General features: G+C 42.2%; 9 protein-coding genes across 22 annotated transcripts in view; 6 read left to right on the plus strand and 3 right to left on the minus strand.

The window, feature by feature from the left end:
- Window positions 1-1,709: 1,709 nt before the first annotated feature.
- LOC128791790 (WASH complex subunit 2A-like) lies at window positions 1,710-38,605 on the plus strand. The gene is made up of 31 exons (XM_053949681.1): window positions 1,710-1,724; window positions 1,805-1,909; window positions 2,334-2,498; window positions 4,005-4,070; window positions 4,797-4,970; window positions 5,637-5,730; window positions 6,111-6,169; window positions 6,949-6,996; window positions 8,255-8,359; window positions 8,625-8,712; window positions 9,922-9,990; window positions 10,358-10,470; window positions 12,459-12,531; window positions 13,311-13,367; window positions 15,236-15,400; window positions 15,998-16,131; window positions 17,919-18,011; window positions 18,510-18,614; window positions 19,531-19,644; window positions 21,039-21,202; window positions 21,641-21,752; window positions 22,507-22,692; window positions 23,725-23,907; window positions 26,229-26,357; window positions 26,566-26,661; window positions 28,805-28,921; window positions 30,436-30,498; window positions 31,181-31,393; window positions 33,555-34,157; window positions 34,784-34,958; window positions 38,122-38,605. The coding sequence occupies exons 2-31, from the start codon at window positions 1,805-1,807 to the stop codon at window positions 38,256-38,258; spliced, it is 4,005 nt and encodes a 1,334-aa protein (XP_053805656.1). The 5' UTR covers window positions 1,710-1,724; the 3' UTR covers window positions 38,259-38,605.
- Window positions 38,606-41,190: 2,585 nt separating this feature from the next.
- ZFAND4 (zinc finger AN1-type containing 4) lies at window positions 41,191-61,651 on the plus strand. 5 transcript variants are annotated; one of them, XM_053949683.1, is made up of 10 exons: window positions 41,191-41,334; window positions 42,007-42,309; window positions 49,430-49,505; window positions 49,594-49,661; window positions 50,186-50,372; window positions 54,340-54,487; window positions 55,318-56,499; window positions 57,112-57,166; window positions 58,531-58,648; window positions 60,760-61,651. In XM_053949683.1, exons 2-10 carry the CDS (start codon window positions 42,126-42,128, stop codon window positions 60,893-60,895), a joined length of 2,154 nt encoding a protein of 717 aa, XP_053805658.1. In that variant the 5' UTR covers window positions 41,191-41,334; window positions 42,007-42,125; the 3' UTR covers window positions 60,896-61,651. The 5 variants fall into 5 exon arrangements, with proteins under 5 accessions (XP_053805658.1, XP_053805657.1, XP_053805660.1 ...); XM_053949682.1 differs by having other exon boundaries at window positions 41,191-41,329; XM_053949685.1 differs by having other exon boundaries at window positions 41,191-41,329; window positions 58,534-58,648.
- A 7,538-nt stretch (window positions 61,652-69,189) lies between these two features.
- MARCHF8 (membrane associated ring-CH-type finger 8) lies at window positions 69,190-159,464 on the plus strand. 2 transcript variants are annotated; one of them, XM_053949091.1, is made up of 8 exons: window positions 69,190-69,430; window positions 91,040-91,218; window positions 135,349-135,399; window positions 144,828-144,907; window positions 145,217-146,062; window positions 147,980-148,160; window positions 151,908-152,055; window positions 154,579-159,464. In XM_053949091.1, exons 2-8 carry the CDS (start codon window positions 91,123-91,125, stop codon window positions 154,881-154,883), a joined length of 1,707 nt encoding a protein of 568 aa, XP_053805066.1. In that variant the 5' UTR covers window positions 69,190-69,430; window positions 91,040-91,122; the 3' UTR covers window positions 154,884-159,464. The 2 variants fall into 2 exon arrangements, with proteins under 2 accessions (XP_053805066.1, XP_053805067.1); XM_053949092.1 differs by lacking the exon at window positions 145,217-146,062.
- A 7,373-nt stretch (window positions 159,465-166,837) lies between these two features.
- Window positions 166,838-192,813, plus strand: ALOX5 (arachidonate 5-lipoxygenase). Of its 4 annotated transcripts, none has more exons than XM_053949097.1 (14): window positions 166,838-166,987; window positions 170,816-171,014; window positions 172,758-172,839; window positions 174,366-174,488; window positions 177,767-177,873; window positions 179,412-179,584; window positions 180,290-180,436; window positions 180,575-180,778; window positions 181,003-181,093; window positions 182,871-182,952; window positions 185,621-185,742; window positions 187,900-188,000; window positions 189,873-190,043; window positions 191,306-192,813. In XM_053949097.1, exons 1-14 carry the CDS (start codon window positions 166,838-166,840, stop codon window positions 191,483-191,485), a joined length of 1,932 nt encoding a protein of 643 aa, XP_053805072.1. In that variant the 3' UTR covers window positions 191,486-192,813. The 4 variants fall into 4 exon arrangements, with proteins under 4 accessions (XP_053805072.1, XP_053805070.1, XP_053805071.1 ...); XM_053949095.1 differs by having other exon boundaries at window positions 181,003-181,089; window positions 182,774-182,952; XM_053949096.1 differs by having other exon boundaries at window positions 181,003-181,089; window positions 182,861-182,952.
- An 18,646-nt stretch (window positions 192,814-211,459) lies between these two features.
- Window positions 211,460-219,023, plus strand: LOC128791196 (cytochrome P450 2H1-like). Of its 2 annotated transcripts, XM_053948568.1 has the most exons (9): window positions 211,460-211,671; window positions 212,681-212,843; window positions 213,693-213,842; window positions 215,541-215,701; window positions 215,918-216,094; window positions 216,518-216,659; window positions 216,941-217,128; window positions 217,581-217,722; window positions 218,204-219,023. In XM_053948568.1, the coding sequence occupies exons 1-9, from the start codon at window positions 211,495-211,497 to the stop codon at window positions 218,383-218,385; spliced, it is 1,482 nt and encodes a 493-aa protein (XP_053804543.1). In that variant the 5' UTR covers window positions 211,460-211,494; the 3' UTR covers window positions 218,386-219,023. The 2 variants fall into 2 exon arrangements, with proteins under 2 accessions (XP_053804543.1, XP_053804544.1); XM_053948569.1 differs by lacking the exon at window positions 215,918-216,094.
- Window positions 219,024-221,652: 2,629 nt separating this feature from the next.
- Window positions 221,653-225,474, minus strand: BLOC1S2 (biogenesis of lysosomal organelles complex 1 subunit 2). 3 transcript variants are annotated; one of them, XM_053948571.1, is made up of 5 exons: window positions 225,366-225,474; window positions 224,253-224,369; window positions 223,306-223,425; window positions 222,708-222,812; window positions 221,653-222,190 (listed from the first exon to the last, which is right to left on the minus strand). In XM_053948571.1, the coding sequence occupies exons 2-5, from the start codon at window positions 224,293-224,295 to the stop codon at window positions 222,159-222,161; spliced, it is 300 nt and encodes a 99-aa protein (XP_053804546.1). In that variant the 5' UTR covers window positions 224,296-224,369; window positions 225,366-225,474; the 3' UTR covers window positions 221,653-222,158. The 3 variants fall into 3 exon arrangements, with proteins under 3 accessions (XP_053804546.1, XP_053804545.1, XP_053804547.1); XM_053948570.1 differs by lacking the exon at window positions 225,366-225,474 and adding an exon at window positions 225,137-225,270; XM_053948572.1 differs by lacking the exon at window positions 225,366-225,474 and adding an exon at window positions 224,769-224,786.
- A 364-nt stretch (window positions 225,475-225,838) lies between these two features.
- Window positions 225,839-244,376, minus strand: LOC128791195 (broad substrate specificity ATP-binding cassette transporter ABCG2-like). Of its 3 annotated transcripts, XM_053948565.1 has the most exons (16): window positions 244,183-244,376; window positions 242,397-242,671; window positions 241,779-241,838; window positions 240,392-240,506; window positions 238,012-238,164; window positions 237,145-237,302; window positions 235,957-236,108; window positions 234,650-234,766; window positions 233,564-233,829; window positions 232,930-233,012; window positions 232,471-232,560; window positions 230,921-231,045; window positions 230,411-230,565; window positions 228,888-228,977; window positions 227,626-227,738; window positions 225,839-226,735 (listed from the first exon to the last, which is right to left on the minus strand). In XM_053948565.1, exons 1-16 carry the CDS (start codon window positions 244,294-244,296, stop codon window positions 226,588-226,590), a joined length of 2,214 nt encoding a protein of 737 aa, XP_053804540.1. In that variant the 5' UTR covers window positions 244,297-244,376; the 3' UTR covers window positions 225,839-226,587. The 3 variants fall into 3 exon arrangements, with proteins under 3 accessions (XP_053804540.1, XP_053804542.1, XP_053804541.1); XM_053948567.1 differs by lacking the exon at window positions 244,183-244,376 and having other exon boundaries at window positions 242,551-242,631; XM_053948566.1 differs by lacking the exons at window positions 225,839-226,735; window positions 230,921-231,045 and having other exon boundaries at window positions 227,632-227,738.
- Window positions 244,377-254,505: 10,129 nt separating this feature from the next.
- On the minus strand, window positions 254,506-269,759 carry PKD2L1 (polycystin 2 like 1, transient receptor potential cation channel). Its single transcript, XM_053949239.1, has 15 exons — window positions 269,465-269,759; window positions 265,547-265,660; window positions 264,044-264,171; window positions 262,657-262,913; window positions 261,673-261,897; window positions 261,063-261,291; window positions 260,537-260,707; window positions 259,633-259,814; window positions 259,088-259,208; window positions 258,408-258,506; window positions 257,553-257,674; window positions 257,117-257,234; window positions 256,760-256,896; window positions 255,838-255,985; window positions 254,506-254,826 (listed from the first exon to the last, which is right to left on the minus strand). Exons 1-15 carry the CDS (start codon window positions 269,757-269,759, stop codon window positions 254,638-254,640), a joined length of 2,535 nt encoding a protein of 844 aa, XP_053805214.1. The 3' UTR covers window positions 254,506-254,637.
- Window positions 269,760-284,719: 14,960 nt separating this feature from the next.
- SCD (stearoyl-CoA desaturase) overlaps window positions 284,720-285,399 on the plus strand; it is a 21,005-nt gene continuing 20,325 nt past the window's right edge. Inside the window, exon 1 of the mRNA XM_053949529.1 lies at window positions 284,720-285,083. Within this exon, the coding sequence (XP_053805504.1) occupies window positions 285,057-285,083 (27 nt within the window). The 5' untranslated portion in view covers window positions 284,720-285,056. The remainder of the gene's footprint in view (window positions 285,084-285,399) is intronic.

Consider the following 285,399-nt stretch of genomic DNA (forward strand, 5'->3'; position numbering starts at 1 on the left):
AATTTCTGTGAAAGCTGAGCTTTGCATTATCAACAAAGGGGATTCACATGTCAGTGAATATGGAAAGTAGCTAAAGGCAAGCTTTTCTGATTGATGGAATGGTGTGGAGGAAAAACTACAGCAGAATACTAAAAGGCTTTGAGAATAATTTTATATTTATGTTTATATTTATGTGAAACTAGTCTAGGCTAGTATTTTTCTACTTGTCCTTTGTTAGCTCCTGTTTTATTATCAGTATAGTAAAATTCTTTAAATTGTACTAGGTTTGAAGGTCTGAGCCAGTTCAGTAATGGTGTCTTGTCACAAAATCACAGAAAAATAGAATTGAAAGGAATATTATGATACTTTGCTTTTAGAAGTTTCTGTGTCCCTTGCCTAGTAATGTATTTCCAGGATCTGAATGTAGCCATTAGATCAATATATAGGAACTTGGAGATCTTGCATGTTTTTTCTTGTTTGAGAACCCAAGTAAGATCAATCAGTGCCCTGGTTCCTCATGAATGGTATCAATGTAGTCAAGTGCAATAAATAAATAAGCTCCATGTGCTAATATAAAGGTCTGATTATTGCCAATGGATTATTTAGTTACCACCTGGAAGAACAGGTTATTTCCTGTCATTTCCTTTCTCGTGAACTCACTTGTAATAATGACCGTTTGAAATACCATATGACAAGGCTTTTTAATCCGTTGGAAAAAAATTAGCAAGAAAAGGGGAAGTTAGTGGGGGTGTTTAACCTCAAAAGACCTAGGGATAATTGAATTCCAGTTTGGTGATTTGCACTGTGTATTTGTTCATGTTAGTGTGTTTTCTTCTAGCAAATCCAGGAATTCTGGGATGGGTTTATCAAGGCTCATAGTTATAAAACAAAGGAGATTTTACTTGGCTCAGGGTAAGCCTTGCATTTACTTCAGTAAGAAAAATAGGAGGAAAAGGTCTCTTTTTACTCGTAAGCCTAGGCATCAGCAGAGCCCGGTGCGGCGCTCCAGCGGGGAATGGTGTGCAGCAGACCCTCCTGCTATCTCGCAGGGCGCGCCGCGCTCGTGTCCTTACAAGGCACGTCCTGGCTCTCAGTGGTGGGGGTCAGAGCCTGGACACAGCTGCGGCGGCCGGACCCCGCTCCCGCCGCGTTCCTCCTTCCGCGGGATTCCCCCGCGAGGGCAGGACGGGACGGGACGGGACGGGACGGGACGGGACGGGACGGGACGGGACGGGATGGCAGGGCACGGGACGGGACGGGACGGGACGGGATGGCAGGGCACGGGACGGGATAGGATGGGATGAGATGGGATGGGATGGCACGGCACAGCACGGCACGGGATGGGATGGCACGGCACGGCACGGCACGGCACAGCACGGAATGGGATGGGATGGCAGGGCACGGCACGGCACGGGATGGGATGGGATGGGATGGGATGAGATGGGATGGGATGGCACGGCACGGCACGGGATGGGATGGCACGGCACGGCACGGCACAGCACGGAATGGGATGGGATGGCAGGGCACGGCACGGGATGGGATGGGACGGCACGGCACGGCACGGCACGGCACGGGATGGGATGGGATGGGACGGGATGGGACGGGACGGGACGGGACGCGGTGGCTCCGCCCAACCGCCGGCGCGCGCCGCCTGGCGCCCCCTGCCGGCGCTGCGGTGCGCGCGGGCGGGGCGGGTCACGTGACGGCGCTCAGCTGACCGCGGGGAGCGGCGGCGCCAGCCCAGGGTGAGCGGCGGGACCGGGCCGGGCCGGGAGCGGCACCAGCACCAGCGGCGGTCCCGCTGCTCACTGTCCTTCTCCCGCAGATGAACGGGGACGTGGCGGAGCCGGCGCCGGTGTGGGAGCGGCCCTGGTCGCTGGACGAGATCCGTAAGAGCAGCCAGAGCTGGTCCTTGGCCTCGGACGCCGGGGTGAGCGGTGCGGCCGGGACCGGGCCTGAGCCCGGCACCGGAGGGGTGCGCGGGCCGCGGCCTCGCCGGGGCTCGGGGCCGTGTGCGGGGCGGTGCTGCCGCCCGCTGGCCGGGGGTGGCCGGGGGTCTGGAGACGGACCTGCCGCGGGAAGAACGCAGGTCCCGGGCCTGGCGGCTCTCTCGTTGCTTTAACTCTCCGCTCCGGGCAGGAAAACTGGAATGAGGTGTTGGCTCGAACGGAGATGTAGAACGGCGTGGCTGAGACTTGGTCCTGTATGTGTGCGTGGGAGTGTTTCCGTCTAATGTGCATGTGTTTTGGTCCTCATTTGAAGTGTATGATCAATTCTGCCTGTCTTACAAACGGTGCCAAAAGGAAGAAGACTGGATGCTGCTGACTATTGTTTTCCTTTGATGTTGTCAACAGCTTCTCCGTTTTCTGCAAGAATTCTCACAGCAAACCATTTCCAGGACACATGAAATCAAAAAACAGGTGGATGGATTGATCAGTGAAACAAAAGCTACAGACTGTCGCCTTCATAATGTCTTCAATGACTTTCTTATGTTGTCCAACACGCAGTTCATAGAGAATGTGAGTATGTTCTAGTACAACATCAAACTTTTACTTCAAACCTTGTCACTGTCTCTTAATGTAGTGTGGAGAAGTGATTTAGCTTTCTGGCAAGTCTGATGATGATTTAGGGATGAAATTACTTTTAATTGTGTTTTGTTAAAACATATCCTAATTCCCTTGTGAGTGGTGCACTCTCCAATACTGGCAGGTTTCTGTTGCCTTTTCAGTGATACCTTCCTTCCTTGCTAATACATGATCTGGTGATCAGAGTTTTGGGTTTAGAACTATGAATGAGTTGGGAATTCTGGGATGTATTGGTTTATCTTCACAAGTTGCATGAATGTAGCATTTGTCTGCACTTGCCTGTCTAAATATGAGGAATGGTATACAATGCTGTAAGTTTGCCTAATGGTGTTATTTTACTCTAAAAGCATTTGGTATTAAAGGTGTTGAACTACAGGCAGTTGTCCCCTTGGTGTGGTCATGACCAGCATATTTTCTGGTTAATGTTGCCACTTTGTAGATGTCTCTATTTTGAAAGATAAAGCTAGACTTGAAAGTCTGTTGCAACATTGTATCACTGGAAGTATATGTCTAATTAAGATGGAGAGCTTTAATAGTGTTTCAGATTTTTGGAGGCTTTTTAGCACTTTGAGTTTTATCAAGTGTTTTGTTTTGATCAGCATTATTTCAGGCCATACGTGTCTCATCATGGCATTATTATTGGAAGGATGGTGGCAGAGGAAAAGATGGAGAACTGAACTTATATTCTGGAGGGTTTTGGTGGTAGTGGGTTTTTTTGGTGCTGCAGTGTCTTTTCTGACCTTTGGCTGTTCAGCATAATGATTCTGCTGAGAACAGTTTGTACCAAATGTTTTAAATCTCATGTGCTTACAGCTGTTTGTTCCCAAATTATGGTGCACAGAAATAGGTCTTCATTTCTGATTCTCATTTTAGTTAGTGAGAGATCTGTCTCTTCCCAGAGGATAACTGCACCTGTGCTTGAGATTTGGATTTAGGTTTGCAGGTTCCGTGGAGATCTTTTATTCCCCTTTTTCTCCTTGTAGCTGGTCCTATAAAAGAGTGCTCAAAGAGCTGGGTGTGAGGGATCATCAGAACAAACTGAAGGTTGAGGGTTCTTGTGAACCCTCTCTGTGAGCTACCAAATGACAGAAAACTAAAGGGAAGTAAACAGCTTCTAAGCAAACTCTAGGTTTCACTCTGAAGGTGTCTAGAACAGCTTTACGTTGGGAAGGTTAAAACAGTGCATTTTTTATCATGATCAGGTTAGTCTGCTAGCAGACTTGAATTACCTCAGTTGCGCTGAGAGGCTGCTGACGGTACCTTCAGTACCAATGCATGAAGGTAATTGATGTCATCCATGGCTTCTTTTTTTTTTTAATGTGTAATGAACTAATGTGTAATTAATTATATATTAACAGTGTATTTTGTGGTGGTACCCATGGTTTAGCTCTTGTAGTAGTACATTGTTCTTACATTAATTAATTTTGCTTGACTTTTCAGAGAGTATATGATGAAGAAGTGGAAGAGCCTATTCCCAAAGCTGATGTTGGAGACAAAACAGAGCAGGTAGTAAACCTCAGCTGCCTTGAGTGCTGTCAGTATGTTTGCAGCCATTGTCAACCTTCTCATTTTCAAACTTGCTTTGCTTACATTTACAGCTTACAAACCAAGCCCCTTCCTTTCTCCTTGAAGTCTCTCTGTTGGATAGTGTATGTCACTCAGTCATAAAGCTGACAGTGATATTGGAGGCTACTACAGTGTGTGATCATCTGTTAGGGCATCCCCAAGCTCAGTATGGTATCCAGCAGATAAGACTTATGCATTGATTTTTCAGGTGGTTATGAATGTTTTTTCAGCAAGAGGACTAAGGCCTTGGGCAACCTTACTAGATTCACAGGTAGTAAATTGGGGAAGCAGAATCTGACTGAAATAATTCCTAGGAATAAGTACTCAGAGAGCGCTCTCTCTCTCTCTCTCTCTCTCTCTCTCTCTATATATATATATATATATATATATATATATGAAATCTAGATGTATTATACCATAAATGTCCCCATAATAGTTTAGGAGCACAAGTAAAACAATACTGTGCTTTTGTGGATGTTTAGAATGTCTCTGTTTCTGGAGTGATGAAAATGAATTAAGCAAAAAAAAAATTCTGATTGTCCTTCTAATGCACATAGTAAAAAAGTTTCGTTGTGCTAATTTGAAATTAACATTTTGTATGTGTGCTGTGGTAAGATTGAGTCTTAAGTAAAATGCAGTGACCATGTGTTTTTTCTGTTACTAAAGGAAAAGACGCGAGAACAGAAAGAAGCTGATCTAATCCCTAAAATTCAAGAAGCAGTGAATTATGGGTTGCAGGTTCTGGACAGTGCATTTGAACAGCTAGACATCAAAGCAGGGAACTCTGACTCAGAAGAGGAAGAAAGTAATGAAAGAGTGGAACTGATACTTGAGCCAAAGGTACAGGGACCTGTTCTTGCTGGGTTTGTTTTGCTTTCTTGGACTTGCTCTTTGCTTCTGTCAGCTGTATTACTGCTGTAGTGTAAAATTGATGTTACCTAAACCTGTTACCTAAAGAGAGGATTTGATGACTGTGTCTGAAGAAGTGTTCTCTGCTGAGCTGCTCCTTTTGTAACCTGCCTGTCTTGCAGTTAGGTTAGCATTAAGATATGTCATCCTAAAGGAATTTATTTTAATGGAGTGAACTTCGAAGGGGAAGCCTCAATTCTGTGTGGGAGTGGGATGTAAAAATTTCACGCGTTTTAGGTACAAGCCATATCTTTATGGATGATTTTTGCCATCCCAGTAATTAAAAATCCAAGGTCCAGGTTTTGGGATAAGACTCATGCCTGTAGGTCTTTGCAAGGATATTCTTCTGTTCGATGTAGGAGGAAACATGTTGGGACTACACAAATAGAAGTATCCACTTTGTTTGACAGTGTTGAGAGGAATAAACCTCAGCTAGCCCACCCAGTTGTATGTTGACTTGAAGCATACGTTTGGTGGGGACTCTAAACAAGTTTGTATCTTCCTTGAGTTAAAACAAGGGATGTAAGATTTCTGTCTTTGTCAGCCATGTAGGGCTGTTCAAAGATGTCAGAAAGACCTGATGTTGTCTCTTTCCAGGATCTCTATATTGACAGACCTTTACCTTACTTGATTGGCTCTCAGCAGTTTATGGAACAGGATGATGTTGGCCTTGGAGATCTCTCTAGTGAAGGTATGTGCTGGCATGACCTTTTATTTCTATGCAAGTAATTAGTTCCTAATCCCAAGATTTTTGACTGTTTTAAATCACTGCTTTGGTTATCCTGTGTACTGTTCTTGCATGGTTAGATGCAGCCTGTAATTAGCTGGGGAAAAAAGTGTTCATCATGCTGTAACAACCACGTTTCCAGTATACAAAGTAGTAACTTCTCAGTTACTTGTGCTTTGTGTATTGGAAATGCAAAGTGTTAAAATTTCATCAGCTTTCAAAGTTCTTTCAAACCACTCTACCTACCTGAATTTTAGTTTTCTTCACAGTGTCTTCAGGTGGCTTAAATGGGGACTACAGTGTTCTGTGTCTGATGTTAACTTTTTTGTTTCCATTTAAATTAGAAGGATCAGTAGATAGTGATCGAGGAAGTGTAATTGACAGTGAAGAGAAGGATGAGGAGGTAAGTGGCAAGTACCAGCTGCTTTGCACAAGCACTCCTTGCATGTGAGGGCATTAACTACCTTACTTTTTGATGTTGGCTCTCAAGATAATACTGCATGATGTTTTTTCCCTGTGTTGGTTGGCATAAATATACTTTATTATTGTTCTTGTAGTGGTTTCCTCTTCAGCTTTCCAGAGAAACGTTTATGTGATACTGACTCTAGCTGTTATTGAAGTAGAATACTTCAAACTGTGAAGTGGTTTATTCCACTCTAATTTAATTTTGTGAAGCAAATCAGATTCTTATCAAGAATTTCATTTATGGAGAACAAACCTGTTGAAAATTACAGTTACAAAGAATAGGATGGAGACTGAAAGGAACAAATTTAAAGCTTTGATTAAAGCACCTCCAGGCTTTGCTTCATGAATCTGCTACATTGGAATATCAGTTTCTCATATGTTTTGCTTGCTTTGGCTGGGATGTCTCTCTTTGAAACTGTGCTATGGAAGCAATCCCTTTCTCCTGAGGTGTTTGCTTTTGGTTCACTTAAAGTGAAATCCCTTTTGAGTTACTTGGATGCAGTCACAATGGAGCCTGCTGTCTTTGCTGAATTAATGACTTTCTAGTGAGGTCCAGTTGTAAAGATGGTCAGCAGTGGGGGAACAATTTCTTGGTCAGATCATGGTGAGGAGATCTGAATGTCCAGACTTCAGCAAGTTCAGAGTTTCTTAGTCCTCTGCTTTAACCACTGGACAAAGTAATGTGCGATACTTGTCTCTGGGTTTCTTATGTTACAGGAATCAGATGATGAATTTGGAAACCCTAGTGAAGATGACCAAAAGACGGTACGGTTAAACACTCTGGTGCATACCTGAAAGACTTCACATTTGTGACACAGTGAGCATGCATGAAAGAGGAGATGAGAGCTCTAGACAGTTGATTATTAGCAACTTTGTGAGGCCTGATTTTTATAACTTTTTATGGGAAGGTCCTGGGCAGATGGCACCATGTTCTGAAAATGAACCTGGGTTGGGCTTAAAGACATGCTTGCAAGCTCTTAGATACAGAGCCTATGTGGGATGGCATTGCCTGATATGTGTTTTCCTCAGGAATAACCTGGGAGACATGAGAGTTCAAAGAATCTACCCCAGGAAAACTAGGCTTCTGTGGGTTTATTTGGTTTATAATTAAAAATCTAATCTTACTGTGCAGGAGGCAAGGAACAATACAGTTTGAGTATTACATGGAATCAAAGATGCGAACAGTATTAGATATTTGAACAATCTCTCTTCCCTTCTCATTCATTATCCAAATGTTGAGATGGAAAAATTCAAGCGTGACTTTAGTAATTGGTTTTAGAAGAAGGAATCTTATCCATATTTAGATGTGCCACTGCAGAAGACTTTTAGGTGGGGATCCTCAATCTGGCATGATTTAATGTCAAAAGAGCAATGTTGCAAAAAAGCACCCCTTACTTAATGTATTTATTAATAATACAGTGTTGCAAAAACACTCAGGTGTTACTTTAAGCTTCATAGGGTAGCTTTGTATGCCTGATGTATTTTAAGATGAGCAAGTACCTTTGGGTTGCTGGTGATTTAGTTCAATTCTGGGCACTTGACTGTGCCAACCCCCAGCTCTCATCCAGTTCGTTTCATCTTTTTCACCCTCTTATTGACGTGACTGAAACCAGGATGTGAGCGTGTAGTGTCTCTCATTCTGCTGTCCACCCTAAGGACAGAGCGGGATGATACAATTTTTTACTAGTTGATCAAGGGACACTAAGGAACACTTAACACAATGTTCCTGTGTTAAGATTAAATGCCAGGTCTTTCGTTTGTGTATGGTAGTGGTACACACCTTGTGGGGGGAGCCTTTGTGTCCTCAGTTGCAGCATTCAGTAACACAGCACAAGGTTGGGGTGTGCTAGAGAATGCAGCAACTTGCTTGGAGCTAGAACTCCTTACCTTTCAAAAGCTGTGAAGTACTCCAAGTTAGCTGTAAGTTCCCATCCTTTCTGTAAATTTGATTTGAATATTTTATCTAAGCAGTTGTAGTTTTGTGCTTGTTTTGTATGCAAACAGGATATTAATTGTTTTTTAGAGGATAGCCCAGATGAGTGATGAAGATGATGATGATGGCTGTGATCTCTTTGACTCTGAAAAAGAGGAGGACGAGGAAGGAGACTTAGATGAAAGCACAAAGCCTGTGAGTGATTGCTGCCTTCCTTACAAAGCAAGGTGACATTGAAAACTATGTGTTCATCAGAACTAGAAATTTTGGGGATTTTTTTTATTTTTGATACATGCCTAATCTCTGCTTTCTTAACAGAAAGCTGCATTGCTTCTTCTGAGGGCTTCAGGCAAAGTCTAGACAAGATACTGTATAAGTGAGGCTATAGAATACAGTATTTATAATTGCAATTGCATCAAGTTGTTAACTGGATCTGCTGCTATTTGTCCCTACTGCCCAGAAAAAGAAGAGGCCAACATCATTTGCAGATGAGCTGGCAGCCCGAATCAAAGGAGAAGTGCCAGTCAGACAGGATGAAGAGTGTTCGTGTGAGTTATCTCCCAAAAGATATCTCCAAAATCTTTGAAAAGTATTTGTGCAGTTATGGGGGACTTGTGAAAGTGTGGGACAGGAGATTGTGGGTTACAATACACGAAGTTACACAGATCTATTATTTGAATGTTCAAATAATATTAGGTAAAAGCATGACAGGAGGAATTGCAGACACTCTTTTGTGCTCTGAGTAATTCTTTGCCCATAAATCAGAGGGCTGAAACGGAATTCACTGAGAGTTATAGTGGGAAACACATTGCTTTCAGGTGAGACAGGTCACTCTCAAAACACAAAATATTGGAAGTGCTTACTTTCCAATCTGATTCTCCCTCTGCATGTTTGACCACATGTGCTTTCTCCTGTTTCAGCTAAGTTTGTGGAAGCCATTGGTCACTGTGGTTTTTCTGTGAGCTCTACAGTAGAAAACACCTCAAGCAGTAGATTGGACTTTTCATGTGGTGTGAATTGTTTGTTTTCTTTGTGGCTTAAATATACTGTTTTCAGGAAGTGTTCCTTGCTACTATCACTCATGATATTTTAGACTAAAGAATGCATTTACTTTTGTGTTGCTTTCAAAGGCAGAGATGTCTCAAGTATTTAGTCTTGCAGCAAAGCAGCAGTTGAAAATAACTAGCTGAAGTTGAGTTGGCAAGTGCTTGTGAGGCTGCTGTTGACCTGTAATATTGAGAAGATGAACAGATAAGAGCTGTGTGTGTGTTCTTGAACAGTTCAAACAATCAAACTAGGTCTGTTGATATCAAGAGTATAAAACCTACCAACTTAACCTGTTCAGTTACAGGGAAATCTTCCAGTCATTGAAGTAACCTTGTAAGGCCAGAGGAGATAAAATTCTGGCTTTGCTTTTGGTAGCTGAATGAAGACAATAATAAATCTGGAGCCATTTGAGTGGCTGTCTGGAATGCTGTGTTGCTTTCTGACATCTCAGGTGACACTAGTCTGCATGTAGACAATTGTGTTGAACTCCTAGGGCCTGACAGAATGATTCTATTACAATTTTAGGTACTAGTTTTAGAAACTATATTTCATAGAATTGATTAATCAGGCTGATTCATATGAAAGCACAGAGATCAGCATTAGTTAGCTATAGCTTAGTTTGCTATTTTTCTAGGTTCTTTTTGCCATAGATAGATCTCAGACTGTAAGTAAAGGTGAAGTAGTTTTTCATTGAAACTTTCTTCTTAAAGCCCTCTCATCAGAGACCAAAACAAGGAAAACCCCAAAAGAGAAGAAGGAAGTTAGAGTTCCATCGGATGGTAGGATATCTTCCTCTCTTATTTTTGAATTTTGGGCTGGATTGTAAGATAACACTTAAGAAATCGTGGCTTTTGCTATAGAAGCTGGGTGTGGGATATTAGTAAGCATCCTTTAAGATGAATGTGTAAACAAATCTAGGTTGTGATATGCATGTAAACAAGGCTGGAAACACACTTAGTGAGAGTTCTTCCTTTCATGTGGCCTTCTGCAGGAACCGCACAACCCAATCTGTCTTCAGCAGCTTCTCTCTGTGTCATGTTTATGAGAGCAGATGGAACCAAAGCAGTTTTTAGTTTGGTTGTCTCTAATTCCCTTTCCTGAAACTTGATCAGTCTTACCAAAGCTTGTGTCTCTTGTACTTTCTAGATGAAGATGATGACATCTTCAAGCCTCCTAAACTGACTGAGGAGGACTTCACACCGTTTGGTTCAAGGGGTGGCCTCTTCAGTGGTGGAACAGGCCTCTTTGATGATGAAGAGGTGAGAATGCTGCAGATTGTAGAAATGGAGGTTTTCCCCCTTTAAAAAAACAAAACAAAAGATCCCTGAATATTCCCACTTCTGGAAGACATAGAGGACAAACAGCATTGTGTTGCTAGGTAATATTCAATTGTTGTGGAATAGCATAGCTTTCCAGTGGGGAAGAACTACACAAATGATAAACTTATGTTCCCATTAGTACAATTTCCTCTTCTCTGCAGTACTACTGCTGAGAGATGCAAATGTGGTTCCAGTACTATATTAGACAGGTTCTGATTCCAGGAGAGCTTAATTGGCCCCTTACATTTAGCTCTGGTGGTAAACAAAATGCCATCCAGTTTGTTTATTTTAAATCAGCAGATTTCTATTAAAATGCCTTTGAAAATACTGGATTTTGTCATTCTCTCTCTGATTCTGGGAGAACTGTAAAGGAAGGAGAACCCTGAATGAAGCCATTCACACTTTATCTTTCACATACCATGTGTAGACACTGCTGCTGCTGAGTTTCTCTCTTTCTGTGCTGTTAAAAGTTTTCTATTGCAGTTATGCTGTGTTGTTTCATTCAGTCATTGTACAGTTCCTGGGATGCTTATGTTGGCAAAAAATGTTTACTATGTTTACTCTTGTACTACCTAGAGCTGACTTGAGAAAGAAATGGCATGAAATGCATTTCTGACCTTATTTTACCACTGTGCACATGAAAGGGTGTAGAAACCTCATGTCAGGGCTTAAGATTTAAGAATAAAAGCACATGGTTCCCTCTGATGCAGCTGATATTGGTGACAGTCAAGCTTAGTCCAGAACAGTAGTCATATTGTTGCTTTTGTGGGATGTTGTGGTCACTATTGCAGCTAGAAAAAAAGTCAGGTGTTCCTTGGAGGCAAGGAGGTATTAGACTGAAATTTGGAAGGAGGCCTCATGTTTCTCAAGCTTACCATGCCCAATCTACTAGAATATACCCAACAAGCACCAAACAGGGGCATTGTTTGTAGGGAGGGGGATAGTTCTGTGCAGTGCTTTCCATTCTAACACAGCTTTTATTGAAAAAATGTTTTTTCTATTTTTTTTGAAGTGGCAGACAATAGCTTAAAAAGAATATTAAAAAAAATAATCTGATAGTTAAACATCTCGGAAGGTGACTTAGCTTCACTTTACTTGTGCATTGGAGGAGGCTGCACTGTACCAGCAGGCAGACACAGCAGGGCAACAGGCAAATAATAACTGACAAATGGCAATTGATCACGGACACCTCTGCCACACCCCTGTGCTCCCATACTCTTTCTGAAGTGTTTTGTCTTCTTTCTACAGAGGTTTATACAAAGACCATATATTTTGACTCTCCAGGTAGTCAACCTGTAATATCCAGTTCACATAAGAGGGAGGCGAGGCTTTCAAGAAATTAAGTGGTCAATACTCAAAAAATCTGTCATTTTCCTGGAAATCCAGGCTGTGATTGTTAGAGATTGGTACAGGGCACTGCAGCCTGAACACAGGAACAACTATGGGAGTCTCCTGCAATGCTTTTGAGCTGTAATGTATTTCCCTGCACATATGTTTTATCCACATGAAGTTCAGGAGTATTTTTATGCTTGTCCTGACCTGAATTTTTCCCTCAAACCTTACTGTATAAACTTCAGTAGGAAAGCTCAGAAGGGTAAAATCAGGACCTAACCAACTGTAGATTAATTAGTGTAAGTCCTTGAAGATGTGCAGATAAAAGGTCATTACTTCTCTTCAGCAGACAGACTAGTGATCAGTAAATTAAATTTTAGAAGAGTGCTGCTTTTCTGAACGTGTATGCTCAAGTTAACACTTGAGTACCTAGGTATAAGTCTGTATTTGCAGACATCCTTTTGAGAAGGGAGTGGTGATTACCTCCCCTGTCTTGGCTTAGAAGTGAACATTCAATATGGAAAAATCAGCATCTCTAATTTCCTACAAAAACAAATTCACCGTTTCCCCCTGTTTGCACTTTCATCTATGAGCAGAGTGATCTTTTTGCTGAAGCACCAAAAGGAGAAGAATCAAAAGAGAAAGAGGAGCGAGTCCCAGTAACTGAAGGTAAGAACCAACAGTTGCCTCCTGTAGTCTTGTCTATGCTGTGATTTATTACTGCTAGCAGCTAGACTGTTCCAAAATAGAAAGCCTGGTGTAGCAATTGCAGAGCAAGTTTCTTCTCCTCACCAGTCTTAATAGAGAGCAGCTATGTTGAATTTTACGTGTGTTTGTTCGCTATGATGTGTTACACACACCTGCTCTCCTAGAGCTGAGAGGATGTCTTTACTGCTGTTGGCAGAGCTCTCTGCTGTGCTGAGTTCCTGCTTCTCAAGTGTACTTTGCAGGATCCAGTTGTGGGTTTGAGGGGAACAGAGATTTCTTCTTGCAGTTTAATTCCCATGAGTTTCTCACTAGGTGTATATCTAGACCCTTAAGGACTCTGAGCACATATTCTGTGTTGCAGAGCTTTTACTGAAGCACTGTATTTGATGAATTTTCAGATATGTGTTGGGAGACTAAACCATTTTGTTTTGAATGTATTGTATTGAAGTGGTTTTGAGTGTGTGAATGTGAACTGTTGTAAATAATGCTGTATGTAATTATGTAATATGTTTGTAACCTTCAGTGTAGTAGAGCTGTTCTGTGGAGTTTAAATTGAAAAAAATAGACTGTTACATATATTTGCAAAAGCCCAGAAGTTCAAGAAGAATGTGTAAAGAGTTCTGAGCTGTTAAGAAATAGAAAGCAGTTCAGACAACTTCTTGGATTCCTGTTTCTGTGGGAAAGGCTTTGACAGCATAAAATAAGTGCATCCATTTGTATTGTACTTCCTATGATTTCAGCATCCTCTACAAAGTCCTTAAAGAAAGTTCCTGCAGGTGCAGTATTTCTGTTTCCAGGTATGATTTATTCAATAGCCAATTGCTTCATGCACAAAATGCTATTTTCTTTAAAACCTACTGTCGATGTTTTAAAGAAAATAATATCCAAATACAGCAGCACTGCATTGCTTGATCATATGCTTAATGACAAATACAGATGCTTCTACCATGCTAAGCCTAAACTGCAGCATGTTTTATGGATAATCAAAGATTCTGGAGAAGCTCTGAAGGTAGGTATCACTGATGACAGATATCAGCAACTGTCAGCTTCAAGTGTTGTGCTCTGAACTTTAAGAATATGTGTCATTTCAGCTGATATTATGCAGCTTAATTCTGCTGTGCATGCAGTCACAGCTTCCACCTGTAGCCTGAGAAGGAACTGCATTTTGATCTTTCACATTTTATCATATCGCCTTGGGTTAGCAGAAGAATAGTTTAAACATCAAGTTCCTATGTTAAGACCAATCTTGTTTTTCTGGTTTTGATTCAGAGATCTGCATACATGGGGAAGAACCAGATCTGTAACTTGGAGCTAAAAGTAAAAAAGAATTGTACTAAGATCTCTGTTTCTTATCAGAATCCAAGCTGATCAATGAAAATAAATGTCACCAGTTGTTTTTGAATTTACTGACAAAGATTGCTGTTGGTGTGCAGGCTCTTCACTTGATTGAGGTACCTGAATTTTAAGTTTTGGCCTTTATTAATAAGAGTCTATTTGAAGACTGGCTTCAGTTAACTGAGACCTCAGCCAGCATAATTTTTAGAGTAGGAAGTACACAAATACAGGGTCAAAGATATATGTCAACAGTGGGACTTCTACATAATTGTAAAACTCAGTAACAGAGTTTAAAACAGCAGATTGATGTGTGGGATTTTTTAATCCTTTCTTCTTTCTTGGAGGTACTGTTGTACATGCAGTGAGTTTAGTTGCTCCCTCTCAATGACTTGTAGACAGGCTTAAGTCACCAGAGAAAAGCCAAGATTGAGGCTTCTTTGCTATACCAGTGAACTGTTTAGGAACTCAATAATCTTTAATAAATAACCAAATTTTGTGGCTGTATTCCTGTCAATCCTGAGGCACTTTATAAGTGCATAATACACTTTTTAAAATAAAAACCTGCTGCTGATCAAAATTTATGCAGTCTGCTGACTTAACCAAATAGCAGTTGTTCTACTTTCTGCCAAACTTTCATTCAAGTATCTCCTCACCTCTGTCTCATTTCCAAGCATATACACGTGAGAAGCCAAAAGACAGGCTTAGGCCTTTAGGAGTGTTTGCACTAGCACTGAGGCTGAGTGTCAGCACTTAGCACTGGGCTGGACATTTCCACAGCAGAGGCAGAAGGAACAGTTGCTCTGGCTGGCTCTAATGAATCCCTGCCATATCTGGTGGGTGCAGGGATCTCGCAGCCAAAGCCAGCCTCGTACCGCAGTACGGCTGCTGGGCTTGCATGGCAAGTGTGGCTCCTGGGAAGAACTCAGTCACCTGTCCTTCCCTCTCCCCAAGCACCTTACCACTTCTATGGGGCCACAGTGGTGTGGTGTACTAGTTAGTAGAGTAGGATTCTGGTTTGGGAAGTCCATAGGGGCATGAGTGTGGGAGTACTGAGTCTTCTAGCTTCAACACAGAGCCTGGCTGCAGTTCTAGGGCAGATGAGCAGGTTTGAGGAGGAAGTGGCTGCAGTGAGAGTGAGGGGCTGTCTGTGACATGGCTTTATCAGAATGTGTCTAGCTAATGCTTTTGATGTGGCACTGTTGCAGGAGCGCCTTAAAAGTTGCTGAGATGGAAGCTGTACCTGATGTCACTGACTATGGCACAAATTCAGTTTTTTGTTAACTCTGGCAATGTTATTTTGATTTTTATTCTGCCCCCATCTGACCTGCAGGAGGAAGTGATGTGTTTAGTTCCACTGTAACTGGGGAAAAAGACAAGAAATCTGCAGCACAGAGCACAGGAAAAACTCCTAAACAACCTGGGAAAGTTGTTCTGTTTGATAATGATGATGATGATGACTTCTTTGTGGAAGCAAATAAAAAGCCTCCAGATCCAGGTACCTCTAAACATTTGTGGTGAAAGATTAAACACTGAAGGTCATCAAAATTGAAATTGGTAGGAACCAGTGGGTTACAAAACTCAAACCTTCATCACTGCAATTTCTGGTTGGGTTTTGAGGGGTTATGGTTTTGACTGATTTTTGGTGTTCTGCTGTAGAGGTTTTTTTTGTCATTGGTATTTCTTTTCATCAGAGTGGTGTGGGGCTGGTTTGTTTGTACATGCTCTCCCCTGACTTCTCTCTAAGGATGCTCCTTCTACCACTAGAGCAGTATCTAGACTTGAATCAGGGAATTGGTACACACAGCCTTTAATTTTTGTGCCCAGCATTTCCTATTAGCAAGGTCTAGCTGCTGCCTGTACTAAGCCAATACAAAACACTGCCTTTAGAGGTGCCAGCTGGCTCAGCTTGACTGCATATTCTGTCACCAGTGCTTTCAGGTAAGTGGTGTTTCACTTTGGGAGCTTGTCTGGCTTTTTCTCTCAAAGACTCCTGATGTTGGTCATCGTTAAACAGTATGCTACCTTTTGAAACTCCCTTATTTTCTCTTGTTGTGTATTCCTCATTCCCTGTTGGTTTTGCCTCTTTATGTAGTCAAGTCCACAGCTGACCTATTTGATGATGATGAAGAAGGTGACTTATTCAAAGAGAAACCTGCCATTCCTTCTCTGGTTGCTGGCACAACTAAAGAAATGGAAAGCCATAGAGAGGAAATTGTGGAAAAAAAGGTAATGGCATATAAATGGATTGTTTGGCTGAGGTTTTAGGAAAAGTTTCTGCTGCAGTTGAAGCAGTCTTTCCATATACAACACTGTGAAAGTGGCATATTCATGAAATAGGACTAGGTTGATAGGGTCTTCCATAATTTAGTACTTCAATGGTCCTTAAATGCCTTTTGCCTTTTAAACATGGGGTTTGAGGTTTTTATTTGTGTGGGCAGTGATTTAAAGAATCTTATTAAGGCAGGATTGAAATGAGAGCAAAATGAGACGCCTCTGGTAATAAAAAATGTTTATGAATTTCATGGTTGAAATGAAGCCAGCCTGAGTAACAAACCTTTGATGTCACAGTTCTGTGCTGCAGAAACTGCTCTTACACCAGCCACTGACAGCAATTTAACTGGTAACCCTTAGTGTATTGTGAGTATTATGGGAGAGGAGGGTGGATGTCACAGTTCTACCTAAGCATATACAAAACTTGGGGTGTTTAGAAAACTGTTTCTCAGCTGAAAGCTCCTCTAAGTTGTAGAAAGCTCTGAACGTGATACTGAGCACATACATATGTATGTGAGAGAGTTATGAGAACCTCCTAATACCCACTCCACTTTCAGAACAGTACCTTCAGGAAAGTAGTAATGCTCTTTGTTTCTATAGTCAATACTGTATATACTCATTTTATACATTCTGTCCAATGAGTATTTGAACATAATTAGCTGCAGTGACTCTTCTGCCCTCTGGACTGAGAAGTCTAATGCAAGTCCTGTAGCACCTTCTCCATGTTGTCCTATGAGAAGCACCTGAGCACAGGGGCCAAAGTCAGCTTCTATTTCTGCTGCAGTGCAAGAGTATCCATGGTCAGTGAAGCAGGAGCAGTGAGAGGGATCTCACAGCACTGGGCTTTCCTGGTGAAGAGGATGAGAACTGATTCAGCAGCACCCCTCCTGCTCAGTCAGGAAAAGGGGCTGTTTTATATTCCCAGCTTTATGACAGTGCTTGGGTCTGGGATCATTCTAAGTTTAATGGCAATATAGCTGGTGGCAGGCTGGGGCTGTGCTGTAATAATGCAGGAAATGATAGCTGGCACAAACTGCCCTTGTCCTTTGCGAAACATAGCTTGTTAAAAGAAACATTTTCCCTTAGCTTCCGAGGCCTGGCTTGAGTTGCTGCATACATTCTTCTGCTGAGAAGGATGGTGTGGCAGAGAGGAGGCCTGTGGTAAGACCTGCAAGTCACTTGTGCATAGCACATGAGTTTTGGACTTCAGCCAAGAGGTGGCAAGCTTGGGTCCTTTGGTCCCTTCAGCTGCTAGGATTCTGCCATCAGCATGCCTCTTAGCAGGGAATCCGTCATAGTTTAGGAAAGGTACTTCCCAGTTTACTGCCCCCACTGCAACCACACTGTTGCTCACTCCTGCCACCCCTCTCTCCCTGGGGAGGGCTAAAGAGGGGAATTGGAGGCACAAGAGGTAAAGATCAGGGGTTGAGATAAAATCAATTTACTTGAAACAGCAAAGAGATAATAAGAAAGCAAACAGCAACAGCAGCAATACTGATGACGGAAGGTACAGAAAAGAGGCAAATGATTCTGCTGCCTCTGCCATGCTGAGCTGACTCAGAGCACTTCTCCCTGGAAGAGACTCCCTTCCCCCTGTGCCCAGCAATGACATGAGGTGGTATAAAATAAATTCTGGGTCCTGGCCACACCTCCTCCTGGCTACTGCAAAAAAATGTGTCATAGATGTGCTGGTCCTTACTGAATCTAAATGGGTGCTGATGCAGTCTGTTTTTGTCCTAAAGAGTCAACCATCTTCAGGTGAGGATTTCAAGCCTTTATCTGAAACACCTCCAAGAAAACAGAGGGGCCTTTTCTCTGATGAGGAGGATGTTGAAGTGAGTATTTATTCAAGAAATCCCTACAGAAATCCTTGGGATCTCGGTCATCCTGACTTCAGTCCACTTGTATCTTGGGACTCTTTATGCATTTTGTAGGATTGGGAAATCTGACATCCATGTACATACTTCCAGCTGTTCTGAAAGTTCCTTCTTGCTCCAAGAGAGCTGATTGTTTTCCCTGTCTTTAGGGAGGTAAACATTAGTGGTACACACAGGCATGAATTAAAGGCCTGAAGACAGGAAGGAGCATAAAATTAAGAGTAAGAATCATTAAAGACTGCATATGTTTTGTTTTGGCTTTCAGCTAGCAATTAACCTGCAAAGATGAGGAAAATCCCAATGCAGTTGCAAGTGATTGGTACATCAGATAAGGCATCCACTACTTCATAAACATTCTAAACATATTTTTTCATAAGGAAAAACATGAATGTCCCCTTTAGATTTCTTAAACATATGACCTTGTTTTGCAAAGTAACATTTCTTTGGTTTGCACAGGATTTGTTTTCATCAAGTAAACCTGTGAAGTCCAAAGCTACATCTCTCCCCACCAGCAAGTCCATGACAAAAGCTCCATTTTCCTTGTTTGATGATGATGAAGAGGTAAGTACCACTTCCTGATACTGCCTGTGTGGGGGAACCCACCTGCACAGGCTGTTGCAAATACAGCAGGAAATATTCAGAAATTTACAACATTGGGCTTGCAAATGGAGCACTAAATTGATTTTGCATTGTGCAGCAGTTCTGAGCATGCGGACAGCACTGTGGAGGAGAGTGGGAGTGGGGAGTCTTGCAAGTTCTTGAGGTCTTTTAAGTAGCTTGCAGTCAGTGCATTTCACCTCTGGACCTAACATGAAGGATATTATCCCTCTGATTGATAGGACTAGAGAACACTGAGCAGTAGAACAAATACAAGCTTCAAGAAGCTGTTTTATCCTAAACCTGTGGTATCTGTCACATGGATGACTTCTTGCTTCTCTTGTCATGGCTGTTGAATTCATTTGTGTAAGAAGAGTGACTGCTAGTATGGAAACAGAGGTCAGAGTACAAGTTTGTGCAAGAAACCTTAAAAAAATTGAATTGGGGTGTGTTTTTTTAAATCTTTTTACCCAGTGGTAGATGTTCAGCTCACCTAATGCCTGTCTTCAGAATAGGATTCATTCTCCATTTCATTATATGGGTTAGAAACAGTGCCCAATTGTGTTGGCTGCTGTGCTGCAGAATTGCTGAGTGATGGGTTTTGGCTGCTGGTCACATCTTGTGGTGGAGAATCTGTGAGCCAGAACCAGGCTATGCACTTACAAGCTTCTGGTCTATCAAATGCTCTATGTATAGAATTACTTGTACCAGAATATGGTGTTAAACTTGAAATTGTCTTCAAAAAACACCGTTTCTGTATCCTACTTACATGAGAAGTGGATGGCAACAGTATCTTATGTGCTGATGATTTCTCAATGAGCTTTTCATTGTGGCTTTGGCTTTTGATTTTTTATAATACTATATTTTATTTTGTTTTAAGGATCTCTTTGTGGGACCTGCCAAGAAGCACCAGGAAAAGCCCCCAGAAGAGAGAGCAAAACAGTCAGGGCCTCTCAAGACAGCTTCCAGCTTATTGTTCAGCAGTGATGAGGAGGTACTGAGGAATGAGATTTGGTTGAAAGTGGTTTCTGGGCTTTATGCTGAACAAAGCATAAAACTTTTGAGAAGGGAACCAAAGACCAACTCTGCTGTGTCCCATGCCATGCCTGCCCCAATCCTTTGACTGGTTTGCAGCTAAGGAGGCTGATCCTTGATCCAAATTTTCACAGGATCTAGGTAATAGAAGTCATGTGGAAGAGAAAATCAATATTTTCAATGTAATTTATAGAAGGTTTGATAGCAAATGAAGACTGTTGCCAACAAATCTGACTTAAAAACACTAAAAGGGAAAAATAAGTTTGTTCTTGCTGCTTTAAATTCTGTAAGGAACATTTAGCAGTTCTAGATAGATATGTGTTGAGGTTTTTGTTGTTTTGAGGTGGGTTTCTTTTGTATGTGGTTTTGTTTATTGGAATTTTTATTTGCTTAAGTTTCGGTGGTTTTTTCCTTTGTTTGGCTGTTTTGGTTTTCTAAATCTAGGGATGGGAAAATGATACATAAATAATTAGGCTTCCCATAGAGCAGCCCTCTTCTATGGATAGGCTAAGTATTGTTCTCCATCTTAAATGAAAGCCAGAGACACTAACGTAAATTAAAAACTTAAAAATTAAAATCTTGTCTGGAAACCTCTGAATTAGCTCATATGAATAGGATCCAGACTCTTCGTCCTTCTACCTCTCAAAATTACTCTGTTGCATAGACTTTATTGCTTGTCTTCTAATTGCTTGTTTAGTAGGCAACAGTAATATCTTTAGATGCATTTTTATCTTACTGTAGAATAAACCAAGTTCAGACTTTGTCATGCCTGTAGTCCCTTTCACAAAGAGGACAAACAAAGGTGCGAAAACCGCTTGAAATGCTGGGAATAGCAAAACAAACAAGGCAGAAGTATCTTGTTTACTGTGTAGGCTTTAATAAATGGTAGATATGGGAGGAGGTGGGTGCCTGGGGGAGAACTGCTGTGAAGGAAACAAGTGCAACATTGAGCACTCTAGTAAAGAGGTGTCTTGGGCATATATGTGGTGGGTTTTTTCTCTTTTTTTCTTTTTTCCCATTCATCAAACTTGCTAACTATTTAAGTGGCTCCAATCAGGTTCTACTGAGTGACCCTGCTCTTGTGACACTGCAGGTGACACTGACCTCAGTTGTCAAGAGCAGCTGTAACAAAATGTGTGTACTGTATTTTGCTGGATTAATACTGTGTGCCAAAAGGTGACCAAGCCCTTTGCAAAGCCTGAGCAATGTCAGATTACAGTGGCTAAAATGCAGGCAGCTAAGTAAACTAGTAGAGAGGTGAAAGGACTGCCAAGATGATGAAGTGTTCCTTATAAAGAAGATTGCAAAGTGGCTTTGACCAAGACAAAAGAAAACTTGTTCCTTCTTTTTAAGGAACATTGGAATGTCTCCAAGCCAGCTAAACTTCCTTCTGAAGGTGGCCGAAAAGAAGACCCTGCAAAACCAGCTAGCACTGTTAGTCAGGCTAAAGATGTGAAGACGACAAGCCTCTTTGAGGAAGATGATGAGGAGGATTTATTTGCAATCACTAAAGAGAGGTGACAGTCCTGGGAGGGGAATGGGGAGGCATTTATTCAGAACAGCCTGTCAGCCCTTCCAAAACCAGATGGACCCAGGCATATTGCAAGTGTTGGTTCCTGGTACTGTTGCTGAGGAGGAAGTGGTGGGGGGGGGTGAGAAGGAAGGGGAAGTGCTGGGCTCTTTTGTGTCTGTGGTGGGTCATTCTCTTTGCCACCACTGAACTGGCCTTTCCATTTCTATGCCAGTGATATAAAATCCTCTTGGCTTTTTTTTATCTCCACTTCTGCAGAAAGCTTTGTAGACAAGAAAGTGCGTGTTAGAATTGTTGGGACAGTGAGGAAGCCAAGTGCTGTATCTGGGAACACTTGCTGCAAATGATGGTCCTAAGTGATACTTTTAAACAGATGCAATGCATGGCCTCTGAATCTTCCAGTTTCTTCCCTCTCTCACTGCAGCCAAAGAAAGCCACAGAAGCCATCACTGTTATTTGAAGATGATGATATTAATGGAGAATCATTCTTCAGCTCCCAGTCAATGCTACTTCCTTCAGCTGCTAAGGCTGCAGTGGTAACTCCCCATTCTTTTAAAACTAACATGGAACACTTAGTAATTTTACAGTCTATCCTTGTTGTTAGGTACTGAATATAAGTCTTAACTCATTTTACACAATGGTAACTCTAGCAAATTGGGAATGGGAACAGGGAGGACTGAACTCTTACATCTACACTCTTACTACTATTAGCCTAATAGAGACTTAAAAATTTTCTTGACCACTTACCCTAAATTTATTTGGTTTTTGCTAAAAGCCCTTCCTAAGGATGTTCTGAAAGCTCTCAACCATTACATCACACTAAAAGGAACAAACAGCTTACTGCTGACTCAGTAGCCAGGCTTAACCTTTCATGTTATCCTACCCAAGATGATTGAGATGTGTAAACAGGCTTGTTACTGGCCCTCCCTATTGTGTGCTAATGCTGTCCTCTCTCTTACAAGCTTAGCCTATGATGTCCTGCCTATCTGGTCGTGCTTTGGAATTGAGAGTATGAGATGCAAGGATTTAATAGAGCTGTATCTGTAGTGGGCATTCCTGTCCGTGTACTTCCTGGCACTCTTCAATCAGATTCAAAAACTCATAATACTGGAAATTAAAAGTCACAAACCAGACTGTCCCATGGGAGGAAAATAGGAAAATAGTCAAGTATGTTGCCAGTGTCCTAAACCTGTGCAGTAGGCAAACTGAGACTCTGCTATCCCACAGCAGCATACACTTTTTATACATAACCACCAATTCTGTGTTGTCAACATTCTCCTGATTTTGCAGGAGAAAGTAAAACCAGCACAAGCACCATGTACCTTTAATGAAGAAGAAAAGGAGGAAAAGGAAGATCTGCCAGATGGAGCTATGAAGTCTAACCGGGTAGAAGATACATTGTGGTGTTCAGAAGAGCCTGGAGCAGTTCCTGTGCCTCGAGGAACAGATGTTACAGGGCAGCAAACAAAGGAAAAAGTGAGGGATTTTCTTACCTTAGTCTGAAGTTTGGTAAAGATTCAGTTAAAAAAAACCCACAGTCAAAGAGTGCTGCTCTGGCACGGAAATATTTTTCTGGATTGGATGAAAGAGTTCCTCTGTCTCCATTTAGCAAAATCACTTGTCAGTCAAACAGCAAACTGATTAAATGGCATTAAAAAGTTGTTTCCTAACTTATGTCCTTGAGAAGGATTGGCACTTTCTGGGGGGAAGGAGGTAGGCAGAATCTGTTTCCATTTTCCCTCCAGAGTGGGTTGGGTAATTTCATTTACATGAACAAAGCTTTCCCTTAAAACATAGCCTGTATTAATATATAGCTTTTTCTTCAAGCTCAGTAACTTTGTTTCACCATAATGTGTGATGTTTTATAAAGTGATGAGTGTTATTATGGCCTTCAGGATTGTGAATTTCTGCTGGGCAATACTGTTACAGAACAGTATTTATGAATATTGAGTGTATTATTGCAGAGGCTTCAGCAGAACTGATCTTGGGCACAGACTTACTGAGTGATTGTTGAGGAATTACCAGCTGATGAATTTCCATTGTAGTTCTTACTCTTCACACTTTTCCTGAGCACAGTTAAAGTTCTAGTAGTGCTGTTCACTCTAAAGTATCCCAGGTGATATGAGCTAGGTAACTCAGAGATAGTGGCAAAGCTGATTAGTGCAGCCTTGTGGTGCACATGCAGCCTGACATAGAGATGAGGAGAAAACCTTATGCAGGAAGCTGCTTATCAATAGTGCCACGGGGTAAGGTACAGAAGGAAACTTGTCTTCCTTTCAGAGCTGAAATGTGTGTTCTTTTCTTTATCAACTGTCTCTTGCTATCCTGCATATTGATATTCTGTCTGCTTGGGAAAAATTAGTTGAATACAGTTGCCTGCTTGGTAATGATTGCAGAACTCTGACTACTGGTGGTATTTAACCAAGAAAGCTTAGCAGGGTTTTTTGGCAAACCTGAAATAAATAATAGGCTGATGTGTTACTTTTTTTTCTTTTTTTTTTGGTGGAGCCTTTTGCAGTAATATCTTCAGAGCCAGCTGCCAATTCAGATCTGTTTGCAACATCACCACCAGCTCTGGACAAAGATGTGAAAAGCCAAGCTAAGAAAGTGTTAAGCTTATTTGAGGAGGAAGAAGAAGAGAGACTGGAAGATGATGATGGCATAAAAAATGCACAGAAAGGAGTTGTTGTGGTGAGTGTAAGGAAGTTTTTGAACACTGAGAAATGAAATGGTATTTCCATCTCTGCTTTTCTAGGCAAAGTTTTTTTTACATTTCCCTCTCTTCATGTCATGCAGGCTGGTGTTTCTCAATTTCTAACCTTCCAGATTCTTGGGTGAGAAATTATTCCTGCCCTTCCTTGTGATCCTGAATTCTTTTGTAAATGTTCCTGTCCCACTAACTTGAAAACATTTTGCTACATGTTAATCTGAAAATAAATTCTATACAGATGTTTCAGTGCAGCTACTTGATTTTTGCTTTACAGAACTGACTCTTCAGTTACTCCTCAAGGTCAAAGACACTAGGAAGTAAAAGAATGTGGAGTTTTAGACCTTGTGGTTTATCCCTTTTTTTTTTTTTTTTCTTCAGTGTTACAGTTTGCTTGCTTGGTATATGCCTTCAGACTTAGGTTCAGCAATAATTATCTTAATCCTATGTTTACTTCTGTTTTTCAAGTATGTGTGTTCATTTTTTAAAAAAGCTTCCAGCTAGCATATTATTAGTCTGGCTTTTTCTGATATGGTGTGTACCATCAAGAGGTGCACTTGGAATTTTCAGCAGCAATATCCTTGAATCCATGGCAATATTCTTGTTTCCACTTGATGAAAATGTACTGAATTTTTTTTCTGTAAGTTTAAAGTAGGGTCAAAAGGTATATACTACAGTGTACCACAAGGTTTTGTCATCTTAGTGTGACTGTGTAAAAGTAAGCTGCCAGTCCTAAAAGCTATGTACACTTTACTCAGAAGCCCTTTGAACTGAATGAAATAGATGACTGTTGGAGAAAAATCACTGTTTAGAGCAGCTTCTGAGTTAAAATGGATTGTTAGCTTCAGCCCTTGTTTACTGCTTGTGAATGAATACTGCATTTGTTTTTTTGTGGGGAGCACACTGGGAAATGATTGAAAGAAGCCACATTTGTCTTATGAATTTGGAAAAATAGAAATCCGTTCAAATCTTTCCTTCAAAGTTCTCATCTGTCAGCATATAGTTGTCACAAAGTGATCAAGGTGCTGAAATGCAAAAATCAGAATGGTAATTTATAAATTTAACCTTTTTGACAGGCAAATCTGAAAGGTGCTACTACTTTTCTGGCTTATTTCAATTTTATATGTGTTTTGTGTGTGGATAATTCTAGATGTGCATTACGTTTTCACGTATCTGGGCATAAACAGCAGTTCTAGTGCTCTAAAAGTGACCTGGCTTTTGATATGAAATTAAAGTTGGTGCAGAGAGAGACTGAGAATGTAATAAAGAAATTACAGTAGTAAGAATCATAGGAGAGGGTATATGGATGAAAAATGGTGTACTGGAAATTAAATTTAGGCAGCCCTTTGGGGTTCCTGGAGACTTGAATAGGAATGGGTAGAATCAGGCTTTACTCTTAGGATGACCACTCTGGCTGCCTGGATTTTGTGTGTGGTGTTATGGTACTGGACATCCACTGATGCTCTGAAGAGGCATCCTTTAATTTGAGTTGTTTTAATAGAGACAGATTAGTGGTAAAACACAGATATGGGCCTTTACCTGGACATTTGAGTTGGGCCTTTGCCTTTGCACCTGTGTGCCTGCAATGACCACGATCATGCAAAGGCATTGTTTTTGGTGTTGGAGCTGACACTCCTTACTTTGCCAGGTAATGGAGGATAGGGTGATACATGTAACTTCAGTCTTCCCCAGAGCAGCAAATTTGAAAGTACAAATTCTTGCCAAAGGCAGTATGTTCTATTCTTCCATGTGAGTGTTTGCTTGCTTTCACAGGAGAAGAGCAGGGAGTCTAGCAACAATAATACCTTTACAAGCCTTTTGTTAAAAAAAAAAAAAAAATTAATTCTTCTTTGAAAATGTCGTTTAGGAAGATAACCAAGAAATTCTAGATTCTCTTCCTCTCACTACTATGTCCTGCATCCTTAGCTGAAATTTTTGAGGCATAAAAGTCTTACTGGAATATAAACCTTACTGTACAGTTGTGATAACACACTGAAAACTTTTTGTTTTCCTTTTGAAGGAAGCTTTACAAGTAAGTCGTAGCAGCTGGATCTTAGATCAGCAGACACAGATATTGTGACAAATGTCTTCTCATTAAATTGAACTCTAAATACAAATATTTACATTGTAAGTTTTGCAAATTTGGTCAAAATAAAACATAACCAGCAATTGAAGTTGTATTTTTGTTACCAGTACAGGGCTGTAGTGTAGCCTCAGGGGAATTGTAACCTGCCTTATCGTGAGGCAAATAACTTCCTCACAGAGGGAGTCTCTCACTGTGTGGTCCTTTCTCCTCTCCTTCCAGGCTTCTGAGAAAAGTACTCGGCCCAAAAGCACTGGAGTCTTTCAAGACGAAGAGCTTCTCTTCAGTCACAAACTTCAGAAGGACAATGACCCAGACGTTGACCTCTTTGCCAGCCCCAAGAAGTCAATGGTGAGTTCAAAGCCCTCTTCTGAACCTCCTGTTTAAAAACAATCTTTCAGGTGTTCAGTGTAGTGATGTTCCTTGTTTGGACAGATTAGAAGTCCCTGATTTCCAGGGAGAGCCAAATGCTAATGTCAGTTATATTCTGGCATGATGGGCTGAAAGAAGTGTGCTTTGGATCTGTGACACATCTTTTCTTTATCTTTTGTTTCTTTAGTCTGCAAACCGTATCCTGAAGCCATCACCTGGAGGAGGGCTTTTTGGGGATGATGATGAGGATGATCTCTTCAGTCCTGCTAAAACAAATGTTCCGGTACCTGTTTCTCTACTGTAAATGGTTTACATAGAAGAGATTGGAAAGAAGTGTAGGGAAGGGATTTTCTCCATCTGTATACCTGCAGGAAATTAAGTGACTTTTCAAATCTTTTTGAGAGATAGAAATGGTCATTGTGACTCTGAAGACATAGGGAGCAAACAGATGCATTGGGTCTCCCAATGTTATGATGAAAGAATTAGATTCAGTTTATTTTTGTGTACACCTGGGACCGGCTTCGGTGTAAGAGAGCACACCTGAGCAGAAATCATAGTAGTAGTTTGTTTTGTTTAATTGCTTAACTTGCTAATATTACTTCCCTGTGCTTTATGCATAACTGATAAGCCATGCTCTGAGAGTTGTGTCATTCAAGTTTCTGCAGGTTGGTTTGATCTCAGCTAATGGTACAGTGTTAAAATTCTCATGGTCACCCAATTGCTTTTAAAGGACGAGTAGGTGCAGTAATGAACTAGACTGTTACAGGTGGTCTGAGGTCAAAGTACTAACATACATTTTCAACTACTACTTTTAAATACAGTTATCTTAATTAAACTGAAACTAACTTTTACTTTAGTCTATATTTATATCTATAGCTGGAAGTTAGGCTAGCAAACTGGCAATAGTTCCTGAAAACAGTTTCTTTGAGGACTCTGGACAGAGTGGTCTTAAGTAATTAGTGCTTGGGAGACTATATACGGAACCTGGTTGCTTGAAAACATAAAAACAGCACTGGTCCTTAGCTAGCGTTGTGCTTTTATTTTCTCTGCTGTTTTGTTGATGAGGAAATATGCATGCATTTGAAAGTTTATTGAAACTCTCATTAGTAATTGTTAGCACAGACAGCAAAGGTTGAGGTAGACTGGAGGAATGGAAGGCCCCTGGTTTGCAGAGCCACAAGTCAATGCCTATTGTAGTCAGTTGACATTGGCAAGAGGCCAGACACTCACCAAAACCCCTCCCTCACTCCCCTCTGCAGCTGGACAGGGAGAGAAAATATAACAAAGTTATATTTTTATATAAATGAGTTGAGATAAGGACTGGGAGAGATCACTCACAAATTACTGACAGAGGCAAAACAGATTTGAATTAGAGACACTAATTGAATTTATTTCTAGCAAAATCAGAGTGGAATAATGAGAAGTAAAATAAGACTTTAAAAACACCTTTCCCCCATCTGTCTCTCCTTCCCAGCTCCACCTCCTCTCCCCCCTGGTGGAGGGAGATGGAAAATGGGGGTTTAGATCAGTTAATCACACCTTGTTTCTGCCACTGCTCAGAGAGGGGAGTCCTTTTCCTGGTCCAGCATGGGGTCCTTCCCACAGTTCTCCATGAACTTCTCTAGCCTAAGTCAATCCCACAGGGTCATTCTTCCATGGGGTGCAGTACTTTGGGCATAGCCTGTGCTGACCTGGGTCCCCCACAGAGTCACAAGTCCTACCAGGAGACCTGCTCCACTGTGGGCTCCTCTCCCATGTTTCTGCAGGTCCCTGCCAGGACCCAGGCCTCCTATGGGTTCCCAGCCTCCTCTCAGGTACACACCTACTCTGGCTGGGTCTCCTCTACGGGCTGTGAGTGAATTTCTGCACTCGTGTAGATCTCCATGGGCTACAGGGGCACAGCTGCTTCACCATGGTCTCCACCACAGGCTGCAGGGGAATCTCACCTCTGGTGCCTGGAGCACCTGCTCTCCTTCCTTCTGCACTGACCTTGGTGTCTGCTGGGCTGTTCCTCTCCTGTGTTCTCACCCCACTTTTTTCTGCCTGCAATTACAGCTGTAAAATATCTTTTTTTTTTTTTTTCTTAAATATAACAGAGGGGTTACCACTGTTCCTGATTGACTCAGCCTTGGCCAGCAGCCATCTTTGGAACCACCAGGGATTGGCACTGCTAGACATGGAGAAAGCTTCTACCAGTTTGTCACAAAATTCACCCCTGTAGCTCCCCACCACTGCTACCAAAACCTGGCCATGCAAACCAAATACAACTATGCACAGCAGGATCAAAAGATGTGGCCAGTTTTCTGTTCAGTTAAAAGCAAGATTTTAAAAATTTTTGTTTATGTTATTTTGGGGTTTTGTTTTTTGGATCTGCAAACCATGCTTTTTACCCCATTCATGTTGACTTGTTCCCATAATGCTTTCAGAAAATGGCCGAGAAGAAAACTCTTCAGACCAGTGTTGGCCCTTCTTCAATGAGCAATAACCTAGAAAATGCTTCAAGTGCCAAGCAAGATGAGACTCTGAAGGCAGCAACTACAGAGGCAAGTACTTAAATCTTGTGCCTTGAACAGCATGCAAAGAAAAAGGAGATCATCCTGTTTTAAGTGTCTTGGAAAGATGAAAAGTAATGCCTGGATTCACTGGCTGCCAGGCAATGTGTGACCAAAATACTCTGCTTATCAGCAGGTGCACTGTTAGTAGCCAGAAGTTTAAATGTTATTGATGTTTTATTCATTGTACACACACATTTCACTTTAAAAAGTGAAATGGCAGTGAAGAGCTACACCCTAGGCCAGATTGTACTGAAAATGAGTTGTTTCTTCTTCTCTGAAGTGCCAGTCTGTTGGGGTTAATGTAATCTTTAAAGGTAGCCTTTCTCAGAAAGGAGATCAGGGCATGCAGCACAAATCTGTGTCAGTTGAGACTCCTATCTTGCCGTTAATCTTGCAGAATCAGGAGTCTCTGGGAGAGATGATCTGGACCAGAGTTCTGGCCTGTGTCTCACCAGAACTGCTTGAGGGCTTTCATGTGTACAAGATTAGCTTTTTGTTGTAGGGAGTGGGAGTTGTTTTTTCTCCCCTGGGCTGAAGAACACAAAGCACGCCTGTAGGGCCAGTAATTAGCATGTCTTCCCTTTTTGTAAAGTGTTCCTTGAAGGTTAGAACCAGGCTCATCTTCCTGGTTTTTGTAGCTACTGACAGCCTGCTATAGGAATGGTTTCAGCCTGTCTGAGGTTAAGCTGAACACCACATGCAATTAAGTAGAGAACAGTCTCCTCAGATACTAGGATTCTTTTGTCATGCTTACTTCAGCCTAGCTGAAGGAGCTCTGACTGCCCAGTCATACCAAAAGCAGTATTACCTAGCTCACAGAACCATGCAGATTACAAACTTGTGGAGAGCAAGCCCTGGGAAGTGCACCTTAGCTGATTTGATTAATTCCTTGAGTCCTACAATTGACCCAAGTCTTGAGACCAAACAGCTGCTCTTGCTCTTTTAGCCTAGTCTTCTTTCTAGCACTACTGGCCTGTTTTTTTCAGAGGAACACTCACTTCTCTGAAGCTGTTTTCCTTGAAGTCTGAGTGGAACAATTTTGAAGCTCTCTTGGCTTCCATGTGGGCTTCATTGAAGTCTGTAGCCCTGTTACAGCCAGTTACAAAGAAAAGTTAGATCATTGCCTGGCAATATGGCTTCAGAGGATTTTAGGGAATAGAATAAGCAAGGAGAGAGAAGGTAGCTGTCCTGATTTGATTTGACTAGTGGTGGCAGTGGCCTGGAGAAGCTGGATGTTGTTCAGTTACCGTAGCAAAGTATAATATTGGATAGAAGGACAGGTGAATTGAAATCTGGTAATGAAGATGGGGCCATGACATGTGGGAAACTGAAACAGAAAATTTAGTGACTATAGCTCTAATGGTAGAATGTGATGACAACAAGGTATCTTCAGAAGAAATTGGTAAGCAATTAGCTGCTTTGTATACATGTATTAAAATGAAAACAATGGTCTGGTTGATAACAACTTGTCAACTTGTTTAATCCAATGTAATTTTGTGCAGAAATCTACAGGTCCTGTTCCCATTAAAACCAAAGAGCCTTCATCTCGGATTGGAAAGCTACAAGTAATTAACTTTACTGGCACTTTAACTTAAAAAAAAAAAAAAAAAATCTTCCTTGCCTCACTGATAGCTTTCCCTGAACCAAAATCTTATTGCTTCCTTACCTTATTCTTGCAACATTATTATTTTTCTTTCAGATGGCATACTTTTGATTGCTTTTTCTGTATTGCATGTTTAATATTATTTCTTCCTTCTGTTTCAGTCCTGACTCTAAGCAGCACTATTTACTCATGTTGGGGGGGCAGAGGGTGGGCTCCTCTTTGATGCTATTGTTCTTAGCACTATTAAGTATTTTTAGAGACTCTTAGAGGGGACTATGGTTATGTTCCTTTTCTGACACAAAATGTCTAATAACTGTCTATATCACAGTACCATTCAAAGTCAGAACCATTGTCTCCTCAGACAGAATATTGAGCTACATAGGTGTTTGGTCTGGCATAACTTGACCCTGCTGTTCCTGAAGCTCTTACACAGAATAATAGTATTGACCACGCCAGTTTTAGTGAGACAGAGCTTGTGGAGACACAGAAGTTCTTAGGTCTGAGAAAAGCCAGGTACTTCAGAAGTAGAACTTGAATGCTGAGATACACTAGTTCTTGCTGCTTCTCTGGGGCCATGCCTACTCTGGAGCAGTAGTAATGTGATCTCTTTTTGTGTGTATGTTTTTGTTGTCTCTGTTTTGTAGGCTAACTTAGCTATTAACCCTTCAGCCTTACTACCTGGTGCAATGCCTAAGGTTTCCAGTGTCAAGTCCCCTTTACCAGTGCTGGACACTCCATTACATGAGCCCAAGGAGGTGCAGAACAGTGAAGCCTTCTCTGCTGCAGGAAGCAATGAAGAGCTCGGCGTAAGCTTTGATCAGCCCATGCAAGCAGACACCTTGCACAACGCCAATAAGGTAACCTTGGTATTTAGGATAAGAGGAAGAGGGATTAAAAACACAGTCTGTCCTCGTGCAGGAGTTTGTTTTGGTATGCAAGTTCTGCTAACAGTGTGGTTTATCTGAATCTAAATGGGAGTGTGAAAATCTAATCCCCTCTCACTTCCGTGGATCACTGAAGAGGAAGTCTAGCTTAGCACCTATACTTAGCTCAGTGAGGGGCTTATGCATATACCTGGTGCCTTTTAAAGTACATGAATACCTTTTCCAAATACTGGATTTCCCTGTTGGTTGAAGGTGTGTTAGCATAACATCTTGTCCTATCCCAGGAGACACCAACCTAAAAAAAATATTCAAAAGACGTCTTGCTAGGCTAACTATAAAACAGGTTACAGGCAGCTGCTTTGACAAGTGATCCAGAACACATCACTGCTGTAGGTTGACCTTTACCTCCTCTGTGGATAAAAATGACATGCTGTACTGAACTGTAACTCTCAATTATTTTTCAAAGAAAACTTTTGTTTTCACAAAGGAAAACAAAAAGAAGTGTTACAGCTTTTGAAGTGGCAAATCTCTGCCTCCCGACTCACTTGTTTTTCACTCACACTTTCTACTTTATGGACTGCAAAAGGCATATTCTAATTAAAGAATAGTGGTTCTTTAGTGGTTCTTTAAAAAAAATGGAAGTGTCAGCCATGTAGTTAAGATTTCATCTAGGTGCCTATGATTTTGTAAGTCTGTGGGGTTTCCTGAGAGCAACAGTTTAAGATAACTTAAAACCTTTGATTCATTCTTCCTATAAGGCTGATGAGGCTGTTCATGACTAGATGAGTAGCAGAGATGATGTGGCAAGATGCAGCAGCCACCAACAACCGTGGCTGACATGACCCCTTGGTGACAGATGGGTTTTGAAGCTTGTACATCAGCCTGGTGTGTTACTATGTAGGCATAGTTGTTTCCAATAGCAGCATGTTCCAAGAGAGAAAGCTCTCTATTGTGAAACTTTTAAATAGATAGGCCTGCAAAGAATAGACTGCCTGTAGCTGCGTATTATCAACCTTGAATGTTCATTTTAGTGTAGTGATGATGCATGTTTTTTACAGAAGGAATCTGAGAAGAAGCATCTTGGTAACTCTACAGTGAATGCTTTTTGTGGCTCAGGTTAGATGCTGTAATTTTGGCATATCATTGCTTCTTCAACCTTTCAAGTTTGAGTGTAAATATATCCAGTCAAATGCACTTTTTTCCAATGGCTGGAACAAAGCAACCTGCCCAGCATTCTGTATGCCCTTTCAAAGAACAGTGCATGAAGCAATTAACAAAAGGGAAGAAGAGTTGTAGTGATCCATTTCTTACCCATGTAAATACTCCTGTCCATGTGGGATAGGGGAGAGGCTGTAATGGAAATTTGCAGGGGGCTTCCTTAAAAGCGGCAAGTAACTGCAATAGGTTATACATAAAATGAAATTGCGTGGAAAATATAATTAGTCATGGCTTGAACTGCACTGCAAAAGCCCCTATGTGGCAAGCACATTTCTCTCTCTCTCAAGATTTTTTATTGAGGTGCACAGAGAGAAATGAAAGAGAAAACAATTTCTATTTCTGCTCCTTGTTTTTCTCTTGTAGAATGTGTTTAGAGAATTGTTTACCCAGAGTGAGCGCTTAGTTAGATCATGGTGGATTGTTTGGGCCTGAGAGCCAATCAGATCCACCTGTGTCTAAGCTCTAGCGAACAGAGTCACAAGTTGTGAGTTAGATATAATAGTTAGAGAAAGTAGCATGTAGTATTTAGTATCCTCTTTTATATAACATATTAATGTATTATAGCATAATTATAATAAAGCAATCATTCAGCCTTCTGAAATAGAGTTAGACATCATCATTCTTCCCATTAGGTTCGCCGACATCTACAACACCCCTAGATTAGCAAGATAACAGGCTGACTAAGGAATTACCTAAAGCCAAGGGGCTAGATTGGCTTGCTGACCTGTTGTGACTCTATTTGTGAGTGCTATTGCTTTTGTACACCAGTTCCACCACTGTGGAATGACTAAGGGCAGCAAATCAGAAATCCTGGGTTATATTTCTAAATCTTTCTTCAAACTACTCCAAGCTTGAATGTCCTGTGGGCCTTTTTCCCTGTGTATGACTCTGCTTTGCTTTTTCTCCTTCCTTACAGACCAGGATCAGGGTTCCAGGGAAGCGCAGACCCCCTAGCAGAATGGCGCGCCGTCTGGCTGCCCAAGAGGCTGAAGTGAGTGAGGAGATGGATGCTACTAAAGAGTCACAATTCTCTCTACCAAAACAAATGTCAGCAGTAGTGAACATAAAGGAGCCTCTTGCTGTTGAAGCAGAGTCCAAGGAAAATGGCTTTCGCTCTAGCTTGTCACTACCAGTTCACAGCAGTGTTTTGTCTGCTGGGACAAACAAACTCCTTCCTCCAGAATCCACAGAAAATGGGGATGATCTGTTTGAGTCCGAAGACCTTTTTGCAAGCAGCTCAACATCCAGACCAGCTGCACAATCAAAGTTGAAGGAGGGAATGCCAGACAGTATGGCTAACAAACCCGTAAAGGGCAGGGAGAAAAAGCCTGATCTGGGTGATCAGGATAGCAATGATCTCTTCCAGCCTGTACAACAAAAGTCTTCAACAAAAAGCAGCCCTATACCTTTTTTGGAGGAAGAGGAAGATTCTCTCTTCACCTCTCAAAAAACTGGAAAAAAGGAGTTAAAATCTGCTGTCTGCCAAGCAGTTGACCCTACTGCCCAAGATATCTTCGAGGTAATGGCTGAACCTGCCACATTGTTTTGTTCCCCAGCTCCATATGTAGACCCCTCTAATTTAGGCTTACTGGAGGCTGCTGAATAGGATGGGGTGTGCAGGATAAGGGAGCGAAGTAAACTCTCAATCCTGCTTCACTGCTGGGATATAGAAACTCTTTGGTTGTTCAGCCCCTAACTAGCAGCAGTAGTTTAAAAGATGGAGCCTTAACACAGAGCAGGCATGCACTGAATGTGCTGTAACAACTTTACCTTTTTCAGAATAAGAAGGTATTTGGTTCTTATTTGTTAACTGTCTGTTCAATTCCCAGCAACTAAATAACACTTTTTAAAAAAGGAATAAAATTGGTGGGTTGGGCACTTGATACAGGCCTCTGTGTGCTGTATTTGACCTGTGTACAATCCACTACTAAGGCACTTCTGCCAAGTCCCCCATGAGGAAAAGGGTCTTAAACTTCTTGCTAGTAAGGTTGGCAAAGACCTCTCAGATTGCTGAGTTCAACCTTTGTCTGATAAGCCCAGGAAACCCAAGTCTTCTTAACATCTCAGCTGCTGTGTACAGTTAATTTGACTATTCTCTTGAAGTGTGTTCTGGATTGATGAGATCTTTCTATATTTTTCTCCAAGGATGATATATTTGCTACTGAGGCAATTAAGCCAGTGACCAAAATGAAAGAGAAAATGCCAGAGACAAACCTGTTTGATGATAACATTGATATTTTTGCGGATCTAACTGCAAAACCAAAAGAAAAGAAGACCAAAAAGAAGGTGGAACAAAAATCCATATTTGACGATGATATGGGTAAGTGTATGTATTAGCAAAATATTGCTACTTGTCTTGTAATATTGTCCTGAGTTGCATTCATCTAAGATGTTTTAGAATCCTCTGCTTTCTTTTACTTTTCAACTTCTCTGAAATCTCTGGTCATCTTTGGATTTTAACCTTGGATGAGAACTTTCTAGATTTGTAGAACTAGCATGGCATTAAAGTGGTTTAGGAGAGAGTATAAAATTGTTCTGAGAAGAAGTTTAATTCCTGTAGGGAATTACTTCAGACAAGTTTCTAAGAGACTCATCTCATGTTGTTATGGCTCCGAGACAGATTCCGTATTTCAATTTGCACAGCTTTATGTATGGTACTTTCAGGTAAGTCACTGATACGAACAAACTAGCATCTCTGTCCATCCCACCTGCACTATTGTGTTAACTGCCTTGAAGCCCAGAAGCTTTTGTTTACATTCATGTATTCAGGAGAATTTACAGATATTACAGCTGAAACCAAATGTTTGCTATGTAAAATTTGTTGGAAAAACAGCAAGTAGTAATGTGAAATGATGCACCAAGCATGCTCCTTTCTTCTCCATCAGCAGAGATGCTGAAAGTAATGTGATTCTCAACTGTGTCTGTTCTCAGGCTCTTCATGTTCATAGCTCTTTGAGATTGAATGTATTTCTTTTCTAAGACAAATTTTTTTCTCTAGCTTTGCTTCTTGTAAGTCTTCATTCCCTCTGACTTACCCTAATTGAACCTGACTTACTAAGACTGCTGCTACGTACTCTCTAGCCTGATGGCTGAAGTCTGTAAATGTGCTAGAAAACTTGCTGGAGAATGAGCATCTTGAGATTTCAAAATCTTCTTGATAGATATAAAAAATAAGACTTACAGGTTTGTTAGGAAGATATTTGAAATATATATTGGATGATTTTTTTAAAAATCTTGTTTTAGTAATTTACATTTTTTCATGTAGTCTATAGTAAGTGAAAGAATTTGCCAAGCAGTTACCCCTTCCAAATATTCAACAGAAAAATCTGAACTGAATGTTGAAAAAAACAGTTGTAGAGTGCCACTTGAAAATGAGCCACAACAGAATCTGTTGTTTGTACTTCCACTTTTGACATCGTCTCTGGTGCTAGAGCTTTGTGTTTGATGTCACAGCTGATCTTGATGCCTATTGCACCTAAAGCACCCGCATCTGCTAGACTTCATCTTCCTGTAGAGTGGTGACTGTTCAGTGGTACAGCCACAGGTATGCAGCTCCTTAGGGCCCATGGAGCTCCAGAACACCAAAAGGAGCTCCAGAACACCAAAAGGAGCTCCAAAACACCAACAGGAGAGCAGGGAGATGTTCCGCAGTAGAGTTGTGGAACTGGCACTTGCCTACGTTTCACATTAAGGGCTGGTTTAAGTGATCGTGGCAGCACTTTTACAGAGCTGTATGTTGTTGTCTTAGGAGAACCTTTCTGCTGCAAATGAAACAGTAAATTTCAGCTGCAGTTTGAGGGGTGTGAAGGCTGTAGGCTGTTTTCTTTTGTGCTACCATACTTTCAGTCACTAGAGTCCTCAATCACCTTATAGCTGATGTCACCTCTGCCTGTCTTCAAAATGGTGACTGATCTTTCTTGCACTCTGATAAATACTGTTTTCCCTGTTGTGTTCTTTAAGCCCCTTTGTAAAAAATGGGAGTGATACCTCTACTGCTCATGGCAGTCACTGTACTTCCCCTCTTCTGTAAAGCTAATCCATGTGATAGCTTCTTGCTTTGGAGTGATGCCAATAGGGGATTACTCTATTTTGCTGCCTTTCTAAACTGCTCTTGTGCTGAAATGTGGTCCTGGATTATTCCTGTGTAATCCCTATGACAGTACCAGTCACATGCTGAATTTGAAATAGTAAGAAGAGACAGGGAAACTACATTTTGATAGACCACATTGTGCTTGGCCTCTGCTCAAGGTTAGGCTACATGCTGAAGATTGAAATACTAGTTTTTACACTCTGGACTAGTAATTCACAGAATATTCTGAGTTAGAAGGGACCCACAAAGATCATCAAGGCCAACTCTTACATGAATGGTCCATATGGGGATCAAACCCACAACCTTGGTGTTATTAGAGCCATGCTCTGACCAGCTAGACTAAGTGGCTATATTAACCTCTATATAATACCCATGTTTTCTTAATAGGGATTCAAGACCAATTTTGTGCTATTTACCCTGGCCTTGTGAATCACTAGTGACCCTCCTATCTAAGTCTTGTAATTTTTTGGTTTTATACTCCAACTGCATAATCTGAATATCCTAAATTTCTTAGTTTAGAGTACGAGATACACTATTGTGTACACTCAGGAAACCTCATGGCAACCCCTCAGCATGTGTATGGTAGCAGCTTCATCTCTTTCATGAGCATAGTCCTAAACACAAGCAGTTCTAGACACAGCAAGATCTGCAGGACTGTGAGCTCTGCAGCTGACACAGGCTATCTGTGTTGGATATTTTAATTTCTATGTATTGTTGTCCTCTGCCTTAATGGCAGTGTGATATTTTTCCACTTTGTGATCCTAGTTATTCACAACAGATATGCTTGTATTGAGGAAGGTGGTGGGAGACCGTGATTCTAGACTGTAGACAGATTTCTTGAATATTCATCAGGATGGTGGTTATAGCTGTCTGCCTCCTTGCATCTTAGCAATGGTCTGTTCTCAGGGGATTTATAATATTTTCTTACTGTGCTGTAGATTAGAGTCATGGTTAGTGAGTATCACCACAGTAGTTGCTAGAAACTACCATCTTTTCCTCTTCTGATTAGCAACAAGCTCACAGCTCTTGGATCTCTCAGGTTCCTCAGACACTAATGTTCTGTATAAGAGGGATGTTATCTGGGACTTGCATGATAGAATTTATTGTGGAGCTTTAATTTATTAGTACTTAAAAAATGCTTATGAGAGCCTGAACATGTTAGAAAATACAAGTACTATGCTGTCTACTAAGAAGAAAAAAAAAATCTTAACAGCTAACAGCTCCCACATATGTCCTTACAAATGCATCCAGAATTGCAAGTAGCAGGAAAGCATTTGTTTATCACAGAATGTCCTTGGCAGTCACTGCTGTGTGATGGAGTCTCTTGTGTACAATGTTGCTTCTGTTTAGTAGTTACTTCTCATTAAAATCTAATTTTTGTTCCCCTCTTTAGATGATATCTTCTCTAGCAGCCAAGTCAAGATACCTACTCCTAAAACCAGATCTTCCCAAGCAGCCTCAGAACCAAAATCTGAAAGCAAGATCCTGAGCACATTTGATGACCCGCTGAATGCCTTTGGAGGCCAGTAGTCAAGGGGATGTGTTGCAGAGAAGCAGCCTTCCTTAGCCCTGTCCAGTACTAATAGTCTGGATTCTCTAATTCAGTAGAACTGGAATGAGATGGACATGGATATTTAAATGAGATTACCCATTTAAAATGGTTAGTATTCTCTTGTGCTAGTCTAACTCTGCTAAATTATATATTTTTTAAAAAATACAGTAACCTCCTGCTATCATGTTTCCATGGTGCCGAGATGAATACAGCTTGTGCAATACCTGCAATGAAGTAATCTATTATATAAAGTATAGTTTGTTTTATTGAACAGATCTATAGATAAAATAATTGATAAATAGTAAATGGAGTCTGTTAAACTTGATCTGTCTGCATATCTTACTTTCCTCTTTACCTCTTGCTTAGAACATGTGCATCATGACTTGAAAGCTACCAAAACCACTACTATGCCTTGTCTGGGTCTGCTGCCACCTACTGAGCTAATGGGAGGGTAAGGCTGGGTTCAGTAACAGGTACAGCTTCTCTTACAGAATGAAGCAGTTAGGAAATCTCAGAGCAGGACTTGACACCAGTTCTAATGGGGTATTTCATATAGGCAGCTAATGTGGGCTATAAAAATAACAACAGTTAATGCTTCTCTGCCAGGAAAAGTGTGTTACTAATGAGCACTGAGTGGTCCATGAAGACAATAGAAACCTAACAGTGTCTTCTGTTCAAGTTGTAGGCCATTAAATGAGATTTTTTCACCTGCATGGAGCTGCCAGTGTTTTGCAAATAACAGTTTTCACAAAGTCCATCTGTACAGAGCATGCTTGGTCTCTTCCAGGCTGACAAGCCTATGCACATATTTTATGGAAAGACTCTCTTGTGCCTAAAGGCTTGCTGTCTGCTTTCCCTTCTCCTCCATAACACAGTGTAAGCTGTATACAGGAGGTTGCTACTCTGGAATCCCTGTAACTGTGGAATGTATTTGGTCTAACTTTGCTTTCTGTATTTTCTAGAGTCCCTCCTGAAACAGATGCCATTAACCATACTTGATACCCAGTGGTAGACACTTGCTCTCCTGCATGCATACAAGCAGAGCAAATGCATAAATGCAGGGGGATCAAATGTTTATTTTATTATATAAGCAACTGCTTGCAATTCTGACTAGATTCACTGCTTTTGTGATAGTGACTACGTTATCTCGGACTCTTAACACTGTTCTGCTCCAAATTTAAAGCATGTGCTCAGAGGACTTCTTTGATATCAACTCCCACTTGCACTGAAGCCCTCATTCTGAGACATCTGCTACAGTCTCTTGTTTCTCAAGCTGAATTTCCTTTATCAGGCACAGTAAATACTACAGCTGAAATATCTAGTACTAATGAGGGTAAAGCAGAAGGAAAGGTTGGAAGGATAAAGGAGAAACATGATGTATTGATTTGCACCATAGGTGGGCCTGGCAATGATTCATGTTAAGTGGGGGGGAAGCTGAGAGTAGCAGCTTGAAAAAGAGTGTGGGGGCTATTTGCAAATGGGTGTCTGCAGTGAAAGCACTTGAACTTTATTTATAGGCATTACATCTGCTGCATATGCCTGATACGTGATTTGGACTGCTTCTTTACTCCTTTCTTCTGTGCATAGACGGGCTTCAAAGATAAGATGATGAAGAAAAAGATGGTGAATTCTTCTGTTTCTTATCTGCATCTTTCTTCTTGGCCCTTCACGTTAATAACTTCTATTAACATTGCAAAGAGGGCTGCTCACAAGCTAAAAACCCTAAGGGCCAAAAACTCTTGGAGTAGGAAAAAAAGAAAGCTCCTGCCTTAGTGTTTCCTAAACTTTCATGTGAAAGCTCAGCAGAGAAAAGGTCTTCATAGTGCAAGTTTTAGTTTTTTGGGTTTTTCGGTAAATTCGATAAACCACAGCTGCTGGGAACCACCTACTTCTGGGAAAGGCAGAACTGAAGGCTCAGTATTACAGCACTCAGAAGCTCTGACAGGTTCCCGTACCTGCTACATGCTTCTCAAAAGCCACAGTTTTATCTGGGCCTTAAAGTAAGTCAGGGTAGGTCTTGCGTATTTTAAAACCTAAATGGAAAGTAAAGTGGTTAATGTAATTAGCACCTGCTAAGAGGATAAGCTTGTTTTCTCTAGCCTGTGATCATCCAGGGGTCCCGCTGCTTCTGGAGCTTGCCCTGGCCCACCTTACGGTGAAATGGGAGCACAATCGAGCGCTGGCCTTCAGAGAAGGTTCCCCAGAGCAGTGCCTGGCCCCTGCCAGGGGGGAATGTTCGTGTCCTGGCTGGGAACAGCGCGGCGGCTGCCCGCGCTTGGGCGTGGGCCCGCCCCTGCCGCCCGCGCCCAGCGCTGCGCTGCGACACACCGGCAATGCCTGGCAGCCGCTCGGCCTCAGCGCAGGATCTCGCTGCTGATTCCGCGGGTCGGCCCTGAGCAAAGGCCGGCGGTGCTACGGCCGGGATGAGCCGCCGGAGCCACTTTAGCATCATCTGCCCTGGCCGCCTCCCCGGCCCCGCCGCACTCCGTGTCCCAGGAGGCAGCGCGGCCGCCGCCGCTATCATGTGCCCACCGGTAGCGCTGGGGGCGTTGCACAGACTGACAGGGCGGTTTGGGGCGGAAAGGACCTGCAAGCCCATCCCGTTCCCCCCCGGCCCTGAGCAGGGACACCTCCCACCGGAGCGGGCTGCCCGAATCCCCATCCAGCACGGCCTTCAACACGCCCAGGGATGGGCAAGCGTATCCGGGTCCTTCCCTGCGCACGCGCTGCCGCCCCGCGTCTTAACGACCACAACAAGCGGCCCGGCGGGCGCCCGCCCCTGAGGCGCCGCGAGCCCGCCCCCTGGGGCCGCTGATTGGCCGAGGTTCGTGAGAGCGGCCGTCCCATTGGCCCGCGGGAGGAGCTGTCACAGGGCGGGGCAGCGCGGGGGCTGCCGGGCGGCACCTCCCAGTCCTGCCCCCGGCGGCTCCGGCTGCGCTCCCGGTCCGTGCGTCCCGCCGGGCCCGGCCGGCTCCGGCAGCTGCGGCGGGCGGGGCGGCGCGGGGGGAGAGGAGCCGTGTCTCCCCCCGAGCGGGCCCGGCGGTGGCAGGTGAGGTGAGACCCCACCATCGCTCGGCGGGTTCCGGGCCCTCTGGAGCGCCGCTCCTGCGGGTACCCTGCGGCGGCAGCGCCGAGGGCGGCGGGCAGGGGGGCCGTGCTCCGCCGGCGAGGCGCGCGGCCCGGGAGGAAGCGGGGCCGGGGCAGTGGTGGCGGGGCCCGCGGCCAGCCCGGGGTGCGAGGCCGCCCCGAGGCGCGGCGGCTCCGAGGCAGCTGCTCGCCGTCCTTTGTTCGCGGGCGCTCCGTTCGGCTGCCGGGCTCCGGCCCCTGCTCCGCTGCGGCGATGGACGCCGCTGGCCCGAGCACGGCCGAGCTGCCTCCTCCAACTGCCTTTCCTAAGCCCGGAGCAGTCCCTGTTCTTCCGCCTTTCTGGAGTTTTTCTCTCGCTCTGACACTGCGGAGGGCTCAGCTCTTGTCAGGAGGCATTGGGCGTCTGGTTGTCATGTCGCTTGTGGAAACAAAAATAACAAAGGTAGTAGGTTGCGTCTGGAATGCTGACTGGAACTAGAGCCCTAAAACTACAACGTTGGTAATATAATTTGTGGTTATCTTGCCCTACCTAGGTAATAACGAAATGTTTCTTAACAACCATTTTACACAAAATGAATTTAAATTCTCTTTAGCAGTTACGTTTAGATGTTGTCAGAACTATATTTGTTTGCTTTATAGGTGAAAAATCCTAAAGATGAACAGCAATGCACTACACATGTCTTCAAAGCTGCCTTGGCTAGAAGTGGAATGTAGTTTCCTGACAGATCTTCTTACAAGGAAGTTGTAAATCCGTTCTAATGGCCAACAAGAAAGAGCCTCCTTTTTTTAATAAAGATAATATGGGACCATTTCACTACAAACTTCCTTTCTATGAAACTATGGAGCTCTTCATTGAAACGCTTACAGGAACCTGCTTTGAGCTGCGAGTTTCCCCCTTTGAAACAGTTATTTCTGTGAAAGCTAAAATTCAAAGACTGGAAGGTACTATTCTCTCTTATTTCAGTGTAAACTTTATCACTTTAGAAGTAGTCCTGTTTTAAAGAGCGTAATTACTAAAATCAAACCAGAAAATTTAAATGTCATGTTTAGCAATATGTATAAAAACTAGGTGCTTAGGTTTAATTGAAATTGAGTCGTTTTTCTGTTCTTTCTGTTTTCTGTAAGTTCATGGCTTAGGCTTCACTGCAATTGGTATGTTTGCTCTTCTGGTGGGTTGGTTGGTTTTTTTTTTTCTATGTACGATTATTAAGGTCAATTGTAAAAAGTTTGTGGATTCTCTGATCCAAGTTTTTTGTTAACTAGCAAGGTTATAAATTTGAGCCATGCAATATATGTATATAACTGAGCATACTTTAGATTTGCTGCTATGTTTGCTGCTGATTAGGTTAGTCAGTTTATGGTTTTTTTATGGTACTGCAGTCACAAGAGTAACTGCAGTGCAGGCAAATCCCAAAGGTAGCTTTAAGTTACTGATTTGAATTTTGTTTAGATGAGTGATCTTTTGCTGGTAGACATCTGGCTGAGCGCTGCTTTGTCTTAAAGTGATAAACTTGACGCATTTTGCAAAGTGAAAATCTTTAAGTTATGAGGCCAGTCTTGATGCTTATGCAAGAAGAGTAAGTGTAGGTTAGTCCCCTATTACCTCTTTTCCTCTATGGTGAGGATGACCTTGCGTGAAAGAATGTGATTTGAAATATTTATATATTCATAGCCTAAGTATTGCATCCTCTATCTTCTTTTTCACTTTGGAGGGGTTAAAGAACTATACAGCTATAGAAGCAGAGAGTATCAGAGTTGCTAATTTTCAGAAGAGGGATCCTCTCCTTCCCTAGTATACCTGTATGTGTTTTTCATCCTTCTGTCTGTGTGGAACCCATCCTCTGGGAGATGTAACATAATGCTGTAGACTGGAATCTAAGATACTCTCCTCCTCTTATGGAAATCTGTTCTGGTGGATGGAAAAAAACCCAGACAGCTGGCACAAATCTTAAAACACACAAGCATTGCAACAACAGAGGGGACTATTTACTGGGGAGATGCACACAGCAGAAGCTCCACTGTGCAGATGACCGGATCTTACATCCGTGTAGGCACAGCAGTGCAGCTCTGTGGGTGGGCTTTTGTTTGCTGTGGACAAGGCTGTAATTAATCAAAAGTCAGATAATGTGTCGAGATGCTCCTGGAGGCTAGAGGTGAAACAAGAAAAGGAAAGGGGGGTTTCCTACCTATAATTGAATATAGGTGTAGGAGACATGGGTAGAACGCTGACTAAGAGTGAATGAAAAGGTAGCATAGGCAGTAGATAACAAAAGAAGGCAGGCTATCTGGGCAGTATCAATGGTGCTTTAAAAGATACATTAAGAGATCAGTGGGCGATGTGAGGAAGAGGGATTTGAATTCCTTGTAGTCCAAAATGTGAGACTGTGAGTAGCCATACTCAGTTATACCTACAGCTTACAAAAGTATCCTCATTTCTTATTAGAAGAACAGCTCAGTAATGAAGTTACAATAATACTTATCTGGAATTTTGTTTGCATGTTGTAGTTCATAGGATGGTAAAGTAATTATGGCTTGGCTGCCTGCTGTATAGAATTAATAATAAGTAAATTTCATTAGACGTGGAAGATGAGTTCACTGGTGCTTATCATTGATTTGTCAGCAGTCACTTGAAATACTTCGATACTCCATAGCAGAGTTAAAATATTTGTACTGTTCTGACTAATGATTTGTGGGAGGCAGAATGAAAACAAATTGATCAGTTACATGTGGACAAAACAGATACACAATGACCAACTAATTTTATGTTGCATTTGGGGTTGCTATTGCATGTAAAATAATAATTAAAAATTTTTCAGTGACAGAGTTCCTATTATAGTGCACAAGTTTGAGCAGTAAATCACCCAGATGGAGCAGAAATTCAGAAGTAATTTTGTTGTGATTTAGCATGGGAAGGAGAAAGCTTACATCTGTTCCTGATGCTGGTTTTCACTTTTTATTATTGTATCATGTCAGCTTTTGTGGGATGTGAATCTCTCTTATTTAAGCTGCACTTCTGGTTGGAGAACACCTCCTACAGTGCTGGAAGACTACATTAGGACCCTAGTTGTGCATATTTTCTACATTTGGATGTTGAGGACGATAGAATATAAGCAAAAAAAAAAATGTTTTGAAAAAGTGAGCTGAGACCTGAAAACTCCAAGAAAAAAATCTAGAATTGTGTCAGAAGTTAACAAATTGTTGAAATATTACCAATGGCTCTAGTTGTAAGAGGCTAATAATAAAATTAAAACAAGACAAATTGATCTTTGTCAACAGCTGGAAAATCTATAGCTGTAGACTGTCTTCACCATAATAAAAAAGCATAATATGGATGGCATATAAGGAATTTTGTCTACTTCAGATACTGTTTGTCATTCTTGATGCCTGCTAGTGATCTGATATCGAAAGGCTTTGTTTAGACAGCTGTACAGCTGTACTAAACATTGGTACCTTACTAAGAAAGAGCTCCAGGTTTCCAGCTATGTGTTTTCAGTGGTTTTAGTGAGTAAGCAATATACATAAAATTTACAGGTTCTAATGCATCTGAAATTTCAGTGCAAGTCTTCTACTCATAAATTTAAGTTATACCATATCTGATGTGTGTTTGGATCAAATCCAGGCATTTGTCCTCAGATATGTCCTATGTGAAGTAAGCAGGAGATTTGTTACAGTGTTGATTTTGGAGCCCCAGGGGTAAATCACTCCTAGTCTCAGATTCACTGACTGAGCCCTTTAAAATGGTTCACCTGGGAAGAAATAGCTCCCTTTGTCTCTACTGGTGGCATAAAAACTGGAATGAATACACACACAGTGCTGCTAGCAGTGCTACCTACTCCATTGGTTTTACTTGTTAATCAGTGTTGATGGACATGGATAGGATGATATCTGAATTTCAAGGTGGCATGAAAGACTGAGCTTAAACATGGGTAGTGCTTAAAAAAATCAACATTTCATTGAAAGACCAAGTAATGGGGTTTTTAAACTGAGCTCACTTTGCTTTCTCCATTGCTCAAGTCCTTGTAGCTGCTGGGATGGGCAGAGTTTAGTATTCATTGGAAAACACCAATTATTACAGTGTTTTATAGACTGAGCATTCGGGTAGCATATTTGTAGTAGTGGTTAATGAATCTGTTAAAGAACCATAGGTAATACCTGTAAACATGTTTGTTGGGAAAGATAGGATTGAGTCTCAAGGGAGGAGGTGGGCTTTGGATTTGGTAGTGATGATATTATTGTTGTTACCTTGCAGGAATTAATTTGAATTCTTTGGTATGGAATGTTAGGGCATTCATTTACGTAGTTAGCTTTAAAATAAAAACCAACTTGGTCATGGTTTGTTAGGTTTGTACTTGCAACTGAATTTTGTGATCTATGTACGTGAAAACATCGACCTTTTTAGATGAAAATTTAGATGTTCTCTTTTTCTTGTATTATTGTAAAGGGGGAAAAGAGAACTAGCTTTCAGAGCACATCTTGATTTCAGTGTTCAGTAGGTGCTCCCTTGTGTTCAGCAGGGAAAGACAGATGCAGCAGTAATTTTGTTGTGTATGTGTGTACTCAGTTCATTGTGTGAGTTGTTATTTTCCTTTGGTCTTTTTGCTGTCATTATTTTGCTGCCTGTGTATAGCAGCTTCAAATTAAGTAAAAGGAACTAGAAGAATGTCAAGCAGACTTCATATGATGTTGTAATTTATTTCAATATTTGAATTCAGAGTATGTCATAGTGATAGTTATTACTATTTGCATTAGAGAAAATAGCTGTGCTTCTGCCAGGACTGGAGTACGTGGATTGCACAAGTGTAATGAATTTTTAATGGAACTAATCCTGCATTTTTCTGTTTGCTACTTTTCCCCTACATCTTCTATTTGCTTTATGATTTGCCTGTTTACTGTGCTGATAGACAAGTTCACAAAGCATCTTTTAAGCTTGTGCCTTGTCTGAGCTGGGGAAACGTTTCTGTGAGTGCAAGACTGCTCATAGTGGATGGCTGCCCAGAGCAGCATCTGGAAGCTGTAAAGTAAGGTCACCTTTGTCAGGAAATTTTGTTGGCCTGCATTCAGTTACTGGTGATTTGCTGTCTTTAGTCTGTTTTTAGTCAGTCCCTTCGACAAAGAGTAGGTCAGTACTGACTCCATTTACTCTGCCACAGTTACTGTCACTCAAGTGAAAGCTGGGGGATTTAACAATTAGGAAAACAGTCCTGCCACTGTAAGTTGTGGGCTTTTGCACCTCTTACTAATGTAGCCAGTTTGTGCAGGAAATAAGACTGTCAGCCCAGCCTCTCGGTAAACAGTGGCTCCATCTATTTCAACATTGAGTGAAAGATAAGTGCAGTTTGAATTTTGACAGTGGCATTTCTAAACATAGGAACTTTATACCCACAACATAAATCAAGGGTTTTTTCTGAAATCTACAGGGATTTTAATTATTTTTTTCCCATGTCAGACTAGACAATATCAGTTTCTGTGGTGAACCTACTTACCATGCCAAAAAGAAGAGTAAGGGAGGGAAGCTTAAGGCTGTATATGATATGCTGATTCAGAGACAGGATAGGGTAGCTGCTTCTCTCCTCTCCTTCTCCTGTTTTAGTAGATCACATTGGTAGTGCACCTGCAGCCATTTCAATAGGTAGTCTGCAGACTCTTCTGTCCTCCTGTAGCATCAGCTGGCCAGCTCATTCCCATTTGAACACTGAGATGTAGCTTATTGCCTTGCTTACCTCTCAGCACTGATTTGGGGCAGGCCAGTGATACCATCATGTGCTGCTTATGGAGAGGGTATAGTGGATGGGTATGTCACAGTTCTCGTTATTGTTGGCAGTTGTACGTGATGATCTCATGTGCAAATGTCTCCTCAAGAAACCCTTACTATAATCCAGAAAAGGGATAGCTGATGAATATTTTGCTGCCTCTGAAGCTATAAAGCACAGACTATTTCCTCAGTGTATAAATACAGAATTCTAAGAAAGCAATATAAAAGGAAATAAGTTTCCAATTACAGCAGAGTATCCTCTTTTCATCTGTTCACTTCATCAAAAATACATTGTCATTGTTGAATGAGCAAAACCATGTTTCACTCCAGTACTGCCAGCTGTAAGCCAGCCTTTTTAACAAATACTCTCTCAGATTATCAAAGTAATTGGAAATTGCTCCTTGGAGGCTGCTGAAACCATAACAAATGCAGACAGTAATCAGATTGTTTGTAATCAGAAGAGTGCAAAACAACACAAAAAACTTCAAGCTGGCTATTGCCAGCTTGTTCTTCTGCTTACACTGCTGTCTTGAAACATAACCAATAACCAGCTATTAAATAGCCAGCAGTGTAGTAGCAATTATGTTAGTCTACTGTATGAACATATTCTTCTTATAAATGTCCTGTGGACTTCAGAGGACGTAAGATTCCTGTTAAGTGCAGTCAGGGGGAGTAAAGTTGTGTTGGTTCATCAGAACAGGGAAGATCTGGATATGAGCTGGGGTGGGAAGAGGAAATTGTCATCTTCTGTAAAGCCTAAAGAAAAACAATGACAGTTCCTCCAAAGTGCATTCCCCCTTCTGCACAGGGATGTCTCCTGCTTGCCTGTTAATTGGGCTTGGACTTTGATCCCCTCTTCTTCCTTGCCATTGATGGCTATAGGGAGCTTTGTGTCCGTCCTCTGCCTAGCAAGGGACTACTTTGCTGATCCCTGCCACAGCTTGCTAAGCATTCTCACAAGCCTTCAAAAGCTTAGATGTTTTTGGGAACTATCTTAAAGACTCTGATCTTTGTGTTCCCCTCCTGCCAGATGTATTTAGGGAAGTCTTACTGTGTAGCACTTCCACTTTCATTTCCTTTTAAGTATCTGAACATGTAATGAATGAAATACAGGATAACATTATTTTAATGTAACCTTTAGGAAAATACATTTCTAGATTTTGTTTCTTAGTATGAGAAATAGTGTTTAGAACTTCTTGAAAAAGTAGTTCTTTGATCTTAATAGATTTAAATTTTAATTAACATTTGTCATGAATGCACAGTGAGATCTTAATTACCTGGGTTTCACTAGACAAATTGAGCAACTTCCTTGTGATGCTGGAGAGAAGATTTTTTTTTTTTTGGTGGTCTGAGATGTCTCATCTATTCATAACTGTGTTCATTTTTATTCTATCCAAAATTTGGAATGTGGTAGTATTCCAGTAAAAATATATGAAGACCTCAAGTTGTACTTTTTTGTTTATTATCTTTAATGTGTATTACATCTGTATCTAACTGAGTTGGCTATGCAGGCAAAAATTGTGTAGAATTTGGATTCTATTTATATAGAACACAGATTTTTAAAAAGAACAAATATTCAGTATGCTTACTTTCTTTTAACAAAAAACAGCCAAATCATCCCAGAACTTGAGTTGAAAGTAAGTATTACTGGATACTAGTAATAACATTCTGATGGCTTGAAAAAACACCCAGAAAGAAGCAAAAGTGTTTGTAGGATGAAGAAACAAAAGTGTTTGTAGGATGAAGTTTAATTAACTGCTGTGGTACTAAACTGTACATGCCAACTTTGAGGTCCCATACCAAGCTGGGATAAGAACAGATTTGCACTTCTCACTGCTGTAATAGAGCTGGCACCAGTCACCTTAATGTGATTGTCTGCACTATGAGTAATACAAAATACCAGTCTGTGATTAAATTATTCAGCAGTTTTGTAGGTAGAGTTTTATCCTGTTTTTCCCGTCAGTAGACATAAAGCTCTGAAGTTCAGATAACAGGAAAAAGCCTCCCTTATCTGATGACTGGAAAAAGCAAGTATTCAGTAAGTCTGAAGCAGTTGAGCACTTCTACACACTCTCTGCTGAACCAAAAGGTTGAACTTTGTGTGTGAGCTAAAGCCTTCTGAAAATCTTTGGTTTTAATAACTATGTGGAGGTTGGATGTCATGGCTGAAGACTGCTCAAGTGGCTGTCCTGCTTCTTCTTTCTCCTGTGATCTAGTTTCAGTCCATCAGCCCCACACTCTTGAAAAATCAAAACTCCCCAGAAGTCTTCTTGCCAAGCCTTAAGTCATTTGTTTATTTCTTTTGTTTAGGTATTCCTGTCTCTCAGCAGCACTTAATTTGGAATAATATGGAACTGAAGGATGACTATTGTTTGGATGATTATAAGTAAGTATAGAATAAAATTATGTTTCTAAATAATTGTTAGCATGAACAACAGAAAATGCTATAAAAATTTGTTTGTTATTATTTCCAGCATTTCAGAAGGCTGCACTCTGAAGTTAGTTCTGGCTATGCGAGGTGGACCTGTTAACACCAGAAGAGGTAAGTGTTAAGGAAGTTAGTGATTTTCATGCAATGTCTTAAAACTGTAAAGAGCTTCTCTTAGGTAAGCATTTGAGACAATGAGACTTCAGTTTCAAATTAATCAGAAAAATACTTAACAAAAATGGGGGATTTTTTTCCCCATCTTCTCTTAGCATATCAAGTGTACTTTGTTTACTATTAAATTAAGTATATTTGTCTGTACATAATCATCAAGTAGTAAAATCAGCAATTCTTCACTTGAAGAAAAAATTATCCTGGAATTTTATTATACAAATAATTTTTAAAATATGGTCAATAAGAATCAGACATTGCTACAGTTTATCAGGCGATAAACTTGCTTATGTGGATCATCTGTATAGGAGTGAAAATGAAGAAATTCCCTTGATAATATTCACTTGGGAGAAAACTCAACATATATTCTAGGTTGGGAATTCCTGTTATTAACTGAGCTGAGCTCTCAGAGGTGATCAAAAGAACAATAATAATACTGTGGTTTTATTTTGGTTTTTTTATCTTTTTAGTTCCTGTGAAAGATCCTATCAGGGAAATGGCTGAATACATGGATCCTGCTAGAGACAAGATCTGGGAGAAAGGGCCATCCAACAAACAAGTTACCTTCTTAGTGTATCGCGAAGGAGATCACTTGAATTTTTTCCGTGTGGTTGACCGCGGCGATGGCACTTTAACACCACTATCTGAATCTTTGAGGTAAAGTTGGGTTTAGTCTTTGTATTATTCTTCAAAAGTGGATTGCTGTGAAATTTTCAGCTGTATTTGTTGGCTTTATCAGAAGAGTATCTGGCATATTGAGAGAATTATTCCCTAAGGGCTATTAAATTGTTGTAATTCTCTAACAGCACAGTAGTGCTTTGTGGTCAGTGGTTGTGCTGATGGTTCTCTTATCACTGTGTGCATTAATATAGTGAGATAAAACTGACTTCATACTGCAGGCAATTCTCAACATTCCAACCCTTTCTGAAAAGGAACATGTTGCAGGAGAGTCAAATCAATATTTTATTAGATAATAAAAACTTCTGCTAAATACTTTCTCTAACATCTTAAGGCATTTGTTTAGTTTTGTAAATATTTCCCTGTTCACATGATAATTTTTTTCCTGTGGGTGTGACTTGACTAAATGATTAGTCAGGAAAATAGTAATTACCAATATAGCCAGATTTTGGATGTAATTAGGCCTCAGGTTAGCTACAGTTGAGGTACCAAGATTGTGTCAATTGCTGTCAGAATCCAGTGATCTTATAATCAGAAGGACAGGTGTATCACTTTACCTACTACATTGTAATTGTATTTACAATTTACAAAGTTTGGTAGTTTTTTTTCCTAAAACTATCAAAATGGATACCTATTTAAAATGATTGCATTCTGGTTTTATATTGCAGCTTTTGGGTAGGTACTTTTGTCCTCTCAAGATCTTAATATTTGTACAGCTGTGAGGAAAGAAGTCCCTTTACTGAGAACTAGCTGTATTTTCTCCAAGGCTAAGGCTCAAGATGCTTTAAGTGACTATTCTTGTTTCTGTTTGCAAAGGGAAAGCAAGAGCTTTGTGCTGGGTTTATATTGTTTGTATTCAGGGTGATACTACTCTTAAAAATTTTTATGAAACATCCAAACTTAAAAACCACTGATGGAAAGAAATACCAAAGCTGAATTCCCGCGCTGTTATACAGAGTAGAAAGACCTAGTGTTTGATAAACAAGGAAGAGAAAAGATACAAATATTTTAGATCTGCGATTTTATCTTTCAGCCCCTGTACTCCTTCAGTAAATAGCCACATATGGTATTATTTGAAATAGGTTTAAAAAAGCATAATTGTTTAAGAACTGAGAGCCGGCTGCTGCACTGGGCTACATACACTTCTGGAAAGATGAGCAGACTGGTGTAATTCTTGTTCTTGCTGTTATCACTTTGTTCCTATTTAACCTCTGGCTCCAGTGAACATCGAAACCCATTCACTGAGCTGGGACCGTGGGTGCTCTACTGTGAGTTAGTGCAAGGATTGTCATAAGGAGCTTAAAATTTCATTTTTCAGTAGAATGGGCTCTCTGGTATCTGCTTACATGTTCAAATTTTAGTGTGTGTGTTGGTTTTTTTTTTCCATTTAAAACTAGGATAGACAGTGGTCTGTCTGAAAGTTTTTGTACTTTCCCATGGGGTAATCCTAATGTACAGGTTTACTAGTAATTTTACTGAGATTGGCAAATGGGAGGAATAAACCACACTCATTTGGCTCTTGCAAGGTACATGGGTAAGCCTTTCAAAGCACAGCAGCACATAGGAAAGTCAAATACATTGGGCTTAAGAAATGTGCTGGTGCTGGTCAAGTGAACCAGTTGGGTTGGAAGTGACCTGAATTGAAGACATTCAGCTTGAGTTGTTTCTGTTTTTCTGTGCTTTCTATGGGAGTTCACTTATTAGCCTTTCTAGTAAGGCAGATAGTAATTTGGAGGGGAAGGAAATCCTAATTCTTGAGTTTGTTACCATGGCTGGGTGAGACTGTGGGAAATGGAAAAAGTAGCAAAGGGACGACAGAATGGAAGCAAATCAGACCTTTTTGTTTGATCTTTATAGAGGAAACTGTGGGTCACTCTGAATACTACTGGAAACTACTAGTTTTCCATACTGACAGGAGTGTTCATATGTGTGGGTATATTGGTGACTAAGCATTTTGAAGCACATATTTCTCATCCTTTTTCCCATTGCTGATACCCAGAGCAGAATTTGACTGAAATTTAGAAATGAGACATTGGTTTTGGTCTTGGTTTTTATAGTTCTCCAGACAATTTTATTTTATCTGTGCTTGAGTTACTGGTTAAAACTTGACAAAAGTATAAATGCATACAGTGATCATTGTCTCTGAGTTAGAAGAGCATTGAAGCTGTGGTGGAGGATTGGCAGAAAACGGGTGCCAAAAGGGTTTCAGCAAGCTAATAATTTTTGAGGCCTGCATTTTACAGGGAAGAGCTCTGGACTGTTGACAGCTATGGACAAAGTAAATATAAAATTTACTCATTGTAAAATGGGCTGAAAATATCATTAATATCAAAAGTACCTGTCTAACTTTTATAATCTTACAATCACACTAGAGCACACAAAAAATCCTTTTGTCACGCTTTTTTTTTTTTTTTTGGTGTGTGTTTTTGGCCCCTATTTGTCAGAAAATTGAACAAAAAGATAATTATTTTTGCATTAAAAAAAATCAAAAACCAACCAAACATGAGACATACCACTTTGCTTTCTATCCTTACCTAGCAGGAAGGGACGTTCAACAAATTCTTTTCACTTGGTGATGTAAACCTTTGTAAAGATAATTTTTTTAAATTATTTTTTTAGTGTTGGGTTTTTACCAGGAGAAATATGTGTCTGTAATATATATGCTGACTGTTCCCATATGGAATTGCTCAGGTTTTGATAAGAAATGTCTGGTCTATTTTGCTGACCCTTGGTTTGAATTTGCTGCTGTCTTGCTCTTCACACTGTCTCCGAGCTGTGCTGCCTTTGGAATTTTGTTACATTTTAGGAACTGGATTTGGAGAGTCAGTGCAAAAAATGCTGGCTCTAAAGGCAGCAGAGTATTTCCAAGAATCAGGTAAGATGCCAGCTCTAATTAGTGATATTTTCTTTTTGGCACTGACTTCCACATGACTTTTAGTTCTTCCTTGATCTCTTCTGGAGAGTAGAAACTTAACCTAAATCTACTGAGACATTTGTACGAACACAGGGGAATTAGGGGAATTGCCTGATTGTCATGATTTCTAGATGCCAACAATGTAATGGAAGAGCTAAAACACTCTTTAGAATGTATTACCTACAGTGCTGAAAATGCATCAGTTTGTAATTAATTGGACAGTCCTAATGGTTCTTTCATTTCACTGTCAAATGTTGAATATGTTACTGATCAATGCTTCATTGCTTCATAGGAAAAACAAGTTAGATGCTGATTTTTAAAACCTTGAGGTTTAGCATTTTGTTAGAATGCGGAATGGAAGAAGGAAATGTCATGCTGTAAACTTCCAGTGACTGCTGACTTAAAATATTTTGTCTTGGGACTAGCAATTCTAATCTATTTATTTTTTTTTTCCAAATGTGAGACTCTTTGGAATCTTTGGAAACCTAAACTGATCTTTTTTTTTTTTCTTTTTTTTTTCTTTTTTTTTTTTTTTTTATTTTGAAAAGGAGAAATAGAATATCACATCCACATGGGTGACCCCTCCATTTCCATTTATGGTGAGAACACCCCTCAGGATGGATAGAAATTTGGACTTTTCCTTCCATGCCAGTGTCTGGTTAATTGGAAAACTGATCAGCTTGTTGTCTGAGTCACACACTTAACAGCTTTGGCCATATCTTCAGGAGACATTTGTGGAACTGGATATCCCCTCTGTGGGGAAAATATATAGTGAGTGTGAACCAACTGTATATGATATAACAACTTCCCAGAAGCGTGGCTATGTACAGATTTCAGCAACATCATTTTGCCCTAATAAGGGATGCTTATGTGGATAAATGGATTTGAAATATCGTTGCATACAGTTTTACATAATGTTTTGTCAACAGATCAACTACAGATATGACTTCCTAGTTGTGAGAATACTCTACATTGAATATGTAATTAAAATACTTCATAAGAGGATGAATACAAACTTTCTTTTATTTTCAGCGGTGGTTCAGTTTATAATATATATGCTGATGATGAAGATGAGGCAGAGGCATCACCTTCTGGCCAACAGATTCTTGAGAATTCAATTACTATGAACAAAATGAAACTGCTCAAAGCAAAGATGGAGAATATGAATCTGAGTAAAAAGGTGAAATTGTGATTTCAATGTTTCTGTCATAAAATTGCATGGGCTTTCCTTGTGCTGCCTTTTCTAAAAAGTAGATCAGATTCTCTGCCATATTGGGAAATCAGGTTATCATGGGTAGATGATTTATCAACTATTGGTTATGTAAATAGTATTGTATAAATATTCTGCTGAGGGGCATTGGCGTTCCTTGGACCTACCTGCCTTCATTCAAAGAATTGATTACTAGTCCTGGATTTATTTGCAAGTGTAGATTTTTTGGGTAGGTGAGTGGATTTTGTGGGTTTATTTGTTTATTTTTTTTTCATCCAATACTTTAAGTAGCATTGTTTTGCTCTGGTAAAAGTCAATGTTTCTCTTAAAATGAAATTCCATTAGATATACTGTAACTGAAAAGCCTATAAAGTGAAATATGGGAATGATAATATCTTGAAAATAAAACATTAAACTGCTGCTCACGTGTGACTAGGTTACCTAAATGTAACATGAAGAGATTATACTCCCTTACATTTTTTGTTGTGTTTGAGACCTGAAGCTCCTCTGGATAACTTGATGGCATTCTGGCTTCCTTCTTCTGTTTCTCTGATATATCACCAATTTGTTGAAAACATTTCCTGATTATAATCTTTGATTTTATTACTCAGATGTTGGGGTGAAGTCTTGATGGCTAGTAACATACGAGGGAGTAGAAAGAAGGATCTGGCCTTACACTGTCTGAATTCCTCAGAATATATTTCCAGTCAGGTCTTTGGAGTGCAACTGGAATTCAAATACTAATTGTTGTTGTATCTGTGATTTTTGACTTTGGTTGGGCTTTTTTTTGTTTTTAATAGCCTAAGAAAACTGTCAAGGTGAAGCCTCGCCCTCCCATGACGCCGCGACCATCGAGTGGCTCGGTGGCTGCTGCCCGTCACCGCTTTCTCAGAGTGCTGCCCCACATCGGACAGTCGTGCCTACCTCCTCCTGGGAATTTGCATCAGTCAGAATCTCCCCAAAACGCGCTTTCAGCGCTGGCCACTTTGGCCACTGCTGGTAGAGCAATGCCATCCACAGCTAATCACTTCCTTAAGGAAGATGACACTTGGCAGAGCAGCTCTTGGTCTCAGCCAGTCAATAGCATCCGGTTACCACCGAAAATATCTCGCGTTGAACTAGAAAATGCAGAGCTACCTACAAATAGTATTCTGACTCCTGTTTCATCCCTGCCTGCAAATTCAGAAAAAACACCTGAAAATGCAACCTCAGCAAGTGAGGAGGATGCTGTTTTGTTTCCAAATCTAACGAACGTAGAACTATATGGAAGAGAAGAAGAACATCTACGTGAACCAGATGCTTTTGCTTTTTTAACAGAAGGAAGCACTGCTGAACAGTGTAGTGAGATATATGACATAGGAAAGGTGAACCCAGAGCTTGAACTGCCTGATGGAGACAAAGATTCTAAGGTTGTAGAGCAGCATAGAAAACCTATTGGCAAAGTGCTTAGCACTACAGCAATGGAGACTGGTCTTCTCAGTACTCGTGAATTAAGTCCTCAGAAAAATCTGCTTTTGTCTCCCCTCCGTTATTCAGCACAAGTGGCACATCACAGTACTCTGAAACCACAAGCACAGCCCAGATGCTTTGAGGCTGGTAACTTGAGATCTACGGCCTCCCCAAATGTGCTTCGATCGTTGGAAGTACGTAGTATAGCAGACTCCTCTTTTTCTAGGACCACTCGATTTTGTAGTGTGAAAGTAGAGTCACTTGGCAAAAGACCTGATGTCATTTCTAAAACAGAGGCTAGGGACATCACAGATGTGGCTAGCAAGGCATCCAAAGAACCTGTGAGTTCTGTAAGTAACTTAGGATTTCTGGCTTCGCTGGCCCGAAGCACAAACAGGGAAAGTTTACAGAGTTCCTGTGGGACTGACAGGTTTCGGACTTCTGGTATTGCACTACCTACAAGCCTGCAGCATTTTCAGGAAGAAAGCTTTAGGAAAACTGCTCCTCCAAATGAAGCTGCAGAATATATTCTAGTGAGTATGCACATGTCCAAAGAAATCAGTTTTCCTGGTTTTGTGATACTGATGTTACAAAACTACTGTGTGTGTGTGTGTTTGGGCCATGTCAGGAGAGGCAGATGGACTGTGGGAGGTGTATTTAAATCCCTGATTGTCTTAAACTGTTTTCTGAATGGCTGATGGTATCTAAACTGCCTGTTTATCTAAACAGATCCTAGAAGTAATTTTTTATTAAGATTAAAGTGGTTGTTCAGTTCACAACTGAAATTATGAGTTATTGTAGTGATAGAGTTATGAGTGTGTGTGTCATCTGGCTTCTGCTGCTCACTAATTGTCATTTGTTCCAAAGTGTGCCCAGTGACTGGCACCATGTGTGCCAAGCTTCTGCTCTCTAATGTACTTGTTGTTTCGGTGTATTTTGAAGTGTGGGGAGATTTATTAAATAGCCATTGAGGGTAAGGCTTTATGTTGCAGAATTGTAACTTTGTGTGCAGAAGTTGTCTTGGACTCTTTGTGGGTAGTAGATTGATAAAACATTGATATCAAATAAGCTGATACCAGACTACCTACATTTCCATTTAACTTCCATCTGTTAGTAATTTCCTTGTGGACATATTTTTTTTTTAGTCTGCGCATGGGCTTGGAATGAATGGAAGTATGGCAGCTGTAGGGAAAAGAGTAGGTAAGTAACATATCATAATTAAAAATGACTCTAATCTTTCCTGATACATCACACATACAGAGGACAAAAACAATTTATCTTTGTAAGGCATTTGGCTTCTAGAGTCCTTGCCATATTACGCTTCTATAGCATGGTTAATCTTTTAATATTTTAAGCAATTCTTAAACAAGCAGATGGCATCCAGATCTTAGATGGATTATAACTGCAACTCTTCCTTAGCTTTTTTAATACTTAGTGAATCCTGCATGTCATCTGTAGATCTAAATGTGAGTGTCTGTGCTGAAGTTTCCAAATTATCAGTTCTGTGAATACTTCTGTGAATGCTTCTGAAATTGTGTGCTTTTAGATGATGAAATTGTTAGCATGGACAAATGTTGCTTGGAAATTTCAATGCTAAATAGGAATGGGGTGGGATTGGTTGGTAGTGATGATGGTGATGCGTAGTGGCTGCCTGGTGCTGCTATTGAGTGTAGTCCGCTGCATTTCTACTAAGAAATGACTGTTGGGATTAAAGGTGTGCTGGCCAAAAAATACTTGAGAATTCATGAGATAACTTTTTGGTAACATCCTGACAATACAGCAGTAGAAACACTGAAAGAATGTTTGAGAGGATGCATTGCTCACTTTACTGATCCAGATGCGGGAAATGTGCTTAAGCAAGTTGTGGAGAAAGTACTTAGTACCACAGAGGGAAGGGAGGAGAAGAAGAAAGGAGAAGCCCTTTCTTTACATGATCTCCAGTTAATAAAGCAACAGCAAAGAATTATATTTAATTATTATTAAAAAGTAAAAATAAAGTAAATTTTTAAGTGTAGAAATTTTACAAACATCTGCTAAGTGCCTAATGTAACCATATAGCTAACTAGAGGCCTGTAGTCTAATACTATACTTTTCTTGCAATTATAGAGTACCAGCAAGATTTTAAAATGTTGCAGTACTTATTTGGCAGACTAGTATACTGAATATATTGGATGCTAGGTACTGGATTGCCCAGTTGATTCTTTGTAAAGCCACTGTGCACAGTGCTTTCCCAGTGACACTCTGTGTTCATTTTACACCTGGGAACACCATTAAGAGACGTGTTTCTTGGTTTGTTCTGTAACTTCTTGCTTACGTGAACTTTTAAGGGGTGTTCAGAATAACAGTTCTGTGCATTGTGATGCCTCTTCCAAAGGTGTTCATAGGCTTGAAGTGTGTTTCCTCTTTTGGCTTTCAGGGTTTATTTTTTCCCTCTCCTTTTAGACTTTGGGGTTCTCACCTGAAGTATCCTAAGAAATGCAAAATAAATCTGTGTTTCAAAAGATAACATTTAACTAGTTTGTGAGTAAGCTAACATGTCTTTGCCGTCTTTCTACTTCTGAAAGCAGGTGAAGCAACCCATCTTCCACCTGTGAATGGCTTAATTCAAGCAAAAAAGAAAATTTCAAAGCACTGCTTTCTTTGTGGCAAGAAAACTGGATTGGCAACCAGCTATGAGTGCAGGTAGGCTGAGTATATAACTAGCTGTTACTTAAAATTGATAGCTGAGTTAACCAAAATTTTTTTCTTTGCTGCATGGTATTCTTTAAGCATAGCAAATCGAAAGGCAACCTTCAAAAAAGTTGCAATTCTCAGTTCAGCAAAACTCAGGAATGTTGCCCCTCTTCTGCTCTTGAGGTGTATGTTCTTCCAGGAAGGTCAAGAAATAGAAGGTAACAGAATGGAAGATACCAGGAAATTAACAAGATAATAAAAAACAATGACACTTCATACTGGTGGGAGAAGAACTTGCTACAGATACACATTCTGCAAAGTTTCTCATCGGTAATGATACCTTTAAAACTTGAGGAAAAAGCGGGTTTGGTGTTGTTTCTCAGAAATGTCTGTCAGATTTCTCCCTATTGGCAGCACATCTTCACAGTTTGTGAATTTATACAAATTTGTGTTCAACAAATTTTTGATGTGTGTTCTGCTTTTTGCAAGACTTCAGTTACCTTTGAGCATTTAGAGTATCTCAAACACAGAACACCAGAGTGCTGGTCCCCCAAACCATTACTTGTAGACAACACTGTGAGACCTGGTGTTTGGTGGTGGTCTTTGGAAACTGTAAAAAAAAAATATCCCCAGACAAACAAAAAAAAACCTCCAAACAGACAAAAATAAAACCCAACAACAAAAACCACAGGAAAAAAAACCAGCTCTCTCTGTTAATCTTAGTTTTCCCCAAAAGTATTTTTTCCCCACAAGATATTTTTTTCTTAGGATTGTTTCCTATGGGCTAGTCAGTGTTGGGAACTGCTGCACTGTGAGGGCTGCATTTGGAGCTGATCTTGGTTCATGCCAACAACAGCAAAGTGAAAAAGAACTTCTGCCACTGGGAAATCATATAGAGAATTTCAGGGTGAGAAATTGTCTCCTTACTGACTCTTCAGTCTCTGATTTTGAAACAGCTTTGGACACTGCTCACTTTCCTGATGAGCAAATAGCTACAAGCTCTTCTAAAAGTAACTAAGCAGCTTACTTAAGGTTAAAAATGAAAGGGGTAATGGCTCATCTCCAAGAATAGCATTTGTTTTGGTTTCAAAAGGAGAAACCATAGGACTTTTTCTAGAAAGCAAGGTAAACCAAATAGGGAATACAGTCATATGAGAAAAGTTGTGATTATGGGACCAAGAACCAAAGCAAAGCAAATTTATTTCCAGGCACACAGAGCCTCAGGAACAGCTGCAGAGTTTATTATGAACCCAGATAGATAAATAAATTGGGGATTATAATGTAATAGTGAATTCAGTGGGTAATGCTTAATCCATTTCAACAGAATTCTGATTTTGAGTGGTGTCAGTGTTTTACTGTCAAGAAGCATCTCTGTCAAATAATCAGGCAACAGGACATCAGTATGGGTCTCCAGATGAAGCACTTTTCCAGATCATATACAACATCCAAAGTATACTTTTCTCCTGGTAAGACTCTTAGCTGCAGAACTGTCAAGTTTGAAGCAAAAATCCTGATCTTAACTCATCAAAATTGCAACTGATGCTGGGTAGATGAACCCTTTTGAAGTCCTCCAGGAAGTTATGTTCCCTCTAGTTTGTCTGATGTCTTAACAGCTGACTAAATCTGTATTTATGAATATTAAATGGCTAATTTGAGTTTATGTCAGGCAGAAGTTGAGCTGAAAACAACTGTTATGGTTGTCTGAGTGATGTTGTGATTTTGAATTTAAATGCATTATATGGATTTCACCTGAGGGAATTGCTGTCCATGGTTTTGTCCTCTGAATTCTACCAACTAATACTGCATGAGGTCCTTAAAAAAGAAAGTAAAACAAAGCTCATCATTCTTAATTTATAAGTGTATTTGATCCTTACTAGCTGGTTCCTGGAGTACTGATTTTTTTTAGCTTCCCACCTGAAGAGACTGTTGCGTCAAAACTAAAACATTCAGTGTGAAAAATGTCATTCTGTGTACCCCACCAGTTAATGTAATCAGTCAAGGATGGTAACAATTCAAACAGCTCTGTCATTTAAGACACGATTAAGCAAAATGGCTCCCAGCATGTCAGAGTATTAAAAGCTTCGAAAAGCTTGTAACTTGTAATATTCTTGATTCTTCAGATGTGGAAACAACTTCTGTGCAACACACCGCTATGCAGAGACTCACACTTGCACCTACGACTACAAGAGTGCGGGACGGAGATATTTACAGGAGACCAACCCCATCATTAGTGCACCAAAGCTTCCCAAAATTTGACATGGTTGTGCTGCATGTGGCCACTCTGCTGTTGAAGAATTGTACTGAATTGAGAGAAGCACTTGCTTAAATTGCATAATTTTGCCATGCTCCGTATTTAAAGATTTGCCAAGTAACAAAAGCACATGAGGATGCATCGAAGAATAATGTGAACACTACTGCAGTTAAAACTTTTCTTCTTGAGTGAATGAAAGGTTAAAAATTAGTTTCTGAAAACTTACACTATGATTTAACTGTTACTGCACGTGTTGTGTTTTACATTTGGAAAAGCTATTTCACTAGACAAGTCTTTAAAGATGCACTTTACTAACTTTACTGTATAACCAGAGTTGAGGGGGTGTTGTAATGAGGGTGTCACGTAATGTCTTCTGTACTCTTGTTTTTGTCCATTGTGTGGTATCTTCTAAGTTATTTCACTAGAAAGATCCTCCTCCCTCCCCTTTCTTCAAACAGCCTGTTTTGAGATTTTAAGGGGATAGTGTGTTCCACCCCTCTGTTTCATTCTGATTGATATTCGTACATTGTGTGTCCATTCTGAAAATTACATATCATCTTAATCACATTTTCTTAAAATAATGCTGTTTATATGACAAGGTTGTTTTTAAATAGAAGGTTCCCTGTTTGTTGCCATTAAATATAAGAAACAACTTATTTTAACTTTTTTTGTAATCTAGATTTTTTTAAGACTTCACAACTTGCTTTGTTAAGATGTTGAATGCTGTTACTGGAAGAAATTCTAATAAATATTAAATTTTATTCTTGTTTATGCTGTCATAAATGCACAAAATAACTTCCCTCTTATAGGTTTTTTTTGGTTTTTTGGTTTTGTTTTTTTTTTTTTTGCACAAGCACTGGCTCATATCTGTTCATACTGAAGGTGATGGGAGCTTCATTAGGAGTAGTGTGACCAACACTGTGTGCTTTAAATAAACCTCCTGAAGTCTTACAGGTGTACTAGCAAAGGAATGAGATACTTCTAATGATTACGTAGCCTCTGCAGAAACTGCTTTTGGAGGAATATACCTACTGAAAGACTTTCTTCTTTCATTCCCTTAATGCTTGTGAAATATTTTTATAAGCATAAGTTGCTTGAAGTGTTCCAATATAAAGAGATTAATAAAAAACCAACAACAACAAACCACCAAAACAAAATAAATCCTCCCATATTGTGTCTAGGTAATCAAATGCCATGGTCCCTGTCTTGTCAAAGTCCTCAGCTTCTTGGTTGTGGTAGTAAAATGATCTGTGCTGCATTCCATTCAAAGGGTAGCAGCTTTATGAGAATGACAGTCAAAAGGTGGATGAAAAAAGAAGAAAGATGATCACTGAAAGAGGGAGAAGTAACTTGAAGAATCTCATCCTTGAATGAAATCCATTTTGTGTAGTCCACTTCAAACTTCTTAAACCTGGAGTTTTCGGAGTGATGAGCTTGGAAAAAAATGTTCACAATCATTCTTCTGGGCATTGATAAGACAAAAATGTCATTCCATGTGTGTGACTTCTGTGCTTTTTATTACTGGAGGAAGTTCCCCTGATACGATGAACGTGTTGTTACTGAGCCATGCTGTACCATGAACTGCCATGAGCTACCATCATCTCCAGCATGGGACAGTGTTTGGTGCCAAAGGAAAAGAATAAGGAACTGTGACAAATGCACAAGTGTTTTCGCAACAATGACACACAGCTAGCAACATTCTAAAGACAGAGGTATTGCACTTTTTGTAGGTACAGTAGGGATTTGGTAAGAAGTGGAATTAAAATACTGTGGTCTGTGATCACTTAATTTGATTTTGCGTAAGTATAATTGTTAGGAGATTGTTTTGCAGTCTGTTGGAATAGCCATACTTAAATTTTAGTACAACTGCATAACAGATATGTGGTAGGAAGTCTCTGAGTCACATCTCAGTTTTGACTCTCCCTTTCTGCATATGTAGAATGAAGTGCACAACAATGCTTTTTTGGAATATGCAATGCACTAATCTAATTTTCCTGTGTATAGATAGCTTCTCATAATTTTAATTATACTTAATACAGATACTTCTTGTTCAGAACTCCACTGGTTTTGTTCCCACAAAGTGTGGGAATTAATTAATTAATTTGCAACCAGTAGTACAGCCAGAAGAGCACTTTAATTTGAAATTAACTATTTCAGTCATTAATTCAGACGCTATTGGCTTTTACCAAGTCCTGTGTTAGTTTCTGCTATGGATTAATTACTGTTTACTGTGTAAACTTACATAAATGGTTTGGGGCTTGAGTATTAGTGTACCGTGTTGCTATGCATCTGCTGAACACAAATGTTTAGTTTTTCTGTGTTCATGTAATTAGATTATTGTATTATAAAGAGTTTACCTCCTGGAAGTTAAACAGTTACTTTGGTGTGTGATCTTCTCTACGTTCCTGCTATTTTTTTTTTGCTTGTTTCTTTTATGTTTGAGGACCTGTGAGGCAAAACCAGGCTGGTTTCTTGTTGAATGATCTCCAGGATTCTTGTGTCAAATGGATAGGCACCACAGAGGTGTCAGAAATGTTTTTGGATCTTGTATTAAATACTGCCTTTCTCTGCAATCTCTAGAAGCCCATGTTGATAAAAATCTGTCTGCTTGCAATTTCTGTCTATTCAGTTTGCATTCCCCTGGGATGTAATTGCAGTGATGCCTTCTGTTCACATTCTTCAATTGTAGACAAGGCCAGAATTGTTAATTCATATTACAAAATACAAAATGAAGTTTTTCTAGGTTGTTTTTTTTTTGTATATAATGAATTAAGACACTTTGCTTTCTTTTCAAGTACTTCCAGCTTTCATAATGGGGCACCATCTTTTGGGTGTAAATTGTGGATTTGGCATTGCTTCTGCACGTAGGGAGTCGCTTCCACCTGCAGCTTTTGCGTTGGGTCACGTTTTTCCAATCTTTATGTAAATCAGGTTAATCTTGAGATGCATTTGACAGTTTTTCTGGTATCTACATTAGTACTGAGCCACAGTTGCTTACGTGAGAACATTTATGTAGCTGAGAACAACATCTGGAAGCGTGATCCACTCGTTTGTGCATAACTTCTCCTACACAGGGACGGTGTGGCAGATTTTTCTGGCTTTCTCTTGCATTCGCTTTGTGTGTGAAGCTGCAGAAAAGCAACACCAGGGGGCGGCAGAGGCATTTTAAAATGGCAAAAAGTTTTGTCTTTGCCCAATAACGAGATTTACCAAAAAAAAAAAAAAAAAAAAAAAAAGTGATTATTTGTTTATGACCCTTACTCAGCCCACTCTGAACAGACGTGAGGAGGTCAACAATAGGGTACATTCCTTTTCCTAATTCCAAAGGTTTTTAAAAAATCAGAATGGATGACTACCTCAAAAACTTGTTTCTATGCTGGGTTTCGTGATACAATTTATTAGGCAGTCTTAATGTATTGAAGACTAGACAGCCCTCTTTTCTTCCTTCCCACTAACCCTGCAAGGGTGGATTTCAGAGGTGTCTGTTAGCCAAGCTATGTTGGATGGGTTTAGCTATGTTTACCAGATATGTCTGGTAAAAATACAGCATGTCCCCATAATTTCTTGCTTTAAAAAGACAAGTGTTGCTGTTTTTTTCTTATGGATACAGAATGAGGATGTGAAAGTATAAATTCAGTGGTGTGTGAGGAATGTATGCTAGTAACTGCTAAAGGCACCACTCTTTACTGTCTGTCTTGCCTAGCCTTACAATTCAAAAGGCTTTACAGTTCGTCAGTGGCAGAAATTTATTTCCAAACCACACTTTAAGGCTGTTTCAATCCTTTTTAATCCAATCTTCAGAAAGACTGATTACTATGTACCATATATGTAGGAAGTGTATATATAGGTCCATAAGAATTATATTCTAATCACGTCAGTTGTTTAGATAATTGTTGTTTAGATAATAGTTGTTTAGATTGGATGATGAATTATTGCTGAAATTAGGTGTTCTGCCCAGCACCAGAAATTCAAAACAGTACCTAATCACAAAAATAGTATTATTTACATGTATGTGATTAAGAGTGTTAATGAGCAGGAAATGAAAACACTGAAGTTTTCTAAAAGGAAAAATCTGGGGGTTTGAAATACCCTCTCTTCTTTCTCTCTGCGTGAGAGGTTTTTTAGCAAATGCATTTTTTTTAAGTGAATAATCTTTTTCTCTCTCCCTTCTATCTAGAAAATTAATGTGCAGACTGTCTCTTTTTTTCACTTGAACTAATGAGACTTAGATTTATTTTGCTTGAATTTTGTACTTAAGTGCTGGAACCATTGCCCATAATGGGCCTTATTTGCTAAAAACCTGCACTGGCTGATGCAAAGTTACAACACAGATATATAATGAAATACCTTTGGTTTTAAACATGCTCTTGAGACTGAGAGTTGAGTGACAGGATTTCTTCTTAGCATCTCCTGTTGTGCCAGCAATAATAGGTAGTTTGTTTTGGGAAGACATAGTACTCATCAAAATAGACCGGATTAGCCTGAGATCCATCCAACCCCTATCTGTCTCTGGGAATAGGAGGTAACAGGCACTTCAGAAGGTGCAAAAATTCCCTAACCAAGTATTCATGAACAGGACACTGGATTCTATGCTAATGACTAGTCTGAATTGTGACTTGCTATCTCAGTGTACAGTATGATATTAATTTGGAGGTCCATAAAGGTCTAAACTATTTTTGAATCTTGATAGATTCATAGTTTCACTTATTTATATGTGTAATGTGAAAAGAATCTTCTTTCACTGCAGTTTTGAATTTCCTACCATTTTTAAATTGAAATTCATTTGGTCTGGTGTTATGAGAAAGGGAGAACAGTGTCTCCGGAATATTTAGTGTTCTGTCTTTGAATCACGTCCCCTCTTACTCATCTTTTTTATAGTAGCAATTCACTGCCTTTACTATTACAGAGCCTTCATTATGCTTGCTGTCCTCTAAATCTCCTCTAATTTTGCATTATACTTCATCATCTGCAGTTCTCTGGTTCCCATTTTCCTGTATTGTGTGTTTAGCTATAAGCTGCTCAAGGCACTGTTACAATGGAAGCCTCTAAAATTGTGATTAAAATAACACCAGGTGAAATATGCCCAGGGTTCTTCCAAGGAGGTCCCATAGAAATGTTTAGTATTATTAATTTTCATCTAGTCTGGACAGGATGTAAATAGCATTTGTACGAGGAAGAACGTCGGCAAGTGCTGTAAGGGGAACCATGTGGCTGAGTTCAGCACAATAGCTGTGCTTATGAGGAAGATGATGTATGGGGTTTGTTACACAGAACCAGACTGCCTATTTTTATGCCTTCACCACATCTGCATGTCGGTTGCATGCAATCTGTTAATTGCAGTAGGGAGAGCCAGAGCTGAGTATTGGCTGCTAAGAGGTAGGCTCGGAAAATGTCATTCCTCCTCTGCATATTTGGGTATGGGATAACTTACTTTCTATACATTCCTTAATGGTCCAAGTAACAAATATGAAAGTGAAGCAAACTGACCAGATCCTTTTTCCAAATTCTTGTCAGTAGAGGAGAAAGCTTTATTTTTTCTCTCTTTCCCAAAGCAGGGGAAGAACATGGTGAGCCCTAGACCCAGTTGCAGTACCACCTGACTTCTGGTGAAGCATTACTTGTCCCTGAGCTTCACTTTTTTTCTAGTAGTGCATATCCTGTCTTGAATAAGCATTAAATTGACTGGGATACAAAGAAAGGGCCAATGTACTTTCTGCTCTTTTTTCGTTTGGATACTAAATGGCAACGACTTGCAGTGCTATAAGCTTTAATCCAGTGTGACACCTTAACGTTATGGATTAGATTTCTCTCAAGCCAGTTCACCCATACCCAGATCACTAGTTTTACCTAGACAAATCACCTCAAAAGGTCAGTTTGTTGGTTTTGCCAGCCTTTAGTTTTGAGGCTCAGAAAGCTTCTACAGAGGATAGTGGTTTTGAGGCCTGGGATAGGCTTTACTACTTCAAAAGCTTATCTGCTTTGAGACAGATTCAAGGCTGAATCCAATCTTGTCAGTCTTCAAAGGCACCCTCACATGAGTGCTGAAGAGTTGCTGAAGTCTGCTGGGGTGTGTTGTCATAGGCCTGTTTGTCACACACCATGCCAGATTAAACCTGCTGCGTGTAGGGCTGGCTACAGCCGCTGGCTGCTGCGTCCACAGCGTGTCTGTGTCTTACTGCACTGCGCTGGGAGAGAGGCTGCAGTTTGCTTTGCAGGCAGGAATGCTCTTTTCTCCTGCTCTTTTCCATGTGAGACTTTAATGGCTCATGCTACTCTGTCCCTGAGATGGGTTCCAAATCATCATAGTGATTTTCAAAGGCTAGGTTTTGATAACATGTATTTGCTATAGTACTGACTTACATCCTGCATCTAAGACTGAAGAAAGTTTGATAAATTTCAGGCACTTTGAAAAAATATTTGTTAAAATGTCTCCAAAATCATCTTCTTGGCGCTCTTGCAGCATTTTTGTTAAAGGTGATTTAACCTTAGAAATCTGGTTCCTTTCTGATAAAAGCTGATTCCTTAATCAGTCAGAAAGGATGTAAACTTAATTTATATTTCCTTTCATCTTTCTAATTGAATTCCCATCAGTTCTGTTCACCTTCCCTAATGACTCCACTTTTCCCTTCTCCTACCAGAATCTGTTTTATTCACCTAGCACAGGCAGAAACCAGCAGAACAACAGCACAGGAAGGAATGAACCCTCAGCTCACCTTCAGTAAAACATAAGATCATCAGAGAACTTCTGGAGAAATACCACTTTGTTTTGGCCAGTAATGTGCATACAGGAGAGTGAACAGATGGAAGAACACACTGCTCAGGATATGCAGCTTGAAGGAACTAGAGGAACTGAGCTGGCTTGGAGAAAAACTCAATCCAAAATACAGTGGAATTACAAAATAATCCCTGAAATATTGTGGAGTTGCTATGGAGACATGCAGGTGTTCAGACCAACACTGTAGACTAAAAAGATCATTTATAATTATCTGGGAAAAAATTAATTATGCTTTTCCATATAACTACTGTATGTAATTGTAATAACTAAGGACCAAAAAAGGGTCCTTCATGAAGGGATACAATCTAAGTTGCTTCACTTCAATCTCCATAGGACTCAATTGGAGTTCTACACACATTCTCCTCTTCCCAGGAAGACAAACCCTGGTTGGTGCTTCTCCCACCTTCACTACATGGGGGTGCTGGGTACTAACTCTGCAATGTAATGAGAGTGTTTCAGCCCAGCTTCTCTGTGCTCTGCAAACCTGGTGTAACATGTCATTTTTCTGTAGGGGATGGTCTCTGCATCTAAAGGGGCTACCTTACTCATTTTATGCTTTTTGCACTGTTCTCGGTGGGTAAATGTAATCTCCCTGGAGCCCTGTAAATTATTGTGTGAAAAAGTGCAGACTCAGAAGATGAAAAATTCAACTTAGGTTTAATGAATGACTTTTCATGTCAAGTCAGGTTTCTTTGTTTTCTGGTTTATTCTCCAAATAATATCTGCTTTCTTGTCTGTGCTTTACTGACAGAAACTGTTCAGTGAAGCTGCCTATTTTCCACTTATTCCCAAGTGGGATAGACATCATGTCTGAACGCAGGAAACTCTCCCTTGACTTATTCTCGTAAAACTCTCTTTGCTTTTTCCCCCTGTAAAATTCACCTCAACAGTATAATTCACCTATTCCAGCATATCCCAGGAGAGAGATCTCTTTGGGAAGAAGAGGTTAAAGTATCCTGCTTGTGTAACAAAAGTGTAAAATAGCAACAGAGTACGGCACCCAGATTAAGGTATGGGGCAAACTCGAAGCTTTTTGTTGACGTATTTTTTTGCTGATAAATCAATACGTGCAGGTGAGTGATGAATACAAAACATCGACGATGTTATAAGCCATTTTACGACGATGGCTATAAGTCATCTTCAGGCGTTCAACATACATGTAATTTTAAAAAGTTACATGGCACCCTAGGAAGTGAAGATGTTTTATTCTACGTACTAAAGCGCGAGCCGTTTTGCCCTGAGCAATAGTGACAGCAGCATCCCCGCCTGCGGCTGCGGGAGGCAGGGCTGAGGGCTGAGCTCGGGACAGCCGGTCCCCACTCGCTCCGCTGCCGATTGTCGCCTCCCGGTCCCCGCCAGTCCCGCCCCCGGCCGTGCCCCCGCGCAGGTGCCCGGAGCGCGGGGCGGGGGGAGGCGCGGAGCGGGGCTGCAGCGCCGCCAGCCCGAGCGCGCCCGGGGAGGCTCCAGCGGGAGGCGATCGGGCGCCGGGACAGCCGCGTCCCGCTGCGGAGCGGCCGCCTCGCCTGCCCGTGCTGCTCCGGGCCATGGCGGCGGGGGCGGGCCGGGGCGGGGCGGCGCGCTGACAGGCAGCCCGGCCCGGGGAGCCGCGGTAAACAGGAGCCGGGGAAGAGCGGGGGGAGACCGGCCTCGCAGGAGCCTCCCGGCCCCACGGCCCGCCGCCTCCTGGCCCCGGGCATGGGCAGCAGCAGCCGCCGCAGCCGGAGGAGGAGCCGCCGGCCCGGGCCCTGTGCGGGGCACCACCAAGGTAGGCTCGGCCGCCGCCCTGGCCGCGGGCAGCCGCCGCTTCCTCCGCGGGGGCCGAGCCGGGTCCGGCGCCGCGAGGCCGGGCACCGAGGCCGGGCCCGGGGCGGGCTGGTGCGGGGGCCGCCCGCCCCGGGGTCGCTGCCCCGCGGCCGCCGCTCGTCCCCGCCCCGCCGGGAGCACCGCGCCCCGCAGGGTCCGGCAGGTGAGGCGGCTCTGGGCGAGCAGCAGGCGGCGGGCCCGGCCCGGCTCCCCGCGGGTCCGTGCAGCGCCGCGCTGGCCGGGGCAGGGGCGGCGGGGCACCGTGGGGGCGGGCGCTCCACGCGGGGCGTTCGGGGCTTCTCCTCCGTCGAAGCTGGGGAAGCGGCACCTAATTCCCTGGTAAGAGGCTTTCCCACCTCCGCCGTCTTTGTCTGCACAGCCTCAGCTGCTGCTGCTGGCGCTGGGAGCATTAGTGTTGCTGCGGGGAAGCCGAGAGCGGATCAGCTGTGGGAAAGGGACCGTGTTTGCACCGGGTGTCCCGTTAGGAGGAGGACGCGATTTCGCGTTCCGTGATCAACGTGGAACAGAGATACGCCAGAGAGAAAACAGTGCAGAAGGTGTGCTGGTAACAACGTGTTCATAAGGAATCGTGAAGTTTCACGGCAGACTAAGGAATAGTCAGAATTCCTTCATGCTTCTTGGACCTAGTTGGCAGGCAGAGTAATGCTCGAGTTGTTCCAAACTGTAACACTTTAACTTCGCCTCATTTTAGTGCGCTAAAAGTGCAAGCAAAGCGAGAATTACTACGTGCCAATGCCAGATCAGTTGGTCTCAAACTGCGGTGCAAGAGGTGCAAGAGCAGCTCAGCTCTGCAGTTGGCAAAGGGCTGGTCTATTTCCAAGCATTGCAAATCTGTGAAATAACGCAGCAGTATAAACATAGAAGGGACAATTTAGCTAGAGCTAGAGTGGAGGTGGAAAGAGATACTGGAAGGAAGATGGGGGTGGGAGAGAGCCGGTCTGACAGTAGCGCTTCAGCTGAAGCAACAGCAGTCTTTACGAATTTGTGCTTCTAAAATTGGTTTGTAGTAGTGTCAGATGAGGCTGAGATTGATCTAGCAATAGTCCTAGGCAAACATTTTCAGAGAAAAGTTTTCTTTTTAAAACACTTCGTTTATTAGACCTAAGATATTTTGTTTGAAATCTGTCAACATTGATCAATTTCTACTGATGCAGAGTTCTGCTAAGCCTGCCTGAGGACCAGGATTGCTGGAAACATCAATGTTCCTGGCTCAAGGGTATGCCCTAGGACCCAGAGTAACACCTGCTGGGGGTGTTAGTAGCTTCTCAGCTGTAGCCCAAACTGTTTGATGCCAGGCTCTCCTCAGAACAACCTTGTAGCTGCTCAAAGTGAGACTTGATTCTGCTGTGGTTGCTGAAAATGGTAGGACTGTGGAAGTCCAAACAACTGCCCTTTTGCTGGGAACTTGGTGTGACTTAGGTCTAATGTAAACTTAAGAAATTAACAATTCACTGAATATTTGTTATGGTGTTGGATTTTCTGTTGTTCTTTTGATTCCATTTCTTTACTTGGCTTTCAGCTAGCCCTAGCCAGAAGTTCTGCTTATAGAGATAAACTAGTTAAAAAGAAGCAATTTTCTGGTTTGGGGTGTCACATTGGAAGAAAAGCTGCATGCTTTTCATCCCTCAGTGCGTGGATATGGAGCTAGAATTGTTGGAAATGTTCAGGTGAGTTCTAGTACTAGAAAATACACCTGTTCCCAGGCTGCTTTTGCACAGTCTTAGCTGTTCTGAGGATACATTAATTCAGCATGCTGGATGAACTTTCTGTATTTTCAGAAAATGATGAATTTGTTTTGGTTTTTTTTTTTTGTTTTTTTTTTTTTTTATTTTAAACTTCTGTTATTTTAGATCCAACATTTTGGAAAAGCAACTCTCACATGTTCAAGGGTGAAAGGATTTCCCAGCTACTGAGGCTGCCTCAGGTACTTAAGGCAATGTGCCAAAGTGTCTGACAGACTGATTTCCCTACTGCTCTTCCAAACACTGATATTAGTGGGGAAGGCAGGCACTGCAGGAATGTGACAACTTCCAGCAATAATGCTGCTCAAGGAAGGAGTTGAAGGTGGTTGTTACAAGCCCTGAATTGATCCTGCTGCATAAGAAAAAGCAGTCTCCTGCTGTGGATCTTTTCTGCCCTATATCTCAGTTAGCCCTCGTGGGCCTGACTGATAGCTAGCTTCAGAAAGTGTGAATAATAGAGTGTGCATGGCTACCTGCCAGGAAAAAATGAAACAGGAATGAGGTCTTGTCTTTTTTTTTTTCCTTATTGTTTTTTATTTTGTTTTGCTCTTGTTGTGCCCTTCCACCCTCCCCCAAAGATATAAGGAACTCTTGATCCTGTAGAAGTGTTTAACTAGCATTCTTTAAGAGCCAGTAGATGGACCATAAAAAATTAACAGGCATTGAAAGAAGGAATTTCCAGGAACCCTGAACAACCTTGTGCTTGGACTGTGTCTGTGTGGCAGACAAATAGTGAATAGCAAAGCTGTAGAAGGCTATAAGGAATGAAAAACTTGAAGTCTGGGAAAATCTTCCCTTTCAGGGCATAAGGAATTGGAGGGGAAATCTTCCTGGGGGACGAGTTATCCATTTACTGCTCGTGCCAGTTCTTTCTTGGGAGCATCTAGTGCTGGCTGCTGCAGGAACTGTGTGAACCATGTAAATCGCACATCTAATTCACTGTATTAATTTCCATAGTGATACAGAACTCATGCAGGGTTTGCTGGGACTTCTGTTTTGCTGACTAGTGGAATGACTGCAAAGATCTGGTGGCAGCTTGGTGTAGCATAGCAGATCTGGCATTATACTTGCTGGGTGGGCTTTGTTCACTGTGAATTTTCACAGCACCCGATTGTTGAAATGCTCTTTGCTGAGATAGGGTCTGTTTTACTAGTTCTGTTTGGATTTTACTGAAAACTTCCCAAAATAACTCTTAATTTCTAAACCAGATTATTTTTCAGTGCTTCCCACAAAGTTTTTGTGGGATTTATCAAGGTATCCACATTCATGTGAAGCATTAAATAACCAAGTAATGGATTACATAGTGTTTGTTTATTGATTCTGGGGAAGGGAAATGGACAAGAGCACCTGGAAGCCTGGTCTTTTTGCAATTAAAGGTATGCTTTAAGAGCTTTGTTAATCTTAAATGTAACTCATCACCAGACAGCCAGACAGTTCACCAGCGCAAGAGATCTCAACCCTTACCAGTTTCTAGTGCTTGCAATTTCTTTTCCCCAGGGACTGAGAAGGAAGGTTGGCCTTTATTATATGTCCTGCTGGTTATCATGTTTGGGCTGATCTAGATAAAGGTGTTTGTAAATCTCTGTTGAACTTCTCTGTCTTTTAAAATGAATGTCACTCTGGAGCTCAACATCTGGTACCTGCAGGCAAGTGGGAGGGCTTAGTAGCAAATCTTTGACCTGGCAGAATGTCATGGTTGATTGGACTCAACTGAAAACAGTGTTGGAAATTTTAGATAAAATACACATGTATTACGTATGTGGAATATGTATATATGTAATGGGTGGAAAACAGTGAAAGGTTCTAGAAAGTGTGGCTGAGATTTTCCATAGTTATATGAAATAAAGGCAGCAGATGAACACTTTATCCCTGGAGACTCATTTAAGGATCCCAGCTGTAAACCTTGCAAAATACGTAGCCAAAATTCATTTGGAATATAAATATTGTCTATTTTGGGTGTAGGTAAATTCTATGTATCAATTGGGTATGCCTTGATATCTGCCCTTCAAAGGGCATCAGATCAGAACACAGGTCACCAGTCCATTTTGCAGGTGAGGCTGCAGATGAACAACAGCACTAGAGTTTCTCCTTGGGAAAACAGGCATTTGACTTAAGAACATCGTTTAACAGGTCACTGCTTACTCAGCTAAGACAGAGTTTGTCTCTCAGTTTCGTCATGGCTTCAGTAAGATCATGTGTTTAGGCACCATCCAGATAAGAGGTTCATTACAAGGAATAAAAATGTTGTCAGCTGTTCTTTCCTGAGCTGGTAGCTTGACTTCTGCCATGTCCTCGACACAGGATGAGGAACTTTTCTTGTTGAATCAAAGGGTCAGTTGGCTAGTAGGGGAAGGAAAGAAGGTGACAAACCAAAAAAGAAGAAAAAAAAAGAATGGAGTTCAAGTTTACACATAAAGTTGCTCATTTTTCAAAAAGTATACTAATCCTTTGGGCCTCTCTTCCTCTCAAATGTGCTTTATGTTTAAAAAGCTTTTTGGTTTCTCTTTAGTGTTTGTACTGGGCCTGCAGAGAAGAGTATCTGTAGGGAAAAAAACCCCAGTGCTTCTGAATAAATAGCTATGCTTCCCCTGGGTCTGATCTGCTGATTCTAATGACCAGAATAATTTGTCACTCAGACTTACTTAGTGCTAATAACTCTGTGCCATTGTGCAACTTGAGGAAGGGAGTTGTGCTTCTATTCTGGTTGCTAGAGTTGAGTTTGAAGTTCTGCTTTCTCATTATACAAGAATTTCCATGGGCACACCACACCAATGTGTGGGGGTCCACACATTGCCATAACTCCTAGGACTGAAACTAGAAACTGGCTTCTAGACATGGGATTTGGGTAAATTTTGCCTCTAGAGAACCACTTGAGTACCATTTACTGAAGGAAGCAACAAATTGAGTCTGAACAACCTCCCCTATAGCACCAGTTAAATATTGAGGAAGTTTTCAGTCAGATCTACTGTAAGCACTTCTATTGGCAGTGGACCTGGGCTTTACTTTCTTGGAAGAGGGAAGGTGACATCACAGGATTATTGGTGGGAACCCCTTGTCTCCAAATTACTGCAGGATTTACAAAAGGGAGGTCTTTGTTTAATGTCATCTGTAAAGGTCCTATAAAGCATTTCTTTGTTGAAGAGACTCCTTCAAAACCAATGAGAGCTGTAGGAAGACAAAGCCTTCTCTGCCTATTTATATTTGCTTTCCCTGTCACTGGCTCCTTGTCTCATCCAGGACAGAGGATTAATCTTTCTGATCCCTCTATTTCTAGTTGTAAAAGCACAGTATGGTATTGAGGGTGATTCACTACTACAATCCTTGTTATAATCTCTTGTAACTACGAATGCAGTCAGAAGAGAAAGGCTAATGGAAAAATGTGGCATATTTCTGTGTATGTATTTTTTTTTCTATATTTATGGGAAGATTGATGGATTAGAGAACAGGAAGTGATGCAATACAGGGCTCTGCCATGGTTTCATAACATGGGCCACATTATAGCAAGAAATTCTTGCAAATGACTCTGCTTGCCCTATCTGAATGCAGTTTTGTCTCCTTGCATATTTTTCCATGGCCTCCTTCAGCAAGCCACTCTTAAGGGACTTGCATTTAATAGCATGATGAACTCTGCTAGGGTAGATAGAAAGTGAAAGTTGGCAGTGGCTTTTTGGTTCATCATACGTAAGCGTGGTGAAGTCTGGCATACCGGAGGAATGTGAAGAGTGTCAGGTAACAGTTTACCATAGGTGATGACAGAGAAGAAAACACACATGGGAGCAGTCTGACTCTTTCTGAAATTGACAGTAGGCTTTGATTTTTCGTTCTCTTCTAGTAAATGACGGGAGTTCCCCTTGCAGTTCTGCATCCAAAATGTCCTTTTAACTGTGATTATTGTTAGAGCTTTTAGAGTAATCATTTTGAGCTTGCCTGCCAAATCTGAGCTGAAGGTGCCAGGACTAGGAAGGACAGTTGTTGTCAGTGTTTTTTCTCTAGTGCAATCTGTGACCATTGATTTACAATGAAACTGCTTCTGTAAAATGTGTCTGTATGTGTCTGTATGTGTACGCATATAATCCATAAAAGCAGGTGGGCTGAAGATTTGCTGCTCTTTGACATTGCAAGTGATCTCTAGAGGGAAGGATTTTTTACACCAAACATGATAAATGCATACTGAACTAAATGTTGTCTTGTTTCAATGAGAAGAAAAAAATCTGCTTGGCTTTAAAAAGAAGAGGAAGTTCTGTTGCAGCTAAAAAGATTTTTCTTTTTGTGAGAGACAGGAAATCTGCATCTTTTTTCCTGCTTCTGGCCTGTTTTCCAGTTTCAGTTACTTCACCTATGCACACCTTAATTTCCTGTAACTCAGCTGTCATCTGGATCATGATATTTGTAAGATTCTTGGATTTTTGTTTAAATTTTTTAACCTGTTCTCTAAGGGAAAGTGGGCTTATGCAATCACACTGCCAGTAACTTCTGAACCTGTTGGCTAAATGTCACATAATTGCTGGAACTTTAGATGTTGCAGAAAGAATGGAATATAAATTGCAATGTCACAGCTGAGAACTGCAGCAGCCTCACCCTGTGCCAAAGCCCATGGAGATGGCACTTTTTAAACATGAGCTAGGCCACATGGATGAGTGGCCTCTATGAAACCTACAACCACAGGATACAAAATGCAGGATCTCAGACTGTGCTAATCCTTCTGCTGTGGAATGACCTTCTTCCACTGCAAGGCCTTCTGAAGGCTTGGGAGAAATTTAAAGTATTGTTATCAAATTAGAGCTGGCATGATGAAGCAGACTCTTCACAAAATTAATGTCTGATAACTTAAGGGGGTGGAGGGAGGAGAGATACCCTTGTAAAATTACATGATTCTTGTCAGGCTGGCTCGATCTTGGGAATTAGCAAAAAATAGTAGCAGGTTTGATTAAAATATTGAAGGGAGTTTTAACTTTGCTCTTGGCATAATAAAGCAGAAGCCAATAAAAGCAGGATCAGATTGCAGCCTTCTAAACACATTGGTGTTCTTATGCAGTGTTTTCCTACTGAAGCCTTGAAATATCTTGTTTTAGGGCATGAAAACTGTATATTGCCTCTTAGCAGTTCCTTTGTGTGAGGCATGTATGTTGTTTCTGTGATTATTTTGACAGTGATGTTCAGCTATTTTGCACCCTTCATCTTAGGGTCAGACCTGACAGGGGAGGATAACTCATACTGAGACTGCTCAAGTTGAGTATTTCTGATGTTGCAGAAATTCTTACCAATCATTCCAAAATTGCAAGGCTTGAAAGGTCTCCGTATTGTTCTGCGTGAGCTGCTGCATGCTTTGGCAGGGTATGAAAAAGAGTCCTGCTCTAGTACACCTGCAGAGCTCTGCAGTTCTTGAGACCTTTTAGAGATTAATATCTTTTTATGTGCCATTCTGGAAGTATAGGAAAAGTGCCCTGTGATGTTTTCCAGGCAAATAATGGAGAACTTGAAACACTATTGTAATTTCCAAATGGCAAGAAGTTGAAAATTATTATTCTCTGACCTTTCCTAATCCATCTGATTACTTTCTTAAATGAAATGTGTGGCTTCGTTTCTAGTGAGGCAGTGTGCAAGTGATATATTAGAAGTGCAGCTTCAAAGCAGCAGGAGATGGCTCTGCCAGAGCTCTGTGCCTTGTACTAAGTCTGCCTAAGTGCTCCTTGCATTTTACCCCTGCTCAGTAAGGCTGCATTTGAGATGCTGCTAGTGAAGTGTGGAAGCATCTCCTCTATATATCTACATACCAAATGCAGTAGGGCAAGTCTGACATATGCTTTGCAGTCTTTTGGTGGTGTTTTTCTTCCCAGGATCTCCCATGGTGAGTGTTTGGTGTTTTGGGGGCCCCGAAGCACTTGTATCTGCCTGAGACGTAGGCTTTTATTTACTGGTGGTGTTGGTATCAGCTTTTCCAACCACAAGGCAAGGATCCCAGCTCAGTTGCAGTTGAACATGTGTGATTCAAGATACAATTTCTCACTCACTTTCCTTTGTTAGTGATACTCTGGCAAGCATAGCATCATGTGGTCCAGCAGCCTGAGAGCAAAGAACTCAGGATCAGTTCCTTATATAGAGGGGGAATTAGATCCCTCATGCATTTTATTCTTGGCTATGATCTTTCATTGTGTCTTGTTAGATATTTGTTATGATTGTTTGCTTTCTCTGTCTACTTGAGCTCTACTTGTCAGCTTGGACACGTGTTCAGTCTGTCTCATCCATCTTTGCTTACTGGGAAGTTTTTTAGTTGGCATGTTCTCACTATGCAGAACTCTAGGTGTTTTGCAGAGACTTGGTAGGGCTGTGATGCCCTGCAAGCATCATGCTGGTTGGCTGTTTGTCAGCTGCCTTTTCAAGTCCTCATTAGCTGCTGTATTAAGGCTGTCTGCTCTGTAAGACCTGCATGGGTTTGGCTTAGCCTGTCTTTACTGTCTATACCTCGTGCAGGGGTGGGTGGAGGCTGCAGGGATGGTTCTGCTTCAGGGTAGATGCTCTGCTCAAGGAAGGTATGTTTTCCAGTTGCATCCTGATGCTCTGGTGTTATCTCCCTTTCCACATGACACTACAAAGCATACACCTATCCCTTGTCACACAGTTTGCGTTGCTGCTTCTATGAATAAGGGAAGGGAAACTCAGAGAGCTGATGATCCAATCTCAGAGTGATTGCCTTTGAGCTATATCCTGTGTGGCTCATGGGCAGTCTTTGTGGTTGATGTAATCTAACTAATGCATATGAGAGACATCTGAGCCAGGAATTGGGAATTTAATAAGATGATGAAACTGTTGGGTTTCAAGTCTGAAAGTAATTCTTGTCAGCAGGGGATGGGAGTGGAAAGCAACTTGACTGTACACAGTGCATCCCAGCAAGGTCAGTTACGTGGGCATACTGCAGCACAGGCCTGCTTTTCTGAGATGCTGTGTATTCCCTGTGTCCAGCGGCATCTCGGAGTCAAGGACAGTTGGCAAGTTTCTGAGCCAAGCCTTTCTTCTGTGGGCCTCTGTTTCTTCCTTTATTGTAACGTGCCAAAAAAAAAAAAAGAAAATCGCTAGCAGGCTACGTCATGCTTTAACTTGGTGAGCAATAAAGCAGTGTGTTACGCTGTCTCTGGGCCTTCTATGTCCCCTTCTAGAAAAGATGCCACTCCAGCATGACAGCTGGCAGAGGGATGGGTTACTCCAGCTTGCAAATGTCTTCACCGCTGGTGTGTGAAGATGGCTCCGCCTTTCCAGATCTCTTCATCTCCCCTTGCCATTCTTTCTAGGCTTTCAGTGAGAAACTTGAAGATGTTAAGTACTTTCTTGGGTATGATAGCTGCTTCGTCTTTGCTGATAGATGATGGCTTTTGTAGAGATACTAAATGTTGTATTGGAAATTCATGTGTAAAATATAATCTTAGACAAAGCAGTAACTAATCTGCAACTGAGTGCAGCTCAATCAGACAATTGCTAAAAATAATCTACCATCCAATTCCACTGGTGATGTGTAATTAGAAAAGTGTTCTAATTCATAACCTCCATGTAGACAAGATTGAAGACTGAAGTGGTTTTGCCAGTCTGGAAAGAATCGGTGTTTGGGGAGGTAATTTTATGGGGAGACCAGGTGTTCTGACACTGATGGTAGTAACTTTGCTCTGCATTTATGCTGAACCTTTGCCCCAACTAAATGCTATAGGGTGCAGTTTTTCCAGCAATGTCTTCTGTTTTAGGCAGAGAAGATGCCCTCCTTGCTGGGCATCTGCTTCCTAGAGATTTTATTTTTCCTTTAAAAAAACCCACACCTACCCCAGAAAACCCAATCCATGAGCACAGAAAGAACTTTATATGCGCATTACATTGTTTCCTGCTTGAAGATTGGGTTGAGCATTTTAAGACAGCTGAGTGGCTTTGCTGCAGAAGCAGCACAGCAAGGAAGAGGGAGCCTTTTCAGCTGAGGTATTTTGCATTTCCTGAGATTGGGGTCTGAATACTTTTTAGCCACTGTCGATTTCATTTCTTAAGTTCAGTGACTTCTGTTGTCTGTAATGAGGCAGTGAGAGATCAGCTGGCCTTGCTGAGATGTGAAACTTCTGTTAACTCTGCAGGAAATGTAGGGGATGTGAGCTTGCACCAGATTATTTCTTTGTAAGATAATGGTAATGTTGCCAGGTAATGCCATTCACTGAATAGCATGTGTCCCTGAAAAACAGGGAGTGTAACTTCCTCCAAGCTCAAGGCTTTATGCCTCTTTCAGAGAGAGCACAGGCACTGGAGAAGCACCGTGCCAGGCACAAGGACACTTGTGACGCAGAGGGGACCATGCCTGTTCGTAGGCACAGCGCTGCTTCCTGTAGAGCCCAGAGACTGAAGGGAATGATTGGGTCCTCTGAGAGGAAAGCAGCAGTGTTTTGGTCACTTGTGGGTTCCTGTCACTTCAGAAATAGCAGAAGACATCTTTAGTCTTTATATACCTAGTGAACATCTTGATGTGCTGTACAGCCCACGTGTGGGAGCCTGTGCTAAAGATGGGACTGTCTAGAATTGAACAAGTCAACTGTCTTAAGTGAGCAGGAAACAGGAGATTTTTGTCTTGACTTTCTAACATCTGTTGCATTGGGAATAGGAGGTAGTTTTCTTTTTTTTCAAAGAAAAAACAAACTTGCATTTGCCATTTAAAATGATTAATAGAGAAATATGTCGTTATCTCTCCGTTAGCCTGATTCGATAGATGTTCATATTATTTGTCTGTAATTATTTTTCGTCTGCTCTTTGGGAGAGCAAATGTCCGTGAATATTACCGTAATTGTAACTACTTAGAGCAGGAAACCAGAAAGTCAGCTGGTATGGGTACTGGAAAACATGGAGGAGAGTGGAGTGGAGTTGTGTGGGTTTTCCTCTCTGCAGTGAAGGGTGCTGTTGATGTAAATATTCAACAGGTTCAGTGCTTGCCTCTTTCTCCAGCAGTAGATTTTCCACAAGGAGTAATGATATTTTAGCTTGATAAATAAATAACTTCTTTTCTTCTGGCTTTCAATTTCAACAGATACCTGATAAAAATTACTGTTTCTTCCAGGGTTTGTCATCATGAATGTTTTAGGTTTTGTAGTGCTCATTTGCACCAGAGTTGCATCGGTCTTGTTTAGCACACTTGGCTCATCTCACTGGCTCCTGTTTAAACTAATTTAAAGCAAATACCATCTGCTTGGGGGAATGACAGAAAAGCCACTTCTAAATGTGAGATTGGGTTGAAGAATGTGACATGTCAACTGGCATGAGTGATGTGGCCATGCTCCTGAATTTTATTTCCCTGTTGAAGAACTTCATATAGCAGTTTCTTTTACTGCCTGTAGATATGCAACAACATCCCAGTATCCATTCCATTGTATTGCTCCAGCTGTCACCAGGTTCCTTCAAAACCATCTTTTGTCCCACAGAATTTTGCTATCTGATGGCTTGGGCTTCCCCTCACCCTTACTAGACACTTGGAAATTGCTTTGAAACACATGCTGGAGTAAAAACTGGTAATCATTTAAGAGTAGGTCAGAAGGGCACTGCAAGTCCACCTCTTCTCCAGCAGCAAGAAACAGACCTGTGCAGTTCTAAGTGTTTCTCATTAGTAAGCACCATTTTTCTATACCTGGGTATTTCACTCTATATCAGTAGCTTTCTGCAGCTGTCTGTGTTTGGCTGGCAGTGAGCAGCTAGTGGATGATAGCTGGACTTTACTGCTGTAATTCTGGTGATAGAAAGCTGTGATGGGTTTGCTTTAATAGGATTCTATACAGAGTGAGAGTGCAAGTGCATAGGAATGGATTGGTGGAGTTCTGTGCTGTTTCTCCAAATTTCTCATAAAATCTCTAAACTTCTAAATACTTTTAGAAATTAAGGGCCTAATACTGGGTGGGACAGAAAGGGTCAACACTTGATTGCTGAATTGAGAACAAGGACAATGGGTGAAGATGCAACTGCTGGACACTGTTTCCTTGTCTGTGCAAGAAGGCAGTGATTTAAAAGAATCCACAGTCACGTATTCATCTCATGATTGTATCCAGTGGCTATTTTAGGTACAGTGGGGATGAATGGCCCTTTATAGACTGTGGTAAGGAGTGCCTTGTCTGTGGGTTTCAGTAATGCCTGTCCCTTCTTTTCGGGTGGCACAGAGCACTGTTGTGGGGGAAGGATGCTCAGAACCGGCACACGCGTGCCAGCACGCTCGTGTGAAATAACACCCTCATGAAGGGAAACTGTGCGGGTGCTGCGCTGCTGCCAGCACGTGTCAGTGTCAGCTCTGGCACAGGGACCTGGGGTGTGACCATTTGTCAGCCATCTGGAATCAGTTGCCTGGCCTTTAAACTACACCAGGGACACTTAAAATACGATAGACACATGCAGCCTTTTTAACCACCCAGCAAATCCCATGATAAGGTTGCAGCTGGAAGAGGTTGTCTTGTTCTGGCACTGGAAGAGATTTAGTTCTGTTCACAGACCTGGACTCTCTGTGGGGTTTATACAGCTTTACTTTTTAATGATAATGCTATGACACAGAGGTTCTTTTAAACTATAGGCATAATTTTCATGTTGAAGTCAATGAGAAATACCATGTTTGCCTGCCAAGCAACTTTCTGAACTTTCTCAAGATTTGGCAATTTTTGGTGACAATGCAGGTGTGAAACTGAGAGAGTGACTCAGATGTATAGTGCTGTTATTGCTTGTCTTACTGTAGCACTTCAGTCTGTGCTCTTGGTTGTGCCAGGTACTGTACATTGCCATGGTAAGGAACAATACCACCCCACAAAAGCTGTCTGTGTGGCTAGAACAGCCTGGAAGTGGGAAGTGGAAGTACTGTTACCTTTCCACTGCACAGAAGTGGCTAAACCAAAGAACTCAAATTATTTGCCTTCTTGAACCACAGCCAGTGAGCACACCTCTGTGTTGGTGTTACTTGAAATAAAGATGAGCAGCAACGTCAGTGAGGCTGTGCACTCTACTCCCCTAGCACGTTGTTCTGCCTGGAGGACAAGTTCTCATGCAGGTCACAGTATTGGTCCTTCCCACATTGCCTTTTGCATGGGGGATTCTTGGACACAGCAAATGTACAAAGAAGGCATCAGAATGGATAAAGATAGAAATACAAAGCCTTTAAGGAAACATACTGTGCCTGAGTATATTCCCCAATAAAAAGTTCTCACTGAAGTCTTTAATGCCTCATGGTATTTCCCTGTATTTAACTTGTATTTAGAATTTTTAAATTTGGGGGATTGCAAATGACTTCTGGTAGTGAGTTTGCTATGAGAAGTCAGGTTACTTTAAAATGTGAGACTTTATGGTTGAAATCAAACTCATTTGTGTCATGCAAGTTAGCAGAAGAATCAGGTACAAGATGTTTGGTACATTGCTCTTCTTACTCTGCATTTGAACTTCTGCAGACTCTGGTTTTAGGCTCTCCAGTTGCTTTGGGCAAGTCCTAAAGAATGTGGTTTATAGTTGTTTCTTCAGAGTTTAAAGGCTTGTCATAGTGATCCAGAAATATAGATTTTATTAAAGCTTCCACAGCAAGAACATGTAACTTAAACCTATAAATAAAGAGTTACCTGACATTTAACTCATAAATCATTCAAAAGAAATACATTCTTATGTGCATGGCTTTGGAAATTTCTTGCTCACCCAAAGATAAAAGGAATGATTTCTCATTTCTTCAAAACACAAAAATCATATAATCAATAGTATATTCTTTTTACTCTGCCTTAAGAAGAGTGTTTTGCCTGGTAGCAGTTTAACAATAGTGAAGAATGTCGATAAGGTACCTGGGTTTTTAAATGGCTTTTACAACTGTTTGTCTCTGATGTAATGGAAAATAAGTGATGTAGCACAGATTTTTCCTAAAAATGCATTTTTGTTATCTCTGTACAATATAGAATGTGAGCAATGTCCTCACTGAACAATGGTGAGATTGTTCTGTTTCATCACTGTCCTGCATTGTAAATATTTATACTGGTTGTGAAACCCAGGCTTCTGTTGTCTTCAGTGTAAATGAATGCATTTTTTAATAATCTTTAACGATTTTGAAGATGAAAATACAGAGCAATTTTTCCTTGGACTTCAGAACTGATTTAGAGTTTTATGAACACTAAAAGGATTGTAATAGAGAATGAGAAAGGATCATAAATTATCTATAGGTATTACATTGTATCACCTGTATGGACTTGTGTACTAGACTAGAAATTTACCTGCAAGTAATTGGTGCAAATTTCTCTCTCTGGTCTATACATGTATTAGTATGTCTCTTCTTCCATTGGATTATAATCTTCATTACATTTTCTTTTAAAAAACATCAATTGTCACATGGAGCACTTTGCCAAATCACAATGATCATGTGGTGTGGGCTTTTTTTCCCCAATAGATTTGCAATTATTCTGGAGGTCTGGGGTGTTTCCTTGTCCTTGATACCACTTGCTGTCTTTCTGAGGCATGTCACAGTTTTGTGGGTTTTGTGTTTGTGCATGATTAGGGGTGAGTGGAGTGATTTTTGTATTCAGTAGCTGCACTGTGGACCCTTCTGTGCTGATTGCAGGATGACCTGCAATTGCAGTCGACCAGCTGCAGCAGTCTTGGTGGACCAGTCCCAAACCTGTGTTCACACTGTGATGGAATCCATGTAGGTTACTGCTGTGCATTACTTTTGGACATGCAGTGAAGAAGGAAAGACAGCTTTTCTCAGAAACTGGAAGAATGGGCATAATACTGTGGCATGTTCTTCTCTCACAATGAATATTATAATGAAGCAAGTCTTCATGCATGTCTTTAGAAGAATTTAAAGTTGTGTGATTAAGATACAATTTTTGATCTGCAGGATGGCTTCAGTGCCAAATTGGAGGGAAGAATGCTTCTTCTGGAGAAGGGCATTAATTTCTCAGGAAGCCAGTCTCTACTCATGCTGGGAGTTGATGGGATCATGGCTAAAAGTGATAAGGCAAGCCCAAACAGGCTGTGATGTAATGTCCTGCTTGCAGCAAAGCTGTAAAGACTGACAGCTTCCTGTGAGTGTGATTCATGTGCTTGCTCTGTTCAGAAGCAAGATGTCTTTAATGTGAAAGGGCGAGGAGAAATGGTGATTATTGAGGCAAGAGAGTGAATGACACCCCCTTATGCAAATAGATTTGGGAATTCAACGGAGCAGATAGAGGAATTTGCTGGCTGAGAAAACAGGAGCCCTGGCTGTTACTTCTCCCCGGTCTCCACCATTAGGACTTTCCAATGTTGAGACTCAAACTCTTGCTTTACTTCCTTTTCTTTTTGCTTGTTGTAGTTTGAGACTGTCCCAGGGATTATTGCTGATGTTATTATGGTCTGTTTCATAAAAAAAACATACAAAGGGAGTTTCTTAAAAATGTCTGTGAACCAGCAGACTGCTGATGCTAAAGAAGTTTTGCATCTGTAGCAGGAGCTTACTGCCCCAGGTGTGCGTGGAGCACCTGGTGCTTTGTTTTTTCTGCAGAACATCAGGAATGATCAGTGATGCTTCTGATGCAGGTAAATTGCTATTAGTAGTAGGGGCAGACAAAAATAATTTCTTTGTTTCTCAGGGGACTATAATGACTGTACTGTTGTGTTATTGTAACAGAGGGAAGTGACATTTGTTTTCCTGAATGCTAACCAAGCTAGTTCATAATTGCATTTAGCAGCTGACTTGATTTGAAGGGAGCATTTTTTAGGGAACTTGTTTTTCAGAGGTCCAGATCCTGCTCAGCTTCCATTGAAATATGGGAAGGAGTTGCTAAGAGCTATGGGACTGTTATTTACTGAGACTGTAGTTTAACAGCTTACTTGTCTAGTTGTATTATATTTGTAAAAATAATTCCATTCCTGTTTAGAGAGGAGTTAGCCAGAGCTGGCAGATACCTCTGTTTCTCTGTGGATTATATGTAGTCTACAGCTGTATATTCCTGTATATTGAGAAGCTTTCAAAGGGAAGATGGGGAACTTGCAGAAGAAACTCTTGTCCCCTTTCTAAGTCTTCCTTTTGATTTCAACTACTCAATAACGTGATTTAAAAATATATTTGAACTTATAGTCTTGAAGCTCTTTCATTTTGGGACACTAGCCGGTGGATGAAAGGAGGAACTGAGATAATGAAGGGAGAAGTTACAGCTAAGCTAGTAAACACTGCAAGATATATGGGCAGACTCAGAGCTGTATACAGCAATAATCCAGAATTATATCTGCCTGCTCTGAATACAAGGGTTCTTTTCAGGGTTAGTACAACATTAGAAGGGAAATGTGAAAGGTACTGCAGGCAAGGAAGTGTTAGTTCCTCTCCCTTAAGCTCTCTTGATTAGATTTGTTTGTCAAGTTAACCAATGCATGTGAAGTACATGAGGCTTGATAGCATCTCCTAAATACTTCTGTTAACAAAGTACTGATTAAGCTACAGTAAACTAAAATGAAACACAGATGCAGGATCCTCTTTTTGAAAATGCACATCTGTCATCTCTAGAAGAGGATTACGTAAGATACATTAGTAGGGGAAGAGTCCAAACAAGCTCAAAATGAAATAAATAAAAGCTTCAAACTGGAGCCAGCACAAGCTGATAGGATTGGAAATATTTGCAAATATGGAAAATGTAGTGTACAGAAAGTAGACATAAGCTATATCCATCTGAAATGTCAAAGTAGCTGGGAAAAGTGAAGATGCACACAGGAACTTACTAAAGTCACTGGATGAGGGCTTCTGTTACCTTCAGAACAATGACAAAAACACAAAACCAAATGAATTTTTTAAATGGAGCTTTGAGATTTCACATCAAGACCTCCAGCAGAAAAACAGATTCCAAATCTGCATTAGTAGATTGTTTCAAGTCTTATTATGAGCAAGTAAGCCAGCTGATGATGTTACACCATCTAGCAGCAAATTTCTTCAGGGAGTTTCCATTCCTTCCTGGGTTGGTCAGGCTTTGTGCTGTGTAGAGGGGAAGTTTCAGAAGACCAGATTGCATGGTAGCGATCCACAAAGTCTCAGAGCAGCATTTTCAGCCTGCATCTGGAAGGTGCCCTGCAGTCTACAGATGGATTTATCCCATGGCAGGATTGTCACAGCAGTGGATGGTACTTCAGTGATGTCCATTATGTCCATTATGTGGACATCAGTGATCTGTTGCTTTATTTTTAACCTGTCCACCCTGCAACAGAATGTCAGAGCACTGACATAGGTGATGCTGCTTACCATCACTACTGTGGGCTAGGGCAGTTGAAGAGAAGTTAAGAAACCTCGGGGCAGACCAGAACAACTCACAGGTGAAATTCTTTCCAATTCCCCTCTGTTAGTGACTATCATCTTCCTTCTGCCACCGGTCCCAGGGCATATGTTTCATGCATATAAAGACACATTATTTTAATCCAGAATGCCTATTGTACTTTTAACATGAAAGCAACTGACCTATTTGACTGGTGTATTTTTTCTCTTTCAGAGTAATACAAAGCATTTGTACACACTTAGATGCATTTCTTTTGGTGAGGCCTGTGTACATCTGCAGCCAGTGCCACTACAGCTCCAGAGCTTCTGCTGAAGTTTTCCAGCATACCTTGTGTAGCAAGGGAATATGGTGGACTTTCTGAAGTGTAGGTGACCTAAGAGAATCTGCTGTTCAGATAGCATGTTTATAGGTTCTGGTAGGCATCAAATCACAGACAGGAACTCATGATTTGTGCTTACTTGCCCCATTCCAGCTGTGAATCTTTGGCAAAGAGTAGTTTAGCCTTTATTTTGGAACCTGTAATGGGCAGAGGGCTGCAGTAGGTGGCGGGTGAGGAAGGACTTCCGTCTGCATTCCAATGGCACTTGACACTAACAATCCAGCAAGTTACAGATCATTTGGTTCATCTCACATTCTTGCTGTCACTTGGGAAACTGAGGTCTTGACAGGGTGGACAATTAAAGCGGGAATTCCAAGTGGTTTCCACCTACTGAGGTTTCCTGTTATTGTTGTTGTCCCTTCTCACTGTTGAGGGATACATCTGGTGCAGGTAGTTCAGTTTGCAAGATGCTGGTTGAGTTCTGGGTGGGAGCCTGAGACAAGAGGCCATGAATTGCCAACCTCTTGGACAGCAAAGGGCAAAGAAGATGAATGGTGCCAGTGAGATGGGTGAATGGACAGTGGGAGACACAGCACAGGAGCAGGAGACTCAGGACAAAGAGTGAGAGAGACTGTGATGGGATAAAAACCCAGGAGGTCCTTTGTTGGGGGTACTCCTTGGAGGCACCAGTTCAGGCTGTTTGTGTTACTGCACTGTGAATAAATGGTTTTGTGGAACAAGAAATCTGAGATGCTGCCACGGGAAACTTGGGGACTAACCAGTAAGGAAACCTGGTCTGACTGTGTGAGTGGGGTGTGCAGGGAGTCAAGCAGGGGTCTCATGGGCTCACAGGAGCCTTCTGCTTTGAAGGGGCTTCAGTCCCAGCAATGAAAGTCTCTGGTGTTGGGAGTGCAACTGCCAGAGTCACATGAATGGTCAGACTGGAAGGTTTCCTTAACTCCAAGTACTTCTGCTGATACCCAGAGGAACCTAATTTTCTGCTGCTGTCAGATGTATTGATCAAGGGAATGCCCCAGCCACCAGGCCCAAGTCATGTGCATGCTTTTTCTTCCTCTGGTACTTTTCAACCACCTTGAGAGACTCCATCCTGTTTTCTCTGAATCTGACTGATTTTGCCGCAACTCTGTGGTTCTAGCAATGTAATGAGGACCTAGGTGGTGTGGTTCCAGATGTCTGCAGGCATTTTTAGTTACTGTTTTGCCTATCCTGCAGAAAGCAAAACCTGAGTGGGTGATCTTAGCTTCACTGAGCTAAGATCATCTGGGGGCTATGCAGCCAGGATTTTGACCTCTTTTGAAATGGCATTTGTTTCTGAATACTCTCTGCAATGGGAGTATGACTGGAGTCGATCTTTTAGGAACCAGTGTGGCTACAGATAAGAGTAACAACTGAGCTTCAAGCTGTCCTCTGTCTTGGCATTCCCATGTGGCCCAGCCAACTTTGCAGGAAGTTATGAACCAAATAAAACACAGTGAAAGAGGAAGCTGAGCCCCTACCTGCCACCTCCTGGGCAAGAGTACTCTGCTGTTGGATGGAGATGCTGTAGTAATGAGGAATTCTCATTTTGTGTGAGATATGGCCTAAACATCTAACTGGAATCCTGAACAGAAGGGACTATCTAGGAGCAGTCTCATTGCCTTAGCACTTCTTCCTTTTTGGCAGGCCCCCAATTTGATGTTCTTCAAGTTTGGATCCCACTTTGCACGTGCCCAGCTCCTCACCTTTGAATCAGCTAGGATATGGAATTAATTTAGCTGTGAAATATCCTGTGGAACTTGTCTTAACTCGCTTTGAGTGGCATTGTTTTTCTGGCATGCTTGTCTGTTTGTACTCAGTACTGCAGATGGTCTGTTCATTCACGTAACTTTATCCTTTAATTAGCACTGTGGACTTAAAGTGCTTTAGGTTGATATAGACAGAATTTAAGTTGTGTGCATTATTAGGGACCCAGCAGATTGGGGATGCGACAGGGTGGCATCTGGGTTTAGTTTACAGCTTTCTCTAAGCCACCCTTGAACAAAGGCAGGCTTTATTAGTGTCTGCCAGGCTTCTTTACCAGAGGAGGGCTGTTTCACATCGTCTTTGAATACACAGTTGGATTATATCTGCTGTTTGAGCTCTTTCAAAGAATTCTAGCACATGCTGTCCTTGAAATACCTGCAAAAAGAACTGGTTTGACTTGTTTGCCATCATCAGAGAGGGTTAACTGTGTTTTCCAATAATTTTCCTTTTTATAGTCATAACGTGTCCTTGCCTGCAAGCCCAGAACCCTTTTCAAGGGGAGACACAGAGCAAAACTCCTTCACTTTTGCTCTGTTATCACTGGCAATAGCACAGAACATATTACCTGGCATATTTTCATTGAAGCTTAATGTTCTCTGGATTTCCTTTCTCTGTGTTTTCTTGGGAAAATACCTTCCCTTCCTGCCTTGTTGATTGTGGTTTGATAATCCCATCTCAGCCCATGTTTATATTCCCTCTGGCTTGGCTCTTTTAGAGGATGTAACTAAGCAGGTGTGGGGAGGATCTGAGGAGGTTCTGTGTTTTCTCTTTGTGCTGGGATTCAATAATGCTGGTAAATCTCATGTTTCCATTTGTCCTCCAGTAAGGAAGTGTCCTTGTTGCTAGTTTATGCATACTGATATATTTTACTTTTAAAGCAAGTGATGCCTGAAAATTATGGAGGCGTTGCCTTTAAAGCTCTCGTGTGTGCTTTATGATGCTCTGTCTTGGCCTCCATGGGAGTAATACAAATCCTGCCCACGTGTCAGTAAAGCTCTTGAACTTGGCTGAGCGCTCAAACGGGCAAACAGCATCATGCAGCAGATGGAGTGTGTGACTGGCATGCAGCAGGCCTTGCTTACATTTTTGGTTTTGTTCATGATTTTCTCTACAACCTTTGATAATTCTTTCCCCCTCAGTGAAAAGAGGATAGGGAACTGTCATTGTTCATGTAAAGTGCCTTGGAACTTAATTTTTTTTCCTATTGTTTAATCAAAACTAATCAAAATAGTTGATCCTGTTTTCATTTTACACAACTGCAGTATTCCTGTGGAGTCTAGTGGAAATAACCGAAGCTTTTTAGGTTTTTGATTCCATGAAACATGCTGAATGGTCTGGTTCTATCTTCAAAACTTCCAGTTAAATGTTAAATAAAAAATGGGTGCCGTATAAATTAAGGGTATGCACTAAGTGTTAAGCTATAGTACTTCCAAATTATTAAACAACATAATACATAGGGCATTTATCTAGTCTCTTGTTTTCTGCTTTTTCAGATTCAAAACCAGACAAACAAAAAGTTGGTATATTATGGAAACAGAAGAACAGTGCATCATTCAGTTGCCCTGTTTAATATAGTCCCTGCTGTGTTAATTCCTTTCTAATCTGTCCTTTAAACACAATTGATAGTGTCTCATTTATGGCAAGTTATGTTCCGAATAAACACTCCATAATATTACATGTTTCAAAAAGCATTTTATTTATTTTAACTTCACTAATCTAATAAAAGGTACAGTTAATTATGCCTGCCTTTCAGATTAGCATTGCCAATTTTGGCTAATTTATGTCTATCACTATCTTTCCTATGTGTAATGCTTCCCTGTTACATTAGTAGAAGAAGGATGAAGTGTGTGTAGTCCATCCAGTGAATTCACAATCCCTAATGAGGGATTTTGATTGTATTAATCCCTAATAGTCTTAGGAAAGGAACAGCTCATGTGATATATCTTTCAACTGCTACAGGTTTATATGAATAAAAAGAACCAAATACAGGCTATTGTCTGTTTTTAGCCAAAGCTGCAGCCCTCACTTTTTTGTAGGATGACTCCTGAGGCAATTTGATTCAGTATGAGGGGTTGGCACTTTAGGAAACTTACCTGTATGAGCTTTGTTCCCTGCACCTTCGGGTAGCATGCTTGGCTTGGAGAGCTGCTCTTCCTCCTTCTCTTTATCCGAGCAAACTCAAGCATGATCCCTGCCCTGCTCTTAGAATGCTTTCAGAGCTGGTTGAGAATTTATTTGTTCATTTTGCATTAATTGTGCTCTGACCTGTCAAGTTAATATTCTTTAAAATTTCTGTCTCTCTTCTCACCCAGCAAGTACACCAGAATCCAGAGAAAATAAGACGTATGTCTCAGTCCAGTGGATGGCATAGCTTTTGTTTAGAAATTACTGCCTTTCAAGCTACTTTAACATCATCTAATATTTTTGTTTTTTAGTTGCAAGGCCTTACAATGGCACAGAATGAGCACTGCATTCAAGCCTCCTTCCTGTAAATGATAGGACCAAACAAGGCGGTGTGATGAACATGCCACTGCATCAAATCTCTGTCATTCCAGCTCAGGATGTTACCTCTTCCAGAGTCTCCAGGAGCAAGACCAAAGAAAAAGAGGAACAGGTACTGTCAGATATGCTTGTTTTTCACTGGAAATTATCTAAGTATATAATGATAGGGGTTACCAAATCAGACCTGATTCTATTCCTAAGCTCCAACTCCTTGCATTATTGCTGCTTTTAGTGAGGACAAATGCTGCCAAATTATCTTCTTATTTTTGTGTTTGCTATTTTAAAGCAGCTGGCTGCAAAATTCTAGAGGTTGTTGTTGAGTAACTTCTGCAAAATGCAAGCTACAGCCATCTATTTTGCATAAAAATTCAAGGCAGATAGGGATTTGGATGATGGCTTTAACACCATTATTGTAGAAGCTGTTACAGGTGTATTTAAAGAAAAAATATGTGGAATGTGAACCCCTATATGTAGCCATGCATCCTGTTTTTCTTTGCTCTTGGTAGCATGTAGTAGCTGTGCTGTATTTTAAAGTGACTAGAATATCACAAGGAAGGCTGTATACACCCATATGTATACATACATATGGGTATACATACATCCTGCTTTATGCAATATGATTTGTATTCTTAATTTGGAGTGTGTGTGTGAGTGGAATCAATCTGAGGTCTGGCTGTGGTGCTAATGCAAAAATATCTGTAATCTTTACTGATTATAAGTAAAAGCCAATCAATACACTACTTAACAGTTTATAATAGCATGTGAAGAAGACTAGACTATGTCTAGTCATCTTCACATGTCAGCCTTATTTATCTGGGCTGTGTCTGCAGATCCAGCCCAAAAACCTTAATGTGCAATGTGCTTTAGTGTACACTGTACTGCATTGATCTTATATTATCTGTCAGTTCCACAGAAACGTCTTTGTGGTTTTTTAGCTTTAACATAAAATGACGTCAGCAGAGCATTCATGTTAGGTACAGCTGCAGGGTTTGCTTTGTGGGCTGCTCAGCAGTGGTTAACTCTGTGGAGACCTAGAGTGGTGCTGATTACAGATAGGGCGTAGCTTATGTATAAGGGACTAGAAAGACACTATCATGTTACAGAAAGGGATTCGCCAACACTTACTTTGAGTAGGGTAAAAGAGTAATTTCTGTTGTGTTTGGATAATTTGCCCTGATGACCCATCTCACCTGACAGCTGTCCAGATTGCACCTATCAAAGTCACCAGGAGAAATAAATTGTCCTAATATTGGCTTTTTTGAATATTTTCCTTAGTAACATCTTAAAATGGATTCTAGCCCTTCAGATTCTTAAACCAGTAATTAATTAGGCTGGCACACTGCTGCCTTTGGTCACCAGAACTAGGCAAGAAGTTACTATCACAGATAGTGCTCTAAATCCATAAAGCACCTTGTCTCAGGAGTCTGCTGTTACCTGTCACTTCCCACCTGTCACATATAGTTACTGTCTGGGCAGCTCCCTGGGTAAGAGGGCTCTACTATTTTCCTCTTTGGTGCTCTCCCATGCAGTAACTGTTATGTGCTGAGAGTGAAACAGCTCCTTTGTCAAATGCAGGGCAGTGCTGTGAATTTACTACCCTGCTCTGGGGCGGTGGAGATTAGGAAGCAGATCAGAACAACTTGTGCCTCTAACCACACAGTGGGCTTAGAAGTGAGTCTCAGCTCTTTTTCTAAACATGTTTTTAATTTCCAGCACAGTGACTTCGGTGTTAACAAATATCCCCTGTGTTTCCTTCATGATAACTAGTTGAAATGTTGATTATTGTTCCCCTTGCTGGGTTGTTGTTATATTTTCAAGCCTTGGCACATTAGAAACAGAACAGAACACTTGTTTAAATATGTGCAGCGTTAAAGAGGAAGTGGGACCATGCAAGCAATAGATTAGGCTAACTTGGAAACACTTTGTGTTTCCCAAGTCTTGTCTTTCCTGTCTCCATCAGCATATTCATGCATCCCCAAGTGTCCTGCATTCTGCCAAAACTGCAGCTGGAACAGCTGGAGCTCTGGGTGAGCTGTCAGGTATACTGATGCTGTGGCTTCTCCTGTGCACATGAGCCTGGCTATTATACTCCCTTGCTCCTGCTTCTGGTGTTAACCTTTAATAGTGGACCTTACAATGAGCTGGAGGGCAATCAGTTTGATAATCTGCTGACTTTGACCAATCCAGTCAAATTTTCCAGTTAATTGTTTTTAATTGCATCAGTTAATTGTTTTTAATTGCATCAGTTAGGATGTTCAAGGATACTTTATAGTCAGAGTCCCTATTAACTCTTGGATGCAGTTAAGATGCAATGGACAAGACTGAGTTTTGCTCATATTTAAAGAATATAGTAAAGGGGAGATGGGATGCAAGAGAAAAAGAATTTCTAGATTATCCTTGCCATATTTTAAATCAGATTTTAGTTTCAAAATCCTGTTTTCTGTTGAGATAGCAACTCTAAGATAAAGAGCAGCAATGCAGCTGAATATGATCCTATATTGGGCAATTGCAGGTAGTTGGTGTGCCCTAGGTAACATCTACTGTACAAGAGATTGATACTAGGTAAAACTGAGAAAGAAGGTGCTTCAGTGCAAAGTCAGTGTAACTTCAATACTTTCATATTTCAGTTGCATAAATTCTCATTAGACAACATAGGTCACAGTTACTTTTTTATGTTGTGGTTGGCCTAGACAGTTCTTATGTCTGCAAAAACACACAATAGTGTTTGAGAAGAGCATGCAACATTTCAAAGTTAGATTTTCTTACCTTACCTTTATTATGTAATAAGAATAGTAAATTTCTTACTTTTTCTGTGCAGGAACAATAAGTTACTCAAACAAATGTGTACACTGTGGTTTTAAAATATTTTGAGTTGTACAAAGCCACTTGACAATCTGAACAAAAGCAAACCACAATCAAAACCAATAGTACTGTTTCACAGATAAATATGTAAGTTTGCTTTGTAGTACTGAGCTTCTTAGACCAAGTGCATTTCCAGGTGTGCACTTTATAGATTGAGCAGACTCTTGTGCATATCTCCCCTGTTTATTCACAAGCTGTGTCTAAAGCCAGGGTGAATAAAGGTAGGGTGTCATCTAGCAGATGAAATTTTGTCTTGCTTTCATTTTTGCTATTTCAAACCTGAACTTTGCCTTGTTGGTACCTGCATCCTGTATTGTAAGAAGTCCTTTGGAGGAAGAGCTCAAGAAGTACAGCAGAAGAAATGAAGGACCAAGGTGTCTGTTTTCCTATTTCCCAGAACATGCTTTATATTCTGCTATCTTTTGTGATTATGGATGTGGTTAGTTATTCGCATTGTCGTAGAGCTGCAGAGGAAGAATTCTCAATCTGAACAGTACAGATTTCTTACTATTTCTTCTCTTCTATGCGTCTGGTCAAGATGTAGCTCTTGTATTTCAGGTTAAAGCTTGGTTTTATTCTAGTTTTTCTTGCTACAAGAGGAAATTTTCTGGACTATTGTTTTGTGACTAAGTGAAGAAGAGCAAGAAATCCTTACTACCTTTATCATTACAATCCAGTTTCTCATATTAAGTGATGTATAATACCCAGGCATGCTTCATGGCAGATTAAAATGTAGACTCAATACCTGTGGAAGACTGTGGCAAAAATCCTTTTGAATTTGAAGAAATGTTAGGAGGAAAGGCTTTTGCCTACCATATCTGGTCTATGTCCTCAGTGCAGTGATGTGTATGCATAAGAGCCTGATAGATTCAGGTTAATGTAATTTTCAACATTTAAAATAGTTGAAATCTGAGGTTAGCAGCAGTATTTTGTGAAACTTTGTCCATTTCCCCAGTAAAATAAGGAAGGTCATAAAGGAATTATTACTCCTGCATTTAACTCAGATGAACTGATAGCTTTAAGGGCTATTAATAACCATCATTAGCTTCTTACTTACCCTTCACTAGGAATAGCTTCATGCTTACCTGATTTAAGGGAGCGTTGCTCTATTGTGTGTGAGAAGCTACAACTCCCTTCCCCTGTTTGGTGGACAGTGTGCTGGCAGCAATGTTTTCTAGTGCATGCAAAATCAATCTCAGGATTTGATGGGAAACAAAGAAAGGATGCTGGCACATGATTGAGGTGTTGTTCAGCTTTGTCTTGTTGAGGGCTTTCTGCCTTCCTCACTGAAGCAGACTGATGTCTGCTGCAAGTTGTTAGTGTTACTGTAGTGAGTGAATGGCTCAGCCTCAGCAATGGCTTTTCACCACTCTTCTAAAAATGTGCACGAGCCATGGCCTCCGGTGCTGTGATCTCTTCAGATCTCATAAGCAGATCAGGGATGGGTGGGATCAGTGATGGAATGAGAGATCGTGAGATGTTGGTGCAAGTCATTTTTGGGCGCAGTACTGTTTCTTCTGAATAGCCTCAACCTGGAAATCTATACTGAGCTGTCATCAAAGATCGCACAGCGTTTATCACAGATGCAGATCAATGTTCTACTCAGATTTAAACTTGCTGATTCCAGTTGATCAGCTGAAACTCCCTTCTGCCCACTTCTCTTGTTTTCTAAGTGCTGTGTAGTGTTACTGGCTGCTACATGCTCAGCAGAGATGCTGTGATTGTCCCTGACATCTCCAAGTGCTTCTCAAAGCTGTCATCTGGAAGATACTGAGTGCCTAATTTGTCTGGATGAAATTATGGTGAGAGAAGCACATTGTGATGCATCTTCATAAAGTTCTTCTGCCTTTGTAATGATCTGCATCCTGTAATAGGAAAGGCACTATGGCCTATTGATTCAAATAAGCCACATCTTACTGGAAAAGCAGGACTTAAGGGAAAAAACGCAATTGATGCATTTGTAGTCATAGATCAGTATTCTCAAGGTAAAAGTGTATGCTTTATGTTGTTGAATCTAGAGTGACAATTTGAGAGCTGTTTTTAAGGTCCAGAAGCACTCTGTGACTTTCTCCATTCACTTTTTGGACTTTGAGCTGTGGCTGTGGTCTCTGAGTAGCTGAATTTGATCCAGATACTCAGGCTTTGCAAAGGCTCTATGTGGGTGTGTTTGGTTTTGCTTGCCCATTAAACAAAATCATTCATTAAGCAGCCAGGCTCTAAATCCTTTGTGAATTTTACCCCCCCTTTTTTTTTTGTACTGTGATTTGTGTGTTTATGTGCAGCTATCTCATATATTAACATGGGGGCTAGCATTTTTCCTTTCTGAAGTTTGCTTTGTATTGAGACTGGCTAACTCTGAAAGGATTTTTGTCTGAGTATTCTTTATCTCTTCTGTGAGAAGCAGGATGTACTTCTCCTGCTGTACTACTTATAGGCATAGGCTCGAGTGGGTGGGAATTGTGAAGACCTTTCCTGACAATTCAAATCTTGGTTTTTACTTGGTGTGTTTTTCAGTCGATCATAAAGCATTTCTCAGAAAAAGTTACACTTTCCACTCTTCATGCCCCTTGCCAACTTAAGGGCTTTCTTCTACTGTCCCACGTCTTCCTGGCAAGAGCATGACTTACCTTGCCTTTGGTATGGTACCTGGAAAGCTGTCAAGAAGCACACAAGAGTGAAGCCAGGCCTGAATTAAGCCAGGTCTGTAATTTGGGATTTGTTTTTGTCTTACCACCCTGCTAGATGGCATTGGGCAAATCCTTTGGGTTCTTGTGCTCTCCTGACTCTTACCTGTGAAAGAGGTCTGGCACTGCTGACTAGCCTTGAAAACGGCTTCAGGTGCATGGATAAAAGCTGAGCAGCTGGAAGCCTTTGTCACTAGGTCCTTTGAGATGTCTGCTTTGCCAGAGTCCCAGTCTGCAGACACTTGTGCTGGTGGCCCAAAGCTCTGCTGCAGAACATGGTGGGCACGGTGTTTGGCGAGCAGAGGGGTCTTCCTCCTGGCAGTGAGCATTGCTTGATCTCGGTTGTGGTGAATGTGCAAAATGTTGTGACTTTTCTGAATTTCTTCTGAAATTGTGCTTGAGTGCACCAGATGAGAAGCTGGTCCTCTCAAGCCCTACTGTTGGAAGCTAGCACATGCTGCTTCCCAGCAAACCCCAATGAAGGGGGAAGAGAGGAGGCAGGAAGTGGGAGGGAGGGGAGGGGATGGGAGGGAGCTGCTCCTGCTTGAGCAGTCCTAACAAAAAAGTCAGATCACACTGTTTGATTCTGCATTGTTTGTTTTGCAGTGTGTACAGTGTGTGTGTGAGGAAAGGAGCAGATGGCTGCTGAGTGGGGATGACTTACAAAAGGAAAAGTGTGGGAAGTGGTTGCTGAAAGGATTTTGAGGGAAAAGAGGAGAAAACTCTTTCTTTTAAAAATTCAGTAAACATTATGATAACTAACAGCAGTAGATACAGCAGCAGAGTTTCAGGTAGTGATCCTTCAGAGAAGAAGCTTCATCAGTTTCAGATTTTGCAGTTTGCTTACAATCACCCATTTGTTTACAATTTCTGTTTTGACTTTGCTTATTGCATGTGAACTCCTTACTTTAATGTCTCAAGACCAGAAACTTAGAGTTAATGATTATGATCTCTAGCAGCTGCATTAACCTGAATTTTAAACTACCTCTCCGATATTAACAAAATCTGTCTGGCTTTTATTAGCAGCTCACTTAAGTAAGCTGAGAGTCGTTCTTCAAAAAATATTGTGTTCTAAAAGAAGGGCTGATGCTGTTTAATTACATGATAGTCATGTATGCTTTGGTGGTGTTTTGAAGGTCTGTTAACGTTTCTGGTGTATGTTAATGTGCAACAACTTTCCATAAAGGGAGCCCTGGATGTGAGCTCGTGACTTTGGAGTTTATATTTTTTTTCTTCCCTGGCAGAAGCATACTTGTTTGTCTGCCTTCTAATGAGATGTGTGTGTCAGTCATGATCCCACAGTGATATATATGTACATAAAATACCTGTGTTGCTGAAATCACCTCAGCTCCACAAAGACATTAGTCAAGACTTGATTGTAGTGTGCGTTGATTTTCATCATCCATTGGCTATATTGTTTCTTTCAAGTGAGGCTGTCAGATTCCTGCAAACTGATTTTTAAAGTTTGTTGTTTATTCAATGTAATTTCTGTGAATGAGACACCCCAGAAGAACAGATGGGTTTTCCTCCTGTAGAATGTTTGCCTCGTGCATTGATGCATAATGAATGACTTTGTTGATTTGATCTTTCAGACAGATGTGTTTCTTTGACTGGTAAAATAAAGTAGGTTGGGTTTTGGGTTGGTTTTTAGGGTGTTTTGTTTTTGGTTTTTTGAGAGAAGAAGGAAGACTAACAATTGTGCCAGGGAGGCGTGGTGTAGTACCCTTTATGTACTTGAACCTCAGAGAGTTTTAAAACTGTGTCTAATTTTAAGCTCTTGATTCCCCTTAAACCCTGCACCTCAGTGGTTTTTAGTTAAAACTTCAGCAAAATTATATATAGGCTTAGATTTGCACCTTGAACTTAGCTAATTCTACTTGGCCTTTATGACATGTATGAATAATTCTTGATAGGGGCAGGGGAAGTTGTTCTTCAGAAATTGATTGCTCCTCCCTGCTTTGGTGAAGTCTAAGCTCTTAGGAGTACAACCTTCTGAGTCAATACTCCTCACACCTAGAGACAAAATCCACCTTTGGGAGTCATTTAGCTTCTCTTGGTCCCAGAAGTGATGGTCTCTCATCTGCTACTAAACATTTCTCTCTGGCAGAAGACCTAGCTCCTGTTTTAGAAAATTTCCTACAGAGATTTTTGCGTGACAGCCACAAGTCAAAGCATACTTTTATTACTGAGCAAGCCCATATGTGTATTCTGTGAGGTCAGTGGTTGAAATTCAGAATTTCATTTTTTAGGAGTCAAGAATTGAATTCAAAAAACAAAGGAAGGAGTGGAGTCACCTATTTGTCAAGGTTTAAGTTTATTTACAACCCAGTCCTCTCCTCCTGTAAATAAGCACTACTTTGATCTTGATGAAAATGAGTAAAAGTGGCCTGTTTATAATATTTTCATTTGCTTGAATGTAGACCACATCTGATTCCTTGTGCACCTGGACTACAGGTAGCTGTTAGTGTCAGGGAGGGGGTTGTCCTTGAGTCTGCAGCATTTGACTTCACCCCTTTGCTAAGTGAGCACTGCATGTTTCCACCATGTTCTTTAAGGGTGCAGCATTTCTGGTGTTCCTGGAGGCAGGAACCTGGGGCTGTGTCACCAACTGCTTTGTACACGTTGTAGGGTAATTGGAAGTGGGTGTGTTTAGCACAGATATTCATATACTCAGATTCTATGAGTGTGGAAGCAATTTTTGGTGTATTTTTAACATTAGAACACTTTTAGTAATAAGCTTGCATCTTATGCTTAGGTTTTTCAGAGACCTTACATAGGGTGGGTGAAATGGGGTGTACATCTAAATTTTTTGTGTAGCCTACTGAGGTCTATATCAGAGCTGGATTTGGAGACATAGATTCCCAGTGTGCCTCAATGCCTTGAAGGATAATTGTATCTCTTGCTCTTTGGTACTTACACCTTGGAATATCACTGCTTTAGCTATTACAGACATAGAGGTATTTATGGCTATTTTTATCTAAAAAGTCAATCTGTTTTTTTTCTAACTCTCAAGTCAAATTCACTCTCTAGGGTGTAGTTGTGTTCATTAGTTAAGTGTATTGTATATAATATCTCATGTGATAATTACAGATTGGCATCAAATTCTTAAAAAAAGTATGAGATAATCCTTTTCCTACAATTTAGAGAGAACAGCCTAAAAAAGATGTTTTAAAAGTTTAAAAGAGGCTGATCTTGGTGGTTTTTAATATCACCTAATCAATTGACTTATTTTTCCTGTAAAGTGCTGAAGGAGCAGCCTTGTAACACATTGATAGCTTTTGCTGAATGGAAAATTGCAAAATCAGAAGTGTTTTAGCCAGCTGTGATTAGATGCGCAAACCCCGTGTCGATTGTAAAGTTTCTCCTGGCAATCATCTGCCTGCCTATTTCTAGTAATATTCCCAAGCAGTAGATGCAAGAGGAGGTGATTAATAGGTTGTTCAGGTTGAAATAAGGTGTGCTTACCTTAGACAGAGGCTTTCTGGCTTCAGTTTTCAGTCATAATAACAGTGAAAACTTTTGATTGATCCCAGAGAATACAAAAGAGTTGTTTGGGCTTGGTTTCCCTCCAGTATTCTTAGGTATGTTTACTGTTACTCAGATGGCTGAAAGCACATTATTTGCGTAAAGATTGCAAGGCAGCCTTATATTCAATGAAGTGAAACATTTGCTAATTTTTGCATCTTAATTTCTCTGAGCTGGTTAACTTAACAACAGTTAAGCAACTTTGTTCTGCATTAAATACTGGAATGTGAGGTCCTCTTTGGCTGCTAACAAGTTTCAGGTACTCCAGAAACTCTGGAGTTACTGAAAAATCCACAGGCAGATTTGTGGTAGTGACCCCTAAATAGAGGGGTCATGCTCTGTGGTTGGGATATCTGGGAGAAGTGAAGCACACCTGCTGCATACCTGTAAACTTTAAACTACAGCCATTTTAAGTTAAGTAGTGACAAGGGAAGCATTAGGGTAGTTCATGGGAACATTAGCAAATTTGGACCACTGGGTACTAGCATTGCTGATTTGTGCTTAATCTAAGAAAAGATATCTTCTCTCTTACAGCTGGGAATAAGACTGAGCTGGTTCTCTCCTGTGATTAATATAAAAAACTTGACTATTTGGCTTATAGTTGCTCCAAATCAGCAAGCAAAAAAATCTGTATCACTATACAATGAAGTTCACGCAGAAGGGGAACAGGCATGTTGGAGTACAGATTAAAGTTTTAAACAAAACACCTATATGCAAATCAGAATATACACACCTATATATGTGTATATACATACTTCCTCTGTACTTAGCACTGGTGAGGCCACACCTTGAGTGCTGTGTCCAGTTTTGGTCACTCAGTTTGGGAAGGACATTGAGATGCTGGAGCGCGTCCAGAGGAGGCAATAAGGCTGGTGAGGGGCTTGGAACACAAACCCTGTGAGGAATGACTGAGGGAGCTGGGGGTGTTTAGCCTGGAGAAAAGAAGACTCAGGGGCGATCTTATCATTCTCTGCAACTTCCTGAAAGGTGAGTGTAGTCAGGTGGGTGTTGGTCTCTTTCTCCAGGCAGCAACTGACAGAATGAGAGGACACAGTCTTAAGCTGTGCCAAGGGAAATATAGGTTGGCTGTTAGGAAAAAGTTTTTTTATGGAAAGAATGATAATGATCTGGCCGGGGAGGTGGTGGAGTCACCATCCCTGGATGTTTAAAAAAAGACTGGATGTGGCACTTGGTGCCATGGTTTAGTTGAGGTGTTAAGGGCATGGGTTGGACTCGATGATCTTGAAGGTCTCTTCCAACCTAGTGATTCTGTGTGATTCTGTAGCTGTGTTACAGATATATAGAGATATATGTAATTTTTAGACACTGGTAATAAAGGGTTGATTGTCCTAATTCTTAGCTGGAGTCAACATAAAAATAGCATCTCCCACTCCCGAAACCATTTCCCATCAGTGTGGGTGGAAATGGCTCATTTTATTTTAATGATTCCTTTGAAGTTTGTGACACTGAAGGCCAGCAGGGGTGGCCACATCTGACTTGGAATTACCTGTGTTGCATGTAGCTACCCCTGTACGTTGAACCTGTAACTCATGGTATTTGGAAGTGGCACTTTAGCTTCCAGCCTTGATTTGAAGATGAAGGGTAACGCTTCTGTCTTAGTTTGTAGTTTGTTTCCATGCCAGCCACCATCAAGTGCTTTGCCTGCTAGTTGCTAGCAACTCTTTCTTGAATAATTGAAACAGTCTCTCAAATTCTGCTTTTGGACCTGTGTGTTGAAAACAAGTGAGGTCATTCACTTTATCTAAAAACTTACCAATAAAATTCTGCAGTCTCACCCAATAGGGTGTTTCCTTCAGCACTGTAACTGGGACAGGGGCAATGAGGGATGGAAAGGTATCTTTTTGGAGCCCCTCTTGTCCTGTTTGAAAGTAAAGGTTGGAACACTGGAAAAGCAAATGTCTTAATTACAAGGCATGCTGTGCTGCTCTTGCTGGTAGGGTTTCAGTTGCTTTCCAGTTTTTGTCTTCTCTCAGTTCTCCAATGCTACCTTGGCAGTTCAGAGGAAAAACGGAAAACTCTGCTTGCTCTAATGCAAGGGTGAATGGCATTGATCCTGCCCTCAAACCTCATTCAGGTTCTCATTTTCACTTGTCACTTCTCTACAGCTTTCTACATCTAATCCTCTGCTGTATTTCTGCTTTGTAAGCTGAAACCCACATAATTTGCAATCACAGCCTGTGTGACTTCAGTGAAAATAAAAGGCAGTTTTAGTACTGTGGGTTTTTTTCCCCCCAAATAAGTTTCATATGCTCTGTATCTGTGAAGTGTCTGTAAGCTTCATCAGTCTGCTAAGCTTTGTGTCACCTGTAAATATAACTGGCAGAGAGTTTCCTATGTTTTTTTTTTTTAATTAATTTCCATATTATTATTGAAAATGTTGACTGATGCCTAGATTAGCGCCAGTCTTGTGGAAACAGCAGGGACGTCTTCATTTGATAAGGCCAACATCAAATCTGTCATCAGTCAAATCTTCACCATGGAACATGTTTATATCAGTATCATTGGTTCCATTTTTAGATGGAAACATTTGAGAAGAGAAATAGGAAACACTCCACTATGTCAGACATAGTAAAGGTGGGAGTTCTACTGAGCTAAAACAGACCTTTAGGAAAATGTTAATAGGAGACCACAGACTGGCAAAAAAGCCCCACCCAACAGAGGGGGCGAGCCTGATTGCAATAAGGCAGCACTTCCTCCCAGTCACATCCTGAGTACAGCTGCTCTAAGGGATTTTTCTTCTGCAGGAGTTAGTGGGGAGAATTTCAAGAGTGGGTGATGTGCCCAGGTATGAGAGTTTCATTTACAGTGTTTGTTCTGTGTGTTTTGGAGCCTGAATAACTAATGCCATTCTGAAAGATGCACTCCAATGGTTACTAGAATGAAGTGACTGAAGTGTATAGGACCTTGCAGTTTCCATGGGAAGCTGGGCCTTTCCCATGAATGCAGGTGGGGGAGAAAGAGAGGCAACCTGTATGTCTGGGCTGTGTTGTCCCCTCAGAGCTTCAGTTCCAGCTGTATCATGTTCATGCCAGACTGTTTAATCCTGGGGTTTTTCCCCTTACCATCTATAAACCTCTGTTTCTTCTTGAATGTAGATGCAACAAAGAGCACTGCTGTTGTTCCTAGATTTATGAGGATTTTGAACTGCCCCCAGTCCCATGCTGAGCATGACTGGTGGCAGCTGCTTATCTCCTGAAAGCATTCCCAGTTTTAGCCTCTGCCCAGCCCTGCTGCTCTGCTTCCAAACTGCCAGGAGTCCTCATGCTGCCCCAAGAGTGATCAGGAGCATGTATAGATTGTGCTAGATCTCCAGATTGAAATAGTTGCTTTCAAGAGTTCTGATAGCTAGGTCTAAATATTTTAGCAGCTTGGTTAATTTTAGACCTTTGTAACACAAGCCCACCTGTAAACATCTAGAAGATAAATAATAACTACTATAGCCCAGCAATTCCTTAAAGGCTTCTCTTTGACCTCTCTCTACCTCTGGTGCTACAGCTCCTCATTTAAAGGAATTACTTTAAAAGTGCCATCCCGGAGCACCTCATCCAGTAAAACCCAGGTATCTTTCCTCTCACCCCCTTGAAATGTACTCTCATGTTTATCCTCTTCAAGGTGATGTTGCCTGTGGTCTCACTGCTCACACGTATCTCACCAGGAACTCGGTGGCAGGCTCTGGTGCTCCCATGCCATCTGTCCCAAGAATGATGGAGGGGTACCCAACTGGAACGCAAGAAGTACATTGTTAAAGTCCCTTTTTTAACACTGACTTCTCTCTGCCTACCTGTAGTAAACCTGAAGCACACTCAAGTTTCTGGATTGCAGAGTGAAGGAAGGCAGATGAGATCAAGCCATTTTTATAGCCTTTCTGGTTTTCAGTGGAGTCATTAGGACAGAATTAACTAAATCTCATGTTCTGGTTTCTAAACAGAATTTTTGGGGTGTTTAATGCCGAGCCTTGACCCTATGCACGTTGTCTTCCTTCTGGTGAATTCTTCTTGCATATTTGGGTAGGTTTTAGCTGTTGTGATTTTTTTAATCTGTTGGGTTGTTTTTTTGGGGTAAGTTTTTTGGGTGGTTTTTAGTTTTCCGTTGTTGTTTTGGGGATTTTTTTTTTTGAGAAACATTTGAGGAAGCTCATACAGTTCCTCTTTGTGGCAAAGTTCTGGTTTTTACTTTTTTCTCCCAGATTTCTCAAATGTTCATGGAAGTGACTTAACTAGTTCCTGCTTTGCAGTTTTTGTTGGGGAGAAATTGTGTGCAGTGTACTGGTCTGAACTCAGTTCTATTTTATGAGGCCATAAAGCAAAACAAAGAGCCAAAAATGTAGATGTGGGGGGAATAAAAGCATTACTGAGCCCCGTATGCCCCTTACTTACTTGGCTATTTCATTTCATATTCAACCATCCAGTTTTTGATAGTCTGAATTGGTTTTTGTGGGTTTGGATTGTTGGTGGGTTTTGTTTTTTTCTGTAGTCAGTCTTCTAATGCTTTTTTGAAAAATTCTTTAGGTCCTACAGTTATAACCCACTCTGGTTGCGTTAGTAACACCCACAGTATTGGATAAGCAGCTCTTAATTGCCTTGCAGCATTGTGAATTGCCTGTTGCAGTATTTGAGTTAGACACAGGCATCAACAAAAGACATCAACAAGTACTGCTGTCTTTCTGCCTTTTCCATAGAAGCATGGGTTAGAAGAGTGGCTTAAGTGGAATTTCTTAACACTTGGTACAGTTTGGAGGCTGGCACTAATTTAATTAAAATCGGCTATAAAATCTTCACTACTTTTTTCTGGAATTCACATGCACTTGGAGAAACATCTGCTGGATCAAAGTCCATTAGCTTGTTCAGAGTGTTCCTGATTGCTGAAACTCCCTTCAGCCTTGTTTGTTTGGAAAATGTCTGGTGTATCATTGGATCTGCACAGCCTGCAGTGTTTCACAAGCCAGAGAAGAGCAGAGCAGTGCTTGCACAAGCATGATTATGGGAACACACAGACAGGAAACACAGCCTGGTATTTAACATTTCTTTAAGCCATCTTTTTCCATTACACTTTTTGCCATTCAAGTTGGTTCTCCCTTCCCTCAACCCTCCTTTGAGCTTAGGCCTGGGAAACATCCATCAGCTGTTCCTGGGCAGTACCAACTGAGATGTTAGCAAACAAGGTGCTTGGACACACAAACTCCAGAGAGAATAACAAGCTGAAAATGTGAGGTGAATTGCCCCTGACTGTCCTGTGGCCAGGGAAGGACCCTAAGTGCTCATCCACTAAGAGTGTATCTGCTGCTTGAGGTGTGCTGTGGGGAAGTGACCCGCTTTGCTGCTGTTATTTTACTGATCAGGGATAACTAATCTCTTTGTACTGCTGGTTTTAATTCAGAATAGTTGGGTTTTTGTTCACCCAGACATCAAAGAAGTTCTGACTGGCAGCTCAGAAATTTGTGTAAGGTCTGAAAAGAGGATTTATAGGAAATGAGCAGATGGTCTAGTAGAGAATTTCCCCAGGAGGTTGCAGTTATTTAAAAATGGGAGAAACTAAATAGACTGTACAAAATTTGACTGTAAAATTAACTGGCCAGCCAGTAACTAAATACTTAACTAAAATGATTCAGCTTGGCCCCTAGCATAAGTATGTAATGAAGTGATATGTCTGTGAATTTACTCTACACACATTATTTCAAGTTTCACCTAATAAGTGTACATGAATGAAAGATGATTTTGCTAAGCACTGTTCTTGCTGTGATGAGGCCTTTCCTGCATCTCTTCCTTTCACACTGGCAACATGATTATTCAGGCATGCAGGAGAATGCTACAAAAAGTTGCTCATATTAAATAAAATATAAAGCTGTTCGGCCGAATGCCTTTAATTTTTAAACTGCTCTTTTTAGCTTCACAAACATAAAGACTTAACACATTGTTTTGATTGCAATATTTGAAAATATTCAGTATTTGAGGAAAAAAAAACACAAGCAGCAGCTTGCTTTATTTTGGGATGCAAGACTCAAGAGTATGTTAACTCTAAGTAGTCAAATGTTGCATGTCCCTTTAAAAAATCCGTGAACTGAAGTCACTTCAAAGTTGTTTGCCACATGACTTTAGACTTCCAATACACTTGTTTCCAATGGGGTTTTTTCCCTGAAGCTCTGATACATAGAAACTGGAGGTTTTATATAGGAATGCATGTCTATAAATGGACAAGCAGTTTTTTAGTGCAAATCCCATCATGTCAAATAAATGGATGAACTCAAAAACTGGTTGAGCTCATTATTCTTTAAAAACTTAGGAAAACACTTTTTTATTTTTTAGTTAAATCCCTGTGAAGCACCCTCTTTAGAAGGCAGATAGGCTTTAATTCTCTTATTGCATTTTAAATTGAATATGTGGCTGAGAGAATGGTCTAAAAATGGTATGCAATAATAAAATTTGTTTAATTTCTGTCATGCTCATCTGTTTATGTTCTGGTTTGCTTCTCCCAGAAACTTACACATAACACCTGGTGTCATGGGAGCAGTACCGTGGGCCACGTGCCCACGTAGTTCTGCTGAGAGTTCACTGCTGTAACGCTGGTGCAGGGCGTAATTACACGTATTTCTCTTCCAGGTTGTTATGTTTGCATAATTCTTTGTAATGGCAGTAATACACCTCTTGCATTTAGAAACCCGCCTTTGTAACCTTTCACCCAACCTCCTGATGTACTAAGACGAAGAGAATGAATATCCAAAGGGCTATGTGAAATTTTTAACTGAGCTTAGATAACATGCTTCCCTTTATAGAAGCCTTAGAAATGCGTGTTTATGGCATGTTTTTCCCCCTCCCCTCCAGCAATTCATGTCCATTATAGCCTCACAGTTAGAGCCTTTGAAAAAAAATTCTCAAAATTCGACACTGTCTTCCAGATATGAAAGAAAACATCTGGGTTGAGTCCACAGCAGCCTAAGTTCAGCTCAGGCAGAAGTTTTGTTTGCTAACAAGATGTAGCCCTTTTGACTTCCTTTGCAGAGACAGAAGCTCTCTCTCTGAAGTAGTTCTGCATCTTTCATGTGCAGCCTGATTGCTTACCTGGCATACAGGGCTGGAATTATGCAGAGCCCCGGCCTTCTCACCATAGGAAGCCCTGCTAATTCTCTGGAAGCTTCTTGGTTCCCACGTTAAAATCATAATGGAAGAGCCTGAAGGAAGACCTTAAGGCCTCAGTTTTTAAATGTTAAGATACTTTGCCTCCTTGAGGTTTATCTGTAGCTATTGGTAAGTGAAGTGTTTCTGTAGCCTTTGTTATATCAGCCAAGAGCTGATAATGCTTATGTGAATATGATTTTGCATTGAAGTTTTTCTTTTTGAAAAGGAGTATTCTGTGAGGGGGGAGGGAGAAACAGTGAGTTTCTGAGTGCACAGGATATGGGACCAGCTGTGTTGGATGAGACAAAAGGTCTGTCTAGTTCAGGGTGTTGTCCTTGACCTTAAGTAAGAGGGAAAATGTGAAAAATGAAGTATTTTCACAGTGATCTTTGCCACCAGATTTGTACCATGTAACTTGGTGGCAAAACTGCATTTTGAATGGGGTGCAGTCCTCTGAAAACTTCAGTTTAAAAGTGGATGTGGCAAGAACTCATAAGGGTGAAAAGATGGAGTTGGTCTGTAAAAAAAAAAAAAAAAAAAAAGTGCAATTGATGGAAAGGTAAATCTTCTCCTGTGCCTTGTGGTGTATATCACATTCCTGAGGTCACAGGGTATCACAGTGAAAGCACAACAATAAATATAACTGTCTGGATACTGTCACTGAGAGAGATAGAAGTTTTATAAGTTTATGAGCTTTGATCCATGCAGGAGGGACCACCTTTAGCAGAGGTGAAAGAGGAGTCCTTCCAAAGTAACGAGCAGTCATAACTGAGCTTCAGATGACTCTAGTATTTTGAATATCTCTTTCTGTTTCTAGTCTCTGTTATCTTTGTCTTTTCTGTCTCATGTTTTGTGTGAATTGGAGGTAGAAAGCAGGAGCTGTCTCTTAATTTTGGTGAGACCTGAGACATGTGATTTCAGAGCTGTCTAGAGAATTAAGGTATACCCAAACTAAAGAGCCATGGTTCAGAATTTAGGAAGCTGCATTGCAGTGCCATTTCTCACTGTAAATCATAGACTCATTTAGGCTGGAAAAGACCTCAGTATCATTGTCTAGTGATTAACCTAACACTTCCAAGTCTACCGCTAAAACACAGCCCTAAGCACTACATCTACATCTTTTAAATACCTCCAGGAATGGTGACTCAATCACTTCCCTGGGCAGCCTGTTCCAACACTTAACAACCCTTTTGGTGAAGAAATTTTTCCAAGTAGCCAATCTGAACCTCCTCTAGTGCAATTTGAGGCCATTTCCTCTGGCCCTAACTCTTGTTGCTTGGGAGACGGACAAGCTGCATTTCCTTTCCAGGAGTCTAATGGCTTTTGAGAGCCTTGTCAGTTGTGTTTGGATAGCAGCGTCACTCGGATTGCAGTGCGTAACTGATACAGAAGTGCCAAATAACTTGATGTGTATCTAACAACAAAATCAAAACAAAGGAATTCTGAGAAATAGACCTGAATCTACAAGTAACATTTGCCTATTGCAGGAACTGTGTTTGCAAATAAATTACCTGCAGATTACTCTTCTGTTTGTTCACTCTTTGGAATACCTGAAAATTATTTTTGTGGTTGGCTTGAAAAATTTTACTGACAGCAAAATTTTTCGCTTAAGAGAATAAGCATGTGAACTTATCCCCCATATTAATCCACCCCCTAAGTTCTCCTGAACAGTTTTTTTTTTTTTTTTTTTTTCTGTAAACAGTCAAGTGAACTTGCCAGCTGCAGTAAGCATTTTTTAGCACCTTCTTTGTACAGTATTATTTTCCGGTCTGTCACATTCTTTTTCTGTCTTCAGCGTTTATCTTTACACAGCTTCTCTTGCATCATAGCCCTTAAGAAAAATTAATTACTAAGCAACTGAATTTACAAGTGTTGTGTTGTCCCAGAGATGTGATTCTGTGCTTATCGTGCCTTCTTTGACTTGTAGCTGTGTACACTTTTATTAAATATAAAAGAAAATCACCAGCTCTATTTGACTAATGAGGAAAGAAAATGGATCTGGAAGGGTCATCCTCCTTGCTCTTTGATATTTGGAGAATTGTTATGCTTCATAGCACAAAAATTGCTAAGGATTGGTTTGGGGAAGCAGGGAGAGGTGGACATCAGCTGCTGCAAGGAATGGAGCATGTTCATAGGAGCTCTCATGCATTATTCATCACAAGCTCTTTTCGCTGTAATCAGCTGGAGGAAGTAGTTAGTCTAGTTTAAGCTACACTAGTATTTCTATTTAGGCGACTTAAACAAGCCCAGGCAAGTACTGTACCAAGTCTTTTCTATCCTGTGGCCAAATGCAGGGCAGACTGCAGCTCTGCTTAAACCCCTCTGTCTCTTTAGTCTGAAGAACAGGAGTCATGCAACCAGGAAAAGCTGCACTGAGGATACACACGTGCATTCATGCTGGAAAATGAAGCTTCAGGTAGGAGAATGTATTGTCAGCAGAGGGATACTGTTGAGCCCTGCAAGATAAAAGTGTGTCAGTGCAGCTTCTGTCAAGGGAGGCTGCTGGGAGGTTCCTTCTTAGAGTGCTACCTGAATGATCCCTTTTAGTTATTCTAAACAACTTCATTCAGTTCTGATTATGAAAATGCATTATTTTCTTTTACCATGTTTCCTTCATTCACACTGACATTCTTCTAAAGGTGCTGGGGTTTAAAAACAGGGAGACAACTTGCTGGTTTTTTGAAATTTTTGAGTTGTTTTTCTTTAAGGTGGCTTTTTAATTTTATTGGTTATTTAGCACTTCAGTTTGGGAGGAAAGTAACCTTAAGAGATTCTGTTAAAACACAGCTGGATGTAATAAGCCTTAAGCTCCACTGTGTCCTTTCAGAGGGTCTGTGTTTGAATGGCTGCAATATTTGCTACTTTTTTTAATTTGCTGAATAAAGATGCTTGTAAATAGGAGCTTCTGTTCTCAAAGCATATCTGCATTTTCTAATGTTACCAGTTGCTCTAAAAGAAACCCACAGTCTGTCTTTGTAAGCTTTGTATGTTTAAATTATTAAGGCTCTAGCAATACTGTTAATTCAGTTTTAGACAAAGGGATTTTGCAGAACCTTATGGAACAACAACAAAGGGTCTTTGTTCTGTTCTCTGAGCATTATTTGCTGTGTAATGTGTGGGTTTATGCATATGTGTGAGAGGGAGGTACACAAATACATAATCTCATTTGGCAAGAATGTTCAAATGTTATTTGCTTTATCTGAAGTGTGTGTGTGTGTGTGCTGCTTCTGGCTGAGAGCTGCACTGTGCAGGTTTGTGCCCTGCCTCTTGGGGATCTGCTTGAGCTTTGGGGAGATTGTCATTTATCTATCTATTTGTTTGTTTATTTGTTTTAGTGGGCTGATAAACTTCACAGTGCAAAGATGAAGAGTCATTGCTAGACAACCAGGACAAAATGGTGCTTTGCTGTGCAGATGAGTTATTTTCTTTTCAAAATGATAGCTTCAAGTCCATTCCAGGATTTAGTAAATAAGCATTGCTGGTGGAAGCAAAAATTGTCAGCTTTATGTGAAATCCTCCAGGAGATTAATGGTCATGTGTTTTTGGTGGAGCTTAAATGTATGCTGCCTGCCAGTATGTTGTCTTCCAAGAGGACTTGATCACCTAAACAAAATTTGCATGCACACAAGAATGCTATTTAGTGACATTTATTTTTTGCCTTTTAACAGTTGGGAGTTAGAGGATTGTGTCCCACACATTATCAGTCTGTGACTTTGGTAGGGGGACACATGTATGTTTTTGGTAGTCCTAAATAACTTGAAATGTTGACTTGAAAATTTTAAAAGCTTATTTTGACCTTGTGTCTTAAAGTTCTTCAAATTTATATGCTGTGCATACACTGAGAATTGCTCTCCTACTTGAATTTTGCAGATGCTTCAATATTTGCCATAAGATAGAGAGCTGGCAGTCTAATATTCTCTTACAACTGAATGTATGACTTTTCAGTGTGTAAGATCCTTGTTTCGTGGAAGCTGGTTAGCAGAATTATTTATCTGATTTTATTAGACTTAAGAGATCCTGTGCATTCAGTTAATTGACTGAAGTCAGTGGAGATGTATTCATGATTATGTGACTTAAAGGGTTTTTTTAACAATGAAGTGTATTTTACTCTTCTGCAGCTGAGTTACACCTAGAGTCCAGAGTTATGTTATCAAGTCATGAGGGTATGGGGAAGGAAGAGTTATTTCTGTACTTGCTTGTTTAATATATTGATAATTTAAAATTAGGTTTTCCAAAAGTGTCTCCATGTTGTTCTTTTTCAACCATCCACATTCAAATTTCATCTCTACTCAGCCTCCACTCAGCTGATATTACTAATTCTTTCTTATAATCAAATACTGTCTAATACTAGCACTGTAGTATAAAGCCACAATTACAGCATTGTTTGTACAGAGAAAATTCAGACATGTTCACCCTGGCTTAAACCAGTTTGGGCCCAGGTGAAAGTGTCATATTTGATGTGTCATATGAAAGTGGTTCAGTTTATGCCTGTGCTTCAGAAGTTCCTCAAAATCTTCAGGAAGCTGAAGCATGATAGACCTGGCTGGACTACGATCTTAAAATCATATGGATGGACTGTTGGTCATAAAATCTCAGTCTTAGAAAGAGAAGTTTTATTCTGACTTTTACAATTTTGTAAAATTCAGACATTGTTACAATGATGATAAACTTTCACATGTCTGAGAATTGTTCTGGATTAAAATATCTTCAAAATTTGCCAAAGATTTGCTCCATCAGCTAAGAGCGAGAAAAATATTTTGACTGAACAGAACACTGCAGGCATTACTTAGAGATACAGGAAAGTGAAAGATTGTACTGAACATAAAAAAGGGCAATAAATAAGGAAGAAAATGGCAGAAATCAAAATTTTGTTATTTTTCTGTAGATCACTGTGAACAGCTGGGATCAAACCAGAAGAGGAAACAACATGCCCTCTATTCAGGCTGCGGCAAGCAGCAAGGCTGAGATTTACTTGCTAAAAGTCCTTACCAGTTTCATCTCCTATCTCTGTGTCTCTTTCTAATGGAATATAAAGGCTTCTAATGGAAGAATCAGAAATACAATTAAAATATTCCCTATTTAACAGCAGCAAGAAATGTCACAAACTGAAATGAAGAGTATGCTTATAAAGCAGCGAATGGAAGAGGAGTTACTAGTTTCAAGATATAAAGGCAGCATCGTATTGTAATAGCATTTAAATTAAATCCATCTGTGCTGTCCTTGGGAAAAGTAGTAGAAAACAGGAAAGACTCCCTCTTTTGCCAGCAGCAGGGGATGACAGTGGCTGCCTTCCTCCCATGGGTGTGGCTGGGAGGAGAAACAGTGGTGGGGCTGCAGAAGGGAGGGTCCTCTACACTACCTTGAGGATGGCAGCATGCCAGGCTGGAGGTCTCTGCACCTAGGTCTGCTGGAGGAGGGCAAAGGGGTGCCATCATCGCCTTGTGCTTCAGCCTCAACAGTGTAATGGGTTTGGCCACTTCATCATGGGCATCTCTTGGCCACTGGTGACAAGGGAGGGTCAGTAAAAAGAGGGACAGAGACTCTTTTCCCCCACCGCACCCCCCCCAAACTTCCTCATCTTATTGTCCAAAAGGTACAGGATGCTCTGATATCTGAGCAGAAATAATTGAAATGCTGTTGTACATTTCTTCCCTCCTGGGAGTGACTGCAGAATGGGAAGAAGTACAGTAGGGATGTGACCTTTGTAAGGTTTGGTGGAGACAGAGGGATAGCAGGCAACCATGTGCATCTCCATGAATTGACTGCAACCCGAGTGAGTCAGGACATGACTGTCAATTCAGACAAGCCCAGTCTAAGAGCTGAATGACCACATTAATGCAGAGGTGTGCCAAGCTGCAGCTGCTTCTCTCTGAGCAAGTCTTGGGTAAAGGGTTGAGTGCTGTGCTATCTCGGGACAGCTCAGGTTTGGTCCAGTTCTTTTGTGCATTCATAATAAAGTAACAGCAAGTGAACAGACTGGAGATGAAGTAGCATTTTGATGATTTGCATACAATAAATGATAGTCATTGCAGTTTTGCTTTGGACCTATCTGGTTATGTATTTGACCTTCAGCAATGTTTAGAGAACAATCCTGAAGTGAGATGATTGCAGACACACACAACATCCGAGCTTAAAGCTAACAGAAAGGCATTTCAACACCATTTGTAAATGTTGGTGACCTCAGACCTTGGACTGAGATATAAAACCATGAATACAGATAGGCCAGTTAAATCTCACCAAGTCAGACCACCTCTGCACTGGACTCTGCAGAGAGATTTAGCCACTGGGCCTTTCCTGTGCTCCTGGAGGAGTTTGTGTGAAGCTAGTGAAGGCTGGCAGCTTGAAAGCACTAAGAAAATGGAGGTCAGAAAGGAAGCAACAGCAACAATGGCAGTCTGGGATTTGGGGAATTTGGTTTTATTTTATCATTTTTATAGTGTCATCCTAGGATACTTTCATCTGACTGCATCTCTGCGCTATTGTTATTTGAGGCACTTAGTGGCATTTCTTTTTTCCTATTCTCTTCCTGTCATGTACTGTTGTTTTTCTGATTTGCTGTTTGTTTTTTTTTTTACTAAGATCTAAATTCAGTTTCTGGAGAGAATCATCTCCTGTACGGGAGTAGAAAATAATGTATTCTTGAAGCCTTCAGCACTAAATCCATATCTCATGAATGCTGCAATCATATTGTAATAGCATTTTCCAATCCAGAGAACTGAGTCAAAGACCCAAAGAGCCCCTTACACTCATGGTAACCAAAGTACTAAAGTTGTCAACAAAGTTGAGAGCATAGGAACTGCTCTACCAGGTTAGACTAAAGCACCTTGTGGCAGTGTTGAACAGGAGATGCTGAGGGAGTAGTGAAAAAGGAGGCATGTAATTATGTGATATGTCAAAGGTTTACGTACCATCACCCATATAATAGTGCCTCCCAAATATATTGGAAGATGGCACAAATAGGCTTTTGTGATGAGTGGTTTGTCAGAGAATTGTCTCTATCATATGCAGCATGACCACAAATGTTACAGCTACCCAGTCGTACCTTCTGTATTTGTTAGTAACACTTTGCATGCCACGTAACTCCTTCACTGTGAGTTATGTCAAAGGACTACAAAGGATTTTGGAAGCGCAGGAGTCCTGTCAGCTGCAGTAGAAATGAGCCAGCCTTAATGGGGAAATCCTGCCACTGCATGATGATCTTAGAAGAATATTTGGAGGAGGTCAAAAATAGGCGGTTGTCAATAGACAGTTCAGTCAAACTTACAAAGCAGAGCTGAACTTTGATAAGTTACTATTGCATTTAGTTACTGAGAAAAACAAGACACATTAAAGAAAAAGAAGAAACTTTTCTGTATGATCTTTAACATTCATAAATCTGTAAAGAACAGAGAGAATTTCAGATTATGCTGTTCTTCCCACCTCCTCTGCTTTTTGATGTCTTTTTGTGATTTGCTCTCCTTCCCTTTTATGTCTCTACTTGATGTGTTTTTGACGTTGGGATTAATTTTTTTTTTTTAATTTCACTTCATCTAGATGTGTTGCCTTCACTTACAGATTCTTTCCACTTGTTGCTAAAGTTACTAATTTCTTTCTTATGGTTGCATTTCCTAAAAATACTCCTTCGTAATGTGTCTTGGAATCCATGTTCCTTTGTTAGCAGCATCCCTTTTCCGTGCAGCTCTGTGGGTTGGGGGATGAGTGGCTTGAGAGCTGTTTTGCAGAAGAGGGTTGGGGGTGCTGGTTGACAACTGGATGAATATGAGCCAACAGTGGGTCCAGATGGCCAAGAGGGCCATTGGCATCTTGACCAGTATCAAGAACAGTGGGGCCAGCAGGACATGGGGCAGTGGCCATCCCCCTGTACTCAGCGCTAGTAAGGCCACACCTCAAGTACTGCCTTCAGTTCTGGGCCTCTCACTTCAGAAAGGACATTGAGGTGCTGGAGCGTGTCCAGAGAAAGGACAGCAAGGCTCTTGAAAGGTCTAGAAAACTTGTCTTACAGGAATGGCTATGGCAGCTGGGTTTCTTTAGACTCGAGAAGAGGAGGATGCAGGGGGACCTCATCACTCTCTACAACTGCCTGAAGGGAGGTTACAGTGAAGTGGGGATTGATTTCTTCTACACAGAGGACACAGAGTCTCTGCCTACACAGAGGACAAGAGAAAATGGCCTAAAGATGAGATAGGAGATTGAGATTAAATATGAGAAAAAATTTCTTCACTGTTAGGATGGTCAGGCATTGGAATAAGTTGCCCAGGGATGTGGTGGAATCAGCACCCCTGAGGTGTCTAAGAGGCATCAGGATCTGGTGCTGGGTGATGTAGTTTAGGGTTTACAGTGGTAGGTGGTTGGACTTGATGATTTTAATGGTCTCTTCCAACCTTAATGATTCTTAGATTCTTTGATCTGTCTGCTGTACTTGAATGAAAGACAAAGGCAGTGATTGGGAGCTTTCCTGGTGCTATTTTATTATCGTAATTGCAACCTCACCCAGTAACTGTTAAATGCTGTTTAGTGCTGCTGAATGTATTTACTTGGTGGCTGTTACAAAGTGTGTGGGAACCTTCTGTGGCTTAAACAGAGATAATCAAGAACAAGCAGTCAAACAATCAATGCTTCTGCCAGTAGTCTCAGACAGTAAACTTTAGACGGTCAGATTGGCTAAAGAAAAGTAGGTCTCTGAAGAGCAGTGTTGTAAAGTTCTATTGCTTCTCTCAGGAGCAACACCTGTGCAGTTCATGTCATCTTTTACTCTCACTGAAGTGATTTAGTTTTTCACAAGACAGTTCCACAGTGAGTTTGAAGGAGGTAACAGTTCTTTCTGCCAGTATCATTTCACAGACTCATTAAGTCTGATTGGGTGGTGCCCTTCTTGAAATGAATTAAAATACCCTTGCCCTGAACTTTGTCTCCTGCTTGGCAGGAATTTTTTATTCAAGTGCTTTCTTTATGAACCTAGCTGTGAGGAAGTCTGAACAGCTCAACTCAAGCCTTTCATCTTATAGCTGAGCAAAGCAGATCCACCAGTGCTGTTTCTTCCATGTTCTCTTATTTTGATGTACTGCAGACACCAGAAGGGTACTGTAACATTGTTCAGAAGTGCTTAAAAACATAGTATGTACTGCAAAGATATTATTGGCTTGGAGAAGGTGAGGTTATGTAGAAAAGCACTGCAAGGGGGTGATTTTCCCATTTTGTCAGTTAAGCAATTCAAGGCCAAAAGACAACTTAGATCATTTCCCCATCACACCCTTCCCCCTTGTCCCGTCCATATTTTTTTTCTATTATGTCTTTTGGCAAAGGACACAGTGAATTCACTTGTTGGCTGGGTGATAACATCAGACAGCCTTGCCTCTCTGAATGGCAGCCTCATTTGGTAGAAAAAAAACACCTTGAATTTCAGTCCCAGTAAAGAAAAAAAAACACAATAAAAAAAAAACAACCCCAAACCACCAAAACCACCCAAAACCCAGAAGAGAAATCAAATCATCATCCCCACGCCTCCAGGAAAAAAAAATAAACAGAAAACAAATAAAACATACTGTTAATTCTTTCTGAGATATAACACATTCAAAAGCAAAACCTAAACATAGGTACCAAAACAATGAGTATGTTCGAAGAAATGGTTATTTTGTGATCTCTGCATTGAGCATTCCCATGTGTCTGTCCTGCATGTAACTGAAATGAAAATAATAAAGGTTATAAAGATAAAGGTTTCTTGGGTTTTTTTTTAATCTTACTCAAATTTTAAGTAATGCTTGAAATGTGTATTTTTTTTAAGATTTGCTTCCTCTGTTGCAGTTATCAAGAAGTGCTGCAGACTTGTTTTTATTGTGTATTTTGGTGTACTCAGTGACTGGGGATGCATGCACTTGTTTTATAAATTTTAAGCGAATTTCATAATTTTGAAACTTTAGTAATGGGGATTTTTTTGTGTATAAGAGCTCACTGAAATTGAGCAATTTACCACATTTTAAGCAATTGTCATTGTTTAAAATGTGGTAAACAGTTTGGATTCTGAGTACTAGAGCCAGTAATGCTTCAAGTGGCATTTGGTGATGAACTGGCATGTTCCTAGACAGTCTTTGAACTAGGTCCTAGCAAAGACTGTGGTGGTGCATGATTTTTTTTATTATTACTATTTTTTAAAAGGAAATCTGAAGCTCTTCCTTGGTACAATTTGGCAGTTCAAAAGAGAGGTAGCAGGAGAGTGTTGGGACACAATGTTCTTCTAGAGACTGGTTTCTGCACCTTCTGATGGGCAGCTGAGATGCTGCTAACATGGCTTTTTGTGTTTTTCTTGTCCAGGGATCTCTTTTTCCCTTTTTCTAATTTAATGTGAAGTTCCCAGCTTAGCCTAGTGTAACAGGAAGCAATCTCAAAACCAATGAATATAAGCTCCCTTATGCTGACTTGGTTGGTTGGTCTCCATATTCAGGCATTCCGTGGTTACTACACACTGTTAGTTCTTTCTCTTGATATTAAGTTAATAGTTGAGCAGTATTTACCATTCCATCTGGTTTCTATTAACTAATAATTTCGTTGCTGTTACTTGTCTTCAGTTTCTCTTTTGCTGTCTAATGGAAAATCAGTGTTTTATGACTTGCTGGGGTGCTTACTTTATCTCAATTGACAGTCAGTGGTTAATATTAGAATGTTGAAATGTGCCACACTCTTCCCCAAGGAAATATTTGTCTGTCTCAAAGGGGTCAGATTAGTTTGAAGACCCAGATGTAATACCTAAGGCTTTTTGAAGCACCAGCTCTACTTTCAAATCCAGGCTGGGCCATCTTAGTTAGACAAATAATTCCAGTGTTTTCTGTCTGCATTGTTCAGGAACTCTTCTTCTGCTATTTTACTTTTTCTTTAATACTTCCTTCTCCCATAATTGTGGCCCTGCATCCACCCTGGTCTTTGTGGGAATACTGACTGCCTGTTGTTCTCCCTAAAAATATCCCTTGTTTCAAGTGAAATTAGTCTCCTGACTTCTGTTGGCTTCTCATTTCCCAGGTTACAGTTAGGGGTCAAAATGGGAGTTGACTTAGTGATCATCTGTGCTGCAGTCTGGTATAGTTATTACAGTTGGACAGAAGCTCTTAAATTAAGAAAGATGATCTTAGCTGCAGTCAGCATCCCTGAAATGGATTTGTGTACAAACCTTGGGAGCTGCTGGTTTCTAAGGGACAGTGGTTTATAACTGTCCCTGTTGTTTTTCATCAGCCTTAAAGTAATGAACTTTGGTGACAAGTTGTTATGACAATACCTTATCATTGCCACATCAGCTTTTCAATTGAAAGCATTTTCACACCTGAAAGACATTTTCTCACTATTTTTCTTAACAGCTGCAAGGGTAGGAGAGCTGTAAGCCTAAGATGTGCTTTGAAGGCTCATGATTTACCAAAATACCAGTATTTAAATGGCAAACACACAGTAGACAGGCAAAAGAAAAACATTATCTCTGTCCATAAAGCTTATTTTGATTGGCAGAATTTCACTGGCTGTGCGAGGCAGGGAGTTTCGTGTTGGTATTTTGCACCACTGATCTCCTTAAATACCCTGGCATTTCAACAAATTACAACCCTATCAAAGCTCTTAATTAGGCATTGGCCATGTTCTCTTCTACAAAAATGCTGTATTAAATGTAAAGAAGAGATGAAGAGTGGTACCAGGACCAAGCCAATTTCTCAGTAAGGTTGCCTTAATCTACACAGTGTGGTTTAAAAATAAAAGGATGCAACTCCTCCTAATAAACTGTAGTGTTATGGATAATAAGAAATGTAGCTCATTACAAGAAGCCATTTCTATAAATGAGGGAGACTTTCTTCTGTCTCCCTCAGCTGTACTGGAGCAAAGCCCTTTTAGTGGTAAGATTGAGACTATCTCCTGGTTACCTGGCATAAAGTACATAGCTGTCCTGTGTGGAGAGGAGCAGGCTTAGGACAGTGTATGTGATAATTCAAGAAAGGCAATCTTTTTAAGAAATAAACCAAACAGAGGCCAAATTCATATTGAAAAATCAAGCTAGGTAAACGCAGTGGTAATCTGGCCCAAATGCAGACTTTTGTCTTTTATTTCAGTCTTTTGATCAAGAAACTGTGTATCTTATGAAATTATAATAATATTATGGCAGATGACAACTGGAAGTAACTTAGTGGTGGGAGCTGAGGTTCTTCTGTGAAAGGATTTCTGAGATGCAGCAGGTGTAGGATGGATGTTTTAACAGTCTCATTTTTGCAGCCCATTTATCTCAAAGTCGAGTAAAGGGACAAGAATATTCCTTGGGTGGGTACAATTGGAAAGGAACTCTGCATTCTCCTTTGCTGTCTGATAGTCTCTCCCTTAGCCCATGAAAAAGCTTGTGAATCAGGCTCTTCAGTCTAGTTTTTCTTGATGCTTCAAACCATTAATGGTTTGTGCAAATTGTCTATCATCACAAGACTTACATTTCTCATTTGAAATTCAAAAAAGAAACATAAGAGACATCCTGTCATTAGAAAAACAAAGCAAAACAAACAATTAGGGGTGGAGGAGGATTATCTATTTTGTTTTTTTCTTCCTCAGTTGTATTGCAGATTATATTGCTTATTACTTGCTCTGTTGTCCTTTCCCTTTCTTGCTCTTCTGCTTTTTGTTTAAAGGAGTTTTCACTTCTGCCATGCCATGCCATGTAGCAGCTGCTTTTGATTTGCAGAAGCACAAGTAGAAGTCTTCTCACATGTCTGACTCCAGGGAAGATGTTAACATGCTTTTCACTGAAGGGAAAAGAAGGGTGAACACAGATATATCTGAGATGAAAACAGAGCATCTGCAATAGCAAGAGGTGTGAATTTAATAAGAAGGAAACATGAGCTCCTGATCAGCAGTGGGAAGAGAATCTGCTCATTGTAATGTGAGCATTTTTGCAAGTTTTTTTCTTCTTTACCATTTTTAGATGTGAACCACTTTTACCTGTCAGTGCTTTTTAGAGGTGATCTCTGACTCTGTCCCATTCTTTTCAGCTGAGATTTGGGAAGGTTTAGTGTCCAAGGCCATGAAGGTCTGACGACAGAAAGTACACCTCCTAGTTCCTCAGTAGTTAGCCTAGCTTTTCTTCTTTGCTGTTGTCTGTGGTACAAATAAAATCAACTACCTTGTCATTGAAATTGAGGTGACGCTTGAAGGCTTTCTCTTTTAAGAGGGTTTCTTTGTCTTAGTTTATCGTAGCCCTTGATTTGACCCCATCTAGTGCAGATTCTTTCCATTAAATGAAAACAAAATGTAGTTGGGGAGGTTTTTTGTTGTAATATGTATGTATAAATGTTTATGTATGCACATTTGACATAAATACACCTAGCAGTCTTTCTACTCCATTAAAACCTCCCATTTTTACACCCATATCCTTTTCTCTTAGTGCCTTTTGTTGATTGCTGGAGTTATCTTTTCTTGTATTGGGTTATAAGATTTCTGGATCAGTTCCAGCCTTTTGCATGTGTTGTATTGCTGAGCAGTACACAGCCCTACTCCTGAATTATCTTCTTTCTTGAAAGCATCAATTGAATTTGGCACAGTATTCTGATTTTTAATTACATCCAGTCAGAATGTTCCAGTAATTCTAGGCCCTCCAGTATTTGTAACTCTTGTATAGTGAGATTAACTCAATATCTTTCAGGGAATAAAACCACCCTATCTGTAAGTATTTGTTAGAAAGGTAGGTTGAACTGGAAGCCAAATCTAATGCTCCACTTCTGAGGAGTGTTAGCTGGCAGAGAAATAAAATCCTTCTGGATTTAAAAACTACTGCAATCCTATTTTGTAAAGCTTACAGGAGTTCCCCTTTGCACCCAGGATTAGGTTTTGTGAAGATGACTATATTTCTATCAGTTCTAGAGTCTTCATATGGAAGTCACCCTCCTTTGTATAGCATCCCGAATTCCGTTTCTTGCATTGAATTAAAAAATATTTCCAAGTTACTGCAGGGGTGGGGAAGGATACAGAGAAAGGCAGTACAGGTAGCAGCAGAAAGACAGAAGAAAAGGGCAGGTTCATATGGGAAGAGCAGCATCTTAAGAAGAGTCAAGAGTGATAAAAGGCGCAAGGAGACACAAAGTGCAGGTGTGATGTGGGTTAAGATGGTGCTGGGGACAGTGGTGGTGGCTGAAGATGCACTTGATGTGGTCACTGGTTCCTTGGCTGTTCTCCTCACTGCATCTCTGCTGCTGAAGGATACGAAGCAATGCTTACTTATAGGCAGCGTTTGTGTGTGGGCTTTGCTGGTTTCACCCTGTCACTTTGGGAAGCAAAGTGGTTTTTAATCTCCATAAGCCTCTAGTCTTGCACCAAAACATGTCCCTCCTGAAATGTAATCCTCTTACTTCAGTTACAGTGCTATGCTCCAGTTATGCCCATGTGCTTTGGAGCACAGGCAGCAGGGTTTCTGAGTGTGTCAAAGGTCAGAAAAACTTAAATATCCGAACACCTAGAGTAAGACTAACTTTTTTGGACAAGCTTACAGATTCCTTATGCTGTGGGGCCTCACTTGCAAAAAAAAAAAAAAAAAAAAAAAAAAAAATTAAAAAAAAAACACAACCAAAAAAAGCAAACAGAACAAAAAGAAAACCCCACCACAAAACAAACAAACAAACAAAACCCAAAACAAAATAAAACAAGATAGGCATCTTTGAACATATATCAATTTGCATCACCCTCAGTTTCCTTGCTTCCATGTATGAGGGAATGAAGATATTGTGGAGCACCTTCTGCATGCTCGTTTAGAGAACTAAAGGTCATTATACAGCCAGGGAAGTACAGTGACAATTTGAGATGAAATTTACAAGTGGTGGGGACAAATAGAATAGTTTTAGGGGTGAAATGAGATTGGTGGAATGAAATGCATCACTGACTTGAAGCAGTTACTAAGAAGTAGTCGGTGTTTTGCCAGGTGGTGGGCTCTGGGAGGCAGCCCTTAAAGCAGATCCTGAAGTCTGAGACTCCATGTGAAAATCAATGCCCTGACAAGATCCAGCTTGGAGATTTACATTCTACAACCAAGAAGAATGGAGGGGAGAGCTCTCGCTCATGTTCTCCTTGCTTTGGCATGGTTTCAGGGTACATGAAACTTGTCCTGTGCAAGCCACACACACTGTTCAGCCACGTGCCGGTAACAGGACACAGCTGCTGGCTGTGACACGGAGCAACGCCGCATACAGCAGTAGTACAAACAGGGGTGAATTTCACTCAGGGCAGCATAACTTCCTTGTGCCTCGGGTTTCTCTTCTGCCAAGTAACTGCCACATTTGCCTGCTTCAGGATACTGATATCAAACTCCAGACATGTGTTTTGAAAGAGGCTATAAATTGCAAACTGGCCTCATCATGTGTCTTTTACAGGTATCATCTTGTTCTGCTCTTGTCTTGAGCTGCTCCCTAGTGCTGTTCAACACTGAACAACTGCAGTATTTCCTCTGGAGGGGGAATACTGTTATGGATGAAAAGTCCTATATAAGAAATCACATGCACTGTGCACCAAAGTTTCAATCCTGTAGTACAGCCTCATTTTCAGTGATAATGTGGGTGTTACCCAAATACTTCAATGTACTAAGAGAGGTTCTTCCAGTTTTACATCCTCCTTTTTATGTCATTCGTTTTGTCATTTTGGGTACTAGCAGCAGATGGTGTTAAGGAACATTTTAAGAAAGTTATCAGCTTTTCTGAGCATCTCTGTAGAAAATTGGCTACTTGTTCCTTTGAGCTCTTGCTTTTGTTATTTACCTCTCTGTTATGCTACTTTGTTCTTAGCTGCAGGATAAGACTGCCTATTTCACTGCTTTGAGATTCTAAAGCTTGGAGTTTTAAATGACTGGAAGAGGTTTGTCCCAGCGACTTTTCACTGGAGATGAGATGTTTTCTTCACTTCTACACATTAAACAAGGGAAGCCTACAGGGAGTAAGTCCAAAGACCCACACACTTTTTCCAGACCTGATACTTAAATATCTCTCTCTCTCCCTGTTTGGAGGATTATTAAAACTTGAACTGTAAGACTAATAGGAAACTGTCATAACTGCAGGGTGAACAGTTACCCTTTGATTAGTTGTAAATGCATTTGCCTTTGGATCGATTCCCAATGTTCATGATGCTTGTTTTGTTGCAGGAATCCCTGCTCACCAGTCTCAGGTATTGCCTGACCTAAGGAATCATTTAATCTCATCTGTGAATTTCCTTCTGGATGCCTGTGAAAACACAGTGACATTTGTGACTTCCTCAAAGCAAAGCACATATGTGTAAGGAACGGTGAAAGGGAAACAAAGAGTTAAAATGCAAAATATGATAAACATATCTAACCCTTAGCTTTTCCTTGCAAATTCACACCAGTTTCACTCATGTTTGGTAACTTCGTATTGAAACACAAAAACGGTGAATTTTAAATATAGGGGAGTCTGAATGTGGGCCACAATGTTCTGGTTTGAGTCTTTGTACATTTAAGTCTCTGTATTTTAGAGCACAGTCCAGTTGTTCATGCAGGTAGCATTCTTATCTCGTGGTACTGTCTGATCACTCTCACTGCCTGCACTTGCAAGATGCAGCTCAGCAGCATCTAATCCTTCCCCCTCTGTTCCTGCCTTTTCCCACAGTGCTTGTTGTGCCAAATCATTTGTTTTGTCCTTTAGAGAATGATTTGCATATTTTTTTTTTCTTGCTGGATGCCTTCTGAAAGGCCTCTTTAAAACTAAAATCTGAGAGAATTTTTTGCATTTTGTAATGTCCAGAGAAGCAATATTGCTTGCCTAGGATTTGGCTTTTAAGAAAAATGGATTTCCAAAGCAGTAGTTACTTTTCTTCAATCTCTAGGAAGATACCTCAGCAGTCATTTCAAACTGGAAAGATGGTAACTCAGGGGTGATTTTATTTTTTGTGCTTTTAAAACTAAGAGGAATCAGAAATAGGTTTTGAGGGCAGGGGGTGTGTGGACTGAGAAGTTTGATCCAGTTCTGGATCAGGACTTTGTTGTAAAAGGATCGGTAAGCATGTGGTTGGTGCAATGCTCCAGGTATAGAAGCTTGCAAACTGAGGACCCTACCCCCAAAGGGAATCTTCTCTGCTGGATTCTAGTACCAGTGGTAAAGCCCCTCTTTCATTGTTTCAGCTTTTCACTCAATTAGAGATGTAAAGGCTAAGAGAAAACAGCCTCCCTTAAAGATATAATAATATATGTTTGCAGCAAGTATACAAAAATGCCTTTCATTATTTAGTGGTTCTTTGTGATGTTTTAAAAGTTACTTCAAGAAACACAAAATTACATGTTTTAATAATATGCATTGTTTTATAAACCAGCTGCAGATTTCACAGATAGCCAGTGTGATTTCTGCAGATAATGAATGTGTAGAGCAGTGAGCATAGAAAAGATGGAAACTGAGTTTTTAAAATCTAGCTTTGGTGGGGGTCAATTTAAAGGCAATTTGACAAAAGTCGAATTGTATAAATTAATACACTTTCGTGATAACTTTGATACAATTTCCTGTGACAAAGAAAGTCATCACTTAAAGCTTTAGATAAATAAAGAGCAGGAGATTTAATGTGAGTATGAGACTTAGTTATAACCCTTTCCCCTTGGGAGGTAAACTTTACAAAACGCTGTGTCAATGCAGGAATGCAGCACTGTCCCCAGTAGGTCAGCCAGCACGCTCCACAGCTGCAGTTCCTTTTCGGTTTCATAGGAATAAATGAGTGAGGCAGAGGAACCCAAATAAGTGAATTGCTTAATACTACTTGCATAATATCAGTACTTTTGAGCTGATGCATGTGTGTTTCCATAAAAAACTCCAAGACCGAGCAGGATTTCGCTGGAACTGGAGCATGAGAGTTGCAGAAAGAGAATGAGTAAATGTCTTCAGTTAAGTGGAAAAGCTTCTGTTTCAATAGGCTAATGGCCCAGAGATTTTATTTTAGCAGAAAATGCAGGCGTTCCTGGGACTGTAGTGGTAAATTTAGTTCTTACACAGCTGCTGGCATTTGGCTCATTCAGACACACAGAAGCCTCAGCCCTCCTTATTAGACAGTGTGTGTGCTGAGTTTCCCAAATGGGTGAAGGGCAGTGCTGTCCTGGAAGGCTTCTTCTCTTCAGATGGTAGGTTTTGTAAGTCTCCCATCCAATTGCCTCAGACAGTCTTCTGCTGTCTTCTAGGTTTTTAGGTTTTGAGGCTGCCCACATGGAGCATCCCCTTTCCAGCTACAGGCACCATACTCTGTATTCACACCATCTGCTCAAAAAAAACCTCTTTTTTTTTCTTTTCCTTGTGCTGGCCTGCAGGTTCATGGCCCTGCTCTGCTGGGTCATCCCTGCTTAATTTAGCCAACACAGCTTCATTGGCTTCAGTGTTGCACAGTGTAAGCGCTGCAAAGCTGTCCCTTCCTGCACAGGGGTTCTTTAAGGTGTGTTCCTGCTTCTCCCAGCTGATTGTGTAGTAAATGTAGATTTCCATGTGCAAAGGCAAATATGTTTTTCTAGCTGACTCTTGGTGCAATTTTTTCATCTCTGTTTCTCATGCCTTAAGGTAAATTAGTTTAAAACTACGTACTACCACTTGTAGCTACTGAAATGCTTTTCTTCCGGACAGGGTGTTGGTAGTGACTCAGTCAGAGTCTTTGAGCCAGCAGTGTGTCCAGATGGCAGGAAGTACATTTAGAGTGTGTGTGCTTTTGCAGCCTCTAGCACTGTGCAAATCACAGGATTTCTTGGTCAGTGAGAAAGGGCCATCTTGAGTCACTGTTGTTCAATACAGCTGTGAGCAAACAGAGTGGCCCTGACAGACAGACAGACGTGTAAAAGCAGGAGATATCATACCTTGGCTTCTTCAGCTGTGAATTTTTGCAGGAAGCCCTGAAATTCACAATTGCAGAAAATGTCCTGCTCAGCAGGCTGGGGGAGAGTGTGGTTAACAGTGGCATAGGAGGCTGTGGGTGCAGCCAGCTGTTTCAAAGCCCTGCCGTACCAGGTTCTTGCCGTGCACTGATACTGTAGGAGTGCAGTGACTTTAAATGTTCCCAGCACCAAACAGTGCAGAACACCAGTGGGTGCCCAGGAGTGATGCTGTGCCCAGGAGTGGTTTTCTCCCTAGCCCCAGGTAGCCCACTCTGGACTCACACTAGTTGGCTGCATCCCATAGCATCAGGTGAGGCCCTGTGTGAGACCAACTGTGCTTTCTTGACAAAATAAAATAAAATGCTCTTGGGTTACTGGTTAGGGTAGCCTGCTACATCTCAAGAGTTTTTTGCCTTTTATTTCTGGTATCAGGGAAAGATACCAGAAATTTGTGAGTTTTGGGAAAGAGAAGGTAAGATATCTGTGTATGTGCTTTCTCTAGTTTTGTAGTGTTTTTCCAGGAGGAGCAGGGGAGTGGAATTTTTTTTAATTAAAAAAGTGTAAAAGTATGTAAATGTGGGCATTCACACATGCATGTCCTTTAATTTTTTTGTGGTATATAGTCCATCAGCATGTTTGAAATTTCCTGGATAATTAGTCAGAAACTCTAGAGAGTAATTTAATAAAAATGTTTATTAGCACATTTATGCTTTAAAAGATTCTTGTTCTGCAGTTCAAATGCTCTTTTAAATGAAAAGTACCTTTTCCCTCAGGTGTGAATATTTTTTCCCAGAGCAGTCTTTTCTTTAAGGATGGCTGAACATGTTGCTTTTCTTAGACACTATTTGTAGTGAGTTGTCTGAGCTTAGAAACAAATGTTGCTAGAAATGTAACATGAATAAAACGCTCCAGAACATCACAATTTAGTGTCTTAAAAGGATCTCACTCTAACCAGTGTTTTTGGCTCAGTGAGTTTAATGGCATTTGTAGGCCCTAGTTGATAATTTGCCTAAATTTCTGTGATCGTTCAACACTGAGTTTGAAATGCTTCAGGCAGAATATTTTGCTGACTGCACTAATAAAAATGCAAAGATAAAATTTCAGGAAAAAGCAAGCTGGTCTGTACTGATTAGATGTTGCTAAATAGGTATAATGTCTACAAGTGCTCTTTCAAGAGTTCTTTTGTCGTGTGCTTTCAGCCATATCATGTTAAATGGTTACAAAAATACCCTGAACACTTTCCCAGGATCATTTGGGAAGTGATTTCTCTAATTTCTCTAGGGAACATTGTTTGCCCTTATGATCCATGCAGTCAGAAATAGGTTAATAAGCAATCATGATACATTGAGATGTAAAGGGAGGAAAAGAAGTTCAAATCCTTGAGCAATATAGAAACTACTTGAAGTATCAAGCTTTCTTTGGGCAATAGACAGTTTTCTAGTGCTGTTCTGAATCTGGTTTTAGATTCAGGATGCCTTTGTAAGCTTGGCTAAGAGATTAATTCACTGTTTTAGCAGTATACTTTGGTGGTATGAGTCGAAGATCAAAGCAGCTTTGTGGACCATGTTGGATGAGCAGAGGCAGTGAGCCAGGCCCATGTGTCAGGTCTGAGTTGCAGCTGCCACCCTGCCCAAGGAGCAGGTGCCAAAACACGGCCTGACACCTGCAGGGCCCTGCAGACACGGGGAAAGGCCAGCTCTTCTGAGAGGCTCTCCAGGATGCAGGCTTCCTCTTGTCTGAGAAATTTCAAGTTGCCAGTTGCCTAGAGGGTTTTTTAATCGGTGAATGTTTAAAATAGTCAATTGATTTGGCATATTGACATGTTTAGTGTACCATGAGAATTCCAGCAGTTGCATTAAATGCAATTACTTTGTAAAAGATAGAATGTTATTCCTTTTAATGTGTTTATAATTGCAGACTTCCTCAGTGCCTGTCTCTTTCTTTCTGCTGTTAAATACACAAAATGGTTTGAAATGGCATTTTCACTGCAAGCTTAATGTGTACTGCTTCCATTATCAAGAAAGGTGTGTATTTTTGGATCATGTCTTTTGTAGTTCATATAATTTTTCCCGGAGGGAAGGATTCATTTTTTTGTGTTGCATCACATAAAGTCATGCATTGATTTTAGGCAGGTTTCTGGCAACAGCAAGGTAAGAAGATGGGTAAAACATGTTGGGTGCCAAACCTTGTAGTCTACTTTCTTTGTTTGAAATTGGGCACAGGTCTTGTGCGTGCAAAAAGTGTGCAAATGGATACATTTTTAGTGAAATGTACCAGACTGATGGTCTTGTATAGAAATAAAAAAATTGTGCTTCCAGGTGAGGCAGCCTTTGGTCATCAAGAGGAAAACATATATATCATCTTTTAGCTCAGACAGTTAAAGAAGGAAGATGGAGGTCAGATGTCCATTTTGAAATAGCAGCTGGAGATGCAGGTTATCCATAATAGGAAGCACTTTGCAGGGTCTTTCGAAGTAAACCAAAGCAATGCAAAACCCAGGAGAATAGTGTGTTGAACAAAGCCATGGAGAAGAGGGCCTTTTTAAAGAGAATGCTCTTCTTACCTTATCCACTATCTGGCTGGAGTCAAGAAAGAATCCAAGCATTTTATCTCTTTTGTAGTCCTAGGACCAAACTGGCAAAGCCAGGCACAGAGCAGTACGCAACAAGTAACTGTGTCTGTTACATGTAGTCTGCGTACCTGACAAGTTTGCATGGTATTGGACACATCCATGGAAGTTCTGAGAGCTGCTCCTCAGGCAGGCAGGAGATGGGGCACATGGTGTTCTGTCCACACTGGGGTGCAGATGTGGGCAAGAGGTTCCTATTTAACTTCTACACTCTGCTGTGTTTGCCTTGTTCTTTGAATTTCTTCTCAGTTCTATTTCTTGTTTGTGATCTTCTAACCTCCTTGACCTGCCTCCCCAAACCCCCAAAGGCCGTGGACTGGTTTTGAATTCCTAGGTTCCTTGAACTTTGCCATTGAAGCCATTTGGTCTGTTTGTTGTCTTCTTTTGTTGGCTACTCGTTTCTGTTAAAGCCATATGATCTCATGGTTTTATTTCTGTTGCCGATGTTTTCAGGCACAGCTGTAACTTCAGTGCCTCAAATAAAGTTTGTTAATTCTCCTATGTTTTACTTTCAGGCTTATCTTTTACCTTTAGGTTGTTTTTCGGAGTTTGTCTCCCACTATGTGAAGTGGCTTAATGTGAATATGAATAAACAAGTTAGAGAGCTCTCTGAGTTATCCACAGTGAACTTGCTATAGATTTTCCATTACAAAAGATCTGAAATCTTAGATTGGTTTTCTTCACTTAGTCATGGATTGCTGGTTGCTGGGAATCAAGTGGGATTATCTAGTAACAGAAGATACTGGACTAGATACAAGGAGCATGGTTTGGATTCCTATTTCAGTATTGATACTGTGTCTCCAGAAGAGCAAAAAAAGGAAATTAAGTGATGTGATTTCCGTCACCCTTTTGCTTTCAAGTGTCAAGTAAACACTGCATAAGTATTTTCAAGTTAATAGTCCACAAGAGCAGAGATGCTAAGCATAGATGCTATGACTGTTTTTTGACTAGGTGCATTATGGCATTATTCTTAACTTCATTACTCTTCTAGCTGTGTGGAAAAAATCATTGATGAACCTTGATGATAGTTATTGCTCTTCCACAATGACCTGGTGACTTTCCTCTTGGTGACCAAAGAAATAAAGGTCATATTCAGATGATAAATGCAAAGTACCATTTCTTACTTAAGTAATGAAATGTCAAGTTCTGTCAGTGACAAGATGTAGTGCTGACAAAGCTTAACAATCCATTGGTTTTGACAGATGAAGGAAATAATTGCAAACAAAAGTGTTCTCCCATTTCTTTCCTCTCATTCTGTCTACTTCAGACAATTAAGTGCACTTGCCAATATTATCAGCAGCAATTTCCTCTTCCCAGATTAAAAGCATATGTTCTTTTTAATATATATTGTTCAGGTATAGGGTTGCAGAGCAAGATTTACAGAAATTCTTGGAAGAAGTTGTCAGGAAATTTGGTACAATCATGAAACCTGAAACGATAACTGGGTGTGTACGACTGCATGTTTGTAGAACAGTGATGCATTCATGCTCTGGTCATAGGACTCAATGGAAGAACAGAGTTTCACTTCATGCTTTGCCCTGCATGGATCAGCTACTCAGTACTTCAGCACCTCACCATTTCAAGCAGTGCCATTCTGTGTTCATTCTCTAATTCCCATCAGATCTATGAATGAGAATTTCTGTATGAATCAGAGCAGTTGTTACTTATTCGTTCTCTTCTGCAAAGTTTTTTATTAAGAAAAGCAACCATTTACCCAGAAGACTTTGTTAAAATTCAATTACGTGAATTGTTAATAACAGTAAGTGATTTTGCTAGATATCAATCTCATGCTTAATCTGTCATTGTAAAATACAGTTGTAATGCACAAAACGAAATTAAAATGCCTTTCAGAGTCCACATAAAAAACCACAAGTTGGCAGTGCTCTAGCCAGTCTGACCTGGTTTGTTTTTGTGTCTCTTTTGTGCTGAGACATTAGTACTTGCCTTGTAGGCATCTCTGTCTGTGGCATTGCAGTAACACCCTCCTCAAAATGAAGTTTCTGCTCTTTGTTATTGAGATTTTAGGTAGAGAACACCTATCTTCAGATGAAGCTCTTAACCCATGATATCCTGTAAGATAATGTAACACAGAAATTGTATTGCAAAATGGGGAATATAGTGCCCTAACAGGTCACTTGTGTATTAAAGAATTAAGACTTCAGGAAGCAAGCCTGTGCTGGGTTCACACATAGACCCTGGTGTCTTGAGGGCAGAGGAGTACCATCCTCTGGTGCCCTCTGTCCTCTTTTCTGAGATGGAAAGAGAATAAAAGTCATCCTGCTAACCCATTGGGATCTGGCTTGCAGTTTCTTCTGCAGGTCTATGAGCAGAGATAAAAGATGGGTTTAGCATAAATCATTCTTAGGACTGGATTATGTGTGTAGTCACAGTTGTAACCAGAAGGCAGTTGCACAAGCTATGAAACTGCTTCCTCTGTTGTCTTCTATTTACTTGCCTTAAAGACTGGAAGTCAGAGTGTTGGAAATACAAAACTAAATTATTTTACTGATATATTGTTTACCTTTCATCTGGCCAAGATACTTAAGGTGTATTTCTTTCGGGTGCCTGCTTACTGATGCTGCAGTAACGTCAGCATCTACAGCTAAGTTTGGAGGAAGGTCAGTTTGATACAATGGTGTTGTAAGTGGACAAGAGCAGCTCAGGCTGCTGTGGCTCTCATGGTAGGAACTGATGTATTGGGGTTCACAGGAATTCTGGGTTTGGCTGTGTGAGTTATGTAGCTGTTGTGCTCAGTGGAAAATGATACATTAGGGTAGGGAAACAAGTGTAAAATAACTTGAAATGCTGAATATATGAAAGACTGAGGCAAAAAGAAGGACAAAAGAGAGTTATCATCTTCTAGCTATCTGAACTGAAAAGGCCTTGAGAGATGTCGTGCAGCTGAGGAATGGTGGCAGGAGGGAAAACAAGCCAGGCAACAAGGAGAAGGCAAGGTGTAGAGCCCTGAAGAAAGGCAGATGTGAGCTGAAGCAACTGCAGAAGGAAGAAGGCAGCTCTGTCACTCACAGTTGGGAGCAAATTCAAGGGGGAGGTAGAAAAAGAAAGGAAAGTTGGGAGGAGGATTCTGGCAATTGCAAGAAAGTGCATCCAGAGGACTGGGTAGCAATTTTTCTGGTTTTCAGTCATTTTTCTAGAGCCACACTAGCTGCTGGGGACCTCAGAGCAGCAACTGCCAGTGCTCAGGAGAAGTGACAAGTTGCACTTGTAATTTTTTCCTACCTGGGTGAGGTTAGTTTGTTTGTTTTTTAAACACCTGCCAGGTGGTTCTAGTTGAGGAGGATGACTTCAAAAGGCAGGATTCCCATTATTCCATACAGAAAAACTGAATTGTTTTGCTAAAGGAGAATGACACTTACTTTAACTGGTGATAATTGTAGGGTCCTTACTTGCAGGTGTTGCTTTTGTCTTGATTCAAGTGCAGAGCCTAATGCTTTTGCATGAAGGAAGGAGAGCTTGTTTGGAGCTCTGATTACCAACCAGAATGTGTCTTACTATGCAGTGGGAACATACTAGAAATATTAAGGTTTTATTTGTTGGAAGTGATAGTAACATGAAAGCTTAATATTGCCACTCCCATGTCAGTGTTAATTTATGAATAATTCTAAAAGATCCCAGGATTAATGTACTGGTGATGGATATAGAGTGAAAAGTGAGATTTGTTTGTTTGCCTTTTAAATAATTTTTATCTGTTTAATGTTTCTGTTCCTCATTAATTGTGCCTACTGTTAAAATCTACTATAGTGAATTTCCTGTTGATGTTATGGATATACCTGCTTTGTGTGGCTAAGAAACAGAGATGTTAAAAAGCATTTAGATGCTTAGGAGTCCATTAGGAATATCGCAGATTCTTAAATATATGTGTGCATGCACTCTGTAGTCCTTATGGGAATACTTTTCAATACTGATTTTTTGCTTTAAAATTGTCACTTTTTCAATAACAAAACCAATTATTTGCAATCATCTGCTGACTGAAACATCTGATAGGTATGTTTCCAACAGTAGATGAATAAAGATAATATGTGCCTCTGTCTCTTGGAAGCTCCTGGCATCTATCAGATAAAATCAGTTCTGGGAGCAGAGGCAGAGAGACAAGTTTCTGTGGCAGCAGCTAAAAGTCTGTTTACTCTGCATAATCTACTGTGTTGTGCAAATACGGGTCTTATCTTCCAGCCTGTGATGCTTATTGAATTTTAGCACATCCTTTTCAAGGCAGGTGCATGTGTAAGTTCAGTCATGCTCCCTTGCAAGCATCTTCTTCAGCTAGACAGGAGTTTTGGTGGGGGGCATTGAGTTAACATGAAGAAACCTCTGCTCTGTTTAATTTCATCCTTATCTTTGACACCATGGGCTGGATTTGAGACTGTCACCTGTCTTGCTTCAGGGAGACTTCTCACCCAAGGGTTTCACTCTCCTCTATCATTTTCCCTTGTTGCATGTAGCCTTGCTCTGTTTGCTTCCCACGCATCCCTAGAAGGCCAAGCACAGCCTGCTTCCCCCACACCTCACACGTAGGCAGTGGCAAGTCTTTGTGCTTGCCAACTTCTGGTGGTCTCTTTTCGTCATAGCTTGAGAACATGTTCCTGTTCTCCTGTAGCTTCCTCCTGTCTCCTGTAGCGTCAATTAACTTTTTTTTTTTGCCCTGTTGCTATGGTTGCAGTGCCTTTGATGAAATCAGCTTATGATTGGAGCCAGTTCTTAGCCGCACAGGTTCTGGCAGTAGTCTTGTCCAATGTTAGTCTTCACATAAGCATTATGTCCATATTTTTGAGGATCTTTGTGTGTTTGTCTGTGTTCCAGGAATATTGTTATCTATGTAACAAAAGCTCATGGTATCTCAAAAATCAAACTCAGTCTTGCAGTGTACAAATCTGGCATTCTGATACTTGCTGATTTTTATTTTGGCAGTCGGTCAAAACTAGCATGTGGTGTTCCCTAACCACTTTTCCCTTTTTCTTCAGAAATACTATTCTACTGTCTTCTAGATACTTGGATTCCTACAGGAAATATCAGAACACTGTATTTGTTTCCTCATGTTTTTAATGAAGGAAATGCAGTTTTTGTCTGTCGACTGACATAGTGCCCAGGACTGTGTTGAGAGGCAGCTCGTGGTGTAAGGAAGGGACACCTTGCTTTTATAAGCATGTGCTAAAGTTTTATGCCTTTATGGCTTCTCTTTTCTCATCAAAAAGCTTTGAAGTTGCTTGGGAGGATGCACTGTAGAAGTATCTGGGAGAACAGGGATGTCAAAAGTTTGGGTGTAGCACCTGAATGCTCAGCCAGTCAGGCTGGCTTCATGTGGGCTTTAGTCACTGAAGGGTCATTTGAGTTGTAACAAAGTATAGACAGGAGGTCTGAGACCAATGTGCTGATCTAGGACTAACAGCAGCTAACTGATGGGGAATTTTTCATATCCCTATTTCTTATAGATGTAGAACTTCTGATCTTAATTTCTGTCTGATCAGTCACTGCCCAGAAGACTGGAAGAGGGTGCTGTCAATCAAATGTCCCTGTTAGGTTTAATTCTCTTCAGGAATAAATGTGAAAGAGTTTGTTTCCTAAAATCCCAAGCAGAAAGATGTACTTCTAGAAGCCCTTACATAGCACAGAGCCACAGGAAAAAGTATTAACTTTGCCTTTTTGTCAGAGGGTTTAAATCTCAAACCTATTGCATCCCAGCTTTACAAACTTAGTGGAATGTAGATCCATAACTGAATGTTACAACTTGCTCTGTTTGTAGTGCTTGTTTAGGAAAAAGTATTTTTCATTGGATTTTATTCAGAAAAGGTTTTGCAAAGCAATTTCTAGGCTCTTCCAAGTGAAGCAACTATGTCCAGTTACAGTTACAGTGAACTGATGTTCAGAAACCAGGTATCCTTAAAGGATGAAATATCTTGCTGAAACCTACAGTTAATTTTTGAAGGAGATAAGATTGTCATCCATATGTGTCAGGGTCTGCACACTGAAAAGTGAATAACAGATACAATCATCACTTATTTCAGTTTTGAGAATTGCAGCTTCGACATTTCCATCTTGTATGATATTTCCAGTTTAATTCCAAGTTCTGTATTAAAATGAAGTTTCTCAGTAATTCTGCCCTGTATTCTTAAGTGACATGCATGTGGTTATTCACAATTGTTTCTAGACATCACTATGATATTTTTGTTTTTCATTAAGCAAGAGCTTTCAGCTTTAGTGGTTGGATGTTTGCCTTTAAATGTAGATGAAGCAGATCTTCATGATACTGAGAAGTGTCCTTTCCAAAATAAATGCCATCTGAATAAAGGCCTTTACCCTCGGAGAAAAGAAATAATTGTTTTACTGTTTATCAATTTGTACATATGTTGCCTATGTGATTTTCTGCAAGGTAATATCTTGTTAAACAAACAAAGCAATTCAGTGATTATTGTAAATCAGGCTGATGTCAGTAGAAGCAACATCGTTAAAGGCCCCAGCTGTACAACTTCCTCCATGGAATTTGATTTCTAATGCCAACTTTAGAGTAGTTTTGTAAGTGTGACTTTTTGCTGCAGTGATCCTGTTCTTGCTCTTTCAGAATGAGAAGGCTTTGGGGCATTCTATGAGCCGCTCTAGTAACATCTCAAAGGTATGTTGCTTGATATAACTCAGTCTTTGATAAATTTGGGGATACTGAGATTTGTTTCAAAATTGGGTGATACATGTGATGATGTGACCAGTAGAAAATGCTATTTATGCCTGTCATTGATAGTCACTCCTGAAACATTAGAACTCTGGTGTTTTGCAGATTCTTTTTACAGGTCAAACGAAATGGAAGCTACGGTAGGTTTTCTCTTTCACACTGCCAGCCTCCTCAGCTTGATAGGAGCAAGATAGATGACAGATGCCTGAGATCTTATCTTGGAGGGAAAGTGGCTCCAAAAACATCACTCAAGTATGTTGTTTTGTAAGATAAAGCTGGGTAAGATATGTATAGCTGTGCATCCCATAATATGTGGTTAAATGTTATTCTATTGTTGTTTCAACACCAAATTATTTTTAAGTGCCATGAGCTTACTATCAGGACATGACTATGTAAGTATTTTTAAATGTTTGATTTTACAGGGCTTGGTCATGTAAGGCAGGCAGGATGCTCCACCCCTTCTAGTCACTCTTCAGCATAGCCCATGGGCACATCCAAAGCATAATTGCTTTGTTATGCCATTAGGAAAAAGGTATCTTCTGTCCAAGATAATTATTGCAATACATACCCTACTTCTGCATTGCAAATAAGATTTTTTATTAGCTGTGCTGGTTGAACAGTACTTTTCATGGAGTGTATAAGCTTCAACTCTTTGTTGCCCCAATTTTAAGTGGCTGTATGTGGTTACTTCTAATGAAACACTGAGTCATTATGGGCTGCAACATAATAAGTATTGTGAGTACTTCTGGATCTAGAGAATTGTTCATGACTATCTCCAGCAGAGGAGACAGTGTCTGCACATTATGTATGGTTTATATGGGCACAGACAACTTTCACTTTGGAGCCAAAAGACAGGATTACTGGTAGTCCTAAACAGTGAGCAGGGCAACTGCCTGGTGCACAAGGTATTGACCAAGCTGTAGGTGTTGTTATCATGGATTGATAAGAGATCATTTTGCATTTGGCATAGAAAATGGGCATTCATATAAGGGGTTTTGAAATAAAAACTGTGTGAGTATAAATACTCACATAGGTTTTTCTAAAATGGGACTATGCTTGTGCCTTTTTACCCTGGTTCTTACCTTCTTAGGGATCCTTAATTGGATTTTCAGGTTTTGTTCAGCAGAGATAGTAGTTTTGCCATTAAGTATCATTGTACTTTTCCCAGAGTATCTCAAGTCAGCACAAACATTTTGGCAGCAGCACTTTGGTACCCATATGAATGTGCACAGTTCATTCTTAATTCATCAAGAACTGATAGTGTGGCAGTGCAGTGGGATGGACCTTGCACTCTGGAAAGCTCTCCCTGGGAGTGCTGGCAAGTGAGACATCAATATTTACATTCATCTTGAAGTGCTGAAATGTTCAGCGTGACTGCTGTGTGTTGCAAAAGCTAAAGTTCTCAAGGGGATCAAAAGTCAGTCTTACCAGTTTAATGGAGGAGACTTTTTGGTTGCAAAGTGAGCTTCCCAGAGGTGTTGATGTTCTTACTGCTCCTGTGTCATCTGTGCCTGATCCATTCTGTGAACCTTCTACACTCTGGAGATAAGTTCAAACAAGGGCAGAGGGTGAAAGCCCCATCAGTGAAGTCAGCCCCCGATTTGCCTGCCTGTCTGAATGCTGCTTTGTGCATCCAGGCAGTTCAGTGCTAAACTGCAACAATTCTTTTGTGGTTGACAGGTGCTTTGGCTGTTGCGTGCAATTTCAAAAGACAAATCAGGAAACATTATAGTAGTGCAATGCTGCATGGAAGCTTAAGTGCATGGAAGCTTAAGTACATGGAAAAATTTTCTTGTTGTGAGATTTAATAGGAAAGGGCCCAGTTTTTTATTCAGAATACCACAGCAACCTGTGGTATTGGGCAGATTGGGTACACATTTCAAGAATGGAAATGCTTGGCTGCCTGTGTAGCCCTTTCTGAAATCCAGAGGACTTGTTGATCTGACACCATTTTAAGAGGAACTTTTTAACCAAAATTGGGTTAAATCAATTACATGCTGCATTTCCAGATGTGTTGAAGAGTGTGTGTGTGTGTACAGAAATAATGGTCACGCTTTCTGCAACTGACTGTTTCAGCCATTGTTTTTCCACCCAAATCTAGCTTACAGCACAGCAACATAGCAAATCTGCTACAAATTCTTGGCACTGACACTTGATTCAAAGCCTTACTGGTGCTGATATGTCATTATGAACCTGCTGTGATTATTACTGTGTATCTTTCCACTGCTCTCAGTTGCACAGTGCAATTTGAGTGGAAAGGACTGAGTCAGAACTCAGCCTTTAGCCAAGAGAGGATGCTGTGCTACTTATTGTGACCAAGGAAAGCAATGCCCATGGGCTTAAAGTGATCAGGAAAGGAGGCAGACAGATGGTGCTACTGAAAATGTAATCAGCTGGTAGAGGTAGCAGGACCTCTCTGAATGTAGACCCCCAGTGTCAGGGCCAGGTGGAGCTGTCCCTTGGGAGAAAGGGGCAAAAAGGCAGTTCTCCAAGAGGCAGATGCTAAGAGAGGCAGAAGAGATGCTAGTACATGTGGCCAAGCCAAGAAAAAGCAATCACCTGAATACTTGGCTAGGGATGGAGGCCAGAACGAGCAGAAAAAGGAGCAGGGAATTAAATGTAGGAGGATCTTCATATGGTGTCATTAAGCTGTGTGCAATATGTTGCACAGTGGGGGATGTGGCATTTCTCCAGGCCCTTCTTTGCTTTTTTGGTATATATATTTCAAACACTCCTTTTAAATCTGCTACACGTGAAACATGTAAATTTCTGAAATCTTTTATATTTGTTTTGAAATTAAAAAAAAAAAACATTGAAGGCAGATTTAATTGATTTAGTCATGGACTAAACACAGCCCATTTTCCCCAGCTTGCCCTGTTCAGACACATAAACAGCACTGATGCTGATTGAAGCAACACAGGGAATACAGCCTGTCCCTGGCACAAGGGAATACAGCCCAGATCCACATCTTGGCTGTTTACCCTAAGCCAGCATTTTTTCCAAGCAGCCACTGATTGCTGTGAAGTGCCTTCATCATTCAAGCCCAACAGAGAAATAATTAAGCTTTATAGAAGCTTCGTCCTCTTAAGTATAAAAGAAATGGACCCTAACACACAGCTAGTCACTAGGAGCAGCCAAAAGAGAGATTTTCACAGTAGTGATAATTCATGCCCTCCGTTCATAGATAAAGGAATTGTGCTTACAAGCAAATGAAATGAGGTCACTTACAAAGCTGGTCTCTAAATAGTTATTCTCAAATTAGTGGTATTGTTTACCTTTAAAGTATCTGATATATCCTGAAACTGATGATGTGATGTCTGGAAATACCTTCAGGTCATCTGTGTGCTGTTCTTGTCATCTGATTGCTTTGGAAGGTTGATTCTAATGTAAAGGGGAAGCACTTCGTAGTCTTATTTTCATAGCCCTCCAAGGGATAAAGTTTGAAAATGCTAACACTGGGATCACAGCAAAGGAATCAAAAGTGAACTCCTTAAAAAATGTAAATGCTTTGTCTTTTCTGAAGGCCTGTATAGTTTTATCTTTTGAGTAGAAGCATGCTGTAAAGTATTAGATTATTCTTAGACTGAATAGCAACCAGTGCAGACACAAAGTGGTAGCCTAAGCTTGCTATGAAATTTAAAATCCATTTAGGCTGTTCATCAGCTTGGAACAGATTTAGAAAAGTATATGAATACACACGTCCACTGTTGCCTGAAGCTTTAATGGATTCAGTGAGCATTTGTCTGTAGAAAAGTAGTCCAGGTTTTTTAGTTGCAGAACTTAGCTGTCCTGTAGTCTATCAGATGACCAAGGCTTACTGAAAAGAAATGTTTCTCAGAGGTGTTCTGTTCAGGTACACGAGCCTGGGGGTAGGGAAATACAAGTTGCTTTAAAAAACTCTTCTACTGAGTTACTGGGGAAGGAAAAGACATGAAAAATTGTACAGTGTGAAGATGAAAGTATACTCTTTCCTCAAGTACAAGAGCAAGTGATCTCATGCTGGAGCACACTGCAGTCATGTTTGTAAGGAATGTGATAGTCTCCCTGTGCTGTGATAAATTCCCTCTCCTGGGGCTGGATTCTTTCTGCATATAGGTATGAGGGCACCCCATAAAGGAACCTGCAGGGGTTTCCTTTCCTCTTTTGTTCCCTCAGTACATTCAAGGTATTTTAAGGAAGATTTTTAAAGACAAAAAGCCATATATACTTTTTCTTATTCTCTCTGCAGAACCTGTGCAGTTTTTACTGGGTTTAGTCAACATTAATCCTGTGCTGTAGGCTGGCTGTAATATTCTTGGGGAGATTTTGAAGGGATAGATAGCCTCCTTTCTCTAGTATCTTCAGCTCTGGAATCTCTAGAGAAAAGTACCTGACACAATCCTCCTTTAGATTTCTTTAGAAATAAAAGGGAAAGCTGACTTCAGCTTTGCTTCTAGCTGCTAGACATAGTTTTAATTCTAGTCATATATATTATATAAAGTATGGAAGAAAGTTCTTCCAGCAGCTGACTGCTGGTTCCTATCAAATTGTTGCCAAAATTACATAGTGGAGTTGATTGTCCTGAAATTTTCAGATACCTCCTTCCCATATCTACTCTGCAGTTTTTTAACCACTCTCCATTTTAATAATTTATCTTAACCCTCTCTAAAGACACTTGATTTTAATATGTGCTGGAAGTCAATATGGCACGAATCTGGTAGGGAGAACTTACTGGAGGAGATCAGAAGTTGCTGATGGTTGAGCCTGCATGTTGGTACAGAAGCTTTCAAAGAGTCAGCCACTGTTAGTTCCATGTGTACATGGAACACAGTACTTGCTGAAAGTACTCAAGAACACATAAAATAAAGGCAAGCCCATAATCAAAATGCCAGGTTGAAATTTGGGTTGTGGAGTGTTTCGCTCCTTGCGCTATTGCTAAATTTGTATTTGCCTGAAGCTCCTTGTTCTGAAGTTCTTCCCAATAAAAGACTTAAAATTGAGCTTCTTTTCACTCTGTCTGCACAGAAGAGAGTTGTGTTCTATTATTAAATGTGTATATTTCTTTGTATGTTACTTCCAGATCCTTAGCTGAAACTTGTAGATGTTTTTGTAGCACAAGTAGTAGGGTTACAGTATTATTCCTAATCATGTGACACCTAGAAATGACAAATTTGCACATGTGGGGGAAAAGCTTTGTTTGCTTCCTTTAGACTTCCATTCAGTTGAAAAATTCTACAGGATTTGTTTCTAATTTTTTTCCTTCAGTGAATAAGTCAATAAAGTTTTTAGGATGTGATGGGCCCTGTTCTTTAAAACGAGATGTAATTGCTGTTACTGAAGTGCAGCCCAGATTGGGACAGCAGCAACTATACCCAGAAATGTCATCTCAGATAAGCAGGGTGTCTTGAAATATACCCGAGCCATTGGCATGTTCACTATGGCTCACTTAAAAGGTGCCTTTATTTTCTTAGGCGGGGTGGGTTTTTTGGATTTTGGTGTGCAGCATGTAATCAAAAGTATGTAATAAGGCTGAGTTTTCTTACCAATAGATAACACTGTTTATGTGGAGGCAGAATGAGAACATATATATGTATATATGCAGGGACACCTGCATATATGCATATTAAAAAATGTATATGCTCCTGCTGGCAACCCTTCAGAGAACCGTAGGAATCCCAGCAATTGTTACCTTCAAAATTGCTGTGATTGTTTGAGTACCAGTGCAGAAGGCCATGCTGTGACCTCAGTGAATTGCATTAGATAGGAATGTCAATATACACAATTAATGAACTATTGACCTTTAGTACTGAGCTATTTTAGGCAACCAGTCGGGCTGTACAGAGTAACTCACAAGGCTCCAAGGCTCGTCACTGGAGGTGATGTTCCTCCATGCAAAGGGCATGACAGTGCAGAGAGATTCAGCAAGTGATTATGGAGTTAGAAGGGTCAAATTCAGGCTGTCAAGGCTTAGGCTACGTGTCACATATGAACATGGCAGAAACCTCCTTATGAGAAGGAGTGCTCTAAAACCTACTGCTGCTGTTGTCATTATAAATAGCCAGTTTGGCCAAAGGTGCTGCTGCTGGGGCAGTAAGGGTGGTGTATACCAGAAGCTACAGAGAGGAGAAGGTTTTGACTGCTTATTTTCCCAGCCTTTTCAGAGCTGAGCTGTGTGGGAGCAGCATCAGAGCTCCAGGATAGCTGGACCCGCCTGTTTCATTCACCCATCACTGCCTCTTCTTCACTGTGTTCTGTCCTGAGGCTGCCTGTATTTCTTCTTTTCTGTGGCACCTCTCTGCCTGAAAGCTGTTGTGTCCGAGTCAGTAGACCCAGGTGAGCTGGGAGGACTGGTCAGCAGCAGTGATGTGTAACCCTGCTTCTAGATGCAGCAGAACTTGGTACTTAGGCTTTTGGCAGCAGCTTGCATTTTACTATGCTCTTGTCAGGGAGTTGTGCTTCACTGTTAGAGACTCATTGCTGTCACTGACTGACGTTCCTAGGGAAGTGACTGGCATTAGAGCCATGGTTTTACCTCTCCTCACTGTCCTACTCTGAGTTGCAGTGCAGCTCTATGAAGTTTCATGAGCAAAAAGCATGGGACAAAAGGAGGACAGACTGAGTGATTGGAGGCTCATTGAACCATGGCTTTTGGTGGTAGCCACAGCTCATTTGAACCAAGGGTAGAGCATAACTTCCTCCAATTATTTGTTTTTCCTTTTTGTGGTGCCTATCCAAGTGTGTTAATTTCTGTTCATAGTTTGGTTGTTCATACTTTTCATTATGTATGAAAATAGAGAAAAGTATCTTTTGTTCTGAAGCAGAAAGATAGGGGGGAAAGGAAATGTGCCTCAGATGCTGAGTTTCTCTAAGCCACCCTGAACAGTACTGGCATCTAGAAACAGAATACTAAACTTGAAATGCAGATGAAATTCCACAATTTCGTTTTTGTCCCAGCCTTTTAATTTCCCAATTGGCAAGACTTTTAACACTCTTGGTACCAGACAATTGGATCAAGAAACCAGTAATGTGGTTTTGGAAGAAAATTTTGGATCATTGATTCTAGTCATCTGCTATTAGACTATCATGTCATATATTCTGCTGTCCTTTTTTAGAAAAGTTCATTGCTAAACTGAAGCAGCTGAGAGATTGGATTAATTCTTAGCAGGTTACCTTCTGTGATTTGCTCATAACGTAAAACCTGAGACAGATTTATTAATTGATATGTGACTTCACTTCCAACAATATATAGCTCTGTCTCCATGGCAGAATGCAACTTGCTGTTTTACTGGTTTAATATTTTGGTTTTAGAAGATTGCTTAATATGTCTTTTAAACTATTTTATTATTTTAGTTTTATTAATTTGCAGAGTGAAGCAGTTTATCAGTAAATTAGTGTCAGATCTTTCATTGAATTGTCAGACTTTGATTTAAAAAAAGTTAACTGCACAAACCCTTATAAAAGATAGGTTATGAAGTCAGGTGTACCTGCTTTTAGGAGAGGTTAAGCATCAAAGAGAGAACAAATTTCCAACAAGTACCTGAATTCACATCACTGTGTGATCAGAATCCTGTATCATTAGCACGTGCAAGTGGTGTAAAATGTAAAGAACTGTAGTTTCCTGGATAAAGCCAGTATTTGATCTTTGTCTTTAATTTGTTTTGTCACAGTCATTACATAGCTCATTTTGCTTTCTGGCCCAAGGTTATTCTACTGGGTTTTATTCTATACATGTACCCAGCTTTGGGTAAAATGGGAAATAAGTTACAGTGTCTTACTAAAGATTAAGAGGTATGTGTCAGAGTCTTGGCTGAGTCTTGCCTTTGATTCCTGCAGGCCCAGCTGTAAATGGATACCTGTTTTTTCAGTGTCTGTGCACTGAAAATGAGGTGTCCTAATGTGAGGGCAGATACATTGCTGTCTATAGTGCTGTTGACTAAAGAAATAAAACCTTAAAAGATGAGTTCTGTGACAAGGAAGGTGATTGTTTTATCTGTATTTATAAAGTAGCATGTGCATGTATCTTCTCTCACAAAGAAATAAAGAGTATAATGTGTGACAAGGAACCTTGATTTTGCTATGACAGTATAAAAGTCTGTGGCAGCCTTGTTCAGATATACAATAGGGGCTTTTAATAAATTAAGTATAGAATTGACAAGTCCCAAGACAGATACAGTGTGTGTTGCAGCATGATCAAAGCAGTGATGACTGAACAGCTCTGGTGTCTGAAGCTGAAGCACAGGGCTGGGCACATCAGGCTTCTGTGGCAGCACACCTTTTGTCACCTGAGGTCTCCCTGGTCTGGCTGTCTGCAGTTACCTGATCCAGGTCTCTGCTGGCAGTGCTGGTTTCTGTGCAGATCAAAAGAGCTGTAAAGCTTGCTTTGAATTTTGTAAGTGTTTGGCAGCAGTGGGTGAGCAGTGCAGCCTGTCCAGCAGCTGTGGGACATGGGAGACCCAGGTTTAAAGATTCTCTGTTATGATGTTATTAATGCAGCTGTCCTCCCCACAAAAATCTCCAGGGAGAGTTGAGAAGTTTCTCAAAGTGGCGTGCAGGATGCAGCAGCAGAAAAGGTCTTTAATAACAGCCAATGGAGTGACAGCTGAGACAATGTTCTTTCTTAGCACTTTGAGTTCAGATTTGTCTATTAAGTGTTAAATATGCCAAGAGCTTCACTTTGTTTTTGAATTAGTTCAACTAATTCTTAATTCTTCAGTTATTCTATTTCTCACTGTGCTTTTGTTGCGACTTACAAATAGGACTGCTGCCACACCTCTTCTCCAGTATGGATCTTCCAGGATGGAAGATCCTGTTCAAGTAAGAGCAGGATGAAAGGCCTCAAAAAGTACACTAAGTACTTCAGGGAATGCTCTGGGTTGGCAGATGGTGGTCATGTGCATATGCTCTTAAGGAACATTAAGTCCTCAGGTTGTGTCTGAGTTACTGAGTTACTGCTGGTTCTGTTTTGTGAAGAAAACCCCAAGCCTCTAATCTCTTGCCATCATTGTTAGAGGAAGGATTAGCTATTATATGGTAGCTAAATTCCAACTAGTTTATAGCACACTAACATCTAATTATTCTAATTACTGTAGTATTGTTCATTTCCTGAGCTATTGTTCTGTGCAGTGTTTGACAGCTGGCAGGTTCCACTCCAGAGATGTCTGCAGTTGACCTTGGAGTAAAACATTTCTGTTCTGATCACTTCTTCTCCAGGGATGAGACTATGTGACCTTTCTCGCATTTAACAGTAAAGTCACTTTCTTACAACTAGCCCTTGAGTATCTGCAGTAGAGTGATATCTGACTCCATATGCTGTGTTTCACCCTGAAGGTGATTGCTCTGCATATTGACTCCTGACTTGAGGGTTTTTTTGTTTGTTTGTTTTAATTTCACTGCAGGCTGGAAGTCCAACCTCTGTCTCTGCCCCTCATAGCTTCTCTCGGACTTCTGTTACACCATCCAACCAGGACATCTGCAGGTAAAGTGTGCCATTTGCATGGCTACAGTGAGGCTCAGGCAAGGTTCAAATTAAAGAAAAGCAAAACTGAAAAAGCACGTTTATGGGGAAGTCAGTGATGTGGGATTCCCACTTGAAGCATACCATTTGTTTGACTCGACTGCTGTCTAACACTGCTTTATTAAATTCTACTGACTGTTTGGCCCTGCTATGTTTGCCATTCCCACACTAGCTGTAATTCTCATTTCTTCACTTTTAATTATATATGTTCTCTTTTTTAATTGGTTTTTTTTTACTTTATGTGCTTTTATTCCACTATTCTGCATGCAGTTCCAGTGCAGTGTTTTCTGAGTGTTGTCATCACAGTCCAGTGCAGTCTGCTGTTGTCTTGAAAAATCCGCACTGCCAGAGCCCTATGACACAAGGGGTCACTGTGACAGTAATCTGTCAGGACACGTTACATGCAGCAAAGAGAAACTCCCGTGGGCAGGATCGGGGCCAGGCACTCAGGTCTGCTAAGAATGTAAAGCCTACCCGCACCCTGAAATTCTCCAAGTCCCTCAATGACGTGGACCAGAAGGCGCAGAGCACCAGTGAGTGCTTTGATTATGTGGAGCGGACACGCTCAGAAGGCAAACTGACCCTGAATCAAGAGCAGTGTTTAAGGATTAACAAATTTCATCTTAAAGAGAGGAAACCGCTGAATCTCAGGCCTCTTTCTTTTAGCAATTCTAAGCACTCCTATATCCCTTCCCTTTCCAACTACTCAAGTGCATCGGGAGGAGCAGAGAACCACAGCGCTGTACATATCCCCCTGCTGGAGGACAAGGTGGACCATGACTCCTCAAGGAGCAAAAAACTGTTGCGTTACCTTTTTTCCTTCTCTCACACCTCCAGCATCAGCAGCCTGCATAAATTTCATGAACTGGAGAGCTATTCCAGTCACTTCCAAGCTGACAAATCCTCCAGCATGCTGGTGGAAAGCACAGACTTCTGCTCTGATGATATGGGAGATGATGACGTCTTTGAGGACAGCACCTCAGTGAAACTCAAAACAAAAGAGCAGCGGGCACCACTCTGTTCAGTTGAGAAGGACAGTGACCTTGACTGCCCTTCCCCCCTCTCAGAAAAGTTACCCCCTCTGTCCCCTGTGTCCACATCGGGGGATACCTGCAGGTTGGTTTACCAGAGAACCACCTACCTTTTTAACCCTCTCATGTGCGGTGGTGACTGTTCTGCTTTCCCCTGCCTTTGTGCTTTTTCTGTCTCTTCTTTTACCCTGTCACCTTGCTAATACAGTATGTGTGATTTAAAGCATGCAGCCTTCTCTCTGCGGTCCTGCACCCTTCTGATGCACTTAACAAGGCTACTAAGCAAAATAAGTTCCTTTGGAGTCAAATAAATTCTCCTAAAATTTATTTCAGTTTTGGGGTTCTGAGATATTTTATCAGTGCCCAAACTGGGAATACTATGAGAGACTCAGCTACGCATCATAAAGGTCAAGCTGAACATGTCTTAGATTTTAATGAGCAATGTGTTGTCCTGACAGTACTGCTAGCTTGGTCAGAGGTGGGGAATCAGGAGGAAAACAGACTGCTTGAAAATTGCTCGTGAGATCAGATCAATATAGCTTTAGATATTTTTTCCCCCCTCAGTTTGTAGCTCACCACACTTTTTTATTCATTAAGGGCTTCCTGGTTGTCTTGGTCAAAGGGTATCTGAGTGCTGGCTGTTAGTGGTAGGCCTGTGTGATGTCCATAGTGTGAGGTTCAAAAATGATGGGTGTCCTTATTCCAGCTACAGAGGATTAATCATGTGCACAGGTGTTAGGAACAACAAGATCTGGACTGTCTTCACAGTGACTTGTCTGCTGGTCTGCCCTGTCCCACACCAAAAATGTGCTTAAGGAGCAAGAGTCATCAAGTTCAGGAGCAAATGTCTAATCCCTCTACCTAGCATTTTATTACCCTAGTCTTTCTCCTCCCTAACAGCACTTCCTAAAGCTGGCTTTATTATTACTCTCCAATATTATTTGATTTCCCCCCTCATTACCACCATATCTAGTTCTTACCATCAACAAGATGCTGTTGTAATCCACCCACGCCTTCAGTTCCACTTGCCAGCTATCAGCAAGGTCTCAAGAGGCAAGATGCTACACATCAGTAAGAGATGTCAGTAATAGACAGGGATGGCAGCAGGCCAGAATGTACTTCACATATGCTTGGTAACTTGTATTCATTCCCTGTGCTCCTCACCATCCCCCTTTCAATTCATGACCTCTTCACATGGTTAAAAGGACTTCACAGTGCTTGATGCTACCCAGGGGTTGTGTATAAATTGAATCTGGAAATCAAATGTCAACAGCTGGTAGTAACTCTTTATCCGATGTCTTTGCTGTTTGCACAGTTAGACTGTGAGAAAAATAGGGAATTTTGCAGAGCTGATGCTTCCTTACCAACTCTTACTAAGTCAGATTTGGAGAAGCAAAACCATTTAGAGTAAGTGTGTTTTGGGATTCAGATTCAGTGCTGTAGTTTTGCATTGTGAATCTGTCTCTCAGGAATTTGCATTGAAATTAATCACTTGTGTAAAATCCAGGCTGTCTTAATTAGTTGTTCATGATCCTGAGGTGGGCTGTTTCAGCATTGGTATTGGAATTTTTTCTCTTCTATTTCAGACTGTAGTGCATGAGTAGCTGTACCTCTCTGTGCATATTTTGTCTTGGGAAGTGCTGTCTGATCTGTTTAAATGCTATTTGCAGTTAAGTGCTATTGGTCTGGGTGGAACGTTGTCATTTCTTGCTCAGTTTTTTCTTTTAGGTACTGCATTTCTGTCAGGCTCTGTGTGTGCATCATCTGTGAGAAAGCAGCTCTTTAGTTAGCTGTGTCTGTGCTTAATTATTTTGTGCCTGTGTATGTGCTTGTGCAGCAATTGAGTTGTTTAATTTTTAGCTCCTTTGTGGAACACATTCCTTTGATTTATATGTCTCGGGATCCTCAGTGAACATCCATGTGTGATCACAGATACTACATGGCTCTTCCACATCCTTTCTGCTTCCTCTTCTCCTAATGAGCAGCTTTGCTTCTGATTCAGGATATGTCACTGTGAAGGAGATGATGAGAGCCCTTTGATTACCCCCTGTCACTGTACGGGAAGTCTTCATTTTGTGCACCAGGCCTGTCTGCAGCAATGGATCAAGAGTTCGGATACGCGATGCTGTGAACTGTGCAAGTATGAGTTCATCATGGAGACAAAACTGAAGCCTTTGAGAAAGGTAGGCAAAGGACCTGCTTCCCCGAGGACATGATTTGTTAAACAGAGATCCACTCTGAAACAGGCTGTCCTACGAGCCTGCAGCACCCACCATGTATTTATTAATGGTTTTGTGGCTCCTTAGTAACTCTGGTCAGTCTTGTATAGGTACAAAAGGATTTGAATTAGCACTCACCCTGGCAAATTCAACATCACTGGAATCCAGCTCTGATAACAGCTGTTACAGCCCAGCAGCTTTCTGTGTATATATATATATATATATATATATATATATATATATAATGTATATGTATATATATATGTGTGCGTGTGTAAAATATATATATATATGTCCATGCAACAATCTGATATTTTTCTGTAGATTTTAGAGCACAAAACTCTACAGTTACCAATATTTTTTTTAATGGGGAGCTTTGTATTACTGTTAGCTGCTTTAGTTTGTGGCTCTAAGATCTTCATGGCTTTTAAGTTCTCTTCAAAATATGAGGGTTTAACATTCAATTTACTTTAAATCACACTTCTTGGATTTAATTTAGTTAAAATTTGTAGCTTTCTTTTTCTCTTTAAAGGATCAAACTTAACTTAGTGAAATTAATACATTATAAGTAAAAGGTGGTTCCCTGTTAAGTAAGTTTTCATTTTTACATTTTTGTTAGGCTGTGAATGACTAGAACCTGTACTTTTGTGTAATAGATAAGTATCTTTCATAAATCTGGTGACTTAAAGTATAGGTGCTAAGATCAGTTTGTGCTTCTATCCTCATTTTGTTCTCCCACATCCTCTGAGCTTTCAATGTCAGTTGTCAGGATTTTGAGATGGAAGTCACTGGTATTGTTAGCACAGACAAATCTTGCCATATCTACCAAAGTGGAAGAGGTTGATAATGATAACCTCAGTCTGGAACTAGAATAAATGAGAAACATTAAATTCAGTTATGATGAGCCTAAGTCATGTAGGGTGAGAAGTTCAGACTGCAGCTATCCAAAAACTGTTACGAAAACTTGTCCAAATCCTAGAAGTGACTTCTAACAGAAAACAGAGCATATTTCAAACACTTCTTATTTTTTCAGGGAGATGTACTGTCTGCAAAGTGTATAGCTTAGCATGTCCAGTGGATAAGATGTCCTTTGTTTGTGACTGTGGTGGATCATTGCCTTCTAAAACTGCAGATTTTGGCTTGGTAGCCCTTTGGCACAGAATGTAGTTGTTTCTGAGCTGCAGTATTGGTGGTCATCATAAGCTCTTTTGTCAGCACAGACCATACTTTGCACAGCCCAGCTATAGGACAGGAAAGAAATTACTCTAGAGAATCCAAAGAAGAGTTGCTATAGTTGTCAGTTGACTGCTTTTTTTTTTCTATGCTTACTCTGCCTGAAGTGGGTGGTGAAAATTTTCTGAATATTTGTGCCCTGTGGGGAAAAAAAATATTGTGTACCTTCAGAAATTAGTCACTCAACATCATTAGTTATATCTGAACAGGTCATCTGTGGGAAGCAGACAAGTTGCCAGAAGGTAGGGATAGAACCATAAATAGAAGGAGTTTGCCTCTCAAATATATATAAAGAGTCCTTTTAGAGGTTCAGCCGCAGTAAAAAGATAAGATGCCTCTGTATCTTCAACTCAGCCCTTATGGCAGCCTTTCAGTCAGGAGAAAACAGCCTGGAACTGGTGAGTATGATCAGGATGGGAAAATAATAGGGCTTCTCTTTGTCTGTAGGGTACAAATGGAATTAAAACTTCCATGGCATCTAAAGGTTGTTGTGCAGCATTGGGCTGTTCAAACACTGTTACTAAGGGAAAAGGGTGAGAACAAAATTTGTCATGGCTCAAATGAAGATGGGGCAGACAAGAGAGAGATTCTTAATTTTAAAATTTCAATGAAAAAAAAGAGACATTAAATCTAAATTTTCTGCTGGGCTTTTTTTTTGTTGTTGTTTTTTGTTTTAACAACACTTAAAAAGTCCAGACCTGCTGATTATTTTAAGTGGGAAATGGCACATGCTGTGTCATCATAATAATACAGCAGGGACCTACAGATATGAGTTTCCTCAAAGTTTCCTCCTAGAGTGCAATTTGCAGAATATTTTCTGTTTTGCTTTGCAGTCATCTCTCTTGAAGCAATGAGGTGGTGCAAGCTGGTTTTGTGACTGTGGAGCCAGCAGTGCACAGGAGGTATTGTCCAGCAGAGGAGCCCAAGCTGTGGAACAGAAAAGAGAACTGTAAATTAGTCAAAGCAAAGGTCCTCCTGACTCTGTAAAGGCATTTGCAAATAGATTTAACATGGTTGCTTTTTGGCAAAATAATTTTATTAAGTTGTACTTTCTATCAGAAGGCAACACCTTTTTATAGAAGCAAAAACAATTTCCTATTTAAAATACAACATGCAAAGGGAATGTTTTGTCCAATCTTTTTCTAAAATGATTGAAAAAATACAGCTTTCTAGTACAACAAGTCTAGCATGTCATTCGTGGAAGTTCTCAATTCTTTTGCCATGATGAGGTTTGGATGCCCACATAACTGGAAATGTGGCTTGGGCTGGACAAAGAGATGTGTCTGGCAGCACAGAGACAATCACAAAATCTCTGTCTCATGTTTCAACCATTCTTGGTTTTGTGGCAGTGGAAGCAATAATTCAACATAATGGATGATTTCAGTCATACCATTAAGGTCATCCTTACCCTCTTCCACATTAAGCCTCCTTTTTGAAGTCCCCTTTTTCTACAAATTATTCTACAAGACATCAAATGCACCTTTTTATGCATGAGATGTTTATATGTCCCAGCATGTATTTTGTGGAAATGTGAGAAAAGCCTGTCATAACTCTCTTCCAAGCAGATATGCTGAGGAATATGTGTCCCACATGCAAAAACTTTCATCATATACATAGGCAAAATTAGAGAAAAGAAATTTAAAACACAGCTTCTGGGTGTCCCAGGTATGCTTGGCATATTAAAAGCATCTATAATAATTGTCTGGTTTCCTTGTATCTTCCTGAAAGTACATTTGCCTGGTTTTGTGGTTTTGTTTTGGGCTATTTGAGCATTATTGTTAGATGCAGATCTGGGGATTTAATTTGCTGCATCCTCTCACTTAGAAAAGCTGTCACCCCCATTCTACTCTATATTCTTAGGGCATATGTATTTAAGTGCACTTGAAACACTGAAAATAAAGTGTGAGTGTCGCTGCTATAAGTGATGTTAAATACAAGTGAAGATTGAGTGAAACCCCCAGAGGCAGGAGGTGAGAGCTGAACAGCCATGGGACTCTGAGAGCCCACCACGAGGTGTCCTTACACACCCTGGCCAGTTGAACCATGGGCCACTTCCGTTGTTCTGTTGAACGCCTCCCTGAGCAAGGGTACCCCCTCCCACTGGAGATGCTCAGCTGCAGCTGTGGGTACCTGCTGTCGAGTGGGGAACACAGGAAGGAGCAGCACTGCTTGGGGCCCTCTGTGCTGGAGCTGCCCTGTGTGGGTAAGCAGGGTGTGATGACAGTGTCCTGAGACGCCGGGTGGGAGCTGAGTCCCCTCTGGCACCAGGATGGCACCTGTCACAGCAGGGTGAGCTGCCAGCCATCACACATCACATGCTGTGACCAAAGCAATGATGCCATCTGACTTTTAAAATCCTTGTTAGGAGGAAACTGGTCTCCTGTCTGGCTTTCGTTCTTCTCAACGTTCTCTTCTCATACTCTCTAGTAACTACAATAAACTCCTAATCTCTTGCTCTGGTTCCTGGTTTTTTGCCAGTGGGAGAAGCTGCAGATGACAGCCAGCGAGAGGAGGAAGATCATGTGCTCTGTAACATTCCATATCATTGCCATCACCTGCGTTGTGTGGTCTCTCTATGTCCTGATAGACAGGACTGCTGAAGAGATTAAACAGGGACAAACTACTGGTATGTTACTTGCTTATCTTCACACTTATTCTCTTAGAATAATTATTTATCCTGATTGCAGAGAGGATGTGGAACATAAGTGTTAAGCTTAAACTAGTCAGCTTTACCCTGGTGTTGGGTTGGTTTAAAAGCAGAGTTCTAAAATTATTTTGTTAAATCAGTAAATTAAGCAGTGAATTAATCTATGGGTACTTTTTAAATCCATTTCAGGTTAATTTAGTTTGCAGTTGTGAAATGCATGGATATGAGAGCTAATCCACTGTAGCCAGACACAAAGTTGCACTGCCTCAGCAAATTCAGGTCTAAATTTGCAGATAAGGATATAAGCATTTGTTTGCTGCTATGACTACCTTTAAACTGGGCAAAACTGGAACAGTTTTTAAAAAGAGAAGAAGTAAGAGGAACCTAAATTCAAATCTTTGAGGTAAATCAACAGGGTTTTCTTTCCGCCCAGTCATCTGTGGGCTGGGTTAGTCATCAGTGAGAGCCATGTTAGGCTGGGAGAACTTTGATGAGTGATTGCACTTGAAGCAGAAGAAATTCAAGTTGAATATTAGGACTACAATTTGCACAACTGAGATAAGATGCTTGCAATCTTATCAAGGGCTGCCATCCCAGTGCACAGGTACCTTAACTTCTTGAATAGAAGGTTTTCTTCAATATGTCAGCAGTAAATGTACCAAGCTGAAATGTGTTTACTCAGGTATGCTGGGCTGCAGATTTGCAGCTGTCACAAAACTGTTCCTCAGGCAGCTGAGCCTGAAGGTGGGGATGGAATAGATGGAAGCTGTTAGAAGGCAAGCTGTCCTTGCTTACAGAGCACTGCATGCCAACCAGACATGCAGATGGAAAATGTTTTGCTGGTGATTCAACAGTGTCCTTTGGGGAGGTAGTTGAGCACTGCTAAACCTGTAAATCCACAGAGCTGTTAAAGTCTCTTCAGAGCAGAATCACTTGAAATTAAAAAGTTATCCTCTCATTTCTCATTTAGGCTATAGTTGCATTGTTCACGACTTCAGTCAGGAAGCTGCTTTCAATGAAATCTCTTAGTTTAAGTTCCATCCAACCCCATTTCTTCCATGAACAGTGAACATTATTGGCCTTTCAAAAGTGTAAGGTTTCCACATGATAATGAAAAGGATATGTTTTCAAAGCTTTATCATCTCCAGGTTATTTTATCCTGTAAATATATTAGATGAACATAACTAGGAGGAATGATGTGAATATTTGGTACATATTGTAGTGTTTTCTTTTCTCCTTTCATTTGGATTCTAAATCCAGGGAGTGCTGTAATGAGCTGGGGGATGCAGGAAGTGTGTGTGGATATATATTCATGTCCACACAGCGGCAAGCATGTGCTGTCACTGCCTACAGACAGCATCAGACAGCTCACCTTTGAATCAGAGGGTCAGATATGGGATTTCATCAGTAGTAGGGCTGCAATGCCCTTTGTATTTTGGGACTGAAATATTTTAATTCCTCCCACACTGCTGTGCATTTCCAAAACAACACCAGCCCTGTATCTTACTTAAAACTTTGAAGAGTTGGAAAGATACGATTTTATTCTCTAAAAAAACCTGATAATGGTTGATTCAGCGTAGTTTTATATCCATCTTGTGATGGCACTTATTTTAAAGAGGCTGGATGAATACAGGACCTATGTAAGCAGAATATGTATAAAATCAATAGTTTTTCATTTAAAAGTGGTTGATAGAAATGTAACAAGATCCACTGTCTAAATGTTCAAGCTAGACAAATTTAGGCAAAAAGTGATAGTGGTAGTTTTTAAGGACAGAGGGTAAGCTTGGAATGCTTCAGCATCTCTAGCACTTGCAGTTTTGTATCAGAGGAGATGCTCTAGTTCAGATACAAGTTCCTGAGTGTGATGCAGATAAAATTTTCCTTGTCTGCATAACAAACATGTCAAGCTATATGGTAACAATCATTCCTTTATGTCTCCATGTGCTGTGTGATCACAGAGTGGAACAGACTCACTGGGTCACTGAGTTGAGTCTCTGCTATGAAGAGGAAACCATAGCATAGAATTCCTTTCATAATTTGATCCAATCTTTGTTTAAAAACAGGTGTAAAAGGACCTAAGCATATTACTGGTAGTTGCCTTGACTCTGTGATTGTACTGCATCAAGGCTCAGACACAGAAAATCCGTTGTTTTTGTTTTTTCTCTGGTGGGGAAGAATGTGATATGTGAAGCAGAAGTCTGTGTGTCTGACTTGAAGAGGAAAAAAAGCCAGACAGGAAAAATTGCAAAATAAGAATAGCAGGCATGACCCAAACTCCGTGACAGTTTCCTTACAGTGCATTTTTGAAAGATCCAGTTTAGTCCAGCTTAAGAAAGTTTGGCTGTAGTAAATTAAGCTATTTACATAAAATTTGGAAACCCAACAAGACCTCTATATAAAAATACCCTCCTGGGGAGATGGTAGGATAATTCCCAGGGCCTGCTGTTTGACTGGCAATTTCTGAGATGAATTTAATTCTTCTTTTTATTTTCTTACTTCCAGGTATTCTAGAGTGGCCATTTTGGACTAAGCTGGTAGTTGTGGCTATTGGTTTCACTGGAGGACTTCTGTTCATGTATGTACAATGCAAGGTGTACGTACAGCTGTGGAAGAGACTTAAAGCTTATAACCGAGTAATATATGTACAAAACTGTCCAGAAACTAGCAAAAAGAATATTTTTGAAAAACCTGCACTAATGGAGCCAAACTTCGAAAGTAAAGAAATGTTTGGGGTTCACCATTCAGACACAAACTCTTCACATTACACAGAGCCAGAAGACTGTGCTGCAGAAATCCTTCACGTCTGATTTCTAGGTGGAAGGGGTATTTCCATATGTCCTTGAAGATTTGAATATCATTGTTTACTGCAAACTGCTCTACCTTTTTAACATCAGCAAACAGCTGAGGGCTGGCGGATGAATTTTTTATGTTTGTTTTTGTTGTTGGAATTTTTTTAAATCCCTTAGGCATATCTGTCAATGTCATCATGGTTGCATACCTCTCAACATTTTGTGTCTCCTTCTGGCTGATCAAAGAGCCACAGGATGAGGCATTCACAGGGTAGAATGAGCCTTGGGTTTGGTATCAAGGAAGCCGCTAGCGAGCTGTCATCAACTTCATGGAGTCTGTAACTTTAAAACACGACTCTTAAGTGATTCTGGAGGATGTGTAGTGTGGGGTTGGTTGGTTGGTCTGTTCTTTGTGTGTGATGAAGGAGGTTGTCCCAGACAGTGAGAGAAATGAGAGGGAGTCTAATCTACCACTAACACTGCCACTAACATTGTGTCTCAAGCAGCAGGTGTAAAATTTTGCTTTACATATTGCAATGAGACTTACAAAGCATATAGCACTTTTAAAAATGTTTATTTTGTGATATGTATGTCAAATGAGAATGAAACTTGAAAGAATGTGTCATTTTTTAAACATATCTTCATCTTTACCCCATCTATTCTTCTGGAACATAAACCTCTTGCCTTATGAAAAAAAAAAATTAAATTTCAGCCTGTGATTTCCCACACATGCCCACATTATCTTACTAAACGTAACACTAAAAAATTCTGCCTCTTTGGGTTTCCTTTGAGGAGAAATTTTCTTCAGAGGATATTGCACTTCTGACTTGTGTATGAGGAGTAGTGGATGTGTACAATGTTTGTTTCCAGTGCTCTGTTTTGGGGACTGGTTTTGATTTTTTTTTTCCCCCAGCAGGTCAAACCATCAACATACCTGCACATACCTGATGTAGCTTTCATTCCAAACTATTGGCAAAGGGTTTGTTGCTATATTGATAAAAATGTGAGCTGTTATGGAAAAGAGGAAACTGAGTCAATACAGCTGAAACTGGTTTTCTTTCTTTAGTGCTATGTCTTGTGTGAATTACCCAATAATTTGATGTTGTCAGAGGAAATGCTGACATACAAGTCTGGGAAGTAAATATCACATTAAGTGGATAAATTTTTGAAGTACCTGCTTGATGTGATGCACTCTGTGGTCAGAAAATAATATATATCTGTGCTTTTGAATTTGGGATTGGCTTTTTGATCAGTCAGCATTCATGCAAAGAGAGGGACAGCTTTAAAATCTGTTAGCAAGACTTTAGACAGAGTTTCGCAAAGCCTGGGGTGTCTGCAGTTGATTTATTTACCCAGTCTGTTTCACTGCACCACTGTCCAGCTTTAAGCCCTCATTTAACCAAAGGTTCAGTGTGACTAGAGCAGAAACGAAGCCCCATGAAAAGTCAGCACATGAGGCCTCTACATTTGAAAGCTGACTTTCCCTACCTGAGCCCTGTCTAAATCTCTGTCAAGTCAGTGACGATAATATGGCTGGTTTTAGTAGGAGTTGCCTGGACTTCTCAGGTAAAAGTTTCTGTTTACTTGTTGAGATAGTGAACTAAATTCTTAGCTCTAGTTCAAGTTTCATTTAGTATTTTTGAAGTACAACTTTGGGTACATTCTTTTCGTAGTAAAAGCAGCTGCTTTAAGACTTCTTAAAATATAACAGTAAGAGATCAGGGATTTTTTTCCTTAAAATGTAATATTAATTTATTTCTAAATCAATATTTTAATAGAAGGCAGAGAAGGGACTCTGGTAAGAGAACACTCATCCCAGTGGTTTCTGGAAGCTGTTACAGGAAATGCACATGTGCCTCTGTCACTTCATGCTTGACACTTACTGTCTGTGATCTTCATGAACAATGTGGTACCTTGTTCTTGACATGTGTTAAAACATCCAGACCTCTGGGCAGTCCTGGTAAAGCTGCACCGGCATGGATTTGTGTACTGTACTAGCTGTCAGGATGTCCCATGCTTAAGTGATACAGGCAGACAAACCCTGCATACCCTGCTAGTATCGGGGCAGTCTTTGTGACCATACAATGCAGAGTTTGTTGCCTGTGCCTGCCATATTTAAAGTGCAATTACTCAAGACCTTTCCTGAACTCTGCTGTGGGTGATCCTCTTCTATTATGAGAACCCAGATAATACACTGTCTTGTTTTGTTTTGTGTTGTGTTCTGTGAAAGATTCACTAGATAAACTCAAGTGGGTTAAGTATGAGGTCTTGCATACCTCCATGATGTTCTTCTGAAATGCCCAAGTGCACAAGGCCTGCCCGTGTGTGAGAGGTTCACGGAACAGCTGCGAGATGCACAGGATCAGCTGCCGAGCGATGCTGTGCGCTGCTCATCCCGTCTGCGGCCGCTGGGTGAAACGAAGATGGACAGGTCCTGGTGGGAAACCTGGTGTGAAACCTGGCTGTTCTCCAGCTCACAGGAGTGGCTCTGGTGTGTGAGCAATGTTCTGACATCGCCCGAACTTGCTGGTTCTGCTTCAGTCACTGTTGTACATGATTCTAGGTGAAACATTGCAAAATCTCATTTGGTGTTTTGGGAGCTGCATGTGGAATGTGCCAGGTATTGTTCAGTGTATTCAGGGTACTGAAGGTTTTTGCTGTGCCCCTGAGTATCTTAACTTGTAAAGAAAAATCATTTCCAGCAAAATCACTTGGGGAAAAATACTTGTGAATGAAAATGTTTTAGCCACTGTTGCTGCTAAGAATTCCCTCTCCCAGCAGTTCTTTTCTGAATGAAAATTAAGGCCTATTATTTAAATTCTTTATACTGCTTAGGAATGCTTATACCAAGAAAGACTGCAGAAGAGATCCATCTGTCAGGGGGTTTCATTTATGCTGGTGACACTTCTCATGCTGATTCTTGCTTGGTGTTAATGGTGAGCTTCTGGAGATGCAGTTCTCTGCTTCTGCATGATGCCATCAAATGTTTGAGAAGGCTGAATGGTGCTTTTTTTCTTCTTTCTCCTCAAGAAGATACTGTTGACTTTTTTCAGCTTCCAGCTGTGAGGCACTGATGCCAGCTCAGGTGAGCTCTGTCCTTTCTGTTCAGATGTCAGTAAGGGGAACAATCACCCCCTGTTAGATGAGGCTTCCCAGCACTTCCTTCTGGCAGCTTTTGAAATTACTGAAATAGAAGCCTGGTCCTTGTACCTTGGCCAAAGTTAGCTTGGGTTACACTGGGACTTGCCTGACACCAGAATTTAAGTAGGAGGGAGCATAGGCTTAATGCCATCTACTACAGTCCCTCCCCTGGGTTGCCAGAGCCTTTGCTGATATGTCCAGTGCCCCAGATAACTGACCCCATTCTATTGACAGCACTCCTGTCCGAAAAGACACCATCTGGGCCAAGGCCAAGGCAATTCCCCTGCTGTGTCACATTGGATGAATCTGCCAGGTCATGAATATATTATTTATGTTAGAAATACAGGTGTGTGCTGCAGAAGGTTGATCCTGTGTAACAGCTGATGAGATACTAAATTCCTGTGGATTCTCAGGACTTTTTTCAACTGTGAGCCTCTATTTTGGGAGTGAGAGTGGTGTTTAAAATATGCTCTAAAGAGATGGCCAGACCCTGGGACAGCTGCCTCTGGTTAAGTGTCGTTGAGATTGGCTTTGCTTCAGCAATGAGGCATTCAGTCAAGACCAAATGAGCCTCCAAGGGGTTGGAGAAGTACTGGGCCTCTGTGCTGTGCCTGGGAGTTCCTGGGAAGCAGTCATAACTCTGTTCAAGCCAGCCCTCTGTACTGACCGTAGCACGAGGCCCGCTTGGTGCTGTGAGGAAGGGGGGCTGCTTGGCCTGCCACTCATGGGAAACCTTGGAAGTGATGCATGGATGTCACCAGGCACAGGAGTTTCTGCCCTGTGTGTGGCAGAGTATGTATCCATTGCAAATTAGGAACCAGGTCCAAATTTCTCCTAAAGCTGACGTGTGTTAAGATACAGATTTCTGGTGTGGTCTGCTCTGGAGACTGGCCAGCAATGAAAGGGGGGAGCTCAGTGACCCTGGGTTGGGTCCCTCTCAGATATGGGTCAAAAAGGGTAAGTACAAAAGCAAGGCTATTGCTGGCTGAATTTCCTTAGTGTTGTATTAGATACACAAAGAAAATTTCTAAGTGGGACCTTTTATTTTGTGATTATTTTTTAGTTTTGAGATATTGCGGTGTCTGTATATTCCAATGAAGTACTGAAAGCACTTGTCTTTGTATAGAAGGTAACTGTTTAAAAATTGCAGCTAATCTTGTATTTAGGTAAAACATTTGTAGATAGGTAATTGTATAATGTTGAAGAACTTTACACTGGCATGTGTTGTATAATGTTTATACAAGACACTTCATACTTCTGCAGAATTTTTTAGTTATTAAATTTCTAGTAACTTAATGTATAGTTTTGTATCCTTTCATGTATGTTCGTTTTCTCAGTATTACCACTTGCAGAATTATTTTTAGTTTCTTAAACTGTAATTGGTTATTTGTGTGTGATACACAGGGTTATTGACTGCAGCAATAAAGTGTTTCTATAAAAAAACCAGAAAAACCCAAACCCCTTATAGTATCCATTTTGTTTGAAAAAGCATAGAGAGAAAAATTGAGTAAGTTGATGACCAAAACACAGAACTTGATGGCTCTTCAGTGAAGAAGACCAGTGCAGAGTAGCATCCCAAGACAATTTGATGTTAAAATTATCTGTAATGATAAAGGCATTGTAACCATCAAACTAATTGGGCAACTCCTTCGATGCAGGTGCTTTGGCCTCAAATACAGGAATCATGGGGAGAAGTTTCTGGCTTCTGCCATGCAGGAGGTGGGGAGAGAAGAGTCCCATGGGCGTTAAAGTCTGACCTTCTGGAATCAACACTGCATGGGGCATCAAATGCTTATGTCTGAAGTCAGCATTTTCACATGCACTTGTGTAGCGGTGCAGAGCAGAAGATGCTCATTGCTATGATTTTCCTCTAGGAAGAATATTAATTTTGTGTACAGAAGAGGAAATCTTTACCAGTTGCAATAGAATACTTTTCTAGCACCAGTAGGTGCTAGAAAACTGCACGGCTGTGAGAGAGCTTGTTACAAAGGCATACACACCAAAGAGCAAAGACCTGGAGAGTTGTGTCTGTAACAGACACAAGGGGGCTCAAAGAAAAGCTTCTCACTTCTATTTAAGTAGTAATTAGTTTTTCTTTTAGGTAAGGAAGGGAAGGAAATCTTAAATCTGCAACCCTTCCATGCAAAACAAAAGTCTCTGTCCTACATTCCCTTAGTGAAGAAAGTCTGGCTGTAGTAAATTAAGTTACTTATATAAAGTTTGGAAATCCATCAAGACCTCTATACAAAAATACCCTCCTGGAGAGGTGGTAGGATAATTTCCAGGGCCTGCTGTTTGACTGGCAGTCTCTGAGATGAAAAGCTGATAAATGGTTTAAGGAACAGAGCCCACAAAGCCATCTGGCTGCCAGTTAAAAAGTGTTCCTTGTCTTGGGCTCAGGCATCTCGAGTTAATTATAAATTAACTTACTTCCTCTTGTAAACTGTATTTTCATCTGAAAGACTATTACTGTCACTGTGTGAAGTGTGTCCATCTCTGAGGCAGAGAACAGCATTGGCTCAGCAGCATATGGCACAGCTGTGACTCCAGGAACAGGATTTTTCATCTGGTCCCCAGGAACTGGAGCTGGCTGGTGAGTAGTTGCTGGCTGGCAGGACCAGCATGACTTGTCTCTTGGAGCAGGGCAGAAGGAGGTAGTTGGGAAGCAGAAGGGAAACATTTTGCAACGTCCATGAGTGCCCTGTGGAGGCTACAAAGGTGTCAGAAGATGCAACTCCCACTGCCGATTCTGAAAACCAAGTCCTCTCAAAAGCCTGGCTCCCGCCTGCACTTCTGCTCGGTCCCCTGCACTGCTGCAGGGACTGGACATCTCCCATCCCACTTCTTGCAGCCACCCTGTGCAGCAGTCTCCTGTCAGCCACCCCTCCGTTCCTGGTTTCCCTATCCGCAGTGTGTTTTCCACCTCATGCTGTGCTTGTCCTTTTCCTTTCTCTCTACTTTCCTTCCTCTTGTCCCCTTCCTCACTTGCCTCTGGGCCAGGCTGGCTTGAGGGTTGTGCTAGGGTGTACCAAATTGCAGACAATGTGTGGTTGATAGGAATGACCATAGAAGTACCCAAAAGCAACACAGCAAATAAATAAAGGTCTATGTCCCCTTGTGATCACAGTTCTTCCTGTAAATCCTCTAGGCTCCAGTCTCTGATGTGTAGGATGCTCTTTGACATTTTGGCATTGTATTGTGTACCACAATACAGCAGAAGAGGATGATTTTTCACTGCCTTGGGATGGATGTATAACATAACATCAGGCAAGAATATCTCAATATAGAACAAGAACAGAACAGAGGAAAACTCAGTTCATCTTGGCTAGATGGAGAAAGGGGGCAGAAGAGGTTTAAAAAAAAAAAAAAAAACAAACAGAAATCAAAAGAGCCCTGGACAAAGGAAATAGGAAGCAAATTCAGTTCATTATACAGGGTAGAATAATTAGAAATGTAATATTGCTCAGGCAGGGTCGAGTGATGGCAAACTTTAGAAATGTCTTTAAAGTGCATTCTAGGAAAAGGCAAGAATGTGTCCGAGGAACTGAGATCTGAAAATAGAGAGTACACTTTGAGAGTATTCGGGAGATAAATGAAGTTGTCTCAAAGGCTTTAACATCAGAGGAGGGTTTGAAATAACTTAATAAAACACCAGAAGGCTGTACAGAGTTGGGGTAGGGGGGGTGGCAGGGCACTCAGCTTGTGCTCATTAAATCCTGAATCTTCCAGGCTTGCAATTCCTAGCACTTTTAGACTTTGCTAAATTTTGACTTTTAGACTTTGCCAGTCAATTTTGCTGGCACTGCTGTGCCTGTGCTGGGTTGTTCTGATACTGTCTCAAAGGTCACCTGCAAACAAGGCAGGCCAAGCAGGCTCAGGAGAATTCATCACTCTTAGAGCTGTAGGGTCTGGTGCTGGGACAGCAGGTTCCTTTGTCATGGGAAACTGTTATCCTTGTAGTTGGGAGAGGACAGGAGATGTCTTGGGCTGGTGATTTGATCCAAGCTGTGAGAGCACAGCTGTCTAGGTTAGTGTGTCGTAGATCATATCTGCTTTACTCCTGAGCACCCCAAAATAACTCACCAAGTACCATTGTCCCCTTCCTACAGGTAAACCAAGGTCTCTCTAGAGCCTGGCTTGCCACTTATTTTGCTCTCATGTTTACCTTCTTCCTTTGAAGATGCTGTATTAAAGGAGAACTGATGCTAATAATGGGATTATCTAAACCAGTATTTCCTTATCCAAGCAAGTTGATGGTTTATTTTATCCCAAAACTGCTTTCAGGACTATGTTAAATTCATGGTCATATATAAGTAGTTGGTGTACACTAGAGAAATTAGATGTAAATTAAATCAAACCATTCCATTGAGCAGCCTTCTTGCAGCCCTGGGCTAAATCAAGCTGTGGTAGAAGTTAGAGGTATTATTTCAAGGATTAATTTGAACCTGCCTGATGTTGCACAAGCCTCTATCAAGACTCTACCTTTGCTTCCTGGGCTTAGGAATTTTGCAGTAATTTTCAGTCTCTCACTGCTGTTCTAATTTTGTAGTTGTCAAATGTATGCAGCACAAAATTATACCTAAAGAGCACCTACTAATGCAGCTGTATTCCTTGTGTTTGCCTTGCCTGTGGCTTAACGTGTCCCATGCCTTTGCTCTCCCCTCCTCTTTAGCACTGTTACCTGCACAGCCTCAAGCAATGGTTTGGGGAGGGAAAACCTGAAAGCACATTGCTTTCTCTCTGCCTCCCTCCTCTCCTTAAGTGTAGCTGCACAGCTACATCTGCAGAGGAAGGAGAGGATCTGCACATTTAGGGGGAAGTGATGAGGTCAGGAAGTTCCAGATCCCACGGTCCTCAGGGCTGAGGGAGGTGTCCTAATGTCGTGTTAACTGGGATGAAGGATCACAGAACGCCAGTCCATAAAGAGGAGGAAGTTCATGGGGGTAGAGAGACTGTCAGCCTCTTGCAACCCAGATAGTCCCTTGCAGAAAAGGTATAAAGATACTGTATTAAGTGTTGATATAGCAGCCCTGCTGGGGGTTGTGAGAGAGTCAACTGTGCCAGAATTGCCACTGCCTGGATGGCAGAGCAAGGACACCGTGCTGAGCCTTGCAACTCTAGAGTTCCTTTCTGGGCACTGAGGTGGGACAGAGGCAGTTCTACAAACAAGGAGGGTTTTTTCTCCCCATTCTGGTGGAGTAATATGCAATTAGCATCCATATGTTCTCAGCTATTAAGCTCATGCCCTTTAGGTTATTTATGTAGCTTGGAAATGTCTGTAGGCTCGGCTGCTCCTCTCTGTCATTTGTTAATTGCTGCATTGTGTCATTCCTCCCTACTCCCAGTCCTTATTAACATATTTCAGGAGGGCCATCTGCCTACCCCAACTGCCTGTAACCTCAGGAGGGCTGTAAGATACACAGCATCTTCCCTGAAAAACCTTGTTTTTCACTGGTACTGCACGAAGGTAAAGAGGGACAGCAGCTGACTTCTGCTGTGAGTTTCCATGTAGTAAATCTGAGGGATGTTCAGGCGAAGGGGAGCTGTGAGTAAGGAGCAGCAAAATCTCTGGCAGACTCTTGCAGGCAGCTGTCCTGCCCCACACTAACACTCAGGCAGACCAGGAAGAGCAGCTGCTCGTGTTTTAAGGGCCCAGCTTCCCTGCTGCCTGCATGTGGCTGCACAGATCCTGCTGCCTTAGTGAAACCCTCTCCAAGAGAGGAGCGAGGTGTTTGTGCACAGGTGGTGCAGGGAACAATTCCCAGTTCCCCGGGGAAAGGGTTGAGGGGGTGTAAGCCTGAGCTGGTGGTGACAGTGTAGTGTGGGTCTCCTTATGAGTGAGGTAATGTACTCTGGATAAAATGGTTGGGTTTGGTTTTTGTGTATCCTGCATTTTGTCTGGCAGGATTTAGACAAAGTGTTTGAAATTATGCCAAAAGTAAGAATTATCAATAACCTTTTGAATGTGAACCTCATGTTAAAAGTGAGAAGTGCTAAAAGAGCAGACTTTAAAAGAGACATAGCTGTGAAGAGGCTGGTGAGACACAACAAATGCATTCCTACAACTTTCCTGTACAGGACTGAGCTTATCTAGTATTTTTAATGAGTTTGTAAGAGGAGTTGTAACACTATAGGGAGAGTCCCAGTCAATCTTTGTGCGGAAGAACCTCAAACCGTGTGAAAACAGAACTCATCACTCAGGGGAATGGAATTGTGTTCAAACGCTGCATCAGAGCTGAAATGCAAAGAAACATGGAAACCTGCTGATCAAGATTTGAACACCACTTTGTTCCATATTTGCAGTGAAAATGAAGGTGTCTAGAAAGAGGCCTTAGGTATGATAAATCTGTTTCTGAAGCACTTGATATATTAGAAGGGTTTCAGATATCTTTCAGTGAAGGCTGTAAACCTAAATTTAGAAACTTTAGGGCTAACAGCCCTTGTGCAAAAATGAAACGGAACTGTGAGTTCTTAGAAATCTTATGTAAAGGGAAGGGGAAAGCAAGGAAGATCTTACTGGGTTTATGGTGTGCTTCTTTGTGGTAAACATTGTCCATGGAAGTGATCAGAGTGCAGTAATGAGGATCCCTTGCTGCTTAAATCTCAGGAGAAGAAGTCAGATCTCTGGGCTGGGATTCTGCAACTGCCTCAGGTGGGTCATGCAACAGTTGGCCATTTTGCACTTCTGTTTGTTATTTAAACAGTAGCAGCAGACTAGAAATTAATGCTGAGTACTTTTGAATATTTTCTATGTCTATGTATAAAAGCATGTCGTGAAGGTAGGAGAGCTTTGAAATCTAAGTCACAATACAGAAAATGCTTGAGTTACTACTTGACCTGAAGAGACATGGGGACCTTCCCTGACTCTTCTGGGTGAGCATAGCCCAGTATCTTCATGCCTCTGCAAAAGAAAAACAAGATCCTTTCAAGGGCAGCACAGGCTGTCCCTGTTCTCCCCATTGGTGTGTAACCACAACGTATAAGTACCTTAAAACATAAGACAGGCTACAGCCTATCTTGGGAAGCTGAGGCAGAGAATCCATAGCATGTCTTATGATGTTGCTCAGCAGTCCGAGGGGCACAAGGCACTTTGCAACTGGACTTGCCAGAACAGAAACAGGCACAGCCAGCAACAACTTCCGACTTTAGTTGGCTTTAATTGCTCACTTCCTCTGTATTTGGAGGTTGCTGCCTCACCTGTGGGCAGAGTGCCTCATACTGAAAGTGCCACCAAAGTATGATTTGATTAGTTACCATCATAATTAATTAATCCTAATTAATCCAGTACAGAACCTCAGCTCTAACTGTACCACAAGTAAAGGACTCCTGAGGTGGTTTTAATTTAGCTTGTTATGCATATCTATCACTAAAGAGTTGCAAGAGCCAGAGACCAGCTAGGCCAAGTGCCTGACCACAAAGAAATGAGGAGCTGGGTTTGATCACAGCAATGATGAAAGATTGAGATGTGCAAAAGTGCAGCCTGGCTCCTCTCAGCACAGAATCATGCAGCTGCTGCTGCAGCAGCACAAGGGAAGATTATCAGTGAGATAACAGGGTTGGCAGCATGTAGTATTTGTTTGCTTGATGAAATACTCAAGAACAGTATTAGCGCTCTTGGTGTCGAAGTGCCAAGTGTGCAGTGTCACTGCTACAGCTTTATTTCTCTGGGCAAGTTGGAGTGTGGAGGAAGCACAGACAGCTCATCTGTTCATAATGTCAGCATCTGAATGGTAGCAGGTGCTTAGTGTACTCAGGGTGGGGAGTATGAAATGGGATGTTTAGAGGGCTTTCTGCAAATGGGGAACTGGTTGTTTTATACAGTTCTGATCTGCAGACATGCTGGCATTTGGTGCTACACACAATAATAAAAAGACAGCAGGATGTTTCAAAAGCTCAGAGGAATACAGGGAATAAAACATGGGCACATACAGGGATCTAGCCCTGAGGAAAGTGTGAGCTGTACACAGATTTGCACATTTGGTGTATAGAATGAGGGTGCAGTATGGTGTGAGTCACCATCCCTGGGAGTATTCTAAAAACATGTGGTTATGGCACTTAAGGACATGGTTTAATTATGAATTTGAGTGGACATGATGATCTTAAAGGTCCTTTCCAAGCTTAACAATTCTATGGTGCTATGATAGAGTGAGCAACTTTGGATGATGAAGAGTGGAATATTTACAGTGTGTAGTGTGTTGTGTCAGTGTAGTGTGAGTGTAAGGAGCACACAGAAGAGTATGTGTGCCTGCACACTGGGCTGGTTTGGAGGTGAGGTTACAGAGTGCAGAGCAGTTTAATGAAACCCTGTAAATGTAGAGGTGGTGGGGCACACAGGGCTGTGCCAACATGAGCTGTGCCCGGCAGGATCAGGAGTACTGTGTGGAGCACTGTGCTGCAGAGCCGAGAGCTCTGGATGCTGTGTAGAGTTGTGAAACTGTGGTAGGTTATCAAGAGGAAAGTAGAGCGTGGAGGGCTCTGTAAATCCTGCTGGCGTGGAGCTGATGCACAGCGGGAGGGCAGGTGCACGGAGAGGGCTGAGTGCGGGGTGAGGGGCAGGGCTGGAGTTCCAGGTGAGGGGCTGCTGTGCCAGGACAGGGGCTCGGGCAGGGCTGGAATTCCGGGTGAGGGGCTGCTGTGCCGGGCCGGAGGTGGCAGAGGCGGGATGGATGGGGTAGGTGTGCCGGGCTGGGGAAGGGGCGGGGAAGGGGCTCGGCGCTGCCCTGTGCCGTGGCGGAGGAGGCGGCGGCGCTGGGCCGGGTCCGGGCGAAGGCAGGAGCGCGGCTCAGCAGCTGCGGTGGGGCCGTGCCGAGCCGAGCCGAGCCGCGGGGACCATGCCGTCCTACACCGTCACGGTGGCCACGGGCAGCCAGTGGTTCGCGGGCACCGACGACTACGTGTACCTGACCCTGCAGGGCACGGACGGCTGCAGCGAGAGGCACCTCCTGGACAAGCCCTTCTACAACGACTTCGAGCGCGGCGCGGTGAGTCCCGGGGCGCTGCCGGGCGCGCACCGCGCAGCCCCCGCCGCCTCTGTGCCCCGCGGTGCCCGGCCCGCCGTGCGCGCACCGTGGAGCCGCAGCGGCACCTCGGCCAACCCCTGTCCGGCGCCGCGAGGGGCTGGGCAGGACCGGACTTTCTTTAAGCTCCTGTCTCCGTGTGCCGATGCTCCGGAGCGGGACACCGACACTGAGGTACCCGCTGCCCTCCCCGGCCGCCCGTCATCCGCATCCCTGCCCTAGGAGTTAGCCCTGGCTGCGGTCAGTCAGACCTTGGGAAAGATGGGGCTCTTTGGTTCTGACTTGCAATGGGCTTTCAGATGTCCTCACACTTTCTTTACAAATACTAAAAAAAAAAAAAAAAAAAAAAAAAAAGTGCGTTTCCTGTTGATAGGTGATGTTTAGGGTAAATATTTACTAATAGTCAGAGTTCTATTATCTCCAAAGAATTAAACAAAGAGGTAAGAGCATCTAGTGGGAATTACAATGCCTGCCAAGAGAAATGCGTAGGGCAACGTCAATGAAAGCTGAAAAACAGCATGACTGTGTGAGAATGAAGTTGTGGCTGGGCTGTCAGCTGTGCTCTTCTTCTTAGCCCAGATTTCTGCTGTTAGCTGTGCCCTGTCCTCTCTGTGGTCCTGTCACCGTGTTTTGACTATCCAAATGTAATTGCTTGTACTCTGAGCACTGGTTTAGAATGGCATTTATTTATTTGCTTATTGTCCGCTCTGAAAATAATAGACATTTTTATTCCCCCCCCTTTCCAAAATGTGTATTTTACCTGGAAACAAAATTCACAGTTTCTAGAAGGTCTGATTAGATAGAAACAACTTTGAAAGTTTTAAAAAGATATTCAGAAGTTTGGAAGTTAGACCTCCCACCACATGTACAAGTGAGTCTTCAGTGTCATGCTGCTGCTTTGCCTTGAGGTGTGTTTTTCCAACCATGGTTTGCAGCCTGAATTAGGTCCACGGTCTCTTCTGTGTTAAACATCATGGACACACTTAACAGAAGTCAGCATTTTGAATAGGTGTTGATAGTATGTGTGGTTGTGGTCCCCCAGATATTTACCAGCCACTGCTACTGAAGTTAATTTTCTTTCACGATTAAACATTCATTAGCTTAAGACCTTGTTACCTGAATCTCCCCAGTGGGCATCCAGTCATTTTTTCTCTCTTATATGCTGATTAGTCACATACTTTAGGCAAAACTGAACAACATTAGCAAGAGAGGTTGAAGGAGACCTCAGACTGTCCTGCAAACTTCGGGCTTAGGGTGCTCTCCCAGGAGGGCTGAGCCCTGGCCAGCTGAGGAGATCACCACCAGGGTTTTACTGACCAGGCAGTTTGCTCTTATTCCTGGGCTGCAAAAGAGGGTTTCAGGTGGCTCTGATGGAGAGCCTGGCAGTACTCTGAGCATTCAGTTGGGCTGTATCCTCTCACAGGGAGAAAATGTCATGATGGGAGCATTCAGTGTCTGCCCAGCAGCAACTGGGGAGCTGCTGTGGGACCAGATCCAGCAGGAGCAGAGATATATCCACTAGGTGAGGGAGCAACAAACAGAGAGCGTGGTGTTAGTAGCAGTCAGTTTTTCAGTATGTATTTATTGTGGACCATCAGAGTAAGTCTGTGCTCTGTAAAGTGTCTGGCTCACTGGACACTTGCAGTACAATGTGCTACGTTTTGGTTTTGAGGATGTTTTCTTGGGGAATGCAGCATGTTTTTCCAGGCGCCTGTTCAGGTTACATCGTGCCCAAACCACTGGGTCTTAATAATATGTTGTACAAGGGAAAGAAGGAAAGAAAAGAAAAGAAAAATACCAGTACGGAACCAGAAACTAAAACTGAAGAAGGCCAGAAGGCTTTGAGTTTGGTTGGTTTGCAAAATGTAGCAATTGTTTTCACAGTTCTGCCTTTAGTGTTTCTTTCAATACCATCTTTATATTTTTTTTTTTCTGCAAAGCAATTCAATTGTTAATCCTTTTCTAAAACAAGTATCAGTTTTTAGTGGATGAGCAGAATTTTGCAGCATTATTTTGTAAGTTGTTGTCTACTTTCCAGGTTTGGGTTTTTTTTCCTTAAATGTTGGGCCAGGCTCTGTAGTTACATTATCCTCATGATGTCTTCATTTGCATTATTGCAAATTGGGCATATTACTAGATGTGATTAAAGAGAGCCTGGGCCAGATCTGAGTAGGAGATTTGCATGGCAAATGTTGACTGAGGGAAAAATATGTTGAAAACCCTGAAGGAATTTGCACAATGGTAGCTCAGTTGTAGTTTTTCTGACTTACTTCAAGCCCTGGACACAGGCAATGTTGAAAGTCATACTTTCTTTTCTTTTCATAGTGTCTTTTGAGTAAATTCCTCTAGTGCTGAGTGATTTCAGAGTTTATGGTGTCCCTCAGTTCTCTCTTTCTTTCCTGTTCCACTTTCATCTGTTTTTTTGCTTTTGTTGAAAGAAAAATACTAACATGTATTTCCAGAAAGGAAATACAGCTCTTTACACTTAGAGCTTTATGCTTACAGAAAGAGGAGTTGTCTGTGCCATCCTTTTTCCAATATAAGAATGGTCAGTAGGACTCTCTCCTCAAAAAGAGACTCAGGCTTTGCATGAGATTAAGTTGCTTGAACAGCATGGTACAGGAGTTTGGACAGTCCAATAGTCTTTATTACTTTATTACTCTTACTCTGCCCTCAAACTGTATAAAAGCTCCTTGTATCTCTGGTTCACCATACAGCCACCCTGATGTTTATTAAGAGACTTCATACAACAAATGTCATAGAAACCTTGAGCAGCCAAGTGTCAGTTCTTACCTGCACCTTGTACATTCTCTGTAACCTGACACACCTTCACTGTATTAGCAAAATTGTCATCTGAGGTGAGCCCATGGCAGTGCTGCCTTGGAGGCAGCAGAAGCTGTGTGAGGTACCAGGAGGGAGTCCTCCCTTTCAGAACTGCCATTAAAATTGGAACTGTGATGGTCATAAAAAGATTTAAAACTTCCGGGATCATTTAGGTTAATGTCCTTCTTGCATTACATCAACAGTAACTACTTTAGGGCTCTTGTAATATAGGCAAGTGGGCTGTCACCAGAGGAATGAGTTTCTTTTGAAAGCTGACTGTCAATGTGACATTTCTATCAACTCCTTGGATCCGATTCATATTGCTCTTTAATTTAAATCTTATGTGTACACATCTCTGGGTGTGACATTGTACTTAAATTCCTTTGTACATCTGAGCCTTACAAACATAAAATGTATAATTGTCCAAATTTTAGCTGTACAAACAGAAAATGTACCATTGTCCTCATTTTAAAAAGGGAGAAAAGAAGACCAGGAAGCAAAAGATGAAGTGGATTTAGGTGATCTGGACACTGTCCTTATTCTGAAGCACACATAACTAACACACAAAGGTCTTTAAATTCACAGTCCAATGTTCTAATGTCTTTAACATCTTTCCACTCCAGTTGCACGAGTAGATGTGCCCTAGTAGTACCTCCTTCAGCTCTTGCTAGGAGAGTAGTGAATGGTTTCATTGGCCTGCATGTTTTTCTAAGACTTGCATACATTTCAAGGAGTAATACTGTTTTTAGGTTGCATCCAGAAATGTTTCTCCACTCCTGGAGTGTTTTGCATGTTATTGTTTGTTCTTTTTTTTCATCTTTCTGTTGCACTGCAGTCCAATAACAGGACTTCCTTTCTTCACCCACAAGAAGCTGGAAAGCTGTGTGAGGACAGACTAGGTATATCTGGGTAGTGCTGGTGGTGCTTTCTGCATATGCAGTGGATCACTGGCTGTATTCTGCTCTGCAGGTTGACTCCTATGATGTGACTGTGGAAGAAGACCTTGGAGAAATTCAGCTAATAAAAATTGAGAAACGAAAATACTGGTACCACGATGACTGGTACCTTAAGTATATCACTGTTAAAACACCAGTGGGTGACTACTTGGAGTTCCCATGTTACCGCTGGATTACAGATGAAAAGGAGGTTGTCCTTCGAGATGGAAGAGGTGAGCGCTATTAGAAACCAGATTTCCTGCAGAACACCTGGAATTCCTCCATCTCTCCTTCCCATTTCTCCACATACCCCCAGTCTTCTCCCTCTGATGAAGACCCTCTGCCAGTCCCCTGCTGCATCCTAGAGAGTGGGCTTTCCCTACTAGGAATACTTTCTGAGCAGCTTGTTGGGCTAGGCACTGGCAGTTGGGTTGGATGTTTTGGGAAGCACATACAAGGAAGAGTCCTAACGCTGGCTTGTTACACTGGTCTTGAATTTGAAGGTTGACCCTAGTGCCAAATTTTTGACTACTCCACATCCCCATTGCTGGAAGCCCTTTTGATCTAATTAGAATTAGTGTTCCCTGTTTGTTTCATTCTAAGCTCCCAAGTTGCCCATGATTAATTGCCTGTAAATTGTCTTGTTTGCATGAGAATGAAATAAAATCCCAAAATTGCTCAGCAGGTGCAAACTGAAACAGCAACTTACTTTTCATTCATTCTCTTTGCATGCTGTTAAGTGCAGGACAAGGCAGGGTGATGGATTTGACTGCTTCAAGTAATGGTGACCAACTGAGAGAGGTGTTTTTAAGTGTCTCTGCCACTTGCCATGACCAGGCATTTGGTGAGACATTTGTCACTGATGTTTGCTTGTTCCTCTCTCAGGTACCTGGGGTAGGTTGGCTGCTGTTGTGTTCTGCAGCATGAGTGCTTGAAAAGAGCTGAAACAAGTGTGAGGTGGTAGTAAATAAATGTTTATATTCCCCGTACATTTTTGGCCACTCCTGGCTGGGGCATTTTGTGTTTGAAGTCTTTTGTCCTATAATGAGAACTATGTGTCAGTTTATTTTTGGTCTTTCCATTTTTCATCATTTGTTTTATAACAACTGTACACTTCCATGGAAGGCAGCTTTGTGTGGCTTTCAGAGTACGGTGAGGTAAAGAACAAGAGCAAGTGAAACTTTCTTGGTAACTTGGACACAACCACCTGGAAACCATTAGCCATGTATGTTATCAGCTGTATTACCTCTGATATTTCCAGCCCCCAAACACAAAGAGCTTTTGTCATGAAACTTCTACTGGTTTTATCTGCCTCCACATTTGTGTATGTAAAGTGAGTCTCGTACCTTGCCCTTTCTCTGATCACTAAGGAAGTCCCTGTGTTATTTAATGTTATATTGAATTCATGGTCAGAAAAGCAAAATGTCTGGAACTGAAGTCTCATTGTTTTTTCTTTCTATTCTCATGAGTGGAAGATGTGATTATTGCCCCAAGCTGACAGGGGAGAGCATTGCTCAAGGGGAGAAGCCTGGAGATGTTTTCTGCACATGTCTTTTAGCAGAGAAGATGAGCTGGAATAATGTTGTGGTTTCTCTTATTGATAGAAAGTCCCCTAGATACTGAACTGTAAAATTAGTTCCCAAGACTCTCTTCAGACTATTTAACACTAGATATGTACTGCAAGTTTCTACATTAGAAATCCAAGGTTTATATACAGTTGAGACAGATATTCCTAGTTTAAGCTAATTTTCCCTTGGAAGTACCAAGTCAGGAGCTTATCTTCTTCCACAGATTCTCTAAGGACCTGTATGTCTACTCAAAAGAACTAAACTGGATCATGTAAGCATTTCCCACAGAAACTTTGTAAAGGTATAGATCAGAAGTTTGAAGGTTTGAAAACTTCACTGTCCTTCTCAACACCTGGCCAGTGATAGGTAGAGGAACCTCATAACCCTGTGTCTCTTCCCTGATAACAGCAAAGCTCCCCCGAGATGACAAGACTCAGATTCTCAAGCAGCACAGACGCAAAGAGCTCGAATCCCGTCAGAAAATGTACCGGTGAGTTTCCCACTGCTCCAGGGCCTGTCCTCAGCAGGTCAGAGTTTGGAGAGTATATTCACATTACCATGTGCCTCTAATTACTCAACTGCTGGATAAGAGAGAGCCTAAGTTACCATGTTGGCCATACCTGGTTTTTACTTAGATGGAATTCATTGTGACGGGATGATCATCCCAATGCAAGTGGCGTTATGGATACTTGTACCTCAGATAAGCCTATCTGTGAGACTTCCGTGGGATTTCAGTGAAACAGCCTCTGTGTGGGCCCTCTGGCACACCGTTGTGCTTTCAAGGAAAATCTTCAAGGAAGATTTGAAGGCATATTTCATTTGCCTATTGCAAGCAGTACTACAGTTTTAGAACATGATCTGAACATGTCAGCTTTTCCTGGAGCTTTTTGGCTGCTGCACCAAGCTAGCTTGAGTTGTTTCCTGCACCAGGGTGCAGTGAAAACCTGGCCCTGTTTGAGTGAACTGGAATGTGATAGAACACAGTTGTGATATATAAAAATCTCACATATGTATATTATACATATATATTTCACATATATATATATGTACGCACACATATATATTATACATGTATCACATATATATTATGCTGCCATAGACTTTTTTTCCTAGTCAGTGTCATGATGAGAAAATTCTGTCTTTTCTCAGAGGGTAGCTCCAGAAGGCATTAGACATTGCATTTTGCTAGAGACATGCTCTGTTAAAATAACAAAAGTTTCTTGCACTTGTATCTCTTTATTGAGAGAGTAGGGGTCAGGGCAAAGGGTCTATTCAGAATTGATGGATTGAGGCTTGGTATATGTGTTGTTTATTTCATTTGAACAAGAAAGGCTGTTCCCTACAAATTACAGGAAATAGAGCAGAGGAAAATATGGTTCAAAAAGAGGTGTGCCACAAAATTTTATTTACACATGCAAAAAGGAAAACAAAACCATTTGTAATTTCAGGGAAATAGCTACTTAAAATTCTGATGCATAGCTGATAATACACAGTGCAGTCTGTGTGTGGCAGGCAGTTTGGAAATACCATTGAAACAGTATTCTTTACAATTCACCTTCTTTTGTTTTGAAATAAAAATGGGGCAAAGAATGTGTGCCATGACCATTAGGAGGTTGAACAGTTGAATCAAGACTCCTGGAGAGTGCCTTTTGAAGGAATCAAAATATATGTCTGAGTAGTTTTAGCTGCTGTATCTCAGTTCTGTAGAAGTGTAGTCCCAAGAATGAGCATACATTTGAAGCCACTGCCAGTTTCAACCAAATGTGACAAGTGTGTGGATATTATGTGACTTCGAGCGTTGTGAAGGTAGGTGGCCAAGTAGATGCCTTCCAGTCTGCTTCAGGATTCTGTGGGGTACTGGTAGGTATTGATGTGGTGTAAATCACTTATTTTAGCCTGAGTGAGTCTGACACAAACTTCTTTTATAGAAGCGAGCCACCAAAACATTAGAGGTAAGGACACAGCTCCTATGCTGATAAGGTTTCATGGTTAATCAAACCTCTCTTATTTTCTCAGCTGGAAAGAGTGGCATCCAGGCTTTCCCCTGAGCATCGATGCCCATTCTCACAGTGAACTGCCTCGTGACATCCAGTTTGACAATGAGAAGGGAATTGACTTCATTCTGAACTACACGAAAGCGTAAGTGTTTGTGGAACTTCAGGAGTTTGCAGAATCTCTTTAGGGGCAGGATAAGGATCTGACCACCTTTTAGGTTTCACTGAATCTCAGAATCTGATTATTTTCTCCAAGTGCTGGATCAGCAGCCAATCAAAGTACGAAAGTAGGAATTTAATGGATTTGTTATTTTATTCTTTGTTATCAATATTTAAGTTTTTCACACTGGGAACTGACTGAGCCTCTGCATTCTTGTTAGTCATGGATTTGGCTGTAGGCAGATGGAGACACTGCAGACAGTGGTGAACACTGGTGGAAAGCATCAGCAGGACTACAGGCACCTGGGACTTTGAGCTTTTCACTCAGTTCTCAGCATTACCCCCTGGAGATACCTTTCTCCTCTGACTGTTGGTGATAATTGAATCTTCTGGTGGCATACACAAAGAAGATTATTATCAATGCACCCTTGACATCCTGCTGGAGAAAATCTCTTCCAAGCAGCTCATCAGTTATCCACACCTGAGTGTAATCTGCTTGGGGCAGCCAGGTTACTGTCCACCCACTTGCACATATCATGTCATTAAGGAAAACATTGGATGGCCATTGGATGAGCCTGAATAATCAATCCTGCAGAGCTCTGGAATAGCACAGTGTCGATGAGGCAGATGGAACCTCTCTGACCCGTGAGTCTCCTTCTGTGCTGTCTCAAATGCCCAGGTCATATAACACTGTCTCAGACATCCCACCGTACTATCAAGTGGTGGAATGAGACAAGACTGGTCCTTACATGTCAGAGCATTCTGGGTATTTTATTTATTCATTTATGCAGCTGAATTCCACTACCAACACAGAGTCAAATCAGCATGGTGTTAGCCAGTGCAAACCAGCTGTTTCCTTCATCACCTCATATAGATCTGAGTGAGGCAGGAGCAACAGCACCTGAATGCCAGAGATGAGAGGTTTGCCATTAGGACATAAGCAGTTTGGAGGCTGCGTTCCCCTTCCAGCAATCCCATCCTGCCAGGCTGTGGCATGTTGTCAGAGGTCCTGAGCTGCTGCCAAGTGAAACTTGGAAGTGACTCAACAGAGTGCAGGGACATCTATCTTTGTCATTGGCTGTAAGGGGCCCTCCCCATGAAATGGGAACCTGAAACTGTGTTGCTGACAGCCAGCCATTCTGGATAACTGGTATGACGCAAACAGATTTTTCTAAGCGATGGCGATGCTTCTTGTCTGGCACATTTGGCTGAAAAATCTAGACCTATGTTTCTGGTCAACTGAATTGTGAAAATCTTCAGAGAAGAGTTTAATAGCCCTTATCTAGGTACCCTGATCTGGGAGCTGGGAACAACTGTTTGCAGGAATGGAGTGGAGAAACATGGGGGAAGAAATGGGGCTTGTCTTCAGTTTGAGTGCAGTAGTAAGGAAGACAGAGAGGTGTGTCTGGAAATCCAAAGGCAAAGTATAGCAGTGGGCAAGGAGAACTTTTAAGGGAATATGTGAGAGCTGGGAGAGTTATATGAGACATAGGAAGTTGTGGAAGAGGGGAGGGGAAAGCCCTTTTCCTTGGGACATGCAGAAATGAACTTAGGGAGAGATACATCTCAGATATTCTTTATGCTGTTGCAAGGTGGGGTTTTTGGATGCTCTTGACAGTGGATAACTCTATAAGGTTAAAGGATTAATTGTGTGTAGGTGGAGATAATCCTGAATGTGTCTGGTGCTGACGTGACCTACACTATCTAGGAAATGGAAACTCTCAGCCTGGATTCTGTGCCAGAAATGCAGGCTTGTGTAGCTATTTTGGACCAGTCATGCATTTGGGCAGATTAAATTCTACAAGCAGCTATGCCTTTTTTTTCCTTGCTCTGGTTTCTAGTGTGTGCCAGAGACTTCCAAGTACTTGATTTCTTGAGGAAAACATATTTTTGTTTCCTGAGTCCTTTGGAAGGTTTTTCCAAGATAGGAAATGTGAAGGACATCCTCCTTTTGGAAGTAATCTTCAAAACATCTGAGCATGGATGTGTGCTTGGAATTCAGCAGGTCAAACTGCAGCAGGTTAGTGGCCAGATGCCAGGTGCTGTGCCTACTGCTTGGTTTGATCAGTAGCCCCATGGAGGAAGAGCATCTTGGGCAGGAGAGGATCAGTACAAATCTGCTTTTATGTCAAATGTTTTCTCAGAGTAGTTCTGAAAGAGGGCAGAGGTTCTGCAGGACTTTTAGTGGAAGCTCTCAAATGAGTCAGTCTTAAGTAACTCTTCTCAAGCTATTGAGTTATGTTTATAAAAGTAATTTAACTTTCTGGTGATGATCATGCTGCCTCTTGAAGTTCATCTGTGATTCGGATACCTGGTTCCTATCCAGAAAGTCCTGCTCAGCAATTACCCTTGCTTTGATCCTTGTACAGTGATTCTGTGTCCCTGTTGGGTGTGAGAAGACCTCTGGAGAGGCCATCACCTGTTCTAGCCTAGACAGTTGTGTGACTTTTACTTCCAAACATGCCTCCAGGCACTTCTTACCCTTGGCTGCCATCTGCAGCAGCAGAAGCAGCCCATTCTACATGCACCCCACCTGGGCTTGGTGCAGAAGCAGCTCCTTTGTCTGCATTGGGTCATGTTGGTCTAGAGCCCTGCTTCTGATAGCCACTGGCTGTTTCTCCAGGCTTTTGGTCCTCTCCAGCCATTTCTGATCCAGTCTTTTCTATATGTTTGCTGATTATAAATCGAGCCTCCTGGGATTCTCCTCAAATTCTTTTTGGGAGGCTTTTGTGCAACACTGACTTTTCTTTACTATGTTGTCTGCCCTGCATACCTTCATGGGCTGTGTGCACTTCTGTTTGTGCTTTTGAGGTGTTAGTGGGAAGCCAGCTTTCTTTTTCAAGTTCATTATTTGCTTTCTAGTCAAAGTAAATGATTTCCATCTAGTAACAGGAGTCTAGCTGTTTATGCAATAATTTAGGACTCGTCATTTCATATAAAGGGAACTTGCTTGGCTCTGCTGCATTTGCTGAATTAGCAGATAAAGTCAGACATTTCTGGCTCCCAGCCCACTGTGTTCATGTGATGTGTGCAACAATTCTAGAATGGAGTTCTGTAAATGCAATAGCAGAAGTTGGGCTCTTGTTGTGTCTTTCAGCCTTGTGTAGCCTGCAGTATTAATTCTGTAGGGTGACTAATCCCACATTCCATTACAGAAAGTTTATTGTGTTTAGATATATAAAAACATTGAAAATAATAGGAATGGGTATTGAGAAAGTTGGAGATTATTTTTTCCAGATATGTTTTGTTTTGGTTCATTTTTAGGATGGAAAATCTTTATGTCAACCGTTTCATGCACATGTTCCAGTCCTCCTGGAGTGATTTTGCAGATTTTGAGAAGATCTTTGTCAGAATCAGCAACACAATCTCTGGTGAGTTTATCAGCTGTGCTTGTGTTTGCGTCATAGAGTGACTAATTAGTTGTCTTGTTTGATGATCTGATTAGGATGGATGTGGCTGACCTGCTCTTCTGCTCCCCAATAAAAAAACTGTATTCTCTGAAGTTTTACTCTTCTTCAGGCTGCCTAGGGATCAATTCACAGAAATAAGAGTAATTATGCTTTTCTTGGATATAAACCCAAACACACAAGGTGGCAGAAGTATTAAAAATTAATTACAGCAATTTGTAACATTTAATAAGATTGCTTCCTAAAGTACTTTTAACACAAGAATTAGATATGATCTACAATTAATTTCATTGATGACATTTCTATACTCCTGAGGAAAGCTCCAATTCTGTGTTATTTGAATATTAAGCATTGGTCTCAGTTATGTTAATACAAATCTCAGTTTGCTTTTTTGCAAGCCTTGGCAGAAACAGGGATAATGGAGAAGGTGGTTCAAGGCATTTGTCAGTCATGCAGTTTCTGTCCAAGGTGCTGAGTAATTTTTTTCTTGATGTATACTTCAGATACAGCTCCAGACTCATTAGGCAGATGATGGAGATAATGTAAATATCATTTTATATAAACTTAACTTTTTTCTGCTTTATGAAAAATCATTGTGGGTTTTGAGACTTTTTTTTTTAAATTATCACTGCATTCTCTTGGGGCCTACATTTTTAATAGTTTTACCCTTTTTAGAAAAATGAATTGCTTTCAGAAAAATCCTGCCTTGTTTAAAACTAGCCAGTAGTGGAAAACTTCACTACCTTCATTTTTTCCCTGAAGACACCAATGGGATTTTTCATATTAACTGAAGCAACAACATGACATTACAAAACAGAGCACTGCAACTATAGAAAAGTAGTAGTATTACATATGTAATAATAAAGAGATGGACTATCCAAAACTAGAATTTTATTGAGATGTTAATCGGATTTATATCAGCAATTGAAAAATAATTAGAGGGAAAACAAGTCAAACAAGGAAAACAACAAGTTAGGAGTTTTACTGAGTCAGGGTCCAAACGCTCCCCCAAATTTCCCTCACCCAGCTCTAGCCTAAAACAACTGCTCCAGCCACTGCTGTTCTTTTCCTACACACATTGATATGTATTTCCCTTCTCCTGCTTGTGCCACCTTTCTTGAACTTATCCCTCTGTACTGCATGCCCTGTGAATTTGAAGAGGGGAATTGAAAAATTTCATGGAAGACCATGAGAAGGTGGTTTGCAGATGGAGAATATTCTTCATAAAAGTGGAATATTCCTCATTGTTTCTGTACATGGAGAAACAAATTATCATCAATTTAATTCTTCTCACTGTGAGAAGCAAGAATTAAATTTTCCATTTTACTTCAGTGATATTTCTTAAGTCTTAAGTAACTTTTTGAATCCTTTTCTTGCTGCTTTCTCTATTCAAAGTTGCAGTGCACTATAACAAAAAGGTGAGGAGGAAAGGAGGAATCCTACAATGCAGTAGGTATTGATGCTGCACAGATATTGATGCTGCAGGCTTGTTTTTCCTTTAGAATATGTGATGCAACACTGGAGGGAAGATTTTATGTTTGGCTATCAGTTCCTGAATGGATGCAATCCTGTGCTGATCCGGAGATGCACAGAGATACCCAAGAAGCTGCCTGTGACCATGGATATGGTAGAATGCAGTCTGGAGAGGAACCTGACGCTGGAGGAGGAAGTGAAGGTATGGCTCTGGGTCAGGCTGGGCTCCACCTGTTCCTTCTCACATCCTCTAATCTCCAGAGTCTGTTCTTACTGCCTTCAGCCACATCTCCTTTCTTCAGGATGTGTGATAGGTCATGGCAAAGCTGTTTGTCTCTGCAGACTGGCAGTGCTCCTCTTGGCTTTTCTCCTGCTGTCCTGGAGCTGCAGGCCATGCCTGTCTCCAGGTCCAGTGGAAGAGCTGTAACCTGGAGATGAACAGTCCTTTGTCACTGGTTTTCTCTGAAAGGTTAGGGATTGGCTGAATGCGTCAGAGGGGAAAGGTGCCTCTTCCCTTCCTGGCAAGGTCTTTCCCACTGACATGCTGAAGGGTGGTGCCTTGCTTTTGTTTGTACAATTAACACAGGGTTCTCTTCAGCTGGCAGGGTGAAACCCGCTTGCATCTGAGTGTCACTGCATGAGTACCAAACACATAGATGCTCTTTGCTGAAAGGCTCACTGCCAGACACAAGTCAGGTGGTTTGTGCAATGGTACTTGCTGTCTCAATGGTATCATTCTTGAGCTGCCATGAGCAAGGGCAGGCCAGGGGTAGCTTGTAACCACCAGGCTCATGTCAGTCGTTGGCCAAGACTTCCCATTCCTTTGTTCCAAACTGCTTGCAAATCATTAAAACACATCATGTGTCTCTTTTTTCTTTTGGTTGTTTTTTTTTTTTTTTTCCCACAGCAAGGAAACATTTTCATTGTGGATTATGAGCTGCTTGATGATGTGGATGCCAATAAAACAGACCCATGCACAATACAGTACTTGGCTGCACCCATCTGTCTGCTGTATAAGAATCTGGAGAAAAAAATTGTACCCATTGCAATCCAGGTGGGCTTGCTGTCAGGGTCTTTAGAAGGTCACACTGTTTGTTGTCTCATTTTAAACATCAAGGACTTGATGTTTATTGTCTCATTTTAAACATCAAGGACTTGACTTGGGGTTTCATGTTCTTTTTATATCTTTCAGCTTGGTCAAAAGCCTGGACCAGACAACCCCATCTTCCTTCCTTCAGATGCCACATATGACTGGCTGCTAGCTAAAATTTGGGTCCGCTCGTCTGATTTCCACATCCACCAGACAGTGACCCACCTCTTACGGACACACTTAGTCTCAGAGGTGTTCAGCATAGCTATGTTCCGGCAGCTGCCTGCTGTACATCCCCTCTTCAAGGTTAGTTCCTGCATGAAGGGAGGGTGTATGTGGGGTGGGGTCGTTATCACATCGGTTGGACAAACCAAAAGGAAGTTCTGGTGATCGTTCAGCTGAAATAGTTTAACTGGCTGCCCTGCAAGATAAGATACAGCTAAACCACCAGGGCTTCAAACTTTACATCTGGCTGCTGTTGAATTCAAACTGAGAATTTTCCTTCTTTCATTGTTTGTTTCATTCCACAGCTCTTGGTGCCACATATGCGGTTCACAATAGCCATCAATACCAAAGCCCGAGAACAGCTTATCTGTGAATGTGGCCTTTTTGACAAGGTAGGTAAACTCCTTGTGAATCTTTATTGTTCATGTCAGTTCATTGTTATTCATGGTTCTTTGCTCTTCATGGTTCCATATGTACAAATCCTGTAATCATCACATATTGCATTGTTCCCTGACCATTCTATTAAAGGGCAAACATAAATAATGCCACCTGAGAAACAGGTACACAGAACTGATGCCTTGTTGTGCTAAAGATGTTCTCTTTTACCTCTAAGTAGCCAAATCAGAGCTGGCCAATGTCAGTCAGTATCTCGCTCATTACTGATGTGCCTTTGGGTTATAATATAGGAGTGCACATAAATTCCTGCATATGTATCCACATAGTTAAGCCCCCAACTTCTTTTAAATACTCAGTTATTCATCTGTGAGCAAAGGGAGTTGTGATTGCAAATGGAAATCTTCATCACGGAAAGACATGTAGGTAAGACAGATTTCTAAGACCACAAAGAGAGTGTTTGGATTGCAGACTGTCTTCTTGAGTCGCCATAAGCAGCAGACCTGCTAGGACTGAATCTCAGCTTCATCTGAGCCAGTGAAATGTAGCTGTATGTCATACCTTTATCAGTGGTTTGGGTGAGGGCTGGCATGCATCCCCACTAAGTTCACAGGTGACACCAAGCTCGCTGAGAGAAATGGAATGCCACATCTAGGAACTGCAGTAGCCTGGCACACAGCAGTCTCTGTGACAAGATACTAGGAGCATGCTATGAAGTTTGGGGGGGTTTCAGAAGCCCTTTCAAAGAGGGAGCCTGTATTTCAGGACACCTCTGTCCTCATTACACCACTGGCACCAGGCCAAAAATGGCTTCCTTGCTTCAGAGTTTTTCACCCAAGCAGAATAGAGAGGTTAAATCCAAACACCCTTCCTTGTTGTCTATACTCCTCTGCTGACTCTGGAGACTTTAAACAGAAGTGTCATGTCCATACCCCATGTATGTGGGATGAGTGTGTGGGTAAGACCTGCCAGCAAGGGTCTGGAGTTCCAGAATTTGTTGCTTCCAATGCAAATGAACAACCAGCCAGAGGACAGTAAATGTAAGGTCGCAACTGCTGCAACACTATATCATATGCTAGAAAAGCAGCTTTTGGGAACTCTTGCACAATGATTATCTGAAGAGTTTTGCAGTGCTGTCTGTTGTGGACATGCTGTGTTTTTCAAATGTAACATATACTGAAACCCTGGCCTCTCCTCATTAGTAGCAACCCAGCAGGATTGATCTCCTGGCATTATTTCCAGGGTGACTAAGGGTAGCCTGCATCCCTAAAAACTTGCTCCTAAACTACTCTGTAACAGCACTGGCAGTTTAACTTAAGCCTTCTTCTAAAGACACTCAGGGCTGCCTTCCTTCACATATGCACTGGTACTGAGCATAGGGCTGCAGGGAGTACCATGCTTTGATTGCTGTACTTTATTAGTGTATTCCAGTATAAGCAGTACCCATGGTGCAAATGTGGGTATTAACAGCGATTCATGGGAGAGGTGTGAAATCCCTACAGTCAAAATGCACAGTTCCAGTAGACCTCTGCAGTTTGGTATTTTGTGTGGAAATGTGGTTTTCTTCTTGAAAAACAGGTTCACCAACATTCTGTATCCCATCTCCTGCAAATTTGTAAATCCAGTCTTGGTACAAAGGGAACATAATCTCCTACTGTTCCCATCTTGCTGTTCTTCCTGCAGGCAAATGCTACGGGTGGAGGAGGACATGTACAAATGGTGCAGAAAGCAATGAAGGATCTGACTTATAGTTCCCTCTGCTTCCCTGAGGAGATCAAAGCTAAAGGAATGGACAACAAAGAGGATATCCCCTACTACTATTACCGGGATGATGGCATTAAGGTCTGGGAGGCTATAAAGAGGTAAAAGACCATGATTCTAGATACTGGCTAATAAAGTCACAGAGACACAGACCGCATTTTTTATCTCCTCACTTTGATCTTCATGGCATCTTGTAAACTATATCTGGGCTGGTTAGTCACATAGTGCCTCTTCCATCCAGTATATCTCATCTGAGGAAAAATATTGAGTCAAGCACACACTCTTGAAAGACTGGTAATTCCTGCTTTTCTCAGTGCTGTTTCCTTGTGTTCTGTATTTCAGAGGACCCTTTACAAGTATGTACTCTTCTATAGGATTTCACAGAAATTTAGTGAGTCAGAATTTAGCCTGCAAAAGGAATTTAGTTATCCTTTTTTTTAGCTATGCACAAGCCAAGAGAGGACTCAGTTCTCTGAGTCAGCCATGTGAGCTCATCAAGGTTCTTGTGGACTGAAAATATAAGCTTGACTTCAATGATGGTTCTCTTTTGAAACTCAGTAAATTAGGTATAAACTGATTGGAACAAACCCTTTCTTAAAATGCCTTAAAATTTTGAAGTCTGAGTTTAATCAGGAAGGGCAGCAATTCTGAGTAAGGAGAGATACTGCAAGGCTCCTTGACCTCACAATCATGGCTTCTTTTCAGATATGAAACACTGCCTTACATGATTTATATGGTTTTTATTCTGCAGTGGCATTTAATTTAACAAACAACGTATTTTTGCATGGCATAAATTGCTTACCAAATATGCAGCTGTTTCTGATCACATGACTTTTGAAAAGCATGATCATTAAAAATCAGATCTTTTGTGTACACAAAGTAGGAGTTTTATGATGCAAGGATAATGTTGGAAGTTCTGGGGACATCTCTGTCTCCTGTGTTTCCTCTGTGTTTCTACAAGGGCTTACCTTGCAATATTTCCTGCAATTGTGAGTGCCCATTTGAGAGAAAAGGAAGTTGTAACTTTGCTGTGGTTGTTTTCTTCATGTAGTCTATTTTTTTTTTTTTTTGTCCTCCCTGTCTTTCCTGTGTTTTCTTTGTAGGTTGAGATATGCCTTTCAAATACCAGCTAATACTTAGTCAGCTCAATTCAGTTTGACTGTTTGTGGGTGTTGACCTTGGTGGAGGGTGATGTTACACTGCCTCAAACTTGGCTGAGAGCTGTGAATCATTTGTTTTATCAGTGGTGTGGCAGTACCCTTCTGAGTGTGTGAGATCCTGACCCATGAACCCATGGTCATGCATGTGTCTCCTACACTCTGCAGAGGTAGGGTGTATTTTGATGAAATAATTTCTATCCCCAGCATTACTTCACATGTTGTAGATGGCCTAGGCCCAAGGAAGCTGATAAGGTTGTTCCCATAGAAACAATGAGTCTCGCACAGCAAATTTGTAAATTCCTCTAGTCTTCTTCCTGTTTCTGATCTAATTGCAGGTAGATACACCAACCCAAAGATACTTCAGCCCAAAAGGTCTCACCCACACTTCATATACTAATTTCTATTTGTATTGAAGGGGGCTGAAATACTGCCATTTTTTGAGAGGAAGATCCCCTCCTGTATCACCTGGCACCAGTGCCAAATGCATGGAGACAGAGGTCAAGGAGAGCAGCTTTCTCTCTGCATGTTGCAAAGTTGTTTTTTTTTTTTTTCCTTTAATTTCCTCTGGAAGCTAAAATTACTTAAACTTTTAGTGTTCATTCATTTATTTGTCTGCCTCAATGACAACTCTTGATTGGCTGATAAGAACATTGATAGATTTGTAAAAGACTCCAAATTGCAATAAATGTATAAAATGTATAAATTCATATTTTATTAAGGGATAAATCTATGTTGGGTAAAAATTCTTAATCCCATCAGTCAGCTTCTACAGTCACGTGTTTCACCCTATGGGTTATTGTCAAAATATTTTGCAAGAGATTTAGCAAGGTACCTGCAGAACTAACAGAGTATCTCAGCACAGCTCTCTTAACCAGTCATTCAGTCATGAACTGCAGTTCTTCAGGAAATCAGGATTTCCTTTTTTCACTGCTTTCAAAACTACTTCTGTTATCTTAGTGCTTTAAGAGCCTTTCTTTCAGAGGTGAGCTAGCCTGGGAAGCTTTCGCAGAAAGAGGCTTCTTGAGAAGAGGAACTGAACAGGAAGATGTCTGCTGTGAACAGTGGGCATAGGAAATAGCTCTAGACCTCTTCTTCCCAGGAGAAGTTTCCCACTTAAGTATTTCACAAAAAGGCTATCCAATGGGAGGGGTCAACTATTGGCATTCAGGAGCAGCTTTGGAGTGTCCCACACACGATGAGTGGTACTGGTATCACAGTTTGGGAACCCCACTGCCCAGTGTGGGAGCCATGTGGATATGCAAGAGGGAGTCTGTATGGAGTGAGGAAAGGATGTAGATGTGATGACAGAGATCTGTGCAGGAGCAAAGCCTCAAATAAGAGATTAAAGTGCACAGGATTTTTCAGGGGTTTCTGTATGGTCCAGGATCTATTTGTTGGGGGAAGAAGTGATGCTACAGTCCTAAATGAATCAAAATTGCCTATGTTAATTCCCACTGCTTGTAGGAAGGAGATAGGAAGGTCTTGAGACTTTCTCTTGCCCTTTTCTCTTTCCCCATGTAGCATCTGCAAGGTCAGAAGATCATCTTCTGCAATGGCAGGCTTGCATTCTCCTTTTAATTTCATTTTGTTTGTTTGTTCCTATCTGCAGTTTTGCAGAGGATGTAATTCACATCTACTATGAGAGCGACGAGGTGGTGTGTGAGGATGTGGAGCTGCAGGCCTTTGTCAAAGACATCTATGTCTATGGAATGAGGGGTGTGAAAGCCTCAGGTAAGGTTCGATGGCCCAGCCGGGTCTGCAGCTTGTCCGGTCCCTGCTGGCAGCAGTGCTGAGTGCACAGCACAAGTTAGAGACCTGCTCTCCTCTTGGGCTGAAGATGCTGGGTTTTATTGTGAGACCCTGGCTCAGGCTGTCTCTCAGGAGACAGCTCCTTCCTTTGGCACAGATTCTCATAATGAGCTTGAGCAACTCGTGTAATCTCTCTACACAGGGGACAGGTCCTTTGATTTTGTCTGCTCGTGCTTTAAGCATTAGGGCGTGTGTCTGTGTGTGTTACAGCCACCAGGCAGACTGATAGGCATCAAGGAGCAGCAAGGCCCCTTGAATCCTCTCCTCCAAACCTCACATTAAATGAGAACCTGTAATAACCTCCCCAGGAGTATATTGCTGCCTTTCACATTTGTTCAGCATTTGTCTCATCATTGAACTATTCTACTCTCTTCAAGAACAAATACTGATCATTTTCAAGAAATATTTTTCTTTGATCTGTCTCTTCTCACTGCCTCTCTTTTCTTGCAAACCATTACTTGGCCATGGGAGCTCTCATCCATAACATGCCTCAATTTGCCTACTTGAGTAAATACTCCCCTGTCATTCCCTAAAAATGTTGCTTTTCTCTTCCACACACATTTTTTCCAGGCAGATTTTCAGGAATTTATAGAGGTGGCTGAGGATTCTTCCTATTGTCCTGTCTGATTTAAATCTGTCAACACCTCTTGGCCAGTGGCCTAGGACAGATGGCTCTGGTGTTACATGCACACACTGGAGTGCCAGATGTCCAGGCAGAAGTGTGATGTTTCCAGTCATTATGTTCTGGTGGAGAAAAGGCTTCTGGGTTCTATCTGCCTGGACAAGCAAAGGTTCATTTTTATTTGTCTATTTGTCTCTTAGCAAAAGCTTAGAAATGTTGTTTCTCCTGGTAAGAACTTCATGCTTGACCTGAGCATCTTGATACGAGACAAGTACTGAGCCTTCCGGGGCTCCAACTGGGGTGGGATGCTACAGGCACCACTGGTGGGAGGCCTGCCACTACAGATGGGAATACCTACCAGACCTGCAGCATCTTTCTGCACTGCTGCTGCTCCAAGGGCTGTATCATAGAGGACAGAGATTTGGCAGGGTCTGTAAAGAATGGGAGGAGGCTAAATGAGGGAGGCTGTGGCACCTGTTTCTTCCCTGGGAGGGCTGCTGTGACTGGGAGAATGCCAAACTCCTTTAAAGATGAGCACAGTGTACTTAGAATAGCAGGACACAGGAGGGGATGGTGTATCCTCTCCTCTTTGGGCTTGGTGGCTTGCCAGAGGTACCTCTTCCCTCTTGCAGGCTGAGCTCTGCATCAGGTTGGTGGCGGAGATATGAAGCAGCTGGCACAGGCAGCCTGGGCAGGGGCAGCTTGCCACTGTCTGTAGGCATACTGGGACCAGTGGTCACGTTGGGCTGGAACAGGGGGTACAGCACAGGACTGTGATTTAGTGAGGATAGGAGTGATACAGGGCTGGGGTTGCTTTGGTTGCAAAATATTTCCCTAGCCCCGACTATTCTGTTTTTTCTTTATATAACTGTGATTATTCTCCATCAAAGACAGCTTAATGCAACTATTTCTGTTCCTCATTCTGTTTGTTTTTCAGAAGTTCTTATTTCCTCACTTCCTGTTTCAGCGAATAAACTCTCCCTGCATTCTTTCTTGCAATACACTTGATTGCTGAACCTCAGACCTTTATAAATATAAGCACATGGTTGCTTCCTCCTTGGCATGAACCTTCCCTGCTTGCACTGCAGACTGAAGAAAAATGGAGCATCTGAGGTCCCTGCCCTAGGGACTCTGGGAGTTCCTTGCTGCAGGGTAGGTAGGACAGGGACACTGTTTTTTAAAGGCATAATTATACTTTTTCCTTCCCCTATGGAACACCACATACTTTGCAAACATTGGTGATGCCTCACAGACTTGTACGAAGTAAGGCTGTTTTTACAGCTGCACAGCCAAGGCACAGAGAGGTGAGGAGCTCCTGTTAGACCACACAGCAAGACTCATAGAATGCCCTGCTCTTCAGTGACTGCTGCATGACCCTCTAACCCATGGTTTTTGCTTACTGCTGGGTGGCAGGGTTACTTCATTGCTGGGTCAAGCTTTTCTTCTCCCTCATTTAGGGTTCCCTAAGATGATCAGGACACGAGAGACACTAGCAGAATATCTCACAGTGATCATGTTCACTACATCGGCTCAACATGCAGCTGTGAATTTTGGTCAGGTAGGAACTTGTGGGAGGACTGTTCTGGCTGGGCTGGGAGGTACATCTACCAGGGCAGGGTCTGAGAAGCATTTTTTAGTAGATGTTCAGAATTACATTACTTTTTTTTCTCATCAAAATAACTGCAGAGCCATCTACAAATCCCTCTGAAGTCTGTGGAAATTGAAGTAATTTGGAAGCTGAGAGAGGCATTTCAAGTCCTACATATGTACCAAAGATCAGATTAGGGGTTCTCACTCATATATTTTAGTTTTGTTGATTTTATTACGGGAATAATTTTTTAAACATTTAAATGGCATTGCTGCTCATTTCTTGAGTTTACAAACCAAGTGGCAACTTTGAGCTTCCTCTGTGATGTTTGATGTGTCACATACTGATAAACCTGCGTTATTTATTCCTGCCTACCTTGACTGACATATATCTGCCCTGAAACTATAGTAACAACTTGCCTTTCAAATGCTGTTTCTTTCAACATCTAGGCATTTTAGAAAGCAGATTTAACAGCCAGAAGCAAATCACTTTGTCAGTCACAGAGCTTTTTCACTGAGTGGGTGGTCAGTCACTGGAGCAGGCTCCCCAGGGAAGTGGTCACAGTTCCAAGCCTGTCAGAATTCAAGGAGCATTTGAATGATGCTCTTAGTCTGATAGTTTAGTTTTAGGTAGTTCTGCAAGGATCAGGGATCAGGGAGCAGGGAGCTGGACTAGATGATCCTTACAGGTCCCTTCCAACTTGAGATAGTCTATGATTTTATGAACTTTTTTTTTTTTTTTTGGTGCATGTTCTCACTTCAGGCATAGGTGGTCTCTGAGATATCATCTCAGAGATAAACAGAGAGACCATCTTTCTTATGGTAATTATTCCCAAATACCCTACATCACTTTTTATGCTGACCCTCCTCTCCACCCCTGCAGCTCAGGAGCCCTGGAGAAAGTCTGGAATCTGGTGTCTAATGAACTCACACTACTGCTGTGACATGTCCATGACCAGGGACCTCTGCAACTGTTCCCTTCTAACTTGTCTTTACAACTGATTGAGGCAACTCCCAGTGCCTCCCTCAGAAAATCCTGTCTGTTCAAGTACCACCAAGAAACCATCTCTTAATTTGGCATACAGAGGATATGCAGCCCATCAGTAAAAGATCTTCAGCCATGGAACCAAAAGGCAGAGAGGGCTGAGGGGGGATGAGGAGGTGGCTGTGCACTTCCCCTCAGGCAGAGCAGGGGATGGGGATGAAGGTAATGAAAAAGTGCTTGGGAAAGAAAGGGTTCTGGTAACTGCAGTGTCTTAGATGGTGGCAAAACTCAGGGTCATATCTGAGGCAAAATGAGATATCAGCATCTCACAGCACTGAACCAGGCCAGAAGTGACTATGAGTTCCCAGTCTGCTGCTCACCATGGCCATATCTGCATGCCATATTCCATATTTCTTGATGCTTTATCTCTGTTAATATCTGACCACATGGGCATTCACTGTGGGCATGTTCTTGGAGGAAATTTAGCATAAAAGAGAAGCTGGAGTAAAGGCAATCGCCTCAGGTTATCAGAAGGGAACTTTGTTTAATAAAATATTTAAGGCCTTAGCCAGTCTGTTGAATTTGGGCTGTGTGGCACATGCCTGTGGTTAGCAGAATAAATACTCCCATTCAGATTACCCAAGTCTCCCTCTTGTGAGTTCCTGAGCAAAACAGTAGGGACTTCCTTGTCACCTCCAGTCCTTCTCTAGGACTTCCCTGTCCATAGTACCTTCTCTTTCTGAGGGGCTCCTATTACAAAAGCAAACTCCCTGTTGGCAAACTCCTGATTTTCTTTGGTGTGTTCCTAAACACCAGCCACTGCAGGTTTTCACTGTGGTCTCTTGCTCTGTTGTGCAGTATGACTGGTGCTCCTGGATTCCCAATGCCCCACCAACAATGCGCTGCCCTCCTCCAACAGAAAAGGGCACAGTCACCATCGAGCAAATTGTGGAGAGTCTGCCAGACAGGGGACGATCTTGCTGGCATCTTGGAGCTGTCTGGGCCTTGAGCCAATTCCAGGACAAAGAAGTAAGTCAACCTCCCTGCTCTAGGTGCTGGAGATGTGAGACCATGAGGGCCATGGCAAGACTGCACAGACTCAGAAGACTGTAGTGCTGCCCTGTGCTTGACTTGGCCATTTTCACCTTTCTGTGGAGATGTGTCAGTGCTGTGGGTTTGCCTGTGTTCTGCCAGATGCAAACCAGCTCTGAGAAAGTACTTGTATTTTTACTCTGAGGCTGTTTCAGCTATAATCAAAGCTTGAGCATGGCATTGCTTGAAAAGGATGCTGGTGTGGGAGACAGAGGGCTGCAGAGGCATAGGAGTTGTCCCTGCAGTACTGGGGAAGAAGGTACAGCAGTGCTGTGTCCCCATGTCCTGTTCCTTTGGAAAATCTGCTCCAGTGCCATGTGCACTACAGCTGTGGCTTGTGCCTGGCAGGTGAGGAGTGAAAACAAAACAAGCCTACAGAAGGCTTTGCAGGCATGTAAAGCCATGCATGGCTACAGGTCTGTAGCCATTTCCCTCATGTAAAATGAGGTTGTAGGTACCTGGTTGTTTCACACAAGGGCTCTGGAGAATGTGTTTTGAAATTCTTAAATAGAAGATGATGGACAGAGCATATTTTAAATTCAGTTTCTCTGTAAGAAGAAAGCAGTACTAGCAGAGAAGCTTGTACTATGGGAAATAGTTCCCAAAGTGCTCAAAGCAATGCCAGTGTGCATATTGGCAGTGCACTTCTCAGAGCACCCTTAGAGTCCAAGCTGACTAAAGTCAACCGATGACTAATCAAGTCAAACCTAAGGCTAACCTAAATCAAATATGACTAACCTGTCATATTGAACTCTGAAGGACAGTTTGAAGTCAACAGAATCTTCCACTGTCACTGAATGAAGTAGTCATTCTCCTTTTAAACTTCTGGCTGTGAATTTCCCTCTAATGCTATCCTTTTTTCTAGCAGCATAAATGTTTGTGTGGCTATACAGAGATCTGGCATAGGAAGTTCGTCTGACTGACCACTGGCCTGAATAAAAGTGCATGGTTTTCAGTGGATGAGGTCCTTTAGGTCAAGGAGTGCCATGTAGACACCTGTACCAGCAGAAAGATGTGGGGATGGAAAGAAGCAGCCAGCCATAGAGGAAGGTGTAGGCTAGCTTAAGTATTGATAATACTGTTTTAGTAGAAGCATTTGTGAGGAGAGGCTCTGGGTGGTGTTCTGCCAAATGGTGTAATATTGAAAACTAATTGCCTTTGCTTTCTCAAAGCATGTTTTCTTGGTGTTTTTCAATCAGCTGTTTCTGGGCATGTACCCAGATGAACACTTCGTGGAGAAGCCAGTGAAAGAGGCTATGGCAAAATTCCGCAGGAATTTGGATGAGATTGTCAACACCATCACTGAGCGCAACAAAAACAAGAAGCTTCCTTACTACTACCTTTCCCCAGATCGTATTCCCAACAGTGTTGCTGTTTGAGCACATAGCCAGGAGAGTTTGAAGGCCTGTAAAGCTAATGATGGTTTTCTGTTATATGCTTCTTCAATTAGCTTTTCAGAGATGGATAAAAAACCCACCCACTCCATCAGAGCTCGCTTAAGTCTATTTGAATTTTCAAAATAAATGTGGTTATGACCAATCTTGCAAACAAAATCTAACTGACAACCCTCTAGGTCAAATTTGCTACAAATTTATTTTTCCAGGATTTTTAAACCAATCTTAGAATCAATAGACATGTTATCTTTCCCTTTCCTTGTCAAAACAATGTAATCACAGATTCACTTACTCAGTGGAAATAGTATCATGAGCAATAAGCAAGTCACATTTTAAAATCCTTCCTGTTTTTAATAGGTGACATTGGTGACATTAAAAAAAAAAAAAAACATTTGAAGTTTATGCATGGTTTTGAATCTGATTAATGTCAAGTATTTTCACTACCATCATGAATATCCTGATCAGGATGAATGTAGAAGCAGGAAATTTTCTTGACACAGCTGATGAGGTTTTATCACTTTCTTACCAAGGTCATGTGAAATGACATTTCATAGGAAATGAAAATTTTGTACCTACTTAAACCTAAGTATTTTCTACATAAAACTAGGGAGGTTTGTTTTAGCCTCTGCCAGCAGAGTTTGATGTCATTCACAGGTAGGGACAAATGTTCTTCTTAAGGCAGTGTCAGCAAGTACAGACCTAGCAGCGCTTATGCTCAGTTTGCTTCATTGCTGAGGCTGCTGGGGTTTGTGGACAGTTTCTTCTGTTTTGTGGGGAATTAAGAGGCTACTTTGTATAATGGAAAAATTTGTGAAAAAGGCTTAATTGACAGCTTCTAAGAGAAATCTTTAGATTTGGCCAAGTAAGCATAACTGGCATGTTCCATCTTAGTTATAAACCACTGAGTTTTGTTTAGAGGTGTTTATGTTCAAACACTTGGGCTCTGGTAAAAGTTGAGAAAGTCACTGAAAAAAAGCAAAATTGAGGTTTGTGAAATTTAAGTTGTGGTTTTGCTGATTAGAATTTGGGTTTATTTTTCTGAGAATTTGTTCCTTGTACTTGATCTGCCAGCATGCAGTGTGTTTTCTCAATAGATAAGAAAGCTTCTTGTGCCAATAAAACAAAACTGAACATCTAATTTCTATTTCCTAATTCAGCATCTAATGCTATATGTCTCAAAACCCTTGTAGGAATAAACAAAATGTGCTGTGTAGAGAAATGAAGCTTATGTCATTGAGAAATACAGTTATTTCTATTATTCATGTGTGATTTGGAAAATAGTACTACTAAAATATACATCCTCTCATATTAAACAGGTGTGGAAACTGATTTTAGACCCTTTACAGTAGACTGATTCCTGTTTTTTCCCCCCCAACCAAACACTTTGAGAAAAATGTGGAAGGTAAGACCATTTCCTATTATTGAGTAGTACACTTGTGAGTTATGCGTCATCTTCTCACTGCAGCCCATGAGAATTGATGAGTGTAGAAGCAGAGTAAAGCAACGTGGAATAGGACCAAGGAATTAGAGACAACTTGCAAGCCCACTGCCTTGAAAACAGAAAAGTGCATCTTAAATGCAACAAGCTGATGCAATATATCCAGCATGTCAGCTCCAACTTCTTTCTACTATGTACTGAGGATGTCCTCTTCCTTCAACTTTCATTTGATAATGATTTGCATAGTCTGTTTAGAAAACAAAATATGGAAGGAGACTGGTAGATGTTCTCTCACATCTGTGCACTCTGCTGTTGCCTGTGGACCTGGGATACAGGTACAGTTGATGGGATGTTTGGGGAATTAAATGCGTAGCTTTGAAAACTGCCATTAGCATCTGATTCAATGGCAGGAAAGGCTGTGGAAAGAGATAAAGAGGTTAAAACTAATAATGGGACCAGAAAAGAAGCAGATACCTGCAAATAGTAAAGTGCTGACTCTTCCAGGGGGTCTGGGTGTACATGTTGCTGTCCCACTCTCAGCTCCCTTTTCAGCTTGTCTCCATCTCTCAGAAAATCATCTTCTTGTGCACGGGCCATGGGTTCCTTCCCCATGTCTTTAGCCAGACTTGCTCAGAGCTGTCTCCTAAAGTCATGGTACTAAGGTACAGTACCCACTTGCAGGCCCCCTCCTAGGTGGAAATGAAAGCATCAGCTCTCTCTGAAGTGTGTCGTGCACTCAGCCTGTGACAGACATTAGAGCTGGATGTGCATCACTCCAGCTCTACCAGGGTTTGACAGCAGCTGGTGTCTTGGCTGGATGGCTGTTGTTACTGGCCAATCAAGGGAATGTAGCCTGACTCTTCAACTCAGTCTCCTGTGCTGGAAAATCACTTGCAGTGATTCTCAACTGGCTGGGAGACTGAACTACTTCCAGGAAGTCCTGCCAGCATATCTGAACCTGCTTTCCTCTTTTTTCAGGGTGAATTTAACTCTATAATCTACTTTTTGTAGGATTGTCCCTTTCCCAACCCCCAAACATACCTTGCAATAATATGAGTCTCACTGCCCTGAAAACAAAGCCTTCATATTTCTTAGTCATCCTGTATGAAGTAAGCTACCTTTTCCCCATCACTCCCCATTTTACATGTGGGGAAATGGAACAAGAGCAATGAAATTCAGTAGATCAGCTCTGATTTAAGGTTCGTCCTTTACAGAGAGACTGTGAGAAAGTTGTGTATCTGAAGCATGCTAGTTTTATCCTTCTAGAGAGGGGACAACATGTTCAGGCTTGGTTGCTCAGAATTACTTGCTCTGTTGTGTGTTGAGCAGAACATAAAATAAATCCCCAAAGATGTATTTCTAAGTAGCAAGCTTCAACCAGCAACTGCCCTTTCCTGCTACAGTAATAGCGACATGGTATCCAAGAAGAAATTGCACACACTGAGATAGTATCACCAGAGCACAGTTTGCTTTATTTATATTATAAAAAGGCATAAATATTGCACAATCTGGTATGGCTGGTACATTTAGAGGTTAACTGAGTCATGGGTTTTTATGGCCAGAAGATGGGGGTTTGATTGCTTAGACTGATCTCATCATAACACAAGCAGTTGGATTTCCCTGAAGCATTTCCCTCTTCAAATTCAATACAGGGGTTCTTGATCTAGGAATCATCCACTCACGATGTACCAAGACATGATTCACCCTGGTGCTTGAGACACTTGTCTCACTGGTGAATCCCTCATGCTGTGAAAGATAAAAGCTGTGTTTCTAGTTCAGTGTGCATTCTAACTTCACATCTTGAAATGGATGGCATGCTTCTTGCAGCAGCCTTGTGTGACTGAAAATCCTTCTCTGACCATGTTCCCTACTACATGCTTCCCCTTTCTTTTGATAAACTGAATAATTTCCTGAGTCTTTTGCTGTAAGACTTACTTTAAACCTCTTCTCTGTTTCCACTGTGTGCACAGCATGTGGGCAGATGACAATGATGATTAAAAGGCTATTTCAGTCATTATTTCATAGGCTGCATTTCCTCGTGCTTGCAGCTATTTATCTGCAGTTTTTCCATATATTTTTGTCACAAACCACACAGCAAACTGTCTGTGTTACTGAACAAATTTCCTGTTTGCACACATGCAAGCAGTGGACAATACCTTCAGGGAGTAAAAGAAATATTAAGTGAGTTGTTTAAATGTTTCCTTCTAAAAGCTGAGTGGGGACCTGGACTTCAGTAGGTCACTATCAAGCTTCAAATTCAGCATACCATATATCCAGCAGCTTTCAACTTTAGATTTGCAGTGTTTAAAATCCAGTAGTTGATGATTAGGCTCAATCTCTAATTACATAGCTGAGTTACTGTAGAATCATAGCGTAGCTTGAGTTGGAAGTTGGCTACCTGCATAGAGCAGAATTCAGCAGAGGTTTCTTGGGAGCCTGGGCAGCCAATTCCATGGAGCTGTGCAAGATACAGCAGAGGAAAGCCTTAAACTCAGTGCAGTTACCACAGTCTGTGTCAGCGGTGGGAATTAAACTGAGAACTTCCTTTAATACAGGACACTGAAGAACCATTTCTTTCCCAGCTTGGTGCTTGTTTGTAGAGCTCTTCCTTCACTCTTCTGTACCTGTCTGAGCACCTCCTTCACATGCATGAAGTGACTAATGTCAGGTGCAAACTAACAGCTGTCACTTGTCAATCCTCCCTCTCCACTTGCTGCCTTTTCAGGATCCCTTTCAGGAGAAATCCCCATAGGCAAGTGGTGTGCTGGTCTTCTGCAGACTTGGCAGCAGAGCCTCTCTGTGGGAAGCACAGCAGTGGGAAGTAAGAGCCACTGTCTCTGGGGCAGCTAAAGCACTGGATGATTCTCATCTCATTTAAATGGCTGTAGATACTTTATAATGCAGCATGCTTTGGTTACAGCCTGCTGCTCTCAGATGAATGCTTTGTTTCATTTCACCAATAAGCTGAGCCATGCCATTTGTCTCAAAGATGCTGCAGTCATGACAGCAAGGGGAGCTCTCTTTCTGCCCTCAAGCAATGTCAAATAAAGACTCCAACCTTTATTTTCTTTCTGGTTCTAGGGTCAGATCTAGACAAGCTACACAACATAATAAGCCAGTTCTCACTCATCTGTGAGGAAAATATTATAGGGGTCATTGTCAAAGCTGGTTGGTAACTTTTCAGATCTGCTAACTTTATAAATATCTTTTTTGCATGTTCTTGAGAACGGTGATCTGTGGCACTGTCTGCTGCCAGTCATATCTACTAATGGTTAGCAGCCATCAAACTTCAACAGTCATCAATAATCAGCATTAACCACTATCCTAATAATTGTAGGATAATGTCTGATGAGATGTTTACTGAAAAGCAGACATGCATGGTGACAAAGCCAACCTGATATGCTGATGATCAGCTATCACAAAGTGTTTGGGTAAAGCTTTGAACAGTCTGGCTTTGTCTGGTGCTTGCCTGGTCACTGCTGAGCTTCAAATGATAGAAGAGCTGTGTTTGGTCAGGCCTAAAACAAGCAGATCTGGTTTGCCTGGCCCTCTGGAAACAACAGGTCAGAGGCAGACTTCCTACCCTCCTGTGTTTGTGGGAAGTATGTCAGTGTTGCCTGATTTTCACTTGGCCACTGCATTTGACCCAACATAAGCATACCCATTAACAGACTTCATAGTGGTGTGCACAAAGTCAGATGTGACTTTGGCATGAAGAAAAATGGTTTTTTTTACATTTTAACCTAAAAGCAATGGATTTACACTGCTGGAATCCTACTTAAGCCTGGGTTGTATCAGTATAGTCAAGCTGTTTCAGCAGCAGCATTTCACAGCAGGTTTTTCTTGTTTGGGGAATAGAAGGCCATCTGGAAGCCTTCTCTTTCCCAGGAACTGTGCTGCTGAGACATTATTTTTCTGGCATCATTAGATCTCAAAGGCTAATGAGCACTACATGATTTAAAAGTGGGGTACCAGTACTTCTGTCTGCATAGATGGAAGTGAGTAGAAACAATCAATAAGCATGGCCAAGATTTAGTAATGTTTCTTCTCCCTTTGTTTTACAGGGCTAACTTGACAGCAAAGATATTAACAGTTCTCTTCAAGCATGCATGGGAAATGTTTCTGGAAAGAAAACTTTCTTAACACTTTCTTGTGTCTCAAGTAATAGTAGGATGCAGGAGGCTTTGCAAAATCCATGTACTGGAAGCAGAGGGTCTGAAGAGAGCAGGGACAGAGCAGGTTTGAGCTGCATTTGGGTGACCCACAGAAAGATCTGAGACTTTGCAGAAGTAATGGATCATACTGAGATGTACAAATTGATCAAAGCAGCTAATGACAAAATGTCTTTCCAGAAGGTTTTTGGGAGTTATACAGGTGGAGATCCATAAAGTAAATTTGGGAATAAGCTAGCAGCTAACCCACAGTTTGGATGAGTTCTGGATGAAGGTTCTTGGCTCTGTTTATGTGAAAAATCTCCCAGAACAGGTGTTACCAATCATGAAAAGGGAATCTGTGCTTCAGCGTTTGACCCAGTGTGTGGGAAACTGCCAAAGGAGACTCAGTGGGACTGACCACATGTAATGGGTCAACACTAAGAATTCAAGACTTTATAAACACTGACATCTTGTGAAATCAGATCCTGAAAGACCTCAGAAATTATGTGAGTCATAATATCATAGAATATCCTGAGTCGTTAGGAACCCACAAGGCTCACTGAGTCCAAGTCCTGGCCCTGCATAGAGCAACCCTGTGAATCACACCATATGAGTGAGAACGTTGTCCAGTTACTTCTTGAATAATATATAAATACAATAATAATAAAAATATATGGAAACAAGAATAAAAGGTGTCACGAGCAGGTTGTTATCTGAAGGCTTCAGCTGCTTTCAGAAACATGCAGTGCAACCTCACTGCATGGGCTAAACTTCCCTGTTCACATTTCCTTTACCTTTGGCACATGCTGTGCTGGAAATGAGAGTACCATAGAGAGGAGGAGGAGGGAGCTTGTCCTTTTGGTGAGATATCGCTCTGAACAAGTTACTGGGGAGAGTTTTGCAAGAGTCATGTATGACTTGGCACTGGTAGAGAGTTAAGCACACTTTATTTAAAAATCTGAAGACTGATAAAGAGCAATGGTGGCATAAATTAGGAGCAACTTTTTGGACACCTATGCCAGCATACAGCTTGTACGAATATGAAGAGAAATAGGCTTATTGATAAGTTTGCCTGGCTGTTTCTGCAGGCAACTTCAAGAAAAGTGATTCGCACAACATACTTCCAGTGAAGCATGAAAGCCTCCCTGTTGAGTGAAACAGTGCTTTGGGTTGGTTTCATATCACTTTATCTCTTTTAAAACTTTATCTGCTTTATCAATATAATCACTTAAATGCTGCAGTCAAAATCATGTCTAGAGCCAGTAGCTAGAGAGAAAAATTCAGATAAGGAGGACTGGTGATTGATTTATCATTTTTTAACTCAGTCTGGCTGAATCTTGAAAGATTATGCTGGCAGTCTAACAAGCAAAAATTCATTGTTCTGTAGAGATGGTCATGTCAAACTGCATTACTTTATGGTTTCATCATTTATAAATGCACATTTTAACAGGAGAACCCAGTTTAGAGGACTCAGCAGAATAAGGAAAAATCCTTGAACAACTGAAAAAATGTAGTGGGTGCAGTTATATATCTTCAGTTTTTCTGGGATACTTTATGGTTTTGTTTATTGCTTTTGGTCTCATTTGATCTGCGAAAGTTTATCTGTCTCTAGGTCTTCCATGATAAATGCTTTCACTATGAGTAAATTCACTGGGAAAAAAGTGTACGTAAAACCAGGTTTCCTGTTAGTGGCATGCGTGGTGCAAGTAATGAATGGCATTTTCACACCAAATCTTCTCAGGCCAATAACATTTCAGAATATATTTTGGATGTATTCTTGGTTTTCCAAATCTTGGGCCGCTTAAAGCTGGAAAATGTCACTTGTTTGCTCCTTATGCAAAGTTAAATCACCATACTGTTCTTTTACTCTTTTTACTCTTCAGTCATTCACATAGCTAATTAAATTCATAGGATCAGTAAATGCAACTTTTTTTTCATTGCAAAGAGTGTAATTCTCCAGTCCTTCCTTTAAAGTCAGCTGGCTTTCACCATGGTTTCTGAAGGAGGAACTTGGCTCTGTATTGCCATAAGAGGTAAGATTCACATTCTGTCCTTTGCTTCATGAATATGACAGCATCTTGTCACTAATGATGTTGATTTTCAGGCTCTGAAAATAACTCGTAATTGCTTGTGTGAGTTGGTGTCACCAAATTGAGCCATATGACCAAGATGGCCCTTCACCTATACAGCATGAAAACATACTGGCAGTAAAAGAAATCATGCACTGCTTCCCCATGCCCGCTGTGCTGGTGAGAGCAGCAGGAGTATTTGTGAGAGCTTTGCCAGGGCTCTGTGTCCCCGGGCATGCAGTGCCTGTGGCCTGACTTCCCATGCATGGAGCACTGGCAGGGGACAACTGTGCACTCAGACCTGGAGGGGAGGTAAGAAAGGGCAGATGTGATGCAGCTGCAGGAGAGTTTTGACTTTCAAGGGTCTGGACATGAGCCAGTGAAGAAAACCAGAGAGAAGAAAACCTGACACAAGTATGATGTGAATCCTGATACAAACCGCATGCCTTTAATACTGTGGGTCTTCCGTGTGTTGTCACTGCCGTTCTCTTGCAGTCCTGGAACCCAGCTTGGTTCAGGTATAATAAGCTGGTTTGGTTTGGAAGCGGCTTTGTGACTGTGTTTAGCTAGTCTGCTGTGCTCTGGGAGGTCGTTGGGAAGGCTGATAAAAAGAAACTCTCTCTTCATAGCAAAATGATGAGATCAGAATTTTCTAGAGTGTTTTATGATAGATTTATGAAAGGAGAGTCACAGTGGCCATGACCTCTCAAATTCCAGGTGTGGGTCCTTGTGGAGGATGGGAAGGAGTGCTGGAATTCTTGGAGGGGCAGTCATGGGGCAGGCACATCCCTGGGGGAAGTACCACAGGGTGTGGGGCAGCCAGGGAGAGAGGTACCTGTGATGTAACTCCTTCCATCTGGGGCAGGGCACCTGAAGCAAAGAGGGAAGGATGTCGAGGGGGCTCAGAGCACAAGCTTGGAGTGGGAATGGTCATGGCATAGGTGAGGATCACACAGGGAGCAGTTAGGAGAAGTATCATGAGAGATGAGTGAAACTGAAGCACTGCCCAAAGCTGAGCAGCAAGAGAAGCTGAAACACCAGAAGCGAAGCAGCCCTGCAGAGATACAGAGGAGAGTTCTGGAGAACTGCTGGAGCCTCCAAAGGGCCTTGTGGGGCTGTGGGGACTGCCCTGTCTCTGGACTCTGAAGCACTCAGATGTTCTTGTCACTGGTGCCCTCTGCTGCTGCTCAACTGTGGTAATATTTTTTAGAAACATTTCTTGTTCTTTGCCAACACTGTTAATATTTACCACCTGGTAAGCAGAGTGCTGTGGCATCTCACTGTAGGATTTTTAGAGTATGTATAAGCATGGAGATAGGATCTTACTCTTTGATAGAGTTTTACTTCTGAGAGCACTAAGGTCCCACTTCTTTACATCTCAGCAATTTGTGCAGTTGTCCCTAGTGATCCCTGCTTGTCTGCTTTCCTTTGGAATCGGCACTGAGCTCAGATTCAGATTTTCCAGAAGCTTATGTTTTCACCTGGACATGTCTGACATTCCCCTGGTACAGTGATTTTTCTAATTTTAATCACACAGTCATGGCTTTACATGACTGACTGCTATTGACTGTGTCCCTCACTCAGAGGTTATCAGTATAAAAACACCGAGTCATTTTGTGTAGACACCATTCCCATGCCTTGGGTGGGTATAGCATTTTTTCATGATGAATGGTCAACAGGTTCCACTATCTGAGATCATAAAATATGTTGATGACATTTGTTGAAGTTGTGCCAGCACTTCATCCAGCTACAACCACACAGAAGACTCTCTTCCTTTCTCAGCCAAAGCAGAAACACCAGAGCAGCAGTTTCTGGAGTGAGGTGGTACAAGGAGAGCCCCATGATGGTAAGGGCAGTCCCACAGCAGCAATGTGGCTGTGAGGTACCAGTCTGGGGCCTCTGGGGCTATCACAAGCTCTGTGACTGCAGGAGTGCTCTCAGGCACATCATGTCACCAAACAGTCAGTCCTTCATCTCTGTCTCCTGCATCTCCAGAATTCTGCAACCGAAATATTCTGCCACCCTCTTTGTGCATCTTTTGATAGCAACAAGTGCCCAAGCTTTAGTGTGTGTAGTGGTAGAAACAAGAGATTATAGGAAACATCAAGTTTAAATTTGCTAATTTTATAAAGTCTGTGTTGGTGCAGACCCTTGCAAAAAGAACAGTCAGAGCAAAGCAGGGAGAGAAAGGTCAATTATCTCATCTCTGAAAGCAGAGATGGAAACCTCAGAAAAGGAATATTCATTGTCTAACTCCACAGCAGAATGATTTTCAACTTGTTATCAATGGGCTTTCTCTATACTTATTTGACTTTCATAATCATATCAGAACTGGATCATAGCTTTTCCTTTCCCAGGAGCCTGCCAGGCAAAAAGGTTAAAAATCAATTATTGTATTGTAGAGAGGTCTTTTTGAAGATGATGAAGGCATTACTGGATAATTCTACTCTTATTCATTCCCATGTTAATCCAAAGTGATCCTTCTGAATTTAATTTTTGCGTATCTATATCAGTGTGTTGGAGTAAAGAGTCCCTTCTCATACTGAGACTTTCTTAGATTTATTACCTGGTGTCTGCACTTGTCATTTCTTGAGCTGGGGTCCCAGATAAGAAGGTACAAGAGGATCCTTCTAGGTGGACAGAGGAATGAGACTTAACTTTGGAGCCTTCCTGCTGCTAAGTCTATCCTTGAGTAGGGAAATCACCGTGTAGCTGTAACTCTTTGCATGAAGTGTTCTGTGGTAGTGGCTGCTCTGTGTGCATTGCAAGGAGCTGAACAGCACTGGAGACAGGAGAGCCCTTCACCATATTCACCATATGGTTTTACAGTTAGACCCTGATCTTCCACAAGCTTTTGGTTTTAGACCCTGCAATCTCCCTCAAGTCCAGCTGTTGGAAAGAAGTGATCTTTATTCCTCCCAGCAAGACAAGTGGGAAGAGATGGTTTATGAATTTGAGGCATAAATAGGAGCCCAGCTGCTTTCAGGGAGACTGGATGGTATAGTAATGCTGCCATTAACTGTCCTTAATGAAACAAAGATGGAAAACCACAAACTGTTAGACCTCTGCATATCCCTGATTCATTGCCTATGAAAATTCCAGCATGGCCAGTACCAGCCAGGAGAGGGCACTGGGATCTCAAAACACTAAGCCTGAACACTACACAGTTGCTGGTGGGACTGAACAGCAACAGGACACCCTCCCTCCTGCATCCTGCATTTCTGATCAGAAGCTATTAACAAGCCAGCCAAGCAGAAGAAAATGTTCATTTCTCAAAATAGGATGGTACCAGTTAACGAGTGTTCACCCAGTCATGGTTTGGTTTGCTTTGCTTTGCTTTGTTTTGGGATTATGCAGGTGTTGTTTGTTTTGTTTTGTGTTGGGTTGAGTTGGTGGTTATCTTTTTGGGGATTGGTTTTTTTTTTTTTTTTTTGCCATAGGGCATCTACCAGCCTTTCAATGGTCTGTTACTAATGACACTATTTCTCTTCTGGCCAGGAGAACACATCAGTGGTGGGCAGGAACCCAGCCACTACCTATAAACAACCTTTGCAGCCATACTGCAACGTTTTTGGTTTTGCTCACTTTTAAATAGCACTTTTAATGTTAATATATCAGTACATGATTTTTGGGAATAAAAATAGGTAATTTTCTTTGCTGAAACATAATTGTGATAACAAACAGTTGGTGTGGGTTTTGGGGGGGTTTGAGAGTGTGTGTATGTGTCACTGTCTGTTGCATTGGGGATTTTTTCCCAGAATTTCTTGGTGGATTTGGATGAAAACTGGGCTGAAAAAACAATATTTACTTCTGATGAAGAGATAAAATTCTGTTCCCCCACTTCATCAACTCTGTCATTAATAACATCCTAAATTGTACAGCATCACACAGCTGGAAATGCATGTGGAAGTGTAAGAAGAACCAGGCACGAACCCTGGGCCAGACCAACATTCCATCTGTGCCAAAGACTGTCTGGCAGTGGCTGGGAATGCATGAGATGTGAATGTGTGTGGCACACACTTCTGGCCACTTGCAACAGACTCTGTATTGACAGTGAAAGAGTCAAAAAGGTGGTGTTTGGGAGAGAGGACAAGGCCTTCCTCACCCCTCCAGGCACAGTCCTAGATGGGGACAAGGAGAAGACTCAGTGAGGGGCTGTAGCAAGAATTTCAGCTGTGTAACTCTTGATGGGATTAATTAGTTCATTCATGAGATTAAGGGTGTAATTCTTAGGTTGAACAGGAGACAAAGTTGTTTTGCATTAGATGGCAGCACTCAGAATTGGCCTAAAGGAGAAATTGCTGCCTGACATGCTCGTTTTAGCAGCAGCCTGTAACATGGAAAAGAAGTCTGGATCTCAGGTGTTAAAACACCTCTGCAGACATCCAGCTTCTTGGGGCACAGCATGATCAATCTCTTGGTACAATATCTCTGTCAAGGAGTATATGACTTTCAGCACAAGCTCTAAATGAACAACACCCAGGTTTGTCCAAATTCCTGTAGCTGATCTGCAGGCTGTGCATATCCCAGTGCTGCTGGCTCAGGTGTGTGAGATGTGGTCCATATGCTCTCCCTCCACTGGTGCAATCACATTGCACACGGCCATTTGTTGTACAGCACATTGCCATCACCGAGACAAATAACGTGCCTGGCCAGAGGCATGGAAAGAAAGAGGATCCACAGAGCACCTGAGGAAGCAGCACATTCACAGCACCTCGCCTTCTCCAGCACAAAGCTTGCTTAGCAGCCATCTGGAGTTTATCCACTTTGTTTATCCATGACAGTGTGAACTCCTCCCTGGACTTGGGATAAGCCAGCCAGCAGTAGGAAAGTAGCAGAGGAATGTCCCATTGATTGTGGAGCCTGTTATTTAATTTTTTGAATTACAAGAGAAGGCCCATATTTTTTTTTCCTTGGAGGGTTGAGAAGAAAAAGGAGAGAGGTGAGAGAAACAGCATATAAAGAAAGGAGTTAATATTACCTTTTTGATTCCCCCCCCCCCAAATTTACTTAATTCAGCCCACAGACATAAGGAACTTACCATATTATCACACCATAGAGTGAGACTAAATATACATGATTCTAGTAGGTTCAAATTTCCTTATATATCAATAAAAAATTAAATTAAAAAACAACGACTGAAGCAAGTAGTTTAGAATCCTTTTTAAATTGGTATACCATGGCTATACATTATTCAGCTAGCTGTATTTATTTTTATAAATATATGCTTTGTCTCATTTAAATTTGTTTGTTACTTTCAACTGCTCTTTGTAATAGCTAAGATATATTTTTCCCTTAGGGGCACAAGGGGAAGTGCCTCAGAAGTGCCTCCTTGATCTTCGTACATCCCTTTCTTTCCAGTAGCACAGCATGTCTTTCCATGGAATGAAATGGGACCCCGTGCCAGGGCACCTGCCAGTATCTCTCCCTCCTGCTTCCTCCTCTGCGGGCCATGGTCCCCTGCAGGGTCTCAGAAATGGGGCCACAGCCCCAGTTCCAGAGGCTGCTGCTCTAAGGCTGTGCCCTCCTCCTGCAATTATTCTGCCACCTATTTTCTTTTAACCCTGTGTACCTGCTACCCCCAGACAGCTCTTGTTTGCTGCTCAGGTTTTTGTGCTGAGGCTTCCTGCTAGCAGCACTTGGAGACCTCTGCATGTGACCAGTCTCCTATGGGGAATGCCAGCAGATCCATGCTGCTTGGAGCTGGCTTTCTGGGCTCATATTTTGCTTAGAGTATTCTCTTTTATTGGCCTCCAAGTACAGAGTCTGTGAGACATTCAAAGTTCAGGACCTGCTTTTAGGGGTTGGACTGATGATTTTCTACCTCAATATATTTTTTTTCCCCAGGCAGCAGTCTGCAAATGATATCCAAATGGACCCATGGAAAGCAGAATTACTCTGCCTCCAGGACAGAAACAAACCTCTCATAAGGATGAATTCAGTAATCAGGCTAGGGCAATCTCTTTATTTCATAAAAAGAGGATGACAATGTTCTTTCTTTTTTTTTCTTTCTTTCTCAATTTTTCCTTTTTTAAGGCTGAAACATTTCTAGGCAGGCCTTTGCCATGGCATGATCTACCCCAGGTGGATAGTTACACCTGGATCAAATAATAAATAGTAATCCATCCTTAATAGCTCTTAGTCTAATGAGTCAATGTAGCTTAGATGAAAGGTGCAATGAAAAAGATAAGGGAACACTGAAAGAGGTAATGGAAGCTAATTTTCAGTGAAACCTAGTTACAAAGTCTGATCCTTTTAGGTAATGCCTGGATTAACTGAGTTCATAAAGAAACATTTAACCATCTCATTTGCACTGATAAATCAAATATCCTTCTTGCCAAGTCCTTGTGAAATACTAGATAACCTGTGCAATGTTTGTTTTGCTTTTAGCAGCTGTGTCATCTGAGCTGTTGAATACTAAGAGAATGTTTTGTACAGTACCACATGTGGATCACTCTGCATCTTTTGCCATAGCCCTACTGGGAGATTTACTTAAATTAATAACTTTATCTGAAAGTCACAGAGAAAGAAGGAAGAAATGCCTATCCAAATATTTTATTTTCTTTTCTTCTGACAATTTTTCACTGAAATGTCATATACTTTACACCTCTTAAGTGGGAAAATAAATCATAGTTAATGTTCTCCTCTTTCACTATTCCAAAAAAATGAAAAAGGATAGGGGACATCTTTCATGTTTATGAGACAGAATGTATTAGGCATCACCATTTCCAGAGGAAGTGATATGTGTAGGAGAAGGTGGTGGTTGGGAGGGGGGAAACAGCCACTTTCACACTTGAGGGAGACAGGGATGACATCTGAAGTAGGAGAGTCTTTGCATGGGCCCTTTGTTGGGGTCACTTCTTGAGGTTGTTGTGTTTCTCTCATTTCCTCCTTTATCTTCTCAAGCCACTCTACTACCTCTGTGCTTCTGTCTCTGCAGGACTGAAAGACATGATGAAGGCAAACATTTTATCACTTGGTGTCAGCATCAGTTACTGCTTTTTTTGTGTTTTAAATGCCTGATTTATCATGTTGCCTTTATGACTGTAGTTATTTTATATAATGAAATGTTAACAAAGGTTTTGTTGCTTGATAATTACTGAATTCTTCTTGTATTTTAAATTATTTGGTGAGTTTTTCTGTAATCATTTTTCTTTATGATAGGCACTGTTTTCAGAGCATACAGACTACCAGCAAATTATATGCTTCCATGATTTTTTGTGATGATGATAAGTAATTTTCTAAAGTTGCAGAATGCCTCTAGTTAAGGCCCTAGCTTGAGTTTGAGCAGTTCTGTGCTCAAATCTTGTTTGTCCTGCAGATTCCCTGGTCAGCCTTTGGAAAGGCATGGTGAGCACTCTTCCCTGTGGTGCCGGTGTTACAGCTGGGGACAGCTGATAATGGTGCCCTTTTGCTTCTTTGTCTCCCAGAGCACAGACCTTCTGGATGACCTGCTGTACGCCACAGAGGGTCTGCAGCTGGTCAGGAGGAGCTCAGCTGCTCATGCAAGTAGCTGAGAGCAGCACTCTCAGGAAATCTGCTAAGCTCAGATGCCCTCTTTGAAACTGGCAGCCTTCACTTTTGTGCCTCTTTTTACCATGTATAGCACCTGATTGACTTTTCCCATTTCCTGACTCTTTTTTTTTTCCTGAGTTGGGGAAGTGCCTGTTATTTCTTTATGCTGACCAGAATCTAGAACTAAGCACCTTACTGAGAGATGATGGGGTATAGCAGCAACATAGTGACTTACTGTTGGTGGAATCACAGTACAGGTCAAGTGGGAAGGCTGTTATGAGCTTCATTTCCTTGCCCTTCTGATTACTAAAAAGCAGTTTGCCATGTATTGCGAATGACTGATGAACTTCATTGACTTCATCCTTTGTCAGCTGAGTTATGTTTTGGGTCTAGTGAGTTCAAACATAAATATTTAACCAAGTTTTTTGATCTAGCTGGTCAAATGTAATTTCTGTGATCTGAAAACAAATTATGTACTTTGTATCTTATCTATAGTACAACGTGTAGCATTTTACAAATATGGGTGTTCCATAAATTGGTGAATATTGAAGATATCGCTGAACCTTAATACTTGCTGACCATGGCAGATTCTTTGTCAAATTGCTGCCAGAAATAAGGCAGAGGTTGATACTGTATTTTCTACATGGCACTAAGGAAAGTCCTGTCTGAAAGCAGTAAAAGCTTAGTAGCTAAGGTGTTGCTATTCACAGCAGAAAAGGCAAGATGATTTCTACAGGCTACTCTGCCAACTTGCTGTCCTGGTTTTGGATGGGTAGAGTTGATTTTCTCCATAGTAGCTGGTAAGGGGCCATGTTTTGGATTTGTGCTGGAAACAGTGTTAATCATTCAGGCATGTTTTAGTGATTTTTGAGCAGTGCTTGCACAGCCTCAAGGTCAATTTTCCTACCACCCAGTTAGCAAATAGGTTGGGGTAACACAAGAAGTTGTGAGGAGACACAGCTGGGACAGCTGATCTCAACTGTTCAAAGGGGTATTTCATACCATGTGGCAACATGCTCAATGCATAAAATAGAGAGAAATAGGCTGGGTGCCACTGCTCAGCAGTGACTGGGCATTAATAGGTTGGTAGTGAGCAATTGTTTTTATTTTCTGTTACTTGTCTTTCTTGAGTTTCCTTTTTATAATTTCATCATCATCATCATCATCATCATCATCATCATCATCATCTATTTCAATTATTAAAATGTTCTTAAATCAACCCATGAGTTTTCTCACTTGTAGTGTTCCAGTTCTCTTTCCCTCTATCCTGCTGGAGAGAGAGAGAGAGTAAGCAGCTGTGTGCTGCTCAGTTGTCAGCTGGGGTTAAACCATCTCAATGAAAATGTTTAGTGAAATGTCACATTTTAATGTAAGGACATAGAAACCCTCAATGGATTTTGCTCCCATGAATTGGCCTGGTTACTTTCTGGACACATACATCTTGAAAAATTGTGTTCCACAGCCCAAGGGTATGGTGTGTGAAAAGCCACCTCCTTTGGCCTATTTGAAAATATAGAAAGGAACAAATACTAAAAATTGCTACATATATTTGTGCCTGGATGCCAGGGAATAGACACCAGCTAATAGTCTGTACCCAGCTTTCCACTGTGCAAACTCTAGATTTCTCTCTAATAGGATGAGGGAGCAACCTGGAAAAACAAAAATGATAAAATTTCCTGGTCAATATAAAGACAGTTAAACAAAGAGACGGAAAAAAATAAACAAGTGATGCAAAGACTCACCACTAAAAGGCTCATGATCACACAGTCTCTGAGCAATGGCTGCATTGGAGAGACAATTCTCCAGTTTTCATTGCCGAGCATGATGTTAGACACGGATTATCTCTTAGGTCAGTTTGGGATGGTTGTCCAAGCAGTCTCCACTCCCAATCCCTTGCTATCCCCCAGCCTGCTACTTGGGCTGGGAGAACCAAGAAAGCCTCAGTGGTGTGCAAGCATTGTTCAGCAGTAGCTAAAGCACTGGTGTGTCCTCACCACTGTCACAAATCTAAATTGCGGCACCACACCCGCAGCTGCAAGGGAGCCAGATCCAGTATGCCTGAGCAGGCTGTGAATATGCTTGAAAGGGCTGTTCTGGGGAGAAAAAGGTTTCTGTTTTCTCACAGAGCCAATCTGGAGGACAACAGAAGCAAGTTGATTGATTAAATGCAGGTCCCAGATTAAAGGCTATGTGTAAACACAGGATGGAATCCTAGGAGCTGGCCCATACATGCCACTAGGTAGGCCCAGCAAAGCAACAGCTTCCAGAAGGCATTCTAAGGAAGGCCTGGAATTTGAAATGTTGGTTCATACAGCAGCATCCCACCCTGTCAATTTGAGCTTCAGTTCTCAGGTGGAACCAGAGAATAGTGCCAATTTGTAACAAGACCAGAGGCCCTGACATCTACTTTCCTACCACACTGGGAAGAAAGCTTGGAAGAAAACAGAATCTCTTAGGTGCTTCCTGTGAATGTGAATTATATCAGGATGGGTCTTTCAGACCCAGATAAACTTTTCATACTCAAATAATCCCTGTCTTTCTGTCATCAGAGGTGACCCAAGTCCTTTGGCAGTTAAATCTCTTCCCAGTTAAACTCATGGATTCCTCCAAGCAGCTCTGGCTTTATTCCCAACACCATTTTGAAATCCTTTGGGGATTATGTGAGTAATTAGATAAATAATAAAAAAGCCATGTCTGGATGTGGGATGATGCTGCAAGCAAAGCTCTGCTTTTCCAGTGCATTAGGCTTCACGGCAGTTGTTCACCCTCAGAGCTGCCAGTGGAGGAATGCAAGGCACTTTATCTACAAAACCAAAGGAAAAGAAAAAGTAAACAACTAGAGTTTTTCCTTGATGACAATACAACTGACTGTTTTCAGCAATATAATCATCCCCAAAGCCTAGAAGGTTCCTTTCAATTTCACTCATCTGCCCACTTCTGGTTTTAAATACCCTGGTGTGCAGTATTTAGAGTAATGCCCATTGTACTAGAATTTGCAGAATTTGTTGCTGATAAAAAAAAACCATTAGGACCAGGAGAAATGACCAGGGAATTTGAGTCGTCTGCCTCAAAACAGATCCTTAGCAGACAGACATGTAAATCTGAATGTCTCCAGAGCCTTTCTTTGTGATCAGGGAAAACAAATTTCTTCAGTGATTGACTCATTTCACAAGAATAAGCTCATAAGCAAAGTGAGATGACCTGTTCTCTGGAAGTATCAGTATTTCCCACTAACAGGTAAGACTGTCAGCTCATTTGTACACCCATCTTTTTAATATCTAAATTTAAGCTGGATATGTTTCTTTCCTCACTGTTGTAGAATCTGCTAGTACTCAGCTAACTAGGCTAAAGATAAAATCTACCCATCCTTAAACTCCATTTTGACAACTCAGTAGAGAACAGTGCGGCATTTGCAGTGTGTCTGGTTATTTTTGTACACATGAACGCTCAAAAACTGAACAAATGTGGACTCAAGTTCTAAGCCAACAAGTTCATGCAGGAAGACAAATTGCTTTCCATTACCATTATCAGGGAGACAAAGAAGAGATTAAGATACATATATATTTGTATGTATAGGATATGTATTCTTATATATAGGATATATATACAAGCATCACAGCATCTAAGGGGTCAGTATAATTTTGGCTATGTGTCAAATGATGGAATGGGATGGGAAGAGTCTTGGCAGGTGGCAGAACTTGTTTCTCTGACTGAAATGGTCCCTGACATGGTTGGATGGGATACCCTTAATCTGACATTAGTTGTCTGAAAATCTGGATAAGCTCCCTCCTTAGTGTGTAAAGAGAAACAGGCACTGCCAGAGGACACTGACACCAATTTAAGGCTCATCAGTCATCAGGTGCTTTACAGAGACCCAGGTGTCTGAAGCAAAGAGTAGGAGAGTGGTCAGAGTGTGACCAGAGCCTATGGGGTGATAGGCGAGGGCTCTTCTGTGAGGCAAGACCTACCCAGGGAGCACTGAGGATTTCTCTCCCCTGCTAAGAGTCTGGGGCTATAACACATAAAGATTCTCAAAAACAGAGGGGAAGGTGGGAGGGGGAGAAGGGAGAATAAAAAAGAGAAAGCTGTTCCAGACAGAACTGTCTTGAGAGATTCTGCTACAGAGAACTCATACTGAGCTTAGCTGAACTGATGGAGCATGGTGCTAATAATGTCAAGGTTGTGCGTTTGATCCCTGTAGGGGCCATTCACTTTAGAGTTGGACTAGATGATCCTTGTTGGTCCCTTCCAACTCAGAATATTCTGTAAGTGTTCGACACATTTCATTTTTCTTGCCAGCATTATCCACTACCTTGTCTTTGAGCACCATTTTCATAGATCAGAAATAAATAGAGATGAACAGAGATAACCAATCTTCTTCTGCAGAATCTCATTCAGGATTACTTTAAGAGTAATGCCATGTCTCTTCCTTATTACACAGAGACTTCCTAAGGTAATGAAAGCTATTTATTTTTTTATTCAACTAATATTTCCATTCCCCTTCTTAAGCTACAGTTTTTACCGTCTTCTGCTCTCTACATGTTCTCATTCCTTGTTCACTTGTTTCCCTACCAGGGCTTTGCCAGGTCTTAATTACCATTGCTTTAGGACCATTGCATAACTCACAAAGTCAGCTTTAGTAATATTCATTCTTATCATTAGCAGATTAATAAGTAAACTCATATCTCAACAGGAATGGCAAGGCACTATTGGTTATTTTCAACCACGTGCTTTGGCACCACAGCATATAAATGAGCATGGATTTACAGGTCCAGCACCAGGCTTTTCTGACACTTGACTTCTCTTCCTCAGCCCACCATGGAAGCCCTGGGAGTGACCACTATTTTCTTGCTGGTATGCATCTCATGCCTTCTCTTTGCCACCTGGAGAAGCAGATCTCAAAAAGGGAAGGAGCCTCCTGGTCCCACTGCATTCCCCATTGTTGGAAACCTGCTCCAGATAAACCCATGGAATTTGCCTGAAAGCCTGAAACAGGTAAGGGACTGTCTTATTCTTTCTATGTTGTCATTATGACGTATAAAACAAAGTCCAGTCCTGCCATTCTCAGCTAAATTCACAAGCTTAATTTGCATTGACCAAATGTTAAACAGAAACAAAAGGTTTCCCAGATATACATGCTTATTAAGCCTATATATAATCACAATAATCTATTGTATTTCTAAGTCTATATATTACAGGTATGTATATATAAATATATATATATGTCCATATATAGGTCAGTCTATATGTTTGCAATGACCATAGAGTTATGTGCTGAGCTCACAATTTGTACCACAGTACTACAATTTGCAGTGGATTAGCAATCAAGGCATTGATGCTGTTGGAGTATAATCCTCCTGTGCTCAATCCCTTACCATGTTGGCAACACAGCCTGGCCTTTTTTGGGGGAGGAGCCCTGCTCCATTTTGCTGCTTCTGCTCCCTAGCAGATACGTAGGATCTCCTGGGAGTGGAAGTAGCAAGTGCAGAAATTTGTCAAATTGCTGCCAGAAATAAGGTAAAAATGTTTGGAGGTGAATTGTGAATTGTGCTGTCCATTCCCTCCCCTGACTGATGTCACCCATCTGGCAAAAATACCCCTTTGAGAGACAGTTTCACTGTTTGTGGTCAAAAACCCTTTAGGCATTTGCTTCCATATTGTGTACATTACTGATTTTAGAGCTCATGTAAATTGTTATCCACTATGCCCTGCACAAAGATATTCTGAAATGTTTGCCAATCCTGTGAAGGGCTATTTTCTTTTCTCAGATTTGGACTGGATACTCACCATTTCCATTCATATTCCCTATTTCTTGTATGATTCCCTCTTCCCTTGTCTGTAACTCATAACTGAAAGATTTCTGCACTGTTGTTAATCAGTGTTATGTCTCAACAGTGTTGGGACAATGACACATCACCTCTCAGACGTCTTTGTTTGATCTACAAACATCACATGATTATCATTGATGTTGTCATGTTTCTCTTTGTGCTCACCTTTCCTACAGCTCAGTGAGAAGTATGGTCCTGTCTTCACAGTACATTTGGGCCCACAAAAGGTTGTGGTGCTGTATGGCTATGATGTTGTAAAAGAAGCTCTGGTTGATCAAGGAGATGACTTCAGTGGAAGAGGCATTCTACCACTGATTAAAAAACTCTTCCAAGGCACAGGTACGTTCTTGGTAATGCCAGCATGCAAAACAGATGTTTTCAGAGCTTCAGAATCACAGCTGAGAGGGCACTGCAGAGGGGCATGTAGATTTCATTTACTACTTTTATGCAGACAAATTAGCAATTAAAGGCAAAAACCCCAGCTCATTACTTGAACCCTTGAGTAAACTGGTCCCCTGGAGAACTGTTTAAGGTCCCAGGATGGCTTCACTGAGTGCCTTTTTATTTCCAGTGTGCTCCAAGCTCTGGCTAAAATTTTGTACATTAAATATGCCTCTAAGGTCTCTTCTCCGAATTCTGAAAATATTCTGAATATAGACACAGCCAAGGAACCAGCATAAGGAAAGTCCAGAGCACAACAAAGATAAAATAATATAGGCTGACCCAGTAAGGGCCACAGTTCAGATTAGGTCATGAGGTTATTCACCAGGTCAATCCCGGGTATGGCATTTATAGTACATATTCCATGGTATTATATATACAGTGCAGTACCATTGGTATTGTCAATAATGATATGCTCTATGCAGGTGCACAGCAGAACATCTGAGTGGTTATGTCAGTGTAAAGGCCTTGTGTCCAAGACCAATTCAGTGTTACTTCTTGCTTGCTTTGTAACATAGTTTTTCTTATCCTGGGAATAAAGTCAGTTTTATTCAAGTGCTGTGACAGATGGATCAAATTTTCCACCTTCAGAATTGCAAAGAAGTTATGGGTTTGGGCAGATAGCAATTGTAGTGTAACTCCACAGAGAGGTGTCTTTGCATGCTGAGTACTTACTGTGTAGCTCCCATTAAAGGGAAAAAAAAAACCTGTTTCATCATGAAGGTCTATTTTTCCTCCCTGTGTCAGGTATTTTGACCAGCAATGGGGAGACCTGGAAGCAGCTGAGACGATTTGCACTCACCACCCTGCGGGATTTTGGGATGGGGAAAAAGGGCATTGAGGAGCGAATTCAGGAGGAAGCTCATTTTCTGGTGGAGAGGCTCAGGAATACACATGGTATGATAAGGACTTTGTGCCTGTTGAGACACTGTGCATATCTGCAATGAGACAATGAGGGGTGTAGGGTTGCTTCACAAAATCTGTGACTCAAGGAGTGGGTGTATGACTGCTGTTTCTGCTCCCTGCTTCTGTGGGCAAAGTTATCGGTGGGTCAATCAAAGGCACTGTGACAGTATGGAGGATAAAAGTAGAAGAAAGAGACTTGGAAAGTGCCTTTTAACCTATTCTGCTTAAGGAACAAGACAGGAAGGGGCAAAAGGAATGGCTTTGCCACAGAGCCAAGTGTTTGATGGAATTCAGCCATGGAGACAGTTCTTCACCTTGTCTCCTGCAACTCTATGTAAACAGATCTTGAAGAAGTAGGTGACCAGAGAACTCATTTGCAGGTATTTGGGGTTGGGTCCATCTGAACACTAGACAATACATCCCAGTATTGGTGGGGCTATCCAATGGGAACAGGTATATAAGCTGCTTCTGAGGGCAGAGTATAATGTTACCCACTTGGTTTCAACCTGTAAATGTGTTTTCTAGTAATATATAAGTCAGTGTTACTCCTAAATGTGTCCCCTGAGGGTGGCACAGTACCAGCCACTGTTTTCATTGCCAGCCCTCAATATGTGCCTATTCTGCAAGGGAGGAAAAGCAGATAGATCTAAAAGAATGATTACGCATCACTAGTTTCTATGAGCCACTAGAAAATATAATCTGGCTTCTCAGATAAACATTCATTTTATAAATCAGAGAAAACACTCTCACCTGCATTGCTTTTATCTTTTGACTGTCACAGTAATACTATATTTCTTATGCCCTTATGCAAGCCTCTAACTCTGGCTCACCTTGTTGCAGCATCTTTTACTATGTATAAATATACAACCAAAAAGTACAAACCCGGTATAAATTATTTACCCTTAATGCAATTAATAAATAGCTATGACTCGGGTCTTCTACATTCAGCATTAATATACTCACCACCTCTGAAATATCCGCTGAGTCTTCAATGGCCACGGAGTCACCAGTCAGGCAGAGAACTGGTGCTATTGCTCCTTGGAATAGTCTGCTACCAAGTTGACATTTTCTCACTCTGTGGTTTTCTTTCTGGATTTTATATCTTCTCATGTTATTGTTTCTCATCTTGAAACTTTGAGATGCACTCTATCACTGTCTGTAATTAGCTTTCCTTTCTTTCTTGGGTCTAATCTTGGTTTTTGCTTACACCATAATTCTCTGTATAGGAGTCATGCAGCTGTGCTATCAAAACTAGATTTAAATCACAGGAATTTGAACCCCAAGGACGGGGTTATATAACTGAGGTTGCGCTAATGAAGTTAATAAGGAGAGTGCAATAACCTAAAGACATGGTTCAGGCAAAGTCCCCATGGTTTCATTGGGGTTTTGTGGGAATGTTTGGGCTGTTTCTAATACAGTCTATAAGACAGACAGGCATGTGCTAGCTGAAGAGCAACTAAGGCACTCAGACCAGGGTTCTGCTGAGAACAAGACAGAAGAGATACTTAAACCATTATAAGAGTGAAATTAGTTCACTTCAAGAATAAGTTGGTAAGCCCTTCACTGTCCTTTCAAAGGAGTGCAAAATTCTGGATCTCCAGAGAATGTGAAACTACCTCATAGTGTCAGAGGAGGGGTTGATCCATTAAATACTGAAAGTAAGATACCTTTTTTTGGTGTTTGTTGCAGAGCAACCCCTCAACCCTGGCAGTTTCCTAATCCATGCTGTTTCCAATATCATCTGCTCCATCATCTTTGGGGATCGGTTTGACTATGAGGACAAGAATTTTCTGACTTTAATTGATTTGATAGAGGAAAACAACAAACTCCAGACCTCTATACAAGCACAGGTGTGTCTGGTTTTATTTAATACATTTGTTAGTTATTATAATATTCAAATTGCTGAATGTAGTGAAACCATAAAGTAAATTACCATAAAATCCTGAATAAGAAAGACCTATTGCTTCAAAACAGTTTAACTGCCCCATTTTCATAGTTAAAATCGGGAACATTTTAGTTTATCCACATTAATCAGAATGTGCTTTTTCATCCCTTTATTTTTACAGCTATATAATTTCTTCCCAAATGTCATGGATTATTTACCTGGACCTCATCAACGACTGATAAAAAATGTTGAAAAAGTTGATAAATTTACAACAAATATCGTAATGGAACACCAGAAAACCCTAGATCCCACTTGTCCTCGAGATTTTATTGATGCTTTTCTTAATAAAATGGAACAGGTACATTAAGTGTAGAGATTTAGTGGAATATATGGAAATCACTACTTGAATCAGATCTTTTCTTTTTACTTGTGATGAGGCATTGGGTTTTTGCAAATACAGAGGGGAACATGCTCTTCAAGACACACTGACTTCATTTTATCATCTCTATTTTCTTATCAAGGATTTTTAAACACAGAATAAACAGCATGAGCCAAAGCGATGAAAGCTGAAGACCAATCTGGTTAATATAATTCAATGTTCCTTCCATATAATAATATTATTTAGTAAACCTACCATAAATGCTGATGTTCTGAGAGTGTGTCGTATTTTTGAAAGAACATTAGATGTGTTCATAAACCTACATTATGGGTACAGGATTTTTCTTTTTAAGCAAACTTCTTGGGTTTGTCATTCAAAACCTTCTGCCAAATCTTCCTGCAGGAGAAAGGGAATGATGACTCAAAATTCACCATTGAGACCTTGAGCAGAACCACACTCGACTTGTTCCTTGCAGGAACAGGGACCACAAGCATCACACTGAGATTTGCAGTTCTGATTCTCCATAAATACCCAGAGATAGTAGGTAATGGAAATAGTTAAACAATTTTTAATAGGTTGTGGGATGAGTTTGGACAATTCCTGTCACTACCACATGTGGCAACAGTCTCCTGAATAAGGAAGGATGTTTTTGCAGTGTGGAAATGTGTGTAAGTCTTGGATGTCTTCACAAAAAGCAGATATTAGTACTAAGTATAATAATATATTCCTGATGTGCTAAAAGCATATTTTGTTGTAAATATGGAGAGAGGTTCAGGCAAACAGATGGGGGACTTGTTCATCCAACACTTACTGATTTCTCAACAGAGAAAATGCAAAAGGAGATTGATTCCGTGATTGGCCGCAACCGAAGCCCTCGCATGTCGGATCGGAGCCAGATGCCCTTTACAGATGCTGTGATCCACGAAATCCAGAGATACATTGATTTCCTTCCTATTAATGTCCCACATGCTGTAATCAGAGACACCAAGTTCAGAGACTATTTTATCCCCAAGGTCTGTTACATTGTCTCTGAGAAAGGTTGTAATCTCTTGCAAACAATTATGAGTTTTGTTCTTTGTATTTTATTTATTTTCAAAAGTATTGAAATGTGATACTGGATTGAAATTTTTTTTCGAAGGGGATTCTGGAAGTTATTGAGTTCAATCCCTTGTATTAGATAAAAAAGAAGAAAATACTTTTGCATCCTCTGTATGAAGAGGGAGATATTTCTGGGGTTTTTTTCACATCAGTGTAAGTTGTAATTTATTTGGAAGCAATATTAAATACTCCAAACAGACTCTTTATTAAATTCACAAAAAAAAATCTTTGCCATACCAATGGCACATATTTTCATGCATTAAAAACTTTCTAAACTTTAACTACCCTTCTGTTTAGCTCTGGGAACTTCTTAGTGCCTTCATGCTTTAACGTATCTCCATTGTACCTTCCTTTTTTGTTAATTCAGGACACTCTGATATTCCCTATGCTGAGTTCTGTCCTACATGACAGCAAGGAATTTCCAAATCCAGAAAAATTTGACCCAGAACATTTCTTGAATGCAAATGGGACCTTTAAAAAAAGTGACTACTTCATGCCATTTTCTACAGGTAAGACCTCTTGCTATTTCAGATCCTAGACCATCCTCTCCTGAAATCTCTCTGACAATTTCATGGCTCCATCACCATTGTCTGTACAATGATGTCAGGTGACATCTGCTAGAGTCACTTCTGGGAAGCTCTAACCCCTGCAATACAGTTCCAGCTGACTTCCTTTTTTAGCAAACACAAGAACTCCTCCAATGCCTTCTACAAGATGTGTATGAAATGGGACTCATACAACTTGTCTCTAAAACCATCTAACAGCAGCAGAATTTGACCAACTAGAGCCTCAAACTGCCTTCAGACACTGAGCACTCTCATTGTTCTGGACCTTTAGTTCCTAGTTTCATTCATGCTTCCCCAAAATACTGCAGTGCTGCCTGTGCATTCTGAGATGTCTGAATTTTCAAATTTTCATGGAACTGGGGCTAAAATCAGTTATCAGCAAAATACTCCACTGTGACTTTTTTTTTTTTTTTTTTGGTTGTAGGAAAACGGATCTGTGCAGGAGAAGGTCTGGCCCGGATGGAGATATTCATATTTTTAACATCCATCCTGCAGAACTTTACTTTGAAGCCTGTTGTGGATCACAAAGACATTGACATTAGCCCAGTAATCACCAGTCTGGCAAATGTGCCCCGACACTATGAGGTCTCTTTTGTTCCACGTTAGCCAAGTGAAGACAGTTTCCAGCTCCCAAGTTCCTGAGTGCTCCGGCTGAATGACAGTCATTGCTCAATCTGTTGAGAATGAAACACTCAGACCATTTGGTAGACAATGTATGGAGAGAAGAGTGTTTAGAAAAGAAAATTGTATGATGCTTTTATAATCACCACAGCCAGCTCTTAACAGAGTAGGCAATCACACAGGGAAGGACACAGTACCCTGTGCAAAATTACAGAGATTCTTCTCTGCATCTACCTCACCCAGCTGCAGTTCCTGTCTGGCTCCTGACATGCCAGACCATCTGCACTAGCTCTCTGAGAGCCCTGCTGCTGCTGTCCCTACCACCTGAGGGGTTCCAGAAGGAATAGATGCTTGTACTCCAGGGTTTTTACAAACTCTGCTTGAAGTACCTCTCTCTGTACTTTCAGGTTGTTTATAATCTATTTGTAAAGGCAAACATAAAATAAGGGTTTTTTTTGTGGTAGATAATGATCATCTATTGTATTCGTGACCCAATACTTACTGTCTACTGTGGGGGGGATAGAGTTTATCAATGACTGGGCAGATGGGTTATCCTCTGTGATTACAATGAGTGTTTGTGAAATTACAATTTATACTGCAAAATAAAGAAGTAGTATACTGAATTGTTGTTTTTTTGATATTCCAGAACATCTTTTAGTGAAAAAACGGTGTCCACAAAGCTTATACTCCAAAATCTTTTTCAAGTCCTGTACACATCTGACTGCTTCATTTCACTCATATGGAATGTACTATGGCTTGAAGAATGAGCTGGTTAACGATCTATAAACATCCATTCCCAACTTGGGATAAAGCTGCACTGACCCTATGAGACCCATTAGAACCCCAACTGTGGTTACAGAGCTGTTCATTGGGGAGAAAAAGGACAAATTTAAATAATACCAGGATTGCCCCCTAGTGCCTTTTCCTAGATGAATGCCAGCTTGCATCTTCTCAGTATTTTATAAAGTACATAAAGATCACTACAGCAATGTTACAATCAAGAAAAAAATTCATAAACAGAGTTATATGACTTGCCAAGCATATATGTACAGATCAATGGCTGGCATTTCCTGCCTTAGTCACATTCCCATCAATGTATAATATATAGTGATTACAGTGAAGAAAGAGAGCTGAATCTGTATTATGTGGAAAAACAGAGCTGTAATATTACCACAATGTCATTAACTGTTTATGTGAAACAGACAGAACTTGCTTCTTTTCAAAGATAATAAGCTAGATATACTATGCATTACTAGCATGGCATTGCAAAGGCAAAAAGCCACAAATTCCACAGAATCACAGAAATAAATTCCCTCACCAGATAAAAAGAAGAAAGCAATGTACTTCCTCTTTAGCTGTGCCACTACTAAAATAGCCAGAAGAAGTGAGTGTAGCTTTCTTATTCCAGTTATCTTCCTTCATGCTGAAAAGTCAAGGAGGCAGCCAATGCAGATCAGCAAAACAGCTTTAGCACCTGGAGACTCCACCATGGTATGAAGTGGGCTTTGGGATTAGGGGAGGACTAAAGCCATGTGCCCTGATTCTGAACACTGTGGATATCTCCACAAAGTACTGCTCTGAAACTTGAATGACTTCAGAATAACCTGTTAGAGTGGCTGAGCAGAACTGTCTCAAGATGCTGGGAAAAAAAAAAAATTCACCTCTGGAACTGAACTCTTCTGTTTCTTCTAAAAGAGCTGTTATTTGCTAGACTGATTTTCATCCCCTGGTTTGCAGTAGCAGTCTAAACCATCAAGAATTGCTTCAGCCCTCCCTTTTCTGTTTTCCTCCAGTTCCTCCTTTTAAGAACCCACTATTTTCTTACTCTATTTTCCACCAGAAAATGCTGCAAAGGAGAACTCTGAGATTTAATCTCTTTCTGTACCTCCTCTGGAATTTCTCAGGCATTCTCCAGGTGAAACATCTGAACAGTAACCAAGCTGTGGCTTTGCTTTTGAACTGACTACACATTTCCCCAGTACAATGCTGTTCACACACACCTATGTCTCTTCCATGGTGCTACTTTCCAAGGACCTGCCATCCTTGACATGATGTGGATTCTACCAGTGACACAGAGGTCCCTCAGGCAAGGAGAGTAACGGTTACTCAGAGACACAACTGGGACCATAGTTGTCAGCTCTTAGCCTAACTGGGATGCCACTGTCACACAGTCCTCCAGCCAGCCAGGAAGTCCATCTCTAAAATTTCCTCTCAAAAAGAAAGTCTATTGTGGGACAAGCCCCTTCTCTCATTTTTGCTTCCTGGAGGTGGAATACTCAAGAGTTCGTGAAGGAACTCACTATTTCTTACCTTCCTTACCTGAAAACAACTGAGCACTTGGTGACAGTGCACGGCTAGAAGGATGTCCATCTTCAGAGCCCGAGGAGGCTTTCATCCTTGTAGTTTTAAAATGGCACTGTATTTTGTATACACAGAAAAGCAACTTCTTCAACAGGAACAGGACATGGTCCATACTGTGCCTTTCCTGCAGGATCTGTAGTTTTGCCTGCTGGCATGGCACCTCCCTGTGTCCCCCTGCAGTCCTGCCAGGTAACACCATGAGCACAGAAATGTTATTTCTGTTTCAAACTCAGAACCTTCCAAGTGATGGTGAAGGCTCTCAAAAGTCATCTGCTTCTTTCTAAAGAGCACTAGGGAAAGTATCCATCCTGACTAAATAGTGGCTGTACACAGCCTGACAGCATGATGATCTTTATCACACTAACACCTGACTAGACATCTTTTAAACACTCTAAGTTTGAACCACTTCTTTCCTACATACAGTACTTGTACTGTCTTCAACTACAACTCACTCAAAAGCCAGTTTGAATTATTTAAGATCAATAGGTACAGAAAAAATATCCTTGGAGTAAGACGAATAACTGTTCAGTACAAAGGGCTCTGCCAAATCAGCAATTTGGAACATCGTCAACCTAGTAGAGAAGCAGATTTTTGTGCTAGGTGTGTCACTTCAAAAACTACTAGGCTCAAAATCCACTGGTGAAGTAGAGAAAGGGTCTGCTAAGTCAACTGAACATGTGATAAAGTAATATGTCTTGAAACTTCACCAGAGGTCCAGACAGTCAAAGAATATAATTGCAGGAATACTTGATGCAGAGTTTAAAACATGTTCTCTTCTATCATCCCTAGTAGCTTGAAGGAGTTTGTCTTTATTAACAGATTCCTTTGAAAAAATAAAAAACAAAACCAGCTTGTGTAATCTTTCCAACAGAACTTGACATTCCAGAGAAATATATGCAGCAAGTTTATTGTAAATTTTTAATTAGTCTTTCTATTTCAAACAGATAAAAGGGGACACCAAAATGAAGTGTTTTCAATACTCCACCCATTAAGTCCAAAGGTCCAGGTATCTTCCCAACACAGAGCTCAATGAAGGAAAAATTGAAGTTTAGGTCCTGCTGCTACTAAGGGAAAATGTCTTTACAGATTATGGAAGACTTTCCCTAGACCAAGTATTTCATGTAGAAAACAGGACTAACACACAAATAGCCAATATCGACATGAGTTAAAGACAAGCTTCTACTTTTCACTGCAGAACTGAGGCAACAGTACCCCTTGAGTAGAGGAAAATATTATTCAACCTTAAGCCTGAATACAGCCTACCAATAGCTGGAAAAAGTCCCAGTCTCCATGTCAACTGTAAACCAAATCCTTGTCAACATACAGAATTGCTGTTGTGCAAAACCAGAGATCAGTCCAATTCACTGCCCAACTCCAGCTTATAGAGTATTGTAATTTCATCGTTTCTCCAGTTTTTTGTACTTGGCTTCTGCAGAAGGAAAAATAGTATTTTAGTACTGGGTAGTTAAAAGCTTTGCATCCTGTAAGCTAACTGACTGTATCATCCAGGATCCTTTTTTTCTACTGCATTTTAGGCAAATATAATTGTACAACAATTTTTTTAAGAATCTGGTGCTTAAGTCAGAAAATAATATTAATTTAAGCCAAGAGGAATTGGGTGACCAGTGGAACATTATGAATCCCTAATTTGCAAGGTTAAACATCAGTCTTTAAAATATAAGTCAGTGCCTACCATAAAAAAGAAACCAAGCCTCACTAATAAGCAGTAGTTAAACAACACCTGTACTAGTCCACCAAAATATAACTCATTACACAAATCTTTTCCCAATGCTTATCACTTCACACACAATGTTTGTGCTCAAAAGCTGCTCAGGCAACTCTACACCTCAGATTTGTTAAACAAAACAGAGTTTACTTTCTTTCTTTTTAAATTCTCTTGCAAGGCACTATGCTGCTAGGTCTTAACAGTGGAGGATGATAGTTACCAAGTTTTTTGGAATATGCATCCAATTTATAAGCTGCCTGCTCCAGAGCTGCAACCTGTTCCTCAATTAGGTTTATCTGTTCCAGATATGGCTGAAGATCAGCATCTTAAAAAAGCATAAAAACTTTATCTGTCAGTTCTCAGTAATGCACTTCCAAGAAACAGTTCACATTTGAAACACAAGAATTTCTTATTACATTCTTCAGATAACACAGTTCAAAAGGTGCCCTCTCCCGCCCCAAAATTAAGTGGTGACTCTGACAGCCACGTTCCAGGAAAATATTAAATGTTTAAGAGTATTGTCTAGTCTCCAACACAAGTAACAGGAGAACATGAATTAGAAAAAGTGTTATTCCTATCAGATCCAGAGTCTGGGGTAAACCAGGACACAAATTCAGATGTATTCTCTCTTACAGTAACCTACAGAGTCTAAAGCTGTTAAGAAATATACAAGACTGGCATTGCATAGCAGCACATCTGTATCAGTGAGGTTTTTTCCCTTCAGCACTAATAGAGTGTGAACCTTTTGACTCTAAGATGCTTTATTTCCCAAATAAGTGTGCCATTCATGACACCCCTACCTTATTTGGTGTACTTACATTTTTGGTTTAAGTCCTTCAGATTTCTGCTGATGTTTATAGCAATATCTTTCATTTCTAAGTACTTCAAGCTAGTCAGCTTATTCATGTTTTCCAGGAGTTTGTAGTCTTCACTGGTGGCTTAAAAAATAGAAAGTTTATTTTAATTAAAGGTGATGTAGTTTGAATTGTGTGCAGACTCTTGAAGAGGACAAGAGATTTCAAACCAACAGCCAAATGAAGCACAACAGTTTAGATGGCAATACAGGTTATTAGTATACACTCTACAGAAAGATGACATTTTGTGAATTGCAAAAATCAACTGCACTGATGAATTTACTTCTAAACTTACAAAAAAAAAAAAAAATTACTAAATCCTCATATTTCTACTCTTAATTCTGTCAGTTAGACACTTATGTTTACAAAACTGATAGCACAAATCCAGACTGGTAATTTTTACCATAGGCCTTCAAGTCTGCAAATCAGGAATGCTTTCAAAATTAGAGCCTATGCAATGCATTAACTTGGTGAGTAGTTTACATCGCTCCAGTTAATTTTGCACACCAGTTTATTCTAAAGCATAAATGTTGGAAAACACGTATGATCCTTGCTCTCAAGAAAAAAATTACTCCAGTCTCTGTAGTGCATCCCTCCTACTCTATCTTAACCCAGACCACTTTTGTTAGATTGACTTTCCATGTACAAACCTCTTTGAGACAAAAAATAATTATTTTTAAGCTGCTGATATCACACTGAATTGTTCTGAAAAATATTTGTGCTATTCTGGGACTTAGTTAAATTAATATAACTAATCTCAGTGTTACAACCTAGCAATGTGCCAAATTTGGACTGCCAGCCTTACCAGATGAGATCTAAATAGTTACAGTTTAAACAAACTATCCAACAGATTTCTTTGAAACAAAGTGAAAAGAAAGCAGAACTCACAGGTCAGTATTGCAGTGCCTTACCTGTCAGTTCACCTGTCAAGTAAGTGGCCATTTTGCTGAACATATCTTTGCAGAGTTCATTGATATCTGCTTCCGCTGGCTCCTTAGCTTCCTCTGCAGTTTCAACAGCAGGATCCTCTACTCAGGGTAAAGACATTACAGGGTTAAGGCAAACTATAGCAAGTCCAGAAGCACAACAGAAAGATTACATGGTCCCATTTTTTCCCCGTTCAAGCTGCCTTCAGCTACTTTCCATGTATATTGCCTTCTTTATACTGTTAAGGAGTAACAAACCATGGCAGCTTCTTCGAAGTAGTACCAGCATTTCCAAATAATACTTTACGGAGCATTCAAGAGACAGGCACCGGCCTGACAGCACTGACAAGTATTAGTGCCCCTCGCGCCTAGACAGCAAAGCAATTTGGGGAGAACTTCTGAGTGGCTGTGCACGGTGCTGCTGCTTATTTCTAGTCACAGACTCGGAAAAGAAGCACAGCTGCCCCAGTCCGCTTCATACGGGTTACAATAGAGTCCCACCTGCGGAAAGCGGCAATCGCCGCTTCTCCAAACCCGTTTCTACCACAATCTGCCCTTGTTCGGCCCCTCCCCGGAGCAGTCGGCACCTCTTCCCCAACCCGGCAGGCCGCTCTTTCCCCCGTCGGCAGCGTTTGCCGGCGTTTGAAGGCTGCCCGAGGCCCGCGGCTCCCTCCGACCGAAGCGGCGGCGCGGCCAGGACCCGGCCGGGCCCCAGGCAGCAGCGGCAGAAGGCGTATGGCCCAGCCCGGCCGGCACACGCCAGGCCCGGGCTCGCCGGGAACTCCTGCCCGCGCCGCGGCCTCCCTGGGCCGGGCCCGGCCCCGCACCGCGACCCCGGGGCACGCCCGGGCCCAGCCCCGGCCCCTTACGCTTTGCGGGCTGCGCTCCGGCCTCGGGCGGCCCCTCCGCCGCGGCCGCCATGGGCACACAGCCGCTCCACGGCCGGAGCCGCCTCCTCCGGCCCGCGCCAGGCCCGGGCCCGCCCCGCGCCCGGCACAAGGAGGAGCCCCCGGAGCCTCCGCCCCCTGAGGGGCGGCCACGGCAGGTGTGCGCTGTGCCAGCACTGCGGGGACGCGGCTGCAGGAAAGAGACAAATACCGAGGTGTAGAACGTGGTACGAGGTTACTTTGCTCCAGCCGTTAAAGGCAGTGAAGCAGAACCCAGAGCGCCTGGTTTGTGCTCGATGCGGCTGCGCCGTCAGTGCGATCGTTTCCCCCTTCCCACCGCAACCGGACCGCTCATTGCGAGAGCGCCGGCAGGACTCACACCGCACGCCCGGGTCCGGGGCTGCTGCCAGCCCGACCCTCACAGGCAAACTCTTCAGTCCTGTGTTTGAGGATGTTTTCCTTTGGCTTAGCTGATCTGCTTACATCTGCAGGTCTTAATGCGATTCAAAAGCATCTCTTCTGCTGCTGATGAGGCGGCCAGGAGCCAAGTACCAGCACGATAGTCCGTCCTGTGGGGACTGTGGTACATGTAGTTGCCACAGCCATATCTACATAGGTTTTTTTCACTCCAAGTAGCACTATATATAGATGGTGCAGCTAAGAACTGAGTCTGTTGTTTAAAACTTCTGCCAGTAGTAAGTATGCAAATTTTTATTTAGAAAGTAATAAAGAAAAAGGGCATTTCCTCTCCTCCTTTAAAGTAGCAAATATATTTCTTGCTGATCATGGGGTGGGGGGGCACGTTTGGTTTCTTTTTTTCTGCAGTACAACAGTACATACTTCTCTTCTTAGGTGAGATGTCTAACACCACTGCTATTTAGTTTTTAATGATGCTTAAGTTGTTTCTGGAAGTAGCTTCCACTAAGAAGCTACTACAAGTACAACTGTTCTTTCCTGGTAATGAGAGCTTGGTCTCTGTACTGACTTCAAACTCAAATGCATCTCCAACATATTGTGAATGGTCTCTGTCTCTCCTCAGATGTGACAGGCGCTAACAAGGGGCAACATGTCATTGCATAAATGCCACCATCACCTTCCACCCTTTGTGATGGAAAAGCTCACGTGTTCAATGGAATATTTTGTGTATAAGCTGGCCACATAATAGTAATGGTTTACGATATAAAGTTTGATGTGTACCTAAGGAATTATGAGAATGATATTTTCTCAGGAAAAAATCACTTATGCAGCGTACATTAATGCATTTCTTCTTAAAACCCACAATCCTGTGGAGATCATGCTCCAGAAACAGGAGAACAGGCTCCCATCTGAAGTCCAGTAAAGTCAGCTGAAACATTTTGGCAATCTCCAGTAGGCCCTAACAAGCTTTGCAGTTTTGACACTTGAGAAGCTGCAGGGCAAGGCAACATAGGAGTCTATGTGAACTTCCTCATAAACCGGAGTTTTGCATAGGCAATGATAAGGAAGATAACAGTCATGCAGAAGAGAGCCACTATATTTTCCCACATTGCCCAGCTGGTAGGGGCAATTCCTTGGCTGCACAGGTATGCTTCACCAGAACACCTGCAGAAAAGCACAGGGCACAAGTTCATATTACTATGTGGCACACATCTTCAGGTAATTACTTTTATTCCTGTTTCACAAAGATCCTGCTACCCTCAACTCTGCAAAACAGGTGATAGAAATAGAGAACCCATCACCAAATAAAACTCAAGGGACAAATCTAGATCTCTAGTTCTCAAAATTTTTCAGTAGCAACCTAATTGTTCTTTATAGATAACTGGCCATTTATGAGGAAACCTCAGAACCATCTTAAACTTCTGTAAGTATAGAAGCATTAGCTTTCCCTCAACAATCACTGGAAGTCTAAAAGCCATGGAAACAGTACTCTAGCACTGTTCCCTGCAAAATATTCAGCTTGCCATCTTTCTAGTACAAATTACAAAATAGTTGCACTGTTACAGCTTAAGGTATCAATAGCCAAGGGTATTTCAAATGGAGCAAAATGGAGCACTGCAAGAGAGATACTTCAGCTCTCTCTGTATCTGCAGGGAAGATAATATTAAAAAGTTCTGTGGGGGAGACATGTTTCTGATCACAGGTCTACTGCTTTCCAGCAACTCTGTAGCTGTCCACACACTGCATTTCCATTGTTGAGTGACCCTGGATTTTTTTTAGGAAAACTGATCAATCAGGGCTAGGTTATCAAATACAAAACTTAATTTAGCTCACCTGCCTATTTTTACAAGTAAAGTTTCATCCCTACTTCACTCTCTTGGGTAATTGTGGCGTTTTACTGTATAATCTTAAAATACATTTCTTTGGGACATGTTGTTGAGACTGGCTTGTAAGTGGTTATTCTGTGAATAGTATAAAAATTTGACACATTCAGACTTCCTTTTAAGCAAGTCATCATCAACAATTCAGGCCCAGAACCACCATGAGTTACTTACACTTCCTCTGAAATACTGGGGGGACAACTGCCTGTATCTCCCACTGACACTGTAGCATTTGGATTCTTCTCACCACAGAAGTAGAGATCTCTGTACTCATTCACCTGAAGAGCCTAGGGAAAGAGGAAGACACAAGATTTTTGCAGAGCTCATGGTTTGGCCTGTTAAAACTGAAACACTTCAAAGGAACTTGATTATTAGAATACACATACCATCATTCTTGCAATCATATGTTCATGTTCCTTTTTATTTTCAAGTTCTTAGACACTGCCTTTCTTAGCAACTGCTCCAAGTTCTGCATGCAGGGTGGTTTGGTGTCCCAGGCCTTGGCTTCAAAGTTACTTAGCCATGGGTTTCTGTCTTACCAGCTACAAGTTCCTGTTCATCCACATTCACCTGGATCAATCTACTGGTCCAGAAAATCATGTGGCTGCATGCAGATATTCTAGCAGCACCACACTGAAGGCATGGCAAAGTCAGCCAAAGCAAGAGGTGAAAGGTTCCCCAGCACTGGCATCCTGCACTCACTGCTATCTCACAGGACACTTCCACATTGAGTAACACTGATAAAACATCTCAGTGATACCCAAACAATGAGGTCTCACATATCCCCCACCCTGCACCAGCTCCAGCATTCATTTCAGTCATTGCTACTTGAAGTAGGACACTATTCCTTTCAAAGAGGCTTGACAAGGATGCAAAAAGGAGATGGAAACACAACTCCCACCTGTGACCTGCTCTATTTACAGTGTTTCAAGCAGTTGGACCCTTAGATTTCTGGTACCCCAGTTCCTTACTATTCATAAAAGTTCAATTTCATTTCAGAGAAAGCCATGCTGAAGACTGAGACAGTCATGCACTATAGTAAATCCTTTAACCAGTTGGAAAGTCATTGGCCCCAGACTGGCCACCCATACAGTAGTGTCTGGAGAGGCTGTACAATATTTGATTTTATTCTAAACCACAAGGATCAACTATTCAGGCTAGGAATTAGTGCCTGACTGGACAGCTTGCTCTGCTGCTCTCCAAGCAGCACTAATTCTGTAGCACAGTGTTTGTTCAGTCCCTAAGACTTTCAGCTCTCACACAGAGGTCTAAATTTCACTTCCTTTTTGAGGCTGGCTGTTTTTTTCTCTTTTATTTACCATGTTCATGCAACAAAACAAACCAAATCTGGCTTTTAAGAGAACTTCATACTTTATACTTTCCAGGAAGCAGCAGTGTGGCTACATTACTCAGAGGAGACCAATGCTACTACTCACAGTGAGGCCATATCGGGGGATGCTGAAGTACTTGAGCCAGTTCAGCCAGCCCATTACTGAAGGGAGGTTCACTAAGAGGCCAGAAAAGATCTGAAATAGAACAGAGGAAATTAATGAGTCACAAACTCTGTTTACTGCAAATAATACCACTCCTGCACAGATGCTGCAGTTCCCAGCAGAGGTACACTGGGATTGATGGACCTACTACTGCTGTCATCCCTCTACCCACAAACATGAGTTGGAGCCTTGCAGCACCCCCACACCACTGGCCCAACAGCACACCTGAGTACTTCAGCTGAACTGCTTGCAAAGAGGGCAGAAAGGTTTTCTACACACCCACATGTGAGCTAAGAAGCATGGTTACAACTTCTTATTCAGGAGGACTGTTTTATGGTAGAGCTAGGCAGAGGCTAAAGAAGATGAGAGAAATGAGAAAGAGATGAGAGAGTGGAGAGATGATAATGTGGAGAATCAAAAATGAGAAAAATGGGGAGCCTTACGAGCTGTTATTATTTCAGTCTTCCCCTCTACATCTTTTATTCCATGCTTTCTCTCGTCTGGACAAAGATTTGCTTTTACTTCTTATCACAAGTGGTCTTCCTAGCTAAACATGACACTTCAGCCTCTGCTTCATCACAAGTGATTTTGTGCTTACCCACTGACTTTCAGGACATGCATGTATCACTCCTTATACACTGTGACCTACGTCAATGTACATCAGTTGCTCTGCACTACACATGCACACTTCTCACCCACAGTGAGCAGTTGAAGCAGTGCACTATCACTTGGCTTATTGCAAAAGCAGCTTAAATTGCAAATCGAAGCATAAGGGATGTACTGTGGCTCAGAGTATGTACACAGACAGTGACCAGGAATCATCTAACAAGAAATATGTAACTTGGTAGGTTTCACAGTCAAGACATTTCATCGCCAGCATCACGTCTTTGAAAAAGAACTCACAGCTCTTATCTCCGAGTAGTGTAAATTCCTCTCTCTCTTGTTCTCTTCCTTAAAAAATCATTGGGGAAGAGTATTGAAGTAATTTCTTGAACCCCAGGGTAATACTGAATTACAAAAATAAGAGAGGGTTTGTGCCTTTTGTGCCACTTGGGCAGCAAAAATTAATGCAAAAAATCAACAGATCTAAAGTTTATTTCAAGGCTTTTTCCTTTTAAATGATCTTATTGATCACTTAGATTTCTAATACTGGAAGATCAAGATTTTTAAAAATCAATCTCTGTAAGGACAAATTTAATAAAAAAAAGCAACATGTGTTTGGGGCACACTGTTTGGAAAGCTCTGGTGGCATCACAACTACTGAACTGCACCCAACCCTTAGACTACAAGCTGGCAGAAGTGTATCTTTGACTACAGTGACAATAAAATCACAAGCATGGGGCTGACATGCCACAGGACTATGGATATTTTAGCCTGCCTAGGGTAAGCTCAACCCAGTCCTCTCAGCTGGTTTCAGCTCTTCCCTCCCCTCCACCAAAGGAGCACACACTCCCTAATATACTTACAAGCATCAGGACAAAACAAATGGTGATGAGCAGATTGGCCACAGCCACCACATCCATCCCAGCACTGATAGCCAGGGACATGGCTGTGGCAGTGTAGGACACCAGTATCAGGGTCAGCATGAAGAAGAAGAACCGCCCTGCAACAGCTTGATATCCTGTCAAAAAGCAGAAAGGTAAGAGTCTAAACAACCACATTATGAATTCCAGAGAGGTGCCCTTGGGTTCCTATACAAGACAGGCAAATCGGGAAGAAAGACGAAGTCTGGAGTTGGCAGGAACTATGCATGCTTCAAAGGTCCAAAGAGCATTACCAAAAGATGTCGTCAGGCAGGTCCCTGTGTTAGATTGCTGGTGTCTCTGCCCCTGCCCCAGAGTCCTCCGAAGTTATGATGCCAAGCACTTAAATCAGTTGAAGGTTCAAGTAGCAGTATGTTATGGACACAGGAATCTGGCTAAGTCAGAAATGTGTTGGAAGACAACACAGGTTCAATGAAAGCATCAATTCTTTACCAATCATCCAGTAACTGATGCATGAGAATATGATGGCTGGAGTAGTTCTCATGGGCAGCAGATCTCCTATCATCAAGGCCAGGAAGTAGGCAGACACACGGTAATATCCACTGGTGTACTGATGGCTGCGAGGACAGGAAGGAGGGGAGTTGTACAGGTTTAGAGGTTCTCTAGGAAGCAGGCTCAGAGTGTTGTGTTTGATTTATCCTGATTTGTTTTCTGCTCTTTCTACCACTGACTCCTCTCTATGCAAATTGCTTATATTCTTTGTGCTATCACTGACACTCTATGAAGTAAGGGCTGATCTGTCTCTCAGACCCTGCAGTCAAACAGACAGCCCACCAAGGAAAGGGAATGAAACACTGTGTGACTGCTAAGTAAAATATAAAAAACCTCCTAAGTCTCTTTTCAAAGAAAAAGATCCTTAATACAAGAGCATGGGGAAGCATTAGACTTCTAGAAACTGGAGGAAAACTTCATCCACTGCAAACTCATACAGCTGCTTCCAGAGAAGAAAGAATGATACCCAACAACGGGAAAATACCTTTGGGACCTCAACTCACCTCCAGTTCAGGGCAATTAAATGTCATTATGGTTGTTTTGCTGCTTAATGGAGCTCATGAAAAGATGCTTTAACAGGTGAGGTGCCTAAATCCCCATTGACACAGCTAGTAAATTACACTGGCAAGCAGGGCAGACTAGCAAGAAACAGCAGTGCTGGGGAATTTCACTCCTGAGCAGCTGTTAGGGACAATATCAAGCTGCTCTGAGCAGCCTGTGCGTGGACATGTACATTCCAGGCATACATCTCCAGTTTCCGTTTTATTGCATAGGATCTGTCTCTTGCTCTTCTATTGCATGAACTGGAGGCACCTCCAAACTACACTTTCAACATATATGTATGTATACATGTGTGTATACTGTATCTACATTCATTTACATATGTATACATACATACAGAAACATACACATATATATATAACTATAAATATATTATATATAAATAATATTATAAGTAAATAACTATATTTAATTATATATTAATAACTTATAATAACAATGTAATAATCAAGCACATCTCTCTAAACACAGAGATGCACTTGATTATTAATGAGCTCTTGTAAGCCAGACAGCAGCCCCCTTCATCTGAGCATCCCTTGCAAAATTTTTCCAGGAACTCTCCCTTAATTTTTGCACAGTCTTGTCATTTTAGGACCACTGCAAGACTGTGTGTCATCCCTTGTGAGAAAGAGGGCAGGAAGGATTCACAGTCTGCAGGATTCACAAGCAGACCTCAAAACCAGCTGTTACCAAAAGTGGGTAGGAAAACCAGTAAGCTGTCACACAGCAAGGAAGTAAAAGCATTTCCTCTTTCCCCCAGCTCTTAGCATTTCAGCTCCCTGCTCTACAGAATAACTTAGCATTACTATTACAATCTCATATTGCAAGGGAGCAATCAAGTCTTTGGTGGTAATAATTTTGTTCAGCATGTAAGATACTGCCCCATCTCATTCCAGGTTATGAGACAGTCCAAGTGCCTTATTACTTACACAAATAGTTTCTTGTCTCTGATGAATAGCTCAATTGCAGAGACACTGGAAAAGCACTGGTTTGTAGTGACAAAAAACAAGGATCCAACCCTAGAAGGCAAAATAGAACAGTGGAAAAGTAAGGGAACAACCAGATCAAATACTGGCAGCCTCAGACATCATCATACCATCAAGTCAGTGCTTTTCTCTGTCCACAGAATGGAGATATTCAATTGTGCTACTGTAAATCTTAGCTGTATCCTTTATCTTCCCTTTTACATCCCCTCTGTACTTATGTACAAGCCTGACAGAACTGTGGCCCCTTTAGGACCCCTGGCAATTCCATGCTGTATTGCACTGAGACTTGTGAACCCAACCCTCCTTTGTACTTCAAGTGGATCCCAAGGCCCTCCTTCCCTGTGCCTCAAACCTTACTGCTACAGATAGAAAAATGAGCAAAGCTTTGGCTTTTCATCCTACCGATTCTGAATGCCACTTCGGTCCAGTTTTACACCAAAAAAGATAGCACCCACAACCAAGGCTAGAATTACGGTCACTGCAATCTGGAAGTGGAAAGAAGAAAGGTAAAAGGAAATCCTTCAGGTAAGTAAAAAAATTAGGAACTAACATTATTAAGTCATATGCAGGGCTTAAGATTCACACCTGCCTAAAGCCTTGCTCTTGTGAGGCAATGTATACCTGTGACACACACAATTAAAATCCTTATGACAGTTTTTCAGATTTTATCCTCTTCCCTTTTCTACTTCGTTCTTTGGCTAGGATAGTTTAGTAGAAACATGCTTACAGAATAACCGAGTTTAAATTTTAAATTGAGGCACAAAATTAGTATCACCCTAGAATATCCCTATGTGACCCAGAGAATGAAACACTTTCTCCCCAACCCCAATCTTCAGTGCAGTAGTTCTTATGCTAAACTAAATTGGAGATTTTTTCCAAAGGCCATAAAGGTAGCTGAGCATCTTACTCCACTTACATGGCAGTGGAACAGGACTTTTCTGTTTCCCTGCCTTTGAAAACATGTTCTGTCCTACAAACTGCAGATGATGGGACTCAGAGCAGCAAGAGTTTGAGACTTTTAGCAATTGTTACCTACTTGTGCAATAGAGGCCTGTGGGTTCCTGATGAGATTTTTCAGGGAACGCTTGGACACCCAGTACAGCTGAGTGAAGAATCCATTTGCATAGGTGATCTCATGCTCCTGCTTGGACAGTCTCTGCTTGCTTCCCCGTCCAAGCTCCACTTTCCCCAGTGCTTCCTTTGTACTCTGATACAGGCTCGAGCTGAGATATTTCTGGTGCAGCATATCTACCACACTGCTATCCACATTGTCTTCTGTCACTCCATTTTCACTGCTCACTTCTGAGTGAGAAAAAGAAGATATGGCTTGTGATTCCCTAGGACCTTGAGATACGGCCCATCAATAAGCTCAGCAATTCTGGAGGCTGAAGAAAAAGGCAGATATGCCCAGAGAATTTGAGTTGCTCAGGCCTTAGCCCTGAGTTTAAGAGGCTAGCTTGAGTGAGAGGTTTTTCCTACATTTTTAATTGAACCTAGCTAATCTGCCCATTCTTTCTGGCACAAAATGGTCATATTCTTGTAACATGGCACCAGAAAACCTTTGTTTCATTGAATTTGGGAAAAATCAATGTTTGCTCTGATTAATATCACTTAGGTGATGTGAACTGCTGAGTAACTGCTTTACAAAATCTGTTCCCTTACAGTCCTTCAGTCAACGATGTGCTACATGATCCCCAAACAAGTATTTCTAAACATTTGACTCACTATACTGGCAGAGAATTTGTTCTCTAACAGTTCCAATCTCTTTCACTCTCCTTTAAATCCAACACTCCTTAACCTATCTACCTAGTCTTCTCTGCAGCAGCCTCTTATGTGACTGAAAAATTGTCAGCTGCCTCTTGAGACCAAGCAGTTCTAGTTTTTCCATTCTATCCCTCACAGGTTTTTTTTTTTAAACTTTTGGTATTTGTCATTGCTCTCCTATACTACTGAAGGGAAAAAAAATCCATTTAAAAAGATTTCTGATCTCTTTAAAGAAGCCCAAAACAAAGTATATCTATTAGTAGGAACAATGAAAACACAACGAAGTGCCCTTAGAGTCAAGGAGACCCAGAGAATAAAAGCTTGCCATCACCACATACAATTTCCCTTCGCAATTTACCTTTTCCTGTGTCCACGGGTCTGTGATCTTCCTTGCTTGCTGCCACAGCAGTTGAATCACCATTTATGACATCAAGGAAGAAGTCAGCTGGATTATTGAAGGGTTCACATTCATATCCTAAAAAAAAAAAAACAGAACAAACCAAACCAAAATCACACATGCAACATGTTTGCATTGCACAGGGCACACCTCTGAAGGTCAAGTTCCTGTATCACTTTTTCATAACCCCATTACCAGAAAACTTCACTGCTTTTCCTAAGTGTTACTTTACAGCAGTAGATGGACAGGATTTAGGAGATGGTGAATCCGGGGTATCTAAAGACCTTCACAGCTGCTTATTCACTGATTTCAGGTGAGGAGGAATCTCTAACTTGCTTCTACTACAGCTCAGTATGGACAACTCTTGCCTCCTTCCCAGTGCTGTTCAACCACATTCCACTCTGAAAGACACACAGTTCCTCAGCAGAGGTTCCTGGATGTCTTGCTCTATAGCCTCAGATATTTCTTCCAGAGGCTCAACTCTTATTGGTGTTTCCTTGGTCACAAGGATGAGGAAGGGCTGTCCAAGAGCAGCTTCTTATAATACAGTTCTAAGTATGGGAAAAGGAGGAAATTAAAAACAAACAAACCCAAAGACACTTCTACACCTTCCCTGAGAGAAAGGAAGTGGGCTACTAAGAGGAGGAGCAGAAGTACTGACACTGATAAAAGCACCTCCGTTAAAGCCAGGGAAAACTTATGTGTCCACAGTTGCATCTAAAGATTGGAAGTTCACTCCACATTCTCTGGTCATTATAGTCAGACACCCTCACCCTGCTTACTTGAAGAGAGGGCAGCAACCAACAACTATTAACCCATCTTAAGACACATCCTAATTCTGTCCTCTTGGTTGCCCACCTACATTCAGTCTAGAGCATATTTTTGGATCAATCTGTACAGATTGCTGCCAATCTGCAGGCTGTGGTTTAAAAACCACTGGATCTGTCACTGAGGCCTTGTACAACTACAAGCATTATCTTGTCTGTTGGACATCATGCTTAAACATATCCAGGTGATTCTTGGTTTTTGTCCTCATGCAAGGCAAAACAAAGGCAAGAGAGAGCCATACTCTCTTGTCTGAAAATTTATATGTTACTCTTTCTGTCTTTTTCCTGTTCTAACATAACACTGCTTAGACTGTATGTGTACACTCTCTAACATCCTAGTGATAGAAAAGCATGGGCCTGTTATCCCATGCTAGAGCAAGAATCTACACACAGATTTAATTCATGAGCCAGTTGCTTTTGCTCTTGGCATGGAAGACTTACCAATAGAACTGAAGTACTCCAGGGCATGTTTTGCAGGACCATGGTACAGCACCTTTCCTGAAGCCAGTAAGGTCAGACTGTCAAACAGCTTGAATATGGAGTAACGGGGCTGATGGATGGAAAATATGATGGTTCTCCCTCTTCTTGAGAGCCTGACATAGAAACAAAACATCTCTTAAGTACACCACACTTTGAATTTCAGGAAGGCAAACCCCAAATATCAAAATCCAAGACAAATACTTGGCAACTTCTCAGGGTCTTGACCCAGAAAAACCTTCTCTCCCTTCTCTGTCACTGTATCGGATGCTGCCTGCAAGACAGCACCCATCATTATAGGAGACCATCACTGCAGCCCAGGTAGCCAAAGTATGCTATTGTCTGTAGCTAGCAAAGCCTGAGACCACAGCTGTGTATAAACCCTCCTTATGTGTTTTTTATACCAGATGTCAACCTGACTAACTGGAACAGTCCTACTGGGCTCAATGGCAGTACCAGGTGGTACTTATCAGGCTGTGGAAGCCTGGCCAGCTGAGATTTCTCTTAGCTCTTCTGCTGAAGATTTACTTTGAAGTTTGTCAGATGCTCTTTCAAGCCTTTAGCACTGATGCCCAATAAGGACCCTTGATGTTCAAAGACCTATATCCACAAAACCCAGACCAAAGCAACCCCCACACACAAAACCAGACAACATGCCACAAACCCAGAAGCAGGATTAGAAAGTAATTCTCATTAAATAAGCCTCTTTTGTCCTCCTTGAATGTAACTTTGTTCTAATTGTCAGAAAACACCTCATCTCCAAAACACAGGACACTCAGGGTAAATTTGCAGGTGAAGTTATTATCAGAGTTCAAGACTGTTGTTGGGTAATAGACTCAGATGGAAGGCCAAGAAATTATGATTACAAGGCCTGACCTCCCAGTCCACCCTTTGTTGTGGCAAAGGGAAACTGTCCAAGCTACATCTGCTTTTTGGGCTCCAATCCAATGCTTGCTGTGGAAAGATTCTCATAAGCTTAAAAAGGCTTTGGAAGAGACCCAAACAATTTACCACTACTTCTGATTATATTTGTCTAGTTTTTATGTTTTAGTTTTTTAAAGGAGCATTAGAACTAATCAGTCATAAGAACATTCCTTTTTTTACTGATGAGTTGACAACCAAATTGCAACACACTGAAGAACTGATTCTTACTTCTTCAGAAGGATGAGGACTGCATTGGCTGTGCTGGCATCAAGGCCCGTTGTTGGTTCATCCAGAAAAAGGACTGGTGGCTCTGTGATGAGCTCCATCCCAATGTTGGTTCTCTTCCGCTCCCCTCCAGACACTCCCCGGATCAATTCAGTTCCTACCTGCATGCAGAAGAAATCAGATATTTGCAACAAGACCCAGTCAGTACATGCTCTGGAGCTGTGGGCTTTCCACACCTAGCAGCCATTTTCACTTTCAGAGTCCCTTTAATGAACTCTAGGACCAACAGCAGGTGAGTTTGACTCAGTGTGAGGGACTGTGTAGCAGTATGCTAAGCCTGATTTTCAGAGGTACCAGGTGCCTTATGACTTCAGGGAACAAGGATGACACTGACAAGGAAAAGACAGAGTGGGGCCACAGCATTCAGAGGAGGCACTGGTGTGCAGAGATGCTTTTTTTTGGTAGCTTGCCTGTTAATACAAGCTCTACACAGAACTTTTCCATCAAAGAGCAGTTTTCCATCCCTCAGAGCTTTCAGAAACTGAGAAAACAATTTTCTTGTCTTGTTCTACAAAGCCAGGAAGTGACTGAACAACTTTCCAAGATGCAATGACTAAGCTACTCTTTCCCTTCTGAATTTATACAACGTGCTGGACATGATCCAAAATCCTCCCCTTTTAGTAGCAAATACAAATACCTCTCTCCAAGCTCCCTCCTGAGCTGGAGACTGATTTCTTGCCTGCAATATGGTTTAGTCAGGTTCCTGTCTGGCTTCCTGTAACTGCACTACATACACCATACTGCCCAGAGACAAGTCGTTCAATTTCCAGAGGTAGTAGGATTTCTGAGAAAGGTGTTCTTCCTGCTCACCTTAGCATCAGCCACTTTGCTTAATCCCAGCTCATTGATTATCTGGGTGACTCGCTCTTCCTTCTCTTTAATGCTGATGGAGCTGGGGAGTCGCAGCGCAGCAGAGAATTGCAGGTTCTCCCTCACCGTCATCGTGCCCATAACAACGTCATCCTGAAAGTACAAATGGACAGTTGGAAAGACTCCTCAGCTGCTGAGTGGGCACAGGAGTCCCTTAGTGGCAGTTATTGGATAAGCTGTTTGCATACCACAGTGCAACCCAGACTGAAGGACAACTCCTACTTCAAATTTTACATGACATGAAATTCAAAGTCCTTCAGTAGCAGTCAAGGGGAGACTGTAGCTCTGCAGGCTCCACAGCTTACACCAAGTACCCCCTCAGCCTGGTTTCAGGCTGAGTAGTTCAAGTGCAGACAGTGCCACTGTGTACTGCATGTGTATTTTTCTTACTAACTAAAGTGAGGCAGAGCAGGTAGTGATTTTGTAGAGCTAAACTTCTGTCAGTCCAGCTGGAGCCAAAGGACATTGCTAGTGCTCAGTGTTCAAGGTAGAGACACTCAGGGAACCACCTTGGCCAGCTCAGCTCTGTTCCCAGTTACAAGCCATACCTCGTTGTGGTCCAGAGCACTTGCTGAGTTCAGCTGCCAACAAGGAGCTTTCCCCAGCTCCTCACTGGCAGCAGATTCTCAGAGAAGCAAGCGTATTGCACCAGGATGGTCCTGCATGTCTCAGCTATGTACAACTCTTGGACCTCAGACTTTATTCTAAGGGTTACAAAAGCTTCAACAGTCATGTACACTTTGAGGAAGAATCAAATCTATCCAGCTGACAGACCTGGGCAGCCTACAGCAACCTGCTGAACCAAATAAGAGATTTGTCATCAGATCCATTCAGAGCTCCATCACCCCCACTTTGGTATTTGTACCAATTCTATATCCTACCATATGATGAGAAAAGGGCTGCAGCAATGGGTAGCTGCTAAGAAACATGCCTGTTCCATCAGCCATCTTTGGAAGACATCCCCTAAGCTGCAGGACAGCAGATTCTTGCCTGCTTTGGGACTCTGCCCACGTCAGATGTAGTGCATCACTAGCACACATGATATACCAGTCAACCATGTTTGGCACTGGAGTTAACAGAGGAAGACAAGAATGTGCTGCTTTGCTGCCAAACATGGTTTGGGCATTCCAAGCCTTCCCTTCCCACAAGCCCTCAGTCTCTGACCCCAGCCTCCCATTCTCCACTCTCAAATCCGCCAATAGAACTGTTGGGTCACTACACTGCAAACTAAACTGTGAATTTAAGCTTAATACCAAACATAACCAATAGTGGCATGACACCTTCACTCTCACAGCATGAAAGCAGAGACCATGAGCAGTTTTATAGGGATAACAAATGACTTAGCATGCTGTATGCTTATCTGCATAAAAATGATCCTATAATTATGTATTTAGGTCCTCAGTGTTCGTAGTTTTTGGTTCATCTTTATTAATCCAGGGAGTACTGCATGGAGTGGGAAGGGGTAGAGACCATTTATCATTTCACCAAGTTGCTTATCATTTTAAAGTTATGTTTGGTTGCTTTGGACATTTGAGAGACAAATGTCTTAAACTGGGACCACTTGTGAAAAACTTACTGGCTTTTCATCGGCCACTGAGGATTTGGGCATCTCTGACCTACAGGATCAAGATTTAGAACCAGTCTCATCCCATGGATCCTGCAGAGCCCCCCAGCTGGCAGCTCTCAGCTGCCTGTGTCACATCTGCCTGCAGTCAGAACCCTGAATGGTTTCCAGATTTGGCTGCTCATACGACTGCCAAGAATCCCCTTCTCCCCAAGCTCCCCAGGGCTTTGAGGGTCTATTATTGGTCCAGGCCTCCACCCACTTCCGCAGATTCAGCTGGTTTTTCCTGTCTCCGAGTGGAATGAACCTCTGTCACAGCCAGCTAGAATCAGAGGAAGAACAGCAGGGATCTATTTATTTCCTAGAATTATTGTCTGATAGTTTGAAGGTACTTCTGCCAGCTAGAACAGCTTCTGAGTTTAACAACAAGAGATTTTGGGTGTCATGTTTTTTTTTCTCCCTTTTTTAAAAGCACTTCAGGGCAGAGCCCAAAGGCCAAGTCACAGCAGTCCAGCAATTTCGGCATCCATGTGGCTGTGGGAAGACACACCTCTGTTCTTGACTAGGCTGGAGTAACAGTTTGATCTTATTGTATTCCATATTCCAGATTAAAACTAAAAACTGTAACAGCTGAGTTATCAAATTAGGCTCTGTAGGGATCACAGAAAATTACCTAAACTAGTCGTTGATGCTTCCTCATCTTATATGATCTTCCATCCCAAGGTCTCCTAGGCCTCCAGGAAGGCAGTTACTCACCTGCACCACATATCCTGAGATGCACTTGAAATTTGGAGGTTGTGGGATGCCATCTATAAGCACTTCTCCAGACAGACCTGCTGGGTCCTTTCTGGCAGCCAGCACATCTAGGAGACTTCAGACAAACACGAGGCATTAGGTTTTTGCAATAACTGCTGCTTTTACCCTTGACTGGTTAAGTACCACCAGCCAGGACCGAGTTACAGCCTGCTCAGAGTGTGCTGCAAACAAGAGGACACAGGAAGGGGCTTCTCCTACTCTGCAAACTTTAGCTCTTTGTACAGAAAGTCTGGTGTACATGCAGGGTTTTTCCAGCACACGGTGTGCCACAGCAGTATGGCAGTGTACAGATGCTCACAATTCACAACAGTCAACCCCCTACAGACATAAACTTGGTCTGTGTATTTACAGATAATTTCAAATGCACAGAGACAAGAGCACCCTGCTGAGTAGTTGCAGGCTGCTCTCCAGCCAGGGGAGCACTGAACTAACTCCTCTTATCTCAAGGAAATTAATCCATATGGGTGTAAACAAGACAAGAGATAAGATTAATTCTAGAAAGTATTTTTTTTAAGGTATCACTGGATTCTCCTCTTCTCTGCCAATGCAGAGGCCAGCCTGTCTGCCAGATAAGTAAACTGCCCTGATGAAATGCTGCTCTTGAAAGCATCCTGATTAACCAGCAGTCTCCTTAGAAAAGAAGATCAATGGTCACCACAAAGACAGACCAGTGTGAACCCTGGCCATATTTCCGAGTGTCTGACATTGTTAAAGTCAGAGAATGACAAAGAGTTCTCTTACCACAGGAGAGAAACTGCATTAGCATTGGATGGAAATAGTCTACATGGAATTTCTCTGTGCCTTCATCCAAACAACTCAAGAATGTGTGCACCCCCATGAGCAGGCCACAGCCAAGTTGGGCTAAGGATCCAGAGCATCCTACAGACTGCATTACACCATATTACTGTCAGTTGTCACAGAAGGGTCTGGCCTAGCAGCTTCAAGGAAGACTTGTTGCAGAAAGTTCAGAGGGAGTGACATCTTCCATGCCCCAGAGGAGCTTGTACCCCATCCCCACCCCATTATCAGTCAGAACAGAGCCTAGATCTGAGCTCCAGTTCTGCCTGGTATCTTAAGTCAGGCCACCACCAAAGATAACTGCAGTAATACGGAGCACCAACTGGAGCAGATGAGGGTGTGACACAGTCACAGTGCAAGAACTTCAGCAAAGCTGACAGAGGGGCAGGAGGTCAAGCTGCATCACCAGATTTCTCAAAAGCATGCACAGGTCTAAGCGTGCAGATACCTCACATCTCCCCTAACCCTCAGAATCCCAAATATACCCTGAACAACTGATTGTCCATTTAAAGGAGCAGAAGGTACTCACGAAGATTTCCCACTCCCTGTTGGCCCCAGGATAGCATTCAAGCCTGGTTTCATAATGCCACTGGAAGAAGGAAAGAGTTGTTAGCAAATAAGGACATTTACAAGGACCACCCATATGCAGATTTTAGTAGATAAGAGATGTGAACAAAAGACTATTGAAAGAAAAACCTCAGATATTAAAAAATTCTTAAATCTGAAATCTATAAGCATTTTTCCTTTCTATCACAGACTGCCATTCAGAACAGAATCAGAACTGGACATAAAAAGCAATCTACATAAGACAGAAATTAAGAGTCTTCCCTGCTCAGCAGGGTCTTGAAAAGAAGCAACAATTGCTCTCTGTTGCTCATTTCCTCTGACTGCACCTTGAACCATAGTTAAGGAAACCCTCAGATCTTGTGGCAGAAGAGTTCACACAAGTTTGGCCCTAAACTGCTTCAGCTATATCCCAGCTATTTTGCCTGAAAGCAAATCAAAGTGCTTACATGAACTGCTGACTGGCAGGAAGGCAGTCATTTCTGTACCAGCACAGCTGGATCTGGAAGGTGATACGAGGTCACTGGTTCACAGCAGCAGATTAATTCCTACCCTCTAGTATTTCATTTAAGCAAACACTTACTTAACGTTATGAAGGATCCTCTTTTCCACGATTTTCCGTTTACAAAGGAATCCACTGGACTGCTTAACGGAGTACTGGATGTTATGGAAACTCACAACGGAGCCACGAGGAGATCGGAGGGACTCTTGTGTTGGAACAGAACGTTGGAAATTACCTGCTCCTTGCTCTTCTCCAACAGAAATAATACTGTGATCAAATGTGTCTGACATCATGTTCTTGTTACACAGGCCAAGCTCCACTGCATGGAGGTCGCTGTTGTTTTGAGCAGTTCCCATCTTTTGAGACGAAGGACACAGAAACACGCAGGGAAGGAGACACGTGAACGAAGATTTCTCCAGAAAGTGTCTTGGAAGAGCAAATTCATGCACACCACACCAATCCGTACGCATGCCAAGTTTCCAAAGGATGGACATCCGCACCGGAAGACATCCAGTAGTCAGACCCCAAAGGCACAGAAACCCGCAGATTTAGAACTAACCTTAAGTTAACCTTAACCTTTAAGGAGAATAAGTATGGTCTTGAAGTAAATAATGCTTGCTCAAAGGGCATCTAATGAGGCAAAAACAAGCCTACCTATGATGGTCACCATCTTTGGCAACACAGCCAGTACTACTAATGGAAGCTGTTACCACTTGAAGAGACTTAAGCTCACCTTCTTCAGTCATAACATGCTTATCCCCATACTCCCCAACAAAGCCAGCACAGAAAGCCTATTAATAAATCCATATAAAGAACCACAGCAAGAAAAATGTTTGTGTTTATGAAAATGAAGGCCAGTCACATGCACCTTGTTTGCTGCACAAGTCTGTTTCAGAGATCTCAATGTGATTAAAATAATAATTACGCATGCTAAAAATTACTGTGATGCTGGGGAAAGCCAAGGTGCTCATCAGGTTAAAAGAGCAAGGAGAAAGATCTCCGCAAACACATCCATTGCTAGCTCCTCAAATTTTGTGTGAAGGTAGAAGTATCCCACCAACTACCCCTTTCCCACCATCTGCACTTCTTTCCTCACAGCACTGAGAGGGTGATAACTAGTTAGACCACCACTATTGTAGTAGGAGATCTCACAGAGAGAGAGATGGTCACCCTATTAGGAAACTGGGGCTACAAAAGCCAGGTTTAAAGAAACAGGAATTGTCCTTTCCTCTCTGCCTCTTCCTATCACTGAAAGCTCAACAAGTTGCATACGTTTTTCCCTATATAAGTAAAACAAAAATCAGAGGCAAAGGAAGGGTTGTTTAGTTTAAACCCATACTGAACTCTAAGGCTAGTCACCCCTGGGAAAGACTTGCTTATGGGAAACTACACAGGATATGCTGGTTACATCAGCAAGAGATGGCTTATACACTTGAAAGGTTGCACAACAGATGATGAGAAAAAAAAAAAAAAAACGACAGGATGATAGTGACACTAGGGACGAAGACCTTATTAGACTTTTGAACATTTTTCTTGTACCTGTCCAGGCTAGGTTCTATGGTTTAGTTCACCGTACACCCTTTTATGCAGGTTTTTGTAAAGCGACCGATTAGCACTGGCAAAGGGGTGTGTGCACGGACAGCATAAGAACGAGAAAAGCCTAGCAGAGGCTACAGGTAGGCTCGGGCTGCAGCAGCACCTCACGGCAGTTCCCCTCTGTCTCCCACCCACGTCCCGCAGGCCGGTTTCGCCACTAAACCGGAGCCACGACCCGACCCGGCCGAGCGCGCTCCGCTTTCCTGCCCCGGCCCCGCCAGAGCGCTGCTCGGCCGCCCCCGCCCCGGCCCGGCCCGGCCCGCGCCGTTACCTCGCGGCTGCCGCGGCGCTCGGAGTGGCGGCGGCTCTGCCTTGGCGGTGTTTTATAAGCGGGTCCGAGCGGCGGGTTACATAAAGCAGCGGCGGGGAGTGCCGGCGGTGGCATGCAAACCCCGCCGGTGGCGGGCGAAGGCGGCGGTGATGGAGCCCCGCTCCGCGGGCGGCGCGACCCCCGGGGCGGTGCCGGCGCCGCGCGGGGCCGAGCCCGGCCGTGTGAGGGCCGCGCTGCGGGAGCGCTGCCCCCGGCAGCAGCGCTGGGCCCGGGGCGGCGGCGCGGAGCGGCCCCCGTGAGCCGGGGTGCCGCGGGGTGCCGCGGGCTGCCGGCGCCGTCAGCCCGCCTTCCCGGGGCGGGGAGAGCAGCGGGGCAAAGCCGCGGTGTTCGCGCCTGGGAGCCCCCGAGGCGCGCAGCGGGCGGCGGACACGAGGAGCGCCGTGAAATGCACGCGGCCCCTGCGCACCCCGGCACGGGAGGGACCGACGGGCAGCGGGAGGCAGCGCCCACTCTCCCTCCTGCCCTCCCGCCTCCTGGACAGGTCATCACCCCCGGGGCATGGGGCCAGTCCAGCCGGGTCAGCTGGGGCCATTGGCCGCCCTAGCAGCCCTTCCCAGGGTGACACTGCCACTCCGATCTCACCCCATCCGTGGCAGTGTGCTCCTTGGTGGGCCCAGAGGGGGTCAGGACAGCCTGCTGGGTCGTCGTCCATCAGGTTGCCTCTCTGTGCTGCCATGTGTTCCCAGCTAGGAGAACGGGTGAAATCAGGAATATTGGATTTCCTTCAGTTTGGGGTCAAGCCTTCTTGTCTTCCCATTCTCAAGCACATCATCTTTATAAATAAGCTCTGTCTCCCCAAGTTCCTTGATATTGTGAATGCAGGAAAAGCCCAATTTTATGATTTATAAATACGATTTATGGCAAAAGTCATCATATTAATTGCCTCTGGTTTGACTGCCCTCTGCAGCTCTGTAGAGCATTGGTTTTTCTCTAACTACACCTTTTGATAGATGAATTTAAGGCTCAGCTAGGGTAAAATATACCTCTATCTATCAAATCAACAATAATAATGAAAACTCCATAGGCTCACCTCTCCCTTTTCCAACACCTGCCTCCTCTTAGTATGTTGATACACTCCATGCCATTGATGCATTAGGCAGAAGACACCCACATCCTGTGAAGCTGCATTGCTCTGCAGGCCTGACAGGGGTCAGCAGGTGGGTTTATGGGGGTGTTGAAATAGCCCTAGAGATCTCTCAGAAGAGCAGGTTTTGCCATCGGCTTGCTGAATGCTATCTTCAGTCACTCTACGGGTCAGAAGTGGACTTAAGTTCATGTTTCCTATGTGATTTAACTTCCTCTTTTGGGGAAAATCTGCCTACATTGAAGACTTTTGTCCTAGTGTTTCACCAAACATGCACATCTCTGTCTCCAAAAATATTTCAATCCCAAATACTCACTACCACTCAACAAGCTGCAGAGGCAATCTTCTCTTGTCATGTGCCTGGAACAGTGTGACAAACAGAGCCTGTGTGCTTGGGAACAAAGGTGAGCATTTTCTGAGTCATGAACTTGCTGCTCCACATAGTGCCTGCACAGTGGTGCAGGCAAACAGCTCACTCAAGGAGCACAATTAAAAAGCTCAGGTTATTCTTGATGGCTTCAGTTGTACATCTGCTCCTCAGACAAAGGTGGTAGGTGCCTTCATGCTGGTCATTTTGGGAAACACTACTGCTCCTCCCACACTTCATGGAATGGAAAATCCACTTCTCTGTCCCCTGTGCCTAAGCTCATCCCAACGACAAAGAAATAAGCAGAGACCCCAGATACTGGGAGGAACTACATCTGCCAAATACAGGATCTGGCTGGAGGCTCTGGCTTTTCTCTAGCCCATTCTTCAAGCAGCAGTCTTCGAGGCTTCTTGAAGGAGAGCCCATTTCATCTCCCACCCCAATTAGGAGTATTTTTCAACTGTATCATGTTACTAATCCAGTTAATCTAGCTCATACTGTTGCTGAGGGAGGTATCTGCCACTACAGGGATAGAAAACAGTGGCCAGGGCTGTAGTTATTTAAGACAAATACTCACAACAAGCCTGATGACAGCCTGATGTTACTGTACTTTTCTCTTGCTCACCACTCTGTAGACTTATAGAATATTTCAGGGACTGGAACCAGCAAGAGAGTGCATAAGAAATATGTCCAGGAGGAAATGTATGGTGATTAGTACTATTGCCTTCTCTACAGAATGCATCAATAAGCAGATCCCAATGCTCACTGTATAAAAGCAGCTCTGAGATCAATGCAGAAGATACCAGATGTGGTGCTTGAGTGATACTTTCTGGGCTCTTCTTTTCCAGAAGCTCCAGTAAACCACTCTAAAAGACACACCCTGTACAGATGTGTACACATGTACTGAATCTAGTGCATCTACAAATTTAGCACTCTAGGCACAAAAAAACTCATTGTGCTTTTCCCACCCTGATTGCTCATCATGTCAAAGCTAGTGCTGGCTGGCCTCCCTTACTTGGTTAAAGTGCTGCTTGCCTTGGGGAAGTTGACTTTTGCAAGACTTGCAGATTATGTAGAAGAAATCTGACTCTGTCAAGTTTTGTTAATCATTTAGTCCATTATCTGAATTCATAGGAGCACTAAATCCTTAATTGGTTAAAGATAAGAAAGGGTTCAAGTAAACCTAAGAGTAAAGGAAATCAGTATTTAATTAATACACTACGCTGAGATATCATGGGCTTCATTCTGACGAAAATCATGAATAATTGAGCTATAGGACCAACAGAATTAAGTATTATCTGGTAAAGCAAGTAATCAGCCAAGGATGTCATAGATAAAGTGCCTAGTGCATCTAAACCACCATGACAATTCTTCAGCACTTAAAAAGATGACATCATAAATGTGCTGAGATTTTTATCGCTCCTACTCGCTGCTGTTAGTAATGTGTTCAGGAGCCTGCTCAGGAGAAAGAAAGCTCCCATGTCCTCTCTAGCCAAGTAGGTCTGGGAGAGACACCAGTCGTGACTGCCCCTATAGTATTCTCAAGCCTTTAGGACAAAGCCTAGGACTTCAGATCAAGAAGTGCACCAAGCACTGAGGCCACAACACACAATCCCCAGTACAATTTTCTCCCACACTCAACCCAAGCTCCTGCGCAGGACTCCTTCAAGTACAGTTTGTCTTGCTATTTGTGAGTCAGGAATGGGCACTCCATCCTTCTGCTTCCCTTCTGAGGGCCTCAGTGCCTGCAGGAGGCTAACAGGATTAAAGTGTGTTTTATCTGTCCCAACTCAGCTCTGCAGAGGTCAGTTCCCTTGCTAGACATGAATGTTGACATACACATTGTTACGTAGGCATTTCACCTCCTTCCTCAGGAGCAAAGTCCAGGCTGCCCTATGAGACATTCCTGAAAACTGTTTAACTTTTATCCACTCCCAAGGCCTGAGCTGCTGCCATTAGGATTTGTTGTGACAGCCCTGAACACAATCAGACTTTTTTTTTGCAGTAGGTGCTGTACACCCAGAGTTGCAGAGTTGCACCCAAGGGACCATACACGACTGTAAGAGTGTGAGATACCATTATAGCAAACAGCTTGCATTCTGGAGAAGGAGACATAGGAAAGTAGCTCTGTCTCATCCATAACTCTTCCCTTCTTTTGTGCCTTCCTAGAGGCCCACCAGTGCTATACAACCTTGACAGAGCACTACTGTGCCACGACACAGGGCAGAGGGTGAAAGAAAAAATGCAAAGGCTCATAAATCTCAGTTGTCCCCTACTCTGATGCAGACTGCAGGAAAATCACATTTATAAACAAGTAAACTGAGGAAGAAAAGCAGGGAATCACCAGGTATCAAGTCTTATCAAAGATAACCCAAAACAGAAAGCCAGACTAAATGTTTGGATCTTCAAGACTAAATGTCTTAAAGATGAAGGCAGTAACAAAGAAGAGAACAACTTGAGTTGCACAACTCACCCAGTAATGCCACAGGAAAAAGCGGAACAGTCCTAAGCTACTTATACCAGAGTTCTTTGTCTCACCTTCCATCTGGCCTCACTGGTTATGTTCCACTATGTTCCAACTCATCTCTGTATTTGGCTTTTTCAGTAAAGCCACTGCCTGGAGTTTGTCTTGGCCAGGGCAGCTCAGGTTTTCTGACTGTGTTGCTCTGCTCCTGTCCAGACTAAAGTTTTCTCTCCTACATTGGAAATGGCTGTGTAAATGGAGATGACAAGTGCATGCAAAAGGGGCGGAGGGAGCCCAGGGTCACCCAGGAGCCACTGAAGGCCAGTGAGGTGCCCTAGGCCTGGAGGTAGTTCTCAGTACTCAGGAGAGGCAGCGGGAGTAGAGTCACAACAGAAATGCCAAAGTAGGTGTGAATGGAGAGTAAATGAAAGTCTGGGTGTAGAACACCAGGAGTAGCAAATATTGATGACACTGAACTTAGCTTCTCACCAGGACACCAGCACATCTAGGGGTAGCTCCTCCAGGCACTCAGAGTGGGAGAGAAGGGGCAGTGAGTAAATCTTAATGACTCACAGAAGAGGGACAGGACAAGAAGTTGAACGCTGACATCTTCTAAAGCGTGTGAAAAGACACATTCATAAACAATCCATGGTCACCAGGCTAAGGATGGAGGAGACATGAGAGGTCTCTAGCTGATGTTCCTTGTTCTGTGTCATGACAAAGACCCTGACCACAGCCCCTGGACATAGGTCCTCATGCCGAAATGCTGAACAGTTCCTTTGGGCGCATCTCTCCTTCCTCATGAATATTTGGTAAGAGAACAGAACTGAGTACAATCTGTTCTGTTTTACAATAAGGTCATGCTACACTCTTCATGGTAAAGAATGCCTGCTGGTGGCATGGCCTCTCCTGGCCTGAACAGAATAAAACTCTTTGAGGCAGAAGAGGCAGTATTCCTGAAAGGATTCAGAAAACCTACCATCTCTTGCTGCTGTAACACTTCTCAGTTGTGTAGGAAACTGAGAAGAAGCTCTGTCCTTTTGCCTGTCCCAGAAGTCTTTGTATATGCTTTCAAAGCCTGCTCTCTCTGTGAACTCCAAATGTGTCTGAACAGCCTGGGTGGTTTGCAACCTTACAGCAATATGTCTTCAGGGGCGTGTGTGCACAGATATGGAGTTTTTCTCTCTGAGCTTGCCCTTTACTATTATTTCTGATGCTTTCTGCAGAAGGGGACACCACGGAGACTCACAGCCAATAGAAATGATCACTTGGGATGGCTTCCCAGTCCCTTCTTAGGCAGCACAAGCAAATCCAGCTTCAAGTTCCTTTGCATCTTGCTCTGAGTGTCTGTTTCTTAGGCTTCTGTGCCTTCTGGCACCTAGAAGTGAGTGTACCATCAGAGTAATGATTGGTATCTTCTGGGGATGGCAGTGGCCAGGAAACACAGCATCCAGAGCTGTTTGGGACATCCTGTGCTGTAGAGCCCTATTATTGCCATGCACGCAGGCTCTCTTGGTAACTTGCTATGGCACGCCTCAGCAAAGCTGGCTGATTCAGGCTGGAGAGCCATCGCTGAACAGCCATTGTTTTGTCAACTGAACTTTTGCACTCCTCCTTCAGCACTCTTCAGCCAGGGCTTTATCTCACCGCACCCTGCGGGGCTGGCACCCTTCTGTCATCTGCCTGAGTGCCTGCATGTGTACAGCATGGCTGGCTGGCAATGAGCTACGCCTGGCATTTGCCACCTCTAAAAAAAGGGCCATAGGCACTGAACTGTGCCATGTCTCTCCAAAACCCGGCACATGCACGTTATCATATCCCTTAACCTCTGAGCCCAGGGACGGGGGCTGGACCTGGCACTCACTGAAATTCCTGCTTTTACTGCTCTCACACTCCCAGGCTCCTTACTTGTCATGTTTGGAGACCTAGAATTAGGGTTTGTGTGACCAGCAAAAGGATGGCACAACATCTGGGCTTGTAATCAGCTATATCATCAGGTGCTGGCTACTCCCCTCCCTTTTTCATTAGTTGCTGATAAACTTTGAATAGTAGAGTTTATCAGCAACTATTAGCTGTTCTCTGATGTTGTTTTTTTTCGTGACTCCTGCTAGGGCGTGTCTGCAAAACATACAGAGGCAGGGCAGCCTCCAGCTAACAATCTTCGGTGCTGAAGACTGACCTGTAAGCAGCAGCTCCGGGCTAATAATAACACTCATTAAGAACTTTTCACAAGACTGAAAAAAATGAGCAAAACCTGTACAAACCTTTTTACAGGTGGTAGGGAGAATTATAACCTGCCTGAGATAGATAAAGCTTGCAACAAGTACTGAAGTGTGAGGGTCTAGTATCATAAATTACCTGTTGGAATCCATGGATTCTGCCTCTGTCTTTTCTCTGTCACCACGAAGGGAATGTTTCTGTATCTCAGTTTCTCTCAGTAAAACAAATGACAAATTTGCTTCTGTCCATTGAAAACAGAAGGGAAGGGACTGTAGGTGCAAAGGGTTGTGAGTAGTGCTGACTGACATCTACTGGTAAACCAAAACAGGCTGGTAATTTTTGTGTTCCTTTTAAACATGAAAAGTTAGGCTTGCTCACTGTTAAGACTATTGGCATTGTGTTCTTGGAGAGATACGACCACGGAGACACAGAGCTTTCCATGCTCATGGCCATGGCTGTTTGGGGCTGCTTGTTGCCAAATGCCTGAGCCTCCTCCCAGACATCACTGCCATGCCATGCCCTTCCCTGCACACATCCATGAATCTCTCTCTGCCTCACTTGTACTTTGAAATCATGGCTAGGACACCTCTTCCTTCCCCCTTGGCTCTGAATCAGGAGCACACACTGCACCTGCCAGAGTGGGCCTCAGACTACATCCACTGCTAGTGCCAACATAAATAACAGTGACAACTGCTGATATCTCTTCAAAGCACTTCATGCTTTTCCAAACCTCTTCCCAAAGATTTTAACCACTTCAAGGCACAGCTGGCACAGTGCAGTTCGGAAGGCTACCCTCTACAGATTGAAACAAAACACAATCATGCACCCTTTTTTGAGGAACATATATTTTACTTTACCCATCAGACATGTATTGTCTAAATAATATCAGCTCCTGATTGGAGGCCTGACAACATGTATTTGAAAAGAAAAGCTGTATGAACTTACCATTTGGTGTATTGATGTTATTTTTCAACCGGCTTGAAAACACAATTGACAATTGCACAAAAGCAAATGCTGGGGACAAGCAATTTCCTTGCCTGCTCTAGGACACATCACATACATGACAGCATGGACAAAGAACAGTGGCATGAAAATGTACAAGAAATATGATATTAATGCAGACTCATGCCAGTAACAGAAGTTGTTTTACACTGGGAAGCACTAGCACTACTAAAATCACACCACAGGGGAAGTGGTCTTTCTGCCAGGAAGGGGGAAAAGAGCTGACCTGGGAGACCACTATAACCTGCAGTTCTTGTCTGATCACAGCCAGAGCTGGTTTAGGGCCCGTCAGCATGGCAGGCTGACTGCTGTCCCCCAAGTCCAAGGGAGAGGAAGCTGCCAGGCTGTTCTTGTCAGAGAGAAAGAGAGAGCTCTGGCAAGCTGGGCTAGAGTCTCCTGCATTTACCAGAGACAGGCAGATTGAGAGGCAGACATCCCTCCCAGCTGCAGTGGAGCCCTGTGGAGACTCCCATGTCCTTCCTTTGCAGGGGAAAACTGGCTTCCCAAATTTCAGGCATGAACAAACACTTCATGTGAGCATTACCATTTTGCTCCTGCTGCTGCCCTAAAGAGCAGACTCAGTGCTTGGGAGCTGGTTGTCTGATGCTGTTGGTCACTGTCCCATGGATCTGAGTTCAGCTGTCACACCTCTGCACTTCACCTGCCTTCCCTGATAGTTATGGGAGTCCCTGTGCAGAAAGGAGCAGGGGGGTGAAGGTTATCTTCTGGTGTGCAGTGACAGGCAGGGCTCTTACACTGTGCTGCTGTGGCTGCAGCACCCCTGCCTAAGTGGGAGGTTATCTGTGGGGCTGGTCCTGGAGTTTGGCATAGCTTAGAAGGGGAACAGAAAAGAAACACTGGGCAATGCAGAAAGGGAGGTTCTGAGTCACCTTCTCTGTTGAAGAGAGCAGCTAAAACAACACTCTTCCTTGTGAGAAATCTGAGGCTTTGTAAAGCCAAGCTTTACAGATAATAAGTTTTACCTTCCTTTTCTTGGCAGAACCTGATTTCAGGATCCTGTTACCCTCACAGTAGTTATTTCTAGGTTAAGAAGCTCAGCCTCAGCCAACAATATATCTTACACTGGCTACTAGCACAGGTTCAACTACCTGAAGCAGACAACTGCTGCTTGGATCCCTCCCAGACTGCCAGACTTAGTTCCTAAAAGATCAGCATCCCAAGCATTTGATATCTGTGCAGTAATACAGACTCAGAATATCATCCAGTAATTTGAGTCCATGGAAAAGGCAGGCACTTCCAGAGACCTCAAAAGAACTGCATTTTTTTTTCTTGCTCTGCATTTATGCCTTGGTACTCGTAGTCTGCTCTTGAGCCAGGATCTAAAACAAAGTCTTACAAATTAATTTGTAAGAACCTTCCTCTGTGCCTTTCAAAACACAGAAGACCTGATGAAGTGAGTACAAAGGGCTGCGTGCACTACTTGAGCCCATTATAGAGCACATAGCTCCTGTGTTCAATCACAGTTTAGCATATGAATTTTCTGTTTAATTAAAATTTGAAGGGGGAAAAACCCGTATTTTAGGAAGTTCTCCTGACAGGCTGTTTTCTTCTGAATAAGATAATATCTTCAATGCAGAGAGGAGGAGGAAGTTAGCAACATCATTGTTCTGGTTTCAGCCAGAAAAGCTGAAGGTAAGACGTTTTGCTCAATTCTGAATTCAGCGGAACTGGGAGTCAAGAATCGTGGCAATATCTCACAGATAAGTCTTGCCCCCAACAGCAGGGCCAGCTGATGATGGGAAGTGAGTCATGAGACCCTGCAGTTCCTGCCTCCACAGCTCCTCTTTGAAATCTAAGCTCCCTGTGGGCTGGGCAACAAGTTCCTTCTCACAGCTCCTGCAGGGCCCTTGTAGTTAAATGACAGTCTGCTTCAATTTATCAAGACTATCTTGTGGCTGTGGCAGCCCTGAAACCTGGGCCATCTGAGAACTTCATCCTGAGGTCCTTCAGACCTTGCCAGAGGCTTTCCCCAGAATGCAGTAACACATCCATCTTAAAAAAGGTGGCAATACAAGATGCCCCTGCACAAGGTCCCCACTAAGCCTGTCACTGCACAGTACACTAAACAGTGTAGCACTAATGAGGGCTGTTAGCAGTGGTCTGGTACAGCTCACATTTCTACTGGCTTTAAGCCTACAGAGCCTATTTGAAGTTAACTATTGCAGAATAACAGTGATTAAGGTATTTGAAATATATTTACAATGGCCCTGTAATAGCAGCAATAGCCTGCACCAATTACAAGGAAAGAGAAGCAAACAGAAAAATGCTTGGAAAATAAGTATTTTGCATGTGGTAAAAAAACTGACACTCATCTCTTTTTCACAATATTCTTCAATGCAAATGGTGTCAGCACCCACAACTGCAAATTTGTTTCCTTGACAAAAACAAGAAGCATCAAACTTCATAAATGGGGTGCTAGTTTGCAAGGTGCAAGAACCTTGAGATGCAATTTAAGGAGTGTGAAAATAAATGACAAAGATTTCTTAGCGTCAACAGCTATGTTAGAAATCATATAACCAGAAGTTTGTTCCCTAACACTCAGATCTAGGACTCCACCAACTGCTTCTCATTTTAGAATATTTCAGACCTTCTCCCAGTTACACTGGTGTTAACTCTTATTGTAGTTATCCAGAGTTAAGCACTAGTAGCCTCTTTCCTCAACACCTGAACCTAAGGTACCAAGGGTTACCAAGGTAATCTGGAAACAAACTACAACAGAACAAAACTGGCTGTAACCAGGTAGAAACAACTACATTTCTTATTCCCAATGCACACTGGTGATTATATTCTGCTTTCTTTACATGATAGCCATATCTTTCTCCTGCAGGCCATCATATGTTGGGAACAAGTTGCAATATGCCTATCTGGACACAAACAGAGTTCTGGGGTCCCTGCTTTTTGGGGAAGGCTAGATAAACAATGTTGGGCCAGCCTGTTCAGAGGCAGAAGCCTAATACATCACCTAGTGCCAAATTTCACCTCTTCCTGAGATACAGGCACAGGGGAGAAGGTGAAGGGGGACAGAAGTTCTAGCTCTGTGACATGATACATCATTACACTGGAGAAAAACATCCCTAATTTTTCACATTAAGAATTGCTGGCAACAGTGGTGTCTCTGTCCAGCTCTCTGGATTATCCTAATAGTGGGGGAACAACTGACAGTAACTTGGCACCATAGCAGCCAGACTGGGAGCACTGGGCTGTTGAGCACTGCTATACAAGTGCATATCAGACTGGCTAGAGGTTCTTGGGCACCTGAGACCCCAGCGCACTTGACTTGGGCAAGATGTGGTAGACCCCATTTTGGGTAGAGTTGCCACTCAGGTTGTTTCTCTGTATGTCTTCCATCCCCCAACTTTCTGCTTCTTCTTTCCCCAGCTGGTCTAGGCTCTGGGCGTGCAGCTCTTTCTGACTGGTTTCTTCCTCCTGTGAATGAACAAGAAGAAAGTGTGACCTGCAATGTCAGTAAGCTACCAAGAAGTCTAGCAACACTCTAGGAGAGAAGCAAGGATGTGTATGATACTAAAATATCTTCCTACATTCTCTCAGAAATTAGAACAAGCCTGCCTGTCTATTAAAGATCCAATACACTGCTGCAATACACTGATGAATGCACATTGAAGCTTTAGAGAAACAAGGAGAGATTAATCCATTTTCATCCTTTATGAGCACGTTCACAGAAATGCTGTGGCACAGCAAATCTGCAAACAAACACTTGCACAAGATTTTGGGCATATTCACATGAGTAGGACCTCCCAAAACACTCTTTCAGATGTGAAAGGATCACAAGACTACTCTGCAAAAGGGAGACTTCTTTCTGACTCTGCTAGGTCACTTTGTGCTGTTTGGCTAGTCTCATTATTGAAGCCACAAAACCATGGAGTAGTGACATGGCTCCCACATGCCTTGCTGCCTTTGACTTTAAAACTGAAAATCCAAAATACACTGGCTGACTCAATATGGGCACTCTTTGGCAAAAGTCACAATTCTGCAGTGATATGCTATAAGCACACAGTTGACCAATCTTCCATCACATGTGTGATAAATAATCCACAGGCAAGATGTTAAGATCACAGTCCATGACAGCCATGAGTTGCTCTTGCTGGAAAGGACAGTTTGATCATTTTAATGTCTGAGGATGAACAGTTAGAAAGCAACTGAAGACAGGCAAATTTTATCCACTGCCACAGGGCTGAGGTTGGCTTCAAAGGAGTCAGAAGGTGTGTTTAAAGGTATTAGGGTTAACTGTGGGGACATGAAAACAAGAGGCTTTATGTCATTTTGCTTAAACAGAAAAGGATTGATCATACACCCTGCCCAAGCCTTTTTATCTTAAGTCAGTGAAGACTGGAAAAGCAAAGATGATACCAGGCCCTTTCTCCCAGCAGAGCTAGGTTGCAGGAAGCTGGTTCAAATGCATGGTGGAGGGCTACCAACCTTGCTAACATTACCCAGTGGTTTGCCCAACAGATCCTTCCTCTTCAGCTCTTTTCTTTCTGGCACATCAAGCTTGTTCCCCACTGCATCAATCTTGGAGCCAATGCTGTTTATGGACTGTTCCAACTGCAGCACACGATGCAGAAGGCTGAGGGAGACATGGAGAGCATTTGTAAGCTTTTTCTTGTGATGAGTAAAGGGATTTGCTGCAGACATCTCCCAAAGACCTCAAATAGAAATGAGAATGCTCCCAGATCACTGATTATGTCACCTACTGGTGACGTAATTCCCTGCTACACTGTGTTTTCACCTGTAATCAGTGGTTCTGTTTAGGATGGATCCCAGCCTAGACACAGCATAATTCCATTATTAAATATTGCACCTGCCTCTCCTTTGATATGGCCCTGTGTGGTTTGCTCAGTGTTTCTCTGTAGCAGAATCAAGATATACTGATTCACTCTGCTGTGTTTATCCTGTGCTCCTCCTGTGGAGGAAATAGCCAAGTGTTATTCTTGGACCTGAAGGATAAAGGCCAGCTAGGCTATAAATCAAGGATATTTATTGCTACAGGACCTTCTGTAAAGGTATCAACTTTCCCTGGCCCAGTTATTTGGGCCACCTTCTGACCTGAAACATGACAGCATATTGCCTGTGGCTAGATGACAGCTGCAGAGGTTATTCAAGAGGCAGAAAGCAAAATTTCTTAACTCAATCTTTTACAGGAACAAGTAAACAACATTACTAGAACAGTCCCAATTTCTCCTGACCTGCTTATTTACAGATGTGCAAGATAAAAGGGACAAGATCGTCTTGAAACTGCTCAGCACCACTGTAAAGAGTGAAGGGGAAGGAAGCAGCAGGAAATGCCCCCCCCCCCCGCCCCATTTGCAGAGTGTTTAAACTACTGACAACACAAACATACACTTGGAACTCTTCTTTGGAGACCCAGGTGGCCTTATTGGTGTGGTTATTCCTTGCTTCCATGTAGGTCAGATTCTCATCCAGGTTGTTGTCACCATAGGATTTCCCTAGATTTTCAATCTCTGTATTTAGAGCAACCTGGAAAACAAATAAACTGCTGCAAATATGGATACAACTCTGTGGTTGGCTTTACTGTCAATGACACAGAGCTTCACAGGCAACAATACACTCAGCTGCATGCAGGTAGAGTTGGAACTGTATTTTAGTTGCCTGCTTAGTTTATACCATAAACCCAAAGATTCACTTTGGAGTATGTCTACCAGACAGAAGCCTTTTTTTCCTTGCCCCATTTTTTTACCCTTTTTGCCTCTAGGTCATGCTTCATCTGCTGTTGCTCCTCTTCATCAAGGATGTGGTTGCCATCTTTGTCAAATCTGGAGAAAGCTGCTGTGATCTCATGGTCTGCATGGCCCAGTCTGCAAAAGAATAGAAAGAGAAAGCTCAAAGCATAAATCATACTGTTAAGCTGTAACAGAGTGGGAATTTTGAAATCAGTGTACTGTTTCCTCCTGCCAGTGATAAACCTAAACATCCCAAATGGACAAGAGATAGTTACACAAACCTATTTAGAACAGGAAATTAAACATTTAAGGAAAAAATAATTTTTTAAGAAAATCTTAAATTGCCCAGATCAAAGCAAAATGCTCTCCTTGTCTTGAAAAGCAGAAAATTTAAATTACCTGTATTACTAAGAGAAAGGACTAAGTGGACATCCCTCAAACTGCCTCACTTACTCCTTCAAGCTGTTCTTGAAGTCTTCAAAGTCTAGTTGTTTGGTTCCATTCTGCAGGGCTTTCTGCACATCAGAAATCTGCTCCTTCTTCAGCTTCAGCCTCGTGAGTGTCCGGTTGTAGCTCTGTTACCAAAGATACAGACACAGAATCATGCACACAGAGCAGTGAAAAGTAGAGCAGAGTGGGCAATGTGATACAACTGCGCATATGCTAAGTAATAGCAGGAGTTTTCAAGCTTTCCACAAGCAAAAAATAAAGCACTGCTGTATGAACCTCATCTCTAAACTAGAATCACACCTTCAGAGTGACACTAACATGCTAACCCTCTGCTTTTCTCACCCCAGTTCTTCCTTTATCTGATTTCCCAACACATCAGCTGTTTAAGATAACGTCTCAAGTACTATTCCTTGTAGAATATTGGTCCCACAGCAGAATTGTGACATTCCAGGAACTTTTCTGGAATTTGCCCATGGGAAAGACAGATTTAACCTGCTAGAATTGTGCCACAGTAACAGGCTCAACTTAGCACAGCAGGACTTGCCATATTATCAAAGTACATTTTATGAAAGACTGAAAGAGCTTTGTCTAGAGACCATACTGGGAAGAAAATCTCTCAGAAACAGTACATCAAGTAACAGGATACCCCCAACGCCTGCTTTCTCATCTTCTCATTGTCAAAGGGTCTGTGACCTCAATTTATCCCAGAAAAGAATTGCAATTCTTGTGCACACAAAGAAGGGGGATCTGGAGTTGGCAACTACTATTTCTCTGCAGTAAATTCCACTTAGGTCAGGGACTTTTTAAAAATCCTTCATGATTTAGCTAGAAAGTAGCACAGCTTTCACTATTCATCACCTGCTTCAAGATGTCAGAGAGCTGCAGCTCATCCTTCTGGCTCGAAAGCTCCTCCTTGACTTCTGAGTAGGTGTCATTGATGATGGCCAGAAACATGTTCTAGGAAAAGGGGAAGAAGTGAGATGAATATTCATGAAACATCTTGCCTGCTCCAGCACCTGAAGCAGCAAGAAACAGGCACAGAGGTACAAGACTTAGTTAAACAAGGAGTGGTTTCTCTATGGGGTATCTCTTGGGCAAATCAAAGAGGGTCAAGTAAAGGCCTACTTGAGCCACACCATATTTTCTAAAGTTTTTGCAGTTAAAGCAGTGGCTGAAAGTAAATTTGTTCCCACCTCAAATGCCACCTTTGGTAGCTTCTCCTGCAAACTCTTAGGTTACATATGGACTCCTGACAGTGGGTGTTTAACCTGGTTATTATGAGCATCCCTCTGCATCCATTGCCTAGGAAGCCAGTCAGTTTTAGTCTTCACCTTAACAGATGTTGGCCCTTAATCACCCTAATGATCAAATCCCCAATTGTAGTGACACACTCTTTGCCTACTGTGGTCTATTTGCACTGAAAAGCTATTGTAACAGAAACTCCTTTTCTAAGCATTTGCACCTAAGCCAGGGATTGTCAGGAGGGGTCTCTCAAACACTACTTTCAATACAGGGACAAGGAGGATGTTGTTGCTTACCAGAAGCACAAAGAAAACAAAGAACACATAGGTGACAAAGTAAATAGGCCCAAGGACCCTGTTGGCATTGTCAATGGAATTGTAGTCAAAATCACCGAGAATGATCCGAAACTGGGTGAAACTGGGGGAAAGAAAGAGCACAGGGTCACACAAAGGCACACACAAACAGTCCTGAGGTGAACCTGAACATTCCTGCAGCCCAGATGGGCACAGGCACAAACCAGAGCAGGGTCTAGGTCACTCCAGATTGGCAAGTTAAATGCATCTATGGTATTTCAGGGGTGAAGCAAGCTGATCTGGTTAGAGCAAGAGGAAAATAGAACATGGTTTCCACACAAATTCAGGTTTTTTATTGCGTTCTTTTGTCCATGAAGATGTCACAACCAGAAGGCTGTGAGCAACTTATTAACCATTGTGGCTTTATTACAATGAGATACAACAGGTGTCTGATTGTCATTGAGATTTGCAACTGGGGGGAAAGAGTGGAAAGCAGTTAAAATTATTTTGATAAATTATGGAAACGTGGTACTAACTTACACACTTACATGCATTTAACAAAGGTACTGAAGTTTTCCACTTGTGTCCCAAAAAGAAGGTAACCCAGCTGGGCATAGGCAAAGAAGACAATGAAGAACATAATGGCAAAGCCCAGGATGTCCTTGGCACAACGTGCCAGCGTGGAGGAGAGCTGGGTCATTGTTTTGTTAAAGCTAATGTACTTGAATATCTGCAGGATGAAAGAATGGGGACAAAGTTAGTCCAAACCATCAGCTAGGTCAGTCTCTCTCATGTATGCACATGATTACTAAGACAAGAGGTTCACTACAGGACCAAAGTACTGAAGAGAAAGGTGGTTAGGGAATGGTGGCTTAGTCTTCAGGACATTTATCCCAGGTGTGGCACCATCCTTCACTGGGTTCATAAACATATGACTTTGTTCCCTTTGTCAAAGGAAAATATAAACAGGAACTGCTAGAAGGACCAATCTCTTAAGGCTGATGAGGAGCCCCTTGGTGCCTTTCCAGCACACCAAGATGCTTTAGTTGCTTTAGAAATGCAAAGTCCATGTCAACAGATGAGTAATTTCCAGCTCTTGAGTGACCATCATGAAAAAAAACCCACATGGTTTGCAAGATTATCCTCAAGAATATCAAAATAGTATAGGATGGACAAAGTTACATGGTACTCAGCATTTTCTAAAACCACTTTTACACCACAATGTCTGAGCTCATATCCCTGACTGTTACCTCTAAATAACTGACCTCAGAATGCAGAGTGAAAAGTTGCCCAGATTTACTGCAAAACAGAGCATGTGACTTTGAGGAAAATTCTCTGTTCTATAGCTGTTACACTCATTTACTCAGAGGGATGGAAGAGACAATCCTTAAGCTATCCAGAAGTGGAGGCCTGAATAGACACAGCTGGCACCTCCCAGATCCCCTACAGTACCTTGATCCAGGCAAAAAATAAGTTGACTGCATTCATATTGTTGTACTGTGTCTGCCAGAATGCCAGGAATTCAAAGTCTGCATAGGTGTTGGGGTGTTCCAGCAACTCTCCCAGCAGCCTGTTCACCTCTGTGGTGCGAAAGATGTGAAACCCAATGGCAACAATGGAGAGCTGCAAAGAGGAAGAGGAATAGTCTGCAGTGATCACTGTTCCTATGCTTCCCATGGAAATTAAAATGTCACAGAACTCATTGCAGTCCCACTTCAGAGCTGCGGTCTAGTGGTGGGCTATGAAAGTATGGTCTTGATGTGCTGAATGATAGAGACTTCACAGTCTCTTGGGCATCTCTAAGAAAGAATTTTCTCCTAGCAGTTCTTCCAGACACAAGAGCTGTTCATTTAAGTGTTAGAGCAAGACACGTGCCATTCTTTTCTTATCTAGACTAATTTCTACATTCCTTCATTTATTTTTGGCTCTTACACATCTCTGCTATTCCTCCCCCAAAAAAGTAAGCAAGGATCCTCACCAGAATGACAACCACATCCAGAATGTTCCAGATGCTGGTGAAGTACTGAAACTTGTGAATACGGAGCTCCAAAGCCTCTTCCACCACATAGTAGAAGATGAAGACACAGAATACAATTTCACAGGCGACAATGAAGAAGTCCCATGCACTGACATAGCGTATAAGCTTCACTGTCCGGATTTGCCAAGAGGGAACAGCACCACCAGTGGCTGGAAACTCAACCACTAACCTTGAAGGGGACAAGGAAACAATTTCAAACTAGAGGACAGAAGCTCAGAGATAATTTTGAGAGGCATCAAACTTGAGCATGAGCTATCCACCAGACCATGAGTGGAAGCATTGTGTATGTGTTTATGCAGCCGTATCTCTGCTGCTTCACTGCCTGTGATAGGAAAGGGTGAAAGGTCACAAGAAGCGTGACTGCTTATTTCTGGAAGACCAAGACTTCTCACTAAACCATACAGTTTCTACTGACATCACTCAGTAGTAGTAGGGGGGTGGTCACCATCCCACTGGTGGACCATAATAAAATATTTGCATTTTAAGAACTAAATTGAGGTATTGAGGAAGATGCAAGAGGCTGAAGAATTTTTGTCAGGAGTTGGCTTACCTGAGAACACAGAACAGATTGATATTTGCATTATACACAGAGAAATCAATAAAGACAACTCGTGTTCCCCGATCCAGCCACAGTTTCTCCTTCAAGACCTGCAGGGCTTCAGCACTCTCTTCTCTGGTCGTCTTGAGGTCTATGTAGTATCCTCCCCCACTGTAACTGGTTAGTCTTCCCCAGTGAGATGAACCACCCAGCTCCTCCTCAGAATGGTATCTCCACCTGCAACAGACAAGGCACAAAGAAAGGCTTCACCTGGCCAGGCTTGAATATGGCCTTGTGCCCTGGAAAAATTATATCTTCGAGGGGCAGAGCAGTTTTCAATTGAAGATCCTATAATACTGGTAACCATTAGGTTGGTTTCCTGATTTAGTGCTTCCCACCAGTGACACAACATGATTTGCAGTACTATGGAGGGAAAATGCTGAGGCTTGTTGGCTATCTCAGTCTTCTTTTCATGGGGGTTATTCTCAGGATCTACTCTCTTACCTTCTACCACATCACACACAACCATCTTCTTAGAATGCTCTTGCACTCGTGCAGTGAGCAGAGATATTAAACTGCAGCTACTTCATATTATTATAGAGAAACAGGTTATCAAGGTGAAAGGGATGCACTCCCTTTTCTCTCGCTCTTGAAATCCCAGAGGAAAGCAAATAGTAGCTTGTCAGCTAAATGCCAGCTTGCCATTTGATGGATCTGGCCCTGAAGGTCTTTGTTTATCCTCACTCTCTTAAAAATAGGCAACAATTTCTTCCTATATCCCCACTGGATTTTTTCACAGCTTCCCTAACATGAAAACTCATTCTGTTGTGCTTCCCCACAAAGAGACACTAGACCTTATTGATAGACAAAAAGGACTTTCTGCCTCTGACTGCAAGGGGAATTCCAGCCTTAAGTGAGAAACTCACCCCCAGCATCCTGCAGCTCAGCAGTTCTTATTTGAACTAGAAGAGACTAATTTGGATTAGATGTACTTACGCCGTTCCATTGATGAGCCCAAAGGAGACCCTTTCCTCCTTGTCTTCAGAGTATACATCATAGCAGCCTGAGATTTCCTCCTTGAAGTCATCGTGGACTACACAGGAGTTGTTCTTCACCTTCAGTTGTCTCATGCGTGGGACACCCAGCAGCAGGTTCTCGTAGTAGATGTATGACTGGGTGCTGTGTGCTGCCAGGGACTCGTTGTTGTACCACTTTGTCCAGTAAAGGTTATCCAGCAGGGGACCTTGTGCATACTGCAGAGGAGGCAGAGGAGAACAATTCCTTTGTAGCTCACACATCAGAGGAATTTTCTTAGTCTGGGACTGAGGTAGTGAGACCTGACCCATCCCTCTCCGGTCCCCAAGATGGAAAGTAGTAGAAGTTTGTGTTGCATGTATGTTAAGGAGAGGAAGGACCAGGGCTGGTGGTAGAGGAGGGATGCTGGGCAGCAGGGTCATCGTTGCTTTTTCACAGGCCTGTAATATGTGGCACCTTCTGTGCCTAATGAAGAGACAAAAGCCCTACAAGTCTCATTGTCTCTTCTACTTCAGTCAGCACAAGTCTCAAGGCCTTGGCACAAGTTGCGAATGATGGAAAGTGCGTGTGCCAGTGTCCTGGAAACCATGGTGGGGAAACAATAGTGCCATTGTTTGCTGGAGTGTTTTAATATGACAGAAAAAGGCAACTCTAATTGACAAATAACTTCTGGCTGTCAGAGATAAGTGGTTGCAATAACTCAATGGCCTTCACTGAGGCTCTTGTTATTCTTTCACCCATTCTTTGACAGAAATATGTTAGACCCCAGATGTTTGTCGCCTTTATTCTCTTTGATAAAAGTCACTGCAAATTTTAATCTAGCTTCTTCCTAAAGAATCTATAGATTAGACAAACCCAGATATGAATTACAGGCAGGTTAATTTTGATGTTCTCAAGATGCCATGAAAACGGACCTAGGCTATTAGTAAGACACCAGCTTGAAGACATTGAACTCTAGGATTCAAAGCCACTTGTGTCACAAGAAAGCCTGAAGTAAATTCCTTGGCTTCTCTAGGCCAGTGCTTTCTACCTGTGCAATGACCTGATGCTTGCATCACCAAAATTATTTTGTTATGTCCTGCCTGTTTTACTGGGAAATGGATTGTTCTGGGCACATACAAAAGTTAGCCTAGCCAGTATTCTGGACACAGTGCTCAGGGATAAACTATACTTTAAATCAGTTAATATTTTGCATGCAAATGTTATTGTGACTATTGCTAGTAGCTGGCAAAACCTTGTGGCAGCAAAATGTCTCGCTGGAATCCCTAGATAGTGCTTCAGAGGGAACTGAATATCCCAGTCTAGCTGAGTTTCAGGGTTCCCCATGGCAGGCCAGATTTGTACTTACCACCCAGAAGTCAGCCATACTGCCAATGGACTGGAAGGAGATACGGCCATCTGTAGAGGTCTGCAGGAAGAGCTCAGACATCACTTTGGTGTAGTAATAGGCATTGGAACTTGTCATTCCATATGTCACTGAGAGAACAAGAGGAGGGTCCTTTCTTATACCTGAATATTGGAGCCTGATATAATTGTATTTATATATTCACTTTCTATGTACCTTATATTTTCACAAGTAAGCTGAACAAGGCACAGGAGAATAAATCTTAGGGCTTTCTGCTTTCTTAGGGATTTACAAACTTATCTGCTCTGTGTTGGAGAGTTTAAATGGTCAGACTGACTGACTGTAAGTAGTAAGAGAAGACCATTGGAGGATACAACTGAACATTCTGGATAACCAGTTTTTTCCCAGACAGAATTTCTGAGGGAAATTTTATTTCTCAGAACAAAGTCCATGACCTATATTTTGAATTTCTGATGTGAAGTCATGAAGACTACCCTATTTTCCCAAGTGAAAAGCTCCAGCTAAGTTTTCATCTAGCAAGAAACCCCAAGAGGAGCAGGCTCTAACTTCCACAAACACGTTGTTTCAACTCTCCAGTGCTCCTTCCTTCAGAAAAACATCCATCATGGTGATCGCTAAGAACATGTCCTACTCTTGAAAGGACACCAGGAAAATAAAGCACCTGACATTCAAGACACAACCCCCCACATCTTCTGGATGAGTCAGTGTGTGACAACATGTACGTCTGTGTGCGACAACGCGTACGTCTGTGTGTGTGCCTTGGTTCTTTAGGAAGGGTGACTGAAGCACTGTCTCCCTGGGCCAGCATGATAGTAACTTAGGGTGGTATTGTCTGTCCATCTCTCCTGCCATAAGGTCCATGAAATATAACCCTCTTCACTGTCCCATGGCACAGGTGCTCACTTGTGATAACGAATGAACCTTTGCAAAACCAAACAGCCATTGTCCTACTGACACAAAGTCCATATCAGCATTAGCATTCAGTACAGGGACACATTACATTCACTCAAGAACAACAGAGTGAGCTGCCATCTGCTTTATCACCTCAGCCACCCATCCACTCTCAAAGGGGAAAATATCCCTGAACTGTGTGTTTGCTACCAGGAAGTTTCTGGAATTGCTCTCTGGGTGTTGAGCATTTGCTATGAAACTGAGTAAAGACCTTGGGCAGATTCTCCTAGGACTGTGGAGTCAATGGCTAGAACTGATAATGCCAATCAGAAAATACTGCTGAAGTCTAACCAACATCAGTTAGCATTGGCCAGTAATTTTACTTCTCTGTTCAGCATCAGTTCTGTAGGTTAATGACAACTTCTCGCTGCTGTGAGCGCCCATACAATAAATTTACATTATGTGCATTATGTAACATTATGTTACATAATGTAACATTTACAGCGGAGCAAGGAAGACTAGAAATAAAATCTCACATTATTCTCCTCACACTGCACACAGAAATGGTGCCTATGTGATATGACAGCTACTTACAGAGACAGATGTCCACCAAGAACATAACATAGACCAGCAGCTCTCGCAGGGTGGTCTTCACGTAAAGCTCCCTGTTTTCAGCTGTGTTCTCAGTCAGCGTAGTGCCCCACAGACCTGTTGGGTATAAAGAAGGGACTGTAGAGTTTTTCGTGGCCATTCTCAAGGGCCATGTAAGGACCTGTAGTCCTGTTGCAAAAAAGCGCTGCTGGGAGTTGAAGTTTTGTGTCTTTTCAAGGCCAAGCCACTTTTCATTTCAAAACTTGACCTATAAAAATTTGCTAAATACCCCTAAGAAGAACCATTCCAGCATGAATAAAAGATTTGTAGCTAACCAATACTGAAATATATAGGCTTTTTATCTTGCTAAATCACCATTTAGTTTTATATTTTTTCTGTTTTCTGTTCATTATAGCCTGATCTTTTCCTGACTGTTTTTCAGCTTAATCGCTGCAGAAGTTCAGTCTTTGTCCCAAATGCTCTTGAAACCATAATATTTCATCTCAGTCAACCATGTGTCAACAGCTGACCTTCTGAGAGGTCTTCCATTGCAGAACTGCATCTGGTGTTAGCTTTACAACTATTACTACTTTTAGTGTATACGGAACCATTAGGCCCCAAATATTTGTCTCTTGCTTACCTAAAAACTCTTGCAGTTTTCTTGTTGGTCATAAAACTCAATCAAGTAACCCAACTCAGTATTTTCAGCATTACATTTAGAGCCAAATGATCTTCAGGACATCTAACAATGGAGCTTAGCCGAATCCAATACACCAATTGCACCAGCTAAAGATCCTATTTCTTCACACAACTCATTAAATGTCACCAGGGTTGTCAATCAATAAGAGAGAAATACTTCTTTTAAAAGGAGCGTTGATATTTTGTGTTTGATGAACCACCTAATACCATTAGCGTATTTGTTTGTTCTTTTTGTAATGGCTTTCTGCTGTGATTTCTGGAATGCTCCTGAAGTTGAAAGGCACAAGAACTTTCAATTGAAAGCCTAGTGATGAAAGCCTTGTCAATAATTGCCATAGTCTTGCTGCTTTCTGCAGCTCCTAGAGAGCTCAGCCCTGATTCCTATCCCCAGTAGGATGCAACAACCATCTTCCTGCAGACCAGGATCAAAGCTGATCAAAAGCCCCACATCTGAAGTCATCTCTGGCAGATGAAAAACTTCTTTTTTTTGTCTGGAGCAAGAAAAAGTGTTCTAGTGGTCTGTGTGCATTTATCCTGCCATTTTGGTAGCTCTTTGGCATCTCAAGAGATTTGAGAGTTTTTTGCACTATTAACTACCATAGTGACTGTCGCAGCATCTGCCACCACATCTGGACAGACAAACCAGTAGCCTGTTCTGGACAATCCAGACCAGCAACAGAAATGACAGCCTGGAGATGATCTGGATTAACTCCTGTAGAGGAGAAAGTGGTCACGTGATCTATAGGAATCTTCACACTGGAGAAAAACATGGGGAAATAATTTTCCCGTGTCTTCAGGTCGCTTTTACATTACTGCCTTCATCCTTAGATATGACTACACCACAGTCTTTTAAGAGGTTTGTTTGGGGTTTTTTTCCATGAGCAGGGAACCCCTACTATCCATATGTTTGGAGCAAATGCAGAGACCTTCTTTACTTTGAGAACAGAAGTGTACTCAGGAACACCTAAATGCAAGGAGACTCAAATATCCTTGAGAACTTGGTTCAGAGACTTGCCCAAAATGATACCTGGAGGACCATGAGGCTGCTCCAGTCCTTTCAGAGGGCATGCAGTAGTTGTAACACTGTATCAGCTGAGGTCTATTTTCAGCTATGTCTTTAGGAAACATGCCAGGGAAATCTATCACCTCATACATGAAGCATGTCCCCATTTGTGTCTCCTATGGCACCACCTACCCCCTTGGGGATGCAGCTATTTTGGACATGACACTTGGAGTAGAAGGACTCAAGGCTAGAAGTTATCCAGTCTTCCTTATGGCACCTTGAATGACCATCCAGCACTCACTTACATGGCTGAGCAAAGAAAAAAGAACAGAATCTAGAAAATAGGCTATGAATGCAATTCATTTATAAGTCTCACCTTCCTGATAATAACAAGTGACTGATGAGAATTACGGACAACACCTGCATTATCTTCTGAGTGTGCTTTTAAACCAGACTTGTGACCCAGGTGAGTGACTAGCTCACAGTCTCAGGTACAGCTGGAGATCCTTTTCCAAAGGCGATGGGAAGCTGGTATTCCTCATCAACCACCATACACCCAGATACCAGCAAAGTGTGCCCATGAAACAGCAGAGGTGGCAGGAGGCAGGCAGGACACAGAGTTGCTTGGACACTGCTCAGAGAGGAACGGTCGTGAGCAGTGGCACCAGGAGCAGCAGCTACTCACTACTAACCTAGCACAGTAACTGATGAGGACAAGAAAAAAAGCTTAATAATCCAACTATTACCACTAGCTATGGACATGTAATCCCAGGAAATGGTTTTTAAGCAAAAAACCCAACCTCTCAAACTCTCATTGTCTGACTTATATGTACTACTTCTATTTTCCATGGGAGACACCAAGATGATTAAATGGAAAGGGAAGGGGGAAACCCAACAGTGGAGAGGCAATAAAAAAATGATGAGCACCTAGTAAAGATGCAAAGGAAGGAAGTAAATTCTTCAAGGAAAATGTCCCCACTTCTGTGAGGCTCAAAGAGGCCTTTGGATTCCCAGCTTTGGTATTTCCTACAGCCCTATTTACCACCCTTAGTGTCAGGACACACTGCTGCAACAGTCAGAAGAAGAAAATGATGTAGTATCCTGACAGTTATCATCATTTGCATGCTCCAAATTCAACTCTGGCAGCTCATAAATGGAAATTTGATGTTAAAATATGGATATGTTCTTCCATTTTAAGCCTCAAACAATGCCTAGAAAAAGCATTTCAGAATAAACCAGGTAAATAATACACTGCCTAAGAGTAATATGTAATTAGCTACCAAACCCACTCAGCACTGTTCCTTGGCCAGGAGAAATCTCTAAAGCCTCTGCTTGGAATTCTATGTGAATTAGTAGTGTTAGACTGTAGTGGCAATGACAAAAGTATTGCTCATAGAGGGGCTGTGCAGCTCAGGACCAAGCTATACTGTTATTCACTCACTTGTACTGTTAGAGGGTATGGCTCTGAGAAAGGTTCTTGCCTTCCAAGTGAGGAAAAAAAGACACATTGTCAAGAATTTTTTTCTTTGCTTTATCTTTCCCATTTTTAAAATATTGGGATTATAGGCCTTCTATAAGAAACTGTTCAAATAATGCCCTTACCCAGGACTGTATTCTGACAGGAGACTTATCTTTCCCCCAGGGTTTTGTTTGCCTCTGAATAAGCCTACATAATATTTCATTCCCCTTTGTCTTTTAAACTGGAAAACAGCACCTCTTTCAGATATCTTCAAGCAAAGCATTATTTGATACATTGCTGTAATCCCCTACATTTCAGTTCTGACAGTGCTAGATTTTTTTCTGGTAGATAGGTCTATCAGTTCTTATGTTACTGTAGCACAGGGGCCAGTACCATTCTATCTAGAAAATGCACACAAAGACAGAATAGTCTCACCGCCACAGTGATGACTCCTGGAGATTCAGAGCACCTAAGCTCTGCCAACAGATTCACTGCATGACCTTGAGCACAGCACTAAGTCTCTTACCTTGTAGCAAAGGTAACAGGACAGACCATGAAGCTATAGCAAGGCACACAGAGCATGGATGCTCCTTTCAGGTCAGCCAAAGATGATCTCTGGAGTAATGCTACTGCATGTTGAACAGATCCCTGGGCTACATAGAAACCTCATAGTGTCTACCTTCTGCATCCCTTCTCTTCCTCCCCTCACCATTGCTCTGAGGGCTAATAAGTCCCTTCTAATGAGATATCAGAGATTTACCTCGAATGCCTCTGAAGATGTAGAAGCAGCACTTGAGGAAAGGACTTGTCTTCCCATTCACAGCTTTGCTCTGTTCTTCCTGGTAGGGCAGTGGATCCCCAACCTCTTCAAAATTCTCATAGGGATTCTCCAGGACAGACTTGGGGTTGTAGATGGTTTGAATTTTCAAGGAGGGAGAGGGAGAGCCATTGTAAACAGGATTGTCCCAAGCTTTCTTCCCCACTGTCTCCAGTTCATGCACCTCTGATACTTTAAAGTGGCTCTCAGTTCTGTTGCTTAGGTGAGACAAATTCATGACTACTCCCTGCCAGCAGAAGTACTTTTTAGCTGGAATTGTGACAATTGCCTGCCCAGGCTGGATTTAAAAGTTAGCAGAGAGATAAAAAATGCCAAACAGCTTGTCTGCCTCAGCAGCCAGGAGAGGGCACACCAGCAGCTCCCCACAGAGTAAGCATCCTCTCTTTCTTTTATATCGGCTCAGCTGGTGACACCGACCAGAGGGGTGGCACTACCCCTTGTTAGGAACCACCGTCAGCCCTATTATCCCAGTCGCCCTAGGAACACCGACAAGTCCAGGAAACCTTCTCTGCTTCGTACAGAATAGCAGACCCAGGCGCCGCCGTGAGAAGAGCAGGCTGCAGGGAGCCGGCCCCGCGGGTGCGGAGCGGCTGCGGCGGCCGGGTCAGTTCCAGGGCAGTTCCAGGGAGAAGAGGGGCCGGACGGCAGCCTCGGCTCGGGGCTGCACGACCCCCACTTGCAGTGAAGGGCCAAAGGGCAGAAGCTCCCCGAGCGGCAGCGTGAGGCGGGCAGGTGGCACAGCATCCTTTTTCTTGCCGATTGTAAAAGCAGGGGTGAAACATGGGAGTAAATGTAGCGGTCGTTTTGGAAACCAGGGGGTGGAATTTCTTGGTTTCGCGGTATTTCCACAAGACCTGCAGTGCCTTCCAGCCCTGAGGCAAGCCTGATTTAAAAAGAAAAAAAAAAGAAAAAAAAAAAAAAGAAAAAAAAAAAGAAAAAAAAAGAAAAAAAAAGAAAAAAAAAAAGAAAAAAAAGAAAAAATCATCTCCATGGGTACTGAGGGTTGCTATTTTTCTGGCATTACCCAAGGAAGCAACATGACTCTCACACCTGTAGGGCCAAATAAGGATGTTTTCTTTGGACTCTGATGTTCATACAGGTGATGTTGCCAAGCCAGCTAGGATATGCAGAGATGTCCCCTAGATGTCACCTAAGATCATGGCACTAAGCAGCTGCTTGAACAGCAGTGAGACAAGATCTAACTTGGCACAGGACACTGAGAGCAGCCTTAGTGGCTGGAAAGTCACTGGAGGTTTGGGTTGGATGCTTTGACTGAATTTGGTATTATTAGTGCCTGTTGTGTTTATTACTCCCTAGCCAGATGAAAGCAGTGGCCATGGAATCAGTGGGTTCAACAGATAGGAAGCATTTGCAGAGCTCCCAAGCAGCAGCAATGCCAGAGCCATCCAGCTGCACTCCTGGGACCCCTGGTACAGCAGATATCCCAGAGCCATCCAGCTGCACTCCTGGGACCCCTGGTACAGCAGATATCCCAGAGCCATCCAGCTGCACTCCTGGGACCCCTGGTACAGCAGATATCCCTGCCCATGCACAAGTAGCATGACTTATGTGCAGAGCTGCTGCTCTGGGGGAACATGGGGGTTTTTTTTCCACAGTGCAGTTCTTGCTGCCTGTGGCACAGCACATCCCAGCCCATCCTTCAGGAGCCAGCTACAGTGCAGATCTGCCTTCTCAGTGGCTGGGGCACAGAGCAGGTGGTGAAAGGGGTGGCATTGTCCTCTATTGAAAGGCCAAGCCACCCACCTAGCCCAGAAGACAGGTCATGTCTGTGTCACCTGATTTTGAAGAGCCTAACACAAGGCAGAACCAAGAGCACTCTATAATTAAGGAAACACATGCAACACTTTACAGGCAGCATGAGGTGACTCAATTTATGTGGGTCTAAAAAGCTCCTTTTCAGCCAGTAAACTTGAATGATGGGAGATGTGTCAGCTGGGGGAGAATGTGATCCAGACTTTAGGACCTCACAGATCACTCTGCTATGCCCTCTGTGGTGTTTGATGTAAGCCTGTGTAGAGCAGCAGTATTTCCTGGCTAAGGAACAGTGTACGTCTGGTAGCATCTGTGAGCACTTACCTCACATCTCTTTTCCTTGGGCCTTATTTGACAAACTTACATTCTTGTGAAAACCAGCCAACAGAATTTCTCTTCCCCATTCTTCTTTCCCCCCTTATTTATTGAGATCCATTTTTCAGCAGGCCTAGAAGGATCCTTTCAGAGATACCCAGGGAAGACTGTTTCTAAAAGCAGAAACCACTATCACAATGGGATTCAGCATGTTAGAATAAGACAAAGTATCACAGCCACTGAAGTTTTTCTGTCAGTGTGCCAAGCACACAGACCTTTAAACAGTATTCCACATTTAATTCCTTTGTGTAAAGAGAAGAGAGCACCAAAGAGTTCATAAATTCCCCCCCAAAAAGCACTCTCAAACACTGAATTAGAACTACAAAGCATTTAGATGTCATGGTTAGAAAAAAAAGTCCTATCAGTTAATAAGAGCAGTCACTTTTTGGGACTGAAGGCAAGTCTGCTCACCAGACCCAAGAGGTCAGGCTGTCCAGGAGCTCACCAGCCACTGCTGAAGCAGCCCTGGCAGGAACATTTTCACCAGCTAGAGGTGATGCTGGGACAGCAGTTACAGACCAACTTTCTGTGCTGAACAGAGTTGGTAGAGGACCAGGAGAGAAGTATCCAGCTCTATAACAGAATCAGTTTCAGCACAGATTTTGAACAATACTTTTCGTTTTCTTCCAGGAGCTTAATCATCATCACTGAGGTTTAAAATTTTACAGATGCCTTATGCTTGAGAAATCTTGTATATAAGTTTAGCAGTACACAGTATTCTATAGTCACTCTTCACTGCAACTAAAACAAACAAAGAAAGAGACACAACCATGCATAAACAATTCTATACCCAAGTTCCTGTTTTCTCAGAGTGCTATGTTAATTCTCTTGGCAATAATCCATTTTCAGTGGGTTCTCATCAACATGAGCATTTGGTTCCAACTTCCAGGCAACAAAAACAGATCTAGAGTTGTTATGTCTATGCATTGCATCAGGAATAGAGAAAGGGAAAGCGGTGGTGACAGCTTAAACAGTTTATTTCTGATGGTTAACAGTTGATTAGTGCTGTACCAATGAATTAGTTGATTAGCACAGTACCTTGGTGTTGAGTAAACTGTTTATGAGACATTTTGAAAAATTTCCCTGCACAGTGTATTCATGTTCATGCGTTTTCATTACTTTTCATTTAAATAAAGTCTTCTCTGTTGATCTCTTTTTTGCATCAAACAGGTGGATTTTATCTACATTTTAATAATACCATTCTTATTCTAGTTATGTTCAGAGGCTAAAGAATTCAACTATCTCATGAGATACTTGTTGAGGAACCAGCACAAAAGGTGCTTTCTGCAGACCAAGCTATAGGAACTGTTTCAGTAAGCAACCCTACGTGTCTCCAATATGTCACAATAAATCTGCCTGAGGAGGAGAAGGTGAAGAGAGAGTGAAGGACATTTTAGCTAAGGACAGATTGAAATTGGTCTATAAAAACTTGCTACCATGATGCACAACTTAGCAGTAAGCTTTCACAAACATCTGTACAAAGACATATTTACTAACACACTTTTCCTAACACACTGGAGAGCTCTCTTACATTCATCTACCCACGCAGTGGTCTTCAGTGGGGACTTCACTGGCTGGCTGCAAATTTACAGGGACTGTGCACGTGCAACTCCACCTGAGCAGAAAGAAGCAGGTATAGGATGAAGTTATCAGGTCCTTTACAAGGTAATGTTTATTTTTCATCTTTTTAGAATACAGAACTGAATTTTCTTGATCTCTAAATACAGATTTGATTACAAAAAACCTTTACTATCACTCTGCAGGGTGTTGTTTTCTTAAGACTTCACTGCAATATGTGCAACTGTGCAGATCCATGTGTGAGCATGTTACCACACACACGTGCAGCAGACACGCTCTGTGCTCTGAGGAACTGTCTGGGCCAACTGGCACTGCTGGGAGAAAATCTGTCTTTGACACACCGTGGGCAGTGATGAACGCCCAGCTGAGCACCACGCCTAAAATACAGAAGTGCCTCTGGAGGACCAGCTTCAAAACAAAAGGTATGAAACCAGCTCTGGGGTGGCAACCAACCCACAGTTTACTCCCAGAGGTGACCCACACCTGTCACAAGTCAGGGAGCTTCCATCAAGGGGCTCAAGGAGCCACTCTTCATAAGCTGGGCTGCTGTCAGTACCAGGGTGTTTGGATACAGGCTGCTCCTTTTACACACATTTATCACAGCCAGCAAGAAGAGGAACACACAGAGTCCATGTCCCATGGTGTACCACAAGCAAACACCTGCCACTGTCCTTACAAAGACAAAGCAGGACTCAGACCAAAGATTTCTTCCCCAGTCCAGCTATCTTCCACATGCAAGAGAGTCACTGTATAATACCCCTGAGAACACATCAGGCTGCAAGCTTGTGTTGAACAAGTGCAATGAGAAGAAGGAATGCTGATCTCTCGTGGTTTTTGGGAAATGTTGCATTAATACATGGGCTAACACATAGAGAAAAAATAGCAGGATGCATCAGATGTGAGAAATGAGAGTGTAGTTTCCATCAGCTTTGTTAACAGAAGCAAGCATGATGGAGAATTACAGTGCTACATCCAGCTTTCTGATGGAATAGCATAATTCATATAATGGGAGACTAGTAAAAAAAGGTCTCTGTTGTGGAATTGTTTCCCTCCTCCAGAATTTGTGTGCCTGCTGGTGTTCCCACTTTTAGATGCACCAGCACTTTTTAAAGCATTTAATCTCTGAAGCGTAGGTAATGCCTGTGGTTTTTTTAGTTTACTCACAGTAAATCTTGCACTGAAATATTGTTTGGTTTCTTTAGCTATTATTTATACTTCAGTGCTTTTCATCTGCTTTAAATGCTTATGAGTTTAGTAAAGCACTTAAATTCACTATTGTGGCAGCCTAGGTTTGCTGGGCAGTTCTGAGCATATGACTACAAACTGGCACGGGGTTGTTGCCCTGTTTGGAAAAGCTCACTTGGAGCATCATTGAGCTTTTCTGCCTTTTTGGAGGAATCCCACGAGGATGGTGTTCAAACTTCTCAGCGATGGCAGTCCAGCCCACATCAGACACGTGCGCCCGTCTCAGCTGGGGTGCAATTCTTCAGCGGAGCGCCGCGGGATGCTCCAAGGATGCCGCCGCAGCCTGCCGTTCCCCCGAGCCGCTGGCAGCGCCGCGGGATGCTCCAAGGATGCCGCCGCAGCCTGCCGTTCCCCCGAGCCGCTGGCAGCGCCGCGGGATGCTCCAAGGATGCCGCCGCAGCCTGCCGTTCCCCCGAGCCGCTGGCAGCGCCGCGGGATGCTCCAAGGATGCCGCCGCAGCCTGCCGTTCCCCCGAGCCGCTGGCAGCGCCGCGGGATGCTCCAAGGATGCCGCCGCAGCCTGCCGTTCCCCCGAGCCGCTGGCAGCGCCGCGGGATGCTCCAAGGATGCCGCCGCAGCCTGCCGTTCCCCCGAGCCGCTGGCAGCGCCGCGGGATGCTCCAAGGATGCCGCCGCAGCCTGCCGTTCCCCCGAGCCGCTGGCAGCGCCGCGGGAGCGCACGGCCCGGGCCGGGCCCCGCTCGCTCCGCCTGCACCGCCCGGGCCGGGCCGCCAGGTGGCGGCAGCGCTCCGCCCCGCGCCTCGCCTCCTGCCCCCGGGCCCGCCGCCCCCGGGCCCGCCGCCCCTCGCTCCCCGCTCCAGCGCCCCGCGGCTCGCTCCTCTCCGAGGGCGCGGTGCCCGCTGCTGAGCGCATGTACCAGCAGGTGCGTTCCCGCGGTGGCCGCACGCACCGAGCTCCGCCGCCCCGGTGCCACAGGCCTCCCGGGGCAGGCAGCGCACCCCCGGGACACGCCCGTCTGGTGCCCTTCGTGCAGCTGCCCCGCTGCCGGCGCTGCCCCCTCCCCAGGTGGCTCTTCTGCCTGGAATCACATTCCACAGCAGCCACAAGCACTGGAAATCCCAATCCCGCCAGCACTCACCTTCTATACCACATCGGGCTTGTCCTTTATCAAACTCAGTCAATTAATTACTGCCTGTCACCCCGCTTAACAAGGGCAATATGGGCAGAGCCAGCACAGCCTCAACAAGATCCAGCCTGTCCTTGACAGGACAAAGCAGCAGCAATATCCTACAGCCAGGAGCAAGGCAGCCAGGCTTCTTAAAATGCTCAGCAGAGCACTCAGCTATCAACTAATCCCACCTGAGGACCAGGGCAGGTGTTTGTGATGATGGGAGTGCAATTTATTCCACATGGAAAAATTTCCTCTGGCTGATTACTGATCCGTGCATATCATACACAAGCTACAGCACGAGTGGCAGATGTATGCTATGGAGGACATACCGTGGCCATCTGCTGAAAGTTGCCAGGTTCTTTGCAGTTTAACTTGCATTAACATCATTGCATGTTGACTTTAGGAATACTTCCACCTCTCAGGGCCTCTGGCGGGGGCAGGCAATGCCAATATCCCATGTGGAATAATTTAGGGAAAGTCCAAAGGGTGGGACTGAGGGTATAAAACTGGATTAGCAGTTCAAATTTAAATCCTCAGCACTGGTTAACTGTCATGTAACTCACTCCTAGACGGGGAACTCACCCTGCCTGTTCCTGTCATGCCTGGAGCAAATTTTAGCAATGAGAGATACTGAAATCAGAGTCATCCAGGACAAAACATCAAGCATCTCTGATACCTGCTGCAGGAGTATCCCTCTCCCCTTCCTCTAGTAGCTGTCAAGTGTCAGCAGTTGACGTTTTCATGTTGTTTTTCCCATAGTCTATGGCTAAAGCTCACATTAACACAGGCTGAAGAGGAGATACCCTGTTCCCAGGGGTGAAAGAAATGTTTGTGATATATCCAGCAGCTCCAGAAGAAGGGCAGGGTCCCTGCACCTGAAGGCCTGGCATCTCCTGACGTCCAGCTGTGAGCCCCAGGGAGGAAATGCAAAAGAAGGAAACCTGACATCTTTGGAAACCAAGACAGAAACCCTCTGGATGCTAAAGAGCTGCTCTAATTTTACCTCAGCACATCCTGAGCTCACTCCACTATTCCTCTGGGGGAAGGTGCTGGCCAAGTCCTGGCTAGAGACCAGGGAAGCAGATTCCTCAGGAGCTGCAAATGATTCTCTGGTTTTCTGTAACCAAATTATTGTTTAGATGAAAATCATTTGTCTGCAGTGCAATCATATCCATTCAACCTGCACAGTCCCATACTGCACAGTACTTATTCTTCTCTACTTATTCCTCACCATGTCATTCCAAATAATCCATTAAGTTTATATTTTATAGGTAGGAAGACAAGATGGGAAAGGCTTAGGTGGCCATTTGAACACCCAGAGTCTGTCATCAGTTTTGGGATTAGGTGCTCTATGTGATTGATATTCAGGGATGAGCCAATCACCGGATTGAGCCAGGTTTTTTAAGGATATACTTGAGTGATTGAGAAAGAGGAGGTGAAGAAGGAGTTGGGGCCAAAGCAGTCTCTGGCAACATTGTGTGTTTGTACATCAGTTAGATCCTATCTGTGTTCCAGTGCTTTCCAGACTCATCTCAGCATTCAAGCATGTTAGCTGGGATCCTGGAGTATCTGTGAGGTGCTCTCAGCATATTACAGAAGCTGTGATCAGGTGGGGACATCATTGGGCAGGAGACATTGCAGTCCCTTGGTAGTGGTTTGAGAGGTACCATCCTGACAGGCATTTATCCCCCAAAGCTGTACAGCTGAGTATTACACATGAAACCAAAACTTTGCTGCTGCAGGACAGGCAGCAAAGGATTCTGCCTGGATTCTCCCTGTGTGATATTTTTGCTGTTCAGGGAGACTCTTCAAGTTTTAGAGTTGCTAATCTTTACATGCAAATCCTTTTTCAGAGTTGTTATTCCCAAGGCACACCACTGAGTCAGCAGGCTATTTAAAAAGCAAAATGGCACAGTGGACAAACAAAGAAAATCCTCAGGCCTTGGGTGTCCCCAGTGCCAAGCAGAATCAGACAGTCGCTCCCTGTGTCTATCTATGCCACTATTTGTACACCTACAGTTCCCTCTGCTTGTAGTGTGGCATTGTGAGCACACGCTCCACTGTTGTCCACAGACTCTTATCTGCAGAACTGCTATCTCACCAAGTTACTCTCCCAGTGCAGGTTTGGATAATTGACTCTTCACCTCAAACTAGAGCTTTGCATTTGTCTAGTGAATTTCATCCTATTATTTAGTTCAGTCCATGTATCCCATTTGCAAAGATCTTACTGGAAATCTAAGCAGGGCGACCTCCAACACATTTTCTACTCTTCCTAGTCCAGTACAATCTACAGGAGGAAGAAGTTTGGTCTGTCTTTCTTTATATGTATCAGCAGGAAAATACAAAGTAGCTGTACTGCAGCTATGGATCCCAGAGTTGCTCCAGCAACCCTCAGACTGAAAGTGGGGGCTCTTAGCCCAGTTTCCCAACATCTCCACAACCATCTTCATCTAGGTAAAATTAGGAGGATACGAACAGTGGTGATAATGTCATGTAACTCTATACCAAAAGCCATAAAATTCTGCTACTTCACCCTTACCTTGCTTTCTTTTCTTGAAGAATCAGGAATAAAATCACCTGGCATTATCAGTTAGAGAAGGTTGAAGTAATTTCCATGCTAACACTGGTTGTTCTTGAAGTTTATACCTGAATCCTCTGCAAACATGATCCTCGCAAACACAGCTCAGACAAAGGAAAACACACACCTTCCAAAACATGCCAAATGTTTGTGTGAATGTGTGTGGTGATCAACCATCTGCTTACCCCTCCTTGCCATGAGGACCAGACTTTGTAAGAAGCCTTTGTAGACTGACATTTTGAATGAGACTGCTGCATTAGTACTGTCACAAGATTTTAGAGACATAGATAAAGTTGGAAGCAGCAGACAGGGAGAGGCACACCCCGTCTTCGAGGTTTTTGTCTGTGTGCCATCGAGTACCATAGAGTGCCATAGAGTAGGGACGATTGGGTTGAGTGTCCAGCAAAGTGAGAGAAAGTGTCCTTTCTCCTTTGTCCTTCCTGCTTTTTATCCCAGCAGCACGTATGCATTCTCAGGGCAACCCCACCAGTGTCTCCCTGCCAGGGTATGCCTGCCTCCCCTAACAGGAGTCTATCAGAAACCTGTCCAGGGTAAAAATGAATATCTGAGGTTCAGCCAGCAAGTATGTAAGGGAGACGTCTTCCAAATCTTTAGACCCCAGGTTATTTTTAACTTTGGTAAACTATTTTTGTTCTCCTAAATGTTGGGACAGTTATCAAAAGGTCAGGCTGCTGTTGCAGCAAGGAGACAGGGTAGAAGGCAATGATGCAGAGCACACACACAAACAGGATAAACAGTGGCATGGGACACTGTGCTCTGCCCAAGAGGCAGCTGCAAACTGACCTTGGATGTGCCCTCACCATTCCGGGTGCTGCAATTTCCCCCTGTGCTATGTGGCAATGTGTCCCCAGGGCTCACGCTTACAGCCACGCAGCATCACCTCTCTCCCCCCACATGGGTGGAGATCCACCCGCAGACGCAAGCAGCTATCGTGGACATGTGAGCTGCATCTGAGCCCAGCTGACACCATGGAGCACGGGACACTGTGGCACTGCCCACACCACCTCAGCTGGGTCAGAAGATCTGCCACCAGGAGGTGGCATTTCTGCAGATCCCTGCTCGGCACTCCCACGGTGCTGGCAGCAGGGGATGGGGTACCTAGGAGGACGGTCACAGCCTGAAGAGGGGGGCAGGAGATGTAGGCTGCAGATGTGGGGAAGAAGACACGGAAGGCCTGGAGGAGGAGAAAGGCCAGCTGAGATGAGCCGAGCACGCTGCAACCCGAAGAAGGGAGGCTGCAGAAGTGCAGAGGTGCCGCTGCCCAGCGAGCGCCGGGTGGGAGGGTGCGGATGGGCGCTCGGCATGCGGCTCATTGGCACCTGGCCTGCCATGTCTGATGTGGGTAGAAGGACACCAGAGCGCACCAGTGCTGAAGAGAGGGTGGCAACACAAAGACTGCTGTGTTCCTCTGGTCCCCATCCCTTTCTCCCCCTCCTCTCCCAATTTATTTACCCGAGTTCAAAAGACAGCCTCACAGTCCTGAGGGGCTGGCTGAAGTGGCCAAGGGGTGGGCTGTGAGGTCATCTTCAATGAGGGCAAAAATCCAGTATCAACAATGCTGCCCATTGTATGGCCCTGTTTAGACAATACCGGCTGGGTTCTTGCTGCTGGCAGCCCGAGGACTGGGAGCAAAGCCTGTTTGGGGTAACAGGAGGGGAGGATGGTGGGCAGGGTGTGTGGCATTGAGTCAGACCGAAAGGGATGGAGCAAAGTGCAGAGATAAGCACCCTATCCCAGTCATCAGCATGTTATCAGCCTAATTCTTGATGCTGATAAGATTATCTTATTCTCTCATCAATGGCAGGGAATCTAGCCATCCTGGCCATAGCCTGGAGCCATGGCTGTCACCCCAGTTACATTTGCATTCCCTTCTAACCCTGGCAATGAGACTCCAGTGATTTCAGCTACTTTATTGACTCCCTTTAACCCCACGTTGCCCCTCAGCATCAGCAGGGTGGCAAAGTAAGCATCAGCTTCTTCTACCAGCCCTTGCCCTTCCAAAGGCAGCTGGGGGTTTGGCCATTGCTACTCTTCTGAGAAGGTAATCCATACTGAGCTTAGCCATGCTTGAAGAGTTAGGATGGAGCAGGGGATATTCAGGAATTTGTGGAAACCATTGAATTTATAGTGCAACAGTTGATGTTTTAAGGTGTGTGTGTGGTGGGGGGAGCAGGACAGAAACAAACAAGTGACCAGGATTCTGTCAGTTCTTGTAAACATAAATAGCACTTTTGGTAAGTGCCATGATACCAGGCTCCTCAAGTCACTATGTCTGGAGCCAGGTGACTAAACAATTCTTAGCTTTCCACTTCAAATATGAAAGCCATTTTCTACCTCTCCTGGACAAGGAAGAATGGGTGAAAATATAACAAAGAATCATCACCTTCCAAAAGAAAGCATGGGGAGAAAACAACATCAAACAAGGGTGGTGATCCCACGAGCTGGCATCTGATCCCTGGCACCTGAGCTCCTGAAACACACAACCCCAAAAGACCTGCAGCTGCCATCATCCTTCAAGCAGGCATTATCTGTGAACTCTTGTAGTCTGAGCCAGGTCCTGTCCCAACCCATTCTGAAGCCATGGTCCCCTACCCTATTTCTCTGCAACACATAACTGTGCCCAAAAGTCAACTTGTCAAAACCAGAGACACCACTGACCTAAGAGACTGCTGGCAGCAGTGGTGAATGATGCCAGTGTTCATCTGCTCTGCAGAGTGGGCTCAACACCTTTGAGGAGCAGATTCTTTATGAGCATAAGGAGGAGAGAAAGCATTGGTGAATTGGTGAAAGGATGGAAAGCCACCCCAGCACTGCTCTTTGAATGGAGCACCCACGGCATCCACACCCACGGCATGATTCTCCTACCTCCAGAAAAAGCTCTAAAGCTGGAATTGCTTCATGCTTCTTCAGGAAATCAGTTTTTGCAAGCCTTTATTTTTGGCATAGGGTTCATTTCTTTCCCCAGTTTTCAGCTTATTTCCTCATTATTTGAGTCCCCTCTTCTTGTTTCAACTTCCAGCTGTGAAATAGAAGACAAAGTGGGAGACAGGGAATGTTGTTAAAGATAAATAAACAAATTAAACAAACCTTGCAAAGAGCCCTTGCAGCAAGCGTTTTTGTGTACATGGCTTTTTCAACAGTTTTTTGGGGGGGGGGTAACTGAGGAGATCCAATAAAATTTCCAAGATGTCAACACCAGATGAAATCCCCTTGCAAAACTTACTACTAAATGGAAATGCTTTTTTTTTGTGTTTTTTTTTTTTTTTTTTTTTTAGGTGAGAATAGGAAGGAATGTGTTATGGTAAAAGAACCTTAGCTTAGTTTTGATGTTCTTATCTGCACTCTGGCACTGTGGTAGCAAAACCAGTGTGCTTAGTGCATCCCAAGACAGGAATGTGACAGTTCTTTCTTTTAAAGTGTCTGCTCACTGATACTGTCTTGTGGTAAATCTCACAGCTGGTTTGTGCCTCATTGTCCCCAGTCTTGATGAAAAACTGTGAGACCCTCTGACAAAAAGAATTCTGCAAGAATTTTTCACTAGCCCAGTGCCTCAGCTGAGTTGTGAATCTGTGGGGAGGTCTTAGGAAGGTGGAAACAGCCTTCCATTAGACCATGTATTTCTAAAGAAATCCAGTGCTGAAGTTCATGGCCCGTGCTGCCCATGACATGGCTCTGCTCATTGCTGCCATGCACCATGGCCCTGGCATTGCATCAGCTCTTTCATGAAAGACTATGACCCTGGGCAGCAGTCACCAGATGCAGAAAAATTGAATCAGTTTCCTGAGGACGATGGCTGAAGCCAAACCTTTGTGAAGCAGTGTTGGTGTACACCACAAGCAATGTCATCCTGCTGAAGGCTCAGCTGGGAAGTTCTCCCTGGAAGGAGGGAGAAGCCTGTCTGGAGAGATACAAACTAGAGCGGGAAAAGCCCGATTTAAGCTGTACTGCTGTGTTGATATAAATATTTCTGTTTTCCCACCTGGGCTGCCCAGTGACCCCCTTTTGTCTCCAGCCTTTGAGCAGCAGAGCTGAGACAAAGTCTGCAGCTGCGACTCAGGTGGGCAGGGCTGTGTGGTGGGGCCAGGGATGTGCAGGGTGCAGGCCACTGGCATGGCCAGCAGCTCTCCAGAGGAGGGAGCCTGGCTGGCACAGCATGGCCAAGCCTCTAGCCCACATAGGGCCAAAAAGCTTTTTGACAGCAAGGCCAGATCTGCGGCAATCCAAACATTGGAAAAGCAAACCACGCTGCACACTCTCCACTTCCTCACCAAAGTGTCAATGCCTGAACCTCGTGGCCACATTCAGGAGCATTAACATGTTTCCAAGGTGATGAAAATGGCAGCTGGAGAAGCTGGCCAAGCTGTGCAGAGCGTTTCTCAGGACTGTCCTTGGCACAGAACACTTGAAACCTGCCAGGTGAGCACAGCCCCATGGCCAAGATCCATCTTTTCCTCTATGCAACAAAAAAATTATGATGGTCACCCCCTGGACTAACTGGGCAGGGGAATATGCAGAAAACTTATTCATGTTGTGAGGGAGCAGCCAAATGTGTTATTGATTTTAGATGGTAAAAGTCTAGCTGCTCTATATAATGTCTCATAGTTGTACTCCATGTCTGAGGAAAGAAACCCATGGAAAAGGAAAGGGCTCTAGTGGGTCTGAGTATCTGCAAAACTGCAAACCTTGAATTCCCCAAAGCCTCACTGTCACCCACAAGTAGCAATTCCAGGTTTGCCCCTGGTTCACGACATTGAGATTATTTTCTCCATGTGTTATGAGCTGGAGAGTACCTCTTTAAAATCATCATGTACCACCCTCTTTTTTTTTAAATTTATTTCTTTTCTGGTTTTCTTTTGGAAATAGCAGGAGTCAGGTTTCCTTGGGGTAGATTTTAGCTCAGTTTGTAGTTCTTTCAGCACTCACATAGAAAATAGGTAGACTCTTTAATTTAAACATGATTTCCCCTCAGTGTTGTTAACCAAACATTTAATGGAGAGTCTTAAAAGAGACGGTTGAAAGTCCCTCCCTGACTCATGTCTGCTTTCACCATCCAGGAACATCTTTTGATTTGGGCTCTCTGTTTAAATATTTTGTCTCAAAAGGTAGGCATGACTCAAGATCCTAATATCAAATTTAAACACATACTCCTCACAGACCTCTTCATCTATCATCGTGAAATGACAAAGCAGGGACATATTTTCCCTTTTGCTGGACAGCTCTAAACCTGGAGAACAAACGGGCTACTTTTATTGTCACTTTTCCCTTCCAGTGATTACAATGCAACTCACTTTTGACAGCTGCCACTGAACAAGCCACAATATGTCTGAGCAGCATCAGCCCAGGGGTGGACTCAGCAAGGTCTTGGTTGTCTGTCTGCACCTCATGTGGTCAGCTCCATCACTGCAGAAGAGCTCCAGACAGGATATGTCAGAGGATATGGGCACACTTTTGGCTTTTCACGTCCCTGCTCCACTCCCAAAATGACTCATGTGTCAGCAGGGGACAGAAACTGAACACGGGACACACTATTGAGTAGGGGAAGGAGCTACAAGAGGTCCTGGCCAGGGTGATGGCATTAGGGTACCCTAAGCCTTGGTGCTAAATGGCTGAAGGTGCCTGGCACGGTGACCACATGGTGGAGTTAGGGGAGCTGCCTCCGGGCTCTGCCACTGAAAAGATTTGATTTGTAAGGGCCCCGTTTTTCACTTTTAATGGTGAAGGTCTCTGTGGGATAGAGTTTGAATTTCGGATAGAGCTTGGATTTTGGATAGAGGCTGGATATTGCTGGCATTACTCGCTAGTGGGAAGGTTGTTAAGGAAAATAGCTGATGGCAAACTGAGCTACAGCTTTTTCCTTCTATCGTCTGCTGAAGGCACTGTTTTCTGGGGACAACAGACAGGATTCTTTATAAAATGTTACAGCCAAGAGTTTCCAAACTATTTGCACATACCGTGATGAACATCTACACAGACATACATGCTTGTCCGGACGAAAGTTGTGGGGTGCTTTTCTTTGCAGAAATGTGTGATTTCTATACACGTATATAGGTGTAGACTGATCCCCAATACAGAGCAGATGTTTCATGCTGAATCCCCCGCCGCAACCCACATCCAGCTGCGGAAGGGGAACGGGGCTCCCTGACGTCCCTCACCCCTCGGGAGCCCCTTATTTCATGAGGAGCAGCCCTCGCGGCGGCGGAGGGGGCTCTCGGGGGACGGCAGCACCCCCGGCGCGCCCCGGCGGGCGCGGAGCGCGGCGCGGGACCGTGCGCGCAGCGGGGCGCGCAGGGTGCGCGCCGCGGGGAGCGAACAGCAGATTGCGGGCAGCCAATGGCGAGGGCAAGCCGAGGTGGCACCAAATTTCCCGCAACCAATCAGCTCGCAAGGGGGAGGGAGGGGAAAAAAAAAAAAAAAAAAAAGGAAGAAAAAAAAAAAAGAAAAAAGCAGCATGAGAGAGCCTGGCCCTCGTCATCCTCTTCTTCCTCAGCATCCTTCCTCCCTCCTTCCCCCCTGCCCGCTCCGCCCTGTCTCTCCCCCCGGCTACGTCGAGAGCCGGGCCCCCGCCGCGATTCTCCGCCCTCCGCGCTGACCCCGCGCATCCCAGCCGCGGGCAGGGGGTCACCGGGAGGCCGGGGCGCGCAGAGCCCGGCCCCGCCAGCCGCCGAGCAAGCAGCCCCCCTTAAATACCTCCGCACCCGCCTCCGCGAGCCGCAGAGCTCGCCGAGCGAGGAGCCGACCAGAGCCAGCCTCTCGCCAGCGCCGGGGACCTGCGCGCCCGCGTACCGCCGCCGAGGAGCAGAGACAGGGCCGCCCCATGCCTGCGCACTTGCTGCAGGAGGAGGTAAGCGGGGTCCCGGGGTGCTGGTGCTTTGTCTTCCCCTCGCCCCTTCCTCCTTCATCTCCGCAGCTCCGACAGCGCTGCGCTGCTGCTGTGTTGGGGAAGGAGGTCTGGGCGTGCACACACACACGTATTCACACGTGTGTGCCTGTGTCCTCTTGCCACACCGCTTCGCAGCCGTCAGGCGAAGGGGTTCAGTGGTAACTTAAGACATCACCCAAGCCTGGTGGGGAGCCCGTGGTTGAAGCGGAGACATCTGCCGTTGAGGTGATCTTCCTGGATCCTGTGCCCTCAGGTAGACTGAGCATAAAATACAGGT

This window comes from Vidua chalybeata, chromosome 8 (genome assembly GCF_026979565.1).
Source record: "Vidua chalybeata isolate OUT-0048 chromosome 8, bVidCha1 merged haplotype, whole genome shotgun sequence".
NCBI lineage: Eukaryota > Metazoa > Chordata > Aves > Passeriformes > Viduidae > Vidua > Vidua chalybeata.

Excerpts from the sequence above, each read along its gene's own strand:
- LOC128791790 (XM_053949681.1), top strand. The coding sequence starts at position 1,805 with ATGAACGGGGACGTGGCGGAGCCGGCGCCGGTGTGGGAGCGGCCCTGG. Across the intron at positions 4,071-4,796 it reads TTGGAGACAAAACAGAGCAG|GAAAAGACGCGAGAACAGAA; the intron begins GTAGTAAACCTC and ends CTGTTACTAAAG. Across the intron at positions 26,662-28,804 it reads CTGCTAAAACAAATGTTCCG|AAAATGGCCGAGAAGAAAAC; the intron begins GTACCTGTTTCT and ends TAATGCTTTCAG.
- ZFAND4 (XM_053949683.1), top strand. The coding sequence starts at position 42,126 with ATGGCCAACAAGAAAGAGCCTCCTTTTTTTAATAAAGATAATATGGGA. Across the intron at positions 50,373-54,339 it reads CCACTATCTGAATCTTTGAG|CGGTGGTTCAGTTTATAATA; the intron begins GTAAAGTTGGGT and ends TTTTATTTTCAG. Across the intron at positions 56,500-57,111 it reads AAGCTGCAGAATATATTCTA|TCTGCGCATGGGCTTGGAAT; the intron begins GTGAGTATGCAC and ends TTTTTTTTTTAG.
- MARCHF8 (XM_053949091.1), top strand. The coding sequence starts at position 91,123 with ATGAACATGCCACTGCATCAAATCTCTGTCATTCCAGCTCAGGATGTT. Across the intron at positions 148,161-151,907 it reads AACTGAAGCCTTTGAGAAAG|TGGGAGAAGCTGCAGATGAC; the intron begins GTAGGCAAAGGA and ends GTTTTTTGCCAG. Across the intron at positions 152,056-154,578 it reads TAAACAGGGACAAACTACTG|GTATTCTAGAGTGGCCATTT; the intron begins GTATGTTACTTG and ends TCTTACTTCCAG.
- ALOX5 (XM_053949095.1), top strand. The coding sequence starts at position 166,838 with ATGCCGTCCTACACCGTCACGGTGGCCACGGGCAGCCAGTGGTTCGCG. Across the intron at positions 182,953-185,620 it reads GTCTGGGAGGCTATAAAGAG|TTTTGCAGAGGATGTAATTC; the intron begins GTAAAAGACCAT and ends TCCTATCTGCAG. Across the intron at positions 188,001-189,872 it reads CAGCTGTGAATTTTGGTCAG|TATGACTGGTGCTCCTGGAT; the intron begins GTAGGAACTTGT and ends TCTGTTGTGCAG.
- LOC128791196 (XM_053948568.1), top strand. The coding sequence starts at position 211,495 with ATGGAAGCCCTGGGAGTGACCACTATTTTCTTGCTGGTATGCATCTCA. Across the intron at positions 213,843-215,540 it reads GAGGCTCAGGAATACACATG|AGCAACCCCTCAACCCTGGC; the intron begins GTATGATAAGGA and ends TGTTTGTTGCAG. Across the intron at positions 216,660-216,940 it reads TAAATACCCAGAGATAGTAG|AGAAAATGCAAAAGGAGATT; the intron begins GTAATGGAAATA and ends ATTTCTCAACAG.
- BLOC1S2 (XM_053948570.1), bottom strand. The coding sequence starts at position 225,188 with ATGGCGGCCGCGGCGGAGGGGCCGCCCGAGGCCGGAGCGCAGCCCGCA. Across the intron at positions 223,426-224,252 it reads CTTGACAGGTGAACTGACAG|CCACCAGTGAAGACTACAAA; the intron begins GTAAGGCACTGC and ends CTATTTTTTAAG. Across the intron at positions 222,813-223,305 it reads GAAGGACTTAAACCAAAAAT|ATGCTGATCTTCAGCCATAT; the intron begins GTAAGTACACCA and ends TGCTTTTTTAAG.
- LOC128791195 (XM_053948565.1), bottom strand. The coding sequence starts at position 244,296 with ATGCCACCGCCGGCACTCCCCGCCGCTGCTTTATGTAACCCGCCGCTC. Across the intron at positions 241,839-242,396 it reads AGGATCCTTCATAACGTTAA|TGGCATTATGAAACCAGGCT; the intron begins GTAAGTGTTTGC and ends TCCTTCTTCCAG. Across the intron at positions 233,013-233,563 it reads CACAGGCCTCTATTGCACAA|ATTGCAGTGACCGTAATTCT; the intron begins GTAGGTAACAAT and ends TTCCACTTCCAG.
- PKD2L1 (XM_053949239.1), bottom strand. The coding sequence starts at position 269,759 with ATGAATTTGTCTCACCTAAGCAACAGAACTGAGAGCCACTTTAAAGTA. Across the intron at positions 259,815-260,536 it reads TATTTTTTGCCTGGATCAAG|ATATTCAAGTACATTAGCTT; the intron begins GTACTGTAGGGG and ends TTCATCCTGCAG. Across the intron at positions 256,897-257,116 it reads ATGACCTAGAGGCAAAAAGG|GTTGCTCTAAATACAGAGAT; the intron begins GTAAAAAAATGG and ends TTTGTTTTCCAG.